This window comes from Triplophysa dalaica, chromosome 1 (genome assembly GCF_015846415.1).
Source record: "Triplophysa dalaica isolate WHDGS20190420 chromosome 1, ASM1584641v1, whole genome shotgun sequence".
Classification (NCBI taxonomy): Eukaryota; Metazoa; Chordata; class Actinopteri; order Cypriniformes; family Nemacheilidae; genus Triplophysa; species Triplophysa dalaica.
The window spans coordinates 16,297,459-16,585,816 of record NC_079542.1 but is presented as its reverse complement, the minus strand read 5'-3'; the positions used below and the strand labels follow the sequence as shown (position 1 = coordinate 16,585,816).

The 288,358-nt window shown below is 38.1% G+C and overlaps 14 protein-coding genes and 1 non-coding gene across 38 annotated transcripts; 11 read left to right on the top strand and 4 right to left on the bottom strand.

The window, feature by feature from the left end:
• Positions 1 to 10,580: 10,580 nt before the first annotated feature.
• Positions 10,581 to 26,692, bottom strand: abcc12 (ATP-binding cassette, sub-family C (CFTR/MRP), member 12). 3 transcript variants are annotated; one of them, XM_056746489.1, is made up of 33 exons: positions 26,607 to 26,692; positions 24,434 to 24,533; positions 23,389 to 23,692; positions 22,877 to 22,979; positions 22,539 to 22,702; positions 22,266 to 22,412; positions 21,980 to 22,127; positions 21,643 to 21,879; positions 21,194 to 21,367; positions 20,940 to 21,087; positions 19,513 to 19,661; positions 19,235 to 19,342; positions 18,869 to 19,075; positions 18,682 to 18,753; positions 18,443 to 18,567; positions 18,149 to 18,221; positions 17,842 to 18,045; positions 16,867 to 17,001; positions 16,647 to 16,740; positions 15,890 to 15,952; positions 15,698 to 15,787; positions 15,495 to 15,598; positions 15,179 to 15,367; positions 14,484 to 14,710; positions 14,145 to 14,282; positions 13,772 to 13,961; positions 13,599 to 13,688; positions 13,201 to 13,390; positions 12,841 to 13,000; positions 12,122 to 12,200; positions 11,759 to 11,872; positions 11,517 to 11,681; positions 10,581 to 11,124 (listed from the first exon to the last, which is right to left on the bottom strand). In XM_056746489.1, exons 4-33 carry the CDS (start codon positions 22,928 to 22,930, stop codon positions 11,032 to 11,034), a joined length of 4,131 nt encoding a protein of 1,376 aa, XP_056602467.1. In that variant the 5' UTR covers positions 22,931 to 22,979; positions 23,389 to 23,692; positions 24,434 to 24,533; positions 26,607 to 26,692; the 3' UTR covers positions 10,581 to 11,031. The 3 variants fall into 3 exon arrangements, with proteins under 3 accessions (XP_056602467.1, XP_056602476.1, XP_056602458.1); XM_056746498.1 differs by lacking the exon at positions 24,434 to 24,533 and having other exon boundaries at positions 23,389 to 23,497; positions 23,571 to 23,692; positions 26,607 to 26,633; XM_056746480.1 differs by having other exon boundaries at positions 23,389 to 24,533.
• A 556-nt stretch (positions 26,693 to 27,248) lies between these two features.
• On the top strand, positions 27,249 to 29,862 carry cnep1r1 (CTD nuclear envelope phosphatase 1 regulatory subunit 1). Its single transcript, XM_056749635.1, has 6 exons — positions 27,249 to 27,365; positions 28,373 to 28,444; positions 28,589 to 28,662; positions 28,769 to 28,878; positions 29,053 to 29,107; positions 29,234 to 29,862. The coding sequence occupies exons 1-6, from the start codon at positions 27,341 to 27,343 to the stop codon at positions 29,273 to 29,275; spliced, it is 378 nt and encodes a 125-aa protein (XP_056605613.1). The 5' UTR covers positions 27,249 to 27,340; the 3' UTR covers positions 29,276 to 29,862.
• Positions 29,863 to 31,210: 1,348 nt separating this feature from the next.
• Positions 31,211 to 38,020, top strand: gpatch1 (G patch domain containing 1). 2 transcript variants are annotated; one of them, XM_056760549.1, is made up of 19 exons: positions 31,211 to 31,345; positions 31,489 to 31,623; positions 31,701 to 31,786; positions 31,893 to 32,056; positions 32,136 to 32,233; positions 32,335 to 32,393; positions 32,536 to 32,781; positions 32,900 to 33,050; positions 33,177 to 33,256; positions 33,357 to 33,561; positions 33,830 to 34,213; positions 34,293 to 34,471; positions 34,636 to 34,763; positions 34,903 to 35,212; positions 35,904 to 36,171; positions 36,285 to 36,419; positions 37,302 to 37,405; positions 37,527 to 37,660; positions 37,771 to 38,020. In XM_056760549.1, exons 1-19 carry the CDS (start codon positions 31,276 to 31,278, stop codon positions 37,796 to 37,798), a joined length of 2,964 nt encoding a protein of 987 aa, XP_056616527.1. In that variant the 5' UTR covers positions 31,211 to 31,275; the 3' UTR covers positions 37,799 to 38,020. The 2 variants fall into 2 exon arrangements, with proteins under 2 accessions (XP_056616527.1, XP_056616448.1); XM_056760470.1 differs by having other exon boundaries at positions 37,524 to 37,660.
• Positions 38,021 to 38,505: 485 nt separating this feature from the next.
• lrp3 (low density lipoprotein receptor-related protein 3) lies at positions 38,506 to 54,926 on the top strand. The gene is made up of 8 exons (XM_056760672.1): positions 38,506 to 39,921; positions 43,126 to 43,264; positions 46,325 to 46,530; positions 49,276 to 49,670; positions 49,772 to 49,993; positions 50,589 to 51,061; positions 51,808 to 51,940; positions 53,115 to 54,926. Exons 1-8 carry the CDS (start codon positions 39,843 to 39,845, stop codon positions 53,946 to 53,948), a joined length of 2,481 nt encoding a protein of 826 aa, XP_056616650.1. The 5' UTR covers positions 38,506 to 39,842; the 3' UTR covers positions 53,949 to 54,926.
• trnat-agu (transfer RNA threonine (anticodon AGU)) lies at positions 38,822 to 38,895 on the top strand. The gene has a single exon. It is a non-coding gene; the product is annotated as a tRNA-Thr (tRNA).
• A 2,598-nt stretch (positions 54,927 to 57,524) lies between the features above and the next one.
• Positions 57,525 to 75,036, bottom strand: slc7a10a (solute carrier family 7 member 10a). Its single transcript, XM_056760786.1, has 11 exons — positions 74,803 to 75,036; positions 71,311 to 71,515; positions 70,924 to 71,075; positions 63,387 to 63,512; positions 60,898 to 61,051; positions 60,337 to 60,460; positions 60,110 to 60,213; positions 59,932 to 60,028; positions 59,694 to 59,843; positions 59,342 to 59,519; positions 57,525 to 59,258 (listed from the first exon to the last, which is right to left on the bottom strand). The coding sequence occupies exons 1-11, from the start codon at positions 74,948 to 74,950 to the stop codon at positions 59,152 to 59,154; spliced, it is 1,545 nt and encodes a 514-aa protein (XP_056616764.1). The 5' UTR covers positions 74,951 to 75,036; the 3' UTR covers positions 57,525 to 59,151.
• Positions 75,037 to 86,961: 11,925 nt separating this feature from the next.
• Positions 86,962 to 110,955, top strand: rhpn2 (rhophilin, Rho GTPase binding protein 2). 2 transcript variants are annotated; one of them, XM_056752022.1, is made up of 15 exons: positions 86,962 to 87,437; positions 91,399 to 91,514; positions 94,807 to 94,935; positions 97,613 to 97,688; positions 98,156 to 98,233; positions 98,441 to 98,565; positions 98,861 to 99,027; positions 100,856 to 101,043; positions 101,289 to 101,445; positions 102,047 to 102,166; positions 102,350 to 102,544; positions 102,781 to 102,827; positions 106,945 to 107,091; positions 107,613 to 107,771; positions 109,191 to 110,955. In XM_056752022.1, the coding sequence occupies exons 1-15, from the start codon at positions 87,369 to 87,371 to the stop codon at positions 109,446 to 109,448; spliced, it is 2,031 nt and encodes a 676-aa protein (XP_056608000.1). In that variant the 5' UTR covers positions 86,962 to 87,368; the 3' UTR covers positions 109,449 to 110,955. The 2 variants fall into 2 exon arrangements, with proteins under 2 accessions (XP_056608000.1, XP_056607992.1); XM_056752014.1 differs by having other exon boundaries at positions 86,963 to 87,437; positions 102,781 to 102,857.
• A 1,796-nt stretch (positions 110,956 to 112,751) lies between these two features.
• On the top strand, positions 112,752 to 186,425 carry cep89 (centrosomal protein 89). 7 transcript variants are annotated; one of them, XM_056753141.1, is made up of 21 exons: positions 112,753 to 113,300; positions 113,552 to 113,658; positions 114,256 to 114,336; positions 114,691 to 114,886; positions 115,103 to 115,178; positions 115,451 to 115,485; positions 116,259 to 116,316; positions 118,865 to 118,969; positions 120,539 to 120,727; positions 121,474 to 121,616; positions 131,224 to 131,274; positions 131,566 to 131,649; positions 134,114 to 134,214; positions 137,116 to 137,231; positions 137,428 to 137,608; positions 139,129 to 139,296; positions 140,182 to 140,323; positions 141,522 to 141,611; positions 164,115 to 164,284; positions 185,609 to 185,914; positions 186,041 to 186,425. In XM_056753141.1, the coding sequence occupies exons 1-21, from the start codon at positions 113,208 to 113,210 to the stop codon at positions 186,063 to 186,065; spliced, it is 2,517 nt and encodes an 838-aa protein (XP_056609119.1). In that variant the 5' UTR covers positions 112,753 to 113,207; the 3' UTR covers positions 186,066 to 186,425. The 7 variants fall into 7 exon arrangements, with proteins under 7 accessions (XP_056609153.1, XP_056609119.1, XP_056609110.1 ...); XM_056753132.1 differs by having other exon boundaries at positions 112,754 to 113,300; positions 114,181 to 114,336; positions 116,262 to 116,316; XM_056753123.1 differs by having other exon boundaries at positions 112,754 to 113,300; positions 114,181 to 114,336.
• A 2,535-nt stretch (positions 186,426 to 188,960) lies between these two features.
• On the top strand, positions 188,961 to 196,660 carry LOC130418849 (b(0,+)-type amino acid transporter 1-like). Its single transcript, XM_056744983.1, has 12 exons — positions 188,961 to 189,035; positions 189,335 to 189,655; positions 190,092 to 190,334; positions 190,495 to 190,620; positions 190,872 to 190,971; positions 191,191 to 191,235; positions 191,364 to 191,487; positions 191,565 to 191,668; positions 192,071 to 192,167; positions 192,367 to 192,516; positions 195,582 to 195,756; positions 196,041 to 196,660. The coding sequence occupies exons 2-12, from the start codon at positions 189,403 to 189,405 to the stop codon at positions 196,100 to 196,102; spliced, it is 1,479 nt and encodes a 492-aa protein (XP_056600961.1). The 5' UTR covers positions 188,961 to 189,035; positions 189,335 to 189,402; the 3' UTR covers positions 196,103 to 196,660.
• A 1,340-nt stretch (positions 196,661 to 198,000) lies between these two features.
• On the top strand, positions 198,001 to 210,509 carry slc7a9 (solute carrier family 7 member 9). 6 transcript variants are annotated; one of them, XM_056744959.1, is made up of 13 exons: positions 198,001 to 198,084; positions 200,404 to 200,559; positions 200,751 to 200,898; positions 201,485 to 201,727; positions 201,888 to 202,013; positions 204,618 to 204,717; positions 204,956 to 205,000; positions 205,164 to 205,287; positions 205,365 to 205,468; positions 205,898 to 205,994; positions 206,229 to 206,378; positions 206,656 to 206,830; positions 208,233 to 210,509. In XM_056744959.1, exons 2-13 carry the CDS (start codon positions 200,452 to 200,454, stop codon positions 208,292 to 208,294), a joined length of 1,482 nt encoding a protein of 493 aa, XP_056600937.1. In that variant the 5' UTR covers positions 198,001 to 198,084; positions 200,404 to 200,451; the 3' UTR covers positions 208,295 to 210,509. The 6 variants fall into 6 exon arrangements, with proteins under 6 accessions (XP_056600937.1, XP_056600954.1, XP_056600940.1 ...); XM_056744976.1 differs by having other exon boundaries at positions 198,067 to 198,084; positions 200,433 to 200,559; XM_056744962.1 differs by lacking the exon at positions 198,001 to 198,084 and adding an exon at positions 198,609 to 198,831.
• Positions 210,510 to 210,634: 125 nt separating this feature from the next.
• On the top strand, positions 210,635 to 216,264 carry nudt19 (nudix (nucleoside diphosphate linked moiety X)-type motif 19). Its single transcript, XM_056744997.1, has 3 exons — positions 210,635 to 212,257; positions 212,924 to 213,131; positions 213,301 to 216,264. The coding sequence occupies exons 1-3, from the start codon at positions 211,481 to 211,483 to the stop codon at positions 213,531 to 213,533; spliced, it is 1,218 nt and encodes a 405-aa protein (XP_056600975.1). The 5' UTR covers positions 210,635 to 211,480; the 3' UTR covers positions 213,534 to 216,264.
• Positions 214,694 to 256,538, bottom strand: celf1 (cugbp, Elav-like family member 1). Of its 9 annotated transcripts, none has more exons than XM_056744868.1 (17): positions 256,373 to 256,538; positions 248,422 to 248,464; positions 234,721 to 234,843; positions 229,040 to 229,224; positions 228,854 to 228,936; positions 228,592 to 228,640; positions 228,346 to 228,480; positions 226,643 to 226,722; positions 226,356 to 226,517; positions 223,788 to 223,857; positions 222,513 to 222,683; positions 222,051 to 222,167; positions 221,670 to 221,858; positions 221,435 to 221,455; positions 219,819 to 219,962; positions 219,530 to 219,701; positions 214,694 to 216,263 (listed from the first exon to the last, which is right to left on the bottom strand). In XM_056744868.1, the coding sequence occupies exons 3-16, from the start codon at positions 234,822 to 234,824 to the stop codon at positions 219,574 to 219,576; spliced, it is 1,638 nt and encodes a 545-aa protein (XP_056600846.1). In that variant the 5' UTR covers positions 234,825 to 234,843; positions 248,422 to 248,464; positions 256,373 to 256,538; the 3' UTR covers positions 214,694 to 216,263; positions 219,530 to 219,573. The 9 variants fall into 9 exon arrangements, with proteins under 9 accessions (XP_056600846.1, XP_056600879.1, XP_056600888.1 ...); XM_056744901.1 differs by having other exon boundaries at positions 222,561 to 222,683; XM_056744910.1 differs by having other exon boundaries at positions 222,561 to 222,683; positions 223,788 to 223,845.
• A 467-nt stretch (positions 256,539 to 257,005) lies between these two features.
• On the top strand, positions 257,006 to 259,393 carry ptpmt1 (protein tyrosine phosphatase mitochondrial 1). The gene is made up of 4 exons (XM_056745010.1): positions 257,006 to 257,454; positions 257,536 to 257,616; positions 257,712 to 257,903; positions 258,635 to 259,393. Exons 1-4 carry the CDS (start codon positions 257,308 to 257,310, stop codon positions 258,764 to 258,766), a joined length of 552 nt encoding a protein of 183 aa, XP_056600988.1. The 5' UTR covers positions 257,006 to 257,307; the 3' UTR covers positions 258,767 to 259,393.
• A 54-nt stretch (positions 259,394 to 259,447) lies between these two features.
• On the top strand, positions 259,448 to 261,731 carry ndufs3 (NADH:ubiquinone oxidoreductase core subunit S3). Its single transcript, XM_056749634.1, has 7 exons — positions 259,448 to 259,583; positions 259,999 to 260,058; positions 260,150 to 260,247; positions 260,416 to 260,565; positions 260,748 to 260,873; positions 261,040 to 261,159; positions 261,447 to 261,731. Exons 1-7 carry the CDS (start codon positions 259,529 to 259,531, stop codon positions 261,606 to 261,608), a joined length of 771 nt encoding a protein of 256 aa, XP_056605612.1. The 5' UTR covers positions 259,448 to 259,528; the 3' UTR covers positions 261,609 to 261,731.
• A 3,986-nt stretch (positions 261,732 to 265,717) lies between these two features.
• On the bottom strand, positions 265,718 to 273,734 carry c1qtnf4 (C1q and TNF related 4). Its single transcript, XM_056759032.1, has 2 exons — positions 273,567 to 273,734; positions 265,718 to 267,899 (listed from the first exon to the last, which is right to left on the bottom strand). Exon 2 carries the CDS (start codon positions 267,892 to 267,894, stop codon positions 266,752 to 266,754), a length of 1,143 nt encoding a protein of 380 aa, XP_056615010.1. The 5' UTR covers positions 267,895 to 267,899; positions 273,567 to 273,734; the 3' UTR covers positions 265,718 to 266,751.
• Positions 273,735 to 288,358: the final 14,624 nt, after the last annotated feature.

Here is a 288,358-nt window from a genome sequence, read left to right as displayed (position 1 = left end):
TTAAAAACACTTTATTTGGAGTACTACTTGTACACAATGCTCAATTCTTAATATTGAGCCTAAAATGTTGATGTCACTTTTGATAAGAATTGCATTATTTTAGAATAAAATAATTTGCAAACTACCCATCCATAGATCATTCACATCTTATTAACAGAGAAAACTAAGGGTTGGTTCCAAGTAAGCACAATCAAATATATATTTAAGTATATCTTTAGTTATTAAGTATACCAAAATACAATTAATGCAAAAAAAAATTCATTAAACTTGCAGTATAGTTATTTTTTTACTAGGGACCTCAAGAATTCAAGTAGGATTGTGATAGGGCTCTATATCAGCATGGCTGTGATAAGAGCCCTATCACACGACATTTATATATGTATACTGTATATATACACTGACTGTCCAAAAAAGTCACCACCTGGACTGCTTTAAAAAGTCACCACCTGGATTTAACTACGCAAATAGGTAAGAGCCTCCCATTGGATTGGAGGTCTATGTTCAGGAACGTTATGTGCCCAAAGAATGAGGTCAGCTGAATACCTGAATATACTGCATGACCAGATTATTCTATTAATTAGTTTTTTCTTCCATCTTTCAAGTTGACAATGACAGGTTTCATAGGGCACTAATTGTGAGTGGTTTAGGGAGCACAATACATCATTTTCATACATGGATTGGCCACCACATAGTCCAGAACTTAACCCTGTGGAATATTGAGGAAGTGCTAGAGAAGACTTTGCGCAGCGGTCCGACACTCCCATGACATTCTGGACATTGCTGAAGCTTATCGAAACAATGCCACAGCAAATGTGTGGCGTTATCAAAGCTAATGGCAGTCCAACAAAATATTAAGAGTGGTTGACTTTTTTTGGGACAGGCGGTTTGAATTATATTATGTTTTGTTTCTATTTTTAAGTTTATGTTTTTATTTCTATATACTGTTTGGTCCATTTTATGGTTTTGAAAGTGCTTTATAAATAAATATTGAGTTGAGTGTATATGAAAGTGAAAGTTACCTATTTGTCAGTTATGGTGACCCATACCCAAAATGTGACCTCTGCATTTAACCCATCAAGTGAGTAGTGAACAGACACACTGCAAGTCTTGAACACACAGACCCGGAGCAGTCGGCTGTTATACCGGCAGCGCCCGTGAATATATACAGCGTGGAAAATAAGTATTTGACACATCAGCATTTTTATCAGTAAGGGGATTTCTAAGCGAGCTATTGACACAAAATTTCCACCAGATGTAGCCCCAAAATGATGCTTCCACCCCCAAACTTAACTGTTGGTATGGTGTTCTTGGGGTGGTGGGCAGTGCCATTTCTCCTCCAAACATGGTGTGTAGAATGACCGCCAAAAAGTTCAATTTTGCTTTCATCTGACCATACTATAGTCTCCAAATAATCCAGAGGCTTCTCCAAATGCTCTTTCGCAAACTTTAACAGAGCCTTAACATGCTTTTTTTTAAGTAATGGAGTCTTGCGTGGTGAGCGTGCAGTACCTGCTGATCCAAGGACTTCATGAAGTTCTGCCCGAGTGGTTCTTGGCTCTTGGAGAACTCTCCTGATTATTCTTTGGACTCCTCGGACAGGGATCTTACGTGGAGCACCTGATAGTGGCCCGGTTTATGGTGAACTGATGCTCTTTCCATTTCCGGATAATGGCCCCCACAGTGCTCACAGGAACATTCAGCATTCTGGAAATGCACCTATAACCATTCCCATCAAAATGCTTTTCAATAATAAGATTAAGAAGATCTACACAGAGTTCTTTGCTTTAACCCATCATGAAGTCTTTCCTGTGCGCCTTAGGTAATGAGAAGCCTTTATAGGCCATCAATTAGGACTAAAGCATCTGATATCAATTAGTACTGATAGGGGGCAGGGTTTCTCTCTCAATACTGACAGATTTCAGGTGATCTCCTGGCTTTCTATGCCATTTTGCACCTTGTTACCTTCATGTGTTCAATACTTATTCCCTGTGTCATTTCACTTTATTTATTATGACTGAACTTGTATACTTAAATGTTCTGATTTCTTTGTATGAATTCAATATTTGGCTTGATGGCTACGTCTGGTGGAAATTTTGTGTCAAAAGCCCACTTAGAAATCCCCATAAAAATGCTGATGTGTCAAATACTTATTTTGCCCGCTGTATATACAGTACCATGGTCAGCTATTCTACCTTAAAAGAGAAATAGATTCATGAGTGTCAACTGTGCAAACAACTGAACAAAAGAAAGATTTTTACAATGACAAAATAGATGCCTAATGCCTACATTCACCCAAGATAAAGGATAAGCATGATTGATGACAGTATAACCTGTCAAAACAAATCCCCTGACATAACAATAAACACTGCAGGTAAATTACCTGCGTCTAGATCTACATCATTTACTGACTCAGACCGGGAGGTTTTGTTTCAGTGGAACTGGGTGTGACAGGAAATGTCATGTTACCACAAGTACATTCTACAGTCATGACACTGTGGACTGGATTTGATTTCATACTTATAATCCACCTCAATATATACCACACGTACTGTACCACACCCATTATAGCTCTGTACATATTCATCTGGCTGAGCCCAGACTTTAAAGGATAATGTAAACCAGGGCTGGTGATTTATGAGCATCTTCTGTAACTCCCATTCACAATGTGTGACTTCTTTCCTGTGTAACCATTAGTACCACCACAACACGTTTACTGTGAGATGCAAGAGATGCTCCTTTGGGCAATTGTTAATGTGCACATGCATTCTGTGTATTTATATGTGTGTGTTTGTGCATATGAGGGAGACAGGGCCAATTTTGAGAGGAGACAGTCTGAGGGTTTATGTGAAGAGAAGGAAAAACATACAGGACAAAAAATAGAAACCGTACATACATGCTGGCACACTCAACTGAGTTGAACAAAATGCTTAGACGGACTGAGAGCCATAACACACTGATTAGATATATAACTTCCGACCTATTCATCTACAGTAGGAACTAATTGTCCACAGTTATTCAAGCAAGCAGGTTATGCAAGAATATCAAAAATGTTTATTAATAGAGATCATTGAATGTCTTATTGGAAGGGCCAATTCCTGGTTGTTTGCAGTGTTGCAAGAAAAATAGCTAGTGTGCTTTTCACTGTTATCACAGTGTTTTTAATGTGAATGAACTGAGTGCAGTTGACTTCCGTTACATTGAACGGAATTAAAGTAAGATGAGGCCAACATGAAAGTGCTTGGAAATTGTATTAACTGAATAAGTAGCCTTAACGTATCCTATACCACATTTCTTTCACAGGACAAACATGTTTTTCTCCAAAAAAATCTGTATGTCTGTGACAACAACAATTTTTATATTATTCTTATTTATGATGAATAAACAAGCTTTCTTTGTATGGTTTGTTAGGATTTGACGATATCTAGGGGAGATACAGTCGTTTAAAACTCTGGAACCTGAGTGTGCAAAAAAATCTTTCCATAATATCCAAGTGATTGTTGGCATAAAAGAAAAATCTATAATTTTTACCCATACAATGTATTTTTGCCTTTTACTAAAAATGTTCCTGTGCTACTTAAGACTGGGTCACATATTCTGTCTCAGCCACCATGCTTCGAAAGGGAGGGGTCGGAAAGGCAGCCGTTGGTTGTAATTCACAAACTTACCACTTGATGCTGCTAAATTTCATTATCTGTACCTTTAAAAAGGAAACCTAAATTTGAAATCTCATGGCATTAGATGATGATTTCGTAAAAGATTATAAGTAAGCAACATAATTGTGAGTAAAACAATGTGACGTGCAGTTTTGGGTGTAACTAGTTATTAAGTAATTAGTTCCTGTAATTTGATTACTTTTTCCTTGAAAAGAAAAGGATTACTTTGTGTAATATATGTGTTTAAAAAGTGGAATTGACATCAAAATAACTTTAAAATTCATGCTTTAATGTATAATTTTCACATTTGTAACACTTTGGTCAGTAAATAATACTATTTTCTGTAGTCTGTTATTATTTATTTAATTGAATGAATTAAAAGGGCCGTTTCATGTCAATCCTTGAATCAGTGTTAATTTCGTTGACGAAAACTACGACGAAAAGTATTCGTTTACGACTTCTTTTCAGTGCCGAAAACAGGACGATAACTAAATGAAAATGAATGCATGATAACGAAAACTGTAATAAAAATATACTGACATTTTCCTTAGCTAATAAAAACAAGACGACTATTCTTGTCCCACTTGGCGGACATCAGTTTGCGCGCATGTGATGCTTGTCTCATATAAGAGAAGGGAGAAGGGTAAGCAAGCACAGACATATATTCTGTGTCTTCTGGGGCCGTTTCAGAAAGCAGGGTAAGTGCAAACTCAGAGTAAGTCAACAACAGAAAACGGAATACTCAGGGTTTTTGGTTTCAAAACGCGAGATATGTCAATCCCGCGACCGCGGGGTAAATCAAGCCCATTTCAGAAATCGAGGTATTTTATACTCCGAGTGAGTATCCAGAGTAATATACTCCGTGAACCTAACCTGGTCGGGAGCAGGTTTTACTCCGCAAACCCAGGGTTTGTTACAATCTCCACCCCTTTTCGAAGCGCGAGCGGTATTGAAATTGCATACGCCATTTGTTTACTGATTCGTGCTCCTGATCTTGTCAATTTCCCTATCAGCCATCCTACTAGCAAGAGCGTTTTATTCCTTTAAACTTTCCTGAATGAATGATGTTATTGTATTCCATATTCAGCTGCTGCCATGATCTTTTTATTGCAGAAGGATTGCACCTAGAGAGAGAGCGAGAGAGTTAAATATAATTCCCATTTTCAGTTTCAACAAAATAAATATAAAAGTGATTGACATATAAACTTGCGCATTAAAGTGTGTAGCAATTTTCTCCCACGGCAACTCTCTTTCTTTTGCTGCTGCGGCTGTGTTGCTCTTTTTTCTAAACATGTGGGGGCTCTCATGAAACACGCTCTCATGTAGGGGGCAATCGTGGCCTTATGTTTAGAGAGTCGGACTCGTGACCAGAAGGTTGCCGGTTCGATCCTCAGGGCCGGCGGGTAATGATTGCGGTGCCCTTGAGCAAGGCACCTAACCCCTACATGCTCCCCGGGCGCTGCAGTGATAGCTGCCCACTGCTCCGGGTGTACGTGTGTTCACCACTTGCTGTGTGTGTGCTCACTAATCACTGGATGGGTTAAATGCAGAGGTCACATTTCGGGTATGGGTCACCATAACTGACAAATTGGTCACTTTCATGTGCTCATATAAGTGATGGGTCGTTCGTGAACGAACGAATCCTAAATGTGACTCGGGAAGAACGAGTCTTCATGGGAAGTGATTCGTTCAGTCGCGCATGCGCATTGCGCAACATGCTCCGCGCGTTTAACAAATGCAATCATAGCCGGAAAGAGAATTGATTAGTTCACCTCCCGAGTCTACGGGTTTGAGTCGTTCGGTCTTTTGTAATGTGATGTGACAGCTTTGGACAGATAAATTAGCTAATTTACAACCTTCCTAACAAACGGGTGTACGGTGGCCGCTAGGTGTCACTGCGCTGCAACAGAAGAAAACACATGCAAACACAAAAAACACAAGCAAATTCAGAAAACATCTTCATCAGTTTGGCGACACATGCCCTGCATATACTCGCAACACAAACAAACACAGAAACGCGCTGCAAACTGCACAGACGACAACGGAAGTGTTTCCGGGGGACCGCAAAAACTGATGCACCTGATTGGGACGCGCTTCACTTTGACTGTTCAAATTCGTTAGTGGAGTTGTCAGCCACATTGAAGGTAGTTGCTTTATAACTTTAATTTAACTTTCTTAACGTACGTCCGTAGGATATTATTAGCCTGTCGATTTAAACAGTTTAACAAAAACAATGAGACGTAGTAACTGTTCGACTTACTTAAACAAGTGTCACTATAAAAAAGTTTAAAGGTTTAAAAAATGATTAAAACTTATTCTAATCGACATAGTCAGTGTGGCTGACAAATCCACTAACGAATTTGAACAGTCAAAACGAAGCGCAGACCCAATCCGGTGCATCAGTTTTTGGGGTCCCCCGGAAACACTTCCGTTGTCGTCCGTGCAGTTTGGAGCGCGTTTCTGTGTTTGTTTGTGTTGCGAGTTTTTGCAGGGCATGTGTCGCCAAACTAATGGAGATGATTTCTGAATTTGCTTGTGTTTTTTGTGTTTGCATGTGTTTTCTTCTGTTGCAGCGCAGTGACACCTAGCGGCCACCGTACGGGTGCATAGCCTAGCCCTAGTGTTTGTCTATTGATTGACAAAGACAGTGAAATGACAAATGAATCAAGATAAGAGGTGAGGTGAGCTAATCATAGACTAAATATCAAGGTAAACAAGTAATTCATCTTTTCTGTTTATTATAGCATTATAGTTTTGTATTGGTTGCAATATGATCAACGTTTGCATAAGAAGTAGATTTGTACGGAAAGCGACATGTAACATTTTAATTATACTTTGCTAAAATGAACGAAAGGAACGTTATGACTCGAAAAAAGATTCGTTCATTTTGCTGAACGAGACTCAAAGGTCCGAGTCAATGAAATGATCCGAACTTCCCATCAATAGCTCATATTCACCGTACGCTTGCAACAGTATCTTCAATTCGATTGGCGAGAAATGAACAGAGCGCTTCTTGTCACGTTCCGTTGCCATGGTGAATCGTGCTATCTTCACTCAATTGATGATGGCTTGATGACGCGCATAACCTCGGGTGAATTTACTCAGAGTGGATTGAACTAACTCAAATCAGCTGGTCTGAAACTGAAAACTCAGAGTTCAGATTCTCTGAGTAAATCAACTCAGAGTTCAGAGTTTAACTCGGTGTTGGTGGAACTTCCTTATTGAAACGGCCCCTGGTTTACAAAGCGTCGCCGGTAAAACGCTGCAAAGCGCGACTGCAGACGAGACACCCCGAAACACATTACAAAGGCAGATCAAACGTTTTTATATGCTTGTTAACTTATCAGCTAACCAGAGCTGCTGCATTACGTGAAACGCAACATAAAGTCCTCTACTGATTAAAGAAGTGAGTCAAACTGTACATTCAAACCAAATATGTAACATGTTTGCATGACTAAAGAAATGTAATACAATTGATATAATATGTCTTCTGAAACCTATTTCTCATTCATTGCTGTCTCAAGCAAAGACAGTGCAGCTCTTTCTTCAAAGAGGCATGCCATGAGCCAATAGCCTTTGAGTGTGAGACCATTTCATTGGTTGAATGAACTGAATGAATACGCCCTACTTAACGAGTCATTTGAGTCAAATGGGATTGAATGAACTAAAACATGTCATTAATGGTCTAATATTCTGTGTTCCAACAATGCATATCTATTAACTGAACTTTTCTGAAAAATAAAGCTAATGAGCTGGATTAATTTCATTCTAAGGTGAAGTAAAATTTTGTCAATACAGTCCAATCTTTGTATGGAACATTTAATTAAACCAAGTAAATGATATCAACCATTTAGATTTTAGTAGACTAAATATAATGTACATTTATTTGACTAAAATGTTTTACTTAGACTAAAATGATGGGGTTGATTAAAATGTGACTAAAACTAAATTTCATTTTCGTCAAAAAGCTATGACTCAATTCAAGTTTATTTATATAGCGCTTTTCACAATGTGCATTGTTCCAAAGCAGCTTTACAGGAGAAAACAGGGAAAACAGAAAAGGTAAAACACAGCACAGTGCATGGTGCTTATAGAACAAGCAAGATCATTCTAATAAATAATATCTAATTAATAAATAAATAAATGCAGTCTCACGGTGAGCATGCCAACATTGCCCTGCTGTGGTGAGGAACCCAAACTCCAATGATTGATTAATGGAGAAAAAAAAACTTGGGAGGAACCAGGCTCAGCCGGGAGGGCCAGATCCCCTCTGACGTGTCATAGCTGCACTCAGTGACCCCGACCAAAAGCCACCGAGCAAATATCCAAGAGGACGAGGGAGAGCCCACCATCTGCAACCCAGAAAGTCCCACTCGCCGAAAACCGTGCAGGTTCAACCCGGTCCCACTCCACGATCGACACCAGAAAACAGAGGAACAACCAGGGAAAAATATGACTAAAACAATCAAAATTTGCTGTCAATATTAACACTGAATCCCCTAACGAAGCAAGGGATTATATAGGATATAGAACGTAATTAGTGATAAGTAATTAAATACTTTTTGGAGAGAGTAATTTGTATAGTAATCTAATTACACTAATGAATATGTAATTAGTAACTAGTTATTAATTACTTTTTCAGAGTAACTTGCAGAGTAATGTTTATTTTTATATTTTTGTACTAATGTGCTAAAACAATATTGTTTTTGATAATGGCGTGAAGCTTGTTTATATCACAGTGTGGCTATTGTGCAACAGTAAGTTTACTTTATAAAAATCAACTTTGAGTGCTTAACTCACATTTCATTTATTAAACGGTCCTCTCATCTCACGCTTAAACTGGATGCCAGAGCTCAAAAGAAGGCATTACAGTCCAAACAAACGGCTACAATGATGATCATGATAATAAAGACGATGGTGCATTGTTAATATTCTTATACAAGCAGAAAAACTATTTAAACCTCCGTCACGCTGAAGCTGACAGATCCCAGTGTGACTTCGCAAACAGACTGAGGGGTGTTATGATTCTTCTTTTTCCTTTTATTGAGGAACAGTTTCACTGCAGAATGATTGAAGACTTCCTCTGTTAACACAGCGCGGCCCAGCTCCCCAGAAGAGAAAGCACTATTATACTGCTATCACTCTCAGGGTGCTAAGCTTAAGGGACTATTACAGGCACATCTGGCCTCAGTGAGTATGTCTGCTTACTGTCTTTATCATCTTTAATTAAACTTTGGCCTGATCAGAGATCTGTTCCCTGATCAGAAACAATGCATTCGGTCCTTTCCAGCAGTGTTAGGAAACAACTAGTTACGGCCAACTGTAATACAAGGCTAAGAATAGAGCTCACATTTGTCATTGATTTATCTTTCTTGCAAACTACCAACCGGATAGTGAGAGAGGCTTATGAAATCTGATTTAGTTTTTGATCAACTGAGGTTTTTAAAACAACTGAAGATATTTACATCATTGGTTATTGTTGGCTTCCTATTGATTGGTGATCACACTCCTCTACGTTGGATCACCAAACACTAAATTCATGACTTAAATTATGTAAATTATATTTAGAAAATGACAAAGGAAGAGTATGTATGAATCATTTAGCGTTCTTGTGTTTACAGTATCTACTGTATATCTTTCTATACCAAGTTACTTGGTCTCAGGTTTCGGTCAAAGTTTTTGACTTTCTCAGACAACACTGCACCCTAGTGGGTACCAAAAAGTTTATGCTGAAAAGTATACAGTATGCGATCATGAAAAGTCACCTTGAAGCCTGCAATCAATCTGACTTGATTGAATATTATAGTTTGAAGATCAAACATGTCATAAAATTCTAGGTTTTAATTACAAAAAAGACTATTTGACTTGAGGACTCATATGGGCATTGACTGAATGGCAGACCATGTGTTGGAGTGTATGCTCCTGTGTACAGAGTACAGTTTGTTCACAGATGAGTAAATGTGTGGCTATAGTGTGAATCGTGACTAATGTTGTAATCAGACACAAGTTACGGTAAAAAACCCACGGCAGGAAGTCGAAGGATTGCTTAATTCCTGCAGCTCATGACAGACTAGCAGAACAGGACAGCATTACAACTACAAACAATAAGTGCCAGGGAAAACTTAATGTACTCAAACAAGACTTCAGCCTGTGACGCCTGTCTGTTTGTTGGTCTAAATACGTGTTTGTAGCACGGTGTTTTCACTGCAAACAGAAAATGCTAAAACACAAGTTAACAAAAACACAAGTCTGCCTTAAGCTTTAATATGTTTCAAACTAGTCTTATATAAGTTCATTAGGGCCTTGCATAAATTGTGCTGCAGAATTTTAAACACACAGACAATGAAAAAAAGTTGCTGATATCTGATTAATGTCTTTCACACTGTCTCTTGACTGAGCTGAAGTAATTCCCTCACTCCCTCATCAGTCTGAGATGCTCGCTGATGCTAAAATTTCAACACATTTCATCAGTTAGTGTCTCTCCTGATGCAACTGCAACTCAATAAGTTTTGCTATTACGTGGAGAGAGACCCCTTGTGTCCATGATAGGAAATGCAACTGCACACAGGCCCAATACATTCTTCATTGAAAGATTATTTAACAGAGCTTCTTACTACATGTGAGATAACAAATTCACATGGCAAAATATAAATATATTGTTTAGAAATTGGATGGGAACTTATTTTAAATAAACATACTTGCTATGTTACTAAATAAGTAATAAAACAGTTCCCATATCCATTGTTAGTTTTATCAGTGGTAATTATCAGGGAATACTTGACCCTGCATCTGACCAATAAGAATCAAGTATTCCAGAAAGCTGTTTCTACTTTTCTAATAACCGAATGTCATGATTGACCAATCAAAATCAATAATTCAACAAAGCTTGTAATAAAAGTGAAAAGAAGGCTTAGGAGACACATCAGATTTGATATATTTTTCTTTATATTACTAAAAATCATTTAAATCTGTTTCATTTTACATATACCTAGTATTCAAATACATATAAAAATCAAAATAAATATTTTAAATATGTACATTTAGTGATACTATGGGAAGTAAAATGAACATTTTTAGCTAAATAAATTATAAGCCTCTTGCTCACCTATAGACAGTACACGTGTAGAACAAAAGCATAACCCTCATGTTAAAAAAATAGGTTAATAATGTAAAGCTCACAAAAAAGTGCAAATAGCAGTATTGAAATGTGCTGTGACATACAGAATATCATATATCTGTATTATATTACAATGAAATAAAAATCTCTTTGATCATTGCACTCTGGTGTACACATGTACATTTACATTAAATCCACTTTCTAAATAAATCCAAATACATGTTGGTTTATTATATGGTTGTGTGCACGTCTTTTTGTGTTTTAGGTGTTTACATGATTGGCCGCTGCTAGAAGTGACGCAAATAAGGAGTTGGGCCTCTGCATCAGGTCCTGTGGCCGATCAAATTCAACCACCTAAGAAAGAGAGAGAGAGAGAGAGAGAGAGAGAGAGAGAAAGAGAGAGAGAGAGAGAGAGAATTATGAATAAATTGTCAATAGTATTTCGATAGTAATACACAAGTATGCCACTCAAACACAAGTATGCCACAGGCTTTGTATAAAAAGTGGGTGAGTGAATTATCATGACATTTTAATTTGAAAGTGAACTACTACTTTAAATCACCAAGAATATAAAAAAACATAATGTGTTATTATATGACAAAATATTTTATAGTGCAGTATCTCATCAAGCGATGTGTATTTGATATTAATCAACATCATTACCAAGTCATTTCTGTACCTGTTTTACAGAAATCTTAATTTCATATGTTGCAAACACAGATTGCTATAAGAATTTGTACTCTTACCTTGCCCTGTTCCATGACAAGTATACGATCACTCTCCAATACAGTGTTGATTCTATGGGCAATTGTTAATACAGTGCAGTGCTGGAAAGCATCTCTGATAGTGTGCTGGATCATGCCATCAGTCTCCGAGTCTATAGATGCCGTGGCCTCGTCCAACAGAATGATCTACACACACATAAGACAAGTTAGAGCAAAGAATACTTAAGTAAAATCTTTGTAAATCTGAAAGCCTGTATTCCTACTTTTGAGTTGCGGAGCAGAGCTCTGGCCATGCACATGAGCTGTCTCTCTCCAACAGAGAAATTCTCTCCATTCTCCACTACTGTAGACTCCAGCTTCTCTGGCAGTTTAGCAATCTACCCGAGAGAAAGAAAGCACTGATTTTCATAGCTGAATGTACAAAGCCTATGCATTCATCACCATACTGCCTTTCACACTATATACATAGCCACACTAAGTGTTTAACATGAGCATATAAAGCCTTTGTTTAAATAATCCAGCTGACTACTACTAGAAAAGCTAACACTGATCGGACATCATTTTTAATGTTACAAAGTCATTTCCATTGTTGAATATGGAAACATATATGTAATCTATGTCTTTACCGTGTCCTTCATGTAGGTTTTTTCCAAAGCCTGCCAGAGCTCTTCATCTTTGTAATTGTTAAAGGGGTCCAGGTTATACCTATATGCAGTAAACACATATGATTATACTATAGGCAGATAAAGCAGAACTACAGTATCTCACAGAAGTGATAACATCCCTCACATTTTTGTAAATATTTTATTATATCTTTTCATGTGACAACACTGAAGAAATGAAACTTTGCTACAATGTAAAGTAGTGAGTGTACAGCTTGTATAACAGTGTGAATTTGCTGTCCCCTTATAATAACTTGACACACAGCCATTAATGTCTACACCGCAGGCAACAAAAGTGAGTACACCCCTAAGTGAAAATGTCCAAATTGGGCCCAATTAGCCATTTTCCATCTTCGGTGTCATGTGATTCTTTAGTGTTACAAGGTCTCAGGTTTTGTGACAATTTTGTGGCAATAGTAGTTTCCACACAACCCACACAAATTGTAGGGCAGATTTTATAGCAGATAAATTAATTAACGGATATAGCAATAATAATCCAACTCAGCTGTATATAGAGTACTATGAACCCTCACTCACTTTGGTCATTTATGAAATACACTTCATTTAGCAAGTAAATTTGACTTATCAAGAATAAAATTTAGTAGATGAAACATGGCCTTAATTCAGTAGATGGGCTTTATCATCATGGTATTATGGTTGGGAGTTGAAAGGTGGGAGATCACCTGACAGTGCCGATGAAGAGTACAGGATCTTGTGGTATGACAGAGAGTTTACTGCGAAGATCTTTCAGCCCCAGCTTGCTGATGTCCATATTATCTATCAAAATACTGCCCTCCAATGGTTCTGCCAATCGGAACACTGCGACACCCAGAGAAGACTTCCCTGAATCAGACAGAGAAAGATACTCAAATATCAAGCAAATCAACATGATCTGCCTTCTTCATTCACATACATTGCTTTCTGCACTTTATCGAAACACTTTGAGATAGCAGTCTGTTATTTTGAATTAATTTCATCAGATGCACTGAATACGAAAAAAGGCACTAAGCATGAAAATTATATAATTCCAAGTTTTCCCTCACCGGATCCTGTGCGTCCAACAATGCCGACTTTTTCTTGTGGTTTAATGTTGATGGTGAGTTTATTAAGGACTATGGGGGTGTGATCCCTGTATCTCATGCTGTAGTTTCTAAAGGTTATGGCGCCCTCCTGTGGCCAGCCTGTTGGAATGTTCGCTTCTTTGATAGTCCGAGGACCCTCTGATGCACAACCCTACAGCACAGAAGCAATAGTGACATCAATCAAAAGAAAAATACATTATAGACGTCTATACTTTGACCTTTTTGAAATCAAAAATCTCAAACTCAAATGTGTAAATCATTGAATTCCATGACATCATCTAAACTGTACAAACTCAACGAATGATATGCTTTATAACCCTAAGATAAACAAAATGTCTATGAGCGTGTATGTCTCTTACCGTAATGTACTCCAGCAATCTTTCTACGCTGGTGAACTTAGCCTCAACTTCAGTGGACAACCTCACCACAAACTGAAGCATTCCAGTCAACTGCAATAGCATAAACACAGAATCAGCACTCAGATATCCAGTTGAATTTGAAATCATTATTTTCATTCATCTGTGAGTGTTACCTGTATTGTGTAAGATAAGGCCAGCCCTTTCAGAGCAGGGTTTATGGTCCCGCTGGGGCTGAGCACTACAAACAATGCCACCGTTAGAGTAACGGTAGAGGACAAGAAGTCTAGCCAGAATGACAGCCAGCGAGTCCCGCAATTAAACAAGAGGAAATGGTTTGAGTTGATGTCACTCAGCATCTTAAACCTGTCATATGGAACACATACAAAGGATATGATGTCATTGTGTCAATGCATTCCTTGTTTGTTTGCCTGAAAAGTCTTAAGTATTCGGCTGCTTACTCAATTACTTTAATATAGACGATTACTATAAAGGGAATCTAATAAATATTCGGCAATTTGGCAGGTATCTTAATACAGTATATCTTACTGTTCTATGTATTGTTGTCTTTTGTCATAGGCATGGATGGTGCTGAGTCCCTGTATGGTGGAGGTAGTGAGAGAGATCCATGGAGAGCGACTCACATTCTCCAACCTCTTCATTTGTCGAATGCTCCTCTGGAAAACACTAAACCAAGGAGAACACACTGAAACAATGCGTTTGTACTCTGTTGTGTGTCTTGAACATTCAAATATTAATTTTGTTTGGTTGCAAGGATATTAATAAATCTAACAGTATCCTAAACAGAATGGGATAAGTGCTGCTGTTGTGATTTTGCAGCTTTGATCCTGGATTAAATGATTTTGTGATGTTTGTTTAATGTCTTACTATAGTATTGTTGCAAAGATAAATCCGAGAACTGCCACAACGATCAGGAGGTATGGGAACACCACGCAGATGGTGAGGATTGTGAACGTAACCATCAAAGTGAACTGAAAGAAATTCTCCATGTTAAACGGCAAAACTGCATCAACCTCATCTTGGTCTTTACTGAAGCGGTTCACCATGCGGCCCGTTGGAGTTGTGTCAAAAAAACTCATCGGGCTGCCAATGATCTGTAGAGAAAAGAATCACATGGTTCCAAAATGCAGCCTGTGCTCATTTTACTTGACAAATATTTACTTAATACATTACTAAACATTCTGTTTAATGTTCATTTTTTAAAGGTTAATAGTTCACCCAAAATTTTTAATTTGTCAACATTAACTCAACATTTCAAACCTTCTGCATAACACAAAACAATATATTTAAAAAAATGCTGGTAACTAAACAACGGCTGTACCCATTCACTTCTATTGTATGGACACAAAACCAATGCAAGTCAATGGGTACGACCGTTGTTCGGTTACCAACATTCTTCAAAATATCTTATGTGTCTTGCGGAAAAAAGTCAAACAGGTTTGAAATGACAAGAGGGTTAGAAAATGAGGCAAACCATACTTTTGAGTAGCCGTGACAAGTGTTCTGATCAAATGCTATGTTGTAGCCAAAACATTCAGACTCAGAAAGTGAAAATGTCTTACCCGTTTGAACATGGTGTCATGGAGTTTGGAAGAAGAGCGTAGAGTTACTTTAACAAAGGCGTATCCCTTTGCAATACTGAGTACTACCATGGCGACAATCATAAGGCCATAGACCATTTGATAAAATGGCAGGTCTGGATTCTCAGAGATATTGCCGCTGTTTGATGATGGATCAGAGCTGTTCAACAACTACACAGAACACAGAAAGAAAAATCAGTCCTTCACATTAGTACAATGAGATCAACCTGGGCTGTTATAATCGGTAAGTAAAATGAAAGAAGGTTTTGATGAATGTAGAGGGTTTTTGTGTATTTACCCCTGAGCCCTGCTCTAGCCAATAACTAAGCCACCAGTTGCTCATGGCAGTCGACCCCACAAGAAAAGTGAAGAGCAGCAAAATAATTACTGACAGTATATAACCTACACACAGAGAAACAGTGTTATTTATAAGAAAGTTTAAATAAAAGAGTAAAGGAAAATATATTAGAAAAAACTGAGAGAAACAACACCACACAATACCTCCAGCAGCTTTGCAGTATTGGTGGTACGTTCTCCATGTCACCGATCCCTCCTGGGACACTTCCTGAGTTACTAATTGATCCTTCTTGCCTTAAACACACAAAAACAAGTCAGAGTGAGTGAAAGCTTGTTATTCATTCTCTTGACTATATAAGATTACATAAAATACAATTATATAAGAATAACACCTACCATTTCTTTTTTCTTTTGGAAAAGACTCCACGGTTTTAATTTTTTCATCAGACATATTGAAGGCTACAAATGGAAATTGAAATAACATTTCATTTATGTTCACCAAATGGGGTAGTAATTGCTTATGAATACATATCACCTGTTATTACTTATTTTTAGTACTATGACAGCCAAAAGTGCTCTAGAACTGTTCGGTTACAAATATTTGTTCATATATCTTTCTGTGTTCAAAAGAACAACATAAGTTATACATTTTTGTATAAACACCTTTAAAAAACAATTAAAAAACAATCGTTAAATATTGTTAAAGCATTGTCTTTCAGAATTGATGTTAATTACTTTTTCCAACTAGGAAAGAAACTTCAAAGTTTAATAAAACTCTGCATCCACTCTGCACTACCAGACGCTGCTAAAACTTAAAGTAAAACTGAGAGCTGACACAGCAGTGTAGTGATTGTTTCAGCCCGAATATATGCACCATCTTTGCATATTTACTATATGCCTCATCCTGCTGATCCACAGGGGTCAAATGAGTTGATGTGATTGGTTACAGGTTTATGACGTTGTTTACTGGGGCAATTTCAAACAGCATTATTTTAAGTGTCTTTGGTAAACTGCAGTTTCATAAACAAAATACTCAGCAATGGTTTAAAATGATGAATTTGCACATGGTTTGAAACACCACATAAACATATTAACAACATTAAAAACATGATTATCACCCCAGGGGGCCTTTAATGTTTATTTATTCCCTAACCTGGGTTCTGTATTCCATTAAGTTGAGGCTCATCTAGATTTTTCTGTTTAGTGTCAAGTTCAGTGTGTATTTGGGAATTGTCCTCTTTCTTTTCCTATACAATACAAAAGTGAAACAAAAGCATAAATTCAGTAACAACAAAACAATCTGTCTCTCAGATTCAATTCATTATTTTATCTTTAAAACAAAGTAAAGATGTGGAGGGTCTAAGAGTGTGTACATTGTTCTGTTCCAGCTGGACGTTATGGATGAGCTGTGCATAGCAGCCTTCTGCATTCATTAAAATGCTGTGAGTTCCAGCTTCCTTTATCTCGCCATTCTCCAACAGCAACACCTCATCAGAAAACTCCAGATACTGATGAATATAACAAAGAGCAGAAGCTAAAGAGATCACACAACAGGAAATAGTTGGTAAAGATACATTACATTACATTACATTACTAGGTCAGTGGTTCTCAAACAGGGACCCCAAGATGGATCCAGGGAGGCCACTATTTTCTGTGGCATTTTATCAAATATATAAATTTATCATAGATTATATGCAATCAAACATAAAAAAGACCACCAACCAAAGGAATTGATGTTCCAGCACTGGATAATGTTTTTGGTTTAATAAAAATTCTAGGTTTAAGATTATAAGTCTTTATTTGGGGGGGTTGCAAAGCAATGTACTCTAGTACAGAGGACCTTATTGAATTAAAAAGTTAGAGAACCACTGCCCTAGGTGAGTTAAATATTTAAACAGCCTTTACAAGCATCTTTGCTGAAGCATACTGACTGACATAATTATAAGAGAGTGTCATCCTAAGTCGGTTAAAGGTTTGTGGGTTTTTTGTGAATACATGTGAATGAGCATGTGATCCCGGTGCCATGTCAAAGCAGGCTTATACAACCCTTTCCCCTACCTGAGGAGGTTACACAATACATGCGTTACCATAAAATTGCTGAATCATTATAGTTCACTTAAGTTCACACAAAAAAAAGATATAATACCTTCCCCAAGCAATCTGGTTAAATATTAACATTATTTACATATAACTATGGCCCCTGTGTTGTAGAGGAAGGTCTGTCTCTGATGTGCTGTGACAGGTGCCATTAGATAATGGTGTTTGATTTGATAAATGAAATTGAATTATTAGGAGATCAAGGGAGCATGCCCTGAAGACATAATGAGTTAAATGTTATTCGGAATTACCTGTAGCTGATGAGTAACCAAAATGATGGATTTGCCCTTCAGTTCTTTCTTGATGCATTCTTCGAATATATGCTTTCCAACATGGGCGTCGACGGCAGATAGGGGATCGTCCAATAGGATGATGTCTCTGTTAGAATATACTGCCCTGGCTAAACTAATCCTCTGTTTCTGACCACCTGAAAGGTTTAAACCTCGCTCTCCAATCTGCAAACACAAATATAACAATTACTATAGATTAACCTCTATTTGATATAACTCTATTCATCTGTGAAGTATATGAGATGTGTGGTGTTGTGTGGAAACACACTTCGGTCTGATCTCCATAAGGAAGCATTGCCAGGTCAGGTTTCAGAGAGCATGCGTAAACAACACGGTCATATCTGCAATACAGCAAGCACACATTGCGCACATTTTAGAAAGCATCAATGATCAACAACAAAGTTCTGTTATCAGGGTCAGACATTTACCCTAACCCATAAAAGTCATCACATGCTATAAATACGACCATAAAGCAGTTCACAGTCACTTAGGTACAAGTACAGGAGTTTTGTAAACTACATGTGTTTCAAAGGTGTCTACACTAAATCTAAAGGTGTTGTACCTGGTCTGGTCGAACGGTTCTCCCATGAGAATGTTATCCCTCACAGTTCCATGAAATATCCAGGCTTGTTGGGAAACATAAGCTAAAGTTCCATTTACTGACACAGACCCGCTCAGAAGATGCATCTGCAAGGATAGACAAGTTACACTGACCCAATTCATCACATTATGAGTGGTGCTGTGTGTCATTATGTGATCATTGGCTAACAAACATAAACACACGAGACAGAGGCATCACACCTGCTCTAGAATACTTGATATCAAAGAGGTTTTCCCACTTCCAACGTTGCCACATACCCCCAGCAGACTTCCCTATAAATGAAAGAGAGAGTCAATGTTAATGTTTTTTTTTTTTAAATGTTATATATGAAAGTTTTATCGACCCACAACACAAATTCATTTTCAGTCAACTCTATAACACACACACCTTGGGAAGAGTAAAACTGATGTTTCTGAGTGCTGGTTTGATATCTGAGGTATGTTTGGTGTTTTGAGAGACATCTTGAGGATGCTCACTGCCATTTCTGACATCTGGAGTGCTCCAGCTCAATGAAGCATTTTCCATAACAAGCGCTGAGCTCGAATCATTATTTTGGATGAGATAACTGTCTGGATTCTTGACCATCAGAAGCTTCTGCAGGAACACAAGCATCAGTAAAGTGTCTGTTATCTGAACTTTATTGTTATTGAGGAAATAGGAAGTGAACTCTCTGTCCACTAAGGTAGACCTTAATGATGATGGTTGTTGTTTTTGACATACAGAGTAAAAAGCATGTAAAAGAATGAAACGAACCTTCAGTCTAACCAGAGCAACTTTAGCCTCAGCTACAGCTTTAACAGAGAATGGCAACAAACCCATAGACATCCTCATGCAGTTGAATACAGCGATGATAGTGTAGGCCTGTGAGGAGACAATCAGCTGGTTAGAGAAAACTGTAATTTGTACAATGATAGTATCAGATGAAGCATTCACATCTGTGCTAGTTTATTATAAAGCAAACAATTATAATAAGCGGGTGGTGAAACTTTGTGTTTTTAGCACAATAGTTTAATTGTGTTCAGTGCACTCACAGTAGAAGGTTCTAGGGGCAGTTTCAGTGCAGTGTGGGTAATGAAGGTGAGGATGGTTGCCAGTGTGGGCACTATTGCTGTTAGGGAAGAGTTTAAACTCTGAACATAACCAGCCTTCTGTAATAGCAACTTCTCATTTCTCCTGATATCTGGAGCAAAAAAAAACGATAAGAGGGAATAGGGAAAAAACTTTTGTTAAAAATCATATCTTTATATCTCCACTCTGCCCTGCCTGTCTGAAACGCGTGGATGTTTTACAAAGCTCAGTGTGAAAAGCTAGGTGTCCTATGATTGGCCAGATAACCAGTTCGTAATGATTGGTCGAATACTGCAAGCATGTGACGGAAATGTAACGCCAGGTTCCAAAGCAATTGTACTGACAGGTATGCCCACCCTACTTGCGTATACATTTGGGCGGTTTTAGTCAAATCATACCACAAACTGACGTAGATTTGTGGGTTTGTGACTACACAAGGCGTTTCAGTCAGGTCTGGGTGAGCTTTTATATCGAATACATCTTTTATTTCCGACACTTTAATATTTCCAATTTACATGTCTAAAACATGCATGGGTAACTTATAACACACCAAAGACACAGAAAAACACGTATTCACGCCATATGCCCCCTTTAAGAAAAATATGTTTAATGAAACAAGGTGCGAGTATTTACTTTTGCTTTTGTTGACATTTAACAGATACCTGAATGGAATGGCTGTACATAGAAATGCAGATTAAAAGTGAATTTGGATTGGTCCTCTACATTTTTAAAATCCTTACACAATTTAGAAATTGAGACTATTACATCATCTGAAAGCTGAAATAATAAGCTTTCCATAGATGTATGTATTTGTTAGGATAGAACTAGATCTTTGGCCAAATATAACTATTTCAAACTCTGGAATGTAAGGGTGCCTTTGACTTTGTTACTCAGAGGTGCTGTAGCAGGCTGTTGCTAAGAAGAAACAGGTTTGTTTTAACACTCTATATTAGTTTACCGCTGTAATGACGTTGTGGAGAGTGGATGAACCCAAAAGCTGAAATTCTAAGCTTTACATAGATATTAAACTTGAGTGGGTAATTCCTAAAGAGCGAGCAACAGCGAGGGATGTTTGTAGGCGTGTTACAGGCCGTTTCTGTTCATGATTTTGCTGCATCCACTCACAAAAATATAGTTTTATATAATTACGGTAGGAAATGTACAAAATATCTTTAGGGAACATGATCTTTACTTAATATCCTAATGATTTTTAACATAAAAGAAAAATCGATAATTTTGACCCATACAATGTTTTGACATTGCCACAAATGTACCCCTGCTAAGACTGGTTTTGTGGACCAGGGTCACAAATTTGTTACGTTTTGATTCAAATAATTAAAAGATTCCATTTCTAAATATGTTTGTCAAATTCAGAAAGTAAAAGGACAACCTGTGATTGTTTTCTCAAATGACTCCTCCCATGCGTACATCTTAATGAGCTTGATGCAGGTCAGAACCTCATTCATCGTGCGAACACGTTTGTCTGTCACAGATACAGCCTTCCTTCTAAGTTGACCAATGAGTCTAGCGACTGATAACTAGAGCACAAACACAGACGCACAAAGAAAACATGTCCCATAATACTGTAACAGTCCAACAAATAACAAAACTGGGAAGACAAAATATCAAGACAATACAACACACCTGAATAGGTATGAAGATCAGGTACACCAAAGTTCCAATAAGTGCTGTGTATCCCAGAATGATGCATGCATATATGATGCATATGATCATTAGCACAGGAACACACAGTGAAAATGTTCCATACAAGACAGCGTCGTATAATCGATAGCCATCACTCGTCAACACGTTTATCGTCTACATCAGAGAAAAACAAAACACACAAATAATAAACAAATAAGTGAATGAAACCACTACATAAAGTAAAAGGTCTGTCATATAAAGGGACACATTTGATGAATGCTATATTACTTTCATACTTTAGACATTCAAAAGCTACTAAAGATTATTTAACTACTTAATGAGCAATAATGTGACTCTTTAAATGCAAAATCACAACCTTTCCAGCAAGTAACCTGTCATAAGTTTTAGACAACAGTCAATCTACAAATCATAAACAGGCAATAGCTTACCTCTCCAACACTGATATTGGCGAGTGTCCTGAGAGAGATGATTTTCTTGAAAGCAAGCATTGAGAATGCTCCCTTTATTCTGACAGCTGTACGCATGTTCAAAGCCCACAAGAGTGATGCAAAAAACGCCTTGCTGAATTCTGAGATGAACAGAGCCACACACAGACCCACACCGTGAAACAATGTTGATGAATCCGGCTTCTCTGCATAGTTTAGGATTTGATACACTAAAATAGACTAAATGACAAAGACACAATGTAAAACATACTGTATTTCAACAAATCCACAAGGAAGATTAAAAATAATAAACAATTACAACAAGAATTGTTGAACATACCGGACCAACAAATACAGCAAACGAGAAAAAGATGGAGGACAAAAATGACACTATTAATCGTGTCTTCTGAAAACGCATGACCACGCCAGCAACAGAAGCTTTCTCTAGGCCCACGTGGGCGACCTCCTCTTCCCACAGTCTCTGTAACCTAAACACAACAACAGCAATCACACTTAGACTGTTGTTTTGGGCCTTTTTCTGTTGTTGGATATTCAAGTGAAATATCAATAAGAATGGTCTTCTATTGTGTTCTATTGTGTCGTTTCAAAGAAAACAGAAAATGCACCTCTCTCCGTTGGTGTGGGCTCCATCATGAGGTGAGAGAGAAAGTGAGTTCATGTCCAACCGATTCCTGAAGAGCTTCCACATCATTGGTGTCATCCATGTAAATGATGCGAAGGAGAAAAAACCGGCATCATCAACTGGGTGTGAACTGAAAAAAAAGACTCTGAAATTAATCATAGTACAATAAAAAATGGATAATTGATCACAAATACTCTCTGTAACTTCAAATAACACGCTTATAATGAGGTGAAAAAGAATGAAGTGAATTTCTAACCTTTGGCCAAAGCGGAATGGGATGAGTGTTTTTAAGGTGTTCTGGTACTTGCGCCCCTTAGGAGGGGGTCCTGGCTCCCTGTAATCTAGAACCGGAGGTCCTTCGGGAAATGCGCTCATGGTTCTAGATGATGTTGCCCACTCATCGCTTTCGTTTCTTTGTCTCTTCACAAAGCAAAAGAGAGGGAGAGATCATGTAATGAAAAATAATAACAGAAAACAAAACTTGATACAGGTAAAACGTTGTGAGATGATGTAAGATCTGAAAGAACTGAACAAAAAACAAGACAAATGTTTTGAGGAAAGTAAGGGAAAATAAGCACTAGATGTCTCACTTACAAAAGAAACTCCCGTTTCACTATGATTCTCTATGGGGGATGAAAAGTCCTTCATTTTGTGTTCCAGTTTGGTACGATTTTCACATGAAGATGGAAAATAAATACTGCAGAAATATTCATAGATCGAGTTAATAATGCTGGAAAAGAACGTAGCTTATTTTTTAAAGGGATTGAAGAAGTAATTTTATCCACTATGCTAGTCAATGGGATCCAAGAATTGTCTGGTTACAAGCATTATTCCAAATATCTTTCATCAGAACAAATACATTTATACAGGTTTGGAAAACTCGAAAGGTGAGTAAATGATGAAAGAATTTTTATTTTTGGGTGAACCATCCCTTTAATGCTAAAACTATCTATTCTAAGATTCACCAGTCACATGCACAATTTACTGTTGCTTACATTGATAATCTTTTAAATAAAAGTAAAGACTATACAAAGAATAAAATAGAATAATGGTTGTAAGGAATGACAAAAGAAGTAAATGAAACGGTAAGGATGAATGGTAAATACCTTACTGCTGGTTGTGTCGATGAGGAAGGCACCGGTGCTGTGGTTTCACTAATTCTGAATGACTTAATACTCCAGCAGTAATGTGCTTCCCAGCTCTTATGTCCTCATGCTGAGTTTATGATGAGTTACATCATAAAATAGACCAAGCTCAAAGGTTAACATGAGCAGAGGTTTTAACCCACCTGGATATCTTTCTGTCACTCTTTCAACCTCTGTCACCAATTGGTTACTGCTTCCAAATCCAAATTTTTTTTGGTTGTGAAATGATCCAAGTCAATTGATAACCGCCTTGTGGAAACTAGCTCTGGGTGAGAAGGAAAAGAGATAAGTAGTGTTCACCTCTGACACTAGATGTTTCAAGTAGATACTAGATGTTTCAAGTATATTAGATACTAGATGATTTAGGTTACATTGTAGATGAGAATAAGTCACAATGTTTTAGAAAAGTTGCAAATAAAAGGTTAAGCTCAGCTTTGAGTTGTATAGAGGGTATGGCCGTGTCGTCACTTTACCACGTGAGCACGCCGGAGCGCGCCCCCATGGGTGGCCAAACACTCAACAAAATGACTGCTTACGATATGCTTAACATTTCAGTGTCCAGGAACACCTGATTCCATTGTAAGTCGTGGTGAAGTCTTAAGGATCACAGTCGAGTCCCGCTGCTTGTAATTTTAGCAAATAATTGTGTGTTTTAGTCCCGGTTTCTCCTATTCTCCTCCACCATTTTGTTGGGTGTTTAGCCACTCAAGGGAGCGTGTCCCAGGATCCTGGCACGTTCACATCAATGCATACCCTCTATTAGTTGTATATACTCTCAAAAAGGTGTAATTCATGCTATTAAATTAAAAAATAACAGTCAATTGCCACAGTGTTTCCATTTTCACAGCATTCAACCTATTTTAAAATCCGGTCACTAAGCATTGAACATTATATGAACAAAATCTTTGATCAGTAAATGATCGTTTGTGAAGACTTGGAGGTATTTCCTGAGCATGAATCATTATGAACCTGCTGTGTCAGTGATGTAGGTGAAGGATCATCTTACCTCACACTAAAGGTCAAAGCTCTATTTCACCTCAATAACGTAAACAGTTGTTTCTGATGAGTCACTTCTGTTGATATGACAGCCAGCATCGTTTCCTATCCTATAAAATGCAGGATTATGGCAAGCCAATTTGTCATTTAACCCTTGAGGTTTACTAGTATATATTTTTAGGCTACTAGTACTTATTGTTTAGTCACTAGTAACTATTCCATTAGATACTAGTACTTATTTATTAGATACTAGTACTTATTCAATAGATACTAGAACTTAACTTTTTAGATCAAATATATCCTGAACATAATAGATACTAGTTTAATCTTATAATCAGTATGCAAATTATATGTTGAATATTAATAAGACAACGTTATATGTAAGCGAGATCAGGCCGGAGAGTAAGAAAGAAGATGCAAAATGGAGGTTCTCGAGCAAATACTGAGAAAATGCAGCTTTTTTGAAAGAACATTTCAACATGGTCACTTCGGCAGCCCACAGCTGAGGGCCATTAATTCGTGTTTAGTGAAATTAAGAATATGCTGGGTTGCAAAAAGATGAATGTTCATGCACAAATAGATAAGAGCGGCACCGGCTTGCGGTAATGAGGCGACCCAAAGCCGATGTAGCGGAGAGCTGGTTAGAGCACTAACTGACTGAATTATCCGCCTAGGCCTGGCCGATATTTATTTTATGTGTATTTTAGGGGGCCCGACTTTCCGCTTTTAGGCCGACGTCGGCCAAACGTAAGTGTACTATCTGTGTTTCGTCCATAAATAGGGCTAAATCCATGAGGCTGAATCCAGCTTCTTATTCGCAGTTTCTTATTGACGCTATCCGTTCCACCTTAAAAACGCGAAGCATTTGCTTTTCCAGTTTTTTATTCACGCTTAGCTGAGGGACCATTTCGCCTTTCTCTTCTTTTACGTTTTTTGTTTTACATTTTTTGTGTCTGTGTGTGTTTGCGTGGCCGTGTGTGTCTGTTGGCGTGTCACAAAAAAAGCTATAACAAAAATAAAAAGGGGTTTGCACGCTGTATATGAGAGAGACGACTGAAACGGTGCAGATAAAAACAGGACAGTTGATTGTAAAAAGTGGTATATGATGCTAACTTGAAGTGTAAACATGTCCAGGTGAATCTGGTGAAGGCAAACACATATTGCACATGTACTTTAATGCTACAGAGCCTTACAATGGTACATGTGCTTTCTAACTAGTATTGTACAGTAGTGTTTTGTTTGTGAATATTTTAGGGACATGACATTTTGCTATTTAATGGATATAATAGGACACTAAATACTTAGCACATTACTTCAGTCTGGCTTACTTACACTGTCTGGATGACCAAATAAATCAAACGTGTCCATTGTAAATCATTTGCAACAGTTAAATTGTTGTGTTCCTTTTGCTTGCAACCCGGCCAAAAGCTAGACGCACACAAAGACAATAACCTCTATAAACATGAAAACGATTAAAAAAATTCATTTTGATAAAGGATGTGAACAGAACACAGGAAACAGGAATTTCCTCATTTCTCTTAGAAGTGATCACATGATTAGGTTATGCTACAGATATGGTACACAAGCCTTTGAGATTGTTCACTGATGCATTGTTTTATGAATCCATTGAAAGCACAAAACAGCCCTGTGTGTACCAACCAAACATCCTGAAGAGGAATACACATTTTTCTTTCTCTTACATACTGCACTCTTCTTTGACTAGCTGGCCTTTTTTGCATGCAACAATATTTTGTGTAAAACATTATTTTTTAACTCGCATGAAGTTATTTCATTATCTGCTGCTTACCCCATATCAACGTAAAATATATTAAAAAACAGCTAACTTTTTTATTGGAATGATTATTTTTTACTCACATTATTTTCTAATCTTCTGCTAACCACATAAAAACAAAAAGCTCACTTTACTTATTGAAATCAGTGACGTTTAATTGTATCTGGCATGTTCTCCTATACTGTAGCTTATTTTATACAGAGTTGTTATTTACGTTAAAGGTCTTGAAACGTTATAAACATAATAAAGTTAACTTACCATGCAGCCGCTTAGCGGTTTCATTTATGCTTAAGTGGCACACATGAATATACTGAACGTCATACTCGCCAAACGAAACGATATAAAAAACAAATTTGATGTTAAACAGCATAAATATCATGCAAAAACTTACATTGTCTCCGGCTTTACACTGCTTAGATTTCAAGTCAGACTTCGAAGTGAATACATATGTGAACTAGAGCTGCGCAACTTACGTATCTGACACTGCGCACTACTCTGGAATCGCCATAACGGCGAACGTTAATAACGTAACACTAGAATGTATTAAATTACCTACACAGTAAAACAGCTTGAAACTGCGCTGGTACATGTTGCTGAAGAAGGTATTACTCAGGATGTCAGACTGCTTTAATTTTCAGATTGGTTCATGTGAAGCCCCTTCAAAAGTGTCCAGTTGGTTTTCAATAAACAAAAACTAAAATTTTAATAATATAATTAATTAAGAAAGTTCAATTTAAATACAGAAAGTATGTGACATTTATGCGTGTAATTTACTATAACTGTATTACTAGAAAATTAGATAATAGAAAAATATTTTTTGCCCCTGATATCACAAAAAAAGCTGTTCTGGTTATATGCCAGGTAAGGATTTCTCCTTTTCTTTAATGAATTAGTACTACAGCTGCCGAGACAAATAAATGAATAACAATATAATGTCAAATTCAATTCAATTCTTAAGTACTCCAACCTCTGTAGAAAGGGACTATTTCTTTAAAATTTGACGCACTCTGCTGTAGCCAATGAGAACAGAGCTTCCTCGATTGGCTGCTGCATGCGGACCGCAGCTGCTGCGTGCGTGTGTCTGCAGGCCTGTATTGAACGACTGCAACACTTGGGGCACGAGCAATGAATTCATTAGAGCAAGCCGAAGGTATTTCATAATAATTATAATATTGTATTAGTGCACTCATTTCTATGTGTCATCGTTAAGTGTCAGTCAACTGCCTGTGTGGTGTGTTGTCATGTTAGTTTGATTGTGTTGACACTGGGCTGCTAGCATCCAAGCTAAGTTAAGCCTATTTGAAAAGTCAAAAGCGTTGCTGATTTTGTTTTACTTGTATGCATGTGAAACATTTTGTCTCGAAAAACTCTTTCGCCTCTCAAAAATTGAGTCTCAATAAGCACTACACTTGTCCTTTTCTATAGAGTTTACAATGTGTAAGAAATGTGCTAGCAATTATAATAATAATAATGGGATCACGTCTGCCGATACGTGTGGAACTGTAGAAATTGTGCATTGTATACCACAGAAGCAGCGGTATTTTATTTGCCTTATGAAGCAGATGGATCTGCTACTCTTGTTCAGTGTCTTTAGCAATCTGTACTGCCCGTTGCTCGTGTCTAGGACGATGTACAGGAATATAAAGACTTGGTGTTGGCTGAGTTATTTGAAAATAAAATCTGACCTTTTGCTTCAAATGTCTTTGTTTCTTTAAAATGCACCATATGTCCAAACATATTGACATTCCCTTTTACCTATTTGGTTTGGCTTTTCCAGTCATCTCTGAGAGATGTCTTGTTGCTGTCAAATAAAATGATTTTGAAGAGATTATTTTCTTCAGATTTGTAGAGGGCCATTCCAGGATAGGTTAACAGATTTTCATGTTTTAGTTTACTAAATCTGACATGAAACAAGAATATGGTTTAACTCCACAGAGCCCAAACCTTAATTTCACTCAGCACTTAAATTGGAACAATGTTTATTTGGTTCAGATTAAACAAGGTTTTTAGTTGAGTGGCCATTACGATTTGTTTAAGTGGAAATAAGCAAACTGCCAAACTTGTTCAGTTAAAAGTTTTTGTATATGTAACATTGATGTTGTTTGAATCATAAGTGTATGGCCCTGTTGCTGATGCAGTTCTTTTACTTGCCTGCAGACCTGAAGGCATTTGAGAGGAGGTTGACAGAGTATGTCTCTTGTTTACAGCCGGCTACAGGCCGTTGGCGCAGTAAGTCTTTTCAGCCTGATTCACTCCTTATTGAGTATACTAGTAGGCTGCAGTCTATGCAATGTTGTTGAATATCTGAAACAAGTATTGTACATCAAAAAAATGCATATTGTAATTTACACATCTTTATTATACTTTTTGTAGTGATTCTTATTGTGGTGTCTGTATGCACAGCCACCGGAGCCTGGAATTGGCTGATAGATCCAGACACTCAAAAAGTGAGATTTAAGAGTTTTACTGATCATTCCTATAAGGAAATGTCAGATTATCATCGGAGGCCTCATTCTGCTTTTATGCCTTTTCTCTCATTTCCTCTTTTTCCAGGTTTCTTTCTTCTCATCTTTATGGAATCATCCGTTTTTCACCATTAGCTGTGTGACTCTTATTGGCTTATTTTTTGCTGGAATTCACAAACGAGTTGTTGCTCCATCAATGTATCCTTGAAACATCTATTCTCATAATTTTTTATAGTGTTGTTGTATGATTTGTTATTAATCCATCTATTATCTTGAAGATTACCCAGTTCATCAGACTGGCAAAGTAAATTGACTACTTGTCTGAATATTGTATGTTGAATGGATGTTTCTCTCCTTAACCTTATGTTACAGTATTGCTGCACGCTGCCGGACAGTACTAGCAGAATATAACATGTCCTGTGATGATGTAAGTGCTTAGAGTAATTTTCCTTTGGAATCTATCATAAATGTATATTCACATATAGATTTAAGACTACCAAGAAACCTGTTTTGTATAAACATTTGGATTTTGTTGCTTCCTTCTATGTTCCAGACGGGGAAGCTTATACTGAAGCCACGGCCTCATATCCAGTAGAACATTTGAAGAAAGAGGAGCTGAAACAACTTCATATCATAATATTAATAACTGAGATTGCACATGGGCCTCAATGCAAGGAGATTATCCAAAGTGTGTGGGAACTGGTCTCACAAAAATTTGGGAAGAAACCGTGGGAACTCAGAAGGAAATGCCCTCCCTTGAAGAACCATTGTTTTTGCAATTTTAGATAACATCCTTACTACTTCTTATTTTTCTTTTGGAAAATTTGAGTTTTATTTGATTGTGGCTTTTGATATAATCGTCTGTAATGCCATGGTCTTATTTTAGATGAAACATGGTGTTTGTATTTTTAAGCAAATTGCTGAACATATAATAAATATTAAAGTGTAGATAATTGTTCAGTTGGAAATGACTTTGACTTATCTACGCAAAATTTAAATGTTATGCGTATGATTTGCTACTTTTGTTGTTTTTAATACAATTTTATGCAACCAAAGGCTGCACTACTTGTTGAGGGAAATAAGCAAACGTGTCTCAAATCTGTGTCATGGTTATCAAGATTTTATTTACTTTCACAAAATGTTTAAGTGACTTATGTTGGCAATAAAAAAGTTTTGAGCGGATTTGTTGTTGTCATTATCATTATTAAAGCTTGTATTTGGACGAGTGTGTGTGATGCTTCACAGGTCGAGTAGCATCTGCCTGTTAACCCGGAGGGTGCACTTTCAGGACCGCATTTCTGGGGACGCAGGACCTGTGGATGTGATCAGAGTTCAGTGATGCATGGGGGAGAGAGGGGGGGAATCTAGCTTAATGACTGCCTGGTGGATGAAGTTCTCCTTCAATCTGTTGGTCCTGGCACTTCCCTGATGGCAGCAGGTGTTGGGTGAACGGGGTCACCTGCAATGCAGAGGGCTTTTCGGGTGGAAAGGGTTCCATAAATGTGACCCTGGATCAAAAAGCAGTCTTAAGTAGCACAGGAACATTTTTAGTAAAAACCAACCCATTGTTGTATGGGTAAAATTATCGATTTTTCTTTCTTGCCAAAAATCACTAGGATATTAAGTAAAGATCATGTTCCATGAAGATGTTTTGTAAATTTCCTACCCTAAATATAAAAAAAAACTTTATTTTAATGAGTGGATGGCCTGCCACAGTGTCCCTTATTAACAATTTCAAAGGCAATATTCTCAATATTTAGATTTTTTGCACTCTGAGATTCTAGAGTTTTAAACTGCTGTGTATACACCAGATATTGCCCCTATCCTAAAAAAACATTCATTCAAAGAAAGCTTGTGAGGTAAAAATCTCAGTTTTGGAAAATTAAGACCCACAAGACTGGTTTTGTCGTCCAGGGTCACAAATGTCCTGGAGGGAGAGACACCAATGATGATCCTCAGATCGATAAAAGTATGGGTATCAAATGTAGATCGTTTTATTTGGTTGAACGTTCAAAGTTTTAACTGGTCTTAGGAGTCAATGAAAACGTCATGAATGAAGTGGGTTGTTAATGAAGTGGCGCATGAATGTTGTCTGTGTAAAAAAAAAATTGTGTTCCACTGTTTGTTCTGTTTTTAAATTTTAAACAATCTTAAATCTACCCTGTGACATCTTCGTGTCTTCACTCCATACTTGAAATATGTTTTATCTAGTGATTGAAAAGGCTTTACCATGACTTATTGTTTATAACAAGTCATTGTTAGCAACAAGGTTTTAAGCAACAAGGTTGTTATTGTAAGGAACAAGGTTTAGCCTAATTGCAAGAAATTTAGTAGGACTTGGGTGCCATAAACCTTTAAAAACTCAAAGTAGTTAGAATTGTGTGGAAATACTGTCGTTTGCCCTTTTTTCAGTCCTCAAAAACTAGGGTCCCTGAGGACTGCGGTTCTCCAAACTCCGATTTGATAGATGGCGCTGCCACAAAAAAATAGGGCACTAGAATTGCGGTTCTGGAATTGCGGCCTCTGGTAATGCAGTCGGTGTCAGCAAAGCATCGTGCGATATGAACTCTTTCGGCCACCGTATGTGTTGTAAACATGGCGTCCGACGACGAGAGTAATGAGGATTTTGTGACATACGGGACTCCATTAGAACCTCTTGAAGAAGGTATTAAATTCGTATAACAAACCTGTCATTACGAGAGTTGTTATTTGGCTGAATATTTAGAATTTGACGCAAATAGCTTCAAATATTGTAGTCAAAACCTCAGCTGTACAATGCTCTACATTGATTGTGTATACTTATAACAGATGAACCCGTCAGAAAGCCAATACCTGTGCACGAGCAGACGGTTAAAGACGAGAAGGGAAGGTACAAGAGATTTCACGGAGCCTTCACTGGTGGCTTTTCCGCTGGTTATTTTAACACAGCGGGCTCTAAAGAAGGTCAGTGACAGCCCTTCTTAGTCATGGTCTTTCTGATCAGTGTTTCAGAAGTTTAACTGGCCTGTTCCATCTTCTAGGTTGGACCCCATCAACGTTTGTATCATCTCGAACGCAAAAGGGAGAGAAACAGTATGCTAGACCAGAGGACTTTATGGATGAGGAGGTTAGTGTGTGATCTCACGTCAACCCAGCTCTTACATGATAACATGAATGCATGAGTCTCCAGAGTATTTAAGGCCTTTTCGAATAAAAAATATGTCTTTGTAAAGGATTTTGGTGAGCATGGCATTGCCCCACGAGAGATTGTCACTACAGAAGATTTTGCATCAGAGAGAAGGGATCAGTTAAAGGACAAAGCACGAGCTGTCAGCTTTCTTTCTGCTCCGATACCAGGAGACACCGGACTGCTGGATGAACTCATTACCCCCGCAAGGTACCCGAGGATTAACTAACATGGCTATACTAAATTTTAGATAGTTAATGCACACAGCTTACTTGTTTTTAATTTCTAGGCCATCTATTGGTGTGCAGCTACTGAGAAAAATGGGCTGGAAAGATGGCCAGGGAGTCGGGCCCAGGATAAAGAGAAAGCAATCCAAACAAAACACAGGTCAGTATTGAAGATTTTGTACGTGACATTAAAACCATTTGGAGAATTCGCTTTCACGCCTGAAATGGCCAATTTATGGTTTTGTCCTAATTATCTATCAGATGGAGCAGGCAAGGTTTATGGCTGTGTGTTTCCGCCCAAGGGATCAGAGGAGTCAGAGGTGGATATTACTTAATGTGTAGGGTTTCACAACAATGATTTGAAGAATTTTCTGTCATTCTTCTGTAGAGACTTAATTTACTGCTAAATTCACCATACACAGACTGACAAAATCATTTTCCTGATACGTCTTTTTTATCTAGGATGATGATGATGAATTTGCTCCAGAGAATGTGACCTTTGCCCCTAAAGATGTAATTCCAGTAGATTTCACCCCTAAAGATGACACTCATGGGCTGGGTTACAGAGGGCTCAACCCCCTGCAAGCCCTGAGCGGTGGATCAGGATCAGGGCACATTAACCTCTTCACACTTCACTCTGACAAAACAACCAGCTTGATTGGAGACAAAAGGTCAGGAAAGCAATGCAGAGGAGGGATTGCAGGACAGGTAAGGTGGTTAAAATGATTAGTAGTGGCTCAGAAGCTGTAATTAAAATTTTACTATATTAACGTAATGTTAAAATAAATATTACTGCTGACAGAAGTGTATAAATGCACATGTGTAGGCATTTGGAGTCGGAGCAATGGAGGATGAAGATGATGATATTTACCATAAAGATACTATGTCCAACTATGATGCTATGCTTGGTGGAGAAGAGCCAGGGGATGGGCTCTACGGATGGACCGCCCCTCAGGAGTATTCCAAGAAGAAGATAGGTTAGTTTCAGGATGTGTTCAGCTGTTCTCTCCTTATAATAATCATGGTGTACTTACGTTATATATTGATAAAAACATGTCAGCATGTTTAACATAAGAAACATGTCTTCCTGTATTTTTTTCCAGAATCCAAGAGAGATGCTACATATTTAGGCAGAATTTTGCAGGGGTTCACACTTGCCTCCAAAGCTAACGAGAAAAAAATAGTAATATACTTGTCGTTTTTGATATAACACTAGGGTTAAGTTCTAAATGAATTTGATATTATGTAAAGTGTGTAGTTAAAAGAGAACTTGTGTTTTTTAGGTGTATCCTCCCCCTGATTTGCCACGTGATTATCGGCCTGTACATTATTTCCGGCCTGTGGTTGATTCGTCTTCAATGAGCGCCATTGTTGCCCAGGCGCTGCAGGCTTCACGTGGACACCTATCACAGGATACACCTCAGCAGGGCCGTCACACCTTAGATTCCTCCCAGAGACGTGAAATGCTTGGAGAGACACCTCTACAGGGTAAACAGTCTGTTTGAGTATGTGTTGAGGTTGTCAGCGAGCCCTTCATTTTTGCGTTTAAATTCAAATTCATCACAGTATGTAATTAAAATGGGGTGCGGATTCTGTTTTGTCATGTATTTCTCATTTTTATTTCATACTTATAATCATAATATAAATAAATGCATTTACAAGGACAATGTACATCCCAAGCATGATCTTAACTTTACCTCTGCCCACTCATCTTCTTACCTCCATTTGGTTTCATGTTTATTTATGTGTTCTACAGGTCCAAGCTCTGTGTTTGAGCTGCTTGACAGTAAGGACAGAGAGAAGCTTAATGATATCCGCAAAGCATCCCAGGGGCAGAATAGGTCTGAAAGAGACCTATCGTCAGCTGTAGATCGAGCGGCGGTGGTGGCTTCTGCTAAAGCTGCTGCTCTGCAGGCCATGTCCAGTCGTTTCCAGTCAACCGCCCCACAGCCTGACCCCCATACTCGGTCCCCTACCTCTCAAAGCCTACCTCAGCCATCTTCTGAGACCCAGATGGCTTTAAAAGCCTGGTCTGCTCCCACTGCAAATGCTGGTCAAACCTTTAAACCGTTTGAGAAGAATCCTCAGAAACAGGCTCGCTACGATTCTTACATCAGCCGGCTCAAACTGGGAGAGCGAGGTAAATAAAAGCATTTACTTGGTCCTGGTCTTCTTCTGTTTTTGTCTATCAGTAACTAATGTGTGGTTGTCATGTGCAGATGCCCTGGAGTCGAGTCCGGACTCTTCCATGACGGAGTGGGAGAGAGGGAGAGAAAGAGATGAATTTGTGCGTGCTGCGTTACTCTATAAGCCAAGCAACTCCTCTCTCTCCTCACGTTTTACACGAGCCAAAAATGAGGATGACTCGGACAGTGTGGAGGTCACGCGGTATCAAGAGGTGAGCAACTTAAAATTATGCATTTAACTTTTGACATTGGTCTCATTATTTTTTTATTGAAAAGAAAGCAACTGATAATGCAAATGAAAATATGTGCATGAATCCTGGATTTTCTACTTGTTTAGTGTCTCATTGTAGTTTTATAATTTCCCTCTCTTTCTCAGAATGATGTAAATGATAAGCAGGCTGCTGTGAAGATGAAGATGTTTGGAAAGCTGACTCGCGAAACATTAGAGTGGCACCCTATCAAACTATTGTGCAAGAGGTTCAACGTCCCAGATCCTTATCCAGGGTGAGACCCAGACGTTCAGTTCTGGTGGTGAAAATTATAAATGTGTACCTAGAAGCATCTTCCTCATATATAAACATACAGTATATACACAAGGTGCTGTTATTGGTTCAACTTATTTTTTGTCTTTTTACATTATCAGGTCCAATACAGTGGGAATGCCTAAAGTCAAGAGAGATAAATACTCAGTCTTCAACTTCCTGACCATACCGGAAAGCAGTCAGGTTATCAGTGCACCCAAACCTCCAAGTACCTCCACAAGCCTTCCCCCAATGGCTTCAGAAGTTTCCCATAAGAAATCTAGGTGGGACGTAACAGAGCAGGGATCTAAACCTAAAGACCCCCTCAGTGCGTTTATCAGTGAAGCTCGTAGTGAGGTATCAACGGCCCAGCAGGGCACGGCTCGAGTAAAGAGCCAGACAGAGTCTCCACAAGCTTCTGCCACTCCTGAGGTACTTTATGACGGAAAACTTATCTGTTGAAGGTCACAAATAAAAGAAACTAATTTACCATTTAAAGATGGGGTAATATGCTATTTCATGCATTCTGACTTCTTTACACTGTGAAACGTGCTGGCTTTTCATGCTGAACATGGTCAACTTGTTAAAAAACGAGTTGGACGTATGACGTAGTATTTCTGTGCTAGATGAAACAATCCCCCACACTTGTTTTGGAAAGTTTTTTATAAGTCTGGATCCCAGTTTCGTATTAGGGATCCTATTCGTCTTTTTCCGGAAATAACTGTACAGCTGTATCTCTCTTTTATAAATTTGATCAAAATAAATACAACGTATTCAATACTACCGATAGGTACTCAAGATTAATAAGAGATTTGCAGAAACATTTAAACGGCAAATGTGCAGCCCCATAAGCACTGTTACTTATTTCACAAGCAGAGGTATGTGAAACATAACTGAGATGATTTACGAATAAATCTTAAAGGACTATTTCACCCAAAAGGGCAAGATTATCACTGAAATTAAACATTCCGTTGGTTTAACTCCAAGGATAAAAAATGGTAATGAGGGATTACATTTTGACTGTTTTGATACAAGAAAACTTGACTATGCAGATGATGAAGACATTTATGTGTGAAGGAATGTACCCAGTAAAGCAAAAGTTAAATATTACATTTTTGTCCAGGTTAAAGTGGAACCATCTGAAGGCCAGCAGACTGAACAGAAGACTGAAGCAGAGGAGGAGGAGGAAGTTGAAGAAGAGGCAAGGCCTCCAATGGATCTCTTTAAAGCCATCTTTGCCAGTTCATCAGATGAAAGGAACTCATCTTCATCTGAAGATGACAGTGAAGAAGAGGAAGAGATGGCCCCGACAACCAAAAGCAGTGTGGGCTCGCTGGACCCACCCATCTCAGTTCAGTTCACTCCTGTCCCTGATATCAGCAAAGTCACAGGTAAGATCTTAAGATGTGTTTCCCGTGAGCATTCAATTCAGCTTAAAGTAACAAACTTCAGAAGGATTTAAATGTCAGGATGGCATTGTCATCAACATTTTTGTACTTCTCAGATGTAAATCATCCTCAAGTACAGAGTGTGTCTTCTTCTGAAATGGCAGTACAACACGCCAAGTCCTCTGAAAATGTTCCTGCTAAATCTGGCGGCCTCAATGAAGAGGAGTTTGGACCCAGACTGCCACCTCCTGGTCAGTCGCTGCCTGTTATATCTGTTGTCTACACCAGAAGCAGCACAATGTCAATTAGGTTATAGGGCTGAAACGGTTGTCGACAATAAAAAATTGTCGACAAATATTCTAGACTCTGTTCTATCATTGAACATATTTTGAGTCCATATCTTCTTTACAGAAAATGTACTGTGAGCCATTAAAGTTTGGTTAAAATGTAAAAAAAACGCTGGCGTAGGCTAGCAACTTTTTTTTTTTTAAAAGGCTGGCGGGGAAAGTTAAACTGAACTGTTGTCATAGAAATGCTGCCTAATGCTTCTGTCAAGAGATTTGTTTACATTTTTTAAAAAATTGGTCTGTAATTTACCCGATTTATTTATTTTTATTTGTATTTAAAAGTTTGTAGAGAGTATTTGTGTGATTCGAGTTGGATAGAGTCATCAAACTTAAAGAGAGTAACCAGTTGGTTCAAGTTCATTAAAACAAATTTCAAAAGCTGAATAGATTTTATTCATTACATAAATTATGTATAACTCAATGTTTTAACTAGTTGCAAAAGCTGAATAATCATTAAAACGTACCGATTAGTCATGGAAATAGATGATTGGTCGATTAATCGGTCTTATAACCGTTAGATTAATCGATTATTCAAAATAATCGTTTGTTGCAGCCCTATTAGGTTATGAGTGATTAAGTTTTGTTGAAAGGGTCCGGACGTTGTTTTCGGCATATTAAGTCAGATATTTGGTAAAGATCGTAGAAGACTAAAACAATAATGTTGGATTTATGGGAATCCAACTAAATCTCGGTTAATATCTCAGTCTCTGCAATAATATTAGTTATCACATGTTAACATGTATAAAAAATGTATTAACATGCTTCCTTATTTTTCTTCTTTTTCAGGATTTGTGCCATCTGCATACTCACCACAGTCAAAAAAGCAGAAGAAGAAAGATAAAGAAAAGCACAAAGCCAAGAAAGACCATAAGCACAAAAAAGAGAAAAAGGTATAGTTCTCGCAAAAAAACAGACTTAACTGGTCTGAGCATTACACTGCTTTCCAGATTAATCTCCCTCTCTTTCTCTCTCTCTCTCTCTCTCTCTCTCTCTTACTTCTTTTCTCAGAAGAAGAAAAACAAGAAGAATAAACATAAAGGAAAACAGAAGAAGAGGGCAGAAGAGTCTAGCAGCAGCTCAGATGACTCTAACTCCAACAGTGAAGCTGAATCTAGAGTTGTTACTACTAGTGAACTTCTCCAGAGGTCAGATCTTATATAGTGGTTTATAATGCATAAAAATCCTTGATAGGTTATGTATTTGTCATTTAACAGTTTGAAAGATGATGATTTCGCTCTTTTTTTCTCTCGTTTAGGTTGAAAAACCTCAGGGATAAGAGATAGTACTGCATATCTACAGAACAGGCTGTCCTTTATGGGAATTGTGTACTGCAAAATAATACCATAAATACTACTGTGTGCGTGCGTGTGTGTGTGAGAGAGAGCATGCATGTGTGTTGGTTGCATGTGTTATGCTTGTGTCATTTCTTTACATAATTGCATAAACTGGTAAAGTTAGTTTTTATGTCCTGTGATTTTGTTAAAAAAATAAAAATCCAAAATTGAGTGCTTGTTTTATTATAGGACAACTTGTCGTACAACAATATAATTAAATACAATGTTCGATTTGATTGATTTTATTTGATGATTTTCATCCCATTACAAAATATGTTTGAACTATAAAAGTGAACCATATAGTTGTGACCCTATATTGTTTAAAACAATTTTAATCCTAAACTAGCAATCCCATATTACCCTTTAAGTATTTGTTTTGTCTCATTTAAATGTTATTGTTAATTGCAAGAAAACTTGACATCACACAAATCATTGTTTTTATTCATATATTTTCCCCAAAGGTCTATTAAAAAAATATTCCTAGGCTGACGATCAATATATTTTGAAGATCTTTTCTTAGATTTTTTTTTTTTCTAATTCATGTTTTATTTTTGTTAGATCACATGACGTTACACTATTTTAGGTTTAGACATTTAACGTTTTGACAAAAAGTGAAAATGCGGAGTCGACTCAATTTTTATTATATTTGTTTACATTTAGATTTAATTAAACGTGTATTTGTATATGTGTGTAACGTTAGATTAAACTTAAAAAACTCTATTTACGTAAACGTTACTATGTTTATTTAGGTTAGTGACTGCACAGCATTATGTTTGATCGTTTTATTGCAAATGGGTTAGTTGTCTTTTGAAGTGCGTGTACTGTGACCATACGTCTCTTTTGTATTGTAACGATCGTTACTAAATACACCTCAAGTGTCCACGGGAGGTCAATAAAACGTCAATGTTTTTAATTTAAATGTGTAAGATTGAGAACAGTATATTTACCTCAATTTACAACCGATCACGCACCGGCGCCGTGGCTTAGATGGTTAAAGCGCCTGTCTAGTAAACAGGAGATCCTGGGTTCGAATCCCAGCGGTGCCTTTTCTACATCTAGTTATATTCTTATGTTTGTGTTTGAGTTAATGATACATTTAAAATCACACATCACATGTGTATAATTAAACAATCACTATCTCAAATGGACTAGTCTTGTGCAAATCAAATATATTCAAAACAACGATACAATTGTATGCATTGTGGATATCACCGAAAAGGTCGCAAACTTAAGCACGTTATTAAATCAGTGAACGTCATGCTTTTCAACTATGTTTCCCTCCGTCCATGAGAGGGCATACTTTCACTGCTGCGTTTACTGGAAGGTCTCAAATAGAATGGGAAACCGTGAAAACGAACCAGAGCTAATTTGAGGAAAAATAAACAATGGATGTTTACACGGTTAAAGTAGAATTTAAAAATAACACCAGTGCTCTCAGTATTCTCTCTTTTGTATATGACAACTAGAAGTTGATATAATACAATACAGTTAACTAATTAGGTGTTTAGATCAGATGTTTAATTTACTCTGCGTATTTCGAGTATCTGACAGCGTTTAATAGCACGCGCGTGTGTGGTGCCCTCTCTGTGGTTTATTCACGCGTTCTTGAGGACATTACACCGATACATTAAATAATAAATCGCGTAAGAATGATGAAATACACAGCGTGGAATACAACGGGAAGGCAAATTATTCAAGATACGGCGAAATAAACAATAACTAATACATGTCGGAGATCCGTTATGTGCGCCAAGAAAACCACGCAATTCCTTGATGAAAATTTGCGTCCCTGCCATTACTTTGTCAACACAGAACCTCCAATCCCGTTTCTCTCCTGAAGGTCTCTGCGTTACCCTCCAGTCCAGACAGTGCAATGTGCCTTTCGAAAATAAGGAGAGATGCTGCTTTTCGATGTTCATACAAGAAGACCGCGATAACCGTAAAACCGATGAGATACGTTGCGAAATCAATCTGGATTTAAATACTGAACGAGATGATGATGGAGAGAACCGTGGCGATGAGGCTTTACCTTGTGAAATGGATTTGTCTGCGCTGGGCTTGGGTTTGTTTGGGTAAGTAGACTTGGTGATTGCGATAGTATCACACATCTACAATAATGCAATTTATTGTATAGAACAAAAGATCTTGGATTTACGCCACATTAATACTCAATCGCGAATCACGTCGTGTCATCTTGTCTTTTGGAGGCGGCGTTTGAAACGAACGCTATTTCATCCCAAGGAAAACCCTTACACGGGTGTTGATATGTTTAATGTGGGAATGGTGCCGATGACAAAAGAAAGGTTAAGCGGAGCGCGCAGGCTTTGCAGCATTTATCAATTGAGGAGGACAGAGCCGCGTTTGGCTTGTTGCCATGGCAGTTATAAACACGGCTGTATCAGACAGGTCGGATCCGTCTAAAGAACGACTGACAGAGCTCGTTTTCTAACCAATTCGCCTTGTTATTCAGCCTTTCTCTTAAAAGGGAAACATTTAAGTTAGTCACACGAAATGCTGTTCACGTTCATGTCGTAATATACATGTCACATTACATCATAACACCACTCGTCTTAATTAAATACAATAGTGTGATCTGAGTGTGTAAGTAGGACTTCCCTGACGTCATCAACATTCATTTAATTCTGCTTCATTCTGATCATGATTTTCTGGCGTGAGAAAGCCTTGCACAACCTTCTCATGGGCACAGCCAGAGAAAATTCATAGAGAGAGATACCTTGACAAGTACTGCACAGTTCTGTACATCCACTATCAGAAGGGATCAAAACCAAAGGTCAGTGATTTCACAGTCCCTTAGAGAGGACTTTTGCAAGGTCTGTGCCTGTCTCAAGCACAGAGGATTCATTTCATCTCACCTACATTATTCTATACAGCAGCACTGTTTACACTGTTGGACGATATTTAACATATGATGATGAGAGACCTGCGTTTACTCTAACAGATCATCTAGTATCTGTTTAACAACACCGAGACAGAAGAACAAAACAATAAAATAATTGGATCTGTAATGTTGGATGAGGTTTTCAGAAAAGGGGTGGTGACAAAAGAGGGATTGGTTGGGGGTGGGGATGTGTTGATAGTAGCTGTGACACATACAAGCTCTCCCTCTCACACCCAGACAGACAAAGAACCCTCGTCCATATTTGTGTAAATATTTTGTGTGTTTGCCCTTCTTCTTTACAGACACACATGCACAGGCCCTTCTCCTTGGCTTCTGATATTCCAGACATGTTCTGCTTATAAAATGATTGTACATCGCAGATGTTTAGGCAGCCTCCCTTTTCGTATGTTTTAGGTAGAATATGACAGTTTTTCATGTGAAAGAGGAGGACATTGGTTATGTTCACAACTAGTTCGCAAATAGTTTATAATATAATCTTGACACCGTTCTGAAATAAAACAATATCAAGTGACCTCATTTGTGTATAGAGGTCTTATTCTTTTGTGTATCTGAGAATCATTGGCCCATAGATACACACACATAATTACATAACAGTTTGGTTTCCATGTTTTACTGGGACGTTCCATAGACAATGATTTTTATTTAAACTTTATATTGTATCCCCTAACCCTCAGCTTACCATTAAACCTAACCCTCACATATACCTTTCTGCATTGTTTTTATTGTCACACAGTTTGATGTAAAAGCTGCTTTCCTCATAGGGACCAAAAATGTCCCCATAAAGTAAAAAAGTGACTGGTATTACCGGTATGTGGACATTTGGTTCACACTGTGGAGTGTAGCAGGACCATACATACAAACTTTCTGTTGAACTACATTTTGTATTAATATAATAATTAGCAAAAAGCTGAAGTTAATTCAGTACTGTACATGTCCTCAGATATAAAAATGTGCTTCTGATCTCTGTTCTTGTTCACTCATAGACTCTCTGTCTGTGAACAGAGCATTGCCTTTCTGCTCTTCAGCAGAACCTAAAACATTTAACCACTCTCAGATACAATATGGTTGTAAATATGTAAGCAGTCCTTGTTAATGTGACAGATGTTTATAATGCGGGGTAATGAGTGTAATAAATGCACTAATTTAGCACGTACTGCAGTTTATATATAACATTTTGAGTTGGTTGAGAATACAAATAGCTTTCTTGAACCTGCTTCTTCCTGATTCTCTTGAGTTTTTCTCTTTAAGTCATTTCCTTTATTTAACATGCATAAAGTCAGCAAGGGTGCTTCACCATGGGAGAAAACAAATATCTGTTACCATAGTAACACATTCATACAGAACATGAAGAGAAACATAATGTAGAATTTTCACTAGACAATTGAATAAAATATGTTTGCTTGCGATCTATCAACTAGATGACAAGAAAAATATGGAACCTCTTTGAACATGTGCATGCCTTCTTTTTGTGCTGTCTTAAAAAAAATTGGGTATTTTTCATGATGTTCCCATAGGATTAAATGGGTAGTGTCAGTAATTATTTACACCTTGTTAAACCACACCATCCTTTATTATATGACATTGTTGTTCCAGTTGTATACGGTATACAGCCCTGAAAAAAATATCTTGAATATCTTTGCCGTATCTTGAATCAGATTTATGATTTAAAAATGTACTATTTATAGTTATGTGTTTTTGTAAAATTTTAATTGTTGTTTCATTTTGTGAAATTTCTCCCAAATTTCAAATAAAAATATTGTTTCTCTGCATTTATTTGCAAATTAAAACTTAAAATTTGCAGAAAATTAAAACTGGAGGAACAGGTGAAAATAACTGGAAAGATGCACAGTATTTTGTTCAGATCTTAAATACTGCAAAGAAAACAAACTGATATTCACTTTTTTTCATGGCTGTATGTGATGGGAAAAGATAAAAACACTGAATGGTTTGCACACTCATTTACACTTTAAATTTTTTTCCTTATCTATTTTTGTCTCCTCTCCTCCCCTCTTATTCTGTTTCTATCCAAATGTGTAACCATTAGAACACACCCTCACACTTTCCCCTCCTTTAATTGAGTATAATGTGTCATTAAAATACCACAGAATCTCTATGAACCTGAGAGTGGATCAAATTCTCCCCATCATATATCTATGAACACTTACCCTGTACACGAGGAATACATAAGCCTTGTGTGCATGTGCTTAGTTTGTGTATGTTGCTTGAGGCAGAGACGTATTGACATAGAGGGTGAGATGTTGATGTCATTTCAATTACAGTAAGACAGCAGTAGTGATTCTCTTTGCCATGGGCACAAATAATGCAGATATTGTGTGCGTGTGTGTGTGTTTCTCAGCTGCTTGTGGTGGTAAGGTGGAGTTGCACACAGAGAGGAGAGGAGTGATCTACAGCCCATCATGGCCCCTCAATTACCCGCCCGGTGTGAATTGCAGCTGGAACATACAGGGGAACCGCGGCGATATAATCACCATCAGGTATACACAGTTTATGGATGAAAGTAATTTACTTACAAATTACAAACTGTTCAACAATGACCATCTTGTTCTTGGGGATATGGTAGATGATGTCACATGTATTTGTATGTCTTTCCTGTACAAAGCAAGATAAAAAATTGAAACACTGCTGTTTATAAACAACAATTTATCATACAGACTTTCCCGACAAGTGGTACACTGAAATGATTTGTGTGAATAATTTCATGCATTTCACTTTACTCAGCTTTTCCCATTTACAGCTTGTTTAGGTCACCATACTCTATGAAATAGCTTAGAGTGCTCTATGGTGACTAGAGCAATAATGCTGACTGCAGGGATTCTGTAATGCACTATTCCTCACCTCCACAGCCACGGTGTGTGTGTGTGTGTGTTTGTATGTGAGTATGACTGGGCTTTGTCATTGGTTTAATGATATTATCTAAATGCATGACATCATTTACCAAGGAACTCTGTGATCAGAGATCTGTCTTTAGAGGAAGACTTAAGAACTCAATGATTTTAATATCTCATATTTCATGATTGATGATGATTCCTCATTGTTTAAAGCAGTGGTTCTCAAACGTTTTCATTGTGATGCCCCAAATGTGGGGAGCAACTGCTTTGCAACCCCCCAAATAAAGACTTATAAGCTTAAACTTAAATTTTACTTAAAACAACATGAGGGTTAATAAATGGTGAAAGAAAATGTATATTTTGGTAAACTGTCCCTTTAAGTGGAAGCTTTCTGACATGCCTTGTCAAACACATTTTCTCAGACAGCTTTTGGACACATTTAGTTATGGATATCTGACCCACTCAGCCATAACTGGGATGAGTAAAGGTCTGACATATTGAGTATGGGTGCATGTTTGGTCGACAGCCAGAAGGGAAATTCTGAATGGCAACTAAACTAATTTTACAGACTAGAGCTGAGATAACAGAATAGACCAGGTTGGATCTAAATTGTGAGATTCAATTACAGTGATGCAGATGTCTATATTTGTAAGTATATTAGTTTTGTTTATTGATAAATCATACTATGACGATGCCCAAATGTTAGATCCTACATAACCACGAGGCTGAGATGGAGAGGAAGAACAGCAGGCAGGAAATGAAGTGATGATAGAATAAATGAATGAGCAGAATTTATTGAATAAGCCCAGTTCCATTTTAAACGCTCGATCTCACTCACTTTGATAGATCTTATTATAACCAAACAAAGACTTCTTACTGCTAAAGGTGAAAACAATACAGACCAGATGCCAATGGGAAATAAGTCAAATATAAGAATATCAGATACATGTGCAGATAAGAAGATAAAATACAACACGGATGTGTTCTCTTGAGTCAACATTTAATTTACCTCTCTGATAATACGCACAGATTCCTATAAAGAAGTTTAGATCCTTAGGTCCTTCAGTTTGTTTGATTAAATATACGCAGTGAAACTGCAGTACTGTTCTGTTGTATTATCTGAGTATTTTGTATTAGTTTTGCATTGTGTTGGCACTACATAAACCGTGGGCGGAGCTAGCGGGAGCCAATCATTTTATACATGGATGTCACGTTACTCAGACATGCCCCCTCAGTCCGTGCAAAACATTGGAAAAGACTGCTTTTAATAGTACACAGCAATTTAACCAAGCTATTATCAGCTGAAATTTAAAAAACAGAGAAACACACAAAGCCTGAAGTAAACATTTATTAATTAGACCTACACAGTATGTGATTCAATAATTGACTGTTTAATTTACATTGCTGTGAAATATTTACATTGCTGTTCTAAATGTTTTTTTATGTGCTAACATTTACGTTTAATACGAAATTCAACTGCGTACAATGTGTCAATGCTCTTTCCCCACTACGTATTAATGTTTGAGCACACAAGGCAAAACTTTTGTGTAAAAAACATTTGTTTGCAAAATTGGAAGTAAAAATTCAGAAAATATCAAATCAAATCCCTTTATTGTCACTCAACCATATACACAGGTGCAACAGTAGGTGATAAACTTGGGTGCAGTTCCAGCCAGCATGGCAGTATGACAGACATTTCTTGTACACATTTACACAGTAAACATTTCTGTACAAGTTTTACACCAGAATACAAAAAAGGACACGTAATATACATAATAATAATACACAGCAGCAAATCAACACAATTTGCGTAGTGTACACAGGATAATGACACATAAATAACACATAACTAAATAAATAGCAGCGAATGTACACACAATGTGCGTAGTGTACAGTGATTGATTTGTTTTGCTGTATTACAGTAAGACAATGTATAAAGTTGTGCGTGCTTGTGGGTGATAAAGTGCAGTGTTAATGAGTAGATTGTGAAAGTCAATAGTTTAAGTGTCTGACTGCTTGGGGAAAGAAGCTGTCTCGTAGTCTGCTGGTGCGGGTTCTGATGCTGCGGTATCTCTTTCCTGATGGAAGGAGTGAGAACAGACCGTGACCCGGGTGGCTAGTGTCTCTATAATCCTGCTTTTTTCAAACACCGTCTGGTGTAAATTTCCTGGAGGGAGGGAAGCTCACCTCCGACCTGGCAGTTCGGGTTTATTGGGTTATCTTATTCATATTTGAGTAATATGATTACTCATTGATTTAAGATTTTTGTATTGGAAAACAAGACGAAAATTATTGGTAAGAAATGAATGAAGCGTGAATCAAGCTCCATCAGTGCGAAACGAAACACAGTTTAGACTAGACCAAGACCCACAGACCAGTCTGCTCCCCAGATCAAATGTCTATCTATGCCTATGACATTAACACTAAACTTGTGCAGCACAGATGAGTAAAAGTAATTATTCTCCACTCTATTTTACACTCTGTGCTTGCAGAAAATTGCAAACTTGATTTTAAATGTGAGTTAATGTTTGGTCCTTATGGCTCTCATGATGTGACTTCACTGTTGAATCTGTTGATGATATTGCTCTCTGAGTGGTACTTTTCAGTATAGTCATAAAAGCTCTTCACAAAGCTTAGAGAAGGTGTTCATAGAACAGAAGAGATTTTTAGTCCGTGTGTTAAACAGCGTGTGTTTACTGTATCCAGTTTTCACAGCTTTGATGTGGAAGACACGAGGGACTGCAGGGGGGACTGGCTGCTGCTCGGCCCCACATGGAAAGCTGAGTATCGGTTGTGTGGCTCTGTTCTCCCTCCTCCATTCATCTCCTCCAGAGGACGAGTCTTGGTCTTCTTCCACTCTCAGACCAACAGTTCCGGACTCGCACAGGGCTTCAGATTTTCGTACATAAGAGGTTTGTGAGATTTTCACTAAATCATGGCCATTATTAAATATGATTAACACAATAACTATTTAATTTTTTTAAATAAATAAATTATTATACCAGTCAAATTACTATTTTTGGTTTAGTTTGTGTTTTCTTTTTTTTGACCAACGAATCTCTTAAAGGCCCAGCATGTAATTTCTTGGAAAATCTTTTGACAAAAATGCTATATAATATGCAAATCTATCTGTTAAGTAAGGGATAATGTTCAGGCAGCCGGTTGTATTCGGCGAAATAAGCCCCTTCAGTGTGAAACAAGACCCTCCGCGAAGGGGCTTATTTCGCAATACAGGTGGCTGCTTGTACATTATCCCACTTATTACACGGTTATTTGCCACATGAGAAAAAAAAAATGTAAATTTGAAATATTTGATTGGCTCATTTTTAGCGAATGCAGACCTTCCTGAAGGAAAAAACGTTTACTTTCAGTTTTAAGTTAAAAAACGACATTCAAATGTCATGAACAGCCAATTTGGTTTAAACAAGTGTAAATATAATGTTATATATGTTATTAAAAGACATATTGATATTTCAAAATAAACCAGCTAAAATTATTTACTGCATCCGGGTTACCGTGTGTTATTAGTTTTGAGCAGTTGTTATTTGGTATAACGAACCTGTAAATGTCGCGACTGCCCAATCAGAATCAAGCATTCCAAAGAGCCACGTAATTAGAGGTGTATAAAGACCTTACATAAAGAAGTGGTATGTTATCTTCTGTCTACATACACTGTGGGTCCCTTTACATGGAGTTGTCCATGTTGTTTCTACAGTAGCCATAATCGGACAAACTGCTCTATAGTGTGTCAGCCTCTGTAGTGCTTTGAAAGGGAAGGGTGAAGTTAGCCGTTGGTTGCAGATTAACTTTAAGTTTATTCATCATTGAGTAAAAGAGTAAATTATGCTCTCGCTCTCTCTCTCCAGTTTAAGCGCCAATGAGATCTCTCTCTACAGTATCTGGACGAGTACAATATTAAAGCGGTTCCAGATAAACAATGACCCTCAAAACTGCTCTTTCACACAGCTTATATAACAAAAACAACATATCTTGGTTCTAACAAACAGAAAAAACAATGTTACTTGCATACTGATCCGAATCAAAGCAACTTCCTTTTTTAGATGATCTTTCTCTCCAACATCTCTCTGCTTAAAGCCTTACAGCCCTGGGTCCTAACGCGTCTCTGCTGGAAAGTCTTATGATGTAAACGTAGGTCATATCTCCTGCCTGACTTAAATCCTTCTTTTTATTCTTAAAATCCACAGACCTTTTATTTTATGTAAAAATTCGTTGCAAAATCTATAATAAACGCTAGTGGTCGCTGTAAATCAAAAACTGAACCTTTATTCACAATATTATCATGTGTATAGAATTAACACAACTTCTTGTTTTTTTACTATCACAGTTATGGTCAATATAAGTATATTGTGACAACCAGTGTTGGGTAAGTTATTCTGAAAAAGTAATAAATTACTAGTTATTCATTACATATTCAATAGTGTAATTAGATTACTGTCCAAATTAGTCTGTCCAAAAAGTATTTAGTTACTCATTACTAATTACTTTCTATATCATACATCAACCTTGATTAGTTCAGTGGTTCAAGAATATACATGAAACGGCTTATTGAATTCATTCAAATAATATTATTAACTGACCAACGTATTACAAATGTGAGAATTATACATTATAGCTCAGATTTTAAAGTAAGACTTTGAATTTTGAAGTCAATTACGCTATTGCACACGCATATATTTAACAAAGTATTTAGCTAAATTACATCAAAAGTAACTCTATTTAAATTACAGAAAACATATGAGTAATCCCTTACTTTACTTTTTCAAGGGAAAAGTAATTAAATTACAGTAACTTACTTAGTAACTAGTTACACCCAACACTGGTGACAACCCATATTTACAGTATTCATGTTTAACTAGAAACCCCCCAAAAAACTGTATTTTACTTAAATATTCCAGCTAAATGTGATGCCAAACACCATTAAAGAATGATAGCTTAGTGGGAGAACACTCATTGACCTGCACCATTCATACCTGATGCCATCCTATTGGGTCTGACATGTGTTGGGTACACAAATGGCATATAAATCCTTTAAAATTTTTGGTTCGATAACTATGAACAGATTTGATTGGGTAACTACGTTTGTTGATGACACCAGCATCATATGGATTCATTGTATGCCCAGATTCAGCAGACAGCATTGTTGTGTCAGCGCAGGCTCACCAGATCAATACTTTTATGGCCATGAAGCCACGAGGAAAGTTACAGAAAACTGAAGGCTTATGCTTTCAGCATTTGTTAGATAAAGTGCTGGGAGAACTGATGTACATATGATGACTGCACTAATGTTGGCTTGTATAAGAGAGATCTCCACTGTTGAGAGTTAGATATAATGTGTAGTTAATGAAGATGAAGGGGATAATGGGCTGTCAGCTCCACAGGGTGTGCGTGTGTGTTTATGTCAGTCTATGTGTGGGGAAATGCTGTTTGTGCTTTTTTTCTTAGCACTGCAGTTAAATCAATAACACACTGAACGGCTATGTTTATTAAGCTGTGACCAGCAAACACCATCTGCAGAGTGGAGAGATTTGATTGGCTTGTTTCAGCAAAGTGAATGTGTTTGTGAATGTGCGTCAGTGTTTATCTGCTGCTCAACTTTCTCTCTTTTCTTTGCATCTGTTTTTTTTTAATCTTGTTAGGTCGGTTAGGTCAAAGTAGCTGCGAGAAGGATGAGTATTTATGTGGAAACGGAAAGTGCGTGCCACGTTCCTGGCGCTGTAACGGTTTGGATGAATGTGGTGACAATACAGATGAAAGAAGCTGTGCCCCCAAGCCCACCCCGGCCCGGGCCAGTCTGTGTCCACCGGGCACCCTGGAGTGTTCTGACATCCAGTCTACACGCTGTTTGCCAACGTCCTTGCGCTGTAATGGAGCTCGAGACTGTCCAGACGGATCCGATGAGGCCCGCTGCCCTGACACTTCCTGCGGAAAGCGCTTAGTCAACTTTTACGGGATGTTTGCATCTCCTGATTTTTTCCGGTCAAACAGGAGCGGGGTTACAGATCTGCATTGCACTTGGTTCCTGGACACACAAGTATGACGTGAATCATGCCACAAACATTTACTGAAACATAATCTGTAAATGAATTTACAGCTTACTTACAGGGTTCACTTTGACTTGTTGTTCTTGCTCAGGACCCAAAGCCGTTGGTTCTTCATGTGGACCTTCAGCTGGGTGTGGGAGATTCTGTGCGTGTTTACGATGGTTTGGGAGAACGTGCGGACCGTCTTCTGCAGAGTCTCTCTCATCATAATAACCACAGAAGATCTCTGCTGGAGTCTTCACAGGGGCAGATGAGTGTGTTCTATCACGCTAAACATCACAGCACTGGACACGGCTTCAATGCCACCTACCAGGTCTCTATTCACACACTGATATTTTTCGTTTCTGGTCCGTCATTTCATTCTCACAGTATTTGTGGCTGTTAAATAAGATGACATAAAGTTAAACATTAAGTGAGGAGAATACTTAAAGGGATAATCCATTATTTTTTTTCCTTATTTACTCGCCGTCATACTATTCAAGCCTGTATGACTTTCTTTTTTCGACAGAAAGAGATTTTGAAAATCATTGGTAATCTAACAACATTGCTCCTCATTCACTTGCATTATAACACAAAAAATATTGCGTCATGTACAAAAAATAAATATACTTTTGAACATCACAAGGGTAAATTAATGATGATTAATGACTCTTTTTGAGTGAACTATCCCTTTAAAAATGTTTATATCTGCCAATAAAACAAGGCAACATATGTGAACTGGGGCAGGGCTGTGTATTAAGTATGTTAGATATTATCGAGATGATTGTGCCTGAAATATAAAATCAGCCCACAAATTTTGAATATTGTTGTTGAAAATTATGATTGTATTTTGCCATTAAGATTTGTCCAAACCATGTCTTTTTTAATTGGGCCAAAAGAAAATAGTATTCTATCTGTCTTGTCTGCAGGTTAAGGGGTATTGCTTTCCAGGCGAGCATCCATGTGGTACAGACGAGGGCTGTTATTCTGACCTGAAGCGCTGTGATGGCTTCTGGCACTGCCCTGGAGGGCGAGATGAGGAAGACTGCCCTCTGTGCCAGACGGGCGAGTATCCCTGCGAGGGTGGCAGCGGGGTATGTTACCCTGCCTCTGAGAGATGTAACAACCAGAAGAAGTGCCCAGATGGCTCGGATGAAAAAAACTGCTTCGATTGTCAACCCGGAAACTTCCATTGCGGAACCAACCTGTGCATCTTTGAGACATGGCGGTGCGACGGGCAGGAGGACTGTCTGGATGGCAGTGATGAAAGAGACTGTCTGGCCTCTGTGCCCAGGAAGGTGATCACAGCAGCTCTGATTGGCAGTCTGGTCTGTGGACTCCTGCTGGTCATTGCACTGGGTTGTGCCTTTAAACTGTACTCGCTCAGGACCAGAGAGTATAGGTGAGATCATTTCCTTTATCTTTCTACCTCCATTTAAACTTGTATGAAAAAATGTATCATGTTTTTATTTCGCGTCAGTGTGTATTTCTCATCATTTATATTGACCAGTTTCCATTGCTCAATTCATCATTTTTCTGTTGTTTGTTGCAACTGATGGATTCAACATTAATAGTCTTGAGTTTTGCATACATCTTTACTATATATTTTTTTGATACACTAATATGTTTATTGTGTACCATATGTCTCTGTTATGCATGTGTGTCTCTGTCTGCCCCTTTACTTTCAGACTTTACTTTATGTCCCCATATGTTATTGCTTCTCTTTAGAAGATACACACATACTGTACATTACACACAGAGTCAGTGAGAAGCAGGGATGATTAACTGTTTTAATCGGAACCTATTACTGGAATCTAGAAAGCACAAGTTGATCCCAAAGAGGACAGAGAGGGAAGAAGAGTGAGAGGAGATCCTAAAGCACTGGATGATTTACTCACTGGAGGATTCTGCAATAACGTCATGTGCTACTTTGCTCTAATTAACCTTGTATAGACACAGCAGCACCCAAAAATACCTGCACTTTATCAAACTGTCAAACTTCTTCTTGTTCCTGGTTCTTGACCAGCAGTTCCTGGTCCATGTTTGACTGAATCTGGTGGAGTCTTTTGAATGGTTTTATAAAACATGTCGGTATGACATTTATTTAATAAAGAATCTCATTTACATTCCTGTTTTTATCCTCACTAGAGCTTTTGAAACCCAGATGACCCAACTAGAGGCGGAGTTTGTTCAAAGAGAGGCTCCACCCTCTTACGGTCAGCTGATTGCTCAAGGTCTCATACCTCCAGTCGATGACTTCCCAGTGTTTAATCCCACACAGGTGTGTGAATTTAAAACTTTAATTTGAGTAGCAACATAAAAATGGAGTGAAGAATGGAAGATTACAATATTACATTTATGACATTTGCTCTTGAGAGTTAACGATGACATCATTTTCCAATAGTCTAATAACAAACTCTTTAGCTTGAATGCATTGGATGCCAGTTATAGTAGCCAGAGTTTGTGGAGGCTTCTGCATTTTCAGTTACATTTTTTTTATTTTGGCAGAACTTTAATCCAATGTTGCTGATTTTAATAATTATACAGTACTGTGTTTCCTGGCAATCAAACACACAACTATGCGATAATATCACAATGATCCACAAACAAAGTCACATTAAGACCTGCTTGGACTTAAAGTTGCTGTCATATGTAAGTTATTTTGTCTGTGCTGCATCCAAGCAAAATCTATTGTAAAATAAATGCATATATTCATAGATATGGGCAATTCCAGCGTGTGGAATGTGACATTTGTGACATTTTCAGTCAAAACGTACATATAAATTCTATATATTTATAACAGATATCGCTGCTGTCCTTCTGAAACCTAGTATATCCATATTTTGTGAATTTACAATAATAAAATCATTATTATTAGTCACACTTTATGTTTGATACTGGGTTTTGCAAATATCTAACCAATAAAAAGTATTAAAAAAGTGCTTGTCCGCTTTGACAACATAGTAGTAATAATTTAACCATTTCCTAAAAAAACCTGTGAATTTGGATGTAAAGGTTTCAGAAGGACTGCAACAACATATTGAATCATCTGTTCATATTTTGTTAAACCCCTGTTGATAAAGTCCAGACATCAGAAAAATGTGCAAGGGTTTCCTATTTATGGAGAAAAATTAATGCAGTATGGATGTGACAAGAAAGGACATAGATGGAGAAGGGATGCGTCTTTATACGTTAATTTTATAAGTGTATGGTCAAAACCTTTGGTAAAAAAATATTTGCCTGGAACTGCCCATTTTCAAAATATATGCATATGGCCGAAATGGGTTTGTAGGGTGCTACAGTAAAAAAGCTTACATATCGCTTCTATAAAGGTTGCTATTCCCCTGAATAACAGTCTGTGTGTGAGTTGTATTTTGATAAGACAAAGGTTATCTGCTTTTGAATGACTTAACTGAGCCTCTCTTGATCTATTATCATCTATTGTCATCTTTCAGGCATCTGTTCTACAGAATCTCCGTTCAGCTATGCGAAGACAAATCCGTCGGCACTCCTCACGTCGATCCTCATCACGACGCCGTCTTGGTCGTCTTTGGAACCGTTTGTTTCATCGTGGTTCCCGGTTACGTGGTCAGATCCCTCTGCTCACACCTCCTGGCCATACACACACGAACACACACACAGTCCTGGGGCTCCATAGCTACAACACGGTGGATGCTAACACAGAGGAGTCGTGGGAAGGTGCGGGACAGACCCCGTCTCCCTGTTCCACTGCTGCGCTTGGGTTAGCACTGCAGGCTCACTCTGAGGCCTTCTGCCTACCTGAGAGAGAATCTCCACCCTCTCCCTTCTCTTCGCCCTCCCCTGCCTCACCACGCTCCACCTCGGACACCCTGGATGACGAAGATGAAGAAGATGATAGAAGTTCAGAGTTGTCTGGGGCGAGAATACGACCCAAATCTAGCACTCAATGCTCTTCCCCAAAATGTCAAGAGGAAGACAGTTCACCAGGACCTCTCGACAGCCCCAAATACACCACAAACAGATCCCGGACCTCCAGGAGGTTAGTGCAGGAACTGGCTGCAGAGCTCAGAGGAGTCTCTCTCTTACGCTACACATCTGTGGGTGTCTCACCTCTTTCTTCTCCCGAGTCACCGACATCCTCCAGTGGTCAGTCTGAGGAGCAAAGAGGACTTCCTACACTCAGAGCGCAACATACGGAAACAAACACAGACTCTCTCACATATGTGCTCTTAAGCCCCGGACAAACTCCTTTAGGGGAGAGCAAGAAATCATCAGGAACAGAAGATACGCCGGATGAGGGACTATAGACTCACTAGAAACGAGGCAGAGATTGATGATATTTTCTGTCAGTGCACTGAGAAGCCTCTATCATACCTCCTTTCCCAATTCTGTGCCAACACACTGAGCCTTAACGTTGCAAGGTTCAGTGAACAGCCTTCCATCATGAGTCATTTAGTTTCACGCCTTCAGATGCTGAATGTTAGATTTTTATGGTCTGTCGACCATAGGAGTAGATCTCTGATGAAACAGATTCATAGATCAGCTACAGAATTTAACAAATAAATTATTTGATCACATGATAGTAAATCACCAAGACCGTTTTAATGTTAATATATAGTGACTGGTTGACTAGGACTGAGCGTTTCATCGGACGTGCGCGCCTCGACTGCAGTTAACTTCCGGTCTGTGTTTGTTTATCTATTTAATTTAATTTATGTTAATTTATATTATTTGATTGTATAATAACTGTATTAAATAAAAGATTTTTTGGCTGTATGTACGTTTTATGAAATAAACAATTTGTTGAATGGGTCCTGTAGTTCTGGCACATTTAAAGAAACCGTGTGCGATATTGACATCTAGCGGTTGAGCTTGGTATCGCAGTGTAAATTTAAACCGCCGGAGAGCCAAGTTTAGCCAAGTAATGTTTCTACTCGATTTATTTTGTTTGGTATCAGAAGTGCGCTCTATTATTTATGTGTACCAGAAGTTAAGGGCAGTCCACGAACGTTTGATTCTCTATAACACAGAACTGTTCTTGCCTGCATCTCTGCGTCTTATCATCTTAAGAGTGTGATATTCAGATGACTTATAAGAGATTCACTGAGTGAAATTGAACTCATGTCATTTGTATCGAACACTTTTCACAGCCAGTCTTCTCAGCAGTTGCTACACACTCACCCTGAATGTTGGTCGTGCTGTACATTATATGCATAATGCAGATTCATTCATTCATTCCATTTCGTTGTGTTGAAAGATTTTGGCAAGAAGTTTGAGTTGCAGACATAAAATCAATGTAAAAGCTTTGTTTTGTATACTCATGCAAAAGACATTCAGTCTTTTCTTAGGGACACAGAACTCAGGGAATGTACAGTATAATGGTTGAGGCACGTAAATTGTCAAAAGTAAAGCAAATGCAAAGAGAGGAAGACAACGCGCGCGAGGGGGAGTGAAGGCGTGCGAGAGGGAGTGAATGCGCGCGAACGGGGGTGAATACGCGCGAGAGGGGGCGAGTGTGCACGAGAAAGAACGAGTCTGCACGAGGAGCAAATGCGCGTGAGAGGGAGAGTCAAATGAGTGAGAGTGTGCGCGCGCGCAAATTACCAAATTAAAGAAACATTACTTAATTTTTTGATAAATTGTTTGAGATAAATCAAATTGTTTAGTTTTTGAGGTTTTATTTATTTTAGTATACGACCAGTGTTGGATAAGTTACTCTGAAAAAGTAATTAATTACTAGTTACTCATTACATATTCAATAGTGTAATTAGATTACTGTCCAAATTACTAGTATTTAGTTACTCATTACAAATTACTTTCTATATCCTACATCAACCTTGATTAGTTAAGTGATTAAAGGATAGACATGAAACCTCTTATTTAATTCATAAAAGAATAATATGATTAACTGACCAAAGTATTACAAATGTTAGAATTATACATTAAAGCACAGATTTTAAAGTAAGACTTTGAATTTTGATGTCAATTACAGTATTGCACACGCATGTATTTCAAAAAGTATTTAGTTTAATTACATCCAAAGTAACTGTATTTAAATTACAGAAAACATGAGAGTAATCCCTTACTTTACTTTTTCAAGGGAAAAGTAATTAAATTACAGTAACTAATTACATAGTAACTAGTTACACCCAACACTGTATACGACAGTTTTCCTCCATAAACCTATGACAATGCTCCATGCTGCGCATCCCACCAGCCATTCCCCAACCCCCCCCCCCCCCCCCTGGAATATCTCCCTAATTCTGAGGTCTCAAGGTTGGCAAGTATGTAGATTTATCGGTTAGCTCCAGCTGAAGAGGCGGGAACGGTAATGGTTTTTACGTCTTCCTTTTCCAGCGACTTTGAGTGTTTATGCTTTCGAGGTTTTTAAATAACCTTGATATGTGTTTGGGAAGATGTTCTGTTTATGTGTTGTTGATATGTCGAGTGTTTTGTGAATTATATTTAGTTTTTAGACTAATGCTAATTGCAAATTGGGATATTGTTCAGAAATAGCTAAATTCGTTTATTTATGTGGCATGCAATGTATAAAGTAACTGTGATGAAGAAGGCAGTGAATTGACGAGGAGGAGGGACAAATTGTCCTTGTTAAGCAGTGTATTTATGGGTTTATTGATTTTGATATTTTGAACATTGTTTTTTTTGATTAGTTGAATACTTTTGTGGATACTTACCTATTATGTTTGATTGTACCTGTTGAAGAACTATGAACGAAAAGTTTATATTATTTTAATGTTTAAAAACAGAAAATTGTTACATTATTTATACCAACAGAGAAAAAGCTTTGTGTGGGCGTTATATCTCCCCTTTTCAAGGTGCAAGTAAGCAAACTTTAGCAGTCACAGTCCTGTCAGACCCATGTCACTATCAAGCCATGAGAGACTCTCATGCTGCTGTGATCTGTGTGTGAGATGTGCTGCTGCACTTGATGCTCTTGTTTGATAGTAGGATTGTTGCTCACTGTTCTTTGAATGTGTATGTTCTGTGTACAATGCAATGTAGTGCCACATAAGTGAAACCTGCTGCTTACCAAACCTGATTCTGGTCCTATTACAATATTAAGTCGTTTTTTCACATCTCATCCACCAGGTGTAGAATGCAGGATTTCTGGATTTCATCTCATGGGTTCAACAACATGCCGTTCCTGATATAAACAAAGTTAAAGGAATTGCAGGATGTATTTTAATACAGTGCTTACTGACTGTATCCTTTCATGTTGTTGACAGAAGGTTCAATGAAAATCCCTGAAGATGAAAGTATACTGCTATAGTGACTGAGCAAACTTAAAATGGCTTGTGACTTTACGTCCATGACTGAATAGCATTTTTCTTGATTTTATTACTTCCAGACCAGTCTGATTTTCTAGGGGATGCCTCTCAGTATTGTTTAATTCTGTGTGAGACTGAAGCACTAAAGAGACATTTAGTATCAGTGAATCTTTACTTTACTTTTAAGAGTAGTAATGTAGTCAGAATTCCTTATCAAAAAAGCTAGACAGTCATCCATTTGCTTAAAGTGACATTTTATATGTACTGGAATATTTGAGCAAATTCACAAACCCAAACATTCACAAACCCAAACATAAGTATATTCATTTATTTTATAATTACTTGGCCAGCTGCTGGAAGCTCTAACAGATTATTTTCATTGCCTCTAATGGAGTGTCAAACTTGCAAGAAATAAATAAAGTTAAATGAACGCAAATAAAGGATAATTGGTCAATTTTTTTCTGTTATATTCATTTCTATTTTGTTTATTTTTCCATTTTGCAAGTTTGGTCCATGCGCCAAAGCTTTTGAATTGTGTCAATATGTCTATATCTCACATTTTTTTGTGTTATTTATAAATAGTCAAGAATGTGATGATTTTAAAGGCTTTAATTGCTGAAGGGATTGAGTTGGATCAGCTGTTGTTTACTTGTTAATGCATTAAACACATTTTTAATATAACACTAACAATTTAAGACTGACATTGTATGCAAACAAAACACACAAAGTAACACACAATCATCAGCAGCGTTTTCCAGAATTAAATTTAATGTTCTAACATTGTTATTTATAATCCTTTAACATTTTTTTAATTAAAAAAACACAAGTATATCAGCATACATAGCTAACGTGCATACATTATGTATACATAATACACATGCCTCACACTTCACTAACCTCAGGAATGCGATCTCATAATGAATCCCTGATGTAATTGAAATTTTATGCAATATTTACATCGAGATTTCACTTTCCTGTGCTTTTCAACAGTTTAAACACAACGCGACTAACAGACATGTTAAAGTTAGACCTCACGTCACTGAGAGACATTAAGATGGAATTGGAGAAACACTGCGGGGGACATGTCGCTGGTCTATAAGGATCTGACCAGAAGAGGGCGCTCAAGAGCTTCACGCGCATCACCTTCAATCACAGTCTCTTCTTCAAGGATCTTCTCACAAAAAATATACATTTGGATTCTCATCACAAAATGTTGGATGGATATATGTATATTATTCCTGTTGCATAACAACTCGGTGGAATGTCCACGTGAAATCCTGAAAAGTGGCCAAAGTTCCCCCACTTCATCTGAAACAATGAAACCCCAGTCGAAAGAGACAAATGTCTTGGTTATCTAAAGGCATTAGTGCATGGAGGACTACCTCTCGTTGTGTATAAAAGTTGAAACTGTCTGCCAAAGACAATCTTTTGAAATTTCAAGCACCTTTTATGTGGATAACATTATCCATTAAAATGAAGAGTGAACCTCAAACAATGAGCCTTCCCATCATTAGCATTAGGTGGCAGCATTTATTGGCAGTGCTAAAAAGAGCTGGGGCAGGGCCTCTGTTAGACAGTGGCTTAGGCTTTTTCTAAAAGCATGGCAATGCATTTGTCGGGCAATTCCTCACTAAGTATAAGAGGTAAATATTTGCTAAAAATATTGCGGCTACAATAAGTTGCCTACACATAAATAGACTTGCATAGAGTGTCGAGCATAGCTATATATTATTACTTTTTGCCTGAGGGAGTAAGTAATATTAAAAGGACTCGGTTTAGTCCTCTGGGTGAGAGGGTTCTGACTTAAAGGTGGGGTTTAGGTTTCATGGTTAGGTAAGAGGTAAACAGGCTTCATTAGCCTGCACATGTCCCTTTCACTCACTCAAAGGAACTTTCAAAAACTAATAAAAAGTCTACAAATAGTAAAGTGAGAGAGTGATCCTATAAGGCACATGAGAATACACAAACAGTTCTCAAAAACAAACTCCCAGAGAAAGCACGAAGAGGAGACCAAAATTCAATTCTTGGAAGCAACAGGATGACGTCCAGAACAAATGTGTATATGCAAAGGGATAGCGATTACAAGTATAAAATGCGATTTCTGTTTCTTTTTCTGTAAAGACTGAGTCTTAGAGGACCTTCTTGGGAGCATCTCCTCACGAAACACTCGTTAACGGATGAAAAAGGGATCCCAACAGAAGTGCGAGATCTCCGCGGATGCTCACAGCTCAGATTTGACAGTTTTCTCTGTGAGGGGCTGTATTTCAGAAGGGTCATCCTGAGGGAACACCACATAACAGATCTTCTGCCCCAGATACGTCACTTTCTCTGAAACACATGCATAGTTGCAGATGTAAGAACACAACGATATAACAATACGGCGAAAATAAAATATTGCTTCTATCACTCACCCAGAGCAGTGTAAATGCATTGTGGCTTGCTCTTCCAGTGCACTCCAATGAAGTAGATGGGAACTCCAGTAAGCATGATGACCAGCCCCATACCACACACCACAGGCTCAGAATACAGACTGAAGCCCAGTAACACTGCCCAGAACACTAGGTAGCTGCATGGGATCAACAGGTTTACCTGTATAACATTAAAATGAGAAGAATATGGTCATTAAAAGCAATAAGAAGATTATTATGAGCCAACGCATAAATACTTTAGCGAATTGTGTGCTCTAAAATTAAAATTAAAAAACACTTTTAAACAATGATAAAAAGATTCTAGGAAATTTTTAAGTACGGGTCAGCCGAATACCTTAATTGGTCTGACAAGTTTGGGTTTCTTCCATCTGTAATACAGCAAGCCAGCTATAGTGACTCCATACGAGAGGTAGTTTATAAAAGACACATAGTTTATCAGGTCATGTGTATTGCCAATACACAAGATCACTATGGTCGCGGTACACTAGAGAGATCAAGAGAGATAAACATTTATTGTATTGTTTATAAAGATGTGTTCATAAGCTGTGTATGTGAATAGCTCTTGTTCTTACACAAACAAGCAGGGCAGGGATTGGTGTGCAGTTCTTGAGGTGAATCATAGCCAGCAAGTGGGGCAGGTGGCCCTCTCTTGCTCCTGAGAAGCACAACCTGTGGATGATGGACAATGGAGAGATAAAAACCCTGTTTTAATGTGATGGCCTGTATAATAGCGCTCTGACGTGTCTGTACCTGGAGGAGGTGAACAGATAGCCATTAATCCCTCCAAAGGTGGAGAGAGCTACAGAGATGGGCATCACCCAGGAGAACATTCCTAAGAGCTTCTCTCCAAATGTCTGCAATGCAGCACACACTAATTACTTAGTAAGTCATGATATATGCACACATACGCTAAGCATACACAATTGTTTTTTACCAGAGATAAAGAAAAAGCATTGATGATGTCAGAGGTCACTCACCACAGCGACAGCATTAGACTCTAGCAGCTCTTGAGGCGACATGGAGGAGAAGTATGCAATGTTGGTGAGAGTATAGACGAGCGTCACCAGGGGGATGGAAACGTAAATTGCGCGTGGAAGATTCCTACAAAGACACATCAGAAACCATATCACACCATATTACATAAGCTATATGAGAGTCCATGCAATAGAAACCCAACTTAAGTCATTTTTCTGATTCAATGTTGTCTACATAAGATCTTCATATCAAAGAAGGTTCTGTGAAAATACAATTTTGAGTCAGGCCATGTCAGAGATTGAAATCAGTGTCAAGTTCTGGTGTTCTTTGTGCAAAATAATAAAACGTGGTATCAATAAAATCATTCATTTTAGTATTATAAATGAAAATTGGAACACTGAAATCTATTGTATAATCGATAATTTAAAGACATTCGCTTTTTTCATCGATGCTCCTCAACTATGAGACTTTACCCTGGATTTCACAGATAGGTCACATTTATTTAGGTTTATTTTGTGTTTCTTTTTTTTGACATTGAGAAGCAGACACTTATAAAGTCTTACTTGCGAGGCTCAACCAGCTCTTCAGTGACGTAGTTCAAGAAGTTCCATCCACTGTAGGCGAAAGACGCCTGCAGGAAAGCCAGAGCAATCTGCCCCACTGATGGATCCTTTATAAACGTAAATGCTGCCTGTGGTTCCAATGCATCATAATGTCCTAGAGATACACAGTGAGTACAGTTACACAATACACAGAAAGAATATTTATCACACATAACTGGCATGTTCACTGCGATTGAGTAGCAAGTGGGACCAATTAGCAATCTGATCACATTTATCCTGACAGTCTTATGTCATCAATTTGATTTAATTATTCCACTAGACAGCCAGAGCCTCCAAAGAAGCGTTCTCTCTTTTGTTACTCGAGTGTGAAACAGCTCTCATGCACTGCTCAGCTCTCTCGTTTACTCAATTCTTCTCTGTCAGTTCAAGGAATGCCTCCAGACAAACATGCTTACCAGTGAAAAAATCTAATAAAAAGAGCCCTTAACATTTCCAGATTATTTAAAAACACTGTTACTCATCATATTTGTTGCACGATTGTTATATTTCATGGTTATGTATCAATACTATTAAATGAACAGTTCACACAAAAACAAAATTCTGTCATCATTTACTCACCCTCAAGTTGTTCCAAGTCATTATACATTTCTTTGTTCTGATGAACACAGAAAGATATTGGGAAGAATGCTTGTTCCTCAACAGTTCTTGGACACTATAGTCTATCATAGTAGACATTTCTTTCTCTGTGTTTATCAGAACAAAGACATTTAAACAGATTTGGAACAACTTGAGGGAGAGTAAATGGTGACAGAATTTGGTTTTTGGGTGAACTGTCTCTTTAACTGAGCTGAGGTTCATTCTAGCCACTGTGTGTTTAAACAAATTGTAATAATGATATATAGAAGTGGTGATTGGCACTTATGTAAAGCTCTCTGATTTAAGTCCAGCAGTACAAGAAAGCATCTGTTTAATTAAATAAGTCATGACACAAAACCTACCAATAGATGTCACTATTTGCAACACATTTAACTGCAGTGTAACGTGTAGCATGTTTGAGCTTTCGAAAAGATTTTTAGATGAATATAAGCAATTTGCGGTATCTGTTGAGAGGAAGCAAACTTTTGTTATACTGCCTTCACATGCTCTCGGAAATTTGATTCCCACTTATAATGTCATGATTCCGAGGTGGTTGTGTTCAGGTGCATAGTTTTCGGAAAGAATGGAGTACGCCATATTCATGCGTGTGTCTTGGAAAAATGTAATATGGTAACAGTTTTCAACCATACATCCAACTGTGTGGTTTTACTAGTCAGCTTGTGGACTATTCTGAAATATTGTTGAAATATATGCTGCTATTTTTGCAGTGCATAAAACATGCAGTATGCTTCAAAGGGTTATTTATATCTGTAAATATGTATTAATTTAACGACAAGACAAGGCAATGAAGCTGTTGTGGAAAAACTAATAAATCATAATTGTCATGGCAGAAATCTTTCTCCCATCCATCATGTTGATCTCCCATCAGGACGGCCATCTCGGGAACTCAGGTATCAAAATGATTTCCCAACTTCCCGGTGGAAACGCGACATCATAGGGTGTTCATGTGCAATTTCTACCTCGGAAACTCATATTTCAGATAATCCAGAGAGCATGTGAAGGCAGCATTAGTTCTGCCCATGCTGAGGGCAAATCGTTTACTTCTGTTCAATTGGATAATTGGATACTGGACAGCTTTAGGCGGGTAGTAACTTGCTGTAATGTACAGAGAGTGCCTGATGATTCATGGTGTTTAAGTGAGGGAATTACAAACAGATTTAAATTAATCCTTTTGTATTAACCTGTCAAGTTCTTTTTATCTGTCTGTCTTACCCTTCAATTTTCTCTTTTGTGTTCCGCATGCTTTAGATTGCTAAAGCCATCTTGTTCTGCAGTATGTTTTGTATTGGGTGTATCAGCAGCTGGGAACTGTTTGTTCAGGAACAGGTGTTGTGTTATCGTACGACAGCTTTTGGCCTATCTTGCCAACTTCCCACTTGGTGAGGGAAAATCAATATAGCATAGATTTGTGATAAGATTTGTTTGAAATAATTAGTGTTACTGTGCTTTTAACGGCATACAGAAGTTTTGGTATTTGAAAATGTGTTGGTTTGAATGTATTTTGAGAGAATACCATCATGTTAGTCGACTTGGGTTATGTAAAGTGCTTGATAAGAGAGAACAAAACATAACCAGGAGAACATTAACCCTGATTGTACACAAACATGTTAGGTTTGCATACTGCATGACCTTCATACTGGTCAAACTGTATATTTTATCCGTTAAGCCTTAACGTAAATAAAAAATATAGAAATTCACAGAAAACATTTCATTTTTAAATAAGCATCCTTTATGTTTACATATCAATTTTCTATGTGGATCTTAAGTTTTACTATGCTTGTGGGGACATTTGGTCCTTCCAGCGATAAACAAAGAAGAACACGCACACACACCTTTGGCAATCTGGACTATTCCCACTACTATGATGAGAACCAGCGCCAACAGCTTCCCCACAGTGAAGATATCCTGGATTCTTGTTCCCCAGCGGACGCTGGAGCAGTTCACCCAGGTCAGGAACACTGTGAAGACGCATCGTTGCTCAGTGAACCATAATCATTCACATAATGCCAAACTCATAAAAACACTTTCTTTAAATGGTTTAAAAAAGTACATATTTGCATTTACAACACTAGAGATCTTTAGAATCAAAGAAACAAATTTTGGGCAATATTATAGATCTCAGACTGTATATATTAAGAAACACTCTTTTTCTCATAGTCTTTCACCTTTTCTTTTTCTTTCTCTTATCAAAGAGGTGTTTTATGAGGACAGATCAGGTCATGGCCCTGTTATTGAAGCAGCATGGTTTTCTTGGCTGTGCAGCACTGCACAAAATGGTCACATGGTCCATATAAACCAGTCTAAACATTAGGGGGAGTATATTGTTCTGACCCGTTCATTTCTAAACCTCCAGTACTTTCCTCTGCACCACAGACTGTATGAATTAGTGCATAGAAAACATATATTGTTACAGTTCCAATATCTAAAGAAACACAATCTTTCTTGCTTATATTGTAGAGTGTACAAATTGAAGGGAAATCAACATGACACAGAATAAAGGAGCAATGTGGAGATTTTAGGGGCATCTAATGAAAAAAGGTTGCGAATTGCAACCAACGGCTCACTCCAAAACTACTCCCTCCCTTTTGATGGCTGCACAGAACTAAGATGTCATCATGTTTCCATTTCTTTCCTGAAGGAGATCACGTGTTTACGAAATGCTCTCTGTAGAGCAGTTTGTCTGTTTAGGGCTACTGTAGAAACAACATAATGAATTCCGTATAAGGGGACCCGGGGTTTATGTAGATAAAAAGGTAATAAAATCAAAACGCTTATTACGCAAGGTCTTTATACACCTCTGAAGACATTTGTATATGTTATGTATATTATTTTGCAGTGCTGTCAATACTTCCTCCAAAAAAACCTACATAATGGACCTTTTAAGGGATGATTTGTCATAATTTATTCGCTCTCATGTTGTTAAAAACCATATAGCACTCTTCTGTGGAACACAATTATTTTGAGAAATGTATCTGTGGTTTGTGTCCATACAACGGAAGTTATTGGGGCCCCAATGTTGTTTGGCTTCCAACATTCTTCAAAATATCTTATTTTGTGTTCTACAGAAAAATGAAAGTCATAGAGGATTGAAATGAGATGAGATTGAATAAATGATGAAAGACATGAACTATCCCTTTTAGCTGATAACTACACCTCACACCTTCACTCTGTATAATTAAATGCATAGGCGGAAACAAGTATGTTATAAGGCATCACTCGTCTGTACATCTGCGGTTGAATTTAGTAGCTTTTGTGTTCAGGCACATTGTGTAAGAGCTCCGGTGTAGATCCGGTACACTACGGTCCGTCTCCAGGGCTGGACGGCACTGTATACCCAGGCATGCCGAGGGAGACACTGGGCAAAGGGGAGACGGGTTACCCCCACTCATCCATCAATGGCCGGAATTAACCGCCCACACATGCAAACACATGCGGGGCATCTGTCAGACCCCCCTAGACAAACAGCTTCCGATGCCCCACAACAAAACAAGGCCCAGACGCCAGCTGAATTTTTGGCAGAAGTAAACGGTCGACAAGAGAAGCTCAGGGCCCTCCAGCTCACAACAAAACAAAACATCTAACCTTCTCGAGTTCCTCCACTCACGTGATCCAGGACTCAGTGAAGCTCAGGGACTATAAACCAACAAGACATATACGTAACTTGCATGACTCCATCCATATATCTGATCTGGGGCTCAATGCTCACAAGATGTGTTACCTCATGTCTGTTCAGACTTGCTTTATGTCATAATAGTAGTATGTCTTCAACATATAAGCTACTATATAGAAGTACAATGGTACTGAAATAAATGTGCCTTAAATTGAATAAAACTAGTATAAATATCAGCAGGTATCACTTGTCTTACACCTACATACATGTTTCTTCCCAAATAAGTTTCCTTATCTTTAACGTATACATTTTTTATTTAAGATGATTAAAGCAGTAAAGCCTGTATAGAATCAACGGCATTTAATAAAAAACAACTACAGCGACAAGAGTATAAGACGCCATGTTCATAGCATTTACAATTGTGTTTTATTTTATATTATGTGTAGTATAACAATTCATCATTAAGTAACGCTGTTTTTGATAGTAACTGTAGGCTGTTAACTCTGTTTACAGGTTTGGAATAGTAAATGATGACAGATCTTTCATTTTTGGGTGAACTATGCCTTTAATAAAAAAATGGTCAGCCACAGGTGTGCATTTTTAAACTATTTTAAGATTATCCGTTCAGAATTCAGCATCTGTCTATCTATTTTATAACGCACATTTAAGAAACACTACAGTGTTTGACATAAGCTTTGTTCCTTCTTGTTTTGGCTTTAACGGGTCTGACTCCAGCTCCCTCTGTTTTGTACCATAGTGCAGAAGTGAGAAAGGTTGTCCAAATGAAGTTAAATGAACACAAAGCTAATGAGAGCTGAATTCTAATGAAGTGCTAACAGCCGTTAAATCTGCCAAAATACAACCACTCACTCCAAAGCGTAAAAGGGACGCCCCTCTGCAGCTAATTGACCGATAAAGCCAACAAAAGAGGCACTAAATACAGAAAAACACTACAACTCTCTGGTCAAAGCCTAAAATAAGTGCTCAACTGAGGGCATATTTTTTATATTTACCCAAAACATAGATGACTAAAGATAAACTTAACTTATTGAAATGAACACTGGCCTGGTTTATAGGTGACTTGAGCCATTAAAGTAAATTGTGTCAAAGGTTCGGATGAAGATCTTTTACAATCTCAAAAGTTTAAATTAGTTTGGTAGAATACTATAAATTGTGTTTACATCTTTTCAATTGATAAACTGAATTAGTAAAGGAAAGGGCAAGTAGCCTGAAAGTGGCAGGCACATATAGGAACTCCTTCAAGACAACACCCAAGGTGGCCCCAAATGAACCTGGTAAAAAGAATGCTCCGTGAATTGTAGAGACCCGTAATCTAGGCAAAAAGGATTATTTGAAAAAACCTATAAAAACATAAAATCGTTTTTTTAAATCAACATAACCCTGAACAAGGTTTATGTCAAACAGGCATAAACTAAGTTATTTTATTTCAATTCAAAGAATGCGTGTTAGCAGTTAGCAGAGGTCATGGGTTTGACCCCAAAGAACACATATATTATTGACACTGTGTACACTTTGTCATAAATTTACATTTACGCATTTGTCAGACGTTTTTATCCAAAGCGACTTACATTCATTATCCTGTGGCTGTGACGGTGGCAGTTTTTTACGGTGGTTGGGATATATATATAGTTTTGATATAAATAAAATGTATTTTATTATATTTACGTTTAGCAACCACATGACGAGTGGATGAGAGATATAGACCTTATTTAAATACTTTTTAAAATACGATATCTGAAATAAATGAGGATGAAACATCCGTCCATGTTTCATGTGCAATCCATCGATGAAATGGCACGCTACAGTATATTAAACATTTAAATAAACATCAGTAAATAATGAACTTAAGTAATATAAGAAAGTTAAATATTTATTTAATCACTATTGTTGCAGTGACAACTTCAGTCAATCGCATATTAACCTTTAACGTCCTTAAATTTCCAGGGAAATATATTTTTTCATGAAATATTGCAGCGTTTGTAGTAAATGGCGTATCAATGTGGGTCATTTTTTTTTTAATTCATACATCCTAATAATCTTTAGTTAAAATCTGAAAATGCACTTCCGCACTGAAATGACTATACACCTCAAAAGACGTAAATTAAACAGCTTGGCCAGATCATCTGCTAAATCCTCACCTTCTCTACGAAACCACAACAACCTGCGCATTTTCGGACATCAAGCAAGCGGGTCACAGCCAGTTTTGACTTTATGTATCTGTTTATTTCACAACAAGATCCATTGCAGAACCCTCAGAATAACAAATGCATAGAACTAAAAGAAAGCGAAAAGAGATGATCTACATATCACAATGTGTGTGGGCTAATTTCTACACAAGAAGAAGCTTTCCACACACTCATATAAAATGGATACTAAAAGGGACAGAGTGTTATAAAAAGGCAGATTGCCTGTAATTAAATATATAGTTTAGAAATAAAAAACTGTGTGACAAAAAGTGACAAACGTCTTAACTTTACACGGTAAAACATCCATGAAAGGCTTTTTAACAGAAAGTCAAATTAGACTCATTTAAAGGGCTCATCGTATGAGCACTTTCAAAAAGTTAATATGATTTATTAGGGTCTTCATAAAATGTCTGTAACATATTTTGATTAAAAACATCAATGACTGTGTAAACAAAATCCTTTTTCCCTTTTAAAAAACAGCTATGCTCACAGCAACCGGTTGTCTCTTTAAATGATGAGTCACTGCGCACCCCACCCCCCTTCCGTCCGGGTGTCAACACAACACACGTGTAGTACTGCTATAGCAATCGTTAATCTAAATTATATTTCGTTTTAAACGTCTCAAATCATTCATGCAAGACAAAAAAATCTGTCACAGCAAACAGCCATCCTAGTTGCTTTCCTAAAATGCACGGAATGCGCACCTGCAGATCTCCGCGGAATAATGTAGATTTAAGTGCTTATACACACACAATGTAGCACCCACAGTACCAACACCGGCCACATCTTCCGCACCAGTACCTTGTCATATACTTTCCAGCTCACTTTTTTTGTAGTTATGGACTTCATTACCCAGAACACCTTGCACTCATTCATTACTGATGACACTCACACCTGTACTCACTCATATACCCCGCACTCATCCGTTCACGTTTGTCAGATCTAGTTGTTTCATGGTTCATGTTTGCGTGTCTGATCTATGGATGAAACTGTTCTTAGTTCCCTCGGATGTTTACCTCTTCTATGTTACATTGGATGTTTCTCAGTTACCCTGTCATTATATAAACCGGATTTGAGCTACCTTTGGTGTTTATCGTGTTTGTCATAAGTGTGTATGTTTACACACAATGTGAGAGCATAAATAGTATGCTCTGTTTGCTGTGGCAGATTTATTTGAGACGTTTAAAACAAAACTAACCACAGTGTTTGGTTCTATTCATTAGCAAAATAATAGTGACAGCATGCCGCAGCTAAACAAATTCACACACAGAATGTATAAACATACATACATACAGCTAAACTCCAAGTGCCCATGTTCCAAATAACATAAATATAGAGTAAGTTTGACACTGGCTTTGGATGTTCTATTTAGCCTGTGACTGCTTTAGCTCCCTTCGCTATCATATGCTAACGTTACACTCCTACATATACGGTACAATTACGTAAATTCAGACTGTTGATAAATATTACTCACATTGGCAGCTTTGTTTCGTTCAGTTGATCTCGATCCCTCTTGAGGAACAACTTTGAAGCTAATCCTACTTGTTCTGTCCCAGGGTTGATAAAGCACTGCGGCTTGAAGTGATTTGTGCAAACAAGCAGGTTTTTACTTATGGTTTCTGAGGGATTTAAACTAAAAATCAAATAAATCCACTCCTGTCTCGTCTCTTCCGAGGTTGGGACTCTAAACAAAGTCTTGTGTTCGTCTTTGCAGCCACCTACATTACATTTTGCATGTTGTCCATGAACTTTAGCCGTGGTGTCACTTACACCGTTTTAGCTTGTGAAAACAACGTTATAATAAGAGCCTCCCTCTACATCACAACAGGAACGAATTATGAACGGCTCGATTTCTCACCAAAACAAACAAACTTACTGAGTTCTTGTTTTTTATGTTTTCTTAGTCGGCAGATGCACTGGGGACCTGATTATAGCACTTAAACGTTTTCATTTCATCTGATGGTTCTTGAAGAGTAATTTGTTTTGTTACATTATACTTTGTTGTGCTATTCAGGTTGGTGAGAAGACGCTTGCCAAAGGTTTGTGTGTGTTTGTTGAAAGTTTAGAACAGTGAGAACAGTGTGTGTGTGTCATCTGACTGCAGCAGGCCAAAATTCTGACATTCATACAGAACATTCAGAAGGAGGGGGCAAATGTAACACACATGCTGCAATACACACACATTCTCAAGCAGTGCAAACATAAACCCACTCTTACAAAAAGGTTTATGCAAAAAAATGCTATTTATCGCATAAATGTTATTTATTGCAAAGACAACGAGGAATCAACTAAGGAGGCTAAAACACACACGCAATAGGCATGTAAACACTTGCATATGCACTGCATCTTTACAATCCAACGGACATGTTTTGTTTATAGTGTCTGAGTTCTCGTATTTGCGTGTGGAGTGTTAATGGGAATGTTTAAGTGAGTTAAGACCTATGAATGAGCTTATTTGTTTGTAAACTTTTTTGTAGACAAGGGAGCATCGTGGTTGGGAGTAATAGAACATGTCAGAAAGGTGCTCTTCCTGTTTTTCTTCTAACTACAGCATGATTCAGACATCCAAAACAGCTTATTAAAAGATTATAACTCACTAACCATTCAAATGGTTTGATAGTGTTTTAGCGGCATTCACAAACCCCAACCTCCTGCCCCTGTCCGTTGAGGTAACTGGGGCAACCCCAAACAATACACAATACAGAAGCCACACCCACATGTTCAAGCGGCTCCAAGCCTGGCACCATTATAGAATCTGACGTTGCACGAGGGTCAGGTGCCCTTCTATCGGGACATCGATATCAACACCACCCTGTTATCCAGACCCAAAAAACACATTCACCATCCAGAAAAATTACTAGAAGTGCATAGTAGTGGTTTGGGATGTAGGGCAAACATCCTTTTCTAGGAAACATGCATGAGGTGTCTTGTCGTAAATAGAGACACTAGCCCTCATCACCCTAGCTGGTTGTTCATGAGGATAAATTGTGAATACCACTGCCAAAAATAGGGATGGATGTCTCAACTCAGTATGCCCTGTCATGAGGGCAAGACCACTCACATTGACACACCCCCAATACTCCTTCCTGTGAGCCCAATCCAGATCTGACAGGCCCAAACCGGCTGTATGGAACAAATATACAAGCACACACGCACATCTCGCTGGATCAAGCAGACTATTCCAAAAATATCCAGCAACGTGTCCGTCAGGCTAAATCTCACTTAAATTAATCTGATCTCAAATAGAGTATACACTGGAGGGAGAAATCTGTCAAAATGTGCCAAACCAGACCTTAAAGGGACAGTTCACCCAAAATTATATTCTTTCATCATTTATTCACCCTGATGTCATTCCAAACCTTCCAAATGAATATCTTTATTTTGCAGAACACAAAACAACATTGTGCCTGACTTCCATTGTAAGGACACAAAACCACATTTCTCAAAATGTCCACTTTTGTGTTCCACAGAAGAAAGAGTCACATAAAAGTTTGAAATGACACAAGGGTGAGTAAATTACGCATGAATAACGATGATGAGTGTTGTACTCACACACGCAGGTGGTCGACAGGAGTCGGGTGGCGATATATGGGGGCAGACAGTTTGGGAAGACGGGCTGCAGCACATAGTTAGAGAAGGTGAGTGCGATCACAGCCAGAGTCGTTGGATACATGATCAAAACTGCACTCCAGAGCAACAAAAACCTGTGAATACACACAAACACCCAGTCATGCACGTCTTTATTATAAGAAGTACACAACATAGCTTTATGGAAAGTGCCATTGTTGCAACGAAGTGAGCAGGTAAACACATGTTTCTCCTGTGGAGGAGAAATTCCCCTGAGGAAGCGTGTGTGTAGGTATCCACATAAACATTAGGTGCAACACAGCATAGTATCCACATTAGGTGCAACACACTGTAGAGTAACAACAGACTTACCCCACCAGTCCTCCAAAGATCTCTGTCACATAGGAGTAATCCCCACCTGATTTGGGGATGGTGACGCCCAGCTCAGCATAGCAAAAAGAACCTAAAGCGCAGATCCCTCCACCGAGAACCCACACGATGAGAGAGAACCCCACGCTGCCTGCATGCTCTAGAACCCCTTTTGGAGAGATAAAGATCCCCGATCCAATGATGTTGCCTGAGAAAACAAAAGAAACACATACAATTTAAAATGAGGTGAACTGGCTGAAACACAGGTTTCATCACAGCATGAGGTTCTACCTCAGATCTTTATATTTAATTGTACACTCTACTAAATGCTTGAAGTTTTGACAATTAGTCTAACTGAGAAAGAAATACATTTATAATGCATAACCCCCAACCCGCTGTTTCTCTCAGTCTTTACCTCATACCGTTGCTTGAGAAGCACCACAATCCTAGAAAAATTTACATTTTAGTAAATCCTACATATTTTTGTGGAACCCACTGTGTCATAAAAAATCTGTCCTCCCAGCTGTCAAAGCCCTGCTGAACATTCCTGGCGAACGGACACGATAAATAAGATCAACAGTTTTTGAGTCAACATTGCTTTCAAGATTACAGTTATAAAATAGAAGGTAAATGTTCTGCATCGGTCAAGATACTTTGAGTTAAACTGCCCTGGCTGAGCACATTCAATGACTATGCCTCAAGAAACGTAAACAAAAGAGTTTCTACTTTAGCAGCCTGCATGACTGTTATGGTCTGAAGCATTATGTAATAAAGTCCTCATCGTGTTGTGTTTGTTGTTCAGATATATTAGAATTTGGGAGGGAGTCAATGTTCAATTTTCATTCTGCATAGAGGGAGAGCTAATGTAAGTGAGGTAGTGATATAGAGCTCAAACTCAAACTGTAGATAAATAAAGTTCATGTGAATTACAGTACATTAAAGCACATTTGGCATGGACTGGTCCTAAATCCAAAATATTGGCCGGTCATATCTGGCTTTTTTGAGATTAATGTCTGCTAGACCGATTGACAGAATTGTTACCTGCTCACAATCTCACTTGTATTAGTTGCAAATTTTTGCATATATTAAAATAATATTCAGCCATCAGTCGTTCTGAACTTCAATGAACGGATTAAATAAAGTTTAATTGTCTTCCCAAGTTCCCGGTGTTCCCAAATTAAAGCTTAAAAGAGGACAGCTAGTGTCTTGGTACAATTCTTAGAGAACACATACATCATACAACCTAAAATGGAAAATGCTAAAATCCAAAACTGCAGATTATGAAATTAGTGTATAATGATGCTGGTTATATTTCACTGCAGACCAAATGACCTGTCAAATTTTCTGCAGACACACAGACATATGCTTTTTTATAACAAGATGGATTACATAACTTTTAAATATTTAAACTATTTCCTATTTATTAGTGTTTTTTATTAGCTGTAAATCGGTCGTTGACAAATATACCGTTCATGTGTCCGGTATATGTTGTGACATAGCAAACATTTAGAAAGCAAACTGTTAATAATATATTATTTTATATTATACTCTTTATGTTTATAATATAAAATAGCATAAGAGTGAGTTCTCTTCTTTTTCTGTCACACCATAGGACACATTTACTGTACTAGTACCCACAGACTGTATTTACAAGTAGTAGTAACATATATTCCTGGACCTGTGTAAGTAATCAGACAGGACAGGCAAATATTTCAGGACTCATGACTGGCGTTGTCAGTTAAACAATACCAAAACTACAATGACCTTCATAAGGACACAATATCTAATTAAAAACATTCGATAACAGACCGATCTTACCCACCAAGGTAATTAATTCACATTCCAATAATGAGTTTACATTCTTGCTTAAAACATTCAAAAACAGTTGGAAGATAATTGCTGAGAAGAGGATGGGAGGACCAGTCACACAAATGTTTAAAACATGATAAAGAAAAAGTAAAAAAATCTTGGCTTGCCTAAAGGGTATCAGCGTGCTTTAATATGCAAATGCTATACATGAACCAAAAACTAATTGAATTCACAGTTTAGCATTTCAATATTTATATTATACACGTGATTTTAATCTAAATATTTTATACATTAGATTAATATACATTATAGTATTAAAGAAATATGATCATCTCTTCCTGGCCCGCCTTAAAGGTCTGATGAACTGTGCCTGTGTATTGTTTTATACTGTTTATATGAGGTCTACTTATGACGTTTGTGTGATTTTTACTTCCAAAAACATCAAAATCAATAAGAAAAAGGCTAGTTTCTACCTAGGTTTTGAGGCCAGCTCGGCAAACGCTCAGTTTTAATGGGCGTGCCGCATTGAAGACACTTGGAAGTAAACTTCCACCGCTTTGATCGGATAACAGTTTGCGTAGTTGGAGCCTTCCGTGAATTTGATTCGGGACGTTACGTCAAGGTTACACATTAGCACCATTTCACAGTGCATTAGTATTATCTGGAGACCTCCTGTGATTTATAAATGACCTGCCCACCTCAGAATTTCATGTGACGCATTCGCACGGGATGATTTTACAAAAAATGTACTGATTTATTTCCCGCATGTGATGGCAATACCACCCACATCTTGGCTAATTAATTTCTGGGTAAGCTAACGTATTATGGAATATAAAATACAATTACAAAGAAAATGAAATAAATATCATGAGAAGGTATATACTGGATGCAATGTTTGTGTGTACGTTTTAATATATGACCTGTAAGTGACAGCAACAAAAACAGTATAAAAGGAACAAAATGCAATAAATAACAGAAAAACAAAATAACAGAAGAAATTATGATATGGTAAAAACTGGAAAAGTAGTTGAAGACCAAATGACTCTTCATGCATAGAACAAGGACAACGTTCAAAGAGCAATAAAGGAAGCAAAATAATCTTGCCCTGTACAAAAAGCCTACATTTTTCGTCTATATTCTTCATTGTACTCTGCGTTGTAATCGGATTTACATGCTGGTTTGGTACTAGGCATGAGAAGGTCACATTGTAGTGAGTTGCAGCCACGTAAGCGCGGCTTTGAGTTTCTTCCTCATGATGCAATCCGCGCTCTGATTAACTGAGTCTCCCCCGTACTGTACTGTAAACGGCATGGCAGGAAACACATTGTGAGCAGCTCTCTACAGCGCATAGAAAGCTTCTCAACTGCAGTTATCACATGGACTGGGACACTAACTTACTAAGACTGCTTTGTTGCGTTAGCGTATACTTCAGGACATCAGTTATAAAGATGACGTGGGCACCTAGTAACTTTAAATTTGTTTATTTACTCACATTCGACATAAAGAGCGAAATTCTGATGACAGATGTGCCTGGAAGTCATGCAGAACACTAACGAGACAGTTATTCTGATAAACCAGATACAATGACAAAAAGACAGCAATATAACAAGACGCACTAGTTGAAATTGACCAAAACGCACATGTTGACACAGCTATCGTTGTATTAACCATGAGGAAAAATCTCACCTATAATTATGGCGCAGGCGCTCAACAGACCGATTTCTTTTTTAAGAGTCACCCTGTCGTTTGATCCACTTTGGGTTCCTCCAGAGTCCAACATCTTCTGTTGCTCTGGTTTCGCGCAGGTCCTCCGGTTCGTTTCGGTTCCATCCATTTGTGCGGCTGCTTAAGAAAACTGCATCTGTATCCGCGCCTGGTCTCATATAGCGAGTTGATGGAGGGCTCGCCGCTCGCGCATGCGCAGAGATCATGACCGCCTGCCTCCATACACAGATCAACAGGTTGGTTTCGCGCGCTCGCACGCACCTGTCCTACACCACACACACACATGCAAGCAACCACATAAAATAGCTAAACAACAACAGTGTCGATTACAAAAATTTGAAAGCTTTAAATTTAGACAATGAGCGTAAAGGACTGTTGTTCATTGTCATTTTCGCCTTGGTGTATGAATTGTCTTGAGCACCTTGTGTTATATCAAAGTCAAATTCTGCTTTATTGTCAATTCTGGCACATGTAAGTTACAGCACATACATATAGAAGATTGAAATTGCGATACTGTCAGACCCATGGTGCATACAAATAGCCTAAACACTACACAGAATAAAAACATGTATATAAAAAAACAGATTACACATATATGTCAAATACAACTATTACAAGCAGGGATATTTAAAAAAATAAAGAAAAAGAAGTTAGGTAATGGCGTGTTAAATATTGCACTGGTTTTGCAGAGTGAAAGGACCTTCGGATGAGGTCAGAGCTATATATAGGCTATATATACGCGAACTTTATATAAATAATTTGCAATGCCTTGGTCCAAGTTTTAATATGTGTTTCTAAAGTTTGGTTGAAAGATATTGAACAGAACACAAAGGCTTCCTACACACGGTGAATCTAAAATAAGTTGGTTACTTATTAGTTTTTTATGAGCAATTTTATTGCATTCATCCATGTGAAACGTATGTGTGGTTGTGTCTTATGAGGTTGGTTCTTTTATGCTCTATTAATACGAATTTGCTAATAATCATATCTTGTCTGGAGGACTGGAGCAAATACATTGCTTTACAAGCAACACTGAGCACAGTCCTGAGAAATATTTACATCATGTAAATATATACTGTATACATATCACAAAGTGCAACAATATGAAAATGACTGAGCTGAATCCAGAGGCAGAGCTGTAATTTTGTGTCAAGTTTTCTTCTTTAAAAAAGCTATGTATTTGTTTAACATTTTTGATTACTACATAATTAGGTCTGTATCGACGCGTCGTGTGTGAAATGCGTTTATCTGCGTTAATGGCAGTTTCTGTTCCCGGGCGTGTTTTAGGTTAATCAGCAGAACAAGAGAAAGTATTTACACACGACAAACAGCTGCGAGCCTCGGACGCAGTAAGTTAGTGAATGTACGGAGGATCATCACAGCATGAACAAGCAATCACAAACGAACGGGGAGTGGCACGTAGATGTAAATTTTAACACTACCCTTTACATTAATAATTTACATTAACGCTATGTAGCCCTACTAGTGCAAGTTAGTGTATGTGAAACTTTTCAGATTGTGACCCTGCTTAGGTTACTGTTCAACTTTAAATATGATTAACTATCATGAAACCACCGTAAAAGCACTTTTTAAGTCATTCGATAGCTTTATGTGAGGAATGAAATAGCATAATTAAGAAACTCTGACCTCAGCTGGTGCTGTCTGTCAATCTCCAGTCAGCATGAGTGGGTCTTCATCTTTCCAAGATGTTCCAATGTTTTCATTATTCTTCATTATCACAAAATGATACTCATGGTTTTGTTTAAAATGTATTCTGTTAGAGACGGTAAATTACTGAGTGTAGCTTAATTTATTAGAAGCACCTGAAGCGGTCTGAATGTGCATCTTCATAAGCAATAAATCTTCTTAAACCTCTGGTTTGACTGTAAACTGTTGGATGGATGCAATACATGTGTGTGCAAGTGTTAAACGTGTAACATATCATCTCTTCGTGTTGTGTTCTAACTGTTATTTACTTTGGGAAGCAAAAGGATCACCGCGACTTCAGAAAGAGAAGGTGCTTTAAGCGCTTCATTGTGCGTCCAGGATGCGCATAACTGTACATAAGTAAGCGAATGCATTAAGTTCATCATTGTGAGTTCAGGATGCCCCTGCGCGCTTTAATGCCACTCTGGACTGGAGTCTTTTATTGCGTGATAGTTTTGTTCAATAAACAGAGATCGATAGTAGTATTTTTACTGTTACTCAGTTACATTATGAGACTGAAAACAGGCTCGGATATTACTTTGCCTTTAATACAGTACTCAAGTACATTAAAAATCAGTCTTTTTTACATAAAATTAAAACTACTTAATTAAAAGAAGAAAGTGATTTTAATGTAAACAATGATTAGAATAATAAATGTGTATTATTTATGAAATGTAGTGGAGAAAAAAGTATGATATGCTTTACAAAGTAAGAAAATACTAGAACTTAATATTTATCAGACGGTTAGCCAAAGGATCAATAAATTAACCAAAAAAATCTTTATTAGAATCATCAAAAAAGAAATCGTTAGATTAGTTGTATTAGATTAAATAGTATTAAAATAATCGGTAGTTGCAGCCCTATACGTAATTCCAAATTTAAAGAAGATTAAAGAATAAGTAGGCAAAATATTTGTCATATTAATGGTAAAACATCATCGAGTCTTTAAAATGGTAGGTGGATTAAAACAGAGACCAAATATTTTATAAAAACACATGAGATTGAGCTGCATGAAGTATTTGGTGAATACTTTAGCATATTCTCGAAGACTCTGGGCCTATCTGGGCATTCTAAGAACACACTTTACCCCTTCAGCAACCCCATTTTCCTTACACTGGACAATCTGTTGTGAGCAGGAAATCCCAGTAGACTCTGTTTATTGTGGTGGATGTGTCTCTCTTGTGACTAGTGAGTCTGTAAGGTGATATGACCTGCTTTGGGGGTACAACCAATCATTACATCTGCAGTAGCCTGTAACTCTATCTTGCTTGTGACATCAGAAGCTGTGTTTAGCACAAAGAAAAAAAGATCGCAAGCAGTGTCTGTTTCACAAGCATCTACTGTATATACAGGTATTCAATTAAATTTGATTTTTGTAGCGCTTTTCACAATGTGCATTGTTCAAAAGCAGCTTTACTGGAGAAAATAAGAAAAACACGGAAAAGGTATAAACACAGCGCATGGTGTTTATAGAACAAGCAAGATCATTCTAAAAAAATAGTATACTGTTTTTTTTTCTGTAGCTCCAAGGTGATGGGTTTCGATCCCAGGGGATTGCACATACTCAGATACAAATGCAAAGAATAATACAATGTCTAAGTCGCTTTGGATAAAATGCATAAATGTTGATGTAATATAAATCTAATAAAAACAGTCTCCAAGTGAGCAAGCCAACATGGCCATGTGGCGAGGAACCCAAACTCCAATGATAAATAAATGGAGAAAGAAAACCTCGGGAGAAACCAGTCTCAGTCGGGAGGGCCAGGTCCCCCCTGACGTGTCACAGCTGTACTCAGTGACTTTGATTAAAAAGAAGGTTATTAGTTGTGTTTTACACAAATTTCATTTGATGAAACTGGTCTAATTTTGAGGAATCTTATAAGCAGGGAAAATAGTAATGGCATAATGTAACTGAGTGCAGCTATAACTTCAACAGAGGAATGTTATGTAAGTTTAGCATTAAATACTAAGTATTTTAACATTTGCATTAATGTGACAGGTAGTCCGTCTTTGCTCCTGGTTGAGGATGGAATTGCCTGAGATGGGATGGTCACTTTGCTCTTAGTTAGTGATGGAATTGCCTGAAGCTGGGTTATTCATACTGGAGCTGGGATGGTATATACACAGCTGTACATGTACATATACACATATACACAGATGCAGAATGAAAACAGACGTACTAGAAATATTTTTATGTCACTTATGGACAAACAATTATGCTATAGTTGTTTTCAATGTTTTGTATATTGACAATAGATAAGTCTCATAACAATGCATGACTTACATTTATGCATTTTGCAGACTCTTTCATTACACTGCATGATACTATACATTGTATTTGAGTATGTGCAATCCCTGGCAATGAAACCATGACCTTGGGGTTGCTTATGCCATGGTCTAACCACTGAGCTTCAGCAAAGCTCATAAATAATACATTTTAGCATTTAGATTTGCTACTCCAAATACGCACATGCTGCAGTGAGCATGGAGGTGATGCTGCTGCAATGTTAGCCACAATATCTTCCATCAACAGAATAAATATTAATCTTTTGTTAAACCAATGCCAGGGGATGTCCTGGTTTTAAACTTAAAGGGGTGATTTCTTTCAAGTTTTACACAAATGTCATATAAATCATAGTGGTCGGTGAAGTTTCAGCTCAAAAATCACCACAGATCTTCTTATATACCAGGCGCTACATGCCCACTTTTGCATGTGAGGAGAAACAACCTGTTTTGGTATGTGTCTAATTTAGGTGCAATTGAGCTGCTAGTCTCTGACCCCTTTTCAGCAGAAGACGCGCTGTGAGCCTGTGCCTCCAGCGACAAAACAATAAAGTATGGTCAAATAAAGCGAAAGAGAAAAAAGGTCTCGTCTGTAAACACCAATCACATTGTTTTCGATAAGAACACCTGTCTCCCTCAGGGCCATTCGCGAAGCTCCTCCGGTACCTGTTGGTCCGGTCATGACCGCATTCTAGGGAGAGAACCGCGTTGCTTGTTTACAAACCATAAACACATTTTTCTGAAGTGAAGATCCTCGAGACAAACGCATCGCTATTTCTCTAAGTCAAATTTAAAACTAAATAAATCCATTGCTCTCTTGTCTCCCGTAAATCTGGGAACATTGTTCTGTGTTGTTCTGTGCAGCCAACAAAAGAACAGTTCGTAAGCTTTGCAACTTTTGCCATGATGTTTGAACTTCACACATGTGAAAACAACAAAGGCGGCGGCGCAATGGGTGGACACGTTCAGTACAAGTGGCGGAAAATAAGAACGACTGCTTACGTCATTAAGAGAGCGTTTTCTGAAGCGCTCGTTTTCTCAAAGGCTTGCAGAGATAGGCTCACATAAAAAAAGTTAATGATTTGTTTTTTGACACATTTTCTGAGTTGGCAGATGCACAAGAGACCCGATTTTAGCATTTAAACGTGGAAAAAGTCTGTTCTTCATGAAATGACCCCTTTTAATTAGTTAGATTTTTGTGCATTTATGATATTAAAACATTGTATCACCAACAGCCTGCACTGTGGACAATGAAACACAATTGGTGTGAACTAAATTCAATACTATAGAAAAGTAGGCTATGTAATATAACATACCATGAAATTTTAACAAAAAGATTGATAAAAAGAAGATAAGTATGGGTGCAATATCAATATTGTGTATATGTAATGTAAACAGTGATGAATACTCACTTTGCTGCACAGCCCTGACCTGTCAATATATGGAATAATACATTGTTAATGTTTTACAATATTACAATATTGGATAAAACATAACGAACTGTTGCTTTTCATTTTGCTGTTGTCCTTCTGAAACCATCATATTTTGTGACTTTTTGCCATAAATCATTATTATTAGTCACCATTTATGTTTGTCAGTGTGTCTAATGTGTAATGGGTCTTTTTCATTTCCTAAAAAACAGCAAATTTAGATATACAAGGTACGCAATGATATATTCCAAAATTAAAATTTGGACATGTATTATTATTGCATCATATTTTACGGTATATGTTTTTGTTTTAGAGTCTGGTAACTTTGAATTACCAACTCATGACTGTTTTAGAGGACAGAGGCTCTATCCCTGTCTGCTTGACACGGAGATTTAGGCGTCATAGTTACATTTTCATCAGGAGAGAACCAACAGTTTGGACACACATTGTGGAAACCTTTATACCACCGTCATGGAAAATTTTATCAGGCGTCTCAACTCAATAGCTGTATCTCCAGATATGGCTCACTACTGTGGGCCTATAAATGGAAAAAACAGAATGCATTTTATTCCTCTTGGCTTTTCCAGTCCCTTTGGCAGTTTGGAGTGAATATATAGAGGATGTTAAATGGGTTAGACTTCCTGAACTCTAGATCTACATTGCCAGTAATGTGTTCGGGAGACTGGTGGACCCAAAGATTCAGTCATCAATCACTTTGTCTAATGTTCAGTGTAGCTGGTGTGGTCTTTGACATGCAGCTCTCTTACCCATACATGCTCACATCAAAACACACACACACATGCACAAACGCACAAATTAATTATACATTCACAACATTCCCTGCCAAACCCCTTTATCCCCATCACCACATTCTCACAAACACATACATCACAAAATCCACTCACTTTGTAACAAACAAAAATAATTGAATCAAATTTCACTCAGATCTCTTCACTATCCTGAATGGTGTGCCATTATAGATCACTAAACATAATTTGTACAGAAAGCAACTAAAGTTCTTAGGGTGAGGCCTGTGGCTGCATAGCAACTAAACCAGCTGAGCACTTCTCTGTTTCCACTGATCTGAGGACAGTATTAACCACTCTTAGCCTTTTCAGAGCAGAAAAAGCACCGGCAACACAATCAGCTTTGTGCCTGGCCGAATAGAGGAGAGAAATGACCGGAAACCTGTTGTTGTAAAAGTCATTCAGGCTCAGAGGAGGAACTCCTCTCAGTCTGAAAGTGGTCCGGCCCCCCTTACAATCAGTTGACAGATAGTCACTCGCTCTCACAAATGCTGTTTAGCTGCTAATTTTTGTCTAAGAAAATATTTCTGTCATATTTGTGTCTTAATTGTTTGTTGTATATAATATTGTATTTTACTGAAAATGCCAGTTAAGTGAAGATTGTTTAAATGTTTAAAATAATTCTTGAATGTCAAATTTACAGCGAGTCTTTGGTCCATCAATTTTATAATTATAGCGACATCTAGTGGTGCAGATTCGGACATACTCTAATGTAACGCTCGCAGAATCTCCTAGGCCTAAGTAAATCACCTGTCCCTAATTAAAAATGTAAATTTGATAAAGTTATTTTGAGGAATGTTTTAAATGTTATACAGCCGGTGATAGAGGTATGTGAGCTTTCTTGTTTAAACTGCTCCCTGAGAATCCAGTTAAGGTTAAGTTTATCTGACCTAGTTATTTATGGTCAATATAGTGGGTTTGGGTGGTTATTTAATTAGTATGAGACCACATTGGCGGAACATATTTAAGCTGGATAACCATAATGAAAAGGTTTAAAGTTTAACTAGTTGAGCATGTTGTTTTTCTTTCTCAGCAGTGCGAACCAAGGAAGTCATGTATCAGCAGCGGTGAACACTGCATTCACCTTTTAATATAAGTTTTTCGTTAAGAATCCAAACTATGGTCTTTGTATATCATCAGTGTGTGTTACATCCAATTATCTTTTCTAAAGAGTTAGGCCCGATTCACATTTAGCGTCTAAAACCGCGATGCACCGTGTTCTCCTTGTTTTCAAAGCGCCTGTGCCCGATTGCATAAAGCACACTTAAGGGGTGATTTCTCTTTACCAAAGACAAGAGGAGAATAACTTAAGTACAACTTAAGTTATATTTAAGGGCAGACTTTAGTGAAAATTAAACTTAGGGTTTCTTTATGCAACGGGGCCCTGGACTTTGCGCTCTCCTGGCGTCTGTCGTCGCTAAGCAACCATGGTACACTATAGCCACGAGGAGGTATAAACAAAGGATACATGGATTATATGCACTGAAAATAACTTGCAATAACTCTGCTTAGATTGAGTTGTGCTGTGATCATCTGTTTATCCATTTTCATTTATCTTGTCTATATTGGCTTGCTAGTTCTTGTCACGTGATCTGCGGTGCGCTTGTGGCTTTCTGAAAAGTAAAATTATGAAAATTCTTGCGGAAAAGACGCCTTAGTTAGCGGGTTTCCAGCTCTTTGATTTTATTCGCATCAGAAACGATGGAAACGCCAAATTTCGAATTAAACCCCCTAATTCAGTTTATTAGGGAGTGACGGAATCGAAACGTGCTTATTCGAAAATGTTTTATGCGATATTCGCAACTTTGGATGGAAACCTGGCTAATGTCTTGCATTGCATGAATGATACTGACCTATACACACACATATCTTTGATAAGTGAAGCGCTTTAAGTTCTGAATACAAACTTTTTTTTTTAATTCACACAGCTAAAGGAGATACAGTACACAGTACAGTTCATGAAATTCAAAAAAGTGTAAACTTCATCCTACATTTCAATGGCATTCTAACTGTTAGATGTTTATAAAACGAATTCTGATCTTATTTTAATCTATCTGGCATGAGTGACTTATTGGTTTATGTGTTTATGTAAGGCTACAGTGTTGCTCAATAAGGGTTACTTCAACTTTGACCAAAGTGATTGGCCCCAATGTACACACACTGTCTGACAGCAAGTGCAGAAAGAAAATACTGTGTACCATGAACACGTGTGTTTGTGAGTCAGTGTGTTATAAGATTTTTACTTCTCTAGGGAAAGCATAAATATATCCTGACAGACTTTGAAAGATTATTACATGGCTTTGGGATCAGACAGAGAATCATAGTAGGACTTGTAATAGGTAAACAAAGCCCAGAAAACAAATAAATCCCAGACTGAAACAAAACCAGCCTCACTGTCTTCTCTAATATAAAAACGTCTCACTGAAACTAATACAAAAATCAGCTGACATCTGTGATTTTTTATACATCTAGATATATTTATGTTCGCTTTAGAAAGCCAACATACTGATGTTTCACTTATACTTATATTTAGTGGTGCTTTGAAAAAGCATCAGTATTATTGTTGTGCATACATCTTCTTTTTCTGCCAAAATTTCCCGCAGCTTTTGTCATAGGCCCACAGATGAGGGCTCAAAACGACCGGCCTATACGGTAATGGTCTGCTCTGACTTTTGCAAGCGATCGGGTCTTTGATAGGGGGCAAAAAAAACACCAAAAACGTCCCATTGAGTTAACATGGCGTTCAACAATGGTTGTAGTTCCGAGCGAGAATTTCGTAGTGACATGAGGGTTACCACATTTGAGAAGCATATCAGCCATTGTAAGAACATACATCACATTGAAGTGTAAGTTGAACATGTAACCGGAACACTCTGCACCGCTCTCAGCGGGCCTCGAACCGGGTCAGTCCAGCATGGGAGTCAGGCACTCTAGCTAGGAGGCTGAAGGCTCTAGCGTCTGTCGCTAGAGAGTCGTTGAGGTTGGTAAGTGAGGTTTACATACTGCACAGCTCTACACTAGCTTGCCTCCGTTACATACCCCTGGGGTGTAAGAGCCCCCAAAAGTTCCCCATTGACTTAACATGGGGCAGGAAACATGCCCATATAAGGCGCACGACTGTCCCATGTTGAATATCTTTGCAGTAAAACCACTTAGAGACAAGTGAGTGGTCTTATTTGACTGAGGCAACTAATCAGTTTCACATGGTCATCATGACGCTATGATGCCACGCTCTTAGAAACCATTTACAGCAACCTAGCAACCATTCCCATAGACTCCCATTATAAAAGAACCAGGTGGATATCTCTGCTGCACAGTGTCCTAGAGACAAGGGGTGGGCTCATTTGACTCAGACAACCAATAAGTCTTTCGAGATCATCATGACGCTATGAAGCAACGCCCATAGCAACCATTTTCAGCAACCTAGCAAACGGTCCCATAGCCTCCCATTATAGAAGACCCAGGTGGATATCTCTGCAGCATAGTGTTGTAGAGACAAGGGGATTGGCTGAATTGACTTAGGCAACCAATCAGTATCCCAGGAGCTTCATAACGTTACGAAGCCACGCCCATAGCAACCAAACAGGTTAGCCTAGCAACCATTTAGCAATACCTAAATCTTTGCATCAGAACATTGTAGAGACATGGGGGTTGGTTTGTTTCACTTGTGGCTTGAAGCATCATCAATTGGCATCTGCCAGGCCACGCCCCTAGCAATCAAACAGGTTATCCTAGCAACCGTTTAGCAATACCTATATTTAAGCATCCGAACATCGTAGACACAGGGGTTGGTTCATTTCACTCATAGACTAGAGTATCTTAACTGGCAGATGCTAAACCGCGCCCCCTAGCAACCAAATAGGTAATCCTAGCAACCGTTTAGCAATACCTATATCTCTGCATCAGAACATCGTAGAGACTCAGGGGTTGGTTCGTTTCAATCATAGCATTTAGTAACATCAACTGACATATGCTAAGTCATGCCCATAGCAACCAAACAGGTAAGCCTAGCAACCGTTTAGCAATACCTATATCTAAGCCTCAGACGAACATACGAACATCATGTAGACTTAAGTGTCAGAACTGAAAATTCCCTTTTTACTTATATTACATCTATTATTGACACCAGGCCCAGCGAACGGCAGGTTCTGGAATGAACCTATCTCTAACGAAATTGATAGGTTGAACACCGCCTCCACGGAAATAATATCAACGACTACTTCTCTACCACTGGTTCGCGCATGAATTAACGGGTCAATGACAAATAAGAAAATGTCAGGTGGTGCGACCATATATTAATTTTAAATAATATACATTTAATGTATTTAGCACTGAGTAATTTTCCCCTCATATATAAGAAATTTAACATAAAATCATGCCAAAATATTTTATTAAGAATTTTATTGAGAAAATTAACATTTATTTCTCAGTTTTGTTCTCTGTTTGTATGTTCGGACGGTCGCACCACCCAACATTTTTGGTCTTTCAAACACCAAAATTCAAAAAATCTATTGAATTTCAATAAAATGAAAAGGGTTTCTTATAAAGGACATATTGTAGATCCATTTGATATATGACATGTATTTATTCAAATTCTTTTTAGGAAAATAATGAATTTGGACACAAAACACGTCATTGACCCTAACACAAGTGGCGCGGAACCAGAAAGAGCGAGCAAGCAATAAACAAACAAGATAACAAATCGTTAAAGATAGCTAAATATTGTGCCATCTCTGGTTGTACAAAAATGTCACTGCATAACTTTCCTTTGGATTCCATTATTAGGAATGCATGGTTAAAGTTTATTTTAAAAGACGTTACAACTCATGTGGGAAAAACATGGAGCGTTTGGTTCATTTCATTTCTCCTTGGATTCCTTCGTGAACAATCCACAGGTCGACACTGGATTTGTTGAGAGAATAAAATTAAAAGCAGTGCTGTGCCGTCCAAATTGTATCCGATAGGAATGGCGCAGCAATCTGATGTGAGTAAAACATTTTTGTACTATGTGTCACTTTTGCTTTGTTAGAGATCGCTTGATCTGCCCTGAACACTATTCGCACGGGATTAGTATTACCTGGAATATTAAGCCTGTGCGAATCGGGATCTCTGTGATTTGGCGGGCTCATCTATCATTTTTTATTCATCAAGGTTTTAACCACCGTTTGCGAATAACGTAAGTGTTTTGGTATTATTTAGAGTGCTGGGTGATATCCAGAAGATACCGATCACGGGTCTCAAATACTGACAGGTACGGTCATGTATCATTAAACAAAATACAACTATAGGCTATACAAACTATACGCAAAACTTTTATATCACATCCGGGAAATAAGTATTTTGAGTAAAATCCTTCCGTGCGAATGCGTCGTGGGGAGGTCATTTATAAATCACAAGTCTCCAGATAATACTAATATGCCTTCCTGTGAATGGTGCTAATGTGTAACCTAACATTACGTCTCTATCCAAATTCACAGCAGTCTCCAACTGCGCAACTATCCAATCAAAGCAGTGGGCGTTTTTATAAAGTCTTCAATGTGGCATGCCCATTTAAACCAAGTGTTTCTAGAGCTGGCCTCATAACCCGGGTAGAAAATAGCCTATTACTTATTGATTTTGATGTTTTTTTAATGTAAAAACCACGCGAACGTCATAAGTAGACCTCATATACAACCGTATAAAAGAATAAACAAGCCCAGTTCATCACTCCTTTAAGTTTGACCCACCACCGCCTGTGTACAGCAGAGGGCAGCGTTACTCTGACTGAGTCCTGTCAAATAAGAACATCCCATTTAATGACATTTTTGTATTTTATTTTGTGTTAATTTGAGTATTTTTTTGTTTCAAGTCGGTTGTCCTGCCATATTATTATTATCGGACTGTTATCATATTGTTTATTGAGTTGTCCTACGGGCAGCCATAAAATAGAACATACAGTTAATCTCTTTAATTGATATAACGACTGTCTGACTAAACAGTCACCGATGTGTGAGCTAAATATACCATAGCCGAGTTTTTATGCAACAGGTCGTCTAGGGGCGTGGTATCTGAGCAGGTAAGTATTAATAAACTCCGCCCACCGAGGGAGTTGCTGTCGTCACTCATCCGGGACAGGCGCAGAAGTGCAGTGCAAACAGCAAAAGCTGAGGTAACGAGCAGCGACTGAGTTTGAGCAACTGTAGAGCGTCAAACTTCTAGAGAGAACTGCCTGGGACACACACACCTGTTGCGCTGCAGGGACTTCACACGACTGCTTTCCGAATTTCATCAAAGACATCTGCTTACGAGTGTCAATTCAGAAATGACGGAAACTCTTTTTCCTAACAATGTCAAGACTGATGGACCAGTGGAGAGTGGATACTTCAAAAAGGTAAGAGTTTACATTTCTTCTCGCGATCGCCACACTCATCGCCAAATGGTTTTATTTGTTTATTTGATATGGAAGTGCCTTTAATTGCCTTAATTCTTCAAACATTTAAAAGTTGTTTTGGTAAGAGATGAGAACACATCTGCAGTGCATGTGGACTCTGGTGAGCTCTGCTGCCCACAGACAGCGCCAAGAGAAAGTTTAGACTGCATACATCACAGTTTAACCCATGCGCTTTATTATTTCAAGAGTCGACGTCTACTTTCTTTATTTTCGTTGGCTTATTAAATGATATTCATCGCTCGTCTAATATAAGCTTAAGCATCAACATCTCTTACAGAAACACTACACAGTCATCCCTGGATTTTTTTGTGACTGACATGGACTAAAGTGTGTGCTTGACTGCGTGTATGGTTTGATGAGAAATCTGTGCTAAGTTTCTGCCATTTGTGTGGGAATCATGATTTTTGTAAGTGTGAATGGACACTTGTGGCCCATTGTTCCTGTTGAGCTCACCTGTCATTGTGTAAAGCTCATCTATCTGCTTGTCTTCCTGTTGATATTACAGTGGTTCATGCTAATCTTCCAATGTTCTCATCCCCAGTGTATTATTCTGGGATGATTCTCTGAGTTGAGTCCTTTGACGACAAATGTGAATCTCCAGATGATTTTTCCGAATTTGTATAGGTGCATTTGTTGAAATCTTTTAAAGGTTTTAGTATAATTAAGTACATTTACATTTAGTCATTTAGCAGACGCTTTTTATCCAAAGCGACTTACAAGTTGGGTGAACAATGGAAGCAGTTGGGTCAAACATTAAGACAACAAAAAGCATAAAAACATGTCTCACAAAGCCAACTACAGTGTACAGAGCCAAGTTTAGTTTATCTAAGCATGCTTTTTTATTTGATAAGATATTGTAGAAAAGATCAGTAGTTGATTAGTTGTGTTTGCTTATTACGTTTCTTAATATATCGTATTGACAGGTGTGCTCATTGTCTGTATTGTGAAGGCTTCAGGCCCATAACCAGGTGGGGGTTAAGAGCGATGATGTGGTTTCGGTCCCGTTCCGCATGATTTGATCCTGCTTGGGCTGTGGGGGGAATTGCAGATTCAGCATGTTTTTCCAGTTTTCCTCCTACTGACATTGTATCTACCCAGTGACAGTGCACAGCCAAACCACAGGCGTTAATGAAACACAGATGCTCCCATTTCATGTCCTAGCACAGGAGAAGCTGGGACATGAGATACGAGGGGACAACATTTACATCAAAATGGTAATTAATTGAAACAGAAACCAGACCCGAACTGCTGTACAGCGTAGACCACCTGGATTCAGCTAGACTTTGTGAATGGAAAGTGCTTTGTGTGTCTGCATGCAAGCATGTTATTTTCATCAAACCTGTTGCTTTACATAAAGCCAGCGTACAGTATATTGCAAATGGGTTTCTGATGCTTTTTCAATACGTTTTCTTCTACGTAACTCCGCCTACTAGTTGTGGAAAAATGGCTGAAAAAACGTGTGGAATAAAAACGTTCATACACTCAGAACAGCCGTATTTAACTGTATCTCAGACGTATATGGGTTGGTATATTAGAGGATATATTTTGGCTTCAAATAGTAATTTGTTACTGTGGTTTTGGAGGAGATGCCGGCCGTTTATCACAGTTGCATAATAATTCATTTAAATTCCTTTTCCGTTGAAATGGTGGGACGTTTTTGAACTCTTACACAATTTAAGGGAGGCCTCTGTGTTTTTTCTCTCATTTAAGCCTTGGTTTGATAAGGGCCTTGTTATGTTTGCGGTGTCTGTACAGGGGTAATTGCTGCTCTCTTGTGACTCTAGAATGCATTGGCAGCTACTGTATTTGGGTCTGCTTGACTAAACATTGCCCTGGTCACTGAGTGCTCTAGAATGTTCAGGGGTCACGCTGGTTTCTTTGACAACTTCTGTTGCATGAATTCAGAATGAGAAGCATGTGAAAGGAATCCTTCTGTCGCAAGAGCTTTTTTTTTAAAAGGAAGACATGGTTTCATTTAAACATTGACTCCTGATTATGGAATGTTTATGTTATGAATCATTTTTTAACAACCCGAGACACTGCAATTTAGTCATAGCAAGTGTACTTATTTTCCATAGTAAGTTCGCCGAGATGAGGGCAATTGCTATTTATATCCTTCGATTCCCTTTAATCAGACCTCCTCCCTCAGCTATCAGAAACTCTCTGTTTAGGTGTGTCCGGGCGGATCGTTGATTTCTCAATACATTGTGTACTGTTTATGGCACACCTTAATGACACAAGTATCTGGATGTGTCAGCTATTACGTGCTTGTTTGCTTGTTATTTGCGCACGCAGACACCGTGTAATGTTTGCAGTTTCGCTTTGAGATTGTGATAATAAATCATGCAAGATTACTTCTCAATTAAGTGCGTACTACTCAATAACTACAGTGGCAAGAAAAAGTATGTGAACTTTTTGGAATTTCATGGTTTTCTGAATAAATTTGTCATAAAATGTGATCTGATCTTCATCTAAGTCAAGGGTATTGACAAACATAATGTGTCTAAAAATAAATACACAAAAAATTCTGATCTTTCATGTCTTTATTGAACACACTCATTCAACATTCAAAATGTCATTGGAAAAAGTAAGTGAACCCTTAGATTTAATAACTGGTTGACCCCCCTTTGTGCGGCCCTCTTCAAGTCAATCTATAGCATCCCTTTTGGGTTGAGATCTGGGCTCAGACTTGGCCACTCCAAAAGGCGGATTTTGTTTTTCCGAAGCCATTCTGATGTGGATTTGCTCCGGTGTTTTGGGTTATTGTCCTGTTACATCACCCACCTTCTACGCAGTTTGAGCTGACGTACAGACATTCTCACATTATCCTGAAGAATTGTCTGATATACTTGGGAATTCATCTTCCCCTTACTGATTCCAAGCTGGCCATGCCCTGATGCAGCAAAGCAGGCCCAAATCATGATGTTTCCTCCACCATACTTTACAGTTGGGATGATGTTTTCATGATAATATGCTGTGCCCTTTCTACGCCTGTAGTACTGTGTGATTTTCTAAATAGTTCAATCTTAGTTTCATCAGTCCACAAAACATTTTGCCAATACCGCTGTGGAGTGTCAATGTGCTCTTTTGCAAACATCAGACGTGCAGCAATGTTCTTTTTACTAAGCAGTGGCTTCCTTTGTGGTGTCCTGCCGTGGATACCCTGCTTGTTCAATGTTTTAGGTATTTGTAGACTCATGAACAGAGATGTTAGCAAGTTCCAATGATGCCTCCAAATCTTTGACTGTCAATCGGGGTTGTTTCTGTACCTCATTGATTAGTCTCCGTTGTGCTCTTGGTGTCATTTTGACCGGGCGCCCACTTGGTAGAGTAGCAACAGTCCCAAAGTGTCTCCATTTGTAGATTGTTTGCATAACTGTAAACAGGTGAATTTCTAAAGTCTTTGAAATAACTTTGTAACCCTTGCCAGCTTTATGTAAATCAACAATTCTTGATTGTAGATCCTCTTTTTGACGAGGCATGGCTCACATAGGCGTGTTCTTCTTGTTCAGAGCAAACTCCAAAAGTTTGAGGGGATTTTATCAATCAAAGTAGCTGTGGTCCACACCTCCAAACTTATTATCTTAATGAGACTCCAGGAGTGCTAAAACCGGACTCCAGTTAGCTTTTGTGAGGTCATAAAATCAAGGGTTCACATACTTTTCCACAAGCACTATGAGTTTTTTTGGTTGTTCTCAATAAAGACATGAAAGATCACAAAAAAGTTGCGTTATTATTTAGACACATTTTATTTGTCAATACCCTTGACTTAGATGAAGATCAGATAAAATTTTATAACATGTATTCAGAAAACCTTGAAATTCCAAAAGGTTCACATACTTTTTCTTACCACTGTATGCAAGTTGTTATTAATCTTTATTTCTGTCAATTTTTCTAACAGGGGTGTAATCCATTCGCCCAGACGGGTCGCAGTAAACTGCAGCATGAAAGAGCAATTCTTAACCAGCAAATTATCAAGCAGATGAGGATGAGAGCCGGTGCAGAGAATCTACTCAAGTGAGTCAAGCGTTCTTGTTTTTGGACACACTCATTCACACACGACTGCTAATGAAAGTACCCTTACTTTTGTCCTGGAAGCATTGTGTGGATATTTACAGTTCCTGACTCAACTGATATAGCCTGGAACTAGCAATGCCAAGGTCAAGGATTTGATTCCCAGGGAACAGCGCAATCATTTATCAAATGCAACGTTCAATCTTTTCAATTCAATTTTATTTTTATAGCACTTTTCACAATGTGAATTGTCCCAAAGAAGCTTTACAGGAGAAAAACAGAAAACACAGAAAATGTAAAACACACTTTTAATGTATGCAATGAATGTAAACCCAATTATATTTAGGTACCATATTTCTTCATTGACATTTGCTTTTTGCATAACACGGTCTGGCTAAAGTGCTTGGCAGTGGACCGTAGAACCTTGGCTCTGTTGAATAATTGCTCCCCTGTTTTCGAAGAATTCTCTGATCTTTATTTGGTGAGGTTTCAGTTAGAAGGCCTGGGGCCAACTTGTCAATGTATTTCACTGCTGTGTGTGTGTGTTTTGATGTGCCAGAATTTGGCTTTCATGTCCAGTCTGATCAGTCAGTTGTACCTGTAGGATTCAAGCTAGATTTGGAGTTGAGGACGGATTTGTTAAATAAAAAAACTAAGGAGGATCATAAAGCAAGAAATTGTGTTGCATTTTTTTTTTTAATAACACGTGTGAAGCTAGTTTGAGTAGGTGGACATAGAAACTGCATACTACAGAATTATACACTTGCTTTGAATAAAATACAGATTTGTGGTATGTGTTATCAGAAAAGGATATTCTATGGACCATACGTTTAGCATGTGCGTCATTTTCTTTTTAAACATTCATGCTTCAAGTTGTCAACCATGAAATGTTGGTTGTGTTCAGGAGAGTAACTGATGGCCAGCAAGGAGTACAATGAAAGCTGATCCTCCTGACAAGAGAGAAAAACCTATTTGTCTAAAAAGAGCTATGCAAACCATCATGCAATGATTTTCTTTACTTTAGCACAGTGGTGCTCAACACGCTAATGTGAATGTAGATTTACATACAATGTGTAAAACCAAATCAAATTGACAGAATGCTAAATGTGTTTGTCCATAAGTATGAATCATTCAGAATTGTATTGAACACACAACGGCATGTCATATGTCCATCAACAATCTGTGTTTTTCTTATATTGTTTTGTAACAAAAGCTGTGTTTTGAGACACTGCAACTGTTGATGCAAATTGTGCAGAAGACTGAGAGGTTTATACTGTATTCTGTTCCGATAGATAAGGAAGCTGTGATTAAACTTTGATTTGTAGGACAGAATTTGCCTGTTTGTAGCTGTAGTGTTACCCTGCCCAAATGGATAGTTATGTGATTTGCATCAAGTCTGTTCAAGGAAGTGTTTATGAAAGAACACTGTCTTCTTAACAAACACCCACACATACCTGTGCAGAAATAGATGTGTTTTTTCAGTTTTCCACACTAGCTGTAGTGCACCTGTGACCTGCTTCCAGCTCTTATATTATGTGTTTGCCCTTAGTTCAAAAGCGCCTGTGTTTTTTCTATTATTGCGAGCACACGCTGTAACATTGGGCAAACTGGTCGCCATGGGGACGTTAAGTGTGTCTATTGTCTGCATGGTTATAAAGGACACACCCGCTGGGTTGGTCCACAGAGAAAAACCTTTGATTGGCTCATACATTAACGTGGCTATAAATTTATATGGAACAATAAAGTTTAGACAAGCGTTTTTAATAAGAAACTATTAAAGGCCTTTGTTTCTTTTAGTTGGCCAGTATACAAGAGCATGATGTTTGTTAAATTCTTGTCATCTAACTTTTGTTTTTGTAGATATTGAGGGTTGGGCTACTGAAACTAATTGTTACACAAGGGAAAGGGGATGATTTTACTTCAAAAAGGGGAGCTGACCAGATACAAGCCGTAAAGCAGTTTGGTGCTTTTAATTACAAAGGAATTTTCCATACGTACTCTCAATGGGTCTCATTGCCATGCTTTTTCGATAAAAATGGCCCTGAGGGCTTCTCTCACCTGTCCACACTGACACGTACAACCACATGCATTAAATACAAACATGTCAGTAGGAGCAGGAAAATGTATTTTTTTTTAATGAGAGACCCATTGTGCGAAGACGGGATGAAGACCTCTGTCTTCATGACTCGCATCTAAAAAAGGACTAGTATGTATTGAAAATCTATAAGATACATGAATCGCTCAACGTAATTGATCTCCATGCAGTGTGTCTGTATTTTTTGTTGCCTGAGCATTTTGAACATCCTTATCTTCAATTCATAGCCGCTCTATATCTTTTGAGTTAGTCTGGAATGTTCTCTTATTCATGGGTCTCAGCTGTGTGGTTTTTAGAGCCACATTATACATAGCGAGTAAGAAAATGCTTTTTATTAACTGCCTATTCAGCCTCCCTAACACACACATCCAGACACTCCGACACACACACAGATACCATACATTTTCTTGTTCCCCACCCCCTCACTGTGATGTGAGCTCTGCCGTCATACCTTCATTCATGTGTGTTTAAGTGGGTGATTTTACTGGTTTAACTGGTTTTGATTAGCAGGATCCCATCCTGTGTATGTGAGCGAGTTTGTGTACAGAACAATACTCCGTACATTTAATGAGTTTTAAGATTTATTAGACCACTCCTGTTGGTGTGTCAAACTGTACTATGAACTGTCTACATTGAAATAAAATCTTAGAAAAGCAGAGTATGGAATAGGTTGTTTTCCATTCAGGTAGATTTCCAACAAAGGATGAATGTGATTCATTGAAGTTATATTTACATGACCGCTGAGGAATGTAATCATCTGCATTGTTTCACTGGCTTTAGAAATCCCTTGAATAAAAAAGAAGTCTTTCCAATTTCCGCATGGGTTTGGCATTGAACTATTATAATATGGTTATAATGTTTTTCCCCAGTAAGGTTGGTTTGTGAGAAGGTGTGCAATAAAAATAACTTACAGTTGTTGACTGTCAAATAGAAGAAAGATTGCCTGTCAAATAGAGGTCATAAGTCTCAGGTCCAAAATGACCTGTTCATAGTGACCTGTTCACCTCATCACATTGACAGGGGTCTAGAATAGTAGTCACAGACTCATTCATGTCACTATGATGCACTATCAATGGTTGTACTGCATGCACTATTCATTTTTGTAATGAGCAAAAGAACAATGTGAAATTGTGACTGTGCCACTGTATTGAGTTGGTTATGACTTGACCCTTGCTGATTCTTTTTTTCTTTCTTTTTAAGGGCTACATCCAATAATAAAGTTCGTGAACAGGTGTCCTTGGAGTTAAGTTATGTCAATTCAGATCTGCAGATTCTCATGGAAGAGCTGGAAGGACTCAACAGCTCTGTGGAAGTTTATCAGGACGTACAGTGAGTACACACAGACGTCATACTGACTCCGATACAAAAAAGTTAGAGAATGTACAGTAGGAGCACACTCGTGTCAAACTAGGGTTGATAACATTCTAGAGATATGATGCACAGTTAATATTACACATGTCTAATTATTCAAAACACACAGACCTTCCCTCATGAATTACAGTCATAAGAGGGGTGTGTACAACAGTTATAACATCTTGTAATATGACTCTCTGGCATAAATCTTTTATCACGTGTTCAGTTTTGAGAGGACGGTCAAATGTGTTAAGAGCAGTTTAGGATCTATTGGAAGGGACATGCTTATTGGTAACTACAGTAAGATGTTAAGAAAGTATCAATTTTGAGATTTAGGTTAAACCATAAAATAGGGAGTTGTTGTTTTTTTGCATTATTTAAGATCAGATTAGCTCTCGTGCTACAAATGAAATGTTTTCTGCATTTCTGAACAGTTCAGCTCTGAACCTCCTGTCAGATGCTTTGCCTTAGTCAGTTTGATGGTCAGCTTAAACATTCCATTTGTATATTGAAAATATCACACTCGGCTCACACTGCTAAATTCTATAGGAGTGTCTCCTCGTGCTTCCCAACACTCTCCACACATGTCACTGAACTTTCCTCTATGAAAAGCAAACCTGCCCTCCCCTTTGTACTTGAAAAATCAACTGTCAACATGGCTGAGCTTTAAAGAGAACACAAGGGCTCGATAAGTACATTCATGAAAGCCGGACTGACTTCTGCTCAGCTAGAGTTTCTCTGTCGACGACAGAAGTAAATTCACATTAGAAATGTTATTTACACATGACTGGTCAGACAGGTTCATGACAAGCTGCTGAGGTGGTTTGATTGATGGAATGAAATAAACACCTCTCAGGTCATTCTCTAGGAATTTCAAGCGCACACATCCTCATATCATGACAAAATGTTACATGTTTTTTCTAAAATTCTTTCGAAGAAGTTTTCCTTTAGAGGTAAAGGATGAAAAGATAAAATTTGTGTGTTTTGTTGCCTTTTTGTGCCACAATTATGTTGACATGAGCGGACTGATGGCAGCCAGGTGAATCTGTTTGTGCATCAATACATGTTATTTTGAAGGTTATGAGTATTTCAATTCAAGGCACTGTGAGTGTGTGTTTCCTTGGTTACGGTCAGATTCTTTTCCTCTTTAAATCCTCTCTAAGCCCTCATTTGCTTTTCAGACCACTGTGAGTGAGAGCGTGTGTGTGTGCAGTGCACGCATACACGCTCGAGTGTCTTTGGCACGCTTCACCGTCTGTGCGAGAATGGCAGTCTCGCTCTCGCCTAAGAAAGCTTGGCCATATTTTCAACCCAAACCCTGCTTAGCAGAGCATCAGCATTAGCTTCAGCTAACGTGCTCATAACCGTCTTAAGATTGATCCTCCGGGCCGGGTGTTATTGAAAGAGTGTTTATCCACAGTGCCTAGAAGGTTTGCTATAAACCAGAAATAACTCCTGCAGACATCCATACCTGTATTCTGACCTCATGACCCACATCAGTAATTACATCTCTTTGTGTACAGCTGTAAACATTAGAAAAAATGTTCCCTTGATTTTTTACATTTTGAAGGAAAATGTTGGTTGTTGCTATTCTATTCTGTCCTTAGCTGTTTGCCAGGTAACGGGGTCGGATGAATCAATATGAATGCAAAAAAAGTTTGATAGCTTTATTTTTAGGCTACTATTTTAAATAATAAGAACAATAGAAAAGTATTAGGTGTGTCAATGTTTTCACTGTATGTGTATGTATTTTTGGTTTTGCCCTTTATTTTGGAACCACTGCTGCATACACCAGCCTCAGTTTTCTCTCTGGGCTGAGGCTCTGGTTACACTTTACACAAACCCTTCGTCTCTCAGGCTTGTGTTTTCTCCAGCTTTATTTTTTTTAACAAACCAAGTCTGTCACCTTCTGTTTATGAAGAAGTGTGAGAAAGCAGCATTCCCATCGGAGCAGTGATATCACCTGAGTTTCATGTACTGAAGTCCGAACAGAACAAGGTCTTTCCTGTGGCTGTAGACAATGCTGCATTCTCCATCGCACCTGGCTGCCAACTTACTTTGTGTGTGTGTGTGTGTGTTTGTGTGTATCAGACAGAATCGCATTCTTTCATTTCTTTCATACCCCCCCCATCCCTCTCTGTGTGTTTCTGAAACGCAATCTTTTCTCATGGCCTGAAGAGCGGACGGGAACAAAACCTGCTTCGCCTTTTTTAGTGTGCCTCACTGCAATCTGCGTGTTCTGCTTTTTGATTGGTCGGCACGGGTCAAGATGTTTTCATCACATGAGCTTGACAGATGTCAAGATGATATCATATTATTAAGAGTGATTTGCGGTACACTTTAAATGTGGGAATTTTATTGAATATTTAAAACCAGGCCTGCACATGTAGAAACCCACAGGGAGATCGACAAACCTATGTTCATGTCTATCCTCTTGAGTGCACGTGATTATTACACATTTCTGTTTATCCCATTCTGCTGTCTGGAGGTTTGTTACTATAACCGAGTCTCGCCCGTCCTTCAAGGTCAACACACTATCATAACTATCAAGGCTGAATAGACAGGCAAATACGTTTGATGAGGAAAAACATCTTTGTTGCATTAACTATAGACTTTACTTTTCTCAATCTTTTTCTTTATTTCCTTTTTAAAGGGAGACATCCAGCATCCCACTCATCCCATTGGGCCTCAAGGAGACAAAAGATGTGGATTTCTCTGTCCCGCTCAAGGTCTGTTTCTTTCACACCACCCCAACAATGTTCATATCACACTTCAGATTTCAGTTATTCAGTTATGTGCCCTTTATTAGTTTTAAACCCTTTCTAAGTGAAAAGAGAAAGTATGTCACTTTGTAATCGAGGAAGCCAAATAGTCAATAAAACTTATTTGCTGTTTTAAAGGTATAGTTCCCTAGTTATATTAATGCATATTATTTCCTCAAGATGTGGGTTTTGAGATGTTTGTTGAGGCATGTAAGGTGATGTGTTTGCTTCAAATATGTTTGGTTTGTTTTCAGCGTGTCATTGAGCTTCACTGTAATAACACCGTGTCATTGACAGACATGCTAGTGAATCTTTGTTACTCAGGCTGCAGACAGGTTTAACAAGAAGAACAGGCCTGTGAATGTGTGACTGTATGGGGTTATTGTGTTTCTGTTGACATAACAATGACCGAATGAAATGCTTTACTTCGACAGGACTTTATTCTGGAGCACTACAGTGAGGACGGCACCAACTTTCAAGATCAGATAGATGATCTGATAGACCTGAGACAGGTATAGTGTTACTGTGGCATCCGTATGTTTACAAAACCCGATACTGGCTGAGTCATTGTCCCACATTGCTCCAAGGGGCTGTGTGTACAGTAAGCATATTGTAAATAAGAACAGTAGATCATCTATAAACAGTAGAAGTACAAATGCATATACTTAAAAATGGAAGCTGTCCTTTTGAATGTTCTGTTATAAATGTGGGTGTTTCAGGCATGCCGGACCCCCAGTCGCAATGATGCTGGTGTAGAATTGCTCGCCAAGTACTTAAGTCAACTTTCCTTCTTGGAGACTCGGTTCTTCTCCCCTACGCGTCAGCTTGGCATTTTCTTCACATGGTAGGTGCCCGCTTACTTGCACCAGCATAAATACCACTAGTCTTGAGTTATTACAGCAGTAAACACCACAACTCATTCAGTGGAAATACATAACTGGTCTGACTAGGCTGTGAGGTTTTCCTATGATCTATGTTAATAAATACAACATTTTGTATATCCTAGAAAAGCAGATACAACAGGATTACGTCATTAGGCCTAACAGGATTAACTGAATTTTATCTGAATATAACGGTTACTTATGCAACCAAATCCTCAAAAAGAAATCTCTTAAAACTAAGTGTTTATGTGTGTATAGGTATGACTGTTTCACTGGCGTGCCTGTATGCCAGCAAAACATCTCTCTGGAGAAAGCCAGCGTGGTCTTCAATATGGCAGCTCTCTATTCACAGATTGGCACTCGTGCCAACAGACAAACACAAGCTGGACTCGAGGAAGCTATCACTGCTTTCCAAAAATCTGCAGGTGAGAGGTGTTGACACTTTATATAGATAGGTCTATATGTGTTTAGACAATTCAGAAGTATCTGAAACTTGAAAGCGTATCAGAAGTTTTTCTCGCTGCTGTGCAATTTGTCTCAAGAGAACAGACTATCCGTTTGGGTTTTATTTGTTTAGGCAAGGCAAGGCAAGTTTATTTATATAGCACATTTCATACACAAGGGCAATTCAAAGTGCTTTACATAAAATGATTGACAGAAACAAATAAAACGTATCTTTAAAATGCAAATGATTTAAGATCACAAATACTTTAGATTTTAAGAAACAATAAAACAGCAATAAAATTGATTAAAAAAATGTGAGTGTATATATAAAAAGATTAAGAGCAAAATAAAATAAATTTGAAATAGAAGTGCAGTTGATGTAAACCAGCACAGTGCTCAGGTTGTGAATGCACAGCTAAACAAGTGTGTTTTTAATCTGGATTTAAATGTAGCTACTGTTGATGAACATCTGATGTCTTCTGGAAGCAGGTTCCAGCTACGGGTGGCGTAATGGCTAAACGCTGACTCGCCCTGTTTTGAATGAACCCTTGTTATCTCTAACTGACTTGATCCTGATGATCTGAGAAGTCTGTTTGGTTTATATTCAATGAGCATATCTGAGATGTATTTTGGTCCTAGACCATTAAGTGATTTATAGACAATAATACTTTGAAGTTGATTCTAAAAGTAACTGGTAACCAGTGTAAGGACCTGAGGATTGGAGTGATATGCTCAGATTTTTTGGTTCTGGTCAGAATCCTGGCAGCAGCGTTCTGTATGAGCTGCTGCTGTCTAATGGTCTTTTTGGGATGACCTGTAAGGAGTCCATTACAGTAATCCACCCTGCTGGTGATGAAAGCATGACTAGATTCTCTAGTTTAGATAAGGTGGTGTAAGAGTGGGCTTTAAAAACATTGGATCGGAAATTGTAACCATGGCGCAAGTCTTCCCCCTGAAAGTATATTTGTCCCAGCTGATGGGAACTCGGTGGCTGTGTTGATTTTAGTCTCCTTGCTATAACAGTGACGAAAAGAGTGATTAGGCTGGCTTTTCATAAACTCTCATTGCTGTTATTACAGCCAACCCTGTGTTCTTCCATCACAGATGATGTTTTGAGATATCCACTGAAACGAAGGGCCATGACTAAGATGATCGATTGACACACAGTCACACAAGTGTTATTTTTTAGACCTGCATATTTGTGTGGGCTCTCCATAAAAGCAGGAAGGAAATGCTGATGCTTTTGGACATAAGCCAAATAGTGCTGGACATATCTGTGTAATATATAGTCAACAGTCACATTGTCCGACTGCACAGATTGACATGGCCAAGACATAGACAAGCATGTTGAAACGGGCATAGCTTTTCTGTTCCACCATGAAAAGGCCTTATGCACAAAAAGACAAGTTTGTGAGTCTGGTGTGGGGGAACTTCAATGCACAAAACCCACACCTTATCCCCAATGGGTCTTATGTTCTCAAGGCAGCATCACCACCAGATCCCACGATGCTTTTGTGTCAAGCTTTGTCTAAATCTAAATGTGTTTTAAGTGTTCCTGTACATTGCATTAAGAGCATAAAGGTCATGTGTTTTTTAGCACATACTGATAAATTCTACAGCCTGTATTGCATTGTAAGTCAATTCGAGTCTGCCTAATATATAAATGCATATTTGTGCGTTTGCTTACTTATGGCCATGCATTTGACTGCAAGGGAATGCAAATATAAGTGTAGACTTCGCTTTATTAATACATAGGATCCTTTCAGTTCTAAAATCTAGTTGTTTGACTTTCCGAATGTTGTAATGCAGGTGTGCTGCACTACCTAAAGGAGACATTTACACACACGCCCAGCTATGATATGAGTCCTGCTATGTTAAGCATGCTGATTCGGAAAATGCTGGCACAGGCGCAGGAGTGTCTGTTTGAGCTCATCATTCTGCCAGGAATCCGAAATGAGTTCTTCAGCCTGATTAAAATGGCCCAGGAGGCAGCCAAGGTACTGTATATTTTATTTACTGTTTTCAAACAATGTTTTTTGTGCATATCTCACAATTATTGCTACATGAGGCTTCTTTTCATGAGTATAGATACTCTGTCTTGTGTGTCAGTATGAGTGACATCTGCATACAAATACATGACCTGTTGATGCTGTCAGTATGTGGTTGTTTCAAACCTCCTCCTACATTTACACCTCTGTCCGGAGTTCGAGTGGTTGTGACATTTACTCTTTTCTGTTCTCAGGTGGCAGAGACCTACAGTCAAGTTTACCAGTGCATGATCCAGAACCCCATTAAGAACAATGTGCCATTCTTCTGGTCCACCATGTGTCAGCTCAAGACCAGTCACTACAGTGCTCTGGCCCACTACTTTGTCTCCACCGCTCTGCTGGACCACCAGCGTAAGTCTAGCAGTCGATCGCGGCCTCTGCCTGTCTCCAATTGGCCGATGGCCCACTGAAACCTTTAAAGGCCCCCTTTGTATCTCATTTATATAAACTGTTTCCTTTTCCTCTGGGTAGTTAAAACGGGTTTAAATATCAGCTCTTTAGTTGACTTTTTCTTCAAAGATGTTTTTTTTTAAGTTAAAAGTGAGTGAGAAAGGCAGGGAAGTTTCAAGATCCCGGTCTACTTTTGACAGGCTGGTGAGAGACTATGCCAGAACAAATGGGATTATGTAACATTCTCGTTCTTTAAACAGAAACTCCCTCTGTCTCTTATTTTCCATCTCCCTTCCTTTCACTCCTTTTGTGTTTTTACGTCTCCATGACAGGCACAGCTTTAGCTATTGATGAGCTAGCTTTGACTCAACACACAGAAATGCACAGAAGGATACATAAATAAAGTCCTAACCTCATTACATGTAGATGGTATCAGTGGATTGAAATCAAACTTAATGGAATGCACATACATTACATTATATTACATGACATTATATGTTCTAAATGCAAAAAATACGAAGCAAAATAATGCAATGTAAACATTTTGTGTTTGTGTTTGAAGTGGCCGCCAGTGATGATGAGGACAAACAAGAGAAGGCTCTGTCTCAACTCCATGACGCCATGCCAGATGGACCTTCCCCTCTGGACATCCTGAAAAATAAGGATGAGAGGCGGAGAATAGGTGAGAGACACATACACATGTATGTTTAACACAGCTGAACTCTCTCATTTAAAGATCTGCTTGTATTATTCAGGTGCTGAAAGGATTAGTTCACCCTAAATTCAAAAATATGACAAAATTTACTGATCCTCAAGTTATTCCACTTTAGCCTATTGAACTCATTTTCTTGTTTGTTTATGTTAGGTAAAGCTCATTTGCAGCGGGCCATCATGGGAAACGAAGAAGCAATCCGCACTCACGCTCTCTGTCGACACCTGCGGAAACTAGACATCTTGAATGACATCTTGCAAGCCAGCCACAAACGCTCTCTTGCCAAGTTTGAACAATACGAGAAAGAAGATGAGTTCACAGATTATATGATTGCACCAGACATCATCTGTAAGTCAGAGAAAGAGAATAATTGCATAAAAGAATATACATGAGTACATTTTTTCCTGATAAATGATGTCATGTCCATGTCACGCAGATTTAATAATGTAATGTTTGACTTTGACACTTGGTTAAACTGAGTGATTGCATGTTATTAGGAACTTACAGTAGGTCCATCATTGAATCGTCCATACACATGGTAAGAGTTTGACAAAATGGCTAATTTTTTCTCCTTTTTGTGGTAGCTAAGACCGAAAAGAAAGCAGAGATGGAGGTTCCAGCTGCTACCAAGGTGAAAGTCACAGACTTATTCCAGCTGCTGGTATGTGGGCTACTAATTTTACTCAGAAACACCATTTACATTTTGAGCTCTGTTCACAGCACATGAATGCACTTGCAGATTTTCAGCTTTCTATAGACGTTGAAGTAAAAATCTAAATAACATTCAGTGAGCATTTGTGTGCTGTTGAAAAGACCCATGTTGATTAAACTGTACTCACTGACTAAACTAACGGCATCCTCAGCAATCTAAATAGTGCACACAATTATATCTGGACAGACAACTTTTTTTGTAGTTGTGAAGTTTGCTTGGTCAGTGTGTAGAGTATTATTATCTTTTAACAATACTAATATGAATAACCCTGGTTTAAATGTGAATTTTTGTACGGTATGATCTCAAATCACCCTTTATAGTTGTGCTTGATAAGGCAAGCATTACTAATATTTTGCTCATGCTTGGGGTTAGGGATGTCAACAAACCCCAACCCTAAGCATCACACTTTGGCTAGACCTGGCAGAGAATCGATGGAAAATAATCTTTTAAGGGACCAGTGTCATATCAGGGAACATAATACAATTGAAACTTAGAGGGTGGGAAGCAAAATAACTAGCATTGTCTTAACATACACTCTTAAAAAGAAGCTGCTTCTAATGGTTCTTCGATGCCATAGTAGAACCTTTTGGTTCCATAAAGAATCTTTAACATCTGAAGAACCTTTCTGTTTTACTAAAGGTTCTTTGTGGCTAGAAAAGGTCCTTTTTAGATAATAAAAAACGAAGAAAGAGATAGTTCTTTAAAGAACCTTTGACAGAATGGTTGTTTGTGGAACCAAAAATGGTTCTTCTATGGCAGGGGTATTCAATTAAAGTTCCAAGTGGTCCAGTATTTTTATTGTCTTCCAAACAGGGGTCCAGACAACATGTTTTTTTAAAATAACAAATAATAAATATTTAATCTATTAAGCCAACATGGATATATGTATATGTGTGTGTGTGTGTGTATATATATATTATATTTTATCAGGCCGTTTGTTTAATATTTTGACATCCACTTTTCAACTGATAATTAATATTGGTAAATGAAAAAGCTACTGACATCATACAAACAACAAATGTAATTTAACAATTAAAATACTCTCCTAATAACCTGAAACAAAGTCACATACTAAATTAGCCTTACCAAGCCATTCATACCAGAACCACTTCTATCTTTAAATAATTTCTCAATTAGAACGTTGTTCATTGCAAAATGTGACCTGCTTGTTAAAACCCAGCAAAAGAATTTTTACTGTTTTCTACACAGAAGCATCCAACAGAAAGAATATTCTGTGAAAATGTATAACAACAAATCTTCAATATTGACTGAATATTGCCATTTTAAAGATGGGATTGAATCTTTGAAATTCATCTTTTATGTTTGTTATCTAACAGTTAATTAGTTAATGAGTCTTTAGCCTGGGTTTTCACAGGGTCACAAATGTTAACATGCTGATCAATAATGCTAATGCTAAATGTGGATAAAAACGTTATGGTTCATAAAATATCACAAATCTGGACGAAAGGTTGGAAACATACAACAAACAGTAAACGGACTGACAGATACAAATACTTTAAAATTGATGCATTTTGTTTACTGTTGTGTGTCCATTTACCTGCTCTGCGTGTCTGCACTACTGTTGTTAAAACGTATCTGCTGCTTTTCATGCTGCGCGTCTTTGGCAGAAAGAAGCAGCGCGTCTTTGGCAGAAAGAAGCAGCGCGCTTAAAATAAGCGTGTTTAGCTCTAGATAAAGATATTAGAGGATATAGCGGCAAAAGATCAATTACATAAATGTTCATGAGAGAGAGTGTGATGTGATTCTCCATTGTGTAGAGGCGCGGCTCAATTTAAACAACTGAAATAATACATTTTTTAAATGGTTTATATGTCTCGTGGTCCGGATGGAACGAAGTAAAGGTCCGGATCCGGCCCACGGTCCACTTATTGAGGATGGGTGTTCTATGACATCGCCGTAAAGAACCTTTTGAGCACCTTTATTTTTTCAAGTGTTGGAAGCAGAATTTAAATTTTTGGTTGAACAAAAAGCAAGCACTACTCAAGCAATACTTGAGCAAGCAATACTCTTCAACACTTTTCCTGTTCCTTCACTGGCAGACAGACAAATTACTTTTACACGTTTTTGTTGTGTGTGTGTAGCTATTTATTCATTTATTTGATTTTACATTTTCAAGGACTTGTTTTTGGCAATATCACATATATACAGCACATAACAGTATATGGAGACTCTGTTTTAAAGTTCAATTTTGAACTATAAAGTTTCTCATCTTCATTAGTTTCTATAAATTGGAAAGGTTTATTGACTCTGTACTACTAGATTTCGAAACCTGGTGTACAGAACTGGGCAAACATTCTAGAACCACAGTGACGTGTCTTGGGTTCCCTCCCGCTGTGGGGATCTGGGTAATTCAGGTGAAGGAAGCAGAGTTTATGATATGGTTAGTTTTATGGAGGCATATGTTTTGAGTTTTACAGCCTTCAGATGACCTTCAGAGAGTTCAAAGAACCAGTGCAGTGATCCTGTAGTGTTTGCCACGGACGTTTCTAAACGACCCCTTACTTGAAATGACATTTCCGTACTACATGGGGCGTTCAGCTTGATCAGAGATGTGATTTTTTTTTTTCTCTTTTCTGTATAAATACAGATTTCCTTATTTTTTGACCTCGCTGGGATCAACCGCGTTAATATCATAAATTCAAATTTTTTTTTATTTGTGGCGGGATTGCGTGTTTGGGGCCGAAATCATACAGTCATAATCATACAGCTGGCCAATAGGATCCTTTCTACGCTCTCTATGTCATGCACACGCTTGTTGTAAATGCAGAGCGGCCGCTTCATTAAGAAGAACATAATTCTGGAATTTATCTTTATGTTTCCAGAGAGACCAAACAGATTAATAGAAGCCAATCACGGCTGTTTTGATAATTAAAAATGAACATAACACACATTTTTGAGTAAGTGGGGAACTGAACAGCGTTTTGTAACGTATACAGATAAACCCGAGACTGGAAGTTGATATCTATGAAGTCTTTATGATATGATTTAACATTAAAACATTATCTATATACAGAGACTAAAATAGTCTATTCCTTAATTTGATGGCTTGAAACTATACAAATGGCAACTATACAAATGGCCGATCTAGTGACTGTTAGTTAATATAAACGCTTCTCTACTGAAAGCATACATTTAAATCATCTAAATCCGCAACGCATCGTTTGCAAAACCTGCGGATTAATTCGGAAAAAACGCTATATGAAAGACTTGGATGCACTATTTAGTGGCTGTGTATGGAAGTCTCTTGAGGCCACAATATTGTTTACTTTTTGTGTTCAATTATTGTTTAAGGAATTATTGCTGATAACATTAAATTATCAAAAAAGTAGGCCTAGTATAAACTACTCAAGGGCCATTTGTAAATGTCATCTTATTTGACATTAGCATAAGATATTTGCACAAACCATCAACCTATTTTATTAAATATTGTTTAGGTCACTGTTAAACTACTAAACATTTCAACTGATATTTCCAAAATTGGCATACAGAATTGGGAAGTTATAATATTTTTTTTTTCAGTTGCTAACTAAAAAATATTTTTAATCATGTAACATTTAATTAGTAACATTAAAGACTATTGTTGGGGGGGGTTGGGGTTGGGCGAGGGTGCGTGCGGTCTTCCTTCTATTTTGTCCTTGGCTGATCACATGGCTGCTTGATGTAGATTTAAACTTCGTATGCCCGGCATTAAGTTGGATTACTTTAGCATACTGTACAGATGCTGCAAACCTTACAATCTTAACATCTCCACAGACGACAGCCCTTTTCATGATTAAATAAACTTTCTTCACCATAAGAGCAAAGCTATGTCCTGCATGAAGTCAGTGTGCCATGAACCCAAATATTTGGATGATGAGCTGGGCTGGATTTATAGCCAGTGGCAACCAGGGTGGCAGGCTAAAGTTAAAAACGCCCAGTGTGTGAGGTTGACCTTGTGTGTTTAAACCATCTTTTGGCAAAGCAAGGTGATGCTGTATTGTGGGTTGCCATAGTGATCTCTGTTGTACTTGTGTAGGGCCCTCTGTCAGTGTTCTCAGCAAAGCAGAGATGGACAGCTCCACGTACCATCAGACTGAGACTACAGGACAGAGACCTTGGATTCACTCTGAAGGGAGAGCCACCTGTTCAGATACAGTCACTCGATCTACTTTGTCCCGCAGCGGTGAGTATTCACACACAGACAGGGTTCAGGGAGAAATGCTACAGATATTTAAAATGTGGAAAACAGAAAACAGAAAAAACAAACAAAAAACAATAGTTGTGATTACAATTGCGAAAGACAATTTCATTCCCTTTCGCTTGATCTTCTTTTTAAACACGTGAGAGCGTCTGAAAGTGAGGAGGGCAGATTTTATCTTTGACCACAGCACTTGAATGATAACATTACACATTCATATCCCTGTTCACTCACACCGCACCTGTTTTTGACCATATCAGACTCTAGCTGTCTAAAGCAGCTGTGTCTCTTCCACAAATAACGCTCCTTTTGTTGGAACGCACGAGTGACTCCTCTCAGAAACCATCTCTATGGTGATCAGCAGCAGTGTGGTCGTGCCGATAAACTCATACCATAAACATTTGAAGTGTCAGACAAAGCACCACCCTCACAGGATGTGATTTACTTCACTGTGACCTTTTCTCTCTCTTTCCTTTCTTTTCTCTCCACTATCTCTTCATCACCAGGCGGAGGGACTGAAAGAGGGAGATTACCTTGTAGCTGTTGGTGATACAGATTGTAAATGGATGGGAGTGAGTGATGTTATGAAGCTTTTAAGGGACGTGGATGAGGAGGGCATCAACATCAGAGTAGTCAGCATGATGGACAGTAGCAGCCAACCAATGGTAAGTTTTCTTTTAAAAAAAGCCGATCATTCTCTTACTAGCTAAATAGAAAAAGTAGAATACAGTTTAGTAAAAATAATGTTTGCACTGGTTTCAGTCAGTTTACCCTAGATCAAATTGTATAAATTATATCTACCATCATAAAAAATAAATAAACAATATATAGTAATAAATGATAATATATTTTAGCTTGTCCGCAAAACATTTAGGGCTTACTAAAGGTCCAAAGAAACTTGTAAATATTTTTAAGTGATTACTCAAATGAATCACTGTCTTGTGAGGTTTAAGTCAGACGCTATTAAAATATCTGCCATCGCTGTCATTTTTGGGAGTCATGGCACACTGGCTCTGTTCCAAAAACTAGTTAGATGACTACGTAGGGAGCATTTTTATGCATCATTGGCATGCTCTTAAGCCAAGGGCGGTTCATAAATGTTGGCAGTCTATTTACATTTTTTATCTATTTATTTATATTTACATATTACATTTTTGTGAATAACTTATTTAGTTTTGATACAAATATGCTGAATCCTACCAAAGATTTTAGCAACATTGTATGGCATCATAATTTGTATTCTTTTATAAATGTAACTTTATTATTTAAACACTATTTGTATCATTCTCAAAATTACTTCAATATACTGTCATATATGAATATTGTGAATATATTGTTGTATATAAATTATAGATTTTTCTTTTATGCCAAAAATCATTGGGATATTAAGTAAATATCATGGTCCATGAAGATATTTTGTCAATTTCCTACAGTAAATATATCCGTGGATGCAGCAAAATTGCTAACAAAAATGGCCGGAAACACACCTACAAACTTCGCTCGCTCCTAATAGAGAGCGTTAAAACAAACCTGTTTCTTAGCAAAGACCTGCTATTGGGCCTCTGATTAACAATATACATTTTTTTTTTAATTCTCTTGCACCCTTTAGATTCCACAGTTCTAAATAGTTGTTTCGGTCCAATATTATTAAATGCTAGCAAACTTTCTAACTAACTATTCTGCTTCCATTTGATGGAAAATCTCAATTTCTATTTTTTTTGCTTTATGATTGGTTTTGTTTTCGAGGGCCAAATATGTGATTTTTTTCGTTTTCTTTTAACCACCCACAAAACGTATAACAAATAACAAAATATCTTCATAACTTTAATAGAAAAAAAAACACACACTAAAAACACGATACGTTTATGATTAACCCTGAAATCAACAAAAAGGATGTGCCTAATGTACCTGCGTCATGTCATGATGTAATAGGAACATTTAACCTTTAACAGTAACCCTGCGGTGTTCTTAAATGATTGTGGGAATGTCTCTGAATGACTACTAAAGTGTTTCTGATTTAGTTCATGTCAGATCAAGTGTTCATTATGAGTTTAATTATCTCTCGCTCTCTCTTAACCCTGCAGCCCACCAAGAGTGCAACATACTGCGGTGGTCTGCCCAAGACCTATTCCATGATCTGCCTTGCACACGATGAGGATAATAAAAATCCAAAGGCTCGCAAGGTGGCGAAGAAACCGTCGTTCCTTAGCTGGGGTCTGAAGAACAAGCTGCAGAGCAGCAGCACATTGAGTCTTCCCAGTGCAGATTACAGTGGAGGTCAGCCGAGGAGCAGGCCATGCCCTACCTTTCCTAGCTCCTATAATGATAGTGCCCTCTACTAAACACACACAGCTGGATTTGTACATACACTGATAAGACAATATATTACACGAAAAGAAGGAAAGTGATTACCGTGGTAAAATAGAATACACATTTTGCACAGACCTATAAACACAGATGTAAGCTATTTTATTTCTTTTTTATGTTGTCTTACCAGTAGAGGTGAAGCATTTAGTGTTTTAGCGAATCATTAGACAAAACACGACGTGTATGCTGCTTAAAATATTTTGATTGTTTGCTTTGTTTCTCTCATATTGAATGGTTAAAAGGAAAATAAGGTGCGATGAAGGAATTTTTTATTCTGCCAATCTCTTTAAGGTTTTAAACAGACAAACAAAAATGAGGGCTTGTAGTTCAACACTTGCTTAGGTGTGGGTAAAGAGAGCCTTTTTGTTTCTGCATGCCTTATCTTTACATTGCACTCCACAGCCTGTTGCTTACAGACAGACCACCGCTTAAGGTTTCTATAGTGATCTTGCATCACTAAAATGGAATTCTGATCCTGTGTCAATCACTGTAGAAGAACAGATTGTAGTTGTGGACAATGAAAAGCTTTTGTTTCGGGAATGTCTATACAAACTTTAATTTTATTTTTGTGTTACTGAAGTATTTACATACACTGAAGGGACAGACTAGAATAGGACTTAAACGTATTGCCAAATTTAAGCAAGGAAGATAGAAAATATTACAGTGACTACAAATGCCATTCTTATTTAAGCTTGTTTCATGTGTTTTACCTAGCACTTCTGATGTGTTGGAATATTTCACTGTCTACAAAGTAGATTTTTATACACATTTGATAATCAAATAACTTAAAGAATAAAGTGGAAAACATATCATGTGTATTCATTTTAAGTACATAAAAGTATTTTGTTTTTCTATCGTTACACTGTAGCCTGATGTATATAATCGTGGGTAATTCCATGGCTACAGGTTTTACTTGGTGTATAGTTTGTTTGTTTTTCTGTGGTGTAGCTCAAAGGGCACAATGTTTTCTTCCCTTATATATCTCACAGACAATATTTTACTTGAAATTCAATTGTTAAAAAACATTTACAAAATGTCAATGCCTTACATCTGTAAAGCCTTAACAGAGTCTACACTACAATAATATTTACTGTGGACCTACACTTTGTGCTTATTCTCTATGATTGTATCCAAACCATTTATGTTTTTAGAAGTCCCACGTTTGGAATTGTAATCACAAACACTGTTCTGTGAGGATGTTTTTATTCTACTGGTCAATGATACTTCACAAGATAATGTACACGGTGCTTTTCTTTAAAGCCGAGCTATAATTAACATTAATGGCACGAATTACAACATGACATAATTATCAATGTTGACCAAATGTGAAACAGATGTCAGATTAGTCTCACAGCAATTGACCTTGTTCTGGAGTCTTTAGTTTATGTATGAGGAAAACTCTGGGTTATTATGAATTTTATAATTTGCCTGTTTTGTTGTATATGTAAATCTTGAAATAAATAAAATAAGGGGTTAAAACTGTGCCTGTTTTTGTGTAAGTGGACACTGGATATTCATTGCGTAATCATCCTGACCACAATCATTTTGGTTAAGTGCAATAGTTCAAAGCAAGCGGTTACTTGTGTTGTCCTAGTTATTGTTCAATTTTAAAATGTAAAACTGAATAAACAGGTTAGATTGTGTCGGATATATGTCAGTTAAACTGATAGTGTCTGTTTTCTTAATCCCTATAGTTTTCTTGAGAACTCTTATAATTCTTCATGCTTGAACTCTGAAAATGAACCACACTGCATGTGTGCCAAAGACTGATTCTGACACATGACTATGGTTAGTAATTTCTAACTCACTATTCTAAAATGCAGCTTTCAAACCAAGGCTGGGCAGAGAAGGATAGAGATGGCTCACTGTTAATATAATAAAATATAATATGATTAACCAAACAAACTCTGAAATCTCAGTGGAACAAAGATGTAGCAACTGATTCCTTAGTATGAGGGAATAAGCATCGTTCATGTTCTGCTCTGAGTAGTGAAAATGGTGTGGTGGACTAGTGGATTTTAAATCACTCACAGACTGGGGTATTTATGGTGTGGCCGGGGTGGGATATTAAAAAGAATGTCTGCCAACGCCAGCAGTGATGTCAAAGCGATTAAGTGAGTTGGTGAGTGTGTATATATAAGAGAAAGATAGAGAAAACTACAGAACATTAGACATTTCTGCATCTTCCAAAGCTAGAGAATATAAAGAAGAAAGAATAATCATTAAAAAACACATCCACTCAGGACTTCTTTAACACTGGCTTTTATTCAAAAACGGCTTTAGTGGAATCATTGACACAGCACACGTCTGCTTTTACCGAGAACATTTTCCACCAGAATGATTTCTAACAGTATGACTCACTTTCTTCTCTTCTGCAGTCATGTAAAACACAGGCAGCATACATTTAACCCTTTTACAAAAGTAGTTGTCTAGTTAAGAGATCAATATTACAAGCAAATATGTTTACAATGGAAAGCAGCATTTATAGATAAAAATTGATATGGGAGCAGTTTTGTCATTGCACAGACTTTATCAAGTAAATGTAACTCGATGGTGTGTCATTTGGAGATTAGATAGGCCCACTAAGTATAGAAAGGTTTTACTGACTAAAGCTGGGGTGACTGACTGCACACATAGTACAAAATAGGATTGAAAACTGTCTCAAACCAAGATAGTGGAATACCTTTTTATCTCTTTGCGTAATGTTTAGTAACTTGCGTGTGCATTTACATTAACATTATGTGGGCAATTCCAACATTATGGAAGTGACATATAAAGTCAGAGAATGTATTTGTTACCAATATACCTAAACCCTTATTGTAATATCCTTATATAATATCAGTCTATGCACCAGTTTTCTATTTAAATAAGGAAATAAACATGCGTTATGGGTGTGACAGTAAATGACACGTTTTTTGGGATACAACAAACTAGGAAGAATTTCTGTGAAATAAAATGCACAAACCAGAAGCAATAATACCCAACAAAACGGCATCCCTCTTGATAAAACACAAAATTTTTATTTTAAATGTCCTATACCCATTTATGAGGAATATGTTTCGTTATGGATGTGACAATGCTAAAAAGGAACTTACCTGACAATGAAAAATCATTCATTAGAAATAAAACAACATCATGGAGACATCACATGGGTAGCCTGTTTGAAAAACAGAAATTTTAATATCTGTAATTATAAATAAATGTGTAAATATGGTGTGACACCAAAGACGAAGGGGAAAAATTGCATAACGAGAGCATTTTTATATTCGTTGTTTTTTTTATTATACATATAAAAAATATTAAATGACATATTATTAACAGTTTTTTTCTACTTTTTTGTTGTCGCAACATAGGACACATATATAATATTTTTGTCAACCAACGTTACACTTGTGCAGTTTTGTGGGATACATTTCCCTCTGCTGGATAGTGCAAACTGTTGCATTCATATGTGGCATCATAAATATGTGGGACGACGCCGTTGCTAAGAGGATTTAAGCGGAATTCTGATTGGTTGAGAGAGCACAAACTAACCAATAGAATGCGTCGTTGTATGTCAGGATTGATCAAGAACAGCGTCTAGTTACGTGAAGTTGAAGCTTTAACCACAAATAACGTCTATTTGTAACAAAAAACGTATAATATAAATGTGTTCTCTAAAGAACGAATGATTTCTTGAATAACAGCTCTGTAACAACGACAATGCGCTGGTTTAAGCGCGGTTTGTTGCCCTAATGTCAAACGTTTCCCCGAGACGGGGAAGTTTGTTGAACGTCATGTCTTCAAGATTCAACTTCAGCTTTAAGAAACGGGAGAAGAGAGCATTTGTAAGTCTTTTACGTATATCTTTGTAACATTAACGTATGTGATGCTGTCGCAACGTCCAAGTAATACGTTAACTTTAAGAGTCTTCTAGGAACACACAATGCTTATTCTCTAGCTAACTCACATGTATATACACCATAATGGCTAAAACATATTACCAGGCATGCCGAATTAGGTCACAACGTTATTTTGTCATGTGCGTCGTGGTTGTGAAGTTAATAGTGTGCTCTTTTGTACTGTTGTGGTTGTTTAGAGGAATATAGCTCATGGCTTAATCCCAGCTGCTACCATTGCTCCCAGACCTGCTGTTCCCCGCACTCCCCCTCCACGCAGCCCCAATCCTTCTCCAGAGAGACCCAGGTACATTACAGTATTCCTTCACTGAAAAAATGCTTACCATTCAGAAGCCAACCCTTATACACAATATCAGATTTTCACTACATATTATCGTGACCAAAATAATTCACGATAACAATATTATCACTTTACCTATTTAATATAATTATATTAGTCAAATTTATCTTAAATTTTGTTTTTTGCTGCGAATACTTTTTTGGCCAATTAATTATAATGTAAAAAATATTTTAAAAAGTATTATATATATATATATATATATTAAAATAAAGAATTGAAAATATATATATATCTTAAAATGTTTAGACAAATTGCGAAATGTTTAAAGTGCTGTATAATTAATAAATGTATCATTTGTGTAGTGTTAACACAATATAAGTAATCATTGTTTTAATATTAGTATATTGTGACACATCCAAATCCTTATATCCATATCTCATCTGTCTAACTTCTAAACATTATAGAATTGGTATCTAATTCAATTTTGATAATTGGACCCATTGAAGTCATCTATAATATTTATCTCAGGTCTGCTCTGGCAGCTGCCATTTTATCCTCATCTCTAACTGGCCGAACCATTGCCATTCCTCCTCCACGCCAAAGGTCTTACTCTGAGAGCGACTGCTCACGCACGGACAGCCAAACCGGCTTTGAGCCTTTCGCTGCCACAGCACTTTATACCAGGTAACCTTGTACACTGTTTCAATGACCCGAGTAACCCCGGCTGTTTTTTTAAAATGATAGAGCCTGAAAGCACACTCATTACCAATTATTACTGTTCAGGATGACAACAGCATGATATCTAATCAGGGTTACTTGGCAACAGAGCAGGCTGCATTGGGTGTATGTTTGTGAAGAATATTTGATTAGCAAGAGGGAAATTGGTTCAGTTGCGTGTTTATTGTTTGGTCAACTTGCCTCCCCTTGATGGGATATTACTGACATTAATTTGCAACACTCTTTTACACAATTGAAATCTTTCTTATCTTTCTTTTTTGTGACACATGTAATAATATTATGTATGTTCTCACATTTAAGAGACAGATGGACAGATTCAATGACAAGAAGGCATCCTGTGCCTTCTCCAGGACACAGTGATGATGATGATGATGATGATGATGATGAGGTGGAGGGTCTAGATTTAGAAGAAGATCATGTGTATCAGTCCCTTGAGCGACCGAGCAGAGCCGATGACATCAATGCTATTTACGCTGTGCCATTAAAACAAAAGAAGGTACTGAGGTCTGTGTCTGTGTGTTGAGTACTCTATCCTATCATGTTGTGAGGATAAGTGAGGTTGCATTACCTAATGTTTACCATTAGATGGAGCTTCAGATTCATTAATTTGAATTTCTGGCTGGTTCCAAAACTCAGTCTGACATTTCTGTTTATATAATATATTATTTTTTATTTTTATACTCTTCATTGGCTAAACTAATGTCTCTGTTAGGGTGTGACCAGTCCAGAAGCTGATGAAGAGACGGAAGACTCTACATTTGATATTGTGTCTCCTTTACAGACTGAAGGTTGGAATCTTTTGAAGCAATAGAAAGTGCTTTAAAACGAGAGAACAATAAATACAATCAAAAAATTTTAGAACCGTTGAACGTTATTCTCCATTCTTAATAAGCGCATTCTTGGCACTAGGAAAAAATGAACAAATAAAATATTTATAATATGTTTATGATTTACGTAAAACATTTTATGATTTGCATATGTCTCTCATTATAATTTGATTGTCTTGGAGAGCCCGGATAATTTTTGCAGCTTGTAAAATAATTAGTAAAATCTATTTCAGAGGAAATTGTGGTTCATGAAGGAGCGGGTCACACGGTAAGCGAACCCCTCTTCTAATTATGAACAGTGAGAAGCTGAAGTCATTATTTTGATTGATTAAGTTAATTCAGGGTTCAGAGATAATTATCCAACACTGCTTGTAGAAATGTCAATTACGAAGAACCCTGGAGTAGACTGTCTCTGTACTAAAGGTTATTCTGCCCCAGACTCAACAAGTTCTCCAAAGACAGTGAGAAAGATATGATGCTGTTACTGAAAGGGAGGTCAAAGGCACGATATGAAGATTAAGAGAGGTTGTTATCACAAAGAAGTGTGAATAAAAATCAGACAGGATGGTGAAGAGTAGGAAGGTGTTTGAGGAGGGATTTGATTGGGTGGGAGAGAGTAACGAGAATTATTAATAATACTACCTATTTTTGACACAAAAAACTATCACGTACATTCTGAATCACTATTCCACTGTTCCAGTGATAAATTATACTTTAATGCACACACAAACTCTAGTAAGTCCATGTGAATCTGTCCTTGGTAGATATTTAGACTGGATGCACACAGAGGCAAACCACTTACATGACTCATAACTCATAATATGTTGGATGCGAAAGATGTCATTCCTACAAGTACTTTAAGCATTGGGAATATGTAGTCTCATCTCCTAATGAGGACAATTATCCATTGGTTGAGATAAACTACCCCTAATGAGTGTAAGCTATTTACTTTTCATTGTTAGAGAAACTTAAGACAGCCTTCAGTCTTTGATATTCCACAGTAGAACCCATTTATCAGTTAACTTCCCTCTGTCTCCATAGCAGCCATCATCGCCACGACAACCAAGATCCATCTCCCATGGGAGCATGTTGTCTCCAGGTACATTTTGTCATACATTATCCATCACATAAGCTAACGTTTAATCATGTTTAACACCATCTACTCTTCATTCATTTCAGTATATTTTTGTCAGTCCCTGTAAAACGACTCAAGGCTTTGAATGAACATCAAAATTTCAGTTTTTGACAGAAAGCAAATTAGGAACATTTTTTAAAGACTAATTGATGTCAGATTTATTCAAGCTCTGCTTTCAACAGACTGGGGACAAATGAGGCGGGGACTGTGTGATACATTTGTGATAGTCTCAATGAAGTTAAAAGGAAGAGGAAAAACACTAGACTCTTCATTCAGCTACTCTCATGGGCTTATTGTTGTCAGCAATGAGAAATAGGAGGGAGAGATGAGATCGACTGTAATGACTATGAGGATTTGAGAAACTAGAATTACTTTCGCTTTGTCTTGGTATATATTCCCGCTATTACTCCTTTTACCATTGCTGTTATTGTAGTCTCTTTCTATTGTGTTCATGGAGGTGACTGTCAAGAGTTTTTGGACATAGTTGTAAAGACAACGTGAAAGGGGAAATTAAAATAGCTATTGGTATTTTATTTGCGGTTCCTTTGGGAGATAAAGTCTTGTATGCTGTTTTGGCAACAGGATTGTTAGCTGTAAAACATGAAGCATTTCCTGCCAAAAGGAATGGTTGCCAAAATGTGTCGTTAATGAGATAAACAACACAATATTTTTTTGTTTTAAGCCTGTCAATGGTAAAATGGTGTCAAAAGACTTAATAACAGTGCAAATGTAGACAAGGTCAGAAAGTGACAAGAAAAGCACTGCAGGAGGAAAAGAGTGTGTGGGAAAGATGGTATGCTGTGTCAGGTTGACTGTAGTTACTAATAGACAGCCTGATGATATTTGAATAAGTCTTATAGAGATGGTGGTCTAGAGGGTTAAACCACTGAACTGGTAAATCAAAAGGTTGCTGGTTCGATCCCAGCAGCCACCACCAGTGTGTCCTTGAGCAAGACACTTTACTCCATGTTGCTCCAGGGGGATTGTCCCTGTAATAAGTGCACTGTAAGTCGCTTTGGATAAAAGCGTCTGCCAAATGCCTAAATGTAAATGTAAATGTTATAGGGTATGCTTGAGTGGCTTTTGGCTAGCAGAAATATTGTGTGTTATTATCATCATAGTCATATTGCTATCATTTTTGTGTCAAGACACTTTCCATATATTTTTATGACATAACTAGTCAATTGCATGTTTTACATCAATCTCATGAATCCATGAGCAAATTATTCAAGTCTAGTGCATGAGGTTTGTAGGAAGGATGGATTTTCTCTTAAAGAGAGCCTGAAGCAGCAGGTTTGGGCAGTTGCTGAAAAGTGATCAATGGACAACAGCCAAGCTTTATATGCACCGTCACACAACAGCTGTGTCCCCTTTAACAGCAACAGAGACTTCCAGCGAGGGAAATTTTAGCTTGTTTTGTCAAGGATGACCTAGACGTCTGATCTTTAGGCTGAGATTTCCTGATCAAAGGGCTGAGATGTCAGTAATGCAGACAAAACCTTCTCCGTGCGTGTAAAGTTAGAGAGCTAAGGGAATGACAGATCAAAGAGAATTAGAGAACTTAGGAGTGCCGGAGCAATATGGCTTTACTAGGAGTACCGGTGAAGGGGTTATTTTTTTCCCCTTTATATCCAATGTTAAGCCCTGTGAGAGTCAGTCTAAATGCTTTGGTCAAGGATGTTTAATGTGATTTAAAACTGCATGTTCCAGGGCTTCTGACATGAATTGGAGTCCGTTATCAAATGTCTGACCTCAGTGAGATGTAAACCCTATAGTAGGCCTCAGTATTGTACAGGGCAGAGTGACTGGTAAGTAATGTATTAATGATGGAGGTTTATGTCGGAAAAGGTCCGTAATGGTCATCTGGCTGAGAGGAGAGAGTATTAAGCATTAAGTGGGAATCAATTGGGCATAGTGAAGGATATAGAGCTCTATCACTTCTTGGTCATGGGATACTTTCAAATGGATTAAGGGGGACAATGGCTTGTTGAAAAGGTGGCCTTGTGATGAGGTAGTTGTCAACATCAGTAAGTCATTCGAAGTGGGTCATGAAGTCCTCAGTGATGAGAGAGAAGGAAAGATGGTGGGCACTGTATAGAGGAAGGTCAGAGAATTATTTGTGTTTATTGTGAAGTGATAGTACCAGGGTCTCTGAGCAACTTAAGCTTTCTTCCATTTCCTACATGGTATACACAATTTATGTCTATTTTATATCTATATATCTATCTGTATTATAGTAGCAATAGACTTTTAAGATGAGAAGAATTAGGGCTATTATTTAGAGATTTTACAGAGATGTCAAGAAGCTTCCTCTGTAGCTGTCTGTGGATAAATGAAATGACAGTCAGTGTGAGATAAAAACTGATCAGATCAATAATGAAGTTACAATGACTTACAATAGTGCATTATTTTATCACTCACTGATTCTCATCTATAGTTACTCATTTATTCTCAGTTTATCCCATTTACTGCTTCAATCACTTGTTTTGTTTTTCACATATTATTTCCTCAGATCTGAATGATGATGTTAGTGGGCAGTCTCAAAAATCAACATTGAAGAATCCTAAGAGAAAGATTTCGCGTCGAGTGAGAGAGAAAGATAGAGAAATCAGTTCAGGTGAAAGACACAAGTACCTGCAATGTGCTCTTTGACTTCTTACCTTCTCTGATAAATGCAGTTTTTATCTTTAAACAACACGTTTGCAACTCTAAACTAACAACTCAATTTAAAATGACAGCTAAACATGTCTAGACATTTTAAGCCATTACCTTGATATACCCGTATTCCCCAAAGCCCTCTTATCAGAAGGAAACCAGACTTTTAGTCTAATTTTAGTGTTATCTGTAAAGTTAAGAGGTTTTAACCACACAGTCAGATTTTAATCACCATACTGTAATTTGTTAAGTATTTAAACTAGCACATAGAAGATTTTGTACAATATGCTACAGCAAGCTCTCAAGCTATTTTCTATTTTATTATATAATGACATTATTTAACTATATAATATCTGCTGAAATTATTATCACGTAGTTGTATGATCACTGGTATTTTAATCATTGCTAGTGTTGTCGCTCAGTGCTAGTGTTGAGGGCAGTTGTGCCCTAATGATTAGAGACTCGGACTTGTAAACCAAACGTTGCCAGATCAAGCCTCAGTACCAGCAGGGATTGTGGGGGGGAGTGAATGATCAGCGCTCTTAAATACCCCGGCTGAGGTGAGACCCTTGAGCAAGGCACCGATCCCCCAACTCCTCCCCGGGCGCTACAGCAATGGCTGCTCACTGCTTTAGGTGTGTGTTCACAGTGTGAGTGTGCTACTCACTGCTGTGTGGGTGCACTTGGATTGGTTAAATACAGAGCACAAAATTCCGAGTATGGAACACCTTACATGGCCTCACAACTCATCACACACATCACATCACAAAAGTCCAACAGAATTAACGATTTAAGTAACAGACAGCGGCAGGCTCATAAATGTGTATAAGAACTAAACAAATGGTCATAAACACATTAACCATTTGCCCATCAAGAGCTTAATAATAGTTTAAGACAGAAGTATTTGATCTGCCGTGTGAAATTTGGCTTGAGGAATGATGTTGTCAATTTACACAATCCTATCTTTACTATCTTCTTTTTGGTACTTTCCTTGCTGTTCTCGAATTTTCATTTTAGAAAAATACACATTTTCATTTTTGCCATTTTGTTGTGCCCTTGTTGAAATCTGTTATATTGTGCTCTGCTGCGTCTTTCTGGACTATTTTATACCTATGAGTTGTTTTATGTTTGTGTAATTCTTAATTTCATTCTGTTTCTTGTTTTTTTTTATTCTGTGTGTGGCTGTTCTGTGTTTTGATCTGTTCTTTCCTTGCTGTGTGTAACTGTGCTGTGTGTAACTGTGCTTTGTCCTGCTCTGCCCTGTGTATGTTTCTCTTTTGTCATACTGTGTTTTCTAATCTATGTGGTACTGTGCTGTGTCATGCCCTGTGTGTGGCTATGCGGTGTCGTCTCCTGTCCTTATCTGTGGGGTGTGTGTGTGAATGTGGGGTGTCCTGTGTGTGACTGGCCTGTTTTTTGTCCTGCCCTGTGTGCGGCTATGCATGGCTGTGTCCTTTCCTCTGTGTCGCTTTGCTGCATTCTTTACTGTGTGTTTTGTGTGACTGTGCTGTGTCCTGTACTGTTGGTGCAGAGGCTGGGAAAGTGTTGCACTGTGCGCTAGACATGCAGCAGTCGCTGGTAAAGGAGCTGAGAGAGCAGACTCGGTTTCTGACTCAGGAAAGAGAAAGGCTGGAGAAGAGATGTTTACAACAGAATCGTCAGATAGAGAAACTCCAGCAGGAGTTCTCTCAGCCTCACACACAGAGAGGAAACTGTACAGGTGCCTCTACATTCCACCCTCACTTACTGCCCCACAGAGTCCCAAATGTCCCACAAAGGGGCTTTCCAATATGAAACAACCAACCGTGGACGAAAATCTGCCAATGCTGGATTTATTTTCAACAAATGGCTACAGTACTTTATTTTTAAGTCTCTTACAAGGCACTTTATATGGGGATACTCATTGTACATCTTTATAATTGAGTTGGACCATCCTTTTTCACACAAAGGCCTTGTGCATGGATTCAACAGGGTGCTTGAAACATTCCTTGAGATTTTTGTTATTGACATAACAGCACACACAAACTTAATGACATATTTTTTTCACTGTAACTCTAGATATTGTTGTGCACAAAAATAACTGGAGATCAGCAAATAATCATTTCACCATGTCTGGCGTCAAGGCTAATTTCATGGTCATTTAGATCACATTTATTGCCTGTTCTGAAGTTTGGTTTGAAACTCTTGAATGCCCTGATGATGGCGTATTAGATATTTACATTAACAGGAATGTGCCTTATAAGGTGTCCACTATGGATGTTTCTTCAATTATTCTTCAATTAATGTTTCTTTTTTTTAATAGCTTCAGAATAAATTTCTGTGCTCTTTTTATGTCATATCATTTGTCCTCCTAAAATAGGAAAATCAATAAACACACTAAAATTAATTATCAAATTTACAGTTGAGCAGTATATACATTTGCTTGTCAGCTATGATCTAACTATATGTAGCTGTATGTGTGTGTAGGTGAAAGCTCTGAGTTGCTGAATCTAAGACAGCAGGCTCAGGAGCTGGTGGATGAGAATGATGGCCTGAAGATGACTGTCCACCGTCTCAACGTGGAGCTCAGCAGATACCAGGCCAGATTCCGGCCGCTAGCAAAAGAAGAGGTAAAACAGCTCAGTTTCTCTTCACAGTTTGCACTTTAAGAGACAGTGTTCTAGACACAGATTAGGCCTGCTGGTCAAGGCACATTTTTGTAAATATTTTATTATATCTTTTTATGTGACAACACTGAAGAAATGAAGCTTTTGCTACAATATAAAGTAGTGAGTGTACAGCTTGTATAACAGTGTAAATTTGTTGTACCCTCAAAATAACTTGACACACAGCCATTAATATCTAGACCGCTGGCAACATAATTGAGTACACCCCTCAGTGAAAATGTCCAAATTGGGCCCAATTAGCCATTTTCCATCCCATCCGTTAGTGTTACAAGGTCTCAAGTGTGAATGGGGAGCAGGTGTGGCAAATTTGGTGTTATCGCTCTCACTCTCTCATACTGGTCATTGGAAGTTCAACATGGCACCTCACGGCAAAAAACTCTCTGAGGATCTAAAAAAATAATTGTTTGGCTCTACATAAGATGGCCTAGGCTATAAAAAGATTGCTAAGACCCTGAAACTGAGCTGCAGAATGGTGGCCAAGACCATTCAGCGGTTTAACAGGAGAGGGTTAACTCGCCATGATCGACCAAAGAAGTTGAGTGCACGTGCTCGGCGTCATATCCAGAGGTTGTCTTGGGAAAATAGATGTGTGAGTCCTGCCAGCATTGCTACAGGGGTTGAAGGGGTGGGGGGTCAGCCTTTCAGTGCACAGACCATACGCCCAGACTGCATCAAATTGGTCTGCATGGCTGTCGTCCCAGAAGGAAGCCTCTAAAGATGATGCACAATAAAGCCTGCAAACAGTTTGCTGAAGACAAGCAGACTAAGGACATGGCTTACTGGAACCATGTCCTGTGGTCTGATGAGACCAAGATAAACTTATTTTGTCCTGCCTACTGTCAAGCATGATGTTGGGAGTGTCATAGTTTGGGGCTGCATGAGTGCTGCCGGCACTGGGGAAACACAGTTCATTGAGGTAACCATGAATGCCAACATGGTCTGTGACGTACTGAAGCAGAGCATGATCCCTTCCCTTTGGAGACTGGGCCGAAGGGAAGTATTCTAACATGATAACGATGCCAAACACATCTCCAAGACCACTGCCTTGCTAAAGAAGCTGAGGGTAAAGGTGAAGAGCTAAACCCTTTTCAGCATCTCTGGTGGACCCCACAAACAGAAGGTGGAGGAGTGCAAGGTCTCTAACATCCATCAGCTCCATGATATCGTCATGGAGGAGTGGAAGAGGACTCCAGTGTGAACCTGTGAAGCTCTGGTGAACTCCATGCCCATGAGGGATAAGGCAGTCCTGGAAAATAATGGTGTCCACACAAAGTATTGACACTTTGGGCCCAATTTGGACGGTTTCACTTAGGGGTGTACTCCCTTTTTTTTGCAAGCGGTCTAGACATTAATGGCTGTGTGTCGAGTTATTTTGAGGGATCAGCAAATTTACACTGTTATACAAGCTGTACACTCACTACTTTACATTGTAGCAAAGTTATATTTTCTTCAGTATTGTCACAGAAATAATATACACAAAAATGTGAGGGGTGTACTCACTTCTGTGAGATACTGTATGTGGGGTAATGTCTCCATTGAAAATGGTAAATACATGACAGTTGTTGAAATTGTGGCGCGGATTGCCATTTGGAGCTCTCGGTGGGCCGGAGCTCATGTGGACCAGTACAGCTCAATGTGTCACCTACGGAACTCAAACATTTGGAGAGGACTTCCGACACTGACGAAATAGGGTTTCCTGACCATCGGAATGCAATGGCAAACAAACGATTGGTAAATCCTAGTTGCCTCGTTAGAGAGCCCGTCTTCCATGCTGGACCGATCGCCGGTTTAAAGCCTGCTCTTCATGGATGCGAGTAAGACCGGAACAGTAGCAAACTCTTTTACTTGGGAATGCTTTCAGAAAAGTAGACAAGTGGACTTATGGACTCTAATGAATGCAGTCTGTGTCAGGATTGCGGTACCGAGATTTGAGAACTTTCCATCAAATACTGTAACTGTCATATTTTAATTAGAACAGTTGTACTTGCATTTTGTTAAAAATAAATACTCGTATTACATTTAGTGGTTTCAGTTATACCGCTGTGGCTTGAAATTATAATTTGTCTAATGACCATACTGCATAAAACAGGTAATGACTAAATTTTAAGATATCGAATCAGATCACTCTCTCTCGTGACCCGCCCACTCCCCCACTCTTCTTCTCATAGCATTCATGCCCATTTTAGTTGCATTTTTCAAAACAACAGTGAGGTAGACTGTAGGAAAAGGGGGGGGGGGGTTCATGACCCTATAAACTCAGTACTGTAATGATGACAGTAATTCTAAATTAAAATAGTTTTGTTGAGTTTATTAACTTACTCTGTCTTGCTTGTTTGTTAGAAGTTTTCAACTATCAGCAACGTAGTGTTATTGAAACAAGTAAGTTTTACTTACTCTCCTTTTATTTGATCATCTGATCATTTGTCAAGACATTCACAAAGCATAAGAATTCATTTCTAAAGAAATGACTGGTAACATTTTATTTTACTTGCAGAAAGTTCTCCCTACAAAGATAATGAGAGAATTTTTTGTTAAAGTGATAGTTCACCCAAAAATGAAATATTTTCATCATTTACATTTACTCACCCTCATTTCAAACCTGTATGACTTTCTTGCTTCCGCAAAACACAAAATAAGATATTCTGAAGAAAGTTGAGAACTGAACAGCACTGGTCACCATTCACTTCTATTGTATGTATAAAAAACCAAAGTCAATGGGGGCCAATATTAGTTTTAGTTTTTGGTGACTTAATCTATGCTGTAATATTAGTCCCTTTCACACATACAGTTGTTTCTGTTAAATTGCCAAAAAAATTCAGTTAAAGGCGGGAGTACACAGTGCGATTTTTGCTGTCTTACGAGCTCGCAGGAGATTGTTTTTCGTTCAGGAGGAAATCATTTATGCTTGAATGATTGCGGCTCGCATATGTGTGAGAGGAATTACGAGCAGAGCATGTGATGAGCACCTCCCGTCCTCCTGATAATTTTCAAACATGTCCAAAAAATTTACCCAAGTGGCATTTTGTATACCTGTAGCTCAGTGGTAAGAGATTTGCGTTAACAATGCAAGGTTGTGGGTTGGATCCCAGGGGATTGCACATACTTAGAATCAAATGTATAGGATAATGTATTGTAAGTCGCTTTGAATAAAAGCGTCTGCCAAATGCATAAATGTAAAATGGTAATTATGGGAGATATTATAACAAACAAAAAACTTAATGTACCTACATTTTTAAACCTAATTTATGCTTGCTTCAGATTTCGTCAGATCGTGGTAAAATCTTGTAGTGTGTGACTGCGTCCGAATGATTGTCTTAATAAATTCACTCGTGATGTGTACAAGGGCTCATGACCTACCGATTGTCACAATTCGCACCGTGTACACTCACTTTAAAAGATTGTGTGTGAACAGAACCTTGCCGGTAAATCAGCACTCCCTATTTACCAGTAATCGGAGTTGTAAAATTACGGGCAAATTACCAGTATGAGGTGCTGTGTGAATGCAAAATAAGGATTACCGGTAAGAGCACATACAACGCATGACAACCCTCTTATGCAGATGAGGCGCACACTCTGCACTGTTCACATTTCTGCACTAAAATTGTTCAAAACAGTGCGTTCATTCGGATATAAAATCACATCCCGCCATATTTTCAAACATACTGTAAGTCCGGTTGTTGCCAAACTCATACCGGTAGTTAACTAGAGGTCAGGCGCATCTGATGAAACTGTTTAAATATTTGATATTATATACAGTGTATATATACATATATCAGGGGTTTTCTTGCATAGAGAAATTGGAGGTGGCCGCCTCCGTCAAATGTCGTGCTGCCTCAGACTCTAGCCAAAATTATGTCTGGTGTCTTCACAAGAAATGCTGCCGTGCATTTAACAATGTCATTTGTAACTGCAGTTGTGGCATTACGCCGAAGTGGAGGCGCGGTTTCGTTATCAGCACACTGAGGCGCTAAAATTAGTTGTTTTTTTAACTTTAAAAAAAAAAAATTAACTTTTTTTATGCTTCAGAAACAATTACAATAAGGCATATTAAATTTGACAATACAATTTCTAAGAAAGACAAGAGCACAAATAAAACAACAGAGAAAATACATTTAGAAATACACTCATCCAATTACTGAGTAAAGGATAAATAAATAAAATAAGACACAAAGATAGAAAAAATAAAAATAAAATCAATAAATGAAAATCTATTACATTTACGCATTTGGCAGAGGCTTTTATCCAAAGTGACTTACATTGCAATAACCTATACATTTATACTTAGGCATATGCAATCCCCTGGGATCGAACCCACTTGCGTTGTTAACGCAATGCTCTTACCACTGAGCTACAGGAAAGCTCTTAACATACATAACATCAGGGTCTTCTAAAAGCTCAAACTCTTCAACCAATTTAAATAGTTTTCGTCCGACTTTCGATTTAATTTTACTCTAAGATTTACAGTAAATCAAAAAATTCGGTTTTGTTAAGGCACCTACACTTATGAATATGGAATTCACGGTTGTTTTTTTGCATACGTTTGGTTTCTTAAATTAACAGGACATATATCATTGTAACTGTGCAGTTGGATAGTTGAATCAGCGTTTACTGTACACAGCGAGTTCGCCAGTATGAATGCACATTTACGACTCGCACACGATTTACTAAATTGAACCGATTAATTTAAACTATCAGTCACAAGCTGATATCATTGAATCATTTAAAGTGAACCACAGAGAATGCAAGATGTGAATGAGCTTAGCTTTTAGCATTTAATAAGACTGGTTAATTCAGTTGGCTGTTGTGGGCTGAAAAGTTAGGTGAAAATTATAAAAAAGCTTTATTTGATAAAAAACATTTCTGTTTAGTTGAATAAAAGTGTTGTCCTATATAACATACTATTTGTCATTTTCATCTTATTTTATTAATACTTTTAATAGGTCAAAGTCACTTTGGTTAAGCCACTTAAAGGTACGGTAGGCCGTGTGTGTACAAGATCAGGATGGCACCACCTCCGCCTCATTTTGAGCCAGGAAAATAAAACCCTGACACATATTGATAAGTGATTTGATTTTAGTTATGCAATAATGTTACACTGAAATAGACACAATAAAATGTAATTGAATGATGTCCAGACCAGAAGCATAAAATACAATTTTAAGGATGGTTTTCTAAAATAATATTTGTTTGTGTTTGTAATATAGGCGGTCTTATTTTTTTATTTTTTGAAGTTTTTTTTGCCTTTGTTGGACAGACAGTGATTTTGGAGAGGACAGGAGGCGAAGTGGATGAGAGAGAGGGGGTGGGGTCGGGGAAAGGACCACGAGACGGGATTCGAACTATGGTCGCCCAGGACGCAACAGCGCCTTATGTCGGAGCACAAACCACTCGACCATAGGCTCCGACGGCAGTCTTATTTTTATGACATTTTATTATAATGCTAAAGATCATGTGTGATAAGTTTATTGCTAGCATATCTACAGCTAGGATGTAAGAAACTTTAGTTAATTTGATTTTATTAATGAAACAGGAATTGGTTCTGAGAATTACTGTAGTTTATCTACCACGGTCTCCTTTCAGTCTTACAGGGTGTGATTAGATGACGCCACAGCAATGATAGGCAATCTTTCCTTTCATCTCCCACTGCCTGTTTAATGCATGGATGATAGTTTGAGGGATATTATAATTTCAAAGGAGCATTAACCAGCGAGAGGTTGCGAACCAATCGGCTTGTGTGTGTTGAATCAGAGAATGTCTTTGCTTTACCCTTCGGTGTATTTTGGCTTCAGCCTTCTGAAAACATCAGAACTTACTAAAGCAGTGGTCTCCGGTTCTGCTCAGGTTTAGCACCATATCTAATGAAACACAACAAAACTCAACAAGCAGGAAATTAATACTTTTTTTCTTGTTTTTCTGCTGCAGTTCATGATGAGAGCATGCAAGCCTGTACAAACAGCAACATTTATGGATTATTTTAGTCGATTATAGACAACATTTGTGGGAAATGGATAAAATGTAAATTTAAAACTACATTATAACTACATTTTAACAAATTTACAGTGTACCCTCGGAACTTCAGAGAAAGAGCTGTTTTCATTAAATAAGCCGGGATTTATATGTAGGAGTTGTTATGTTGGAAAATGTCCAAGGCGATGCTGTAACTAAAAAGCTGCCATGTCATGGGTTTTTATGGGCATTTATGCAGTGAATATTAAGTGGAATAAGTGCACAGAGGAATTGCATAACTGGGGGTTTTTAACAAGCCCCAGAAGAGTCTGACAGTCTTTCGAGGCATTCAGGCAGAATGCATTTTTCTATTCCAATGCGCTACTATCCCATTGTTTTTCCATGTAAACAGACGTTTGACCGACGTGCATGACCGTTAAGCTCGTGTCTTTTGATTTTGAAGCTCCTCGCACACGAGAACTGCATTTTAAGGGGCTGTGTCCACCGAGGCGTTTACACCTGTGGCCGGCGTGTTTTTTCAATTGTTTTCAATGGTAACGCTGCGCTTTTTAAAAAAGCCATCAGTTAAAGTTTTTTTTCTGCTCCGCACTGGTGCTATGTGTTTTTTGCCACGATCAGCGCCGGCATGCGACCGGGCGCCCAGAGTTGAAAAATGCTCAACTTTGGGGAGAACGCTGTGCCTGCAGTGGGCGTTTTCAGCCAAGCTCCTGCCGTTTTCAGCCACGTAAATGCGCTTCTATGGACACAGCACCTAAGGGGGGGTCCCCGACACAGACCCTAAGACTTTTACATACAGCGCTCCTCATCAATGTCAGTTCCAAAAGCAGAGAACCAATCAGAAGAATTTGGAGGAGCCTTTAGACCAACCACAGCTGATTCACACACTTACACATTTAGATATTTACAACTGCTAAACATTGTAAAACCGGCAGCCCTTCACAGTTTCTAGTATTTTCTCATTTTCACATACTCTGTCATAGGCCAATCGTGTACCAGGCGTTCTCTGTAGGGACTAAAGAAACATTGTAAGGTCCTGCCTCTTGGTTCCTATCAGGAAAGCAGCTTGATAAAAGTTTATAATGAATTCACCTCTTCAGAGGAGTATAAATACCAGAGCCGTTGAAAAACAGAGATGCGACACACTTTTATCTTGCTGCCGTGTGGTCACGTGGTTCATGGAGCTCTAGTTCCAAACAGTCAGTCTGTTTGAATGGGTTTAAGCAGCGTAGACAGTTGAAGTAGATGTATTTGCAACAAATTTCTCTAAATACTGATTAAATTTAAAATAAAATTGTATCTGAATGTGAGAGAGACAGTATTATTCAGTTTTGTGTGTTTAATTTGACTAGGGGGGATGCATTATGTGCAATACTTTAACAGAATACATAAATTCATCTCTTTCTTATGCTTATCTTTCTATGATCATCAGTACATACCAATTTTTAAATTATGTTAAGACATTCACATAAAAATGTAATTTATCAATAAATAATCAATGATTGCAAGTAAATGCAGCACAAAGAACGATGAAAAATGAAAAATGAACAAGACAAACAATTTCAGTCAGTAAGATTTCATTACACAATTTATACAGGGTGAGGGTTGATAACATTTTTTTAATGTGCAGCCTTTATAGAAAATCATTCAACCACACACACAGAATAGACATATTTAGGCAAACAATATTTTGTTTCACAAACATCCTTATGATAAAACGCCAGTTTTACAGAGGTCTTTCATCAACTTACATTTACATTTATTCATTTAGCAGAGGTTTTTATCCAAAGCGACTTACAGATGGGGTAAACAATGGAAGCAATTGGGACAACATAAGGACAACAAAAAGCATAAGTGCAATAAAAAACTGGTCTCATATAGCCTACCACAGTATACAAAGCTAAATTAGACGTTTTTGAAAGAGTAGTAAAGAAATAGAAATCAGAAATGATCGGTCAGGTGCTGACGGAAGAGAGTGTTTTCAGACGATTTTTAAAGATTGCTACAGAACATGCAGATCTTGTAGCAGCGGGCAGATCATTCCACATAAGTGGATCCGATCCAGAGAAGGTACGTGAGAGATTTTTTACCTTTATGGGAAGGCACCACAAGACGTCGTTCGTTTGCAGAGCGAAGGGATCTGGCTGGTACAAACTTGTATGTCTGCATTAGCGAGTGAAGATAAGGGGATGCTAAACCAGTGGTGGTCTTGTAGGCCAAGAGTAGAGCTTTGAATTTGATGCAAGCAACTATAGGGAGCCAATGTAACCTAATGAAGAGTGGAGTGATGTGTGCTCTCTTTGGTTCATTGAAGACCACTCTTGTGCCTGCATTCTGATCATCTGTAGAGGTTTGGTTGTGCAAGCTGGAAGTCCAGCCAGTAAAGCATTGCAGTAGTCCAATCTGGAGAAAACAAGAGCCTGGACTAGGACTTGCGTTGGATGCTCTGACGGGAAGGGTCTAATTTTCCTAATATTGTAGAGGTGAATCTACAGGACCGTTGGTGCTGGCACCCTTATCCGTGAAGTTAAGCTGATCATCGATCACCAGGCCAAGGTTTCTGGCCAGTCTCAGGGCTTTAATGACAGAGAGCTGCACAGTCTCAGTGGAATGACCGCTCTTGAAATTTACCTGCGAATGTGTTTTGGAAACAAATATATGAATGGGCTTCAATGCAATGTTTAAAACTATGGAGCCCTCCATGACACAAGTTACGTCCGCATTTCATTCTTCCAATGGATGTCTATGCGAGTGTTGCAACTCTGTTTTTGTAAGTCCTTACACAATAAAGTGTTTTTATTAGCTAAGAATGAGCTATTTCTATCTACATACACCATGGGTACCCTAACATGGAATTGACCATATTATTTCTGCAGTAGCCCAAAGAAAAGAACTGCTGAATATAGCAGGTTTCGTAAATATGTTATCTCCTTTATCAAAGAAGCGAAAACGTGATGACATTTTAGTCCTGTGTCAGCTGCCATAGTGCTTCGAGAGGGGGACGCTGGGAGTGAGTCGTTGGTTGCAATTCATAAAATGAAAACCAAAGTGTGTCTAGAAAAAGAAACACATAATGTTCTTTTTACGAAATATATATATTTTTAAACTCACAATGGGCGTTGTTTTAAAGTGACTTTTGAGCTACATCACTTCTGAGCTGTGTGTGTCAGTGTGTGTTTTATTGTGTTTTATTTGTGCTTATATGTGTCTCTTGCTGTCCTGCTGGGCCATTGGCCCATATCACTTGTGAGTTCTGAATTACCCTCATGCATTAGCGTCCCTCATCGCTTTGAGGCACAGAAATTGCTGCAGTGTCATAGATTATAATCCAACGTTACTGGTCATCTCAGTACAGAACAATTCTTTATGCAATCCTTTTTACCCTTTCTGCCTCATTTCTGTCTTTACTCTGTCTTTCTCATTCTTGTACTTTACAATTCAGCTCTGTCTGAGAACAGAGGACTACATTTCTGTATAATTGTTATGCTTTAAGTTGTTTTGTTATGTCCCATAATGTTCTATAGTGTGTGACTGAAAAAACTAGGATAATGTGTAGTCTTATGTGCCTTTCTTTTAAAATTTCCAGAAGTCTCAGCTCAAAGGCCTGCCAATAAAAGGACCTGCACCTCCTTGGCTGGTATGGGCATACTATATTATATATATACTACATATATTTTCTAGGTTTATTTTCTCTTTTTGCATATTTGCATACTGTCTCTTCCATTTTATTCTAAATGATTGCTGATTTTTCAGAAAAAAAATCTAACCATACATATTAAACCTCAAAATAATGGGCATTAATCCTAAATGAGGGTGATAACTCCTGTCAAACTATTGTTGTTATGAGGGACTGAAGTGAAATACAAACAGATGTTTTGGTTTTATTTTCTTTGTTCAAGGCTCTGATTATATTCTATATTACCTTTAGGTGGATATTAAATATTTATCACCTCTTCTGCTGGCCTATGAGGACCAGCTGAATGCTAGAGACGAACTCTTCAAGTCCTGTGAGGTGAGTATGCGTGTGTATGTTTGTGCCTGTGTGAAATGAGATAGTGAATTCCCTCCTATAAGATCATTTTGTTGTTGTGTGAGATTTCTGTTTTTCCTGTTGAGCGCTTGAAGGTGTGTATAAAATGGTAATGGAAGAATTATGCATGATTTGATCTGAGACTAGGGATGGGTACCGAAACTCGGTACTTTATCGGTCTCGGGGCTAAATTATAAAAGACCGAAGTATCGATAAACTCTGACGTTAACGGTTCTGCTGTCGGTAGGCCTACTGGAGAAATTAAGAAAAACATTTACTATTTCTTATTGCTAAATAAACGTTAACTAGCATATTTTAATTGACCAACCATGTCTAATTTGCGATAATTTTAAAGACATTTACCTGCATTTTTGATATTCGCAATCTCGCACGCGAAATGTCCGTCTGTGCAACACTACACAGAGCTCGCACGCAAACAACACGAGAGCTCGCGCTTAATAGAGTGACGATTGCGGAGAGAATCAAACGGTCTAAAGTCTGGTTACATCTAAAGTGCATTATGTGCAGACTGATAAATGCAAAGTTTTCCACTGCCTGCTAGCTAATAGTTCATCATCCACGTCCTCAGGTACGTATGCTAGCCTAGCAGTCTTCCGAAATAACACAGACATAAACATTGCATAAGATTTCTTTAAATTAGTATGTAATAATTTAATAAACACACATCACATAAAAAAATAGCCTACATATTTATCAGCAGTAGCCTAAATAAATCTTAAACATAAAATATGCTTTCACAGTACTGCATTTAAAATGGATGAATAATAATAAATTATGCCTTAGAAATTATAAATCAGAGTTTACCTAAAAAATTAATTTGTAGCGATGAAATACATAAACTTTTTTGTGTTTGTGTGTTTATACATATTATGTTCCTATTTATCATAAGTACTAAATGCACAAACACACAAGTGAAGGAAATATGTTCTACACTACACACATCATCACAAAAGAGAAGATCTCCAGCCACAACACGTAATTGGAATACCATTTCTTTATTATTATTAAACAAAAACAACAAAAAACTCAAACAAATTTAGGACCACATGCATTTTATTTTAATTCTCTATGAATAATAGGCGGGGATGAGTCATATTTTACCTGCATTAAGCTATGTTAGGTCAACGGATGTAAAGAATAAGAATGTTTTAAATAGTGAAAAAAAACTCCAGCTTTAGTTTTGTCTTTCATAAAAAAACACAAAAAAAGTACCGATAAGAGTACCGTTAAAGTACCGGATCGTTAAGTGGTATCGATAAAAGTAGTAGTACCGTTAACACCTTAACGATACCCATCCCTATCTGTGACATTTAAAACTTTATGAGGAATACAATGAAAATCTAATAATACTGGAAAGGTGGAAATTTTTCAGTCTATTGTGGTTTTCTGTGTGATTGATTTCTGTGTAACACTGTATGTGATCTCATCCATTGTATGTATTATCTCGTCAATTGCTTGGGTGTATTCTATTAACCTAGATGGATGTCATGACTGCCACTGCTAGTCTATTAAGTCTTGTAGTATTGTTGCAGTACCACCAGCCACATTTGTATGCCTTGTCTTGGTCTCAGGATTTTATTTCAATGCCACAACATCACTATATATTATCAGTTTATTGTCTGATTTATTTGTAAAGATCATTGATGTGATTGAGTCTAAAACTTCCTGGTTCAATTGCAGGTTTAAATGAATCTTTCAGATGAATTAGGGAAATGCTGGTCTGGTTTTAGTCTTTACTCAGTCTTACACTGCCTTTGTCTTGTCCTGGTGTAAAAACACTCTGGTCTTGACTTGATCTCGGTTTAGGTGGTCTTGACTACAACACTAACTTGTACAATAGTAATGAGAAAGACCATAATTGATCTAATATTGTCCATCTTATGGTCATTTTTTCTCACTTTTCTTGTCTCTCTTTCCAACAGTTTCAGTGCAGCCAACACTCCCACCATACTTGACTTGAATTTTAAAGATCTTTCTATTCAGACTCATGTTTTAGGTTTCAAAAGAGACTGACAGCACTTACCTAACTCTCTCTCTGCAGTCACGAGACGAATAATCCATCGATTTCATCAGTGATATTTAATGGTTTGACGTCCTCATTTCAAAGTAATTCTCCACGCAATAGCCACAATACCACTCACAATGTCAAACCGTCTTTGGTTCTTCTGGAAATTTCTGAAAGATAGATCGGATGTCTCTTAAGAGATGTCGATGTGTTATTGTGAGAGCTTGCTAAGCATCAAATTTGATGAGATCTGAGGTGACTTTTTGCTCTGTGCCCCTGTGCTGAAGTTTCAGATGATGTCTAGCTGAGCTGAATACACTTACAGATGCATTAGAAGACAGTCATGCATACCAATAATCTTTCTTGTGTAGGAGTTTCTTGCAAAGCAGACTAAAGGTTGCCTTTTTCTTGTCCCGGCAGGAAGAACTTCAGAGTCTTAAAGCACGTGCAGAGAAGGTCATTCAGGAAAATGAGAAACTTCATGCTCAAGCAAACAAATGCACAGTCAGTAACAAAGAATGGTGAGTTTGAGCATATTTGTAAAAACATGGTTGTATGGTGCATCCACATATATCAGGGTTTTTTAATACATACATAACATGAAAATGTATAATTATTAGTGGTGGGCCGTTAACGGCGTTAACGCCGTTAACGCAGTGAGACTATTATCGCGCGTTAAAAAAAATGTCGCCGTTAATCTATTCTCAAAGTTGGGTTGGCAGCTGGGACTATACTACACAAGCTATGATGACTTTCACCTTGATATTTTAGCGCGGATGTATACCAGCTTAACTGCACTGTACGGGGCGAGAACGAGATTTTTCAACTCGCGTCATTCGCGGAAGCAGAAGCCGGCTCATCATCTCATAAGCAGGGCTTCATTCGCGCGATTCACGCAGCAAGTAGGTCTATCGCCTCTTTGCATTAACATATAAATCACTCGCGCTTGACACGCCATTCGCGTTTGGTCTGAACACAACATAACGTTACTGTGAAATTACCGCATCAAACGTGACGTGCTAACATGGATGCAGCTATGAAGCCGCCGGGTTTGCTTCAGGGAATATTAATTTTTAAGAAGCTTCCCAATAGAAACATCGACAAGACTAAGGTTGTTTGCACCTTGTGCAATGCGGAATTGGTTTAAAAAAAACACTTTCTCTCAACAGGTACTGGTCTAGCTTTAGTTGAAACCAGTAACTTTGTATTGAGATCTAATGTATTATGGCTCCTGTATGACATATCGCTTGTTGCTCCCTCACTCTTTGTAAGTCGCTTTGGATAAAAGCGTCTGCTAAATGACTAAATGTAAATGTACTGTAGGAGCTCTTCCAGTCTCAAGTACCACCTAAACGCAAATCATCCCTTAGCTAATGCGGAAGTAAACACAAGTTCATCTTATTGAACATAATTTAATTTTCATCACCAATTATCATAGTAGAACAGCTTTCTCAAGCAGTTTGTGATGCATTTTGGAAACAGGAGATGAGCCCCTGGTCTAATGCGCCACCTGGCTTGAGAAACCCGTTCTCAAAGACTTACTTTTAGTCATTATTTGGGTAGCACACATATTCTGAATGCCTTCGGCAGAATTCAAATGAGCCATTTTAATCTAGATTAATCTAGATTAATTTTGGAATTAATCTAGATTAATCTAGATTAAAAAAAATAATCTATGCCCACCACTAATAATTATTTTTAATTGTCCTCCAATGTAACAATAATTTTCACTGCAAATATTTTATATCATATTTTTTATAATTATTAACAGGATATAAAAACATACGTAATAATTGTAAAGTAAAAGTGAAGGGTTTCTGAGAGCATAATATGTCACAGGGCATTACAACTTCCCAAAAGGATTTAATGTCACCTACTTGTATGGTTTCGTTTTTTTGTGGCTGAACGTGAAATCTCGGCTGACATCCCCTGCAGCGATTTCATAACAGTAATTAGAAATAAGAAAGGAAGGGTGAAAATGTCCAGGGTTTTGCAATGTTCAAGAAAACAGTGCTTGCATCATCAAGTTCGACAGAAAATTTCTGGAGGATAGTACACATTGTATGTTTATATGTGTTAGTGTGAAGAGTGGGGAATAATAAATAAAGTCTTGGAGGTTACTTTCTCTTTTCATTGATGTGCTTTTCCTGAATTGCTGAATCCCTGTCTTTACACTGAACACCTTCTTGTGTACATTACGTTATAGCCCAAAGCTTACTTTCTGTCAGGGGGTTAGTTTTTGTTAACTTTGTCTGTTCGTCTGCCCTCTTATTAGCGAATAGTGGTGGGCTAGATAATTTTTTTTAATCTAGATTAATTCCAAGATTAATCTAGATTAATCTAGATTAAAATGGCTCATTTGAATTCTGCCGAAGGCATTCAGAATATGTGTGCTACCCAAATAATGACTAAAAGTAAGTCTTTGAGAAGGGGTTTCTAAAGCCAGGTGGCGCAATAGACCAGGGGCTCATCTCCTGTTTCCAAAATGCATCACAAACTGCTTGAGAAAGCTGTTCTACTATGATAATTGGTGATGAAAATTAAATTATGTTCGATAAGATGAACTTGTGTTTACTTCCGCATTAGCTAAGGGATGATTTGCGTTTAGGTGGTACTTGAGACTGGAAGAGCTCCTACAGTACATTTACATTTAGTCATTTAGCAGACGCTTTTATCCAAAGCGACTTACAAAGAGTGAGGGAGCAACAAGCGATATGTCATACAGGAGCCATATCTCAATACAAAGTTACTGGTTTCAACTAAAGCTTGACCAGTACCTGTTGAGAGAAAGTTTTTTTTTTAAACCAATTCCGCATTGCACAAGATGCAAACAACCTTAGTCTTGTAGATGTTTCTATTGGGAAGCTTCTTAAAAATGAATATTCCCTGAAGCAAACCCGGCGGCTTCATAGCTGCATCCATGTTAGCACGTCACGTTTGATGCGGTACTTTCACAGTAACGTTATGTTGTGTTCCGACCAAACGCGAATGGTGTGTCAAGCGCGAGTGATTTATATGTTAATGCAAAGAGCCAATAGACCTACTTGCTGCGCGAATCGCGCGAATGAAGTCCTGGTTATGAGATGATGAGGCGGCTTCTACTTCCGCGAATGATGCGAATCATGCGAGTTGAAAAATCTCGTTCTCGCCCCATACAGTGCAGTTAAGCTGGTATACATCCGCGCTAAAATATCAAGGTGAAAGTTATAGCTTGCGTAGTATAGACCCAGCTGCCAACCCAACTTTGAGAATAGATTAATGGCGACATTTTTTTTAACGCGCGATAATAGTCTCACTGCGTTAACGGCGTTAACGTCGTTAACGGCCCACCACTAGAATAAACCTATCTCAGGTTTTGCTGACAGCATCGCTATTGATAGAACCATTAAAACACTGAAACAGTTGTGTGCTTTTATGTGTAGGAGGCAACTGCAGGAGCAGGCTCGCTTGGTGTTGGAGGAGAATCAAGTGTTGATGGAGCAACTGGAACTGCAGCACTCTAAAGCTAAAGAAGCTCACAGCAAACACACACATGAGGGTACACACATCACATCATCAGTGTCAATCAGTTGCATGCAATGAGGGTAACCTTACGTGAGGATCATTGTTCGCTGTATTGTCTATACTGTGTCTTATGTCTTCTTCGACAAGTTGCTTTCAACTACCTACACAGGATGTTCTGCATACATATTCAAATGAATACACATGCAACATGTCTGTCTTTGTGTGTTTAGTGTGTAAGGTCACCAAACAGGTGATGCTGTTGGAATCAGAGAAGCATGCTCTTGAAAAAGAGCTAGATGGGGAGCAAAAGGAGCATCATGCCCTGAAGACAGAGTTTCAGAGGATACGATTGGCTCTGGAAAACTCTTTGAGCTTGGCTGAACACAAAGCTGAGACAGACAAACTCAAAAGGTACCAATGATTGATTTCATGTCGCTACAAAGAAAACTGTCATTATTTGCTGTTGAATATTGTGCTATTGCTATTTTCTTTAAAGTAGACTCACTGCTGTCTTAGTTTCCTTTTTATTTATTTGTCTTATAAATCTGGAAGGCAGACACTTCTAATAAAAGAAATTAATCAAAATCAAAGAGATGATTTAAAGGTCCAATGTGTTATTTGTGTTACACGCCAGAGAGGGTTTATAATGTCCAGGCTTTGAGTTTTCCGTGCGCGAGATAGCTTGTAATGCACGCAGCTCAGGGTTTTCCTTGCACCAGAGAGAGTTTATAATGTGCGTGGTTTGAGTTTTTTGGACAAGAGACAGCTTTGTAACCGTGTGTGCTCAAACATAAATACGCAGTGGGGAAAGAGCATTAACACATTTCACGCAGATGTATTTTGTAATAAACGTAAATGTTAACACATAAATAATTGTAAAACATTTAGAACAGCAATGTAAATATTTAACGGAAATGTAAAATAAAACAGTCAATTTATTGAATCACATACTATGTAACTCTAATAAATGTTAACTTCAGGCTTTGTGTGTTTCTCTGGTGTCGAAATTAGCTCAGAAAACGTGATTCCGCGCAATATTTCATTAGACCATAGGCATAATTTGGCAAGTCGTAAGGTCTGTTTATTAAAGGCGGAATAGACGATTTGGTAAGATGCTAACTTTAGCCTGCTAGCACTGAAATCATGATCCCACCCTCCATGCAAATCGGTGTCCAAAGCCACGCCTTCTCCTAAACACATGAGCGCGCACAAACCAGAAGCTCTTGGATCAATTTCAATTAAATATTGTCTCATTCACCAGTGAGAACATGTTTCAGTACAAAGTAAATAACTTTACTTCAATAGAAAAGTACACTAACATAAACAACAGCTAAAAGGTGGGATTAGATGGCTCCCGTTAGACACTGGATAACAATGTAATACATAAAGGTCCACAAACTACAAAAGCAACATAATCAAAACCCATCAAAATCGAATCATAACATGTACCTACCTGTCCAGAAGTTACCATGGTATCATCTTTGAAACCCTTGACTCCCGTAGTTGCTCCCAGCATGGAAAAGCAACACTGATTATAATTATACCTATCAACACTCCCATTGGACAAAATCGCGAACAGACCGAGTGGGAAACCCCGGAACCCCCTGCAAACCAACTTTCACGGACCAGAATGCATCCATTGGCATCTTAATACTGTGTTAGCCACCGTAGTGCTTCGAAAGGAAGGGGTAGAGTGAGCCGTTTTTGCAAGCTCACCGCATGATGTTGTTAAATTTTATACAATGGACCTTTAATGGAATGAATGACAATAGATGTACATGCAAATGCATGTTGCTCAAGACATACATAAAATAGAGGAGTATTCATTTAGAGTGAGCGATCCTTATGTACGGATGTTCTGTTAAATACAGTTTTACCTTAAAACCTTTTCTATATGTTTTTTTAAGGCATTGTCTGAATTTGCCTTTCAGGCAGCTGAAGGAACATGAGAAGGTGAAAAATTCTGAGGCTGAAGAGTTGTTAGTTCGCATGAGTGCGCTGGAGGCAGAGAGAAAGATTCTGCTGATGGACAAAGCCAACCTTAGCACAAGCATGAAACACATCGAAACAGAGCTACAGCTTTCACACCAGGCTAACAGGTACATTCGTATGCATACACACAAACACGAAAACATATCTTATGAGTGTAGTATTTGTATCGCTTTTTATATTGTACAGTAGATGGGGGTCTTGTGTTATCCTGGTGGGTTTTTTGAGATAATGACTATCTGACTATACATTATCCTGCGTTTTTTACAGCTGTTAACCAAGTAAATAAAACTTTTGACGTAATATGAGACTATGGAGTGATACAAGAGGCATTTCAAATATTTAATAGCTAGAACGCTGATAGAATTGACCAGTCAGAATCAGGAGTTCCAGAGAGTCAAGTTACAATTGTGAGATTTATGGGTGGATGGGCAAACACCATCTAATATAGAAATGTTATCCAAGCTCTGCAGTATATCTCATTTGCAGTTAGGTTCTAATGATAGCCCTCTGTTAGCTATTACCAAGTTTGGTAAAGAAAATATATCTCTCCAGTGCAGTGTAACGTGACAAAATATTATAAATGGTTCTGACAGTGAGAATGCACTTAGTTGGGTGGAGAAAGATCAGGATGAGTTATAGGCCATAGAAGCAGAGACAAATTATTTTTGCCAGAGGCTGCAGAGACAGAAGGAGAACAGACAGGAAGTGTAATAGCAGCATTGGTAGATGAGAGATGAGAAACAGACTCTAACTCAACAACCAACAGCAGTAAATTCTGATGAAGGTAGCTGTATTCTAAAAGATCCAAACCAATAAGGTAGAGTCTTTTAAATTGCAGAAAACAATCATAGACTTTGCAGAGGAGAGGAGGTCGAGAGTACAGAATAGTGACATAAACCTTATACATTTCAGTTTGCTATTCTTTGTACGCACATGTTTTATAAAAAAATTGTCTTTTCTTACCCTCTCACCATCTCTCTCTCCCTCCTTAGGAAGGCTCAGAGGCGTATAAGTATCCTTAAGCAACAGGTTGAAGACTCTTTAGAGAAAGAGCTCATCGCTCATCAGTACCTTGCAAACATTGTCACACTTGCAGAGAAAACCAGCCATGAAAGAGATCAGCTCATGCATATGGTACGTCTATGGAAACTCACACACATGCAGGTTACAGCAAACAACTTTACATTTACGTTAATATGAATTCGAACTTTGACCACTGATCTTCGATGCACTTTTGAATCTCGAATTGTTCACAGTTATCCATTTATGTTGACGTAAAAATGTTTTTTTTAACCAAGGACCTACAGAACTCGCTGAAACCGTCTTTAAAGAAGTTACATTCAGACCCTGTATCAAATCATCTCCACAGGAACTTTTGTGTTTGAAGCAGAGCCTTAAGGCCCGGGCATACTTACATTTACATTTATGCATTTGGCAGACGCTTTTATCCAAACCGACTTACATTCCATTAACCTACACATTTATACATAGGCAATCCCTTGGGATCCAACCCACGTTGTTAACGCAATGCTCTTACCACACTGAGCTACAGAAAAGCTACTTGACTTTCCGCATCCGTGTCAGTCTCGTGCACAAACACATGCGCAATAAAAATGAGTATGTGTGCTATACCAGACCGTCAGAGGGCAGCGCTGAGTCGCGTCATTTACAGACCCACTGCAAATTATTGATTGATGAACTGTTTTCGCCATAGCAAACAATCTGAGCAACGGCAAGACAACAAGAACAGCAGTACAAACAGTATGGAGAAGGATATGCTTCTAAGCTTACTGTTCTTGGTTCCATCGTGTTGGTTTTGTATCATTCTTCTTTAACAATAGTACACTGCACAATTTCTGTGTTTGTATTGACCCCTAGTGGACTAGTGCACTTTTTTTCGCACATGCGCTGTTGTACACGGCACATCCACACTGTCTCAGAAAATGGGCTGCACGCAGACGGGTTGTGCGGACTACCGTGGACCCCTCTGATGACAAAAATTAGGTCATGCGGGGGGACCATACTTCCGCCTCCAAGCTCGGGGATTTCGAAAGTTTCAGACACACACCCTTTTTACACACACACACAGAGTTTCACTGCTGCTCGGAGATATGTTTGTTACAGGGATCCTTTAAAGATTTGCCTGGCTTCTCTATGCCTTGCTGTGTTTCCAGTCTTTCTGCAGTAACTGATGCCTCTCCCTCTCTTTCCTTGGTCTTGTCCCTACAACCTCTTCAATCATAATTATCCTCTGTGTCCCTCCTCTTCTGTGTCTTTCTCTGTCTCTCGCTCTAGCTGTGTAACCCATCCTGTTCCCTCTCTCCATCCTTAGGCATCGTCTCTCGAGAAAGACAAACAGGGCGTTCTCACACGCATCATTGGAAGCACAGTCCGTCTTGGAAAACTCCAGGAAAAAGTAAAGGTAAGGCTTGAGGAGCCCACGAAGTGTATTGGCCTGACATTAAGGGCTTTGTGTCCTTTAGCTTTAATTTAAAGGCTGGATAGAAATTAGAGGGCACAAACATGCAAGCACACAATACAGTATGACACTGTAATAATATTCAAAGGAGGGAAGGAAGGAGACGGGAACCGGCAAACATTTAATAAAAGAACGACAAAGTAAAAAGACAGCCGGCAGCCCCTCACGGACGACTGGCGGCGAATAACAAAAACCACAACTAAAATCCAGGCCTGGTCCTCTCTCATTGATGGTCCGGTCGCTCGTCCTCTTATGCTCCCAATCTCCTCCGTGATACGAGACCGGTGCACGTAACGCTGACGCTCATTATCACTCACTCACCGGCCTTGACTCACCCTCTCGTCCCGCCTACTTAACTACGGACCCTTTTTCAATGTTAGTGCCCAGTCTGAAACCATTTTACATTTACATTCTGTGATATTTAAAGGGATAGTTCACCAAAAAAAAAAATCTGAAAATCTGTCATTATTTACTAACGCTCTTGTCATTTCAAACCCGTATAAACACAAAGGGTAAGTCATTTTTGGGTAAACTGTCCCTTTAATGCCAGTTCATGGATATCCTGATCCTCTGTAGCGTTGCAAGGGAGTTGCAATCCTGCCAGATCCCTTCTCATTGCAAACAAACAATGTCTTGTAGTGCCCTACCAAAAAGGGAAAAAATCACTCTCTCTGGATCTGTTCCACATTTGTGGAATGATCTGCCCACTGCTACAAGATCAGCAGATTCTGTGACCATCTTTAATTATCGGCTGAAAACACATCTCTTCCGTCTAAAAAAAAAAACTTTGTTTTTTAATAGTGTGGTAGGCTATAAGAGGCCAGTTTAACTGCACTTACTTCCAATTAATTCTATTGTTTACCTCATTTGTAAGTTGCTTTGTATAAAAGCGTCTTCTAAATGACTAAATGCAGTTGTAAGTGTGGTTTTGAGTGCGAGAAGGATGTTATATACTGACACACCAACCTTGATTTACTGTATGTTTGTATGAAGGGCTTTATGAAGAATTTTTGTATTGATGGCTCTGCGTTAACACTTATTAAAGATTCAACACAGCGACACACACACACACAGAACGCTGACTTACACAGCCTCATACAGCCTAATTAAATTACCCGGTCTGTCTGACATTTCCAATAAGGGGTCAATCCTGAAACTCACGGGCCCCATCACACTCAGAAGCTCTATAATTAACATTTCAAATGGAGGGTTATTTTAGTTAGTTCCCACTGTAACAGCAGTTTGGTTCAGATCCTGTCTGTGTTTGGATTGAGTGCCTTGTGATTGGACGCCTCTGAATGTAAGTGTCAGGCGATATTTGTGATGTTCTACATTTGTGTTTTTTTCCGTGAGTGAGATCTGCTCCCCTTTATTTCTCCTGCTGTGAACAAGTCAACCCCAATGGATTTGTTTTAGTTACAAGTCACAGATGAGTTGTAGGTCACATACTGTATATGCAGATATTAGACTGGCTATTCATCACCGATGTGGATGAATGTGGATTCATTCTTTCTGACTTCTATTAGTCTGAGACAAGGTTCAAACTGGCAATGAGTGGCTTGACAAAAAAATCTGCAATTTGCATAAATTGAACGAAGCCGTACTTGGCTTCGCTTTGTGCGTTGCAGATATGTAATGTAGCAAAAAAATTGTGTGAAGTTTGTGTTCTAAATGAATAGAAGGTTTTTTTTAAGCTCTTCACCTAACCAAAATCATTTTTTTCTGTTGTCTGTGTTGCGCTGCAATTGTTTGCCATATTGGTTTTAAAGTCACCATAGAGTCCATTGAACTGTGATATTGCCTCTCTGCATGGATTAGATCATTTTTTTGTGCACTGACAAGTCTTTCCTTTCCAAAACAAACCCAATGATACTTGTTATTTCAGTACACTGCTGTAACCGCCTTAGACATAAGAAAAAATGAGAAATGTTTTCCCGTAAAGAGCACATATTACGAGATCATGTAAATTACATTTCATGCAGTGTGTAATGTTGCCATGTGTGAATGTAAGCAGTCTGCCAAGCTGTAAAGCCAAAACTGAATGAATAACAAAGTTATTGGCTTGGAAAACAGGGAGTCGACTCTGAATCACGCAAACGAGTCGTGCCATAGTCCGATTCGCGAACCGCCACGGATTAACGTCACTACCTATTGTCTCTGTCTACATTGGACTGCCTGTGAAAACTTCACTCTTCTCCCCCAAACACTTTAACTCGTGAGCTTAATTCGCGGTAGACCATTTACAGCAGATTAGACCATCTGACCAATCAGATCAGAGTAGGGTTGCGTAAAGGAGGATATTAGACAGATGATGTGACGAACAAATCATTTGAGAGTCAGTCAAGAAGTAAGGTAAGAAAAACTGCCTAATATAACAAAGTAATAGTGTTTTACACCTTATGTAAACTTGTTGTTGAACACTACATAAACCAAAACAGGACCTTACAAATCAAGGAATATTTACTCTTTAATGTTTTTACTTGTAGGTGGGAAATTCTTAAGCTTTCATTTAATTCAATCATTGTTTGAGTGTCTTCTAAAGTGCTATTTTCTTTTCACATTTCCCACTCGTCTTTTTAGGCACTGTACATGTTTTCTAATGTGTGCACTGTGTAGTCATCCTACAACCACATTAATTTCACCAATATTTTCTCATTTCTGTCCAATATGTCCTGTTACATGTTGCCAGTCATGAAATGATTTGTTTGAGTTTGTTTTGTATTTTCCAGTCAAGGTTCACAAGCTCTTCTGCGTGTATGTGAACTCTGTATAGTTTAGGGTTCATATATAACATGTTTAGTTCGATTAAAACGAACTCTGGTGCGATTGTTCTGATAGTGCGGTTTATGTTTGTAAGTGTGAACACTGCCAACCAAACCCTTGTGCGCATCAAACAAGAGGACCTAGAACGCTGAATAGATGGGTCTCGGCCCACTTTCAAATGAACTCTGGTGGTGTTCAATTGAAATATGAATGGTTTGTGTACGATAACATTATCATTAAACAGTTATGGTTTTACTAAACAGTAAAGCACCTCAGTGCAGTTCTGGTGTTTTTCAGCATTAATGGATGTACATTTTTTAAGCTCCTTTGGTTGTATTTCATTTAACAATTTTACTGACTAATTTATTAGCATTTACCCCTTTGACCATTCACATAATCATTCAGTTCGCATTCACTTTTGGATTCTAGCAGATGAGGAGACTTTCATTATAGGCAGATAGTGATGGGTCGGCGGGAGGGATCTGCGCTCAAGGTGCTGCTTGCATGTAATGCCAGAACACAATAACAATTTTAACGGTAGGCACAGTTCCTTAAAACTGTCACACATTGCTTTCAACTGTACTTTTATTAATAATATTACATGCCCAGTAGGCTTTTCTAACAACATGTAGCCTAAGCATAATATAAATTATTTAAAACTTTTAATTCACATTTAACTGTTCACATGTTCTAACAGCTTAAAGCAAATTCAATTTCATTCTTATTTTTTCTTGTACAAACATTTGGGGAATCCTTTCTACATAACTTTATTATTACTTGAGAGTTGAGATTATGTTTGAGACTCTTTTCATTCTTACCTCTGTCACATTTTCTGTCACTTGTCTCCTGTTGTGTTTCCTTCCTTCCTCATCTCTGTCTCTCTCTCTCTCTCTCACTCTCTCTCTCTCTCTCTCTCTCTCCTCCATTCTTCTATTTCTCTCTCTCTCTCTTCTGTCTCCTGGTGGCTAATTAGACAGAACAGATGCTAGACACGCATAAAAATACATGCACAAAATCACTAATCACTACCTCACAGAAGGTGGCGAAAGAAAATAGAGAAATCAACAAAGGAAACACAAAGAACGACACATTGACCGAATAGAACTTGAGCACAGCCATAAAAGCAATACAGGAAACCTTGCTGTTTTGAGGGTAAAGTGTAGGTGATAGTTAATAGAATGTCTGTACAGATGCAGTATCCAGCCTGTCCTGAGAGTATATTTGTGAGGCATAGAGGACAAGGTACTCTTTGTGCTTGCTAGTGTTCTGGCATGGTTCCTGGCCAAAGGCAGAACACTGTCCTCTAAACAGCCGATCTTAACAAACTGCCAGAAGCTGTTCTTCTCTGCTTGAAACACACACATACTTCAACTTAAGCTGTATGTACCCATCATGTGGTCCTTTTGTGTCTCTGGAAAGATGCTAGCTTCATCCAACTGACAAGTTTCTTTTTCAGGTATTTAGATGTATGAGCTTTTGCTATGCTAATAGTTGTAATTTGCTACATACAGTATGTTTCTCTCCAGGTTTGTTCTCGTGAGGTTTTTCTGCACAGATGGTGAATGATTGATGGCTATTGCAGTGTAGATGATTTATGGGTATCGAGATCAGTTATGATGAAGTATTGCAGATGTTCCACTCCAATCAACACTTTGACTTTCTGCCCCATTTAATTAGTAGCTGTGGATTATAGAACTACAATACAATGTGTAACTATTTACATGAATGAAGAAATTAATGGGTAACACTTAGAATAGGGTTGCATTTGTTAACATTAGTAAATGCATAAGCTAACAAGAACTTATAATGAGCAATATAGTTTTTTATAATCTATAATGACAATACAGTTTATAATACTTCATGGTGCATTAACTACTGTTAACAGTTACAGTGTTTGATTTTAAAATGTATTGGCTAATGCTAAAATAAACACAAACTATAAGATTAATGCCCTTTGAAAGCATTTTTTAAACTTTAAAGCATAGATTTCCCTAGTCACATAAGTGAATTGTCAAATCCAGAACAGTCCATATTCCTCATAAATGGGCGGATGAAAATTATTGAAACTATTTAATTTTCTATAAAGAGCCGCCCCTTCTTCATTTGTTGGGTGTTATTGCTTCTGGTTTTTACATTTAAATTCACAGACATTTCTTTAAAAATAGAAAACTTGTGCATAGTCTATATTTTTCTGATGTCTGGACTCTATATAAGAAGATGATTCAATATATTGGTAATTATTACATTCTCTGAGAATTTATATTTCAAGTTTTGACTAAAAATGTCACCAGAAGTATTTCTCATTGTTAGAGTATTTACATATGTTAAGAAGTTCATTGTTATTAAGTACAACCTCATTGTAAAAAGTTACCAAAGGATGAATATCCTCATAACAATATAACATTTTCGTTGAGGTTGGATATTTATTCATTCATATATTGTAAACATTTTACTCACTTCATTATTCAAGGACAACAGTCACAGATTCATAAACATGATTTCACATTTTAAAAGTGATGTTGCTGCTTATTTTGTTTTGATTTAAAGACTTTTGACATTGAATTTATGAATGAAAGTAAGTAATAGGATTTTTATGTATTCATATATTTTTGGTTAATTTGAATTAAACCTAACTGAGGATCATCTTTAAATTACTTCTGGTCAGCTAGCATCCTACTTCACCAGCAGAAAGGCTCGACTAAAGATGGCGTGGTGTGGATTGTGTGTATTTTTCCATGTGTGCTCTGTTCACACAGTAAAGTTCACATGCTTTCTCCATTCCATCCTGATGCAAGCTGTCGCTATAGTAACAGCAGGAACACAGAGGATTGGCTGGCCTAAGTCTTCATGGCTCCTGAGAGCTCTGAGATGACGAGTGTAAAGCCACAGGCTGTTTTGCTTCAATATTTCATAAGTGTGCGTCTGTAAATGTGTACGCACCTCAGAACAGATGGAAATAATTACTTCCTTTTTTCTTCTATTAATTTAAAAAAGGATAAAATGAGACGTCCCTGTCGAAACCAGATAAGGATGTATGGCTTGTCATTTGCTGGATGTTGAAATCATTGAAGTCTTACACACAATGACTGGGAGAGCACAATGTTCAGAGAGAGAGAGAGAGAAAGAGAGTGCTATTACAGTTGTAAGCGTTGTGTTCCTTGAGTTATTTTTGAGTCTCTTGCTCTCTCCTGTGCTTTCTCAGGCTGAAGTGATGTGATAGATTGCATGTAATGCCATGGGTAATCTTTTTAGAAAATTGAAGGGGTTCATGCATGAGCTGCAGAGGATAGATGTGTTTGTGTCACAGTGATATCATCCAGTGATGACAACATTGAAATATTTAGAGGCAGTCCATCATCTTCTGTTATTATTTTTACAAGAAGTATTATTTAAAGACAAAATATTTGAATAAATATTATAAAATAAATGAAGTATTATTTTAATCGGAAAACTGGAATCTTACTAGGGATCGGAATAACATACTTTTACAGTTTGGGTGTATTTTTTATATTTTCTTTTGGAGTTGGGATGCTAAATGATTTTGTAAGATTTTATTTGTGAAGTGCTTTTAAACTACAAACTTTAAAACCATAATTATTGTTCACAATTTGGATTCTTGCTGGATTAATGCTGCCCATGATATTATTTAAACACTTTCTTTCTTTCTTCTTAGCTTCAGAAACATTTTAAATGGCTCCTGTACTCCGTAATGAATTTTTAGTGCAACTTACATAGCTCCTTGCGATGTTTGCTTGTAATAGAATGACATGCTAAGTAAACTGTATCATTCTGTTTCACCATTCCATCATCTAAATACTGTACATGCAAGTATGTTTCTTTACGAGCACAGCCAGGACTGATGAGCGATTTTTCTAGATAATGTAGCAATTTGCACAGCCTGCGATGTAAAAAGGCTTGATGAATCAAACTTTACATGTGGCTAGAGGAACATTGTCAAGTTTGTTGTCTGTCGATATTGTAAAGGGGAAAAAAAGAGCTTGGTTCTCTTTTAAGAACCCAATTGGCTTGGTAACTCTTTCTCTTTTCCACCAAAAGCTGGTGTGTGGTGGGTGTTCTGGCGCAAAATGGCTGCTGTCGCATCATCCAGGTGGATGCTGCACATTGGTGGTGGCTGAGGAGATCCCTCTTCCATGTAAAGCGCTTTGAGTACCCAGAAAAGCACTATATAAATGTAACAAATTATTATTTTTTGAAATCTCAGAGTCTCACAATGTCATAAGATCCGAGAGTTTTATGGACACTAGCCCAATGCTGTAGACACCTATGGCAAATTAGGCTGCTTAGTATACAGCAGTAAAACTGTCTTTGTGAACCAGAAGCCACACTTTTCTACTGCAATGTAGCCTGATTTTGATTAAATAATATGACAAAATAACTTGTGGATTGGTTGCAAAGATAAATAGTTCACCACAAAACTAGTAATGTGAACTACCAAAATAAATAGGGTTAAATTTGGTCTTATAGGGACATCAAAACAAGCATATTTACAATGTTTCTTCATTGATAATCATCACTCTTTTGCTTCTAATTAAGATTTAAGATTCAGATTTGACAATACTAGAACAACTGAGTGACTGGCTCGTGTGTGTGTGTTGAGCGAGAGTATGATTTTACCAAGCAATACGTTTAATCTGTTTGTTCAATATAAAAGTCTTCTGGAAGCAGAAATAGGAAAAGATTTGCCACGAAAGAGACAAATAATTGGATGCATGGTTGAATAAATGGGGACATGTGAATGTAGAAAAAAGAGAAATGGGTACAAGTCTGTGGAAAGAAGGAAAGTTAAGGTTCCCACAGGAGGAGAGAATATTGTGTGTAAATTATTCAGCGGTTATTAAAATTCATGCCGCACACTTGCCTGAAACGGCAGAAAAATGATGTTGAATATTTGATTGTGTGTATAAATATGGTCCTGAAAGGAATTTTGTGACATTATAAGTTGCCTGTTTTTGGCTGTGTTGCGAGTTTCCCGTGTTGGGATTAGGATGTGACTTTGATAAAGAGTTCAATTGTTGTTAAGCAAAACATGTTTTTTTTGCAAATGTTGGTAATACTCATTTTAATGTGTTAAATTATAGGAGAAATCAATATCGATCCAGTCTTTGAGATTTGGTTGAACACAAACCCAAGGCATTGCACAATGACTAAGATGTGTGTCAGAATTCAAAATCTCATACTGTTAGTCAAGTTCAGAATGATGAATGGCTCATATTGAATCTCAAGATTAAGACCCTATAAAGAACCTTCAGGGAGATGAGGGTTGAGTGAAATATAACCGAGCTGCTCTGGTTGTAAGTGTCAATGTAACAATTTATAAGCTTAAAGTTTAGGTTAAGACTCTAAACAAAAGATATGAATCTAAGTGCTAATGGATGAGTAAAAGGCCATGAGGACTCACCTTTGCTACAGAATGACTATGAGATCATCATGTAGGAAATTCTGCTGTTCCAGGCCAGGAGTCACGTAATTCAGATAACATCTTCCACTTATATCACACAATAACACATTTTTCCTTTCTCTGCCTCTCTCAGAGCAGTGTTATATGGGCCGTTTGTGCTCGGTTATTGAATTCCTGGGGCATTTTCATTGTGTCTCTTCACCCAAGAAATATGGAAGACCATTTTATTTTGTGTCAGTACATCATATGTCAAAAAGACATTTTCACATTCTGATTTCAGTGAGAGAGCGTAAATGAAAAACCGTTGTAGTGTCAGGTTCCTCCTGTTGCCTTATGAGATTGGATACATTCATGAGTTTCATAGTCCCAATGTAACACTGACACACTCCAAGGAGTCTGGGAGTGTCTTTTGTGCCAGGTGTTGTTAAACAGATAAACAAAACAACAAAGTGAATCAAATCTTTTTATTGAAATCCCTTTTTTCCCCAAGTGGCTTCCCACCCCTTCACTTTGTAATACCTAACAGTCTTTAACAAGACACACTCGAGCAGTCTTAAATTGTAACAGTTCTGCTCTTGGAGCCTTGTTATAATGGCTGAGTGAATCAGGGCACGCAGTTTATTTCACAGCAATGAGAATTATCCACAGTAAAACCTATTATGGATATTTACTATGCTTTGCTATACACTTCAAGCTTCCCTCCAAGTCCTTTGAGATCTCCCCCTCAAGAATCACATCTGATCTGCATTGAAACATTTTGGGTCAACTGTTTACCCCACGATGTCTGGGCTGGAGGGGTGTGTGCAGAGACTGTTCAAGCTAATAGTCTAACCTCCTGGCTTACCTTTTTGTTTAATGCTTCACAGTCTTCGTATCAAAGCCGCTTTTGCACATCCCTTTAAAGCAAGATCGCACCAATTCCATTTTATTTGCAGCAAGGAGATTCAGAGAGCTTATGTTTTCTCTTCTCAGTGTGGTACGATGAAGTAGCCTATGAATTTCCACCGTTTGTTTTATTCCAGTCACCCCCTGTTGGAGCAGTCACACATGCCTTGGCACAGACACTGGCAAAAGCCGTAGACCAGACAGACTGTGAGACTGGATGGCACCAAGCTCACACACACGATCCCCAGAGTCACTCTCTGGATCACTAGCAGATAGATGCCAAGCGGCAGCGAACCAAAATAGAAAAAGCCCAGCAGCCACACCAGTACCCGCGGCACGTGATTACAGAACTTGGAGAGCGCGTCTTGGTCCACCGCGGCACTGTTGGATGCTACAGAAACAGAGTCCAGACTGTGCTCTCCGTAGTAATCGGAACTGGCATTTTGGCTGGGTGAACGTTGCTGGTCCCGCTGCACCTCCATGATGGTGATGACCAGGCAGTTGGAGGAGTCGTGGGAGGGACTCTCGTCGGAGGACAGGCTCTTTGGTGTCAGCACTACCTCCTTACTGTGGTCCGAGCTCCAGGACTTGTCCCTCACTGCCAGACTGGACATGATGTTTGAGTCATCAGGGAGTCCCTCCACTTCGTACTCACAGACCTGCGTTTCATGACGGCAGAAAGGGCAGCTGATGGAGCTACAGCCGTCACCCATGTCCAGGATCTTATTGAGGCATCTGGCGCACACGCGGTGCAGGCAGTCCAGAATCTTGGGCCGGCGGCTGTGTGCGTTGTAACGCTGATAGCAGATTTTGCACTCCAGCTCATCACTGGTGGTGCTGTTGAGGCTTGTGTTTGCATTTGCACTGGCGTTGGTGTTGGCGGAGTTCTCCTCCGTTCCATCCCGAGCACAGCTCATCGTGGCCTCATGCTCTGGGAAACAGGGACAGGATGTACACAAATGAGTTTTACAAAAAATATGACACAGTTAGAATGATTCAATGCAGTAGCTACCTTAATTCAGGAGAGACATATTCCTAAAATGTAATAATGGTTAACCAGATGTTTAATGACATACTATTTGCATGTTGTCTTTGCTATTCATCAATGTTGATAAGATAAAGTTAATAATTACACTTTGAATGAGTTATCTGTCATTGCCATGGAGCGGACGCATTCACGTTTTTAAAGTTGACACCAAGTGCAAGATTTTTTATTCTTTTCAAAAAACTTTCATGGCCCCAAACTATTTCCTTCTATAAATGTATGAACATTAGAGATGGGAAATACAGAAGAGTTTTAGTCTGCAGAACATTTTCAAATATCAGTGTTTTACTTTGGAAAAAATTCTATACATTATAAAGCATAGCCACACCTTCTATATAACACTTTACATAGAAAGTGGTTTGCAATGTACTTGGACATTAAAGGGAAAATATAAAAACAGGCAAAACAATTATATAGTATAATGTAGTGGAGTAGTTTTTTATCCACTTCCCATCTCTGAACATACAATAATAGAGTCCCTGCTTTTTATTCTATGTTCATTTGTTCTTTTTATCTCTTTCGGAACATGGTTAGGTTCCTTAAAAAATAAAACTTTCTGAACTAAAAAAACCTGAGTAAATTGTGTTTTAGTCAAAGACTTCTTTTTAGATCAGATTTAAAACAAGAACCAAAACAAATCAAACTAACCAATCTTGTCTCTCTTTGTTTAAAAACAGTACCGCATTTTCCTTTTTTCAGGTTCTTTACTAGAGGACTGAACAAATTTGATCTGTAAATGTTGTACTCTTGCAGAAGTTGTGTTATAGCATACCCACTGTATAATAGTGAAAACATGGAAAACAAATTAATCGAAAAACTATACTATGAATTATAAATACGAGTGAAACAATTACATGATCACCAAAAACCTCATCTGTCCATTTGTGCTCATTTCTGTGCATTTCGTCAGTATGTTTGGGCACCGAATAGAGTGGCGAATCAGATAATTAATACGTTGACGTGTCCTTTAGCTATTCGTTTTGGATTTTTAATTGACAAAATAATGATTTCCATAATTATTTGTTACTTACGTTATGGGGTGGTTTTCAGGACAGGGTTTGAGCCTAATCCCAGATTAATTTAAATGTTAGACGTGTCTTGATCTAAAACAACTGACATATGCACTGACATATCTTAAAGTATATTAGAGCGATTGTTTCATCTCAGGATGCAGACCAGTAGTGTTTTTTTAGGTATGTTTTTTTAAATTTACTTCAATCTCCTAATATAACTAAAGCCTAGTCCTGATTTAAGATAATCCTTGTCTGGGAAACCGCCCCTATATTATTTAGTTTTGGTTGTTTATAGAAAGATAGATTATGGCATGCACCTGTGTCACAGAACATTTTCACGGAAACATTTCAAATCTTCATAGTAAAACCTACTTATCGACAGTAATAATCGCAATATCAAGGTGCATCATTTTGTCATAATCGTACAGCCCTACATGGAAAGCTCTACAAACTCATAAACTCTTGTCGTAAGTGACAGAAAATCTTGTCAATGACAGGGAAAGAGTTAAACTTAAAGGAGCTGTGATTAAGATTCAATGACATGGTGACAGCAGTAAGCAAATCTGTGAGTTTTAACACTCTGCTTTCTCTCCTTAAGTGACTTCATACAGGAGGTGTTTCCTACAGAGCATTATGTTATTTAGTTCTTTATTGTCATTGCATATTACAATACAATGAAATCTGTTGGAGCAATCCCATATGCAGCACATTTAAAATAATTTAATAAATATTAGAATAAGTAAATAAAGTAAAAAGAACACAGTTAAAATTAATTATTGCACTCAGTCCAATTACATAAAATGCATAAAGTGCAGTTGTGCATGTTATGCCATCATGCATTAGTTCATTGTAGGTGTCACTTTAATATATTAACACCAGTGCTATTAAGACTTCACACAAGCCTCTTACTGTGCCACGTGTGTCTCTCGCAGTCTTCAACTCTCCAGCTGCTTTGTTAATTGCCGTTTGAGAAATTAATTATGGAAAGAAACGAGTAATCAACATAGTGATTCAGCTTCGTTGGATTGGGAAGCCAATTGGTTTTGTCTCCCTGGTGTCACCAGGCTTTTGTTATACTGGAGGAAGGGACACAGTTGTTGGAGGAATGAAATTGCGTCCCTTTGGGCAAGGAGCATGCTGCTCCAGCATACAGACCTCTCTCCATTATTAATGATGACAATCCCTGTGCACAATTGTATTTCAAAGAGGAATTTGTTTTGTTTTGCTGGATGAAGAAATATAGCCAGCCAAGGCTGTCAATAATGAGCGTTTTGCTGGATGTATGTTCAGGCTTTATTGAAGGGCCCAATCCCAGAAAATGCACTTTTAAATGTTAATCTACCAGAAATTGAGTCACCAACGTGTGTGCAGAAACACCCTGTAATTATACAAATCCATCTATTCTTCTTTTTCTAATCTCCTTTAAACCACCACGGTGACACAAAACAGGCTGTTGGTGATCCTCTAGCAATCTGATGTCACAGATTTACACCTGCCCATAACCGCTCACAGACTCCGCCTTCCGCCAGAGACACGCTGTCAGCTATTTTCAGGCAACAGCAGATGTAGCCACTAGCCAGCGACAAAGATGTCTTAGAAACAACAAATTTGTGCTGTTTGTTGTTTGTAAAATGGAACATAAAAAGAGCCAGGATCATCAATGACCTACATTTAATACAGCAAATGGTCAGCATATATTTTTGTCTCTTCCATTTAATTTGTATTTATGAACGAGGCATAAAAGGTGACTTTTATTGCAGTTAGTGTATGGTTTTGCCTGGCCAACGCTTTCCGCCATATTGCTGGTCTTGATGTCATCCAAAGCACATGTGTAAGCACTCTGCCTCATATTTTGCATACGGGGAGGGGAGCAGAAGCTCATTTGCATTTAAAGAGACACACAAAAAACGGCACGTTTTCCATTTCAGCCACAAATAGTCATGTTCAACATATTGTAATGATATGTGGTGAATTTTGAGCTGAAACTTTACAGAGACATTCTGGGGATACCACTGACTATTTTTACATTGCAGAAAACCCCTGGATTAGCGGCCCTTTAACAGAACCTTTTAAGATCACACATTAACACAGAGTCAGTGTTTTTAGTCCATGTTATGTTATAGCAGCCTTTTGTCCGGTGAAAAAACTCTTCAAATGGATTGAACTGTTTTTGTTAAAAGTGACCTTTTGCAAGATGTTAAGAACACAAAATGAGCATCGATTGCTGTGATCATGGAAATGTAGTTCTTTCCTTCCTTCGATTTCTCTTGGCAGTAATCACATAAGCAGTTTTAACTTGCTTTTTCAGAAGACTGTTGTGCTCAGAGTTCTCTGTCTTTGTACTGAAAGGTCATTTTATTTTACATTTCAGATCCAAATGTAATCCAAATGTAAGAAGCTCAATGGTAACACAAATTAACGAAACCAATTTTGTCACAGTAATTGTATCCCACAGAAAGCTTTGGAACCTAATGAATGCCATGGACTTTAAATTACAAATGTTACGTCAACCATTTTATATTGACGTGTACTCTGCAGAGCAGTGTTTTTGGAAAAATCTGTTAGTAGTTAGTCTGAGAGAGAGTTAGCATGAAGTGTGTTTTGACGAAATCAAATGGAGACACAACTCACAAATATATAATATACAGAGCTTGTTTGTACTCAGAAATCAAAAAATCTAAATGCAGGCAGGCTAACCCTTCTTGAATGCAAAGTGAGCAAAGAAGAAGATTCCTTTTAAAGAATTGATCTGAATATTTGTAAATTCTATCATGAAATAAAATTGTCTAAAGAGATCCATCTTTTTTCACTGTGTGATGTGATTAATCTCCCCTCACTTCAAAGGCAGAATGATACATATTTCTAATTTGCTCTTTAAGTGCTCCAATTTCATGTTTGCTATCCAATAATTTTTCTTACACCAACAGTGGCATTAACATAGTTCAGAGGAACGTAATTCTAAACACTCCAGGCTAGAGAGTTAGCAAATAAACAAAATGGTCTTTTGTTATTGCAGAGTCCCACTGGATATTATATAACACAGTCTCAGAGGAATTTGTGTGTTTACTGTCACAATGTTTCCCCTTTTTTTCGTATCGGTCAGCACAACTTTTTTTCGTGTCACCGAGCTCAGTTTTCTTTGTGTCACCCAGCACGACTTTCAATCTAATGTATTTCAATATATCTTACATATGTTTAAACGTATATCAACGCAATCTGATGGGAATTCATTCCTATTTTACAAGGTTGCTTATTCTTGTGAATTCCTATTTACTACTATCTCATTGTTATGTTTTGTTATGATTTCACTTTTACCCTGTGACGTTATAAGGTTAAGGGGCGGGGTTAGGGGAGCCATTCATCGTTGTTTTGCCAACTCGCATTTATAGCTAAATTAGCTTTTGCGGCTGTGATTTAAGGGGTTGGGGTCAAGTAAGGTGTGGGTTAGCCACATCCTAAAATATGTACGACTTCTTTTGATATCAGGTTATAATATATAAATGTAAATACACACGCAGTCTGTGTATTGAAAGTCCTGCTGAGGGACACGAAAAGAAAATTGGGCTGAGTGACATAAAGAAAAGGGGATATTCGTATCCTTGAACACGAATGCCACATCCAAATAAAAAACCTTGAATGTGTCTATACCACAAAGTGCCTTGAGACTGGGTTGTATTATGGCTTCACTTGTCACAAAGTGAAGAATACTCAAACCAATGTGCTGGTGTTTTGTCAGCTCGCATGGGGGTGACACAGTTAGATTGTTTTTATTTCTGTTAGCTTAAGCCCTTCAAATGATGGCCGAGTTATTAAGCACACAGCAGCTAGAGAAGAACAGTACGATTGAGGTCGCAGTGATGTTGGCTGCTGTGTACAGGTTTTACGGAGATAAAACAAGAGAATTGCTGCTGTTTGTACACACACAGACTGATTTGTTATCTCCATGGGGACAGTCCATAGGCATTATTATTTTTATACAGTACAATTTTGATGTTTCAATATTGTCAATTCAAATACTTAAACAGTTTTCTTTCAGTACGTCACAGGGGAGGGGAGATGAAAAAGGGACAGCAAGCACTATTTTATTAATAAGGGAAAATGCTATTTAAAGGTGTTTTAGTCATTCAGGATGATCACTTTGTCTCAGGAAAGGTCACTGAATCTCTAGCTAAAAAGCTCACTGAATGCTAAACACATGCTCCTGTGTTAATATTTCAGTTTTTAAGGCAGTGGATTAAAATCTTTCATGACTGTTTTCCAAAGCTGGTTCCACACACTCACGTGGGTTGTCACACTGTGACAGAATGAATGATGTAAGACTGTATAAGCATCCAAGTTGACACTGATTTTCTGGAGCATTTGGCATTGAGTGGGTTAAACCCGAAGGGGTGATGATGGTGGTCTGTTCACTCTGTAACCCAGAACATCCATCATTTCAACGATCAGTATGCCATTTTGTCAAGTGCATGTTCTCATTTAAACACAACACTAAGCTAATTTTCTCAGAACTGTGAAATTTAATACGATCATTTGTTTGCTAATAATGTAATACTGCATCCTTTTTACTGAATGTGATCATTTACCTCTTTAGGTTGGACAGTAAATCTTAATCTTAAATCTTAACTGACAGCAATGGCTGACATTACTTGTACTTTCAAATAAATTTGTTTAGTTTTCCAATAAACAAACCATCAAATAAGGACCTTTCTGTTTTGGACTTACAAAGAGAGACAATATAGATTGGTTATTTGTATTGTTTTGTTTCGTTTATTCAACTTAAATCACTTTGAGAAAATAATACAATAATTCAGTTGTAAGTCACATTAGGTACTGAACATGCACATTCTCTTGGCCTTTGAAAAGGCGTTGCCTGTCCTCGCTGTGCAATTTTAGCTCCTTAATGTCTTAAGAACGTACTGGTGCCTCAGCTGACCCATCTGACAGCGAGGTCTGTACAGTTAGAGATTCAAATATTTCAGAAGCATATCCGTCTCAGTGGAGAGATTGAAAGGGAGTGAAATGACAGAGACAATGATAGGCCAGGTTCAATAGGGATACAGAGAGCGGGGCTATGCAGAAGACGCTCGTTTTTTTGGCCTTGTTCAAAGTCAGACTGCAAGTTTTCACAGCAAATCTGTTCTGCCAGATAAAATAATTGGATCCGCACAGTATGTCAAGCTATTAAGTTCATGTCATTTTCCCTTTATGCTTTTAGAACAAGAGAGAAATGTCTTTGCCACCACACCAGAATCTTCATGTGCACACTGTTAAACATTTATTTCTGCTTATCAGCTCCTGTCAGGAGGTTAAGTGTTTTTCTGTATCTGCTGTTTTGAATTTTTAACAGATTGGTCGTACCCAAATTAGGAATTTACAATGGATTTAGATTAAATATTGTTATGTATATAAATCTGAGAGTGTTATTGCCATAGGCCAACTTGTTTAATTTGAGATTTATACAAAGATAAGGTGTAGTGCATTCTTTCTATTTCTGTGTGTTATTTTACTGCACAGGATTGTTTGGCATCCTATCAAAACAAACCCATCTGTCACGCTGCCTGTCAGAGAATTCTCTCCTACAGACGGTTTCATTGGACGCATGCGCCTATCCTGAAGTTGACTTCCTGTTTATGTTTGTTGATTGGCCTGGCTAGTGGCTAATACTAGAACAAATTATATTTTATTTAATTTATTTTGATATTTTACTGTACAATAATTGTATTAAATAAACAATTTGTTATATTTTATAGTATATATATTTAAAAGAAAACAATGGGTTGAATGGATCGTGTAACTTTGTTGTATTTAAGTTTAGGCAAGTAACGCTGTCTTCACAATTGACTTCTTTTTTGACAAGAAAAAGTTTACAACGGTGCTTTTTTAAATAAAAAGATGCTTGCAGTGTTGTGGATTCAAATAGCACCCACCAATGTAGAAAGATAGGCTTTGTGCACAAAGGCAGCTTAGAGAGACAGGCTTCACAGGCAGCATAACGAAAGTCTATTTAAATAATAAACAAACCGTCTTTGCAAAAAACAATCACATATTTAAAAACTACAATTTTAATTTCTTTCTAATAATGCAATCAGAAGTTATTGAAAGTGAAAATTCAACTTCCATTTATACAAAACCATGCTCCAACCAGCATTTCAGCTGCCATTAAATTTTTTCGATCTTGAGCCTTCTCGACCAATCACGTCCCTGGCATGTTGTTATGAAACAACAGGTATCTGTCTTTGGTTAGCTGTGAAAAACGTGCTTTTAACTTGCAAGCTAATGTAATTTACTTGTTATTTCTTTTGCTTGTTATCAGAATTTTTCTGCAGGCACTCAAGCATGCATGCGCAGTATGCATGAAAGTTTGTTCATGTCGTTGCTTTGAAAGCGTTGATAGTGCTTCACCTGCCCTACTGATGCAGACACATGTGATGGTCAGGTGTTTTTGTTCAGGTATATACTGTAATAAAGATGTTTGGACTAAAGGTTTTAGTGCATTGAAGTTTACTCACTAACACCCTGCAGATTAGTGTGGTATTAACCAGAGGATTTAAACTTAATCTGATTGAGATTTTTAATTCAGCTTTATTTTTCTGTAATCTCCCACAGCGTTATCCAATACACTGATCTCTTCCCTCAAAACAGGGCAGGCAGAGTAAAGATGCCATAGATCACATATTCAGCCTGTTTGTGAGTAACAAGTCTCTTAGGGAGGTAGCTGCTGGGTGTGTGTGTTGTTTATATCAGACCCAACTCACAGGTCCCTAAGTGAGGCCCTTGGCTTCAAAGATGCTTTTAGAGCCAGGATTTAAAGGCAAAAGCTCTGTAGGTTTGGTGTTTAAGTGGAAGCTGTGTGGAAGATCTGGAAAAGATTAAGGGAAAGTTTCTAAGAACCATGAATATGTGAGGTGGGGTCATTTGCATTGTAATAACTATATACACTTATGCTTCTTTTTTAAAATGTTCTAGATTAAGATTCTTCAATTTTTGTGAACCTTCAATTTTACTTTAATAAGACATTTTTGCTCATGATCCTCTGAAATCATCATACTGAGCTGAAACCATTAGACATTACGCGGCACAATGGGATTTTTACCATATAATCAAAGTTTATATAAATAGATTGAGCATTTTGGCTGACACAAAAGATCTTTATTTTCTCAGAAAACCTAGACGTCTACTCTCGAGCATCTGACGAGTCTTTGGTCCAGCACCTTGATTTGTTTGGCCAACCAGAATCAAGATACCAGCTAACAGGATCGTCTTTTTTGGTCCTTGGCCCAACCAGAATCAAGATAACAGCATCGTTTTTTTTGTACTTGAGCCAACCAGAACCACGCGTTCTAAATGTCATGTTTGCGCCTGTGTAAAGCATTGCTGAAAGGGAAGAAGACGAATGCAAATTGTTGTATTGTTTAAAGAAAAATTGGCTTGATATTTATTATTTAGTTTGCCCGTGTGATCGAAATGGCTATGTTATGAGTGGCAGTTGCCAATCTTACTTTGAATTTCCACTTTCACAGCTCTGCTTTTCCACCAAAGCGTTTCTTCAATTGTTTCCAGTGGAAATGCTGCGTTTTTGAAAACGCAAGCAGCTGGCGTTATTTTTTGCGTTAAAGCGCCTTTGTGGACACAGCCCCTAAGATTGATATTCGTCCGAAGTTTCAGTCGCAGAAGCTGTAGTTTACAGATGATATTGAATAATTAATTTAGAGCCTGATCAATTCGTTTCATAATACATTAATATGTCATCAGGAGGTGTGAGGATTTCTTTTGTATTGCATGTATCTTTTTCATGAAAGCTTTTAATAACTCTTTTTTTTCTTTTTGAGCTCTTATAATTCGCATCAATTAAGTCCTGCACTTTATCTCTCTCTATAACTCTTTTAACATCAGTCCTGCAATTTATTTTCTCAATCCTGCATGTTTCAAAACCGAAACCAGAACGTCAAATGCGCAAGTGCTTTTCTTCCGATGGAGACGATCCTTTATATTAGGAAAGACTTAGGAAGGTGCACCTCTCAGAAAACATAGACAAATAAAGATCATTTTCGATGTTTAATCATGACTTGGAGCATTGGGATCTCGAGACGAGGGCAACGTATTCACAAGGGCAATGTATTTATTTTTTCTGAAAAACTAAAATTCGTCCACCATATAGCTCACACCTTTTTCATCTCTTCCGAGTTTGCAGGTTTGATTTTTAAAGTGAATGCCACATTTCAGCTCTGCACTCTTTCGTGAATTGACATCAATCTGACGCACTTCTACCAACACTGGGATTCATAATGACTCTGAAATATAGGTGGACTCCTCCCAAAAACACCATATGGTTTGATTTCTTCAGACTCCAGGTCTGTCTCAGCCTCCTAATGAATGTCAAAGACTCCGGCCGCACATTAGGGAGCTGTGATTGGTGCCATATCTGCAGCTGATCTGAGCATCTCACAACAGTCGATTTACTGCAGCGGCTTCATTAATCTCAAGTACCATTATAAATATCCTTACCCTTGACAGAGTCTCTCAATGCGTAATATAGTCTTACACTACCAAACAATTGACATTTCATGCAATATGAGTAGATAAAAGATACAGTTTTTGCAAATTTGTTTCTAAATTCTGTTTTTAATTCTAATTTTAATTTTAATTCATTTTAATTAGCAACCAGCATTTAATAGCAACTCTTTTTTATAGTGTTTTAAAAGCTTGCCAGCTATGCAGTGCTGTAAAGCAGAACTTGATTGTCAAGAAATGCAGAATTTTTTTATTCGTTTTTTACATTTTAGGTCACCACAGAATTATAGGGAAAAGATAAATAGGCTGTAAGACATATGGCCATGATGAATCACAATTTAAAAAATGTGTTTTCACAACATCCGTGGTAACTGTCCCTGCATTCCTGTCTCAAAATAATCTGCTACGACAAATACAGTTGCTTCATAAGTAAATTCCTTTTTAAATCATAGAACAAAATGTTTCAAGAAGGGTTCAGAGACTGGGCTCTTATATGTTATGAGTATGTGCACAGACCACTTCCCTATAGCTCTAAAAAATGGGAAATTTATGACTAAATTTGAGGGACCATGTTGAAGGAACTCGAAGTTACTTAAAGACAATAACCTTTCACCTTTCTTGTCTGATAGATATTATTTGTTGTTGTTGCAGTTCACATCTATTCAAGTGCACATCGTCCCCCAGCACAGCCTGTAGGGAGATCGCAGTGAACATGAGACTTAATGAAACTTTTTCCAACATCGGGAGTTTCCAGGCAACCACCATGGTTACGATGGAATGATTTATTTAGTCATAGTACACAGATGTCTAAACCCCTCACCCATTTTGATACAGTGTGCTTTGTCTGAGATTAGAGTTGCCTTTTTTAATTATGTATATCTCCCATGCTTTTCTACTAGTAGCTCGTAAAAACAACTTTTAGTTTTAACATTTAGAACACCCTCTTCCTTCTTTGAACGAACTTGATCGGACAGAAATCCAAAAAACAAGACCTCCAATCTTGGCCATCCAGAAAGAAAGAACAAACCTGTATTCAGAAAGAAAATCTGCTTCAATAACAGTTGACAGGTTGAGCTTCCCATCTTTGTATAGGTCTCCTAAACTGCATCACCTGGTGCCTCTCTTTAGCCTCGCTGGTGCCTGCTAGAATAAGGCCAAGAGTATCCATTTTTAATAACGCCAGTTTCGGCACATCATTGCGTTTCCTCAGGAGCACTTGAAAGCAAAAGTTTTGTGAGGACAAGCACCATCATGGACAGCAGAGTGAAAATGGACAGAAATGGCGCTCCAAAGACAGCATTTTCCTTCATTTGTCGGCTAGATATTTCAGTTCTACAAATAGCTCTAATTGATGTACCATGATGGTGTGGATGAAGGGACAGTTTAACCTGCTTTTAAGCTTTATCCACGTTAGCACCTCCTTTATAAACGCACATATCGCATAATACAGTCCACCAAAGGTCACTGAAAAGTCATCATGTGCAATAAGCAAATTGTCACATTTGTTTACTGATTTCTCCTTACAGGTTTGTGGTTTCTCAGATCCTCTTTGACCCGATCGCGACTTCGACTTTCATACACTACTGCATCTCACTATGATGTTGAAAAAACAGAGGCAGACAGAGACAGACTAGCAGTAATTGAATGCGCTCACACACATGCACAGAAAGAGCTGTTGACAGAGGCTTGTTTATGTGGAGTGTTATTGATCGATGTATGTATGAGACAACGATTGGACCTGTATGTGCTCTTAAACCTGACTGTATACAGTCAAGCCACTCTCTCTTTGTCACATACATGAATCCTTTCTGACATTCTCCGTGCATGCTCATCTCTGTTCTATTCATGAAGTATAAAACATAGGGATCTGTTAAAGAAATCACTGCTTTTCAGCTTCCTAGGTTAACATGGAAAATGTCATGACGGTTTGTGTTATATGTTCATTCAGGCATTCCTCCCCCTGGGTCTTGATCTCATAAGGAAACCATTCCTAACATATATTCACTTGTGCGTTGCTTTAGCTTCCTCCCCCTATTTTATTAGTCTTGATCTTTCATTATTCTATTCCCTGGTGTCGTGTATTTACGATGAGGCATTTATGAACCGAGCATATCTGACTACTCATGTCGACTCATGCAGCTGTATTTATCTCTTTGCCCTCTGCTATAAGAAGACGACTTACATCAACAGGCTGCCTCTCCCTTTAAACCACGGGAGCTGCGCAAGTGTGCGCGTGTTTGTTTATCTAAACAGCTCACATCTGTTTTAGCAGCAGACAGGCCAACATCTGTTCCTCTCATGGTCACAGCTGCCCTGTGTCTGCATTTCTGCGCATTACCCCAATATCACATCACACATTGTGAATTCAGAACTCCACTTCATACAGTACGTCAACACTCATATTTGGGCAAGATTGACCTCCAACCTGTTAAACTTATACTTCTTATATCTTTTATATCTGGGTTACTTATATCTCAAAGTCAAAAGGTTGGATGCTTCACTAAAGCTGATGAAGTATCAAACCTTCAATTCATGAATAGTTTCGTGGACCTGTATGTTTAGTCTAGAGATAATACTTATCATGCACTGGTTAGACAGGCAGACAAACACACACACACGTTTAACCCTGTCTCCATATACATACACTCACACAAGCCTGTAATGTAGTCTTTACCGTGCTGTATGGTCTCTGTCTCTGGCTCCTCCAGGGTTATCGGTCTTTGATTGTTTGATTGTTGTTTAAGTGATATTCCACTGTTCCTCAGCGCTCTCCAGTGCAACTGTTTTCATCTCTCTACCAACTGCTCTAGGTGTACAAGTGGCAGGCGTCAGCGAGCGTCTGCACGCTGGGTCGGCGTCTGCACGAACAGGAGGAGGACTTTGCGGGGAAAGCAGCGAGTTATCAGCGAGAGATCGGGCACCTGCAGAGCCAACTCAAAGACCGACAGGAACAACTGCACGGAGCTCTGCAGCAAAAGAGGTGATCCTCTCTCTCCCACACGCGCATGCACACACACACTCTGCCTTTAGCTTTGTGTGAATGGAGGGATGCAGCAGAAGAGGTGAGAGCAGTAGTGGAGCAGCTGTCACAGGAGCACAGACCAATAACAGACGAGAGAGAGAGAGAGAGAGAGAGAGGGGAGGGGCTCTAGACAAGCTGGCACAGCTGCAGGCTCATCTGTCTAAATGTTCCTGTTTGTGCACTCTCGTAATTATGCTCACTTTTCTGTCATTTGTTTCTTTCTCTCTTGTAACCTTTGTGTTCTGCTATTCTTGCAGTTTGTTTACAGTATGGTGTTTCAGTTTGTGACTGAAATCGGTGGAATATATAATAGACATTTATTCATCATCTCTGTATGGCCGTTTTTTGTCCCTATGAGTGCATCTGCTTTTGAGTGTGGATGCCACGGGCAACCTTGCTGCAAAAGAAAAAAATACACAAAAACAGTTAAAAGGGAATTCTGCATGTCTTTAAAAACATGTCATTCCCTCTTACATTCACAAAAATGATTACCACTTCAAGACTGACAAGAGCCAATAGATCTTATGTGAACTTACAGGACAGCCTGTCCAAGGTTGTTATGAGGCTGTGGATGAAAGAATGCATCTGTTGTCTTTTATTGTGCTTCAGCTGCTATGTTGTAAAGACCCGGGTTGTATCACACCAGGGATAACAATGATAACTAAAATGATTTTTAAACGTTTGAAATTTTAAGAATTTCTAAGGGCTTTTTTACTTGGCCACAAAAGAATGTACAATATCATAAATACAAGAGATAATTTGATTTTAAACATCTTCTGAATAAAACCTGAATTAAACATGCTTATAGACTTGACAGATATATTAGAAGATTTAATACATTTTAAAACTCTCATTGGTATTTTTCTACATTTTAGAGCAATAGTTAACTCATCAAAACAATTAAAATAACACAATTGTAACTACACTCGCAGAAAGGGTGTGTTAACTATTAACATACTGTGTTGTGTTTTTTAATTCATTATGTGTCATTTAAACACAATTTGTGTTTATTTTGTATTACATAAACAAAGGGGCAACAGAAGTTGAATTAAAAGCCACACAAAATGTGTTTTCCGAAAAATATCACATAAATACAGTATGTTCAGTTGAGGGCAACACGTGCCGTCCTTAAACGAAAAACTGCTATATTCTAATATCCTAAAAGCAGCCTGCCTTTGCCTAGAATTTGGAAAAATACACATGGCATTTTAATTTTCATCCATTCTGGGTCTTTATTGGCTGCATTATTTGGTCCAAGCCATCCATTTCAAAAATATTTTTTTAAATAAAAGTTTTTTTTGACACAATTATATTTTTGTTTGTAATTCTAAACAATTAATCATATTTATATAATACAAGCATGTAAATTTATATTCATATAATTGTACAGAGTGCACAGAGATCATTTTGAGATAATGAGATGCATCTTACCGACACTTCCCCTTGTGTGCAAATAACTATTTTTCTTACTGTAAAAAGTGTAAAATGTGTGACATTGCATGAGGAGTAGGTATGTCCAAACTTTTGTATTTTGACTTTTATTTACATAAAGTATTGTGCAGTATCAAAGTGTGCACAGCACATACAGTACATTTCCATACAGGGCAGCCTGTACCAGGCTGTCAGACAGTCAAGGCAGGATACAGTGACCAGCTGAGGACAGAGTCACACACACAAACCCCAACAAACACACACTCTTGGAATCAGATACGCTATGCTGTCTGGACCTCTCACTTCATCCCCATAAACTAGGACACACACTATTCAGAATTTGAGCTATGTCCAACTCAACTCAGCAGCACTTCCTGCTGTGGGCACACACCCATTAAAAGCTCAGAGACGGTCTTACTCTTCTTCTCACTCAACCTCATATCTAAGCTTTTTTAAACTCCGTTCCCATCTTCAGACTGAGTAAATTAGGTGTCTTTAAATGTCAGCATTAATACATCACTAAAACGCTTCTTCTATAGAAGAGATGTTTAACTACAGTGCATGTATTGGTACAAACCTGTAGATATTGTTTGTGTGGAATGTGAAAAAGAAATTACAGCTTTTTTGTTGACTCACTAATCATGCTTCACAATATGCAGCTGTTAAACCATCTGGTCCATTCGCTTGATTTGTTCCCTTTAAATGTCATTGCTAATTCAATTTTTGATATTAATGAAGGAGGGACTATTGTTCAGGAAGTGATGTGGCATTCCTTGCCCGTGAATCACTACGATGATGTAATCTATAGATGGAACAGCATGGCCATCACTTCATTTCAAATTCAGAGTTGTCCTCCTGTGTTTGTGTGCGTGTGTGTGCGTGTGTGTCGTGCGTGTGAGGTGACCTCTTCTCTTTGTGACTCAGTGTGTTGTCTGGATGAACATTTAAACTGACAGTTACACACTGACAGGCACAAATGGCAGTATTTTGGTGTGCACAAAAGAAAAAGTGATTTAGAAATCTAGTTCACTTTGCAGTGGATGCTGGTAAGAAAGAGAGAAAAAGTTTAAGGGGGAGCCAAAGGTGGCCAGGTAGTCAGTCAGGCCACATGGCTTTTGAGTTCCAGAGAGATCTTATCTCTGGCTAATCCTTCTGGTTTGCATTGCTTCTGCAGGCCACTGAAACATTGGCTTAAGATCATTTGGAGAGAAGCATGTGTGCTCTGAGATTCTTATGTGAGAAAGTGAGATAAAAAGCTTGGCTATATCTCAAATGTCACTTAGTTGTGTCAGAAGAGTGAGAGTAAGAATAAGGAGATATGAAGGGAAGATTTATGGGCGTATGTAAATTTTAAACGTTTTTTCCAGCTATAACTATGGGCACATGATGTACGCTCAGTGTCATTATTGTATTATTCATTCACATTTTTCCCAGCAGTGTTGAATAAAAGGTCTGCATTAGACACCATAGCAGAGCTGTCATTCACTCTCAATTGTCAATGACTTTTCCTTTAATGTTTCCTGTATGTTTTTCACCTTCTGAACATCTGTCACTTTCTCTGTTCAGTTAGTAAGATCATGTGGACCTCTCTCATGATGCGACTCTAAAGCCATCAGACTGAGGTGAATGAACATGCTTATCACTCTGGTGAATTTACTGACAAGACTACCTCAGGAACAATGTGAAAATGACAGATTCTCAAATGACAGCCTGCAAAAAAGGATTGCCATTCTACCATTGTGGTAATCTTTTTACAGAAAACAATAGTTTGACAGGTGTTGTGGTTTTATTAATGTGGCATTGTACAAAAACTGTGTGAATCTGTAGAGAAGTGTTTTGCTCGTCTTCTTTCGTGTCATGCTATTTTTATGTTCTGCAAACAGGATTGGGAAGTTTTTACATTTAAGTATTGACAAACAATTAAACTATCCCTAAGCCCCTCCCCTCAAATGCAGGTGTGCCAATGGCAGCTAAGGATTAGTTGCATGGGTACCGGAACTCGGACAACTCGAGGTTTCAGCGCCATAGAGAAGCATAGTAAAATCCCAAGCTCTCATTGTTTTTACGCCGTTTATACCACAAAAATTGTAAAACGATAACATGAGCACATGAGATTGAATTTATTCAGATTGTGCAATCTGAATCTAGTGTTTACATGAAAGGTAGATAAAGTGATCTGAGTGATTTGCGTGTTTACATTACAAACTTCAAATCTGATATAATCTGCTGACATATGCACACTGCACTAGTATTCACCTAAATACCCACTAAATCAGTGATTTAATGTCATGTCATGTATATTTTGACATGACATTGTATATTTTATTTTACAAACGCCATTTTTTTTTAACATTTTATAAAGTCGAGTAAAGCTTTCATGTTGGACAGTGGTTAGAGCATGGTACTAGCCATGCCAAGGTCATGGGTTCGATCCAAGGGGATTGCACATAGTCAGAAACAAATGTATAATACAATGCAATGTAGATTGCTTTGGATAAAAATATCTGTCAAATGCATAAATGTAAAATGTAATGTCTCGTGTGAATGAAACACGAACACATCCGATGCAGTTGTACCATGGTAAATCCATGACAAAACTACCAAGACCCACCAGAGCTGCAGGGAAACAATAATTAAAATAAATTATTAGCAAAAACTAATACCGAACTTTAGATGTGATACTATGTATTATATTCTGTTCTGTTTTGGTTTGGTTTTGTCTTCTGTGACTGATTTTCATATTTGTTAATTAGTCCCAATTGCTTCCATTGTTTACACAACTTGTAAGTCGCTTTTGATAAAAAGCGTCTGCTAAATGATTAAATGTAATGTAATGTGGTCCCTAACCCGATTCTGTTTTATCTGATTATGTTCCCCTGTGTATTTAAGCCTGTCTGTCCCTTTAGTTCTTTGTCCGGTTTTACTTGCGTTATGTGTGGTTGTGTGCCCATGTTGTGGATTCATTAAATAGCCTTCATCTTTTGAAATATACTCCTTGCCGTGTGCCTCAATATGCTACATTCTGTGACAAATAATAATGTACAATTCATAAACGCAAAATAATGTCTATGTCAATGAAGCAAGGTCGTTACAGCGACTTACCATGTTAAAACCAGTAAATCATTCAAAAGCACATGTAAGTAAACGATAAATAAAATAAATGTTCGGAAGCCTACTACGAATATAAATAAAATTTTATGATCAGATGTTTTTGCCTGTATTTGTACATCTGCAAAATGTATCATGTTTGAAAAGGAAAATGAGAAATTGCATTTTAAAACAATTTTAAATACAATAAAAATTAGATATGACAAGCATATGGAAATTTGTAACGCTTGGTCAGATTTATGTTTTTTGGTTTCTTTAGCAACAGCTGCTCCGTTCTGTGCGTCATACGCCCTTACGTCTGTGCGACCCAGCGTCGTCTTTGTACATGTGTAAAACTTCCTACTTCGGTTTTTAATCTGATCAAGTGTTTACATGGCCTATGAAGCGGATTAACCACCCCTTACAATCCGATTACATTGGTCCATGTTAATGTAGCTACTGATTCCAGGTCCCTGAGAGGATTGGGAATGGAAATTATTTTATTCTATTTGCTATCCTAAACAAGAATGTGGGCGTAGTAACCTGCATCAACCCAATCCCAAAGAAAACGGTTGTCGTAATCTCATGAATTTACAATTTTCATGTGCTCAAGCAGAACGTTAATGTCATCATGTGCATCAGCAAGGTATCACTGTCTAAAAACGGTACAATTTGTGGGTGCATGCTAACATACAACCTAAATAGCTAACTGTTCTCACGTCATGTTCATTGCGGGTCAAAAACATATACACAAAGGTCTATGTGTCAGTGCCTCTAAATATTAAACTGACCGGCTTCTCCCACTTGCATTGTGATCTGTAAACCATTGTTTCCAAATTAATCTTATCTACCATATTTATGGTAAAATATTTGATATATCCCTCCATGATATACTTAAATCCCACTACAATGCTCCCTGACGAGAGGGTGTGCAAAAATGTGTAAAAAAAAAAAACTTTTCGGGAAAATGCTTTCACACTGACAGCTCTCATTGTAAGACATTAGCGAACTCCGTGTGTTTGTCCGAATTAGCGACAGTATCTGAGGGGGTCGGGGTTTAGCGATAGGTCAGTTATGGGTACAATACATTTATAGAAATAAAATCCTCTTTCTTTGTTTTACGCACATACAGAAATATGTGAGAATAAGTTATTGTGTGTATGTGGCTAGTTGACACATATGTTGATCATCTTTAGTGAAATGGGCAGGCTGATTCTTCTTTTATTAAATCTGTAATCCATTACACACCACTAATGAATTACACTAGGGCTGCTGAACATGTGTGTGTGTGTGCGTGTGTGTGTATGTACATGTCTTTGGGCAATGGTAGTGATATTGTGTGTGTTGGATTAATGTTGCTGAGTGGACATTTGTGCAGCCTAATTTACCGCAAGCTTTACATCAAAAAGAGGAAAAGTGAACAGATGACACCAGATTATACCTGCCACATGAAACCTGTTATCTGGCCATGAGAATTTAACCGATTAAAGTGTTAATTTACCCCAAAATTACAATTCATTCATCGTTTTCTCACCCTCTTGTCATTTTAAACGTTTATGACTTATTCTACAATTTATTTTTACCATTGACTTGCATTGGTTTTGTGTGATACAAGAGAAGTAAACGTGTACCGCCATTGTTCGGTTACCATCATTCTTCAAAATATCTTCTTTTGTGTTCTGCAGAAGAAAGAAAGTCAAACAGGTTTGAAATGACAAGCTGGTAAGTAAATTGGGTGAACTATAGGGTATATTATTTTACTGCAAAATTAACCGTGTGAGCTCCGTTCTGTTACATCAGGCATTTGCTTGTATCTACGTAACAGAGACAATCCACTTTAAGCTCCACTTTAAAATCCACCAATTTCCCCACGGTGCAACATGATCTCACCATCCAATTTGGGAATACCACAATCACTCCTTCCAAAACAACCAGGAACCTCAGAGTCATTTTTAATTAACTGCTGTCCTTGAATGATCACATTGCAAAGACAACACAGTCATGTCTTAATATTCCTTTTTCAACATTAGAAAGGTTAGACCCTATCTCACTGAGCATGTTGCACACCTCATTGTCCAGACCCTGGTAATCTCATGGTTGGACTACTGCAATGCTCTCCTTGCTGGTCTTCCTGCAAAGGCTATCAAACCACTCCAGGTGGTTCAGAATGGAGTAGCACGCCTCGTATTCCAACAGCCCAACAGCAAACAAGTGGCGTCTTGTATTGCCTTCTCAAAAAGGCAGCAAGTCGCTTTCCAGCTCATTCTCTTCCACAACTCCTTCCTGGTGAAACATTCTTCCTAACTCAGTCCGGTCAACCCTATCTCTCACAACATTCAAAAAACAACTTAAAACGCCTCTGTTCTGTGAATTCTTGACAGACAAATAAAAATAACTCTCTCTTTGTTTCAACAGGTATTGGTCTGGCTTTTACTGACTAGTAACTTTCTATTAGCAACTATTGTATTATTGCTCCTGTATGACATATCCCTTATTGATCACTAAACTCTGGCTTTGGATAAAAGCGTCTGCTAAATGGTGTTAATTTCGTTGATGAAACTAAGTTGAAAAGTATTCGTTAACAACATGTTTTCACTGACGAAAATTAGACGATAACAAAATAAAAATGAATGCATGATAATGAAAACTGTAATAAAAATATACTTACATTCAACTAATAAAAACGAGACGAAAATAATCTTGTCCCACCTGGCGGACATCAGTTTGCGAGCATGTGCTACTTCTCTCATATAAGCAGAAGAGAGAAGTCTCTGGGGGTAAGCAAGCGCAGACATATATTCTGTGTCTCCACGTGGTTTAAAAAGCGTCTTTTTTCCTTCACGATCGCCGGTAAAACGCCGCAAACTTGAAGCGCGACTGCAGGCGAGACAACCCCGAAACACATTACAAAGGCTGTTAACTTATCCGCTAACACGAGCTGCTGCATAACATGAAATGCAACAAAGTCAGCAAAAAGAAAACCAGCACTGTCCTCTACTCATTATAGAAGTAGTTATAGTAGAGATGGTGGTCTAGTGGGTTAAACCACTGAACTGGTAAATCAAAAGGTTGCTGGTTCGATCCCAGCAGCCACCACCAGTGTGTCCTTGAGTAAAACACTTTACTCCACGTTGCTCCAGGGGGCTTGTCCCTGTAATAAGTGCACTGTAAGTCGCTTTGGATAAAAGCGTCTGCCAAATGCCTAAATGTACATGTAAATGTAGAAGTGATGAAGTGAGTTAAACTGTACATTCGAACCAAAAATGTAACATCTTTGCATGAAGATTTGTAATACAATTTATGTCTTTTTGAAAGCTATTTCTCATCAACTACTGTCTTAAGCACCCCGGATTCGGACCGGGACGGAATTTGTTCCGGACCCACCAAGTTCCTTACAAGTTCGACACGAGCACAAACCAGTGTAGGGAGACGATCACGTAAAAAGCATTTATTGCTGTTAGACACACCTCTTTTGAATTGTTTACAGTTGGCAGAGAGCGTTTTGTGCACTGCTTATGCACGCAGGGCGTCTTTAGTAGTGTTTACCGACTTCTTCAGGTAAAATGCCTAGATAAAATGTTGTGAACGCATGTTTTGCTTGGCCGACTCAGCTCGTCTTTCTCTTGATCTATCTGTGCCGCGAGCAGGGTGTTCTGCCAATTTATGCTACGCTATCAAATTGTGCTACCTCCATACAAAACAGGACTAACCCCTCCCCCGACCCTTACACCTAAATTACCTCTCTTCCAACCCAATCACAACACAAGGGTAGCACAATTTTATGGGTATCATAAATTGGCAGAACACCGGCAGAAAACAGAAGTACATTCAACCGACTGAACGGACGGCTTTTTCAAAACTCTGTCACTGTTTCAGACTGCCTTGGCATATGTAAATGGATGTAATTTTTCTGTAAATGTTTACATAGTTTGTTGCCCAGACGGACATTTGTGCTGCACAATTCACTAAATTGACATGGAAGTACTGTTTCATAAGCAGAAAATATGTCAATGAGAACATCTTTTTGCAATTTGTTGTATAAAATGCAGCACTGTATGTAACAGTTAAGACAGCTAACACAAGTACTACTAGATGACGACATGATTTTGATGATTAGCATATAAAGAGTTGATTTGCAAAAAATAACTTGTAGCCTACACAAGATGTTCAAAAACAATGTTTTTATTGTGCATTGAAATTAATATCGATGAAACTGCAGTTGAGTTCTTTTGATAAAGTGATAATATAAAATACAGCTTACTAACACAATTATAACATGATTACATTTTTTTTAAACTGAGTTATCTGTTTTTCCAAAGAAACTCTTCATATAGAGTTGTTTTTTTAATGTAAAGTTGTTTTAAATGTATATTTAAAGCAAGTTTTGTAAAAATAATTTACCGGACCTTTGACGTTGACAAAAATTCTGATTCAGAATTAGGGATGCACCGAATATTCGGCCACCGAAAGACTTTTATCACCGAAACAATACGGCCGAAATGTTGTGATTACACAAACAGATACCGCTCCTTTGATGCATCTGTAGCGGACGTTATTCCTTTAATCGCAGCACTAAAGCGTCTCCTAAACTGCATGCTCCCTCAGGGCTCTAGAGTGCGACCAATATTCCTTTACGTGTGTGAACCAGAGGTCGCGTAGTCCCAAAAATTCTTTGTCATTGACAGATTTTTTTACCAGTGACGCCGTCATTCTGGCAGATTACAATGAGGTCAATTTGTAAACACCCGTTTCCCTTTAGGGATATGCTCGTGAAGCGATCTGCGTGTCGTTGTCTTCGACTGACTAGACATGTGATGCGATTTGGGAAAACCCGTCGGATGTCGCGCTGGGACGCGGGAAAGACAGTTCACCTATCAAAGTAAACCACATAACATGAAAAATTATGAAGTATTAATGCACATTTTCCGCCAGTCCTGTGTAAACTATGGCATGCAAAGTTTTTTAATGATGTTAATGGATAATTATAGATTAACAAAGTTCGGGAGAAGCCAGAGCATATAATTAAGACCGGCTGGTTCGCAATCAGCAATCATAGACTCCAACCTATCAGCTCAAGCGAACCAGCACTTAAGTAGACCAAGATTCTTACCTGAAGCCATCTCAAAGGATTACACATCTACACATCACAGGAAGGACGTAAAGTATTCAAGGGATCATACGGGTTTGCAATCGATGCAGTCACGCAGCAGGGCCGATCCGTGAGGCAACATTTCCAATTACATCTTCCCGCAGATTAGGGAAGCGTTTCCGTATCCCCAATTGTTTACGTCGCGCAACTCACCTCGTTCGTTCCCACGTGCAATTGCTGCCGGCACGCTAGCTCGCTGCTAAACGCCAGCTCATTGCAACGCGAGCTCGCTGCTACACACCAGCTCATTGCAAACGCTAGCTCGCTCCTAAACGCCTGCTCATTGCAACGCGAGCACGCTGCTACACGCCAGCTCATTGCAAACGCTAGCTCGCTCCTAAACGTCTGCTCATTGCAACGCGAGCTCTCTGCTACATGCCGGCTAATTGCAAACGCTAGCTCCCAGCCAGCGTTTGCTCACTGCTAACGGGGAACGAGCGTGAAGACGCCGGCACCAGCAAACATATGCTAGCACGTCGCACAAGATCGCCGTGATTCGACCCAATCCAATAAAGATACGCTCAATGACAACACGTCAACGTTTCAATGGCTGTGCAATAATTTTGGGGGAAACGATTCACTCTGTCGTTCCATGCAGCAACGTTGACTCTAATCAACCCCAAATTCCATGACTCAGTTCCGATAATTCACAATATATGAGAATGTACATAATTATAAACTGACTTTACTAGTGTTGAACAGCCGAACTCGCTGTCACGCAAGAAGCTGGGTGAGTACAATCTTATAATACATTTAGATTTATCCACTGTCATTCCGCGGCGCCACCGCACTCAAGATTGGCATATCGCTGGCCAGCACGGAACCGTGCCGTTCAGCGAACGTCAGTCATACTATTGTAAACTTCCGGAGATTAGTAACATAATCGGCACTTCCGAAAGGGATTGCTGGTTAACAAATGTGTCCGTATCCAACGGGATACGTTTCTACACAGGGTGTCATTCCCATTTACATCTTGCCCAAATAACGCACGCACCCGTTGCAGTTAAAGGTGCAGTTTGTAACAATTTCGCAGTAAACTATCACTAAACCACAAGCAAGTGTTTCATATAGTAAATACTCCGTTGAACACAATATATATCTCAAATTATTCTTTCTACTTGTAAATCGTGTTTGTCACCGCCTTCTGACGTAGAAACCGTAGGACCACTGTGTCTTGGACAAAGGTGGAAGTAGTGTCCAGCGTCTAGTTGGCCACAAGCTTGTTACAAGCAGTAACTTTTATATATGGACCACAAATATATGCAATACAACCATAAACTTCATTGCTCTACTCAATACGCTAACATGATTTTGCGTTCCCGTCTGATCGATGGCAGTCAGCGGTGAAGACAACAGATCCCATCATTCCACCCGCCTTCACAGCGTCAAGCTACGGCCTGTTGTTTAGATCGTGCACCATGTAGTGGCGGTTGTTACAAACTGCAGGGTTAAGCTACACAACAAGGGCACGCACCAGTATATTTACCAGTTGCTTAAACGCAAGATCTCTATGGTATCTTGTCTGCCAACCTGAACACAACCGCATCTTGGAATCGCAACGCAGTCACAATGTTACCTCTGAAATAATTCATTGTTTTTTTTTACCCACACAGTGCGCACATCAACTTAAAGATACATGAGCATTCCACAAGTCGGCTAGCCTAGGCTGCGCTCCAGGTTAGCCATTGTCGATGCCAGTTGGGGGCAGACGGGACATTTCCCGCTCCCTCGCACGGCAACCGCCAGCACAGCTTGAGCTGGCCTGCAACAGCACTGTCCGGTCCGTTTACCCGCTAAACATCACTCCTCCACCTACCCAAGCACCCGCCTCATGGCCAGCGGATCCACTACTAACAGCCGGCGCTTGCCAGGATGCCGTCACCGGCCTGAGGAAGCACCAGTTGGCCGCTCCAGCGGAAGCCACAACTACCCTCATCTCTGCGACTCAGGCAACGTCTCAGCATTCTTTGGGGACTGCTGTCCCCTCTCCGATGCCTTTAAACGCTCCGGTTCTGGAACCTCCTCCAGTCTTTAAAAGCATCAGGGCGCAGATTTTAGCAGAAATTCAGGCTGCTTGCACCAGAGGCAGACCAATCACCAACTCCGGTCCCTCCCCTTTCGGCCTTAATATTCAACTAAATCATCCTCTAAATACCTTGCTAACAGCCTCCAGAAACTCAATCACCCATGCCGTTTCTCACAGGACCAAACGGACATACCTCACGCCTTGGAGGAACTTCAAAACGTTTCACCTCTCATACAACATCCCCTTCCCGGATTCTTCCCTCCTCTCCATCATGTCATTCATATCCTTCCTCAACACGAAGCGTCTCCAAGCCAGCTCCATCAAAGGTTACTTGAGTGGGATCCAATTTTTCACAATTGATGTTCAAAGCACCTTCCCCAGCCATAGAAAGTCCTCAAACATCCCTGCTCCTCAAGGGCATCCAAAGAACCCAACCTCCTCCTCCAGACGCCAGGCAACCCATCACATTAGAGATCCTAACAAAATGCATCTCCACTCTTCGCAGAGGCTACCACACAAAGCACACCGCACGCACCCTCGATGCCATGTTCATCCTGGCGTTCTTCGGTTTTCTCAGAGGTTCAGTATTCACCACTACATCTCACTTCAATCCTTCAGCTCACCCTTCCATCGCTGATTTGTCCATAATCGATCATGAAACCATCTCATACTTCATCAAGCAGAGCAAGACAGACCAGGCCAGACGTGGTCATCCAATTTACATCTCCAAACTCCCTTCACCGATCCAGCCGTTCCAAACATTAACAGCATACCTCCACTCCAGGACATCACAGGCCTCATCTCCATCTGACCCTCTCTTTGTGGACGATTCAAATCACCCTGCATCACGTTTTTGGTTCCAAAAACACCTTAAACTGGTCTTATCACAATCGGGCATTCCGGCAGATCAATTTTCCACCCATTCCTTCCGCATCGGCGCTGCAACTACGGCCGCCCAAAAAGGCCTAACAACATCACAGATCCAAACACTCGGCCGCTGGTCGTCCGACGCATTCAAGAACTACATCAGGACCGACCGTGCCCACATCAGGAAAACACACCAGACCCTCCTCACCCACCTCGTCAAGCATCAGCCTGCATCCACCCTTCAAGCATCACCCCCTAGATGAGGCATCACCAATGCGCCTCCCCGCACCAGAGACAAATTCACTCCATGCCACCCACCCTTTCACGTTCTGCCATAGCAGAATGTCTTTCTCTCATTCATTGAATCCCTGCATGTCTCCCTCACCTCTTCCTGGAAGTATTATGCTTCCTCCCTCACTCTGCAGCAGCAGTCTCAATCACTTTCCTATCACCTCCTCGAAGCCAGTATCGCCGCAGCGACCGCCCCCCTCCCAGGGGCCCGTGCTTCTTTCCGTGCACTGCAGCGCAGTCACAATCACTTTCCATCCCTTCCAATCACCTCCTCGAAGCCAGTATCGCACCACGCAACCGCCCCCGCAGGGGCCGAGCTTCATCCCTCACTCTGCGCAGCAGAACGTCTCTCCTCCACTTAAAATCGAATCCCTGCATGTTTCCCTCACCTCTTCACGGAAGTATCGTGCTTCCTCCCTTACTCTGCCATCACCACTTTCCTATCACCTCCTCGAAGCCAGTATCGCCGCAGCGACCGCCCCCGCAGGGGCCCGTGCTTCTTTCCGTGTTCTGCAGCGCAGTCACAAAACACTTTCCATCCCTTACAATCACCTCTTCGAAGCCAGTATCGCAGCAGCGACCGCCCCCGCAGGGGCCCGTGCTTCTTTCCGTGTTCTGCAGCGCAGTCACAATCACTTTCTATCACCTCTTCGAAGCCAGCATCGCCGCAGCGACCGCCCCCGCAGGGGCCCGTGCTTCATACTTCTCTCTGCCGCAGCAGAATGTGTTCCCCCAATACTTGGAGCCATTGCTTCAAACTCCCTCTGCTACAGCAGAACGTGTTCCACACTCCCACCCAAGCTACAGCCACCCCATGCTAGAAGCCAGTATCGCCGCAGCGACCGCCCCCGCAGGGGCCCGTGCTTCATACTTCTCTCTGCCGCAGCAGAACGTGCTCCCCCCACCCCCCCAATACCAGAAGGGGACTATGGCTTCAAAACTTCTCTCTGCCGCAGCAGAACGTGTCCCACACCCGCACCCAAGCTACAAGCCAGTGTCACCGCAGTGATCACTCCCGGGTTCCAACAATGGCTCTACAGCAGTTAACGTCAAACAGCACGTAGACAGCATCGCGTCAGCGAACACCACCACAGGGGCACATCGATCCATACTTCTCTCTGCCGCAGCAGAACGTGTTCCAAAACCCCCACCCATGCCAGAAGCCGGAGTCACCGCAGTGACTGCCCCGGTCTTCCAAACCATGCTCTGCTTCAGCAGCCGACATGCATTTCGAAGCCAGCATCGCTGCTGCGAATACCCCCACGGGGGCCCATTGCTTCCCACCCATGCCCAGCAGACACCATTCATCCTCAAAGCCAGCATCGCCGCAATGACAACGATGCTCGGCCACAGCAGATGTCTTTCATCAGGAAGCTTGCTTCACCGCAGAGTCCATTTCCACAGAGGCCATGTTTCCTTTCCATTCACAGGCCATGCATGCTCATGCCAGAATCACGCAGCGACTGCCCCTGCAGGGGCCTGTGGTTCCAACTCGTGCTCTGACGCCATGCATTTCGAAGGTAACTTTGCTGCAGCAAATGCCCAAACAGGGGCCCATTGCTTCAAAATTTCTCTGCCACAGCAGAACGTGTTCCACCCCATCCGTACAAGAAGCCAGAGTCACCGCAGTGACCACCCCGGGTTTCCAATCCTCACTCTGCCGCAGCAGATGTCACACATTTCAAAGCTAACATACCTGCAACAAATACCCCGCAGGGAACCATTGCTTCCTACTCACGCTCTGCCTCAGCAAACACCTTTCATCCTCAAAGCCAGCGTCGCCACAGCGACCGCCCAGCAGAGGCCCGTGCTTTCAAACCATTCTCTGCTTCAGCAGACGCTTGGCATCAAGAAGCTTGTTTCGCCGCAGAGAACAACTCCACAGAGGCCCGTGCTCCCAACCAATGTTCTGCCACAGCAGACAGGCAAAAGTCAGCCTGCCGAAGCTAGCCAACCTTCCACCTTCGTTTCGCCCCAGGAACATGATTCCAATTCACGATCACAGAAGAACTCCCTCGGAAATTCACTTCCAGAGGACATGACAACATCTGCTTCATCAGGACCTACACAACCCCTCAGCCCATGGCGACCGCAAGCCACCATCCAGGAAGCCGTTCTCTCAGCGGTTTGTTTTTGGGGAGTATGCGATACCTGGCTGCTGTCCAACTCATATCCTTGCACTTTGGGGGGTGAGTTCTGGGTTCGGCCGTTTCCGAGCTCGGCGCACTCGCCCCTATTGGGGGGCGGGAGCATTCCGGGATCGGATGGAATCGGCGAGCTCGGAACCTGCCCCCCGGACAGCACGCCAAACACGCATACTTTTACTACCCCTGCTATCTTCATTATCTGCTCAGGTGAACTCGTGAAATGATGTTAATGGATAATTATAGATTAACAAAGTTCGGGAGAAGCCAGAGCATATAATTAAGACCGGCTGGTTCGCAATCAGCAATCATAGACTCCAACCTATCAGCTCAAGCGAACCAGCACTTAAGTAGACCAAGATTCTTACCTGAAGCCATCTCAAAGGATTACACATCCCACCACCTCCCCGGCTCCTCTACTTGAGCTCATGTCGATAGCAGAACTCCGGGGGGTGAGTTCTGGGTTCGGCCGTTTCCGAGCTCGGCGCACTCGCCCCTATTGGGGGGCGGGAGCGTTCCGGGATCGGATGCAATCGGCGAGCTCGGAACCTGCCCCCCGGACAGCACGCCAAACACGCATACTTTTACTACCCTGCTATCTTCATTATCTGCTCAGGTGAACTCGTGAATACAATGTTTTCGTGAGATGACAGAGCTCCGCGTCTACAGCACCAGGAGTTATGCCCGCTCAACTGCTCACGCAAGCCGGACCGCGATCGCAAAACATACAAGAGATGATCAAAAGTCCAGACACTATGCGCATGATAAACAGCGTAAAACTTGCTTCACTGCTTATTAGTTGATGTCCGTAATGTTTCCTCGTGTAGTGATAATGGCAGAGCTCTCGTTCTTTAAATGTGCACTGCACCATTTTCCTTACTTTCGTTTTATTCCAACGGTTTTTTACAGAATTTTATAGACTTCAACTCTAGGAAATGTTTTTTTTTACTAAATTTTTATTAGAGTAAGTCTCTTACCACTGTAAAGTGTTTTTTACTTGTGATATTGGACTGTTGGGCTTTTATTTTCATAACTAAACTTTAAACACGTTTTTCTCCAAATTCCGTTCCTGAACATCATAGCGCTTCAGACGAAAGAATAAGTTGGTTATTCTATTCTTAGACTACTTATTATCAACTTTGCACATCTGCAATTCTTGGTGCATTTGTTGTTGTTAAAGTTCTACAGTTAACATATGGGCTATGGGAGTCTTTGTTTTGATACACTATTATGATGTTGAAGGCCTACAGAGAAAATATTGTTGTATCTTAAGGCAATTGCACTTGTTCTGAATAGACTTTCTTGTAGTAGTCCTACAGAGAAAAAATTAAAATGCACTTGACCTAAATGCACTTTTTCATGAGAGAACATTTAATTGTACAACTTTTCAGCAGGCCAGTACCCTGTACATTATTATTTAATATACACATGAGTGGGGTCAAGTTAAACATCTTAGTTGAATTTTATTTTATACTGTGCATTGTTGCAATGTGCTAAATAAATGTTTGCATAATTTGTAATTGATTTATTATTTGAAACTTTAATTATGCAATTGCAATGCCTTGATTTTAGTAAAGTTAGTACACAGTAATAGCCATAAATGCAAGGGTACTAATAATTGGCCAAATTTCTTTCGGTGTTTCGGTTTTCGGCTTTCGGCCTTGGTTTCCTCGTTTTCGGTTTCGGCCAAGCATTTTCCTTTCGGTGCATCCCTAGAATATAAACTTTGAGAACCCCTGGTCTAAAGCAAAGACAGTGCATGCAGCTATTTCCTACAATCTCATCTCATATCATAAGCCAATAGCGTTTGAGTGTGAGAGCGCTCAGAGCATTTCATTGGTTTAATGAACTGAATGAATACGCCCTACTTAACGAGTCATTTGAGTCAAATGGGATTGAATGAACTGGAACATGTCGTTCATGGTCTAATGTTCTGTGTTCCAACAAGGGCATTCAACAATTCTGAAAAATAAAGGTAATGACCTGGTTTACTTTCGTTCTAAGGGGAAGTAAATTATATCAAAACAGTTGAATATTTCTATGGAACATTTCATTAAACCAAGTAAATGATTTACATTTAAGCATTTGGCAGACGGTTTTATCCAAAGACATTCGCATTTCATTATCCTATACATTTGTTTCTAAGTATATGCAATCCCTTGGGATCAAACCCATTACCTTGGGATTAGTAATGCATTGCTCTTACAACTGAGCTACAGGAAAGCTTAACCATTTAGATTTTAGTAGACTAAATATAATGTATATTTATTTGACTAAAATATTTTTCACATTTTGTCGACTAATACTAAAATGATGGGGTTGACTAAAATGTGACTTAAACTAAATCAAAATTTGCTGTTAAAATGAACACTGCTGCTAAACGATTAAGTGTAAATGTGAGCTTAGCTTTCTTAAGATTCCTTTCTCAAGGACATAATGGTTGATGGCTGATGAATCACCCCTTTTGGTTTTTACCCACAGCTGTGTGGTCACCAACACAGATCTTTCACCACTATACTAAACCACAATAAGAACACAAAAATCTCTGGTGTTAGCCATCCACAAGTAAATCACAGCTTAGTTGGTCTTAAGGGCGTCATACTGATGTTTCAGAAATTACATGTATGACATCACTCAAAGCAAAATGTCCCACAAAGCAAGTTAAATTGCTTTCATGTATTAACACACTCACCCTGTGGAGTGTTTACAAAGATCTCTCTCTCCTTGCTTTTTTATTCTTTTTGGAGACTTTGATGCTAAAACCAGCCAGGTCAATACTGGTCTCTCTTTCATTTATCTTTCATCTCCTGATGTTCTCCACTCAGACGTGTCACTCCTTCACACCCACTCCCGCTCGCCTCGTCTCTTCCATCTCTCTTTTGACTAGCAGGTCATGAGAATGAGAGCAAAAGTAAACCCAACCGATCAATTGAAAGGTGAGAGAAGGGGCTGTTATGTAGGAGCATTATGTGAATGATTACTTTTTATCCTGTTTTGTATTAGAGAAAGATGCAGAAAAAGCCATTACCTTCACATGACCAGAAACAACATGGAGTGTGCAATCACAAAACGTCCAGAGAACTGTCAGGACTGTCATTTTTATTATCAGATTTATCACTTGTTTGTTTATGATATATATGAGATCAGATGATGTCTTCCATCCTCCAGATTTTCCCTAAACATCAGTGCGAAAAAATATGAAATCATTCTGTCAGACATCCAGATGTGATTTTAGCCCTTCAGTCATGTATCTTTTATTGATCTGTCATCCTGCGGGTTTCATCCTCACCCCGTCCTACCGACTGTTCCTCTGTCTGACACCATTGATCAGATGACCCACCCACAGACAGCAATCTCTGTCTCCCTCTCTCTGTTTCTCTCTCTCGCTGTTATATATCTCTAAGGTGACAGGGCAGGGTATCTGTGTGCATAGATAAGCCCCGTCTGGCTTTTGCTGAGACCGCACAATATGTGATGAACAGAGAGGAAGAGGGGGGAGTGAGAAAGGGCATCTTCAAGGTGAACAAAATGCGGTGCGGATCTCATTAGACATTAAGGAATGCCTAAAGATTAAAACCCGCTGAGATGAACACATTTACAGAAAATGTATTTCCTGACTGGGGCACGATGACTATATGACAACACATTAGTGGCATTATGCTATATAAAATGTAATAATAAATCATACTGGCAGGGTTTCGACCAGATATGTTGGAAAGTGTGCTTTTCTTTGAATGAGGAACGCAGGTTCAAGATCAGGGGATTCTCGATCGATGTTTGATTGGATTGTCAGTTGTAGTCAATAGTATTGACTACATCTCTTCATTCCCCTTTTCAGGGTTCGTACGGGTGCTGGAAATCCTGGAAAATGATTGATTTTTAATGCAGTGTTTTCAGGTTTAAAAAAATGCTTGGATTTGGGACAAAGGGCTTAAAGCTGCTTGCAATTTTACTTGCTTAATTTCATATCAAATCAGTGTTCTACAAAAATTCACTTTTTTGATAAAATAACTGAAAAAATCTTTTTGCGTTTTCCTTTTGCATTAAAAATATTCTGCACAAGCCTCACTTGTCGCTCTGATTCTGCACACGTGGCGGGGGCTACATATGAAGAGTTCAGATGCAAAACTCTCCAAAAGCAGCCTCCGTCAAAAATGAGATTATGATGTTGTAACTGAATGCTTTCCACACATAGTAGACATTACTCAAATCATTTTAATCCAAAACCCACCAGATACCACACTCTGCCCGGTCTGAAAAATCTGGTTTTGCTGGAAGTAAAGGGAGGAGTCTGATAAAAATGCTTGTGAAAACGAAAAAGTCATCTGACGAATTTAGAGGGTTTTCCATCTGAACAATTCATATAGAACAGACAACATGGGAGGATTGAAAACAAAATACAATTTATGGTTAAAACAAAGACCAAATCCTTGAGTAACCTTCTCCAAAGTCAGCAAAAAGGATTTTTTTCTCCATGGGGAGTGAGCGTTGTTGAGCCACATAAAATGTTCGCTGCGGGGATGGTACATCATTTTAATAATTCCGTCAGGTTTAGTTTATGCAGACACGAACAAAATGAAAATAACCACTTGAAACAGTGTGTCTTCATTTTAGAATTCGTTTAGCCCTGTTCCCTGAATGCATATACAAATCCTTATTCTTTCAAAGTCACATATAACAAACACTAAGCACATTACAGAATTAGACCAAACTTAAATTAAATTGTATTTGATGCAAAACTCTTCTTAAATAATTTCAGACAATAAATTATTATATATTTGTTCTTTTTTTATAACAAAAAGTAGATTAATTTATTGATCAATATAAATGACGGAAATCAGATTTTTGTTTCCATCTGTTTCCCCTACATTACATACATATAAATCATGCTTGTTAAACATCGAATTTAACCAAACTTTTTCAGTCCAGCAACCACCAGCAGCTTATCTGTCTCACAAATTTTTAACATGGGAAAACACACACATTCTTTCCTTTTAGTGTTTTCTTTCTTGTCATAAACAAATATGTTTTATTGCAATATTAATATACCTTATGATAAATATGGCAATCATTATTGTTTAAATGATTCCCTGTGATATTTTAATTGCGGTTATTATTGTTAATTACATTAATATTGAAGTATGCTTTAAAATGTTTTAAAACCTTCTGTTAGTAAGAAACACAATTCAGGCCTTGCAAGCTCTTGGAAATGATAGTCAATTTTTGGGAAGAATGTAGCATAGAGGCCTGTTTAATTTGCCTGACAGTCAACACTTTAAGTTGGGAAAATCATTTTAGCATGTTTTTTTGTACAATATCATCATTTATTTTGATTAAGTATGTATACATGAAAAGCATGAAAACACACATTGAAAGTGCTTGAAAGTGCTGGAATTTTACTTTGGAAGAGAACCCTGCCTTTTTTTCCAAAGACCATTCCTTCAAATTTGGAAAATGTACCATTATCTCCTATTTTTTCAAAATGCTTAGACCCCATCATTTATTGCATTCAGCTGTGCTTGTTTTCAGTGTGAATTTGATCACTCCTAATGATGGATATCCACACATTTACATAACATCTCGCTCGGTGTTTCTGTGGTAAGTGGCATCTGAGGTGGCGAGAGAGAGGAGACCAGCTTGAGTTCATTTGTCTCACACTGCTCTAGTCTGCCAGAGATAAATTTGCGGTGTATTGACGCACCCAGACAGAGGAGAAGACACATCATAATAACACAGACAAGCATCCCACAAAGTAAAGGGCACTTAAAGAGATGACGTGCTGCCTTCCAACCAGTGGAAGAAAGAGATAGTGACAAACCTGTGTGAGTGTTGAGGCGAGGCTGTGCGTCAACAGATGGTCCAGCTAATTGATCTGTTATTATGACAGCTTATACCCCTCCAGATAGAACATCAAGCCACTCGGTCATCTCTCTCTGTTCATGTTTGCGTCTCGGCACATTTGCAGTTAATACCTGTTATTATTGCACAGCCGAGTCCTCGAAAGCCTCATGTATGAATGTGCTGCCATTGACTACAGGGTACAAATGACTGAAAGGTCGAGGATTACAGATGTGTGCATGTGTGTCCGTGTCAGTTTTGTGAATGCTAGTCTGTGTGCGTCACGCTTTCAGGTTGCTAAAGTGGACGTGATGGGGTCGAACTCTCCGCAGTTGTTTAGTAGAACTGAAGAGCTGACCATTGCATGACAATCATTTGACAGTGTACCTTTTCAGATTAGTATTGAAAAGCCTAACTTATTGCATTCTCTCTCCCTTTGATTTTCTCAGAGTGGTGGAAGGTGAATTGGAGGTGGTTTGGGAGGCAACTACCAGGGAGAGTCAGAGGTTGAGAGAGGTGGCGTTGAGGAGCAGCTCGCTGAGTGCAGCCACAATGGCTCCAGTCCTGCGCAGCACTTTCAGCCAGTCCCCTGCCAGGATTCCCAGTGTAGAGGATCATTTGTTCAGCACAATCCTCCCTCTCTTCAGCACCGGACAGAATGGTGTCCCTCATCCATTACACCGCAGCCCCATGTTTGAATCCGACTCTGACCAGCACCAGAATCCAGAATCATCTGATGAGAATGAAAAAAGCAGGCAGGACTAATATAAACACTAAAGTGTCTTGAGTTCATGAATTCATTTTCATAATTTACCTGAATGCTTAATGTGTTTTCATGTGCTTTGACATGTGCTTTGATGCTTTCTCTGTGTAAATTACAGGTTGCTAATAATGACTGTGATGTAGATGAGGAGGATGGTATGTTGTTTATCCAGTTGCTGAACTCATTTTAGAAAGGATTTGTGACGGTGCAGTTCAGGGAGTGAATATACACAGGAAATTCTATTAAGCAAGCCACATGCTGAATGGTAGATCAACAAAAATCTCTCATTTTCTCTCTCTCTTTCTCTCTCTCTCTCTCGGATAAAGGTCTAGCACAAAACAGTGCACTGTCTAAGGTCTCCTTCTTTTTCTTTGATAAGGACACAGTAGGTGCCACAATGTTCTAGGAAAAACAAACATAATTGCCATCTTGTTTGTGTATCTGCAAAATTGTTGCAGAGTTCTTTTATAAAATATGTTGAAATAAACATCTAAATTTGGGAATGATGGGACTTTTGTGTTAATGTTCAGTAGACATGAGTTCAAACATTTTCCGAAACTCTGGAAAAAAGTCAATTCTGTTTGTGAGAAACGGTTACCACGTTTGATTAGGGATTAGATCCAGAGATGTTTTTGCCTTTAGGGAAAGGCACTTTTGCAGGTGAATATGGGAGGATGTTAGGTTTATAAAACAGATGAACTAGGTTAATGTTAGGTTGACGTTCCCTTACAGTTATTTGTTTTATTTTTCCTGATTTAGTCAAAAACTCTTATTAAGCTGTTGTGTGAACACCCGAATGCATTTAAAAGAAACACGACTGTTTGACTAATGAAGCATAATAAGGACAGTCCAAAAGTCGTCTGCTTTATGAGACTGTGCTATTTTTGAAAGATTACAGCCCAGCAATCTCGCAACACAACTCGTTCAGGACATCTGTTGAAACACTGGGTCACAAAACTAAATACATGCAGCATGTGTGTTTGTATGCTCACACAGTGTTAGTAAAGATAAACTATGCAGGGTGTTGGAAACATTTAACTTTAATATTGTCAGTGATGAGACTATAAGCAGTGGAATATTGATAGTTGACACTACATAGGTGACCACATGCTGCACATTGAACTGCACATTTTATTGTTGTGTTGGTGGTGAAATTGCATTTGTCAATGATTTGTTAATGCTCTTCAATATTTTTAATAGCATGACTCTACCTGCTAGTGGTCGAGTAAATTTCAGATTTGTCACTATGAAGAACAGAACTGCATTGCTCTTTGTAGACGCAATGAATCAAGAAAATATATTTTAGGATGAAATTTAGGCCAACTGTCTGCAACAGCCATAACCTATTACAGGTAAGAGAAAGTAGAAATTATGTAGGTGTGTGTGAGAGAGAGAGAGAGAGAGAGAGAGAGAGAGAGAGAGAGTATTTGCATGATTATGAGAAGGTGAAGCACAGCTCAGCAAGGACCAGGCTCTTGTTTCTTTCACAGGCCCAGTGGACTGAGGTGACAGCAGAGAAAAATGATGGAGACATCCTACAGCATTGCAGTTCCTTCACAGCCAATGAAACACACACACAGATGTATTTCACCTTATTAATAAAGACATCTTTCATGCAGAAAGATGCTCTAGCCTTACACATCCACTTTACATACACCTGTTGATGTTATTAGAGTCAAACTAAAACATGATTTATGATTCTTTATTTTCTTGTGAGAATCCCCTTAAATGTCTTTACAAGTCCTTTCTGACATTTACATTCACAAGTATAGCCAAAAGTGCACACTAAACAAAACCTGTTCAATCAAGTCTTATTTTCTGCCTGTTCTCTTTATTCATATACAGTAACTCAGTTTTAAACTTTTACTTAAAATGGGAATGGGAATGCCATCCTCATTCAGCAGATGCTTTTATCCTAAATGTCTAAAAAGTGGAATAAAGTAGCACAATGTGCCGAATATAGCCTTTATTGATTGTATCCTGTTTACTTAGTAAAGCTAAGGGAAAAAGCAGTGCTGCCACCTGCTGGATATTATTTCAACAAGGATTAAAAGGAGTAAAACAATATGCATAGAGTAACCCAAAATACCCTTTAAATCACATAATCCAACAATACCATAATATAAAACATGCCGTTTTGGAGAAAGACATAATGTTAACTTTTCAAAATGCATTATAGGGTTTTTCCATTTAGATGTAAAACATCTGTAGAGACATTGACACTATCGTATTAAGTTGAACTATATGTAGTGTGAAAATGTGATTACGTATATTTTTATTAAAATCACATAAACTACCATTCAACAAAATACCACAGTGCAATTATTGTCACATAATAAATAAATAGAATTAACAAGAAGTTTTCGAAATCTTCCTATTTTTATAGTGATGAATCTTTGTGTTTCGTATGAAATAAATATTGTTAACTTTGATATTTAACTGTCTCCTTTCTTGAGTGGCAATTACAGAGCTTTTTAATAACACACCAGAATCGACTAACCGATCGATTGTAGTGGAATCTGTGCTCACAAGCCGCTTACTTTAACCATAAATGATGATGTTAAACAAAAACTCTAAATCTCAGTAACACAGTAAATACAGTGAATAATTGACCCATAGTCACTTTATGAGGTCAAAAACCATTAACAGAGGCCCATGCTGTTATTACTGCACAGTTGTGCCTAACTGCCTAGATTGCTATGTAACATCTGACACACTCTCAGAAAAGTACAAAAGCTGTCTGTACTCTTAAAAGGGAACTGCCCCAGTTACAGATTTTGTCCCTTTTATTCTGAGCGTGCAGCAGATGAAGAACTAGTAGCATATTACGCATGTGGTCATAAAGTTTTGGATACAAAGTGTCTCCAGCTCTCTCTCTGTGTCTGCAACCCCTTCATTTTAACGGAACCTTATAAAGTATCTTTCAAATTAGTATTGTGTTGGTTAGAAGTTTCTCACCTCTAGACAACCTTTGGTCCCTCCTCCTGTCTTGCTTGAATCAGATAATAGAATAAAGTTTCAAGGTACCTCCCTCTTTTGTTGGTTATTAAGCAGATGGATTTGGAAATGGATAAAAACTTGGAATTTCTTCTGGAAAACTGACTGCTTCACAGGTTTGTCTTTTGTCTAAGAAAAACATAGTTCTTGTGTTGTGTGATGAGGGAATTGGTTAAATTGAAAATGAACCTCTCAGTAAACAGTTTGTTTTGCTAAAAGCAGCCGAAGCAAAATTAATCACATTTATTTTAGTATGTTTGAAAGCAACATTTGAAACAAAGCTGTTGTTTCAGTTGTGATAGATCAAACCTGTGTAACACTTGGATGTTTTTTTATACTGAAAATCTTTATATTAGTGTGTGTGTATAGAATGTTTGTCTACATTCTAAACAATCTTGTTGTTTGTTTAATACAGTAGAGATAAAGTCCATTTATTCAGTCTGACCGCTCATAGTTAAGACTGGATTGTGGATTTTGTGGGCGATGGATGAGGAGCAAAAAAAGATGACCACTCACAATGGAAGCGACAAAGAGGTTGTGAAAGCCGAAAAGCAAGATCAGCCAAAAGCAGCAGCTCTGCAAAAAAGTGTGGGTCTGTTTAGTGGCATCTGTCTAATAGTGGGAACGATGATCGGCTCAGGGATCTTCATTTCTCCTAAATCGGTTCTTGAGGGAACTGGCGCAGTGGGTCCAAGTCTGTGTGTGTGGGCTGCATGTGGTGTGCTGGCTACTCTGGGTCAGTGTCCGTATCATTATCTAGTGTGTTATACCATGAGACCTCGATAAGCCTTCTGCAATAACCTCATTATGAAACTTGTGACAAAACAGTCTTTGTTTCTGAATGCAATAAAATAACAAACTGTCTTGTTTGTACAATAAAATAAAGATGTCCAAAGTTGCTCCATTGTTTGCTAAAATTGTAGCAGAGCAAAATTGTGATGCCAAGGACTTTAATCAGATATGTTCACTCATGCAGAAACATTCAGTCGGTCCTTTTCCCTCACATACTGCTCAGGAAAATTCCCAAGACAGAGAAATCCTCTTTAGTTTAATACTGACTCTGCAAAAGACCTTTTACTCATGTACTCACTGAACTCAACACGAACGCTGGCAAATACAAAGGTTTATATGAGCATTTGTGTGTGTGTGTGTGTGTGTGTGTGTGTGTACAGGGGCCCTCTGCTACGCTGAGCTCGGCACAATGATCACTAAGTCCGGTGGTGAATATCCGTATCTGATGGAGGGTTTTGGGCCAGTGCTGGCATATCTGTACTCCTGGACCACAGTTATTGTGTTAAAGCCTTCGGGTTTTGCCATCATTGCTTTAAGTTGTGCAGAGTACGCCTCCACACCATTTTACCCAGGATGCACCCCTCCTCAAGTCATCACCAAATGCCTGGCTGCTGCGTGTATCTGTACGTACATGACTTGGCATATTCTCTATATTACACTACATGATAAGCATGTTTGTTGATTTGGGAAAATTTAAAATATTACAAATATAAAATATGCACATTTCTACTAAACTAGCCCTAAACTGGTGTCATATCTCAGTCTCTCTGTTCTCTTCATCAGTAATAATAACTGTGGTGAACTGTCTGAGTGTGAAGCTGGCGTTCAGAGTGCAGAACTTTTTCACAGCAGCTAAACTCTTGATTATTTTTGTCATTGTGGTGTCAGGGATTGTTCTGCTGGCTAAAGGTATCTCCACTATTTCTTTATCGAGCCCTTATATAACATTGAAAACGACAGTGTTATTTTATTACTTTCCAAAATATGTCGAATGCCTTTGATCTAAGATAAAAAACTGAGATTTGATTATCTAGTGAAAGATTACACCCATTGTAGACTATGGCCAGAGATAAGATGTATGTTCAGATAATGTGAGCTTTGTAAATGTTTAATGAAAACAATGATGAGAGAAAAGGTGTCCTTTTATTGTGTTGTTTTAGGAAATACACAGAATTTCAAAGATTCATTTACAGGAGCATCAACATCATTTGGAGCAATTGGTCTGGCGTTTTACAATGGTCTTTGGGCTTATGATGGATGGTAAATTATTGATCAGCTCATCTAACTGACATGTAATGGCATACAGTATGCGCCTCACGTAACACACTTGAGGTTTGGGTTTGTTACATTTTTTAAGAATGGCTTTATCACCATGAAGGTAGACGACTAACAGAAGTTATGAAGCTTCAGTTGTGAAAGATAGATGAAAGATTACATTTTATCATTTAAAAGATACGCTTTTATAATTTTTCTCCATAGGAATCAGCTCAACTTCATCACAGAAGAGCTAAAGAATCCATACAGGTTAAATTGCTTTGCTAAAACGAATCCTCTGTAATGCAATAAGACTGTATGTATTAACTCTATTAAATGTCTTATTTTAGAGTAAGTCATGAATGTTTATTGTTTTAATGAAAGCTTTTTTTTAACAGGAATCTTCCATTGGCAATCATTATTGGAATTCCCTTGGTTACTGTGTGCTATATACTTGTCAACATTGCATATTTCAGTGTCATGACCCCTGTTGAACTTCTACAGTCTCCTGCTGTTGCTGTGGTGAGTGTTTCTTGGATTTGGAGCTTTATTGGTCTTTTCTGAGTTGTCAAGTGTTCCTTTCATTGGATGCTTTGCAGACTTTTGGTGACAGAGTGCTGTATCCATTATCATGGGTTGTGCCTTTATTTGTGGTCTTCTCCACTTTTGGTGCAGCCAACGGGAGCTGTTTTACAGCAGGCAGGTGAGGAAAATATAATGTTGTGTAGAACAGCGTGTCATAACCTAAAATTGGGTCACAGATCTATTCTTATTTGTCTAGGAATAACAGATGTATGTCCAAAAAATAACAATGCTCATTTAACCGTTTAAGCATATTTGAAAATATCTTTAGCTTTCAAAAGTGAGGAATAAAAAATGTTATAATATCTTTTGTATCAAAATGCATGAATAGGCTGTATAACATTAAAATCTATGAACTATGCAATCAATGCAAAGGACAAAAATTAACCAGACTAAGAATATTTAATAAATATACTGTAACAAGGATAACCATTGTTTCTGCCTAGCAAAATATCTTTCCCTGTGTTAAATGAAATTAGTTGTCTGGGTCTTACTAACTTAATTCCTGCTGAACATCTGTAAGGTTAACGTACGCAGCAGGAAGGGAGGGTCACGTGGTTAGGATCTTGTCATACATCAGTGTGAAACACCTCACACCAGCGCCAGCTCTCATGTTCAATGTAAGTTCCATTAAATATTGCATTCACAAACACGTAAACTCTGTTTTGCCAGTTTACATCATACATACTGTCTGGCACGAAATAGGCCGGCAAACTACCAAAGCTGTATTAGAATATCATTACACTTTTTATTAACAACAACACTCGGAAATATTGTCAAACTAAAGCAGTATAAAAATGTTTTTGTTATGACTTGCAGGGCATCCTGTCAATTATCTACATCATCCCAGGAGACATAAACACCCTCATCAACTTCTTTAGTTTTGCTAAGTGGTTATTCTATGGCCTCACATGTGTAGCGCTCATTGTTATGAGATTCACTAGAAAGGAGCTTCACAGACCTGTAAAGGTAAGAGACATAATTGATCTAATTCCCTAATTTCTGTATTTGTCTACATTATGAATATTGTCTATATACAATTACCAAACAACATTAAAATCACTGCCATGTAAAGTAAGTTAAATGTATTTTATTGTGATAGTAGCAACACTGAAAAGCAAACTTGAATGTATGTGTTGTAGGCAAGGACAAATATTAAAGTGACTTTGACAAGGTCCAATTAGTCATGGGTAGATGACTAGCAAGACTTGTGGGGTGTTCCCAGTAAGGCTGCAGCTATTAGTCAACATTATTTATAACATCGACAATAAGACATCGACAGATAATTGTGTTGTCGAGTAGTCATTTGATTTCACATGATGTATTTTAACGGCCTGCAATAACGTGATTTGACCTGTGGGGTGCTGTAGTGCGAGGCAACCTTCAAGAGGCAACACAATAGAAGAACATGTCACTTGGCAATGCAGCTAGAGGGGATACAGCTACAGCCGGAAGTCGTGCACAATCTTGCCATATAATTTCAATAAATATACAATAGCTAACGCCTACACCTACCACAACCCTAAACGTAACCTTACAATATAAAAAAAATCAATCAACTGTTTTCAACGTGACACAAATGTGGTATTGAAGTGCGCAAGCCCAGTGTAGGTAGCTGTATCCCTTCTAGTCAAAACCAATGCAAGCTGAACCAGCAAAGTGGGCTAGCTCTATTGAAAAGGCACGTGTGTGACAGGAGGAGTGCGGAGTGCATCCTTACTGTAAAAATGCATCCAGAGTCACAGGGCGAGCGCTTTGCAGTGATGGAGGAGGAAAGATATAGCAAACTCTTTCTAGACCCCCCAAAAACATGTTCTCTTAGAAGATGAATTGTACCTGCAAAGTATCTGTACCTGCAAAGTAGGAGTAAGTGGGCCGGCTGAATAAACCATAGAAGCCTGCCCAAAATACCATAGAAAATGTCATGGGGTAGGGTTATTAAATTGATTTTAATGGAATCTATAATGGTCTAATGTCTATTGGTACGTGATTAATTATACATAACAAAAATGAGTTTTATGATGGTTTTAATGAACGTTTATGGTTTAAAATAGTATTTCTATCAAATTTCTTTGATGTGTGTTGGGTTTCTATTGTTTTTTTTCCCAGCTGGGGTAGCCTTTATTTGTCTTAAATAAATTATGTAATTGGTCAGTCTTTAGAATCATTAGTTATGGTTAGAACCAGTGGTGTAGTTCTGACAAAAAAACTGGTGTACTATACTATACAACCATAACCCCGACCTCAAATGGCCAAAAGACAGGGGTCAGTGTGTTTGTTTGTTTTTTTTTTTTCATTTGACATATGACAAATATATCAGTTAAATATTTATGCATAATTCTTCACTCATGCTTTGAATATGAAGTTATAGAATTGAAAGTTGGTGGAAAAAGGTTGGAAAAAACTGATTTTTTTTACTAAGCATCACATCACATACAAGATTAGGTAAAAACATGTGAAAGAATTTAAAGAGTACATATGTAACTTTGTCATCACTGCCATCTCTGTGTCAAACCTTTAAGGGGAAGATATTAATGTACGAAATTAATGTTGTGGAAAAAAAACAGACTACATTATTTTAAATGTAGAACAAACGTATGGCATAGAGGTTTAACACGACTTTAAGGTAATGATGATGCAGAGAAAATGTAAGGATTCTGACTTGTGCGATTTTAAACAGTGGAAGTGCTTTGTTTAATTTCATCCCGTATCGTTTGAAGAAAGCTAGATTTAAACATTGTGACAGATATCAAAGATTCGCGATGCACTGCAATATCATAAAGAGATAAAGTAGCACAAGAGAACACGTGAATTCATTGTCAGTGAAAAAAAGAAAGTGAGAGTAGCCACTGCCGGTGTTACAGTGTAAGAGTTTCATTTAGCCTTAAATGGTAAATGTATACAATCAGGTTTTATCAGATGTCAATTTTTTATGCACATTTGTGATCAATGTGAAAACACAGCTATAAAGTCATTTATTTTTGATATACTATTTCTACATAAACCCACCCTGCTAAAAATAGTATTATATAAATTCTAGTGGTTTCCATTAAAATACTATAATAAACCACTTTTTTTTTAAGTGACTTTGGCATTATTGGGTGTTCTGTTTATTCCCATTTGCATCTACTGTGTTTTGGGCAGGGGTCTATTATTTTTGCAGCAAGGAAACCAACTTAATGTAAAGAATATCTTGTGAAAGTATAATCCTTAGATTTTTATTGAGTTTGACTAGGTCATGTCAAAGACTTACAGTAGGCCTATACAGGAAATTCTTGATATTTATAGTGGGAATACGGCGTATACCCCGTATAACGTAGACTACACCACTAGCAGTTGTATACAAAAAAGTTGTAAAATTGTAACATTTAATGGAATGGTGATGTGCTGACTTGGTTCCCTGTATGGCTTTTACATCATTAGTTGAGTTTTTCCTTAAGAAAAAACTTTTTTTTACATTTATGCATTTATCAGACATTTCAATCCAAAGCGACTCATTTTCAAGCTATACATTTTAATACTTATAAACTCTAAGAACCTACTTCATATATCCAAATAAATTGATATTCAATCAAACTGAATTCGGGAAAAATTAAAAGCTTCAAAAATAAAACTGTGAAAATTGTCAATGCCCTGCCTTATTTAAAACACAGTAGCAGCAGTTCGACTATTGATGGAAGACAGAAACCTGAAGGAAATTTCTCCATTGAGCTGGCTCGAGGTTCACTAAAAAGCTCTTTTCAAAAGCTGAAATAATTTTCTTTTTTTGTTTATTAGTTAAAGTAGGTAAAACTCTATATTAATTAAAAAAAAATCAAATTGATTAAACCAGTATATGGGACGTATATACACCCATTCACAGGTCCTGTGGAGTCCATGTCTTGTCCTACACAATATGAGGCAGGTGGTTTTAATGTTGCGACTACGTGTATATTCTTTTCTATTTTGAATTCTTTTTAAAAAATTGCAGATAAGTATATCACAGAAATACATACTGTGAGGGATAACACTGAACGCTCTTTTGTTTCTCACAGATTCCTATAATCATTCCGGTTGTGGTGGTGATTGTGTCCTGTTATCTAGTTCTTGCTCCCATCATTGATAAGCCTGAAATTGAGTATCTATACTGCACGGTGTTTATAGTGGGCGGTCTTCTTTTATATGTACCCTTCATTCACTTCAAATTCAACTGGACCCGTCACATCATGAGTAAGTACAAGCTGGAGATTCAAGAAGATTGCAATAAAATATGTTAGAATATTTTCTAAATATGTCATAAAAAGTTGTTTTTACACTATATTCTTTTTTTATTGAGGAACAGAAGCCTTTTGTTTGTATTCTTTTGCTGAATCATACATTATTTTTAGGAAACAATTAAGATTATGGCCAGTCGTAGCATATGTTTTGTTTATTTAGTTTATTTTTTCACTGAAATGGCTTATATTTCTATACGTAGAACTACATTTATTAATCTTATCTGACATTTCTTACAGGGCCACTCACAATGCACCTTCAGCTGCTACTGGAAGTCGTTCCACCTGAAAAGATTAAGTAGATCTTATGAATATGAAAAAGAGGGGCATAAGGAATAATATGATTGTAATTTCAGTTACTGATTTTATGTAAGAACAATGTGTCCACTGTACTGGACATCTTGCATCCCCAGTCCCATTGCTTTAGCATCGTTGTTTTGAATATAAATAGTTTTAAGTAACTTTTTTTTTCAATTTTTTCTTTGTAAATCACTTTGTTATCATTGTGTGGCATACAGGGTATTTACTATAAAAATAGTGCAAATTAGTTATATTGTTTGTAGCCTAGCAGTTACCGCCTTTATCATTCTTTTGTTAAACACAAGTAGCCTATGCCAAAGCAAAAGTGTTAATTCAACCCTTTATTTCATGGAGTTAAGAGCAAATTTAGTTTGTTGTGGAAATGTATTTTGACAATCTATAGTATTTTAAGTTCCACAATGCACAGTTTTGTTTTTAACGGCACAAAGATTATTAAAAAAACGTTCAGACACATGTAAATAACATGCATAAAAATACATGTAATAAGCTAATGGTATTTTATTTCATGTCTGGAGGATAATAAAAATCCTAACTCATTATTCATGGACATATTTCAGGGTTTAAGGAAAATGCAGAACACTTCAGTGTCTAAATGCATTATCATGTCCAGTTTATAATCAGAACTGTATGCAAATGTTATTTTAAACTGTGCTTAACTCAGATTGACTGAGATTTTGCTAGACAGATCTTCAATAGCGCTGTTGCACCTGGCTTTTTTGGGGGGTTCTAATGACATTGGGTTAAAGGTAGGGTTGACAATATAACACAATTTTACTGTTCATTACTGGAAGGACATTTTCATAAATAGTGTGTCAAAAACACCCTATACTTTCCCTGACCATAGTAGGGGAATCATAAAGGCGAACCTATGTTCTCGGAACGGAAGAATCGATTATTTCTTGAGTCAAGTCTTGACCCTAGTTCTACAGGTATTGCGTGTCATGCACAGTACATGCCCATTCTAGTGATCATTTAAGTTTAATCAGTAAAAACGCCTCTTTCACTAAATGTAAAAGCAGTTAAAATTCTTTCACCTAGATCTTAATATGTAGCCACACACACAACACATCAGGCATACAGTGCACTTGATAAATTTGATCATCACCAGAATTTATTAGTAAATTTGCAAATAAATGTGTTCAGTAGTTGTGTGCATGAGTGGTACTTTTCAAAGGAAAAGTAATTCAATTACAGTAACTACAGTATTACAGTAATACAGTACTTACCCAACACTGGCTTCAAGGAATCCTGACTAAATATGACTTTCGTCTTGAAGTTTAAAAAAAATGTAAGCTCAAAAAATTGCATCCATTGATCACAGAACTGCGCGCAGAGCTCTGTGGTCTTATCAAAGGTCTTCTTTAGCAAATCTATGCGTTCGTTTAAAGGGCTCATCGGATAAGCACTTTTAACAAGTTGGTATGATTTATTAGGGTCTTCATGAAATGTCTGTAACATATTTTGCTTAAAAACACTCAATGACTTTGTAAACAAAACCCTTTTTGCCTTGTCCAGCTATCCTTACAACAACCATTTTTGGTGTATGTCTCTTTAAATGACAATGAGTTACTGTACATCCCACCCTCCTTCTGTCCGGCGTGTCAACACACGTGTAGTACTGCCATGTCAATCATGTAGCTAAATTATATTTCCTGACTCCTCCGCGGTTAGTTTGACTTTCTTTGTCTGGATAATTGTGCTAATTTTAAGGCTTCCGCTAGTTGGAACTGTTGTATATACTTGTTCTATGGTAGAAGGGAAATGTATGAGGAAGAAGTGTTAAGTAAATAAAATGTGGTTCAGTACGGCCTGTTTCTCTGCTTCATTATTTGACTGATTCCCAACATAAAAAACACTCAGGTTAATTGTTAGCTCATTCCACCCATAGTATAAAAGCTGTTCAGCCGGTTGAAGATTCAGGTCTGTGTTTGGGATTGGTGAAGGACGTGGATCTCACCTAAAGGTAAAGCAAATCCTTCAAATACATGCACTTTTTATGGTGTATAGGAACTGTATTTTTTTAATGTAATTGGTGTGACTTAAGGGGGTCAAATTGTTTAATAATGTCTTTATAATGTTTATAATGATTAACAAACTGGGATAGTTGAAACACACTTGTTGTATCAAGTATGCTGTTATTAGTGTACAACTGTACCTTCTGTCATTCATGTGTAGTCAAATGGCAGATCTCACGGCGAAAAGTTGAGTTCTGAGTGAAGGATTGAAACGACACAAGGCGGCATATTTTTTTATTACAAGTTGTATGCCATACAGTCACTATGATATTTAGGTAGTTTTGAGAATTTCATTTGAGAAGCAAACGAAAGTGACAGAGGAAATGTAGAATATTGCATCATTATTTTATCAATTCTATGTGTAGATTCATTATTTCTGCAATATGATCAAATATTGCAGGCCGTTAAAAAATGTTACCAAATCACACAAAAGGATTTTTTTTATTATTTACTTCACTTATTAACATTTATGACTTGCTAAATTAAAGAAGTTATATTGAAGTACGTTGAACCAAACAACATTAGCCCCATATTGACTGTTACTGAACTATCTCTTTAAATACATTTTATTTGTGCAATTTTCTGCAAAGGGAGAGGTTTGCACTGGAGAACTATATTGCTATATAAAGAAACAGTTTCTGCACTCTTGGCATGAGCTACTGTAGAGACAGCAACAAAAGTATCACCAATGACAAGTGAGAAACATTCCTATATTTTACTACATAAAGTTTGATATTTCTTATAACGGAATATGACTATCTAACATGTCCTGCCCTTGAACTAAGCTTTAGAATAGGGTAATAATGTCAAAGCATATGGAATTTAACTACCAAGCAAACTGGTTCGTGCATTTTCAGTACATATTTAATTTTTCATAATGGCTTTTGATCTGGGACTGCTCTGTGCACTGGTCTGTATTGCCCTGTTTCCAACCAAACCGTATCGAGTGTCTCTTTCAAAGGGGTATTGTGTTGGTTAGTAGCTGCTCACCTCTAGCCAATCCTTAGCCCCCTCTCCTTATGGTCACATGTTTGCCTCAATCACAGTCAGGAGAATGACTAAACATTGAAGGTCCCACCCACTTTTGTTAGTTTTTAAACAGATAAGTTTGGAAATGGATTATAACTCGGAATATCTTTTGGAAAACTGATTGCTTCACAGGTTTGTCTCTTGTCAGATGTTTCAGATAAACAAGGTTTTTGTGTTGCACGGGAATTGGTTCGACTGAAAGTAAGATTCTCAGAGTATTTTAGAGCTTGTCTTGTTTACCGGAGTTTAAAAAGGGAAAGAATTTCTTACATTAGTTATTAGTCAAATTTAAAGCGAATCTAGCAAAGTTGTTCTCAATGTTATTTAGGTAGTAAAGGATTCTATATTGTATAATCTCTGTGCCTATGTCAGTGTGAGAACTCTTTGATGTGTTTTTTACTGATTTGTATTTCAGTGATAGTAGGCGTATTGTTTAATTTGCCATTCACTTAAAGGCAACACTGTTATGTCAATATACAATTTGATATTTAAATAATTTAATTTACTAATATAATTTTTTGTTAAAATAAATATATTGTAAAGGTATTGTTTTATTTTGTAAGTGTTGATGTTATTTATTAATCCAGAACCCAATGCAAAAAGATATTAATAATGATTAAATAAGAAAAATAAATTAACTCCTGTATCTGTGTAATCTCTCTTCAACAGATTTTACTGAAAATGTTTTGTCACTTTGTCTTTTAATGATTAGGTGTTTGCCTCTGTCAGATATCACGTAAAGAAATGATTAGAGAAAAACTGTATATTTATCTACAAAAAATATATATTTTTGCTTCAGATTTTATTGCTATGGATTGTAGTCATTTTTTCCTGGCTGTAGTATAAAAAGCTGATTCTTTGAAGCTGTAGTTGCTAGGAGATAAATTGATCTCTATTGGAGTTGTGGAGCAGATGTTTTTGTGTAAGAATCAACAGATCTGTTACAGTCCATAACATCTTAACCTATCACCTGCATTAACAACACATTATACTTTAACATTGCTTTAAGACATTTAATCTGACATAGCTAACTACTAAAATACACTATATACAGTAAGTTAAGTGCTTAAAAGGTTGCCACATAGAACCTTTTGTGAAGCAGAAATGTTCTTCAGATGTTAAAGGTTCTTTATGGGACCATTTAGACAAAAGAAGGTTCTCTGGCATCATGAAGCACCTTTATAGTACATACTCAGATTTGGAATGCATGTGAGAGATTTGGTTAATTTGTCTTTTAGAGTAATTTATTCAGTCTGGCCGCTTATAGTTAAGACTGAATTCTTTGGATGATGGATGAGGAGAAGAAAAAGACGGCCACTCACAATGGGAGCATCAAAGGGGTTGGTGAAACAAATATGCAAGATCAGCCAAAAGCAGCAGCTCTGCAAAAGAATGTGAGTATGAGGATAACAAACATAACTCCTTATTCTGGTATTATGGTAACAGTTATGTAATGTAAGAGATACAGGCTGAAAATACAAGCTTCATCCTATGTACCTATGGATGAAGTTAGAATGGACCCAATCACATTCAAATAAATACCAAAACAAATGTTTCTTTACTGCTAACCCTGAATGTGTTTCAGGTGGGTCTGTTAAGTAGTATTTGTCTAATAGTGGGAACAATGATCGGCTCAGGGATCTTCATTTCTCCTAAATCGGTTCTTGAGGGAACTGGTGCAGTGGGTCCAAGTCTGTGTGTGTGGGCTGCATGTGGTGTGCTGGCTACTCTGGGTCAGTGTCCACAAACCGTGTCATTATCTAGTGTGTTATACCATGAGACCTTTATAAGCATACTAAACCGCCATCACATGACGCGAACAGAATGTTCAGGCAGATAACCAACATGTATCATAATTTCCTTTATTTTTGGAGTAATATAATCTTTATACGACGCAATTTACAGTAGTAAAAGGATTGCTTCTGAATGCAATGTTAATACAGTCTATTTCCAATGCAAATGCAATGTTACATGTATGTTAAAAAGTTGCTTCTATCTCTTTCTGTATCAGTTGGTTCCTGTATTAAGTCATTTAAAATATCAAACAAAATATTTTGTATATAGTACTTACAGCTGAAGTTGTAGTTGAGCAAACTTGTGATGCCAAGGATTTTAATCACACATGTTCACTCATTCAGAAACATTCGGTCACATACTGCTGAGGAAAATTCCCAAGACAGAGAAATCCTCTTTAGTTTAATACTGACTCTGCTGCAAAAGTCCTTTTGCTCATGTACTCACTGAACTTAACATGAACGCTGGCAAATACAAAGGTTTATATGAACATGTGTGTGTGTGTGTGTGTGTGTGTGTGTACAGGGGCCCTCTGCTACGCTGAGCTCGGCACAATGATCACTAAGTCCGGTGGTGAATATCCGTATCTGATGGAGGGTTTTGGGCCAGTGCTGGCATATCTGTACTCCTGGACCACAGTTATTGTGTTAAAGCCTTCATCTTTTGCCATCATTGCTTTAAGTTGTGCAGAGTACGCCTCCACACCATTTTACCCAGGATGCACCCCTCCTCAAGTCATCACCAAATGCCTGGCTGCTGCGTGTATCTGTACGTACATGACTTGGCATATTCTCTATATTACACTACATGATAAGCATGTTTGTTGATTTGGGAAAATTTAAAATATTAAAAATATAAAATATTCACATTTCTACTAAACTAGCCCTAAACTGTTGTCTTATCTCAGTCTCTCTGTTCTCTTCATCAGTAATAATAACTGTGGTGAACTGTCTGAGTGTGAAGCTGGCGTTCAGAGTGCAGAACTTTTTCACAGCAGCTAAACTCTTGATTATTGTCGTCATTGTGGTGTCAGGGATTGTTCTGCTGGCTCAAGGTATGTCTAACAAATTCATTTTGAACAAATCTGGGTAATGCTTTAGATTGTAACGCGCAATGTCAGCATAATTAAAAATAATTTATGTAACTAATTGAAACAATAAAGTACCTCTTCAGTACATACTTATAAGTACTACTTGCAGCTGTCCTATACCTCAGAGGTAAGAGCATGGTGCTAGCAAAGTCAAGGTCATGGGTTCGATGCCAGGGATTGTACATACTCAGAAACAAGTGTATAGAATAATGCAATGTAAGTCGCTTTGGATAAAAGCTTCTGCCTAATTTATTAATGTAAATGTAGGAGAAGGGGAACAATTTGAAGTGTTTAGGTAAAAAAAGGGCTAAATAAATATTTATACTCTAAATGTTTAAACTAATTTAAAACTAGGGGGTAACTATTCTAAAATGAATTGGTATGCATGAACTACTATTCTAGACAACAATCTTATGATGATAATAATACATTTATTTTATTTAGTGCTATTAAAAGTTGCTTTCTCAAAGCGCTTCACAGCAGACATCACTATGGAGGACTAAACCTGCAAAAATGATAAATAAATAAATGCATAAATGTATAGATAAATAAATATATAAACGAATAAATAAAGTAATGAATGGCTAGATAAAACAAAATAATTTGTTTTATCTATTTCTAATCTTAACTTTTTATTTATTTTTCTTGATTTTTTTGTCAATTTTTTATTATTTTTAGATTATTCTATTTATCATTTTCTTTTCTTTTTACATTTATTTATGAACGTATATATTTATTTCCACTTTAATTTGTTTACTTTTAAATTTATTCTTAGTTTTCAGTACATCAGTGATTGATGTGACGTTAGTCCAAAACAAGTCAAGAGTAATCGATCAAACGCTTCAATCTACACTGAACCAATAGTAGCCAGGACCACCCATCTAATTATCATACAAGACACAGAAAAGTACGAATAAATTCAAGAATAAATAAATAAAAGTGGAAATAAATATATGCGTTAAAAAATAAATGTAAAAAGAAAAGAAAATGATAATAAAATAATCTGAAAACTAACATAATAAAAAATGGACCCAAAAAATAAAATAAAGTTAAGATCAATAATAGATCAAATTAATTATTTTGTTTTATCGAGGCGTTCAGTACTTTATTTATTTTCATATTATTACATTTTTTCGTTAATACATTTTTTTATTTATAATTTTTGCAGGTTTAGTCCTTCACACATCACATCAGGTAAAACAGCACTTTGTAAAACAGCACAAAAAATCAAATAATCCAATCAAGTAAAAGCAATCCTAAAATAAAATGTTTTAAGAAGAGATTTAAAAGTCGCTAGTAAATTTGCCTCCCTAAATTCATCCAGGAGAGAGTTCCAGGCCTTAGAAGAATATGAGGGAAATGCTCATCACTCATGGAGTGAAGCCATGTCATGGGAACAACTAAAAGACCACACTGAGAAGAACACAGATTTCGACATGGTGTGTAAGGCAGTAACAGATAAGACAGGAACTGAGGAGCCAGATCATGCAAAGCCTTAAATGTTAACATAAGGATTTTAAAATCAATAGGTTACCTGACAGGGAGCCAGTGTAAAGACTCCAAAACAGGAGAAATATGATCACCAGAACTTGCCCCAGACAGAATTCCAACAGCCGAGTTTTGTGCATATTGCAGTTTGTTAATGGAGGTTTTAGATACTCCCGCAAGAAGATGATGGGAGTCAGTTTGTAAAAACAAATGCTGTGTACATTTTGTGATAATAATGTAACAACTTATTGTAATAACAGTTTAACTACGCATACTTTTATTGTTCCAGCACACAGGATGGATATTACAAACAGCACACTGGAAATATGAGGAAATTATGACTTTCTTCATGTTTTATTTATAAAACCTGATGAAGGTGTATTGCATACGGTTGATTGCAGCAGCCAGACGTTTTAATCATTTTTGTGTTTAAAAAGTAATTAACCCAATCCATGAGCTTCCATACAGAAAAGGTTCCCAAACGTTTTCCTTTTCAAGACTCACCATTGAAAAAGGGAAAAACACACATTCATTCCGATGTTTTATTACTTTCTGTGAGACAACTGCATGTTAACTGCTGTAGCTTGAGTAAAATGTAGTGTATGTTAATAATAACTTTCTCTCGAAATATTGTGTAGCTACCCTTTAGTTTTAAAATATTCAATAAAGATTAATTACCCCTTTATTCCCCAAACTTTTCTTATCGTTACCCTACAGACGATATGTACTGTAGAGGTACATTATTGTTATAATTAGTTACGCTGTAAATTCTGTTTAATTATGCAGTACATTGCAGGCTGTAATCTAAATTGTTGCCCAAATCTGAAGTCTGATTTGTCATACGATCTTATTCTTTACAATGTCCTCTCTTAAATTACATGAAAAAGGACAGAATTATTTTTGTGTTCAATAAAAGAAACTGTGATGAATCATTTTGATAATAAAGAAGTGACGTTTCACAGAAAGATTAGTATCGATGTAGGATATGGCCAGAGATAAGATGTATGTTCAGATAACATGAGCTTCGTAAATGTTTAATGAAAGATCAATAAAATGTGTCCTTTTATGATGTTGTTTTAGGAAATACACAGAATTTCAAAGATTCATTTACAGGGGCATCAACATCATTTGGAGCAATTGGTCTGGCTTTTTACAATGGTCTTTGGGCTTATGATGGATGGTAAATTATTGATCAGCTCATCTAACTGACATGTAATGGCTGTTAAGCCTCATATACACATTAGGGTTATCTGCTGAGATTCTAAGAATCTAGTACATTTTTGCCTGATTACATCGACCCTGGGAATCATTCACAGAATTAAAAAATATACATTTTCAGCATGAAATTGATAAATATTTAAGTTACTTATAAATAACTAATATGACTGAAAGAAGCATTAACTCTTTCCCCCCCATAGGAATCAGCTCAACTTCATTACAGAGGAGCTAAAGAATCCATACAGGTGATACATTAAAGTTAATGATTTGAAATATTTGATAAAAATATTTAATTAGCTAAAACGTGTCATCTGTAATTAATAAAAAGGCAGGTAAGATCTATTAAATGTGTTATTTTAGTGTAAGTCATGAATGTTTATTGTGTTAATGAAAGCTTTTTTTTAACAGGAATCTTCCATTGGCAATCATTATTGGAATTCCCTTGGTTACTGTGTGCTATATACTTGTCAACATTGCATATTTCAGTGTCATGACCCCTGTTGAACTTCTACAGTCTCCTGCTGTTGCTGTGGTGAGTGTTTCTTGGATTTTGAGCTTTATTGGTCTTTTCTGAGTTGTCAAGTGTTCATTTCATTGGATGCTTTGCAGACTTTTGGTGACAGAGTGCTGTATCCATTATCATGGGTTGTGCCTTTATTTGTGGTCTTCTCCACTTTTGGTGCAGCCAACGGGAGCTGTTTTACCGCAGGCAGGTGAGGAAAATATAATGTCGCATGGAACGGCGTAGCAAAGGAACCATGGGTTTGGGGAAATTTTGAAATTAAATATGTACATTTTTATACTTTTTTTGGTCTTGGAAATTATAAGGAGATAATGAGCTTCAAAGTTTTTGCATCATATTTCACTCTGTAGATAAAACCTTTTGTTTTCTAAAAAAATCCCATAATATATACAACATACAGAATAACATCACATGTAAATAAGTTACATACAAGATAATGTGAATAACTCAATTTTATATAATTCAGATAAAACCTTCTTCACTCTAAGGCATCGATTTAAAGACCTTGTGTTTAGGATAGTATAGTCATGGTCAATTGATATATTTTTATTGAAATACATAGGTCCCAATGTATCTGAGTCTTCAGTTACTGTCTGATGTGACTTTATGCACATCTTAGGTTAACGTACGTGGCCGGACGGGAGGGTCACATGGTTAGGATCTTGTCGTACATCAGTGTGAAACGTTACACACCAGCGCCAGCTCTCATTTTTAATGTGAGTCTCATTTAATATTGCATCCCTAAGACAAAAACTCTGCGTACTATCTTACTATTCGTCATGAAAATTATTTGCCACCATTTAAGCTCTAAAAAAAGTTTTCATCACATCTTTCAGCAACACTTTGTTTTCTTCTAATAATGAGTAAACACATTACTGTCAAAGTCATTTTAACTAAATGTTTTTTTCTAAAGTATTTAAAATATTTTTTATCTTGATTCTGACTTGCAGGGCATCGTGTCAATCATCTACACCATCCCAGCAGACATAAACACCCTCATTAATTATTTCAGTTTTGCTCAGTGGGTTTTCTATGGCCTCACATGTGCAGCGCTCATTGTTATGAGATTCACTAGAAAGGAACTTTACAGACCTGTGAAGGTTAGAGATATCATTAAATAGTTTTGCCAGTTTTAATGTATTTGACAGTTTATTGTATTGTGCCCTGACTGATTTTAGCTGTAGTAAAACATGTATTTGGTCAAAACCTTTGGTCTTTAATTATTTTTGTCTATAAAAATTATATCATTGAATGTTGCAGATAAATGAATATATACAGAGAATAAAGGTTGTATACATCATTTCAGAACTGAGAGGGACAAAGGTATCAATAATTGCATATTCCCATGCTTAATTTACTGTCTTTTGTCTCTCACAGATTCCTATAATAATTCCAGTAGTGGTAGTGATTGTGTCCTGTTATCTGGTTCTCGCTCCCATCATTGACAAGCCTGAAATTGAGTACCTTTACTGCACATTGTTTATAGTGGGTGGTCTTCTTTTGTATGTACCCCTCATTCACTTCAAATTCAACTGGATCCGTAACATCATGAGTAAGTACAAGCTGGAAATAAAAAAGTATACTAACCTGTTTAAATATATTTTCCTTTGAAAAAAATGTCTTGATTTATTATTGTTTAAAGAGTAAGTAACATTTGATTATGAAAATTACATTTCATGCAGTGTGTTATGATGCCGTGTTTGAATGTAAGCAGTCTGCCAAGTTGTAAGTCCAAAGGTGAAGGAATAACAAAGTCACTGTCTTGTGAAAAAGGGAGTCGACTCTGAATCACACAAACGAGACGTGACCAAGTCCGAGTCTCTAACCGCCTCATATCTATGTCACTAGAAATAGTCTCCACCTGCGTTTTGCTGGGCCTGCCGCGAGAACTTCTCTCTCCTCCCCCAAACACTGTCGCTCATTCATGATGCGTGTGCATAATGTCTAGAACCTGTGTTCTACGTTGTGAAACTAAGTCTGTGTTATTTAAACTACCAAAGGAAGAACTTCTGAGGAAACAATGGTTACAATTCATTTTTCAAATGACACCAAAGGAGTATAACCCCAGGGTTTTACCAACTTTATTTGGACCTGTTAGCTCCACCGAATCACAACCTTTAAGTGTGACTATTTATTTTTGTCTTATCTTTAAATATTTGTGTACCTTATGTCTGTGTTTAGCTAATGCATTTAACGCTAACGTTAAGATGTACCATTATTTCTGGGGTATTACAGTTTGTTTATCTAGCTGTGAACACGGCTATTTTAAGTGTTTAAACTATTATCGTCTATCTATTATCTACTATCGTCTTCGGATGTTTCTTCGTCAGACTCGGGCTCAAACTGGTGAGGTGAAATCCCCGCCATCTCTATCTAAAAAACGATATAGAATATCCAACCCCGTGTAAACCGTAATCCAGTAATGATAGTAGGCGTTCCATTTGAGTCACATGCTGAACGCGCTTGACCAATCACAATAGACTACACCATCTGACCAATCACATGACACTAGGCTAGCGGATAGGAGGGGATTAGACGGATGAATTGCGGAAAGAATCATTTGAGAGTCAGTCATGAAGTAAGGTAAGCATAACTGCCTATTATTATGACATAATAGTGTTTTTACACCTTCTATGTACATAGACTTGTTGTTGGACACTCCATAAACCAAAATAGGACCTTAAAAATCATGTGTTACTTACTCTTTAATGTGGAGGAACAGGAGTCCATTGTTTATATGTTTTCTTTTAGGGACCATTTGGATTAAACCCAATCATAGCATACTGAACAGATTATTTTAGTGGATCATCATTATTACAAGAAACATTTGAAGAACAAAAATGGCTTCATCACTGACCTGAAAACAGTTACGAGTAGTTTGTTCACTTAAATGACTTCTCTGTTTCCACATATAGCACTTCATTTCTAAACCGTATCCCCTGTTACTCTTACAGGGCCAATAACCCTGCATCTTCAGCTGCTAATGGAAGTCGTTCCTGCTGAAAAGACTGAGTAATAGATATCAAGTTAGAGGGGAAACAAACATGGACTTGTTGGAGGATTCTTAAAGGGAACATGGCTCCGGTCATTTTTGTATCTTTTTATGTATGTACAATTGCTACAGTTAGGCCATCTGTTGTCTTTAAATACAATATCAGAAGTCATGTGTACCATTATTTCTTTATCTAACTTAAAATTGTGCTATTGTATGCAAGTTCATTGTACAGAATATACACTTTTTCCAGTTTCATTAAACTTGAATTATTAAAAATAAACGTTTATGAATTTTCCTATATAAAAAGATTGTGTCTCCATGTTACACAGATTTTTTCCACTAGAGTTGTTTGTGATCCTAAAATCCCTAAAGTCACGGGTTCCCATAAAATGCGTTGTACTGTACTTTGAGACTTTTATATTTTTTGTTGTAAATCATAAATGATATGAATTCAAACATCAAACTTATATTTGGAAGTTGTTAAACGACTGACTCTTTGTAATGTCTCTTTAAATGGTTATGAGTTACAGCACACCCCAACCCCCTTCCGTCCGGCATGTCAACACAACACACGTGTACAGTCGTGGCCAAATATAAATTTTCTGCTAAAAAGTCTGCTGCCTCACTTTTTATGAAGGCGAATTGCATATACTCCAGAATGTGAGTATATGTTATGAAGAGTGATCGGATGGATACAATTTTATTGTGAAGTACCTCTTTGCCATGAAAATGAACTTAGTCCAAAAAAAAAAATGTACATTACATTTCAACCCTGCCTCAAAAAGACCAGCTGACATCATGTCAGTGATTCTCTGGTTAACACAGGTGAGAGTTTTGACGATGACAAGCCTGGAGATCACGCTGTAATGCTGATTGAATTAGAATTACTAACTGGAAGCTTTAAAAGGAACGTTGGTGCTGGAAATCATTGTTCTTCCTCTGTTAACCATGGTTACCTACAAGGAAACACGTGCAGTCATCAGTGCGTTGCACAAAAAGGGATGCACATGCAAGGCTATTGCTGCCGGTTGCACCGTCAAAAACTTCAAGGAGAGAGGTTCAATTGTTGTGTAGAAGGCTTCAGGGCTCCCAAAAAATCCAACAAGCGCCAGGATTGTCTTCTACAGTTAATTCAGCTGCGAGATCGGGTCACCACCAGTGCAGAGCTTGCTCAGGAATGGCAGCAGGCAGGTGTGCAGGGGAAGAGTTTTTGAAGATGGCCTGGTTTCAAGAAGAGCAGCAAAGAAGCCACTTCTCTCTAGGAAAAACATCAGGGAGAGACTGATATTCTGCAAAAGGTACATGGATTGAATTGCTGAGGACTGCTAAAGTCATTTTCTATGAATAATCCCCGTTTCTGATTGTTTGGGGCATCCGGAAAAACGATTGTTCGTAGAAGAAAAGGTGAACGCTACAATCAGTCCTGTGTCAAGCCAACAGTAAAGCATCCTGAGACCATTCATGTGTGGGGTTGCCAAGGTAATGGGCTTACTCACAATTTTGCCTAAAAACACAGCCATGAACAAAGAATGGTACAAGAACATCCTCAGAAAGCAACTTCTCCCAACCCTCCAAGAACATCAAAACATCCACATTTTGGGTCCATGGCCAGGAAACTCCCCAGACCATAATCCCATTGAGAATGTGGTGAATCCTCAAGCAAAACAAAAACCTACAATTTATGGCAAACTCCAAGCATTGATTATGCAGGAATGGGCTGCCATCAGTGAGGATGTGGCCCAGATGTTGATTGACAGAATGCCTGGACGAATTGCAGAGGTCTTGAAAAAGAAGGGTCAACACTGCACATATTGAGTCTTTGCGTAAACTTAAGGTAATTCTTAATAAAAGCCATTGACACTTATGAAATGCCTGTAATTATACTTCAGTGTACCATAGTAACATGTGACAAAAACATATAAAATTCACTGAAGCAGTAGACTTGGTGAAAATTTATATTTGTTTCATCCTCGAAACTTTTGGCCACGACTGTAATAATGCCATGGCAATGGTTTAGCTAAATGATTTTTCCTGAACTCCTTTGCGGTTAGTTTCGTTTTAAAGGTTCCAAATCATTCGTCCAGAGACTAAAAAATCTGTCACAGCAAACAGTGGGTCCAAATGTGGGTGTATGCTTGCCATTAAAATCCACAGAATATGCACCTGCAGATCTAAACGGAATTATGTTGATTTTAGCGCTCGTCGTTGACAAGTTATAATGTTACACACACCACGTGAGAGCATAACTATTATGCTGTGACAAATTTTTCAGTTTAAAGATTAATTATTTGAGACATTTAAAACGAAATTAACAAAACAAACCGCTTGCCGCAGCTGAACATATTAAAGCATTTAATGTATTAACATACATACAGATAAACTCCAAGTGTCCAGTTGCCAAATGACATATAAATAAACAGTATGTTTAACACTGGCTTTGAATGCTCTATTCAGCCTGTGACTGACTTAGCTCCCTTCCCTATCATATACAAAGGTTATCCTCCTATATAAACGTTATATGTACGTCAATCGGCAACTTTGCCTCGTTCAGTTGATCTCGATCCCTCTTAAGGAACAATTTTGAAGCTAATCCAGCTTGTACTACTGTCCAAGGTTGATAAAGCACTCCAGCTTGAAGTGATTCGTGCAAACAAGTAGGTTTTTACTCATGCTTTCTGGGAGATTTCCACTATAAATAAAATAAACCCACTCCTGTCTCTTCCGAAGTTAGGACTCTGTGCAGCGACTACATTGCATGTTGCATGTTGTCCACGAATTTAAGCCATGGCAGCGGGTGGAATTGTGTAGATTAAAGGGAGTTAATATTATAAAAAGATCCTGTTTTTACGTCACAACAGGAGCGAAAATCTGAAAGGCTCGATTTCTCACATGCTTGCAGGGAATGGAACTCCAAAACAAACTGACCGGGATCTTGTTTTTCACGTTTTCTGGGTTGCACCGGGGAGCCGATTAGATCACTTAAACACAGAAAAAAATGATCCGACGACTCCTTTAAATGATAACTAAGCAAAGTTGAGAACGCTGTCATTCATCCGATGCCGTAGATGGCGCTCAATCCCCAAACACAGAACAAATAGACATGTTTGTCTCTGTATTGTCCTTGACGTCATGTTATGATTAGTTGACCGAAGTCGAAAGTTTCTGCGTAAACGGGGTTTTACAGTAATTATGTAAGTCAGGTCAACAATGAACACAGCGTTGAAACACTGGCGAGAGGCCGCGACGGTGATCGTGACGGCCGGGATGAGACACGCTCAGAGTGCGGAGTGTCTGAGAGCTGCTGTGGATAAAGTCACTGCTCCGTCCTGTGTACCGCACACATCCGCGTTTGACTACGAAGTCCTGCTGCTGAAACGAAGCGGTAAGAGCGGCTTCATGCCCAACGCATATGTGTTTCCCGGGGGTCTGGTGGATGCGTCCGACTTCTCGAGCGAGTGGCAGGACATCTTTAAATCCTTCCTTAAAGCGCCCAACTACGGCGTTGGAGTCGTGAAACAGCCACAGGAGACCAGGCCACCTATTTTCGCCACTGACAGAGTTAAACTGGGGTCTCCCATCCCGGGAGATGTCGCATTCAGAATTTGTGCCGTGAGAGAGACCTTCGAGGAGTCTGGGGTGCTCCTGGTCGTTCCCAAACGCGAGGAAAGCAGTATTTATTTACACACGGGTAACGTTAATGCACATGACACCCAACCGGCCATCACCAGATTGATCTTACCGTGGGACAAAGACGTGCTGTCTAAGTGGAGATCTTTAGTTATCAATAACCCTGCTAATTTTATTAATATGTGCAAAGAGCTCCAGTGTCTTCCTAACATCTGGGCTCTGCACGAGTGGGGGAACTGGTTGACTCCCACAGGTGTGTACAGCAAACACAGGAGATACGATACTGCCTTTTACATCTGTTGTTTGCAGGAGACTCCGTATACTCTTCAAGACGAGAAGGAGATAATTCACTTTAAGGTGAGACATTTCTAGGTGAGAAGTTTAGGTTCATTTGATGGATTTTCTCATGGTTTTATAAAGCTTTAGATCTGAAGGCATAGGTCTAAATAGTTTTATTAGTTATGTGTCATGTTGTTCCAATATATTAGTTTCTTTCATTAATATATTTATAAATAGATTAGATGACTTCTCAGGTTGACAAATTAAGAAGCTGGTCAATAAAAAGCTAAGAGCAGCTTTGCAAATTCTAGGCAAAGGAGGGTGAAGATGCTAAAATATAAGTATTGTTTTTTCCTTGTTTTAGTTAAAGGCTTATTTTTTGTCGAGATTAATGATATTTTAAAATGAGGAAAATATATAATCACCCTATATTATTATATAATATAATATTAGTAGTATTTTTAAAAATGTGTGTAATTCAGTATTATTTGTTGTTGTAGCTTCATGTTGTGATATTAGACATTGTAACAATTTTGTGCTAAAATTATACAGCAGTTCTAGTCTTGAGAGTCCAATGACTTAATATTCGTGTCAGGTCTCGATTCTTAATATTTGCAGTCTTCAACGTCAGGTTATGTAGGTTAACCAGCAGAGCCTTTGTCGTAGTAGAATTCATTCATTCTCTTATTTTAATCCAACTGATGCTTGACTGTTCGTAAATAACTATTTGGTCCTGTCTCGCAGTGGTCCACTCCCTCTGAAGTGCTGCATCGCTATAAATCAAGGGAATTATGGATAGCGCCACCACAGCTCTATGACCTCGGACGAATGTGCCGCTTTCCTGCGCTCATGGAGCTGCATCACTTTGCCTGTCAGAGGTCTCTGGAGGGCTGTGAGCAATGGCTGCCTATTAACCTCATTTCTGATAACTACATCATATCTATTTTGCCAGGTGATTATTTTGTTCGGATAAAAAAGAAATCTGTGATCTGAAACCTAACTTACCAACAGAAACATCATGTGAATGCAATCAAAATAAATGTAACCATAACATTTAGATTAACAACTAGTCAGATGAATTAATTATGGCATAAATTAAATAATTTATATCCTTTACATAGGTGATGATCTGTACCTAGAGAACGTGGACTGTTCTGGAAAGCGTGACGGGCCATTGATAACTGACAAGAGTCTCAAGGAGCTCCAGAGCTCCAGTTCAGACCTTCACCGCTTCATCAGTCAGGATCTATACACAGTATCTCTCAACGTGAACATCAGCCCCAAGTATAACCATCTGCAGCCTCTGAGCATTCAAGCTGTGGATGGTGACTTCAAAACCAGCAGTAAACTCTGACATTCACCTATCTTAACATGCTGAAACAATGGAAAGAATAAAAAAAGAATCTGTATTGATTTTATACATTTCTCTTAAAGGCAAACAGATGTGGCCCTTGACCTACACAATGCAGTTTTAATTTTGCTTTAATACTTGTGTTCAATCCAATTTGATAGAGCATTTGAGAAAAGTGCAATGGTCAAAGGTTCCATCTCCAGCTAACAAACATACTTCTAAAGCTTTCCTGTAGCTCAGTGGTAAGAGCATGGTTGTGGGTTTGATCCCAGGGGATCACATACCTATGTATAGAATATTGCAATGCAAGTCGCTTTGGATAAAAGTGTCTATCAAATGCATAAATGTAAATAAAGGACAGGTACACATTGATAAATTAAAGATTGGATAAATGTGTATCTGTAAAATACACAGTGTCCTAAATTAAAGTAAAACTAAATAACATTCATTTTGCGTTTATTTCAACATGACTATGTATAGAAAATATCACTCAGCATCAAAGGTCTAATTCATAGTGGTTTACAGTAAATGAAGACACAAAGCATGGCAAAAACTTTGAAGTCATTTTTGTGACCAGTTTTAAAGGTAATGCAATATAGGCACAATAACTGACACCGTGTATAATATCAGTGTTAAGGTAAGATGCAATGTTCCTAAATGACAGGTCATTATTTATTTTTAATACTAAAACGTGATAACCGAGGCATACAGTGCAAGTTATATAAAAGGTAGAACTATAGCCCAAACAAATTTGATACTTATGTGCTTTTTAGATTATAGCCCATATAAAGTCTTGACAAATGGCACTGCTGGAGGATCATACATCACAAAACGTTGTAAAAATGTATATCTTTATCAAGAACTGTGGACAAATGAAGTGACTATCAAAAAAAAAAAAATTGCTCATTTGAACCCAACAATTGTTATGTATGGTATTATTTCTTTATTAAAAAGGAGTTCAGACACAATGTGTGTGAATGTTTTCAAACAGTTTAATACATATACGAAAGTAGCAGTTAACTGCTTTGAGTTTCCACTGTGCTATATTTCTGTAGAGACAGTAGCGTGAAAAATCCTTAACCAAACTCATACAACACACTTGATTTAGACACCTAAGAAATTCAGCACTCTCTACACTTTCCATGAAAACCACACAACTGAAATGACAAAAAACTAAAATTTTAATTTAAAGGCTGTTTTGTGGACTATTTGTTTTGGTTGATGTTTGGTCATGTGTTACAGTCTACATGCTCTACCTAACGGGATTTACATTGTGAAACAGAAGTTCTGAAGTAGAAAAAAGAAAAATCTGTACAAATCTTAAATGTTAAATACAATCACTCTGTACCAATAATGACAAACATCCCACAGGAAATCTGAGAACAAAACAGCAGCTTAAAATTCTAGATAGAAAACATCAACCACCTCAATCCCAATTAGAAGTCTGTCTGCATAAAATAAAATAAAGGGGGTGAAGAATCCTAAATGTAGCTCTTCTTCATTAATGGAAACATGGATATTAGAAGGCTGCCCCCTCAGCTGCAGTTGAGCGCTATAACCCAGTCCACAACTTTTGATCACAACAAACACAAATGTCAAATGATAAACAAAAGAACAAAAGTGTAAAACAGATGTATGATTGTAACAAATGCTCAACCAAACAATACATCTTAAAATAATAAGTTCACTGTTGTAGGCATGATCACTTATTTCATGTGATGACTCGAAAACCTCTTTAATTTTAAGAACACATTTTAAATTTGCCCACTTTAAACCAAAACACACTGTCATGTCTTTCTCTGAACGTAGAACATGTCATAATAGCATGACGTGAAACATACCGATAATGTAACCAACATCAACATGCAAAACTTTTGGCACCACTTTATTCATCTGAACTTTTTTTAAACAAAACTAAATCACATTTTGCTGAGGATTTCAGTGCACTTACAAAAAACATGCATGCTTAATATTCACCTGCGACAAGAAATTCAACTCTGCTTAGTCTATGCATTTTATTTCAGACTAATCCTGATTTTCACACAATAAGGAAATAAAAAACATGTGCCTGTATTGGGTCGACACACAAAGAAAAAAGGCAATTCAAGTGTCTATTGTATGTCACTCTGTTAATAAAAACTCCCAAAATTACATCATGCCAACTAACCTAACACAAAATTACAAAGCTTATCCTCGATTTCAGCAAAATGTGACGAAAACATCCTCTAAAAAGGTTTAGAACTAACAAGTGAGAGAAAGAGGGAAACACACCCACACTTGAACACACAACAGTGATTCTATAAACTGAATGGCTGCTTTGAGAAAACAAAAATCAAAAAGGAGTACAATTTGAGGCGTTAGGAAGACTGCTTTAAAACAATAAAAAATTGATCAAGAAAACAAATTAAACAAGGAAAATTAAAAGCTTCTGCAAAAATCTAGTGGTTATGTTTGTACGTTCTAGAAAAATAGACTCTTTGCTCTGAACGATTTTCATGAAACTTTTTACACGCAAGCAGTCTTTCTAACGCTCCCTATTGGCAGCACAAATGACAGAAATGAACATCACACAAAGGAAAAAACAAAGTAATCAACAGCGTCAAAAGTTAACAAAAAAGGTCAAGTGTGAAATTTCAAGCGCCAGAGAAGCGAAGAGGACAACGGACTGGACGATGAACTTTTGACGTCACATCAACATGCTAGGCAAACGATGACAAACGGGCACGAAGATATCTAGAATAAAAACAAAAAACGAATAACAAACCTAGGTTAAAGCACAACGGAAAAAGGAGAGGGATGAAAAAGAAAATCATGAATGATTATTTTTTGCATGGGGAGGGACTTTCAAAGGTGCATATCATCTAAACACAAAACACTGAATGCAACACAGGAAACAATGAAGAGGGAAGGAGGAGGGAGAGGGAAGCACCATGCCAATAGTGAACAGAGGGGAATAACATTAAACACCACCAGGGGACACAAAACAGCCTGTCTAATACAGCTACTACACAACTGAATACTGATGTTGTTTAAAAGAAGAAAAAACCTCAGTGCAAAAGCATCTGAAATACATGAACACTCATCAACAACATTTAAAAATTCTCACCACCACATTTTTCATTTTAGACCAAAAAGGAAAGAACAAGAAACAGGGAAGAAATTGTGCTTCAATATTTCAACTCTTTGACTGAAAGTCATTTTATTTTGTGCTTCAACTTGAATTGTGTGGGACTATGGAATAATGCATATTTGGAGTTGCTCATACTGATTATTAGTCACAAACACCGGCTGCCATGGGTAACTCAAATGGATACAATTCCAACTCATTAAACTTTGTGAAGGACAACAACTGGATAAACATGATGGAACACAGAGAGAACAACAGAGTATTATAATAAATGTATAATAAGTAATTTAAGACTCGATGTGTTTGGCACATTAGAGTGGAACTACTCTGCACTTGTGAGCTGTTTTAAGGCGCACAAATCAGCAGACCTTTATACAAACGCCAGCCATTCTGCTCTGGATAAAATGTAACAAAACCATGAAAAGATTCTGTCTAACAAAGAAAAATCCCTGCCTATTACAAGTTCACAAGAATCTTTGGATTTTTCAAAATGGTGATTCGTGGTGCGCTTGGACATGTCCAAGGGTTTTCATTTTTTTTTCATGTAAGTGACATTATGTATTTGAACAGAGGCACAGATCAGGGATTGGGCATTCCCTGGACTAGCATCTAAACATTTCAACAGTGGCTAAACACCTGGGTTCAGTCTAAAACTTGTCTAATGGATGAACACGTAAATTCACAGATCTGTATGTCACCACCTTGGTGATTCGGTGCAACTCAAATTTCCCAAATTTGTTCATATTTACTGACAGAACAAAAAAGTGCAAATAAGCAAATTTACGTTGTCATTTTCACAAATCATTTGAGAAAAAAGGATGCACCGTTAATAATACAAGCGTGTCAAACAACAGTCAGGTAAACATCTAAGACAATTGTCTAATACAGTTTTCACAAATGGTGACTTTTGTTTTGAGGAAATCAAATGTTATAAAGCACTTTCAAGCATCTCTTTACATAAATGTAAGATGTATTTTGAATTTAAGTTGTGCACCATCTCCAAGTAATCCCTTTAGACTGAACCGTGAATCTCTGTCAGACCTGTAAAAACATCCCAGCTACACCTGGGCAGTTCTTCATACAATTTGGATTTAACAGACAAACTACATCTAGCGGAAAGGGCCACACATCAGTTGTTCAAACAATCTGTGAATGTATTCACAAAACTTCACATTTGGATTCTACAAAAACACTGTTGAATGTTTTGAGGATTTTTTTAAACAACTGTTTTAATTCAGAGAAATATTTAGGCAATATTATAAAACCTCTATAAAAATAGAAAAGGCATAATAGTTAAGTAATATACACTATCTGGAGAATGTTTTCTCCTCCACTTCCATAAAACACTCTTCAACATACGATCCTGCAGGACTCAGATTGACGCTAACATTTGATAACAATTTAAACACTTACTGCCATCAACTAATCTGAGCTGCAGGGAGCAACTCATTCACTCTTTAAACTGATGAGTGTCTCAGGATTGCAGGGTGTGTCTCAATATACCAAGTTAAGGGGTAAAGGAAACAACCTTGCAGCACTGAGAAAAATCTTAAACACTTTCGACCTAAATTAAACTAGTCTTTAAATTATGAATTATTAATTGGCAATCACTTCAGTATTAGTTAACCTGCTTCTTTCTGTTCTTGGCTACATCTTTTCAAAATTCACCAAATATCTCACCTTTTCCCCAAGATGAAAATATTGCTAAAAGCTTCAACACCAACCTCTGGAATTGAGGCGTAGCATATAAATGACAACTAAAATAAAAATCACCAAAATAAGTTTGTGTGTCTTGAGGATTACTCAAAAAAAAAACTTTATACAAATGCCATTTTAAAACCCATGTGCCACCATGCGATTTAGCATTTGACTTTTTTTTAAGGATACAAATCATGGGTCAAAAAGAAGCTTCTGATTGTGTTTGAGGCTTTAAGAAAAGCTATGAGAAAGATGAAGCACTCCATCAGCTATTTCATTAATATTTGAGAACTTTACCAGGTGAGTTTAAAGAGTAGAATGACGGGCAAAGTTTTGGTCTGACAGAAAGGTGAAAATGTCCTGAGAGTAAGTGTAGCATCTCCAGCAAACTACCAATACTGACCCACCGTTCTCCATAATAACATATGATATTTTACACTGTAGTGCTAGTCCCTTTGAAACGTGAAATACGAATGTGAACAAAACCAACAAACAACAGCATCATTATTGTTGCCATCTGAGCCCTCCAGCAGAATAAAATAAAACAAAACAGGCTTTGAAGCAAACGTTATAATAACCCCATAGTGAAGACACAAATACATTTTCAAAAATAAATAAATAAATTAGTGAAATAAATAAATGAATTAAATAAAAAGGCATCCTAGTGGAGAGCGGCCTGACCTTCCAGATGCGGCAAACAATATTCAGGTGACTGATTATCTTTTGCACCGATGCAGCAAACCTCCATTTTCTAGAAAGGCAGCTTTGTAGGAGGCATCAGCATTACACGGTCCGAATGTACTACAAGAGTCTAGTGTAAACACAGGAGAACACCTACAGGGGTCTGACTGTGCTGATCAACAGTCTAGGGGACTGAAAGCGCTCAAAAAGGCTGGCTTTCATTGTGCAACAACCTTTGACGAAGATTTATACACAGCAAACTCGTAATATGGCACCAGAAAAAAAATAAGAGACAAAACAATCATATTTAAATGTAAAAAAAAAAAACAAGCCATTTTGAAACAAATTCTAAAAATGTTAACAATTTGCATGTTTTCTGTTTTTAAGGTTAAAAGAGAAAATATGTAGGAAAGGCCAGAAGTAAAAGCATTAGGTGGGGAGAGGGGGTTAAGGTGGGGGTCATTCTATTTTTCCAACATCACACTCCACTTACCAGAAAAACATTTTCAAAGCAAGTCCATTTGAGAGTGAAATCACTCAGTATGGCTTGCTGTCATTTTTGGATCGTTTAAGTTGCACCTTCAGACGCTTCATTCCAATCTGAAAACCATTCATTGACTGAATGGCCGCCTGGGATGAAACTGGATTGTCATAACTTACAAAGCCTAAAACACAAAACAAAACAACTTCAGTTACATACCACACAGTGACCATGACCATAGACAAAAGTACTGATTCGGAACTGGAAAATCTAAATATTTAAGGTTTAGTTCATGGCTTACCGAAACACTTGCTAAGATTGGTCTGTTTGTCAATGAAGACCTTGGCTGAGATAACATTGCCGAAAGGCATAAACATCTGCAATAAATCCTGATCACCAAATTCTTGTGGCAGGTGGTAGATGAACAAATTTGCTCCTTCGGGGCCTGTTATAAAGACATGAGGAGGGAGACAAACAGAGAGCTTTACACCTAGACCAATCCCTATTTAAATTAAGAATGTACATGTATGGTCTAGTTGTTAAAGGAAAAGTCCACTCCAGAATGTCCGTCTTAATTTACTCGACCTCAAGATCCAAATTTGTGTATATTTAAAAATGTAAGCAGTTCTCGGCCGCCATTGACTACCATAGTAGGAAAAATTGCTTTATAAACGTTTTGTTCAGCTGAACACAAAAGAAGATATTTTGAAGAATGTAGGACACAGTTCTGCCATTGTCATGTTTCCTACTATGGTACTCAAGTGTGGTCAATAATTGTTTGATTACAAGCATTCTTCCGAATATATTTCTCTGTGTTCATGAGAACAAATCATTTTAAACAGATTAAAAACAGAACAGGTGAGTAAAAAACAGAATTTTTATTTTGGGGTGAACTGTCGCTTTAAAGGAATATCCCATGTTAAGTATAACTTCTTTTTGGTGGTATTCTACAGCATGTCTAAGAAGTCCCTTAGTTAGTAAAAATAAAGGACAACAGAGTAAAGAAAAGTAATAGAATTTTAAATGGAAGTTTAGGAAACATTAGGATTAAACATTTTAAAGCTTGTATTTGTTAAATACAATTGTTGAATGAAACACTGTTACGTTTAGGTGTTGTAAGAGGTCTTCATTACTGTAATAACATCTCTTATCAATGCTTTTACAAATGGAATGATTAGCCAAAATGGTATTGTAAGATAACACAGCTTGACACAGATGTTGACTCTTAACATGGAATATTCCTCCAGGAAAAATTGCTTTATAAATTTTTTGTTCAGCTGAACACAAAAGAAGATATTTTTAAGAATGTAGGACACAGTTCTGCCATTGTCATGTTTCCTACTAAGGTAGTCAATGGTGGCCAATAACTGTTTGGTTACAAGCATTTGTCCAAATATATTTCTCTGTGTTCATCAGAACAAATAATTTTAAACAAATTAAAAAAAAGTAAAGGGTGAGTTAATGACAGAATTTTATTTTTGAGTATACTGTCCCTTTAAAGGAATATCCCATGTTAAGTATAACTTCTTTTTGGTTGTATTCAACAGCATGTCTAAGAAGTCCCTTAGTTAGTAAAAACATCATATGGAAGACTAGGAAACATTAGGATTAAACATTTTAAAGCTTGTATTTGTTAAATACAATTGTTAAATGAAACACTGTTACGTTTAGGTATTGTAAGAGGTCTTCCCGCTCTTCATTACTGTAATTACATCTCTTATCAATGTTTTGACAAACGGAAGGATTAGCAATAAATGATTTTCTAAGCTAACAGAGCATGACACAGATGTTGACTCTTAACATGGAATATTCCTCCAGTTTATTTCCAGAGAGCAGCTGGTATGGATCTCCACACATTTCAAACAAATCAAAATTTAGAAGGAAAGGACATTGTGGAGAATGATCATGATATCTTACCCGCGCTCTGATTGTGACTGGCTGTTGCAGCATATTTAAAACAAGAATGGATCTTCAGAAGGTGATAACAAAAGTCACGTGTACAAACAATGAAAAGCATCATGGGCCGACAAACATATCTTGTTATAAGAGCCACCCCTGCTAGCTAACTTCAGTACAGTTCTCTATTGAACATAAGATGATTTCTCATCGACCCAAAAATGACATTTTACTTCATCAGAAACTAGGCATTCACCTTCCTTCTGGCTTCCGGCTGCACTGACGTTCTGCTGGGACAGTAAACTCTGGTTGTAGAGGCTGGGCAGAGCGGCAGCTGCGTACTGCTGGATCCCAGAATAGGCTGCCTGAGTCAAAGCCTCCATAGTACTACCAGAGCCGTTCGAGAGACCCCCACTGCCCAGACCACCATTCAGAGCAGCCATACCTGCAGACAGAGAATCACATCACAGCATTCAGACACACAAACACACAGGGAGGCCACAGAAAACTTCTAACACAGAGAAACGGCATTCAGAGACAACAGAAAAAAGGGCAAGAGAATTAAAAATCTGTCTTGAAATGACCTTTAGCTAACCCATCTGATCTTCTACAAACTTTTAAAACAATTGGTTCTTACTTGCTAGTGAGCTCATGTTGAGACCCGCTCCAGCACCAGCAGCAAAAGACTGAAGAGCACCTAAAGACGCCATGGTGTTCACAGAAGAGCTAGTACTGGAGGTGGGAGAGGAACCAGCTGTGGTGGAGCAGAAGAAAAACAGTTCTGACACATTATCTATCAGACAATTCAACCTTTTACACAATCGCATGTTACCCAATTAGATAAGGAAAAGCAGATACAAAGAGTAGTAATGTTTTTGGCATGCAACAAGCCATTTGCCAAAGGTCAAAGACACAACTGATGGAAATATAAAGAGCTAGAGTAAGTGGACTGGTGCATGAACACCAGATGTTCACAACATCACAGTCGTTTTGAGTCTTCAAAGCAAACATTATGAAGGCCAGCTAGTCACATTTTACAGATTAGACCTACAAAAAAGCAACAGTTAAAAGCAAGAGGAGATTAAAAAGCGGGACCAACCCTTGAAGGCGTCCCAGGCAGATTGACCGTGCTGTCCAGAAGGCGTACCTGAGCTGGTGAGGACGCTGAGGGGAGAGCTAGAGGTGGTCAGAGCGCTGCTACCTGTGGGGTTCCCCTGTGTAGCGCTCGCAGCTGCTGCTAATGCAGCCAGATTCTGCATGGCATTCAAACCTGACACAGATCCACACATTATATACAAATACAACAATATATACATATAGGGATGCACAAGTAGGATTTTAGTGACTGACACGATAAATCACTTGCCGACTTGTCACTTAAGTAGATCACGGTGTCACCACATGCATAAATGTATACTAGCTAGTTTGCATCAGACTTTACTCAACTTGGAGCCTTCATGCAGATAATTATTTAAATTGACTTGTTATATCAGCCTTTTTGGGTCATACTTCAGTAAAAGGGGCAAGTATCGCTATTAACAAACCATTAACTACGACTTTCCACCCAACAAACTAGTTAGTAAGGTAGTTGTTAGGGTAAGATTAGAGATGTAGAGAATATATGCTTTATAAGAACTAATAAACAGCCAATATTGCCATTACTAGGCATGCTTATAACAACTAGTTAATAGTAGGAATTGCCCCCTATACTGAAGTGCTACATGCAGAGTTTGCTCTAGACTTCATCATTGGACGTCATTTTGACAGACAGGCTCGTAAAAAATCTGTCAATCTATTTTTACCTGTCATTTGTTGCAAGGTGATATCATGTGCTAATTAGCATGTTTATGACGTCATCGCGAAGTACATGTGTTCCTTGAACTTAACATATTTTAATATCCAATAAAGCCGAAGTCGTATACATATTTTATATTTGTTGTCAGACATAAAATTCTCTGCTGATCCCCGTGGGTTTTCCTGAACGGATGATGGCATTTATGTATATGAATGGAAACTTACGCATCTCTTCGTTCACTTTCTCATGAAAGGAAATGATTGGATGCAACCAAATCGAGAAAAAGGAGAATGACGGATTACAATGAGGGTAGTTTGTAAAAGTGACGGACAACCTTCAGATTTTTCCGTCACTGGCATAAAAAAATCGGTCAATGACGGAGTATATTCGGTTAACGCGACCTCTGGTTACATGTACTGAATACACAGAGAATGGCATTACACACATTTACATGCAGCATCCATCCATGCTGACCATTTCTAAACCTAAACTAATTATTTCAACAACTTAATCTGTAAGCATGCAACTTTCAATATCATTGACAAAGAGCCATTGTACCTGGGGTTGAATGGTACTCACCTGACATTGGATGGAGATTGTTGAGCGCATTTCCAGAGGATGCAGACTGTTGAAGAAGCTGCAAATAAAGCTAGACATTACATCAAAACAGAGAACAGAGAGAGTCAGGACTGCATCCAGGACTGTGATTTAAGGAGAGAGACGGAAAGAAGGGGAGAGAGAGAAAAAGGGACGAGGGAGAGGAACAAGGTAAGAGAGGAAGAGGGAATAAAGAAAGACAACTGTAGGAGAGGAAGAGAAAAGATGAGTAGAAGGCAAAAGTGCAAACCAAGACAAGCAGGAGCATGTGTGCTAAACAGTATTGGGTGTAACTAGTAACCAAGTAATTAGTTACTGTATCTTTTCAAAGGAAAAGTAATTAAAGTAACGGATTACTCAATTTTTTTCTGTAATTTAATTAGTTACTTCTGATGTAATTGAACTAAATACTGTGTAATATATTCAATTGTGGAAACGACATCAAAATTTTAAGGCTAACTTTAAAATGTATGACTTAATTTATGCGTTGCACATTTGTATTGGTCAGTTAATACGAATAATTTATGAAGTTACTGTGTTTATTATTTATTTTAATGAATTAGAAGTGCCATTTCATGCATATCCTTGAATCAATTCTAATCATGGTTGATTTAGGACATAGAAAGTAATTAAATCATTTTTGGAGAGAGTAGTTTGTATAGTAATCTAATTACACTATTGGATATGTAATTAGTAACTAGTAATTAATTACTTTTTCAGAGTAACTTACCCAACACTGGTGGTAAAGATAGAAACGGAAATGTAATCATGTGAACATTAAAGGGTTAGAAAATTATGAGGGATTTGAAAAGATACAGAAAGGGGAAAGATGAAGATAGAAGAGGTATTTACAGCACACCCATGGAAGCAGCACTAACAAGTTAAAACAGGGCTTCACATCTATGTTGGCACAGGCCAATAATGAAAACGTATAGTTTTAGATTCTCCAATAACGGATGAAAGAAATGTCTGGAGTTTGATAAGCCAAATAAGAAGCAGCTAAATAGCTGCCAAACATAGACTTGTAGCCCATGTGCTCAAACACAGCAAAAAAACACAGCAACCTTTCTTAGGAGTCAGGCTATTTGTCTAAAACTATAATATAGTTATATAAACTATATAAAGTCTCATTAAACTCAACCCTACATTTTAAACACGGATGCAAACGATAATGCATTACAATTTAAATGGAGCAACTAAACAGGACAGTTTGCACGGAGCACAAAACAGCTCTCATTTACTAAATTTAAAAGCTTTAATTTTGTATCCGATACATTAATTCCTCAATGGAGGTTTACGTTAGGGATGGGCATTTAAAGCAAAAAGATTGATGATCGATGAGAACTATTCGAAAATTATTCGAAATTCGCACCCCACCCCCACATGGGCGCATTTACAGTATTACACACACAAACGGAGAGAGAGAGACAATATTTACGCTTAAAATGAGTATGACGGCACACTGCTTTATGTATTATAGAATATGCAATCTAACATTAAGCAATACATTAAAATAAAGTGCTAAAACCTTAATATATTAACAACCGAATGACGGCACTTATTAACAGTACGTTGATCAGCATCGACCGCTCATAATGCTAGAACATTTCCTTGTAAAATATGAGCATGCACATTTATGCCAACTTAAAAACAGCAGGGTGATTAATCAAGGAAAATATAATAAAGCCATAAAGATTTTAGACCAGACTTAACATGCGTGAAACATTAACCGAGTGACGGCATTTATTAACAGTCCTGGACGATCTCATGAATTAACAGCTCAAAAGGCTTCTATTTCTATTATCATGAAAAAGTTTCTCCAGTCTGGCAGTGATCGTTTTTCTAGACGAACAGTAAACTCGGTCTGTACAAACTCCATAAGATTTTTAAAACCCTCTCCTTTGACAAAGCCGATCGGAAGCATATCCTTAGTGATCATCTTAGTAATTAAAGCCGTTATTTGCTCCGCCCATCTGGCATCCAAATTGGTTGGTCTGCCCATAAAACTAGCAACTGATTGCTGACCTGTTGATGGACCTGCTGGGTGCTTCGCCCTGAAATTATTGTGCATTGTAGTTGCTGATCCATGATAAGCCAGCTTTACATTGCAGAGTTTGCACTGCACTATATTCTCATTCATTTTATTAAAGGACCCCCACACAGAACACATTTTTTATATCAATTTACCGTTTCCGTTATGCCACGCGGGTCTACAGTGTGCGTAACTTCGTTACCAATTCTTGTGGGAAAATGTTTTCCTCTACTGTCTCTTGATTGACAGCCTTGAGGTTTTAGGTGCGTCGTTATTGGCAGCGCCACCCTTTGGTTACATGAACGCGTTACACGTGAAAACACGGCGAGTTTTTTAAGATCGCACACACTATTCGAAATTCGATAATTAAATATACTATTCGAATATTCGAAACTTGTGACTCATCCCTAGTTTATGTTTTTTAAAAATGCATGATGCATTTCTACATTCGTAATTCTACATTTCATGCATCCTGTTGCATCTGTATTCAATAATGCAGATCTGGAGTGTGTACTCACTGCAAGGTACTGTGGACCCAGTGAGTTCAGTCCTGTGAGGTTTCCCCACATGGAGGCAGCGTTGAGCTGTTGCATCTGTTGCTGCAGCTGCTGAGCGATGCGTTTCTGTTCTTTATCCTTCTGTGTGTCGGCAAACTTCACAACAACAGGAGAAGAGCAGCCCTGAGGGAAACAAGCAGCATATCAAAATGCAGCTTGCAAACAGAATATGTTTGGGGGAATTTTGTGCTTGAGTTCTCAAGCTTAATCTTGTAAATTGAACTTTTTTAATTGTTGCATTACTTTACCTCCATGGTCTGTGCCTGGTGCATGGATTTGATGGCAGACTGCGCCATCTGTCTCGCAGTGAATGTGATGAAGGCACAGCCTGTGGAAACAGAGTTAAGAGGCATGGGAGCAAATTACAAAATGACACAAACCTCAGGATTTAGTGCTCAGTTACACTGACTTAAATAAAGAAAACTACTTGTCTGGTGTTGAGGTCATGCAGAAACACTAGGTTCTGGTCAAGTGCCTATGCAAACTGCATGGGCTCAAGTCGATAAGGTCTGTGACCATCACTTAAGCAGTTCCCATGGTGATGGGCTGCGTGTTCACAGCAGTCCATTCTAAAAGAATTAGCGTGGGCCTCATGTACATTGTGTTCCCTTAGTTACACTTTGGTTGATTTAATCACAGCAACCCCCTCCACCAGTGGTTTCCAAAGTGGGTGGCGTGACAACTGGCTAGGGGTGCCGCCGAATCACAGCTTTTTTCCAGTACCATATAATAATCTTTTTGATCATTAAAATAAATAAAAACACCAACATATTAGCATGTCCGAACGAAGCTGAAATGGCAAAAAAAACATATTTCATACATATGAAAAATTTAAATATCTTTTTATCCGGCATTTGGACTGTTCACATGCGAGAATCGCTCCGTACAGCTCCAACCAGCTACGCCCATTGTGCTGATGCTTGCTCATGTGGGACACGAGTACCCAGCTATCTCAGGTTGGTATCACATATAGCTTGATTGCCTGATCCAAACCCTAGCTCGAATGCTCCCCCTGCTGGACTGCATTCAAATATTTTTTTGGGGACCCTAACCACGGGTCGTTTGCGTTATCAAACCTGCGGCTGTTTACCCGGTCGCTTGTAAGGACGACGCAGGAGAAGGCAACAAAATGCATTACATTCCTTGCGTCACTTTTATACATTTATGTTTTGTTTCCAAAGCTTCCGTACATAACGGCACTTTCGTCTATGAATGTACTGCAAATGCTCTTAAGAACGCTGAAGGCAAACCGAAATGAGACACACAGCTTAGAGAGCGTCAGTCACCTCTTCAGGAAAGTGAGCGAAACGCACACAAGCACACATTTTAACCAAATTATATGTAACAAAGTAACCATAAGAAAATGTAACCAGTTATTAACTATTACTTAAAGAATTAAGTATCAATCTTTATTCTAATATGTTTTGTTCCAACGATTCCCACATACAGAAAATGGTTAATATGGGTCCATAAGATTTGTTTACATGCGTCATCAAGGTATAATGACAGATGGCTAATTTAAATGATTTGTTTCACCTCATATAATGTCCGTTGTGACCCATTTGTAATAAATTCATGCAGCTGTTTATACTTGGGGTGCCTTGCTTTCAAAAATATTGGGAACAACTGCCCAACACCACAAGTAACTGACAGCAATAAATTGGAAGAATAAAGGGACGAGTTTAAAAATCTCAACAGGATGATAAAAGTGACATTTTAACTTGGGCTGAAAGAAGCCAACTGAGCCCTGTTTACCCAATAATGATTCTCAGATGGGCATGTACAGCTATTGGTGACGCAGAAAATTGCCTCCTAAAATTACCTCAGTCACAGTAAGCAAGACAGTTTGTTTTCTAGTCCACCATCAAGTAAAGCTGTGAGGGAAAGACTTCAGTTTCACTTGAGTAAGGTTAAATGAAGATTTAACTATTTTAGCCTCTGGAGTTCTTACCACGGCTCAGTCCATCAGGGCCTCGGAGTATGCGGCACTCCTCAATTTGACCATAAGGAGAAAACATGAGCCTGATGTCGTTCTCGTTGCATTTCTTTGAAACCATTCCAATAAACAGCTTTCTGTCTTCTATAGCTGAAACACAAGACAAGCATATTATACCGCACTGCCTGTTTGACAGTCACTGTGGAAAATTCCTCAAGTGTTTATAAATGAAGGACTGTCACAATGCTGTGGCAAACTCACCATTGTTTTTCTCACTGTCTGCAGGTTTCATCTGAATAGGATGATGCATCTGCAGAGTGAACTCACATGTGACTTATGAACACTGACAAGCTTCAGCTCTCATGAGAAATAAATGGTTTCAATCGGGTTTGTAATCTTATAAAGCCAATATATGCATGCAGATTTGATGCATTTGTAAGAGCAATAATACATGACCAGCTCATCTAATGACACACATGAGAATAACTTCCCACGGTAAAAAAAAAACAGATGATTTTCTCACCCCTGGAAGAATCTTCATGTTGTGAAGGGCATTTTGTGCTTCTAATGCAGATTTACGGGAGTAATATGTGACAAAACAACAACCTGCGAATTGTGAAGGAAAAATGCAATAAACCAAAAGAAACGTGAAACGTGTTTTACTAACATGAAACATGTCATCTCAGTGGGCTTATTGACCATCAGGTACCTTTACTTTGTGGCGGGTTTTGACTCCTGTCTCGAAGAATATTGATTTCATACACTGCACCGTAGGGCTCAAACAACTCGCGCAGCTGATCCTCCGACCACATCCGAGGGACCTGACCCACAAACATTTTGATAGCATCAATGTCGGGCTGGTCCGGGTGGTCCAGGGACCCGTTCATCTTGGTTCTATGGGGAAGAAAGACCAAGCGTGTTTGAGCGGGAGCCAAAATAGTCCCTTATGAAAACTTTTTTCCCAAGTGTGAGAACGCTACAATTACAACACGCTTAGTTGACTAAAAGAGCAGTGCTAGACAGATAGATCGGCTAATACCCTGATATTTTAAGACGGGCGACTCTGGTTCCAAAAAAAAAAATGAGCATCAGACCTTGATAAAGTCATTTTTCTTGAACATAAACATTAAACATTTGTATAATCACACACCCATAATCACCGAAGCTATCAGTAGGGTTTCTTTTTTTATAATAAGAAAGCAATGTTGCCGATATAGGATTATTTATATTTCCCAAATTTCTGGTATGTTGCTCTTTTTCTATAAACTTTTTTTACACAACATTTAAGCAATATTCTCTTAATTATACAACATATAATGAGAATACACTTCAATATTAACAATTAGTGCAGCTTTTATGTTTAACAGTTTCACTGCTTCTTAAATCCAACAGCTGGTCACAGGATTAGTCACGGTTTATTAGGTGAAATGTTTTCTGTTGTTTAAATCATAGTTGTAGTTACCGCTGGTCTGTGGATATGACACCTAATGGAACTAAATTATTTAAATAAGACTTTGCTTCATGCCGGAGTGTTAACTGGCCCGTTCATACCAAGGACGGCGACTTAAGTTCAGTGATGCATCGAAACTTCATCTGCCGAATCTTTTAAATAAAATAAACGCCGAAATAACCGGCACCCAGCACCTCTCCCTTCAGTGCTTGCGCTCACTCTAGCTGTTATCAAAGGACGTTCATGTAAGTGCACCATAAAGGCTGAAACTCATATTGCCACATTCAGAGGCAATAAACAATGAATCACTGACAGTCAATATCAATGTGGATGTAAATATTAGATGTAAACTGGGAGGCGGTGCTATAAGAAAACTCTCCTACAGACTGATAACGCTTCAATCTGATGATGACTAAGGTGATCCAGGGCAAAACAGCTGAAAGCTACATTAAAATGTACAAAATTAGTTTTATTCACACGCATCATGCCGTGCAATTGGCATCATTAGCGCTCATCTGGGAACCTGATATACTTACGGTAAGTATAAAAACTTTCTATTATTCTATTTGGAAAAAACAGACTTAAAGGAGAAAATAAAATGGATTTTGAATAGGCTACATATTTTAACCCATGTATAGACCAGCCAAAGCAAACAAATGCTCATCATATCACTTCATGCAGCCACTAAAACGTCCCAATAAGGGTTTGGGCATCAGCAAGTGCAGAAATATTAATGATCTTAACATAAGGAAAGTGGAATACGTACCAAAATTTTTATGTAGCTAAAACAGTCATATGAACAGTACGATTAATAGAGGCCTACATTCTTTAGTCTTTAAAATGTATTACATAGGCCCTACGCAAAGCTTTTGGACCGCCTTGTGCCATGCTTAGTTTGAGACTAGTTGACTAGTTTCAAAACTTTTGTTTAAATGATATTTAGTCGTAGCACACATCCCTATTACATTCACACAGAGCAACATTACACGCTGCATGAAATGTAATTTTAAGGACATTGTAATATTTCTTTTTGAGAACAAGCCCTTGTGTCGTGCCACGTTGCGCCGGCCGCACAATGTGTGTAGACAATGTGTCAGAAGCAGTCCAAACGTTACAACAAATTACTCCTCACAACATCATAGATTATTCTCGTACCATTTTTTCGTACTTTAAAAACTGTCATGCACAAATGTGAAAAACACATTCCAAGATAAATCTCAATGGAATATGAAGTCTGCGATAATATATTTTATCACTAAGCGAGCATCCTCTTCAACTAGTGCTTGACAGTGAGTGAGGCACAAGTAGAAAATAACGAGTGATGTCATTGGACAAGCCTGAAACGGCACTTCATTTCTCTCTTTAGCAGCTGCTGATCAGTGGAGTGACAGACCACTCGAAGAAAAAACAGCATTGTTCCACTGACAAAGAGCCAGTAGCTAAAAGCAAGATTAAAGGCGTTTATCGATCGGAGGACTGCAGAGCTAATAAAACCTTCCACTTTGTTGATTTTCCAACAACAAGAACTTGTTCAGACAAGCAGATGACACAGATTCTCCACAAGATCATCCACTCTGGATCATTTGAAAGCTGGATGCTCACAGGACATCAAAGATGCTGTAGGATAGGAAATTACTACGTTCCGTCGTCACTCAAAATGATATTGAATTATTTTGGTTTCACATCTACATTAGCCAGTGAGTAGTTCTGTGATGTTGTATTTGAATAAAGACTAACTGAGCTGTTTTAAATGACAAAACAAAACTTAGTTTAACTTGTACAGCACTGCTATAGAACAAGATTGCAGAAATGTATTAATTGAACACATTTTTGATAAATGGATAAGCCAAATGTATAAATGAGAGGAAAGAGAGAAAAGAAGTTTGATGTTTCACCTACCGCTGGCTCAAATGAATACAAATATTTCACTTCAATGACCTTCGGCATGAAGATTATTAGCAAAATTGAACTCTTCTGTTCATTTCTTGTGGTGGTTTAGACACCGCATGTACACAAGCAGAGTGAAGGTAAATGCCATATGCATTCGGTAAAAAAAGTATCAAGAAAAAATCCTGTAATCATGCTCGTGTCATATCCATTTCTCTTTCACGTTCCCTTTTGGTTTTTATAGGTGGCAGTACACGCATTATGCGAATATACGACATAACTCAGCAGTTCAAGACAGACAGAAATTTCTGATAGATCTGACATACCATATAACTCATGAACGATGCATTACAACGTTATAATGGCATACAATGCATTACATCTGTTACAGTTAGAAGCCCACACTTATAAATGTTCTGCTCATTTAGTGACTTAAACACACAATGCTAAATGAACCTTAAATTAAACTTAGAATTAGTCTATACTCACACTGGGCCGGAACTCAAACTGCAATGGTCCACCATCATCTCTGGGAGAAAATCTAGCTTAAAGGAAGCCATTCTCTTCAACAGAACTCTTAATTTTTTTTAAATCAAAACGCCTCAAATGAATGCCAACAAAACTACACAGAAACGCAGACTTCCTCAAACTTTAACAGCCACTGCTATAATCCGTCAAATTAAAATCCTCAAGGTTCTAAACTTGTAAAAAGTGACATTGGGAACAGCCAGCAGAAAGGAAGCATACACCTCATGGATGCCGATCGGATAAGACACAAAACTTAAATTTACATGAAGCAGAGAGAGACAACGATGGATGACAAACACAGGCCGTAGGACTGGTCACTGGGCTGGGACTGAGGATTAGGACAGGTCCAACAGGCCACTAAATGCTGCACCCCTACACCCACAAAGAAAAGTGCTGATGACAGGGGACTTTTTTGTGAGTGTTTCTCTTAGCGAAGCAGAACCGAGTGCAGTGTTGGATAAATAAAGTGTCAGATTGATGCTGATAAGCGTGAGCGAGCAGCAGGAATGAATAGGGACAGGCATCACTCCAGTAATCCCTGAGCTGAAGCCCCCAGCTGGACACAATTGGGTTCCGGCAGTCGGCCATGGATGATGGACTGTTCCATCATGGAGGGGCAGTGAAAGGGAGGGGAAAACTTGCTGTTTGAGGTCATGAAACAGGGGCTTTCTAGCAGTTATGGGTAACAAACAAAACCATACAAGGTATACCTTTCTGGTTTTAAAGGCAAAACATTGATGGAGCTAATAACTTTACCAAGTGTCATTTTCTAAAACCATGAAGAAATGATAAGTTAAGGAGTGGGTATACTTGACTTTCCACATCCATCTCTAGCACAAACATGTCTGCACAGCTTCTTGTGCATACTCTTCACGGATCCACGGAAGCGTGGACGTCCGAGTTTGACACATGAGCAGTACAAATGAGTAGGTATGCTCTACCAGACCGTCAGAGGGCAGCACTGAGTCCCGTCATTCACAGACAGCAAATTAATGATGGAGGAAATAATTCTCAATTGCAAACAATCCGAGAGAACAGCAAGACAACAAAGAACAACAACCAAACAGTATGGAGAAGGATATGCTTCTTAGTTTACTGTTCTTGGACTTTTATACATGTAAAGTTTCTTGCAAAATAATTTTTGTTAAACACTGTACTTTATGAGATCACATTTTAAAGCATATATCATACTACAGTATAATTTATAAATACATTTTTATATTTTAAAGGTACAGTTTGTAAGAATTTTGCAATACAATATCCAAAACCACTAGGCCAATGTTATACATTTTTTTCAGCTGAGTACTTCCAATAGCTTTTAAATCCTGAGAAAATTGCCATTCTAAACAGTGGACCGGGGGCGTTTAGTCGCCTGTCAATGGAGTCATATGGCCTTTGGAGGAGATGGTGGTCTAGTGGGTTAAACCACTGAACTGGTAAATCAAAAGGTTGCTGGTTCGATCCCAGCAGCCACCACCAGTGTGTCCTTGAGCAAGACACTTTACTCCATGTTGCTCCAGGGGGATTGTCCCTGTAATAAGTGCACTGTAAGTCGCTTTGGATAAAAGCGTCTGCCAAATGACTAAATGTAAATGTTTCCGCCTTTACTGACTTAGCAACCGCGTTACACTGTCGTAGACAGATGTGGAAGTCGTTTGTACCATCGGTCCATCTAGCATTATTTCAAATGATGAATATAAATTTTACTATGATTGATTTGAACACTTAAAACTGAGCAGTGTTATCACCCTATCGAATTGGACAATTACTGTAACATCTATGACTTACAATTTAGTTTTAAACCTTCCAATACTCGGGTCCAATTCATTATAATGAAACAAAATGATTTCAAACGCAACATTTCTAAAACTTTATTACTTTACCTCTTCAGCTAACATGATTACTCGTTCCCGTCTGATTGATGTATCAGCGGTACCATCAGCGATGGAGTTGAAGACAACATATCTAATCCTTCCACGCTTCTACACAGCGTCATCAAGCTACGCGATTGTTGTTTCTTTGATCGTGCGCCCTCTAGTGGAAATTTCTACAAACTGTACCTTTAATACAGTACTTAATTACATTGAAAAAAATCCTACTTTTAAAAGTAAAAATGCTTAAATAAAAGAAAGTGGTAGATTTAAATATCCTCAAGGATTAAAAGCTAAAAAAAATTGAAAGCATCGGATCAGAATCGGATCAAGATCGGCCGATACTCAGAATTCAGGTATCAGGACCGGATCGGCAAAGGAAAAAGTTGTATCGGTGCATCCCTAGAAGGAAACAAGCATGCGTCCCTTTCAAACAGGTCATGTGATGACATCTAGCCATGCAGTGACATCTGTTGGCTTTCACTGCAGTCACAGTGACATACAACATAAGAATGACAAAGTAAGAGCAAGTGAGTTTCTTCTCATTCCAGCTTGAAGTATCCGTTTCCTTTGAGGAAGAGCATGTTGGTAGAGGGTGTCTGCACACCCCTGGGGCAAAAAAAAGGTGAAGTGGTTAAGTGTATGGGTTCTTACCCGCCAAGGGCAGATACTTCCACAGCAGGAAGGGAAAGCTCGCATTGAGGTTGCCCGTGCTGCGCTGTGGTCAGGTAGAGGGCTTCAGCGTCGATGCTATCCATCCAGTGCCTTTGTCAAACGCTACAGAAACACACCAAACATCACAGGACACACATCAGACACATACACGCGCAGGAAAACACATAGAAGGAAAAAGAACAACAGACCGAATAGACAGATTGAAAACTGCATAAAGCAAAACTGAATGCAGACAGAAAACACAAATACAGAGCATTTAAAGGTCCAGTCAGTGAAATCTATCGGCAAGGTTGTGAATTGCAACCAACCGCTCTCTCCACCCCTCCCGTTCGAAACATTAAGACAGCTGACAGAACATGGCAAATTATATGCAAGGGGACCTGTGGTGTATGCAGATAGTAATAGCTCATTCTAAGGTAATCAAAACACAACGCTTCATTGTAGGAGCTCTTTATACATCTCTGAAGATATAGTTATGTATAATATATTGTATTTCTGTCAATAGATCTTCCAAAAAGAATTACACACTGGACTTTTAAAGAGAGACGGAAGGCACTCATTGGATGGAATCATCATTGTACACTAGGACTAGGGTTGGCTCGATACTAAAATTGTGGCTTTGGTACGGTAACAGAATCTAATACCGGTAATTATCGGTACCACGGGTGATGAATAACAAGCCCCAAAATAATTTTTTTGAAAATATAGTAAGATTGCATGAAACTGATGTTAATGCTTCAATGTATATTATATATATTATTTTAATTAGCACCATTTTAATTTTACACTTTTACATTGTATAACTGAAAAATGCTTTGGTTATAGAGACTTATCATAAACCCACAAATATGAACAATTAAATTGTGAACAACAATTAAATGTTTCAAGTAGGTCTATTTATCAGTAGCATATAAGATGAAAACTGAATGATCAATCAAAATAAAAGACTGCACAGTCTTCACCTTATAAAATAAATATGGAATGACTTTAAATAAAGCTACAAAGTAGCTTTAATATGCGACACCGACGTATTAGGCTACTGTCATTTTAAGGCAAATTCTTTTTTGATGTGGATATACATTTAAAACACAACAGACTGTGCTTAACCTTTTGTGTTTTTGACATGACAGCATGTGTATTTGACAGTATAAGAACATATACAAGACGCGAAAGAGAACTTCTTGACGATTAGTAGGGTAAATGAGATGTCTGGAACAGAGATAATGTTTTATATGCCATGTATGCCATTGAAGTAGGATGTATAGACAGATCGCTGCCTGTGAATAGGGTTGGGGGATATCTACCAAATTGGCATCTGACAGTGAAACATCGTGATGGACGATGACATCAGGGGGCGGGGCGAGGTTATATCAATTTGCTAGATGGTCATCTTCAAAAACAATTTAAAAAAATATTTCAGGGCACCAGTTTGTCGCCAAATCGCATTTTGAAACCATTATTCAAGACAAGCATACTTTTCAACAAGTATTTGCGAATGTACGACCTGCACATTTTGAATTTCTTCCAGTTGTTATTTCACGTGGAAAGACGAGTAGATCTTGAGCCAACCAGCGTAGGCTGTGTGTGTGAGTGATTAGTTAACTACGCGGGTCACATGTCACTGATGTTTTCACCTGCAATCACGGACGCGCACAGTTCAGGTCGTCGTTTTCACACACACAGCGTGAGCGCATTATTACGATTCACTGTTAGTGTTCACGTGCTTCGTCTGTCGAATTTCACAGCTTTCAAATCATACTCGACCACAGAGAAGTGCGAATGGACGAGTTCAAGCTGTCAACCTTTGTCGAGCTGTATGCGTACCGGATGTGCGGACGACAGCGAAACCTCCGGATGACGAAAATTACGTTATGCAGGGGAACCACCATGCCAGCCCAACATCGTGATGTTGGACGATGACATCGTCTATCGGCCCAAACCTAATGCAGAACATACGTTTCACTGTAAAACAATCGAAAGTTCTCACTGCAAAAGTAGAAAGAGACAATTTTTTTATAAATCACTCCGAATGTCTCAGTTTAAATGGTTGTAAAAGTGTTTATAGAATGATTCATATTATTGTTCTTCTATGTTGCCGGTTCAGAGTCATTTCTGTGGCATACTTCAGCATAGCGGTGAACTTTGAAACAGAATTGTTTCAAGCACCAAAACAAGCAAAATTCTGGTATTGAACCGTTTCAAATCTAACATGTACAGGTACATTTCCAGAACTGGTTCACCGTGCAACACTATTGTACATTAAAGAGTACAATATTTATAGAAGCCAATTAATTTACCTTGCATTTTTCTGGAAATATTTTAACACATAGAAGCATATTTTAAAAAGAGTTACTGAAAGGAGAGTGTCTGTTTATCACTCGGAGGAATTTATGAGTCAGGCATGAGCTTTTCTGCTTCGTACATTGTGCACAAAGTCCAGAGTTTTATTGTCCTACAACGACATATGATAAAGTCAGAGTAACAGATTTTTTCAAATAGGTCTTAAACATCCACAAAAGCTTCACTAGAACGGCAACTGCCGTAGCAACAAGTGCATGCATAACTATTAGGAACTTTGATTTTCTTATACTTCTTTCCATGCACATTTTTACAATTCCTAACCACATTAATTACTATTAATTGTGTATCATTTATAGTTAGCAAATGCTTGAAGTGAAAAGTGTTTTATATTAAGGTGTGCAGATTTATTAGAAACTTTTTCCATGTATAATGAGTAAAAAAAGACATTTCATATATTCAGAAAAGTAAAAAAAATATGAAATGCCCAATATAATAATACAATACTGCAATGCTAGAAATTGCAACATTAAGGCATGAACAATTAAGTAACAAAATGTTCATTGGGTTAGCAGTCAAACACGAACTGATAAAGAAAACAGTGTTTTACTGCAAAATTATGAATTAAGATGAACAATAAGGTGTGAAAAAGGGATGTTGATATTGACCTTTGAACCATTAACCCACACCCATAGTAAAAATTTTGACCGTTTAATACTATCAGTTAAACAATTAAAAAAAGGTATGTTTCTTTTTTTAAGTTAAACAAGAATATTATATTTTTATTGATAGTACTAATAATAATAAGTTTTTAAAAAACTTTTAAATCATACATGTTTTTTTGTTTTCTGTCTGTTGAAAGAAAAATATGCTGTACATGTGTTAACTCTGAGCATGTAGGCACATGCGACCAGGTATAAATGTCCTCCGAAACGTTATAGAGAAGGATTAAAATCCGATTACGCAAACCACTTGACAAAACTGGAAAAATTTTGTAAGGGCTTTAATCCTTCTAATGAAGTGAAGTCACTGCCAGCTTTGCTTAAGCTCACAGTTTTAAATGTATATGTGCGAAAATCACGCTGTTACATTCTCGGTCTTCCCAACATGTCTAAACGACATCGAAATGAAGCTCAGGAAAGCAATACTAATAGCAGAGCAACTGCAAGGGAATTTCAGAGCTAGTAATCAATTTATCCTTTACATAAACGTATCTCATGGATGCTTCGCACAGAAAGCCTCCCGTGCGATCTGGAAAGGAGGAGATAACAACGCAAACCCTTGGTTTCCCTGCCTTCATTTATACGTACATTTGAAATATGAATAAGTAATAAATAATGTTTGTATTTTGCACGGGCATAGCAGATCGGATTTATGTTTAGCCAAGACACCAGCATTTCCCATAAAATGTATTTACTTGGGCACGCAAGTATTTTTGGATTCAAATATATTTTATCCATCCGTGCTAATGAGAGTATCTGTGATTGAATAACTAGTGGATAAACAGCGCTTGCCATCCGTGCCATCTCTCCCGACTTGTTTGGTGCGAGGGTAGCGCCCTCATCTTCCCTGTTCGCATGCATTCTCTTTCTGTGAGCTCCATGTGTGTGCGTGAGCCCTCGGGTTCTCGTATTTCAGTCACTTGTATTCAAAATCAAAGAAGCGTTTGTAATACAGCAACACATTGCCGAGAAAGGTCAAACAGCATATAGATGCTCTTTAATGTAGATGTACTGTATTCGTGATTTTGTCCGATGATGTTGCGTTTATAAATCAGAATTTTAGCAGTGGTTAAAGTGACTGCTGGTGGCATCCCATTGTAAAAATAGTCTGTCAAACCCTATTGGAAACAATGAAAACATTTCTTTGGATATTAATCCTGGCTGGTGGAAAGCAAATGAGAGGCGTTATCTCTGAATTCCCGGGGCATCCATGCCCTCTGAAAGGGTGTTTCCTGCCACGGGTCTAACTGTTCACCGGGTCCAGACTGTCCCCACATCACATATACATGTTCCTTTATTAAATAAAAACTAGTCAAGCTTTGGATTTAGGTAGGCCTGCTGTTTTTATTTGATGAAAATTGAGTTAGGGATTTTTTATTATTTTAGTTTTTCTACATTGTCCAAGACGCTGCAGGTTTGTGAACATGGTTTCACACCTTATCCATCTTAAGTCTTCATTCTTTTGCCGTTTAACTGTATGTTTTCTTCATTGTTCATTTTTGTGTGACTGGTAACCCAATGAACATTTTTCTACTCCATTGTTGCAGTTTCTGGCATTGCATTATTGTATTCTTAAATTTAGCTTTTTTTACATTTCCATGAATATTTAATGTTTTTAGAGACTCATACAAGTAAATTATAATTCTGCATACCTAAATATATATTTTTTTTTACTTAAAGCCTTTGCTAACCATAACATATCACTTATAAATGACTATATACACAGTTATTTTTGTAAATAGATTTGGTAAATATGCGGATCAAAAATATGACCAGAAAACCAAGGTACTTATAATTATGCACTCACTGTAGAGAACATATCAGTGTTCATAGCACTAACACATTAATTCTAAATTTAACAAAAAAAAAAAAAATTAACAGAGATGCAGGGTATGAGGGGACGACAGGCAGATTTAAGTCTGAAGTTCACCGAGCAACTTGCCAAACATATTAATTCTTTGTACAACATAGCAGGAAATTCAGGAAATTCCTAAAAGAGATCTCTTGACGAGTATTGGCGGCCAGTTGACAACCTGTACATCAATAATTTATCGTTCCCTTGGGAAACTCAATGTCATACCTCTGCGATGAGTGGCTGCTGTCCCTGAAAGAACAGTTTGAATGTTCCAAAAAGATCATAGGCCATGCCATGTTTTAATAGCTGCCGAGTGACTGTGTGACTTATTCATGGCCTGTCTATGTAAGGCAGTGTTATAGGCCTTTGGGGTGAAGGGTGGGGGCAGAGCATATGGTCAGCAGTTCATCTCAAAAAAACTCAATCCTGACTCTGGAACAGTAGCAGGACAAACAGTGCAGTGGACAAATGGAGTTTCGCACAAGCATCTGGAACAACCCTGCAGCTGGCATCACACTTGCAACTGCCTGGATGAACACTTCCCCTCATTCGTTTTGTGGGGCACCTTTTCCCTATCATTTTACTCCATGTTTGGCTACAAAACACTTGTATTTGAATACTCACTAAAACCCTACTTTGAGTCTTTCAGAATGCCAGGGGTCATAAACTTGTAACCTATTCAGGCAGCTCACTGACTGTCTAAACCAGAAGGTTACGTCACAGCAGATACTAAGACAGCTGCTGTCATTACAGCAAAACTTTAATAGTTCCACAAATCACTCTCATTGATTTGTTTGTCAATAGGACAAAAGAAGGAATGCCCTATTTTAATTCACTGTGCTGTTTTGAGTGTAAGAGGAGTTGTTTAAAAGCTTTGAATGACACACCAGCATTTCAAAGTACAAGAGAACATCTGTGCCAAGAGAAACACCAGTTTGCAGAAATCAATCACGGATGAAGTCTCCTATTAGTGCAATAACTTATTAACTCTGTTGCAAGACGACTGTGTACCAGAAGACTGCAACACAAATCTTACCATAACAATATGGATCTGTTCACAAAAGGGGAAATCTCCCGGAAATTACTGAATCAAAGTTAGATTTATAAAGGTTTAAATCCTTAAAGCAATGCTGAACTAAGGAATTAGGCTAAATGTTACCACTTTCAACGTCAAAGTAAACTGTCAGTAAAAAATGCAGCCGTTGTGACCAGATGCTATTTTATGTCACTAAACACATAAGATGCTAGTGGGTTAATGAAAGTGTGCTTTAATGTTCCTCAGTATTATCTAAAGACAGATTAGAGAACAAATTACTTTTGCCGAACAGTGCTTAGTTTTATTTAATGATAGTTTTAAAGTTTTATTTAAAAAGGATCAGCATTTAGTTTATTATTACAAAGCCTCCTTAAATATTCTACCATATGGCAGTGATGTGCGCTTTGTGGTAATTTCCTGTTTTTTTAAAAGCTGTTTGACAGGGTTTGGACCATTACAGTGACCAGCCATCAGCAGAATCAATGGTTTCAAAGCCAAACTGGAGAGACTATTCTACCCAGAGCCAAACCACCCTAAGACCACCAGCAGCCCTTTCTTTTTCAGACAGGAAGTCAAGCTCAGTTTGAGGACATTTAAACTGTGTTGTATAAAATTGGATGAGGCCAAATTAAAAATAATGCAGACAAAAACAACTCACTAAATGTATATTAGGGATGTGCGAGACTAATCCACAAATCGTTTAAACGGTAAGCTTCCATTAGTCGACATTGATAACAAAAGTCGTTTACACGAAAACATTATTCAAAATACAATACTTTAAATGACAGATGTTTCGTTTTAAAACCTAACCATATGTTTGAAAAAATAATTATTAATAGTCTATAAAAGTGTATCAGGAACGAAATGTAAAAATGGTTAGATCTAGCATGCCTTTATTTTGTGCCAATTGCAGCAGAAATGACCTCTTAAGTTTTATAATTGTTGCGAAATAAATAAGTGACCGCTCAAAACAAGTTAATGGTTTGCTAGACGTTAGACACTTATTCCGCATTTGTCCACGATACTGTTGTCATGCGGTTTCTACATCAGTAAAGGTGGTAACAAAGGGGAACGTGGAATGGGCAAAATGGCTTTTTCTCACAATTTACAAGTAGTTGAAAACATTTGAGGTATTGCAAGTACTCTGCTGAACAAAATTTATAACACTAGCTAAGAGGTTTTTGGATATTTTACTGCAAAAGTGTTACAAACTGCACCTTTAAAGGAGAAAATAAAATGGATTTTGTATAGGCTACATATTTCAAACACAGACACAGACCAGCCAATGTAAACAAATGCTCATCGCTTTACCTTTTTGCCGCTGCTTAAATGATCCAGTCAGGGTTGGCGTATCAGCAAATGCAGAAATAATAATGATCATAACGTAACAAAGTGGAACATATATGTCAGTTTTAGCTACATTAAGTTGTATATTCACAGTTCAATTAATAGCCTACATTCTTTTGTCTTCAAAATTTATTACATAGGCCCTATGCAAAGGTTTTGGACCGCCTTCTGGGCCATTCTTAGTTTAAGACTGGACGACTACATGGTTATAAAACTCTTATTTAAACGACTGTCAAATTAGTTGTAGCGCACATCCCTAGTGCATATGAGGCGATTTCAAAATAAAGTATTCTGCAAAGAACTGAAAGGGATAGTGCGCCCCAAAAATGAAAATTCTGTCATGAATTATTCAATGTCTAGTTTTTCCAAACCTGTTAAAATTTCTTTGTTTGGTTGAACAGAAAAATATATTATGACAGTGGTGGTCAAAAGTGCCATAGAAATAGGGCTGCAGCTATCGATTATTCTAGTAATAGAGTATTCTTATGATTTTTCCATCGATTAATTGGGTATTCGGATAACAAATACTTTGTCTTTATTAAAGAGCGATACTAAATATACAAGAGAAAATAAGACAGGTCTCTTAAAATGAACAACTAATTTGTTTCCTTTTCAGAAAAAGTAAAAATTTTAATGAAGAAATTGCATACATTAATATCTGTGAAAAGTTTACCCATTTAATACATTACATTGCCATTTTACATTCAAATTGCAATATGATACAAATGTATAATAAGAAACCTTGATAAAAATAGAAAGAATAATTTCAAAGGTAAACAACCAACTTCAGTTTATGCATGATGCATTTAGTTTAAGTTTCTTTTTTGTTTACTTTTAAATAATAATATTTGTACACATAAAATACAGAGTTGACCGAACTTTTATTTTGGCAGGTTGTCGGAAGACACTTATTTTTTGTATGTCTGTTTCTTCACTTAAAAAATAAAATGTCTGTGAAATAAACTCTCAGATTAACTCTGGAGATGAAGTTCATGCGTTCATGTCCTCATAAAGCGCAGACGCAGACAAATTCATGAGCATCATGCGTGAAGCACGTTAAACTGTGCAGTTCATTCACACAGATACGCAGAACAGCCAGATGACATGTGTAAATAAGAGGATTCGGTATGCACTAGTCCGCGTCTAGTTTTAAGGACTCAATGCAGCTGGAAAACAAGTTTTACTCGCAAAATAGACAAAAACTAAGTAAAATAGCAGTTCACCATTTCAATAAGCTATCGCTTATTTATCAGCATGAGAAATACGTGCAAGCAAAAATTGAGAGCCCTGTAACATATAAGGAGTTTAGCTGGCTGTGCCTTAAATACAGTATAATGTGACAAGCGAGTAGAAGAAAAACAGATAAGTGCTAACTAGTGGTGGGCATAGATTAATTTTTTTAATCTAGATTAATCTAGATTAATTCCAAGATTAATCTAGATTAAAATGGCTCATTTGAATTCTGCCGAAGGCATTCAGAATATGTGTGCTACCCAAATAATGACTAAAAGTAAGTCTTTGAGAAGGGGTTTCTCAAGCCAGGTGGCGCATTAGACCAGGGGCTCATCTCCTGTTTCCAAACTGCTTGAGAAAGCTGTTCTACTATGATAATTGGTGATGAAAATTAAATTATGTTCAATAAGATGAACTTGTGTTTACTTCCGCATTAGCTAAGGGATGATTTGCGTTTAGGTGGTACTTGAGACTGGAAGAGCTCCTATAGTACATTTACATTTAGTCATTTAGCAGACGCTTTTATCCAAAGCGATTTACAAAGAGTGAGGGAGCAACAAGCGATATGTCATACAGGAGCCATAATACATTAGATCTCAATACAAAGTTACTGGTTTCAACTAAAGCTAGACCACTACCTGTTGAGAGAAAGTGTTTTTTTTAAACCAATTCCGCATTGCACAAGGTGCAAACAACCTTAGTCTTGTCGATGTTTCTATTGGGAAGCTTCTTAAAAATTAATATTCCCTGAAGAAAACCCGGCGGCTTCATAGCTGCATCCATGTTAGCACGTCACGTTTGATGCGGTAATTTCACAGTAACGTTATGTTGTGTTCAGACCAAACGCGAATGGCGTGTCAAGCGCGAGTGATTTATATGTTAATGCAAAGAGCCAATAGACCTACTTGCTGCGCGAATTGCGCGAATGAATCCCTGGTTATGAGATGATGAGGCGGCTTCTGCTTCCGCAAATGACGCGAGTTGAAAAATCTCGTTCTCGCCCCGTACAGTGCAGTTAAGCTGGTATACATCCGCGCTAAAATATCAAGGTGAAAGTCATCATAGCTTGCATAGTATAGACCCAGCTCCCAACCCAACTTTGAGAATAGATTAACGGCAACATTTTTTTATCGCGCGATAAGAGTCTCACTGCGTTAGCGCCGTTAACGGCCCACCACTAGTGCTAACACAAACTAAATTACACTAAAATTAGTTTGTGACGTCACCAGCGCCACAAGTTTGTCAATATTCTATGGCAAATACTGTACTATGTGTAGAATGTGTTACATTCATGCAACAAATGTATCTAAGAACAATGCAATGTAAGTCGCTTTGGATAAAAGCGTCTGTCAAATGCATAAATGTATGTTTAAAATGGAACGGGGGAATAATTATTTGGGGATTTAACGGCGTTCATTAGCCACATTAGCAGCAGTATAGGCAGGAATGTTCCCAACAGGTGCTGCTGACCTCCATGTGCTTACTGCCTCCTGTAGAGCGTTGTTACGATTAACAGCTGCCATGGTGCAACAACTGTCAGAGAACATGTATAAACTTACTACAACAAAATCTGACAGAAGTCAAACGTTAAAGAGTTCATGTTTACCCTCAAGCATAAGTATCTTAAGTACAAAATGAATTTCAGTGACCAGATACAAGTATTCTTGTCCATTCGTGAGTCTCTTAAAGGTAAAGCTGTGGATGATTGATGACTCCTTGAAAGAGCATGCACTGTGACACACATCCCATCCCCCTGTAATGGAGACATAAACCCCCAAGACGTTGAGCTGAGCCCTCACAAACCCATGCTCCCTCCTGCCTGTCTACACTCTCAAGTTAAATACTCTTCAGTCAGTATTTATGCAAATACACACTTCAACATGAGCACAGAACCTGCTAGCATTGCCAGCATGTTATTGAAGATAATGGAGGTGTTGCCACGCAGGACAAAAATCCAACCACAAAAAAAAGGCCAGCACAGCATCATCAATGTACAAATGTGTGTGAGACCAAGTAACCAAGGAAACCATTTGACTTCAATTCTGAGAGAAACGCTATAGAACAGAAGGTTCTTTAAAGCACCACAAAAGCTAAGAGCTACTTTTGCATTCCAGGTTTAAAATCCTCATTAGCCAACGTCAAAAAATGTGACGTGATGACACGTCTGTCTCATTATTCATGAAACTGTTTTCTTGACAAATGAGAAGACATTTCTCCTAATTATTCATGACAGCGCCTTGTGATTGGAGCACCCGTCTACCATCCCAGAACCTTTGCCGGTTTTTAATGGCTTTTCTTCTCACAGTGTTCAGACCTATTTTAATTGTATTTTTCAAAAAACAACAGTGAGGTAGAATGTAGCTGAAAGGGGACGTTTCGTGATGCTTTAAATGCATCTCTCTAATTACACATGAACTTCAAGGACCAGTCATTAAAATCTAGTGGCAAGGCTGTAAATTGCAACCTAAGGCTCACTCCACCCCTCCCCCTCGCTTTCAAAGCAGTATGACTTCAGACACAACATGGTGAATTCCATGCAAGGGGACCCGCAGTGTATGTTGATAGAATCAGCTCATTCTAAGGTAATAAAAATATAACGCTTCATTATGCAAGGTCTTTATACAACTCTGAAGACATTATGCATGTAATATTAATTTCCGTCAATGTTTTTACACACTGGACCTTTAAGACATTTAGAATAACTGCAAAATATGGAATATGCGGGCGCAAAATAATCTTGGACCTTCCCAAGCATGAAGCTCAATTTATTCATACTATTTAATCAAAAACTATCAGCAAAATATCTAGCAAGCAATGCAGTATTACAGCTTGTGGATAAATATGACGAAGACAATGGTTATCAACTCTGTACTTCCAGCAAGCAACCACAAAAGCTAAAGAGCTCTTTAATAGCCCAAGGAACACATGATTCTCATAAAATGTAACATTGGGTTTCTGGTCAAAAGTGAAAACTTCATAAATAGCTAAAAACCTGACAGTGTTTTGAGAGACAGTGGCATTTAGTTCGCAAATTTGTCAAATCATCGTATGCTTTTGGTCTACTGTTGGCACTTGAAATCGGTTTCGCTTCTACTCTTTGATCTATCACATTATATTGTATTTGAACGCAACAGATAATATGTGAAAATAGAATTCAGTTAAGTTGTCAGACATAAAACGAGTATAAAATATTGACCTAACACAAGCCAATATATGATTTATAAACACGACATCATCTGACAGGGCTGTACGTTAACTTTTATTGATATAGCATTGGTGCTACTGAGGTTTAAAAATTGGTAGCACAGACCGAACAGTTGTAGCACAAGTAAAAAACATCTGTTGTCATCTTTTAAAAACAAAAGTGCAGTTTATCACACAAATAGGAAGGTAATTGACAAATGACACTAATTATACAGATAAATAAATAAGATGTACAATTTTTTGTTTACCTAAATTAGTTTTCGTTTTTCTAAGTTCTGTACTATAAGAAAATAATGTATTGTCCACAAAAAAATACTGTAACTGATACTAGATACCATGGTATTGTATGCTATAGTAAGCTGCATTAAAAGTCCTATAGTATTTTTTAATCTTCCTTTACAATACTACAGTCAATTTCCCATAAGGGTTCTGCAATTATCTATAGCAAATACAATAGTTTACTCATTTTTTTTTCCATCTGAGCGTACAGGTTTACAGGATTTATTTTGACAGATTGTCGAAAGGTGTTAGGGCTCAGTGTGGTCGACTCAACTGTGAAATGCTTGTGAAATAAACTTTCAGAGAAACTCTGGAGATAAGGTTAATGTGTTTCTGTCCTCATAGACTCACACTCGCAGAACAGCCAGATGAGAAGGTTTGTTACGAAAATAATTGGTCTGTGCAACGAATAAATTTAATGGTGTAGCACACGTACAATACAGTTTTGCAGGTGCATTAGACAGTGCCACTTGTTTTTGTGAAGTGCGCTCGTCCTTGTTCGTGTGTGAGGTGAACTAGTGGCAAAGCACTATTTATTTTACTTTTGTTTTTGCAACTAAAACGTCTTCAATGTTTTTTGGGCAAGGACCCCTTAGAGGAGAGATACATGGAGCAGGGACCCTCTAACAGAGAGCTATTTAGATCCATGCAATGCCGCGGTGTACATTTTACGTGGATCAAAAACGCTCACTTCCCATGGAGAAAAGGACCTTTATGCCGATTTTGGATAAAGTTATTCGACAAATTGGTTTTGTTTTAACCATGAATTGTATTTTGTTTGCAAATTTCCCATGTTGTCTGTTCCATATGAAGAATTCAGATGCAAAACCCTCCGACTTTATTTAAACAAGCATTTTTTATCAAGAACTTTAAAGTTATTTTATCTAAAAAGTGAACTGCACATACTGATTTGATATATATCCATTTACAATAGCAAATACAATTTCAAGCAGTTCAAGCCCTTAATCCAGAATCCAAGCAATTTTTAAACCTTGAAAACACCATGAAAAATGATCAGGATTTCCAGCACCCGGTGTGAAAAGGTGTGTGGGAAACTCAGTGAACCTTTCGTTAGTCAAGTCATGATAAACTTGATCAGCCATCTTCTCTGTCATTAACATCTGTGACCGATTGCGGAAATGCAAGTACACAGAGGAACGCATATTGAAAACACCACCACACTTTAATTCGTTCACTGTCATGTGAGAGAGAGGTGCTGTCGTGACGCTGCATGCAACGTGAGAGAGAGAGAGAGAGAGGGGGGCGCTGAGCGCTAACAACTCTACAATAAATTAAGCGGTTTTAAATGGTCAAATAAAAATATATAATTATGAAATATCAATATGGGAAACAGACAACACAATGATATGTTGTTTTGAGAAGTAGCCTAAAATATTATTATATATATAGATATTATATATTTTGAAACTATGGCGGAAACTAATTATGGCGTGCCCCCATAGTCTAATAAATGAATGGGAAACACTGCTGACAGAAAACGATCTGTGACCTCACAAACAAGTTAGATTACTTTCTTGCTGAACACTTCTGTTGGATGATCCTAGTCAAATAATGTACATCTGAGCGGCAGTCATTTGGGAATGATTTGCACACCTACCTTTCCCTCTCGCACACATGACATTGAGATGTCTTGCAAAACAAGTATGAGTGTAATACATCTCATCACATCATTGAAAACCACTTACCCTCTCTGTAGCCTTGCTTTTCTGAAATGTTGCTCCCGCCAATCTGTAAATAGAACAGTAATATGGTTAAATTGTATTAATGACTACCCGTGTTAATTATAAGCGAGTGCAAAACAGTTTAACAGGCGCATTAGACAGAGCCACTTGTTAATGTGAAGTGCGTTTGTCATCGTGCTTGTTCGTGTCGGAGGTTAACTAAAGCCCGGAGTATAGTTCTCTTTTAACGAGTGCCTGGCGAAAATTTTGTCATTCAAATAGTACGCGGCCATCGGAATTTTGTTACTTTGCGTATAGAGTATGCGAAGGTTCGGCATGCGAATAACATTTCTTGCAGTAACCACCAGGTTAAAAGAAAATGAAAGTTACACCAGCGGTGCACTAGCTTAAAGAGCCATGCTTATTAGAGACATGAAAGAGATTAACTATGGCAGAGACATGTTACAAAAAGCATGTGATCCGTGCGCACTAGCTCTTAAAGGGACAGCAGCATAATAAATTTCTCTGTTTTAGTGCTCATCAAACGACAAAAAAGCATGTTAAGAGCATTTCATTATAAATGTTTTAATCAAAAAAATATTCAAAATCAGTAGTATGAATGGCATGGAAAGGCTACTTGTTAGTAACTTTGTAAGTTGTTACATTTGGTGACAATAGTTTTTTTAAATATTAAAATACATCAGATTTCCCCAGTTACCAGGCCTTACGCTGGATTCACACAGAGCGTCAGCATCAACACATCTCATTTACTTTGAATGGGTAACGTCATGCGTTGCCGAACTGAATTGTGGATCCGTCAGAATCGCTTCACTGGCCTTGCTTGTGGATAGAATTTGAACATTTCTCAACTTTTCAAGCACCAACGCAGGCGTCAGCCAATCAGATCACTTATGCAAATAACCTAGTGGATGTAAGATGATGGCACTACTATCAGACAAGTCAGACGAGCATTAGAGACTTTACCGTCAGAGACTGACAGACAGAAATGCGACAGGGCAGAGATGATGCTTCACCTCATCCTGATATTTCTTTTAAATGGTAACTGTATTTACAAAACATTTATAGTGATTTTTTTTAAATCTTACATTGGTGATTTAATCATTTACTCAATCTTGTCATAGTTTTACGCACATATAATTCGTATCAGCGTTGTGATTAAAATCTTTTAATTGTCACCATGAGGGACACGCCCCACACCCTCAAATGCCCCCCCCTCAATACAGCACCTCAGAGATTACGTATTTTTGTAGCCTAACCCAGAAGTAAATGCCACGCTGGTTCCCTCAACCGAAAGCCTACACATATTTCCCATAGACTTTTGGAAGCTTGCAAAAAAATAAGCTCTATGATTAACAAAGGTTTATGATGTTTACTAGGGCTGTACCTAATGATTATTTTAATTGTCGACTAATCTAACGATTCTTTTTTAGATTAATCCAATAAAGATTTTTTTGGTCACTTTATAAATCCTTTGGCAAATTTTACAGTAAATAATATGTTCTAGTATTTTTGTACATTATAAAGCATATAATACTTTTAACTCCACTACATTTCATAAATAAATGTTATCGTTTTAACATTATAATCCTTGTTAAAATTAAAAAAAGTAATCAAGTACATTAAAAAATACTAAATTAAAAGAAGATAGTGACTTTAAAGGAAAAACATTTTAAAATGTGCTTATGACAAGCATGATATTAGGGGTGGGCGATCTAGAAAAAAATTCAAATCACGATTTTTTCCAGATAGATCACGATTTTATCGCGGTTCTTCTTCAAGTTGGTTTTAAGACTATTTTGCAAATTAAAGGGGCTTCAATACAGCCAACCTAAGTCCCCATATAAAAATATACTCTTTACCATTTATATTATGAAGAATATTTTAAACAAGTTAATATTTAATGCAAGTGCAAGACCATAAATCAGCTGTTAGCAAAAAACTTTACATTTTGAATTTTGTTTTTCATCTTGTTGCGGCACTCGGAGTGAAGCTGTGGAATGGACGTGGAGGAAAAATATTTTTGGCTGGGTATTTCGTAACGTGGATCTACGACTTTGAGCAGTTTTTTAAAGCCCTCATTTTCCACAGTCTTTATGGGAATCATGTCTTTGGCCAGGTAAAATGCGACCGCGTCAGTGACATCTTTCCAGCGCTTGCTCGTTCTGTCATACGGATACGTGGTTTTTTTCTTTCGGTAAAGTCGATGTTTAGGCCTTTTAGTTTCCATATGCTTGGTTGTACCTGATTTACTCACGTGGGATCCCTTTATAATTTGACTGTCGGCATACTCTTTCAGTCCCTTTATTTTGAGGTGGTTAAAAAGGTTCGTTGTGTTGCCTTACGACGCTCGAATCTTATCATTGCCACATTTGCAAATAACTGTTGTTTGGGCCGTGTCAGTTGGGGAAAACCCAAACCATTTCATTATTACTGATGGAGAACTTTTTTTAGGGACCAAGTCCTCCGTTTTCCCTCCATCTTCACTGACCGCGTCACTTAATCTTACGGAATTCACAAGCAACGTATACGAGCTTGTTTACATGGCGCAATCTATCGCAAGTATGTTGACGAATTCTATAGAACAGCACTATATATGACGATTTAACGATTTTCCCGAAAAAGTGGATCGTGCAGTCATTTTAATCGTTCGCGATCTAATATCGTCATATCGCACACCCCTACATGATATCCTCAAAGTAATATCCGACTTCGTTTTCAGTCTCATAATGTAATAGAGTAAAAGTACAAATAAAATACTACTATCGATCTCCGTTCATTGCACAAAACTATCACTGTATAAAAGACTCCAATGCAGAGTGGGATAAAACACGTATGCGCATCCTGAAATTATGCGCTTAATGCATTCGCTTCGTTATTTACGGTCATGCACATCCGGACGCACAATGATGCGCATAAGGTCGCGGGGATCCTTTTGCTCGCCAAAGTACATAACAGTTAGAACACAATTAGAAGAGATGATATGTTAAATTTTTAACAGTCCCAAAAAAATGCATTGCATCCATCCAATAGCATGTGTCAGCGTTTAGCATCACGGTTTGCATGTAGAACATACCCGAAGTAGACGGAGCAACGAAGGTGAACTACTGGACAGTCAAAAAAATTCTGTGCACTACATGATGTGTGCGCAGTTCGGTGGAACCACACAGTCAAGGGCGTAAATGAGCTGTGAAAGAAAGCCATCTTGAACGGACGTTTATTTGCGTATTTGACGTTATTGCCCGCGTCGCTGGCAACATACGATCGGCAAGATGTGAGACTGACCGGCCAGTCACCGGTTTCTGACCGGTCAATCGATGCACAACCAGTTTAAACAGAGTTATTGCGTATGAAGACGCACAACATTCAGACAGCTTCCCGTGCTTCAAATAAGTAAGCTACACTCAGCGCGTATTTCACCATCTTTAGCAAAATAAATTTTAAACAAAACCATGAGTATCACCCTTGTGATTATGAAGAATAATGAAAATTTTGGAACATCTTGGAAAGTGTAGCGTCCTGACCGTTTTTTAAATATGGTATATTGGTTGTTTCCCTGCATAAGGCTATTGAATTACTTAAAAGGAGCTTTTACGGTGGTTTCATCATAGTTAAAACTAATTGAAGCTGAAGAGTAACTTTAGCAGGGTAACAATTTGCAAAATTTCAAATTCACTAACTTACATTTGTACAATACCGTTGTAAGGTAAAGGGTAGTGTTAAAATAAACTAATTTATTATTGATTGCTTATCCACGGTGTGACGATCCTCCGTCCATTCAATAACTTACTGCGTCAGAGGCTCGCAATCGCTGTCTTTCGACTGAATACTTTCTCTTGTTCTGCTGATTAACTTACAAACGCCCGGGAACAGAAACTGCCATTACAGCAGATAAACGTAAATAATATGATGCGTCTACACGTCATTGCAGCCCTATTGTTTACAAACTTTGTCTATCGAGAAAATCTTTACTTACCAATACAACATTTGCTACTTTTGAAGCCAAAATACAATCTGCTACACTTTAAGAGATTTGAGCAACTGTTGCATAATTGGTGAGCAAAGGATGTAGACGCTTTTAGCAACTTGCTAGCAACCGCCGTTTTTAAGACAAAATTAGGCTTTAGAAATTTAGAGGCGGGTTAAAATTCATGTATTTTAAGTAGGGCTGTGAAAGTTAACGCGTTATGGCATTAATTAATGCCAACCATTATTTTATCATGCATTAACGCTATGGGTGTGACTAGATCTTGTGGCACGACGTCTCGCGAGAACACAATATTCTCACGCAATTGACACGTAGGGGTGTTGGGCTCACATATGCTACATAAATTTAACCTGTGTGACCTCAAAATATATTTGGGAGCATTTGTGTGAGTGCACATTTTGTTGAGGTGTGATCTGTTTTCATTACTGTACAGAACACGATAATAACTGCACAATGAATGTGCGTAGTGTGTGCAGAGCTACAGTGACAGCCCCGCCATTTGACAACGTGAATTTCCAGCCGGAGCGCAACTTTCCCACTGTTTTTCTTATGAAAACACGCCAGACGGAAGGGATTTCAGACTTGAGTTTGCATTGCCTCGTGCATATTAGGCACCAATGTTTATGGCGGTTCCCAATGCCAGCAGCGCTTCGGGAGCATGCAGCATGCGGCTGATCAGCAGCTGAGCTGAATGTACAACAAGTACAATATAGCAATTGCAATTCACATTACGTTATTTTAAATACATTCAAAATCAAACCTCTTCAAAAACGGTTATCTGTCTATAAAATATGTGCAATGCAAGCAATTTTATGGTTTTAACTTTCTCCGAAGGCTATGAGGGTTCAGTCAGTGGAGGAAGGAGGATTGACATTGTGATATGATCACCACCTCTGCTAACACTAGGGTTGGCCATTCTGATCATTCAGATCGCCGTCGTCGAGAACGCCAAAGTGGCCGGAAGTCATTCATTTTTAAGGTGAGCCGGCAAAGAGCAGCGCGGCGTGTCTTGGCCGTTGAGGGTATCAAGGAGAGTTGAAATCAGGTTGACTTTATGGTAATGAGCCATGACGAGTTTCAAAGGCAACCAATCGGAAACGTAGAAGTCTACCGCTTGAGAATATTTTAGAGAACGCAGCCCTGTAAACTGTGGTAAACTCCTAAAGCTCGCACATGTATCAGGAACACCAGAACTGAATGGAAAGGTACCAAACTCTTACATGGAAAGTTCGTTTAAAATCTCGTCATAAAGGCGGAGTTGGTAGAAAACACCCCTTCATTTCGTCTCTTCACCTTCAGCCATTTGCTTATCTTTCAGTGGCCTTGCCCCACAAAGACATAATATGCACATGTGTAAGAGGCTTATTTAATGCTATTGATGATAAAGCGGAAGGAAATCTATAGCCTGCAGAATACAAAATTTACCTGGTTAAGGTACAAACAGCAACGATAACAAATTGTGTTGCGTGTATTGTATGCAGTGTGAGGCTAATGCAGAAAACATAGAGAGTAGAAGAGTAAATACTACAGAGTCAGACCGCAAACTACTAAACTGAGTTCTCTTTCACATCTCCTTGAAAGCAATAAAATCCATTATCATTATAACTTGTTTTTCTGTATCAAACTAGGCAGAACTTTATTGCCCTGGCAGTGGCAGATAGCTTTGGTTTTATAATTCATTTGATTACATTAAAGTTGAAGTTGAGATTTACAAGAAATATTTTAAGTTAAAATTGTTAATGCTATGTAAATGAAATACTGTTGTAAAAAAGCACATTATTTTTTGTGTTTGCAAACATTCGTGTTAGAATACGAAACCAAATCGTATTGAATTTGTTCATATACCAGTACTTTTAAAATAATAGTGCACAAAACATTGCTTTTGAATTCATAATTCATAATGAATTTGAGCTTAATTCGATTAATCACAGAAAAATAAAGCGATTAAAATGTTTTCTCGTTGCCCAACAACGATAAAATTGGTTTTGTTTTTCAGAGATCTTATTTCGGGCAAATTACAAAAAAAAAAAAACCCAAAACAGTCTTGGAGCGATGGAACCGGAGACCAAAAATGCTTGCTTGCTCGCTTCTGGGGTTTGCATTCAAAAATACATCCTCTCTGCGGCTATCTATTAATGGAGTACTCGTTTCATTAAACCTGTCCAGTACTCAAAATGAGATATGATAAAAAATGCCCAACCCTAAATTATATGGGCCTAATTTATCCATAAGTAATGTCTTACTTTTTTGTCTTTTAATGTGATGACCTGCACTTGTGTATTGTTAAATATGATATCAGACATAAACTTGTGCTACAAAAGTTTAAACCCATAAAAACAGTGTTTCATCTCGACCCCCAAGCCTTGGAGACAGACTGATCTTGAAAGAGACTTTATTCTACCAATTTTAGAAACAGTTTTATTCAATGTACCCTAATGTAATGCAAATGGCTAATATAACCATGTACTGCCGTTCTAGACACATTAAGATATCATATAACACCATTATCAAAAAAATTCCCTGGTTCTTACAATATTATATGCAAAACTTGTTGCTTGTGACTGGTTACCTTTATGGAATAGACTAGAGGATTCAATGACCTGTATTTCTTTTCAGAATATTATAATACAATCATATGGATCACAGAATTATAGGTGATGTATGACATCAACATATCTATGATAAAACATGTAAAAAGTTGCCTGAAGTTAACCATGTTATACAACAAAACCACACAAATAAATGTCAAAGATCCATCTCACAACAAATATGCTCTAACTCTAGCAAGATGCATTTTCAATTCCAATGCATATTGGCCCCCTTTGGCCTGAAAAGATTTTACATATATGCCTCTCATAACAGTTACCATCTCTTTTCTATGACAAACTACTTCAAAAGTCTTATTACCACAGGTTAATCTACCACTATATCACACAATCCAAACATTGTATGTTTCTTCCATCGTTGATGGATACTCCCATAAACAGGCATTTAGCCTCTTGGAAAACAAAGTAAAAGTATGAATTTCAAGTATAAACACAATCATCCATTTTGAGCTGCTCAATGAGTAAGAGGCTCTTATCAAACGATAGAGACTCACGTGACAGTACTGAAGAGCAGCAGCCTTGTATTTAACAGGCCTATGTATTCGCAACAGTAAAACGCAGAACTGGAGAGAGATTCGTAGAAAACAGCAACTATACGACCAAATTTCAAAATGAGTTTGTCCCAAAGACATTTAATATGACGATCCTTGAGGTAGTTTCATGTGCTGTGTTTCTAATTCGCACATTGGGTTTTAAAAACAAGCAAAAATTGACCACGATGGGACACTTCCACTAGTCGCTTCTTGCAACACTAACTTTAGCAGGGAAATCGATACGTCCTTTCAGTCGAAATGCGATTAAGCAATACAGCTGTGTTTGTTACATGCATTATGAGCCTATAAAGAATGAGACGCTTGTGGCAAATGACAGGGCCCTTTGCTGAAGAAACTTAGCACTACTACCAACTTGCAGCTGAATATAACACGTCTGTAGATTTTCACATTTGCTGTTCATGTGAAATTAGCATGAGAGTGAACCTGCGTTTTACTAGTTGTTTATACACCTTTCACGCATGTAAAAGACCACACGTGCAACACTGGGAAACGACCTGCCCGGTGCTACTCATCACCTGCACATTATGTGCTTTTCATCATTTTACAACTCTCAGTCCCAAAGATGCCAAACTTAGCGGAAGATCTCGTTATCACGGCGAAGTTGGACAAGTCATGATACCTCCTGAAGCCAATGTGCATGCATCACGCATCCGACAGTATATAATCGACATTATCGTTAAACCAATACCCTTGTAGGCGCGCGGTGGTCGATCTGTTCTTACATAATGACGCATGTTAGCGCTTGCTAACGACCGTAAACAACCACCAGTTAGTTCGCGCAGCCTTAGCCGCGATCAATCAACACTTACCCTCGATGCACCCTTTGTCAAACGGTGGCAATTAAGTAGGTATGGTATGCTGACAAAAAGGGAATGGTTTAGTGGGATTTATGAGTTAGTCGTTTTCTCTGATTACGTCTTCTCACGACAACCTACTTTCTGGGTGGAAGAGGGACGGTGCAAAATGGCTGTCTTTCCTGCACGCACCACCTAATTTATTAAAAGGGGAGTGGGGTGGAGCCTCTGGTGAATTGTCTAGGCAAATAGGTTTTTTTGTGCTAAAGTTTAGAAAAATATATAATACACTTTATATATAAGTTCGTATTTTTTATTAAAATCTGTATATAAAGACGTATTACAGTTTGTGGAAGCCAATTGATAATCACAAGTTCCCCCTTCTGTAAGAGACCCATAGGCGTTTCCCTCACGTGGTCCCAAGAAGGGCCGTGGTGTTATGGCAAGTGTGCATAATGTACCATTGAACCCATTCTGTGTATAGTATTATGATATTAGGCTTCTGTGGTTATGTAATTGTTGACACGAAAGCGGTTGAATTGCTGCTTTATTTATATCATTTACCAGTTCTTATTCTTTGATTTCCCTGAATATTATTTTAATTTAGATTTCTATTTTATGTGTGAAATATTCTTGTAAACATAAAGACGAGAAAAATATAATAAGGGTGTGTGTCTGACTATAGAATCATACGTTATAAAACACTTAATTTTATCTTAATTTATATTCATCTTCGGAGTTCACTTCTTGTACTAACACTTCCGAAACAGAGGGGGCGATATCTAGCTGTTCGAGGGTGTAAGGCGTAGAAGAAAAGAAAGAAACTTAGCATTTAGTAGTTATGTTGGAGGAGTGAGATTGAAACTCGTATGACGTGATTGACCATAAACGAGAAGAAACTCATATGACAGGTGTAACGTTATATGTTTCGTTTGTTATTTTGAGAAAAGATGTCGGGTGTTCCAGCACGGATTTTATTTTATCCAACACTCGCTTACAATGTTGTCATGGAAAAGATCAGCGCGAGACAATGGTTTAATCGTGTAGATCAGACTGTCATACTCGGTGCCCTTCCGTTCAAGTCAATGACAGAGGAGGTAAGATTACCATGTTTTGGTATATAATTTATATCGTGGACGGCATTTAACTTTCTATGTGTCTTGTCTCTCTTTGTTTAGTTGGTCCAAAAAGAGAAAGTAAGAGGTGTCATTACCATGAACGAAGAATATGAAACTAAATATTTCTGCAATTCAGCTGAGGTTGGTTATCTCTGCCATAAAATATGCACATTCCCAACAAAAATACTCACAATAAGTGTACATGTTATGTTTTCTTTATGTTTGTTATGTAATAGGAGTGGCAGACTGTAGGAGTGGAGCAAATCAGACTCAGTACAGTGGACATGGTAGGTGTTCCCACTCTAGAGTACATCCACAGGGGTGTGGAATTCGCCTTAAAACACAGAGAGGAAGGTACCAGTGTCTACATTCACTGTAAGGCCGGCCGCTCACGGAGTGCAACTATTGCAGCTGCATACCTCATCAGGGTGGGTATGAGTCACCAAACATATCAAACAATAACACAACCATCATACACAGTTGTTTGCTGTATGTCAAAGGTCACCATCACAGTGGGTTGTGTTTCTTTATGTAGTAGCCTTTTTGAAGAATCTCTGACACTTTTTTAATGGACAGATATTATTTTGTGTGTTGATAACGGAGGAGGTTGGAGTGGAAAATTGAACAAGGAAGCTTCATTTAAGTGATGCTGAACATGACTGTGAATGAAACCCACATGTACAGGATACAAAATCGTTTTTAGCATCACTTCTCCTTTTTGAGAGTAAACCAAATATAATTCCCACGTGACTATATTTTTATGAGATTTTGGTGTTTACAGAACTTGTATCAACTATTTAATATATATGCTAAATATTTTTTCCAAGCAACGAAAAAATACAGTCTCACCTGTAGTCTCTTATTCTTTTATAAACATATTTTAACTTAATTATAAGTTAATAATAATAATTCAATTAAGCATTTATTGTGATTTTTTTCTGCTCACTACCTTTTTTGATCTTTGAATTTGACTTTATCTGCAAGTTTTATTTCTGTAAATTATTTCTAAGTATCTTTGTGTATGAAGAGTCCTATATTAATAATATAAATGCCTTTTGTCATTGTCATGTCATAAATATTAGCCATCTAAACATGTTTGGAAACTTATAATACCCTTAAAATGTGTCCAATGTTTTAGACAGTCATTTTTCTTTTATAGCTTCACGGCTGCACCCCAGAGGAGGCATATAAGATGTTGGCCTCAATCCGGCCTCATGTGCTGATCCACTCAGGACAGATGGAGATGCTACAGAAGTACCATAAGGAAGTGTTTTGCTCTGAGTCCCAATAGAAGACATATAAATGCTGGAATCTATGCTCAATCCATAGTAATCTGTGTAAAACATTGTCATTTTTCTAAAACTTGTCTCCTGTAGATCTTAAATAGGTTTTTTTTTCTTGTTGTATTGTGTTCTTGATATAGACTCAACTATAGTGAAATTTGTGTGTTGTACATAAATGCAGGCACATTCTATATTAAGTAAACATTTGGCATCGTGTTTACATAAAACTGTGATTATGTCCTCCGGTCAACAGCTGTGTTGTGAATAAAACAAGCTTGTTCTATCCTCTTTATATTTAGTTTTTTTAGGCAGTACATTCATATTATTTTTTACTGATTTTAATATGGCCACATCTGTTTTATCCGGAGTGAATTAGTATTACCATCTGTGCACAACAATCTTTTCCTTTTTATTATTCTTTTTTTTTGTTTAAACAATACACTGGGTTGAATGGTGGGTTTATTTTAATGCCAGATCTACATCAATCAATGACCAGAGTCTTTGTTTGATAGAATGACTTCTGTATAGCATCATTGTACAACTTTAGGTAATCGTTTTGCACTGTATTAAAACCGAGACATCTCTTTTCGTACTGACTTCTGAGATCGTTTAAATAAACATGAAAAACAACGAAACGTGGTGGTCCAATTTGTCAGACACGATAAAATGAAACCGGGCTGAATGAGGTCGGCAGAAGATGGCAGCAGTGTACTGTACAATACAGCTTGTATTAGTAGTCTCGCGAGGAAGGACGCGGTGAGGGAGTAAAGATGGCGGCCTCCTTGGTAAGATTTGTCCGCAGCGGTTTGGGCAGAAGTCTAAACGGTAAGAAATGTACAAGTGCAGTATATATGCAGACTTGCTCGAAATGGATGGTTTACTCTATTGTTCACCTTTTATAATATCCTGGGACCGTAAAGCGAATCTGTCGATAGTCTTTTGCTGGTTGCCGTTGACCTTTCCTCAAGTTCGCTTACGTTAGATGAGAAGAGACCACAGATACACATTGTAGGCTAGAGTGTTTTGCTTAAACCAAGATATATTTATAATATGCTGGGACCATAAAGCGAATCTGTGTATAGTCTGTTGATGGCTATAGCCTTTTGTTGGTAAGTCTATAGCTAAGAAATAGACGTTTTTGGTAAACAGCGTGGCATTTGTGATAGAAACCATTAGAATTAGTTTTATTTACAGTTGGCGAACTTACAGTTTTTGGTTTCTCTGTATGTCTCTTCCACAGTTGCTAGACAGAGTGCGACGGCTCTTGGCCAGACAAGAACCACAACAACTGAGACTAGAAGTAAGTTGACTTGAGTAATTTTTTTTCATTCTGGTTATGGGATGTGTTTCGTATGATTTGTATATTTAATTTTTTTTTTCTTGTGCTTCAGCTACTGTAAGGCCAAAGGATCCGGTCAGCCACAATCAGCTTTCTCAGTTTGGGGAATATATTGCAGAGATACTTCCCAAATACGTCCAGCAAGTCCAGGTATAGTCACAGTCCTGTTTTGCTTTTTAGAACCATATGGTTTAATGTAGATATTGTTGTGTTGTATATGGCATACCACAGTGAAATTTTCATCACTAATTAAAGAAATGTTTAACTCTTTAAAAGACAACAATGTGTTTCTCAATTAAAGTTGTATTTTATTAATAGGTGACCTGTTATAATGAGCTGGAGGTAATGATCCATCCAGAAGGAGTTATCCCTGTTCTTACTTTCATGAGGGATCATACAAATGCTCAGTTCCGTAACATGATTGATCTAACAGCTGTGGATGTCCCTACAAGACAGTGCCGCTTCGAGGTGAACAATTTTCAGTCTTAACCAGAAAAAGTCTAAGAATAATTTTTTCGGCCCTTGGTAAAAGTGCAAATATATGAAAATAAATGTCAGAATGTTTTCTCTGTTACGATTGAAGATTTTAGGATTTGGGATTAGGAAGTGCCAATGTTGATTGTAAACCTAGATGTTTTTTTACTTTTCAGATCGTGTATAATCTGCTTTCCCTGCGCTATAACTCTCGTATCCGTGTGAAGACCTATACTGATGAACTGACCCCTGTAGATTCATCTGTCCCTGTGCACCAGGCAGCTAACTGGTACGAGAGGGAGGTACGTGGAATGAAGTGTTGACCACTGTGGATTATAGGTAAAAAACATGGGTTTGCTTGGCCTCAGGCGTTTGTTGGAGCATAGCATCTGTAAAGACTAAAGGAGTGATGAGGTGATGAGATGTAGATATTAAACAAAGCAGTCACTCTGAAATGATTTAATACAGGTTTGGGACATGTTTGGAGTTTTCTTCTCAAACCATCCAGACCTGAGACGCATTTTAACGGATTATGGATTTGAGGGTCATCCATTCAGAAAAGACTTTCCGTTGTCTGGATACGTGGAGGTAAATATGATAAATATTTATTGGTCTGTTTATTTTGTTGTCATTTGCTCATTATTCATACAAGATGATACAATATTTAAATTAATTTAAGGATTGTAAATCTGTCTGTTGTTTTTCAGTGTTTTGGGTAATGTTTAATTTTCCTCTTGGATTGATTCTAGTGATTGACTTTTCTTCCCCTTAAAAGTCTCAGACTTTGTTCAGAGTGATTACTAATTAAAAGCTAATTTAATTTGAACAATTTTGTGCGTAAAACCAAGTGATGTGGAGTTAATGTTTTGTCACAGGTACGTTATGATGATGAAGTGAAGCGTGTTGTGGCTGAACCTGTTGAGCTTGCACAAGAGTTCCGTAAATTTGACTTGAACAGTCCATGGGAAGCGTTCCCTGCATACCGGGAGCCGAAAGAGACACCCAAGCTGGAATCTGGAGACAAACCAGCCAAGTAACCTCACCTCAACATTGTGAGCTGGGAAAGCTCTAATCACATCCTCCGATGAATCCTCCTAACAAATTTATGTAAATAAAAAGAACATGTACTAGAGACAAATAAAAAAGATAAAAAAATTTGATTTCATCTTATTTATTTTAAATGTTTTCCATTTATACAGAATTATTATTATTATTATTCTGTATCATTATTATGCGAACATGATTGTCAAACATTTTGCTTGTTCTGTAATGGTAAAAACAAAACATGTTTGGCATTCTGTGAAGTTTGATGTGCTACGATAAACTTAATTTATTTTTGTTGTGGTTCTGCAAAGGACTGTGCTGTTATACAGTTATTTGACAATAATAATCGTTAATCAATAATCGTTCTTGCAACTCTAAAAAATATTCATGGCATCTGTTGGCACAACTTATTTTAATGAATTGGTGCAAGTCTTAAATCGAAATTCGAAGTTTGAAACTCTATTTTTATGAGTGGTACTGACTTAATAATGTTGATAATTACTTAAGCTTAATATTGTGTCTAATAACCTAAAAATATGTGTTTATGACAATATTTAAGTTGCAGTCACTCAAAGTATTTGGCTAAATAACTTAATTTCGAAAAAACAACAGGGGCTCCGGATTTCAAGACTCCTCTCAAACCATGCAACATAAATAAACAAGTTCAAACTTAATGTGTCAACTGCTTGAAAATCGTAAAATATTTTGGATCTCCATTTCCCGTCATGGCTTGCATGGTACAGGATAATGAGAGTTTATGTATAAATACAGAGTTATTTTATAGAGTTTTATCAAGACGAGAACAGCATGAGAATTAATGTTGAATATTTTATTCTGGTTGTGTTTCAAGAGGTTACCATTTTCCTGAAGGATAGAGCATTTGGTTAGGCTATGGTTAGGCTCAATAAAATTCCCACAAATTCTTTTTGACTCAAATGTCATCTCATTAGAGATGCTATAGGCGCAATCAGCTCTAGCTTTTAATTGCAATTGAGAACTTTGTTAATTGTGAACTAAATAAAAAAAGTTTATTTGCAACCATTGTCTTTCATTGAATCAGTATTAAAAAGAAGTTAGAAAAACGTACTAATTTCATTAATGAACAGCAATTTTAATTGTTACTAAAATCTAAGAGAAAAATGTAATCTGTTTGACCCAATGTAGCTTGTTGGATTAATTTAATTTTGTTAGAAGTTGTCACACCTCAAAAATATTAATGCAAACTTTTGCGTTACATTTTTTGTTAAGTCTATACTATATTATTAGAGTGTATGCTTTAAGGAATACTTCAGTGGTTTGTGCTGTATGAAGGTTGAAATAAATTAATATATGGTAGATAAATGCACATGTGGTAAATAAATGCACTGTACTGCTGACTTTTTTTTAACTAGCCTCCGTTCATAATGACTGCTTGTCAGTTAAACTTACTGTTTTTAACTTCTAAATGTTTTTAAAGCTAAAATTTTTTTGAGCTAAATGCTCAAACTCATCAAAATAAGTTGACAACCACTGACAATTTTTTAATAATAAGTTACTTATTATAAATTACTTACAAAGTGAATTTGATTGTACCAATGTGACGAAAAATATGTTTTATGTAGTATAGAAATATTGTAAAATTAACCATCACTGGGACTTATTTCTAAAATGCTATATAGATAATGACCTACATTTCATTTTACGGCTTCACCGCGATTTACAGAGGAATCAGGTGTTCATGGAGACTGAAATGTTGCGCGGAATTGCGTTTCCTGATAAAAGTAAAGTTAATACAATTGTAATGTAGGCCTACATAAAACGTCTCGAATAACGACTACAATGCAGTGGCTTTTAATCACTTGACCACACAAGGCACTATAATTTGTCATTTATCTAACTTATGAATACAATGTGATGGTTTATTTAAAAAATCCTGCTTTTTACAATGGGTGTTGCATTACGTATGTACGTCAGTGGACGTCTATTCAAAACATTTTTAAAACTAATTGGGCGCTCAAATGAATCATTGCAGTATTATTCAATGTGTAAGCACAATAGCGTTTGCATATTTCATAAGAATTTTAAAGAGGGTCATGATGGAATAAAAATGCACTTGTAAAGGAGGTCACTAGAGGACACCCTTTCAACAGATTCAATATTAATAGAATTACGCTAAAGTCAAATTAACAATTATACATTCAACCCCAGAGAACTGTTGACATGCACATGCATCTGAATGCATTTATGGGAAATCTCGTTCATCTCGAAATCTCGAAAGCTTTTTATGCATTTTATAATAAGGTTTAATTGGATACAGCGCAGTGTAATACTTTGTATTTCTTAACCTTGGTTATTTTAGAGTTAATTTTAAAATCCAATTAAAAGCATAAATTTCATCTTGACATCATAAAAGATTTTACTCTCATCATTAATTTTCCATACAATAATAATGATCAGATTTATGAATTAAATGACCAGTGTTCCGTTCATCCGAAGACGAGTGCATCACGTCGCTACAACATTCTCAACAGGAACAATTCACAAAGTTATATGAGTACGTGGCTCAGACGTTTTTTGGAACGTAAGTAAAAATGACCAGATTCATTAATCAGATGACCAGTGTCCCTGTTATCTGAGGACCAGTACATCACGTCGCTATAACGTTCTACATGGGATTAATTCACGACGTTATTTGAGGGCGTGGCTAGGACGTTTCTTGAACGTAAGCAAATATTCTAAGAAATGGAACGTTGCCAAGACGTCCTCAGAACGTGGTCACAAAGTAATGTCACGGTGACCAAAAGAAGATGAAATAAAGATGTTGTCAGAACCTACTGTGTTAGCTGGGATGTCAGTGAAAAAAGCACCTTTAATGTCCAAATCCTTTACAAGTGACAGGGATGTCTTATTTTCCAAAAACATGCAGCACTCAGACAAGTAAAAGTAAGTAGTCTGACATGGCCCTGAGCACTTTTCCACCTCAAAGACCTGTTTTGTAAATAAGAACATTTACATGGATTTTTGTGAATGCACACTCTAAGATCGAATCTGTGCGTACACAAGTTTTCTTAGTGAGGCCCACTGTTACCTAAATATAGAGAAAACATAATTTATTTATGATGGATACACCTGTTTTCAAATAACAGTCATTTTATTTCTAAATTAACAAGTTTAAATATCTCCTGTTGTTGTCTTTTTCACAGGTTATTTCCAAAAAGATTTTTATCACAAAATGATATTTAATTTGCATTTGGGAATGTAGCACAAAGCAAATTTGTAGATGAAAGAGTCTTTATTCCATAATTAAGTGTTTCTTTTCCATCTACCAATCTCATTACAGTTTGTAGCAAGTCAGTTACTCGCAAGAGCTTCTAAATTACCTCTTGATTGAGGTTAGTGTTGAATATAAGCTGCCTGCTGCGAAAATGTCCTCTCATTCCACGTGAGTGGTTTTCTGACGCAGTCATTGCTTCTCCTTATGTTTTTAGAATGAAATCTGCATGATTAAAATTATACATTTGCACATTCTTCAGTGCAATTTGTTCTGATTCCACCAAATTTTTACTGGACATTCATTTATGTACTGGTTTGATTGATGGACTGGCTCAACTTAAGCGAATACATTTGGTGTTTTGATTTTAAGGGAACAATCAAAAAACTGTCAGATATTTATTACATATTTTCGTTTTAAACTGATTCTTACCTTATTTAATTTACACAAAAATCAATAGGTTACTGTTCGTGACCACATTAAGTGACCAACATTAAGTGGAACACGAGATGATGAAAAAGAACTGTAGGGTTAGATATACAGTAGGTTAACATGAGTAAAATCCCTATAAATACTTGACGTCACTAGAGAAAAAGAAAAGGAAAAGTGATTAACATTTAAAGTTTTTATTTGGTTTCCATTTGATGTCTGTTTTTTTTCCACATTAAGACTCCAGCAAACACTGATCCACTTTTACAGTATTTTAACAAAGTAACTCGTACTGCACAAACACTGAAAAGTTTATCCAGCATTATTTTCACAAAGCTTATTTACTGGATTAAACCCATACAGAAAAGTACTTAAGACCAGGCACAGAATAAGAAATGCGAACTCTTTTAGAAAAATGAAGTATTTACATTTTACAACTGTGCACTTGATTCTTAAATAAATCTTCATGCCCATGTACACAGAACGGCATAAAACAAGATGAATAAACTGATCTAATCAATTCATTTGATAGATTTTCTTTCCAAAATATCCTAAAATAATTAACATCTGAAGATGTAAATAAATAATTTTGGCAGTGAATAGGAATATTTTTTCCTTCAGAAGATGTCACCTCTGCACTCTGAATTAGTTAGCATTATGTGGTGAATTGACAGAAGAAATCCTCAGTTTAAAGGAATTGCTATTCCAAAACCGATCTACATTATTTTTGTAAAGTGCAAATTGCCTGTTTTTTGTGTTCATTGAATACTGATCTTGATTATGTAAATAATAAATGCAACAGAAGAAGACTGTCGTGCAAATCTTTCATGCAAACTCCATTAAGACAACACAAAAATGATCTTACTTGAAATACACATGCATTAAATCAGTTTAATTGATTTGGGAAACCACAGGACCTTTCTAATGTATCTTGCCAAGAATATGTTTTGTGACAAGGCTACCATTCTTGGACTTTAATAAACGGTTCTGGATTTAATACAAGTTAAACTCAATCAACAGCATACATTTATTTAAATATGTTAACAATTTCAATATGAACTTTACATTTTGGCCTTTATACTCTCCAGACGTTTCCTTCCGCAAAGCAACGGATACGTTACTCTGACATCAACTTGCTTGATTTTATGTTGCAAATTAAAAAATTGTGTATTGATCTTAACTTGTACAGACCCTGGAACATCTGTTCAAAGTTCCAATCAGTGGACATGTTTTGGTGAACTGTTAAAGGTACTTTTTGCTTAGTTTTGTTATTTCCACCTAAAATGCTTATAAAGGGAAACAACAGTTGGAGCTATGCAAGGAGCTATTATGGAGTCTGAAGAAGCAAACCATGAGTAGGAATGTCTCTAAAGTGTATACACACCTTCCATCCAAACACTGATGAGCACAAACTTAACCAACCCTCCATAAAGACCCACAATGTCTCCTAGACCGGTCTACAGTGTTTTATCTTGTTTTTGCTGCTGAGGGAGGCTTTGGTGGAGTTCAGGATAAACCAAGAAGCCAGTGAAAGTGATATACTTGGCATGATTACTGTAGGCACCGAATCCATCCTTCTGGTGGCTATACAGCCAGATAGTGTCTCCATACTGCAGTGACAGCATCAGACTCTGACTCTGCAAGGCCTTCTCAGTGTCGCTGTCATCATAGATCATGGTCTGTACCTCTAAGTGGTTCTTCATTAGCTTCACTGACAGAGTCTTATGGGGCAACTTGCCAGCATTAAAAGAGAAGTAGTAGGCTCCCTGCACTCTGCATTTGAAAACACCGGAGCTCATGTTGAAGTCGCTTCCGATGTTTACAAATTCTGAGTCAAATGTGATGGGCTGGTGCTCAGGGTATCCTTGATCCACTCCCACAATGCTCTGACTGCGGCCCACAGAGAACGCTGACCTCTGGTCGTCATCTTCTTCCTCTACATCTCTCTCCTCCTCTTTTATTTCTTCCAGTTTTCTGTCCTCTTTCATACTCACACTTGTGTCTTTTGTAACTGCATTGTCGTGCTCGGACAGTATGTGATCATTGATTTTGGGTGGCTGATTGTCACCGTCATGCTCTTTGTGCTTGTGCTCTTGGTAGCCATACACGTCAGGGTAGATCAGGTAACCATTGAAGGTGGTGTAATGACCCGTGTTGCTATAGATGGCGTAACGTGGGTCTCCGTGGAGACGAAGCCAGACGGTGTCTCCGAAATCCAGCTGCAGCATGGCACTCTGGCTCTGCACTTTCCGTTCCTCTCCGCCGTTCTCATCATACACGATTGCCTGAACCTCATTACGGTTCTTCATCAGCATGACCGACAGGTCTCGACGTGGAAACTTCCCCACGGTGAAGGAGAAATAGTATGCACCCGGAATCCTGCAGCGGAATAAGCCGGCCTTTGGATCAAAATCACCACCGATGTTGACGTACACCTTGTCAAAGGTCACGACCATTTTAGGTCCTCCCTCCATGCTGCTGGTACGTGCCACAGAGAATGCAGATCGCAGCTCTATGGCGTCAGACATGCGGGAAAACGCCCACGCGGTGGTCACATGACACAGCACGCACAGTAGCAGGGGCCTGGTACTATGCAGCATTGTAACTGCAGGGAAAATAAAAACAGATCAGTTCACATAGACAAATACATTTCATGAACAGGCATTTAGTTAACGCTGAAGCACTTTCAATTAAGCCTGTAAATGATATCTGGTACTTGTTAACAAAACATCCATTTGGAAAAAACAACACGTTTTTTTCATCCCCTGCACCATCATTATGCATACAAGTACCAGCAGGAGGTGGGATCAAAACAGAAAAGATCATTGCCTTTGATGGCTACAGGAGGATGAGAGCGTTATTATCAATCCTTGTCTTCCCCCTGAGATAGGACACTGGCACATCACAGAAGAACACTGGAGGTGATAAAACATGAAGACTATAAAATGATTATAATTTCTGCATAGCTTTCTGTTTTAATATTATCCCCTTTGCCTATAACTTATAGCATATCTAATAACGTAGCAAACACTACAACAGAAAACATTTTGAATTTAATCTCTGATAAGTGTTATTTAGATTAGGAGAACTGCTGCAAGCCCTTATTTAATAACGAAGATGTGATTTTTCATTCCTTTTCATATTTTTTTGCTCATAGACTGCTAATGAGCTTCATTTAGCCCTCAGATGATCAGATTGTGACGCAGATATCATCGGTTTCAGCCCTCTGTCCTCTACATATAGAATCGTGTGCCTAGGGAGGAAGCTGTGCATATGGAATATCTAACAGCGTGTGATGATGAGGGACGTCTGGTGACTATTGTCTATACACTGGTTATTATCCATCATATGTTTTTTCTCTCTTTGTATGGACAGAGCGTCTTTAAGGTTTATATCCAAGCAACACAGACACTCCCTGTTTTCTCGGAATGAGTCAGAATGTACATATTATAATGTTGATGGTGCCTCATGGATAAAACCCTAAAATCAGCAGCTTCCGTTTGATTTAAATAAGGATAGAGACTCATTGTCCCTCCAGTCCATTGAAATATGAATAAAAATGAAAAGATAATAAAAGAGGCTGTTGCTCTTAATGAGATCTCCTGAGACAGCAAAGAATTGGAACTTCTGTTGGAACACTGAGCTAAGCCTACACTAAACATAGAGTGACCGCTTTTTCTGTGTGTTTTGGACTATTAAGGAGTATTGAAATGCTTGAGTAAATGTGCACATGTGGTTCTGTTTTCTTCTTCTTAAACATTTCATGCCTCATCTCAGCTGCACATCTAGAATTATATATTCATTCATATCAAGGATTGTCCTTTAAATATGTAATTTGTACATAATTTGTAATATCTTTTATATGATGTAAACAAACTAAATACTCTTCGAAGATAAAAAGAATGCAATAATACTCTATTGTCAAGATTAATATGAGATTGTCAGAAACTGCGCGTTCAACCAGAAAAAGGTGTATTTATGAAAGATACTGTATTGAAAACACAATTTATGGAACGAAAATAAATGGCATCATGACAAATTTCTTTACTCGATGTACATTAATGAACCTAAATAGTGGTAATTTAGAACATCCTTAAGCTTGATATTTGTCAATGATTATCCAATACGTGAAATGAAAGTGTGTGTTAAAACAAAGATTTGCTGCTGTTTGTATATGTGGGTAGTTTGCAAATAAATGTGTCCAATGGTGTGACAAAAACAATTTAGAAAACAAACTGTTAATAATTTATTATATACATATTATTTTGAATCTTTATATTTATGAAATAGAATAAAGAGATGTATCTCATTGTTAGGTTTTTTTGCTCTTTGTCACACTCTGGGTCAAAAACAGGAGAGCACACCTCAAAGTTCCAGTGAACAGACAGTCCGGGGAAAACAAAATGGGAAAAAACAGGCATCCACAAAAAGCAGGTATTATCCAGAACGGAAATGAGAAACACGTAAAAGAACAATATAGACGTTAATACTCGACAAAGAACATGACAAAACACAGGGTATAAATAGTGTCCAGGGAATGATCATGGTGCAACAAACGAGGTACAGGTAAGAGATCGTGGCAAAATATAGTCCAACGGTAAAAATGGAGAAAACTAAACCAGGAAACCCCTTTGCCGGAATGCGTAACCTCGCGCCGTAGAAAAACAGGGGGGTGGGATCTCAGGCAGTGGATGAGGGGTTGACAAAGGGAAGAGCAGAGACAGGAGGATGATCCAAATGGAAGCCATAAGAAGGGCCCAGGGTGGCGTTTAGGGAAGGAGGAGCCATAGTGGAGACCAAACAGACGAAACCTAGGTCATGAGTGACAGAGACAACACCGGAGGAGTCCAGGGTGTAGCCATGTAGATGGTGAGCCCAGGTGACACCGAAGGTCCGAGGCGAAGCCAATGCTCAGGCAACCAAGGCGAAGGTGTGGCCAAGGCAGACCGCAGCGGATGCAGTGCGACTGAGGATTAAGGAGGAGCCGAGGGGAAGGAATAGCCTGACAATGCTGAAGGGGCATAGAGAAGAGGCGTAGCCAGAGGAGTGTAGCCCCAGGGCAGTGGAACTGGCAAGAGAGACACACACCTGGTCAGACGCGTCTCGGGGCTCATGCTCCAGGACAAACTCAGTTTCAGTCGCAAGGCCACATGCTGGTTTCGTCATCTCCGTGGGCTTGGGCTCTCTGTCGGCAGTGAGGTCTGGTGAGGTCTCCTTGCTGGAGCAGAGTGCCTGGCTGGCCTCTGGTTTGGGCGGGATCCAGTGGGTTTGGAACACACTTGGAGGCCGGGCAGGACCGGCTCGAAGGTGCCTGGAAGGCTTGACGGGACTGGCTCGAAGGCATCTGGAGGGCGATTGGGACCAGCTCGAAAGACACCGGAAGGCCGGGCGGGAACAGCTTTTTGCGGCGGCCACGCTGTTTCCTACAGCGGAGAGCCTTTGCCGGCTGGGTAGCAGGTTTAGCGAACCCTGGATTACCACGGACATCAACATTGGTGGAGAACTTCAGGTTGATTCAATGGATTCAATGGAATCGATGAGGCTCAATCCTATCCGGTATGGTCTCGCTCACACATCGGCGAGAGCCTATATCTACCGGATAAAATCAATAAACTCCCTTACGGGTCTGTCCCTGAACTCGCGTTCCAGACACCAAAGTGAGTCCTCATCCAACCCCCATGGTAAAACACGTGTTGAGAGACTGGTCATCCATACTCACTGCTCAGTGCAATGAAGTCCTCCACCATCCTGGCTGAGATGGTATTTCAGATTGTCCTTGAGCTGCAGGTAATCCATGTAGTTCGTCTGGAACTCTGAGGTGTGGTCAAATTTGTAGGTTGAGTATTCTGTCACAATCTGGGTCAAAAGGAGAAGAGCACCCCGCAAAGTTCCAGTAAACAGAGTTTAAAAAAGAGTCCGGGGAAAACGAAACAGGAAAAAAAATGGGTATCCAAAAAAGCAGGTATAATCCAGAACGGCAATGAGACACAAGCATAAAAACAATATAGATGTTAATTCTTGAAAAAGAACATAACAAAACACAGTGTATAAATACTGTCCAGGGAATGATGCGATCAGGTGCGGATGCAACAAACGAGGTACAGTTAAGGGATCGTGCCAAAATATAGTCGAACGATAAAAACGGAGAAAACTAAACAGGGAAACAGACAAAAATGTGACATTTGAAATGCCACACCATATGTCTAATGTACAGTATTTGTTTACTATAAATGAATTTTACCATTTTTGAAAGATGTTTTTCCTAAATTGTTCAAACTGACTATAGCTGAATCAATTTTTTATCTGTATTGCTAGCTGTTTAATAGACTTACATCCATGAGAAAACAGCAGCACTAAACAGATATAACATAACAGCACGTAAAGTGAGTGGATAGACCTTTTGCCTGGGAAACCCCACTCAGACTGCGAAGGGTTATGTGACAGAGCTGATGTTTAATGAGGGTCTGTGAAGTATCGGCACACACTGAAGAGCTCAGAGCCTGAGAATATGAGCTCCAGGGTCCTGTTATCTCCTCTCTCTTTCCCTAACAGCCCTTGGTACCTTGATACCGCCACTCTCACCAAACCATTCAGCTGGAGCCACTCACACTATTCTAACGGCACACACGCCAAATCCAGCAGCCTTTACAGAACAGGATGACATACATGCTGCAGATAAGAAAGAGAAGGATGTGGCTTTACGAGTCAAAGGCAGAAACAGAACGTGAGGTGGATGAGACACAGATGTGTAGAATCATTGAAATATTACGACTAAAGTCTCAACTCTTTGAGAGTAATGAGGGCTTGAACCCACCAGCTGGCGTCTACTGAACTCCCAGTAGTAAGAGGATCAGTCATTCTCCTCATTTACAGCATTCCATTAGACTCATACTTGGTTGTAAATTGAACCGCAATCAATTTAAATATTGTCCATGCTCTAGTATTTTACTTTTTAATTTGCAACAGTCAAATGAAATAAAGCTAAGTTAAGAGTGCAGCCCACCTGCCATCCAGTGTGTTTCTGTGAAATCTGTCAGCTGTTATATGTGTAATGAGCCGGCGTACGGACAACCTGCTGCCAATACAAACAACACATTTTTTTATGACAAAGATGTCACGCACAGTCTATTGTTTAAAAACAAAAAAAATCTCACTTAATCTATCACCTCTGCATCTCAAATCTATAAGCAGGAAAATATTTATTTCAGACTTTGATGAAACGTTAATGTAACAGAACAAACAGCATTCAAATAATAAATGAAACAATAATAAACAAATAAGCTAAATAAACAATGTGGGAAATATCCTGATATTTATAATATTTTTACAGAACTATAATGATAATTATGCTGCAAATAAAAATCCTGTTCCATCGATATCCATATTTAGTTTGCCAAAAAAATAAAAATATCACTGATGCTTATCATTTATCCGTGTGCATTTGGGTGGTGCATTTTTTTGTATGACCATCCAATTAAACATGCTGAGGTTTAATAGAGAGTGTGAATCAAAAGCTCATGTGTTTTTAAATAGTGATCTTTTTAAATTGTGCTCTTTATATAATAAGCCAATTTTGAATGAAAGGGTGAGTAGAAGTGAATGAACTTCTATAGCCTAATAGCTAAATAAGAGAACTCATTTATCGGGTAGCCCAGTCCAAAATATTTGTATCAGTTTATCAGAGATCTAAATATTTGTTTTCCCTGTACAGCAGTTTCTTGCAAGCATGCAAGCTGAATGGGTGTCTTTAGGGAAATATATCTTGCACTGCAGATCCATATCAGATCACTATCAGCAACAAAGACTCTCTCTTTCACTCACTCACTCACTCACTCACTCACTCACTCACTCTTAAGGTGATGCAGAGATGAACGTTGAGAGTGTATGCCCTGGCTTTGTCAGCATCCACCCCACGTGTGCTGTGTTCAAAGCAATCTGCTATATGTTTCCCTCTCATGTAGCTCTGCTATCTGCTATATTCAACAAAAGCAATGTCAGCATCAGTGAGAACCAGAGAGCACAAGAGAAAGAAACCACAAGTAAATGAAATTCATTTTATCTCAAACAGCCTTAAAATTACAATGATACACCATAACTGCAGCATGTAAAAGATCAAAACTGATCGTGAGAGTTTACACCTCTAATAGTGTTTACGCCGATCAGATAAAAGATGAATACAAAGCCACGGGCTGTGCGATCATCACTGCATCACAAAACAGAGACAGTGATCGAGAGATAAAGAAAGATCATATCCTGCTGCTGATGTCCTTACCTGTGTGCAATAAGCTGTTGTGAAGTTCTCACAGAGGGTTGAATGAAGGACTGTTTTTACTCTTTTTCTATGACTGCTATTATTCTTTTCCTCTCTCTCTCTTCCTCTGTGTGTCGGCTCTCAACCTGCTGCTGATGTCTGGTGCAGCACACACCCACACATTCATGCCCGCGCACACACACACACACATACACTCTCTCTCTCTCCCTTGCTCTATCTCTCCAATACATTCATTGGAGGATTTAAGAGCAATCGGGGTGCTGCAAGCTGATTGGGGGGCTTTGGAGCAGACGAACAAACGGCCATGCTGGAATGACTATCAATAGGAAGAACCCGGGGGGTGTTGTCTGTGCATTTATGTGTGAACATCTGGTTAACAGTAAGCCAGCTTGGATATGGTGATGCATTTTATCTTGTGCATATATTTACTTACATTTAAACAGTTTGAAAACGTCTTGATTTGCTCATCCCACAGGTCACACTCATTTTAAGCCGCAAGTATATTTTCTGTCAAGACTCAAGTGCAACTGGCAGACTGTAATATACACAGACTTTAGTTTTGTCACAGCAATCGTATAAATTTCACACCTCTGCACATAATAACAGTCATTACTTCAGATCCCCGAGGAGAAAAATGTTACACAGAGAAAGAAAGACTGATTTGTTAGCTTTTTCACTATTCCAGTATTTGCAATGATACATTTCTGTTTCAACACCTTATTTGTTTTGATAAATTTACACAATTGACCAATTTGTTGAGCTCTCACAATTTTTCGGTCTGTCTCTTTATATTCATCTCTCTCAGTCTCTCTCTCTCTCTGTGGGCACCATATGGAATTGTTCTATTTTCTTGTTCCCAGCAGCTCCCCCTCCTGCTCATTTTGGCACCGAGTGGATTAATCTGTTTCCATAACATTCATTCCATCCCTCTCATTGTTAGCCACGGTGAATGCTTGTATCACTCTGGAAGATGAGCGTTTGGGAAAATATTAGCTATGTTTTGTCATATTTTGCAGGATCATCTTAAGTAATTGATGTGAAGGTGTTCACTCAGATGTGAAATTGAATGCATCCCTATACGAGTGCAAAAGGCTGCTAAAGTCAGGAGGATTCCTTTGACTTCCAAACAGGTCATGTGGTAAGATGAGCTTTCGTTCGCTGTCCCCCTGTGACTCAGTGCTGCTTGAAATGAGCATCTGAGGAAAACTGGTTGTTCACACCCGTCCTCAAGTAGAGTCTCCTGTGAAGACTAAACTCATCGTGACTGAAACGTAATTATGAGGAAAGACTTTCTAAACTTCAGTGCCAGCCCTTTAAAGCTACCGAGCCATCATGCCTGACTGATCTGAGATTTTTTTCAGCTGTTTTCCTGGAACAGGTGTTTATCCAGTGATATCACTCCAGCCATGAAACTCACCCATCAACAGCCTGTGTTTTTGGCTCACGAACGGGATAGCAGTTTATCGTATTAAAAGCAGGTGTTAAAGCCTCAGAGATGGATTAAACCATATGCAGAGGTGGTCGTAGTCAGTAACACATGTGAGCACATCATATTTGTAGTGTAAATGCTAATCGGTCTTGATGCGGTGAAGGGCCACCTACTCACAAGTAAACCAACCACTGATAGAGCATCAAAGGGGCAGTTACACTCTGCAATTAATAATTATTTCTTGAAACATCATATTACTGTGTGAGAAAAAATATTTCATCTGTTTTTTAAACATGCAGTAAAACACTGATATACAGTATAGTGATGATTGTCATGATTCACTAGGAAAGAACTGCCTGCAATTGGGTTCTTTCCTAGCGTTTCATGACAGAATGACGGAGCCCTACTGAACCCTGCAGGCAGCAAAAATGGACAATACAGCGTCGTTCCTGCGATCTCACCAACCCCACTTGCTGTTTGGGCTTCGTGAGGGGAATTACGGGAACTGGGAGTTCGCCAGAGCACTCTTGGCTGTGGCGGAGGAAACCGAGTTTGGTGAGAAAGAGTTTAAGGTGATTTTCGACTGCTACTTCACTCGGCGCCTCACGCCGTCGGAGAAGAGGTTGCTGGGACCCCTAGGGTTTGCGGATATGGTCAGGTACTTGGTCAACCGGGACGGACGATCCCGGGAGCGAGGTCCCAGTCGGAACCCCCGCCCTGCGACTGGTCATACCGGAAGACCTTGTCCTGGCTGCCATCACCCTTGGCTCCAAGCGGGGGAGGAGAGATACGGGGACGACGCCTGCGGATTCCAGTCCGGTGATTTAGGCGGCCTTCCTGCCGGCAACTCAGCCGGTGCAACCAGCGTCCCAGCTGGAGATCCAGTTGGTGGTGCAGCCGGCGTCCAGCCCGGTGCAGCCAGCATCCAGTCCGGTGTCCAGTCCGGTGATTCAGCTTGCCTTCCTGCCGGCAACTCAGCCGGTCCCCAGCCTTGTCCAGGAGCCGTTCCAGCCGGTCTTCCAGTCGGTGACTCAGCCGGCCTTCTAGTTGGAGACTCAGCCGGTCCCCAGCCTTGTTCCCACCATGGCTTCCTCCATCAAGTCCCCCGGGGCTCCCGAGCGCCACCACGGACTAAGACTCCCCCACCTAGCCCCAACCTGTATGGACTTCCCCCATGGACTTTGTTGTTCCCCCTCCCCCCCTCCCTTGTTTTTTTATTTTTATCTGTCACCCCAACCCCTTTATCATGCATTCATGCCCCTAATTTTGTTTTCCATGTTTTGTTGGTTCTTGTCTTTGTCACAGTCTGTCTTGTTCTGTTTGTCACCTTAAGGAGTGTCAGGATATGGCTCCTTAAGGAGGGGGTTCTGTTGTGCTTCTGCCTCCTCATGTCATGTGTGTCTTGGTCTTGTGGCAGAATCATGTTAGGATCTCCTGTTTTATGTGGAGAGAGGCGTTTTTGTCCAAATTGGCAATCCACATGCTCTCTCTGGTCTCGTGTCCGTTCCTGCCCTTTCGTCTCTTTAGTTTGATTGTTAATTAGTTCATGCCACACACCTGTTCCCTCTTGATTTGCTCCCTTTAAATAGCCCTTGTGTTTCATTGTCCTGTACTCGGTCATTGTATTTTGTGATTCCAATGTACTCATGTGCTTAGCTGTGTTGCCTTCAGCTCGATGTCATTGAAAACATTATATCTTGTTCCTACCTGTAAGTTACCCCAGTTTAGTCTAGTGTTAGTTCATGTCTAGTGTTTGGTTAGTCCAGGGCCGGCACGAGGCATACGCGAACTAAGCGGCTGCTTGCGGCCGCCTGGCCACCAGGGAGCCCCCCAATCGTTTTTTTTTTACAATTAAATAACTTAAAACAAGTTATATAAATTAATGAATAAATTAATGAATATGAATGAATAAATTAAATGAATAATTCAAGATAAGAAAATTCTGATTTGCCGACAACTGCTGCTAAGACTGCCAGCGGTTGAGTCATGCGCAATTGCGCTAGACACATTTTGCGTGCATTGACAATTTGCGCCGGCGCGCAGGTGCGTGTCACTGTAATTAATAAATGACAAGCCATGTCACAAAAAAGGATGTATCCCTCTGGTGCCGAAAAGAGAAAGAAGAAAAGGACAGAGGAGGAGAAAAAAGAGCAAGATAAAGGTATGTTTGCATGATTAGTTAGGATTAGAAAATTGTGCTCACGTCACTTGAGGTAGCTGCGAGCCATGACTCGTGATCTTATATAAGCCCTCACCAGAGCTAACGTTTTATTATTTTATTAATATACATTTATCTAGGTGTATTTCACGTATTGATAATAGACATCAGTTTAAGTTGGAGGAAACAGCCGAAGGGGAACTTAACCTTATAAATTAAAGGGATGCCCGCTAGCATTGCTGTGTGTGTTGAAGTGAATGTTAAAATATACCAATACCATGTTGGTTGCACCAATACAAATGAATGTTTGTCTATTTTGGTTTTATACAGCTTTCCTGTGGCTCAGTGGTAAGAGCATTGCGTTAACAACGAAAGGTTGTGGGTTCAATCCCAGGGGTTTGCAAATACCTATGTGAAATGTATAGGATAAAGCAATGTAAGTTGCTTCGGATAAAAGCGCCTGCCAAATGTCTAAATGTAAATGTATTTAAAAGATTGCACATTTAATTTACATTTGCATTTGCACATTTGCTAATTATTTATATCTTGTTTTGTGACAGTTCGTATTCAGAAGTTGAAGAGTAAAGTCTTTTATTTAAGTATCGTATTGAGTATTTTTATTCATTTATAATGTAACATTATAGCGTGACGTTTGTGTCAATAATCTTCAAGCTCAGATGACTCCGCGTGCTTGGAGGGGGCCCCCCAAATCAAATTCTGCTCAGGGCCCCCAAGAGGCTCGGGCCGGCACTGGGTTAGTCTAATGTTTAGTTTGTCTTCGTTTCTGTTTGCCTTTGATTATTGTTAACAGGTAATGGATTTATTATACAAAAACACACAGGCAATAATACAAACAATAATCACAGGCAAACAGAAACGAAGACTAACTAAACACTAGACTAACCAAACACTAGACATAAACTAACAATATACTAAACTGGGGAAACTTACAGGCAGGAAAGCACACAGGTAAGCACACAGGTTAGCACAAGCACATGAGTACACCAGAAGCACAAAATACAATGACCGAGCACATGGAAAATGAAATACAAGGGCTATTTAAAAGGGATCAAATCAAGAGGGAACTGGTGAGTGGCATGAACAAATTAACAATCAAACTAAAGAGACGAAAGGGGGCGGGAACAGAGACGAGATCATAGAGAGCATATGGATTGCCAATTGGGATAAAAATGCCTCTCTCCACATAAATCAGGAGATCCTGCCATGATTCTGCCACAAGACCAAGAAAGACATGATATGATGAGGCAGAATCACAACAGATGATATTAAAAAGGATACAAAAAAAATGTGGTTCCCCAAACAAGTGTGAACTCAAAGGTTCTTAGTGAAGTGCTGTGCAGTATGTAAACCTCACTCCCCGGCCTCAAGGACGCTCTAGCGACAGACGCTAGAGACTGCGGTCTTTAGCCTCCTCGCTAGAGCGATGTAAACAGGTTTACCAGTGTAAACTGTAGCTGTTTCAGCTATACAATGAGCCAAACTCTACCGTTAATCATTACTTATTTAGTATTATAAATACATAGAATCCATAGAACAAATACCTTTTTACAATGAAAGTCAAAGAATACTGAAACACAACATCTGCACAACAGACTAATATTAATGTTGTGGCACTTTAATGCCCATTTAGACTTAAGCCCCTGATGTGTTTGATGCTTTGCTTTGAAGGTGTTAGTAAGAGGAAGGGCAGTTATTTTTAGATTGAGCATCCTATCTGTACACAAACTCTACTTACACATTTTGTAACATATAGGCTACCTTATTTGACAGAAAAATCGATTCATTACAGTGATTGTGTAGATGTCTGTCCCAACATTACATTTAAAAAATGTATTTCAAAAACAGCAGAACAAGAGCTTACTTTGTCATAGTGCTTACAAAGCCTATAACTGAACATAAAAAAATAAAGGAACTGTAAACATAATATTAATAAATGAGCATACTGATAAAGCACTTCTGATAAAAATAATATATTTATTTTCTGCTTCTCACTGCAAAACATTTAGTATTGCCTTTCTGTTTATAAGGTGAGTCATAGAGGAAGTTGTAATCACAACACGAAAACAAACTGTTATTCAGCTTATAAGCATTGCTAGCAGCCAGGGGTGCCGCCAGAAATTCTGGGCCCTATGGAAACCAAAATTTCTGGGCCCCCTACATTTTTTACAGATAAAATTTAACCCAATAAACATGCCCTGTATACTTAAAAAAAGATACTTAGCACATTGCATAGTTAAAATGTCTAAAGATGAGTACAAAGCCTACAAAAACAAGAATTTTTTTTAGAAATATGTACTTGTTTACATAAAAGGGAGAACATTTATTATCTCAATTGCAATTGCAAGCACAAGAGAACATTATGTATTGACATATACTTAACATGAACAAGCTTTAGCTGGGTCAAACTGCTCATTCAGGAAACATCAGCTACAGTAGAGACACGTTTTATTCAATTTTATATTATATTTTTCTGGGGCATTTTATTCATATTAAGAACGTCAAGTTTGACAGTATCGATCTTAGCAGCCGCACTGTCACTTCACAGAACACACGACACGGCAAACTAATTTTGTAATTTTTGAAGCGTGTAGATTACTTTTTGTTTTGCGAAGTTATCATCATGTGGCGAACACAGTAGATAAGACGTGTTTAGAGGCTTCAATCTTCGCGAAGTTTCGCGCTCAGGCTCACCTTGTTCGGCTGAGACGGGGACGGGGGGTGGGGGACGTGGGTGTGCAGCAGCCGCTGAATCTGTGTCTACGAGACATGATAACCCGTCCCGGAGACAGCAGAGATGTTATTATTGTTGGATGTAAATCATAATTCAGTAATTATTTTACTAAGCTAGCTAGATAAAAGCAGGTCATGTAGCAACAAAAATAAGTTTTGGAATACAGGAATATGGCAAGCTACCTTTCTTTTTGAAAAACTGTGTGACATACTGTCGACTTTGGCGTTCTCTGTCTTCTCTTGACTTCTTTTCCTTCCGTTTTTGTTTCCCTGACTATTGATGTGACGTGTCTGCGTGTGTCACTGTCTGCGGCAAGTCCAATAAGCAAGAGACGCTACACTAGCGAGCGCAGGTGGAATGAACCATTGTGAGAGGGAGCAGGGAGGGTTGTGACCGAAACAGTAAATACATTATTTGTTTTTTAAATATTAAATCTATGGTCAAAACGGACAAAATACACATTTAGTGCACGAGGGGCCCTAGCATATTTAATGTATGTATTAAAAAAAGAGAAAAGAAATAGGAAAATAAAAAGGGGGTCTGCTCTTCTGGGCCCTAAATCAGGCTGGGCCCTTAGAATCGTCCTAACCTTCCACCCCTTTACGGCGCCCATGCTAGCAGCACTACATGAGCATGACAGCCAAGTGAAGTTAACTGAGCAACATGAAATCAGCAATACATCCCTTCAATTTCACGCTCAGACCATGACAAGCTGTGCTGGAATGAGAGGTGCCAAACCTCATGCCTCAAGGCAGCAGTCTGTTACTGTGTGTGTGTGTGTGTGTGTGTGTGTGTGTGTGTGTGTGTGCGTGCGCGTGTGTGTGTGTGAACCTGGTAAACCCTAAGCAATAGGCAATATCCAAAATCCTTGTCGGGAAATGTTTTGGTCCCCATGAGGAAACAAGCTTATAAATCATACAGAATGAACTTTTTTGAAAATCTAGGTCTGGGGTAGAGAATATGATTTTTTTTACAGTTTGTACATTATAAAAACCGTTACGTCTATGGAATGTCCCTAGCGAACATGGAAACTAGGGGCTTAACGGTTCAAAAAATTCAAGGTTCGGTACGTTTTCGATACAGCAAACAGGAAGAAACACCAGAATAATGTCCTTGATTTTTTTGACATTTTTATTTATTAAGACTAACATCATAAATCATGATTGGTTTACTTTGAACAATGAGCTATACTTGACCCATCTTCTGTGTTGTTTCCTCAGCAGCATATAACAAAAAATGAAATGTTATTTTGTTGAAGACACTAGACATACACAAATACAAAGTAACCATGGTTACCACGTAATCTGTTTTTTCTCAATTGTTAGTTTTTTCCAGAAAGATGAACTGAACACAGGAATTGTATAATCAAAATAAAATATTCAACTTTTAAATTTAAACTAAAAATGGATAATCCCACATTTGTGTTTTTTACTTGGCCAGTGATGGAACTACAGAGGCAACAACTACATATCCTAATAAAATGTCAATCTGTTATGACCAAACATTTGAAAGTAAAATTGAATAAAACTTTATTCGAATACATTGGAAATGCCTGCCTTAATGCAGGCATTTCTGTAGCGTGCGTGTTTCCCTTGTTTTTGTCGAGTGCCAGTTATTGACATACTGGGGTGGTGTTGGCGTAAATGAAGTGACATGTTTGAAGTTTTGTGTAGTTTATTCTCGTGTAGCAGATGCGTAATACCGTAGAGTTTTTATCTACATCTCTCTTGCCATCCCCCTCATAATTAACAGAGAAACCAAAGTGGTCCCAAACAGACCTGTTGTTTTTTGGAGGATCTTCTATTTCTGGTCTGGTAGCCTAATCTCATTCATCTCATCTAATCCCACATATGCCTGACTGGAGTAATGGTTAAGTGTACTTGTGTTTTTCTCATCGTTTAGGTTGCCTTGTTGAGCGAAGTCGCACTGAGAACATCATATTTCACACACTTTAAGATATTTTATTTTCTTTAAGGATTAGTCAAACAAACCGTTTGGTTTGTAATGTGTTCCGATCCAAAAGCCTCGTACCGAACGATTCAATATGATAACGCATATCGTTACACCGTGTGCGTGTGTGTGTGGGCATGTGTGAGTGAGTCAAAAAGAGGGAATAACTTATTCCTTGACAGATCTCCCCAGTTATGGTGATTAGATGGAACACATTTTCAGATTTGCATATTTCATTTTGTTGTCTTTTACTGCTTCTTCTAAAGGTCCTGTCAATAAAGTTCAAAGTACAAGTAATTATGGTATCAGATTTGAACAAAGAAATGCCTTCTTTGATTTTTTGTGTTTATATTGAGCCTTGAAATGTGCTCCAAAAATCAAATCAACAGCTCCCTCGTCAATCCAATCCATGGGGAGTAAGAAGGATACTTTTGGGAGTTTAGATTTTCATTAGCATTTGTTTATGTCTTGAGAGAGAGAGAGAGAGAGAGAGAGAGAGAGAGAGAGAGAATATTAGAGAGAGAAGATCTGAAAGAGAGAAAGAGAGATAATATACAAAACCGTACATCCCAAAAAGCAAGTGGTATCAATGGTATCCTAAATGAGATGATTAAATACACAGATCAAAAACTCACACTCTGCATTCTTAAACTGTTTATTATCATCCTTAGTACAGGTATATTTCCCAAGTTCTGGAACCAAGGCCTTATAACTCCAATCCATAGAAGCGGAGACTAATTCGACCCTATTAATTAACATGGAATATGTGTAAACAGCAACCTAGGTAAACTCTTCTGTAACATTATTAACAGCACACTTCTTCATTGTCTAAACGACAGAAACATTGACCAAAATATCGGAAATCACTTTGTAATCTCATGTCCAAAGTATTCACACATCAGGGAAACATTATTGCCCCAGTTTACAAACTTTAACAAATACATAAACCAGTTTCAACAAAAGGACAAGATTTTATACTTACTGGGAGAAAACTCAAAAAGCTCAAGCCATGTTGCAAGATACAAAAGAAGGACAAAAGAACAACCAGCACAGCAGAACTAAACACTAAATGTCATCAATACTTTACTCTTTCATGTTTATATTGATATATACAGCATATATACTGTAGATAATTACATACTTTTATTTTAATTTTATCTTAATCTGTAGTTACATTGTGCATAATGTTTATATTTAATTTTCCTGTGCTTTGGCAATGTAAAAAAATGTTTATCATGCCTTTCTTGAATCTTGAGAGAGAGGTAGCTTATCCATCCCCCAGGGGGACTTCTCAAACCCATTCTCACCTCCTGAGGAGCAGATGGGGGGAGGGAGGAGACAGTTTTGGACTAACTGGAGCACACTGTTGTCTAGGAGGGACGTATGAAGACACTACAAAGAAGAATTGGGAACTATGGACTATGCAGTATTTGCTCTATTTATGAGAGTCAAATATTCCTTATTCGTGATCAGACCCATTTTTGTCAATCATTTTTTTCATTATCCTACCTCTGAGAATAAACTTTAAATCATAGTTCTCAATTACTGTCTAAGTACATATATTAAAAATTATCAATAGAAACAATTGGTCATATGTAAAAATGTGTACAATAACACTTTAACCTAGAAATATGTTGTAGAGTGTCCCTGTCATTCACATTGTCCTTACAGGCTTTTACAGCAATGCACAGAGATTGATCATGTTCAGTGTTACAGTATCACTCATTTATGGCTGCTGGTGTCGCAGAAGCTGTTAAAAATATTTGGTTAGGTTAGGTTAGGTCAAGTTCATGTGTATCATTACTGAATTCAAATTTACACAAGAAAATCTCTCAATTACTGTCAACATTACATCTTGTTTTAAAGAGGGTATCATCATATCAGTTAATGTAAGATATTTCACTTTTAAGAGCGATTTCATTTCTCCGACTCTCCTGTACATGTGCTGTTGCTAAGAGACCAGCAGTCTGCCACATATCACCTCATGCATCCCCCGCGTGCATTTGTTTCACACCCTCTGCCAGGAGAGAGTGAAGTATACCTTCACACACAGAAACTCATCTAACAATCGAATCAGACCACAGAATTCTCAGATATAAACATTACATGACATAGTCTACTATGATTCAAAGCAACCTAAAAAGACTTACACACAAAAACAAAACAAAAAAGTGGGATTTTTGACAGAACGGTGCTGTTGTCTTTTTTAAGACCACAGATATCTTTATCCTTGTTTTTCCTCATTCGTTAAAAAAATATAGCTCTTTGGTTTAACATGAATCAATCATGGATAGTGGTTCCATGTGTTTGTCTCAAGTTTTCTTATCGTAAAATTAACAGGTACAATCTACTCACATACTTCATGTAGTGGGAACATGAATGAATCAAGTATGTTAAGATTCAAACATCTCAGAACAACTTGATTAAATCATTTTTGGTTAACTTCTACATAATTGCAACAAGTGTTTTTTTAAACATTAAACAATGATGTGAGGTCAAGCAAAAGCTGAGATCAGAAAAACTGATTACGATTTATTATGATAAAGATTACAACATGAAACCTCCAGATCAAAGCAAAAATCTAAATCGTTTTTAATGTGTCAGTTCTCATGGTTAGACGTGCTTCTTTGAAATTAGGCTAATACAAACTACGTACAATAGAAGAACTATTGATAGAATACTGGAGAACAACACAGAACCTCAGGGGGTAAATGAATTACGTGTGTCACAGAAACATGTCTACATAATGTGTTAAGTATCTTCTCTGAAATTTTTAAGTTTTTTTTAATTATTTTTGGAATGACACTTTAATAGAGGCAAGACATCCAATATTAAATGCATTTATTATGACATTATTTTTGAAGGTTACTAAAGGTTTCCAGGAAAATCGCAGTGAGGGCATTTAGGTTTTTGTAAAGGAAATTAATTTTATAATGGTAAATAAATAGCAATTGCTGATGGAAACATTAGAGTTTGTAATCGGCGTAATAATACAATCCAGGATGGTGGTTGGAGCGGAGGCGGAACAGGGGGCAAGACGGAGGGCCAGGTCAATAAGAATTGCACGGGAGGCAGAGGGGTAGCGGAAGACGGAGGTCTAGGCTGAGCTGAAGGTGGAGTAAGGGTGGAGCTGGAAGCAGAGTCGGCAGAGCAGGAAGTGGAGTCCAGGACGGAGCGAGGGGACGGATTCGTGGACTGAACTTGATGTAGTAGCAAAATCATGCACTGGACTTGGCTCAGGATCGTGGGCTGCAGCAACCTCTGGGGAGGCTGAGGAACAGAGCGTAAACCACATCCAACACAGAGCTGTAGCCACCACAGGAACCACAGTAGAAAGAGGACATACTTCAGACGCCTCTGAGACCATCTTGCGAGCGGTCTCAGGACTGGTGGCCATCTTGATCACAGGAGTAGCAATCACGAGTGTAGTGTTCTGAGGGTAAATAAGCACCGGAGCTTGCTGGCTCTGACCCCTTCCACGAAAATTCTTAGGAGAATTAAATTCCTTGGCCTCACCCACAGTGAAGGCAGATCCACATTATAACAGGGCATTATCGATCAAGTCTCTTGGAGATTTAAATTTCTCTCCAGGTAGCCACGATTTAATTGGTCCAATACGGAACAAAATTTCATCATATGAAGCAGAACTTCATATGACAACACAGAAACGGTGAACATAATCCTGAATAGATAAATCTCCTTGTCGAAGACATAGAAGCTGGTAGACGGTCTACATTGTTGATCTGTAGAGCCGCTGGATCCTTGTATGGCTCAGTATTCTGTAACAAAGGGATTGGGAAGGTAAGGTCGGATCCAAATGCAAATTTATTAACAGACATAAGGTTGAGACAGGCAGTAAATGGTCACAAAACAGGAACAGACAAAGGGTCAAACGCAATGCAAGGATGAATTAAGCACTAGACAAGAATAATGAGCAGTGTGTAATGGAGTCTGTGTGGTTTATATAGTGTCTTGGTGATAGGCAGCAGGTGAGGGTGTAATCTTTGGGGATCTTGGGAAGTAGGGTCCGGGGTAAAATAGTCAGTGTGGTGTGTGGCGCACTCTGGTGGCATGGAGCGGATATGTGACATGTGCAGCCCATTTGCACCCATTTGCAGATGGTTCCGACCTCGGATTATTAACTTCTGGAATCTGACAGAAAAATTCCCAGCTGTCAGATAATGTTTCCCCTGCTATAACTGGAAAATTGTAGCCTAAATGGGCTTCACTTTTAAGTCCATCCAATACACTAACTGGTGTAGTGGTTAATCATTTATTAATGTTCTCAAATCCAACTTAGATGTCTTTACATTTATGCATTTTGCATTTGCAATCCCCTGGGATCAAACCCATGACCTTGTGTTGTTGACGCAATGCTCTTACCACTTAGCTACAGGAAAGCTCTTTGCTCCCCTAAAAACATGTCATGTCTCATTTGTACGGTCCCTTGGTATAATGAGGATCTGAGCTCAGAGAAGGTTGAATGCAGGAAATTGGAGCAAAAGTGGTGTTGAACTGGCTTAAGCGTGTTTTACCAAGCTTGGAGAGACTGCTTGGCACATTATAGAGTGGCTATTGATATTGCAAGATCATCATTTTATTCATGTATTATTTTAAAATAATCAAAATAATCCTAGAAGGCTATTCCACACAATTAACAGTTTACTCAATGTAGATACCTCTAGCTCCTTGCCTGCATCTGATCAGTTGTGTAATGATTGTCTTCAGTTTTTCAGGGAACATTTTTTTTAATGTCACTTGCATGCTCGCCTGTAGTCTCTTTAAATCATGCTTTGATTATTTTTGTATTTTTTCAAGTGGTGAACACACGTACACCCAGAGCAGTGGGCAGCTATCACTGCAGCGCCCGGGGAGCAAGTAGGGGTTAGATGCTTTGCTCAAGGGCACCTCAATCATTAACCGCCCGACCCTGAGGATCGAACCGGCAAACTTCTGGTCACGAGTCCGACTCTCTAACCATTAGGCCACATTTGCCCCACATGTTAACAATGAGTTGTTAACACTTGTTATAACTGTTATACTGATTTATTCTGCAACATCATCTGACAAAGTCACAGTACATCATAGATGCTGAGAAAACGACCTTCTCCACCTGAATGAAAGCTGTTCACCTTTTGTGAACGCTAGATATAGTGCACTGCCAACGTCTCAAAACTGTAACCGGTATGTTCGCAGCTGTGTGTGACACGGGACCTGAATGGCAGGATCGGTGGCTAATTGTGGCCGTTATTGTTCACAGCATGCCAGGTCGCCAAAAATAAAACAATGCATGGAAAACAGCTTCGGCATGTTAGTTGCAGTGTTGGACGTCCTATGTAACAAGCTAATGTTAACTAGCTAACGTTTTTTCTAGCGAAGTAACGTTTTAATCACTAACATAGCAGATTCATGGAAAATACATCGGTAATCAGCATTTTTTGCAACAACTAAATTATTAATGAATCAGCATCAACTACATTTAAGAGAATCACTTCATTTAAAGTGAATAAAATACCCTTCTTACTGGACTTCAACAACCACTGATAAACTGAGCCAAATGCCTGTTGCACAATGCGCAGGTGAGATGAATGGGGAGAGCAGGCAGTGGGCCAAACCACTGTGAGAGGCAGGGGAGGGGGAACTCAACAGTTTCTAAGCTTAAAACGCATTTTTTGAGTTTGTATTTTCTTCTAATTACACAATTAGTTTAGGTAAACAAAAATATATTTATGACAATAGAGAAAGCGAGTTTAATTGATTTGGGGGGGACAACCCTCGGACGGAGGGGAACGTGTCCCCTACTTTCCCCCCGGGATTTAGCCCATGCAGTGTAATGAGATGTAGGAAGGCAAACATAACAAAGCCAATGGTTTCACAATAAAAATGTTAAATGGTAAGATACAGAGATGCAAACTACTTAACCTTTGTGAGTTTTGTTGTGGAAAACTTAAAAATATGAAAAATGCATAATTTTAGACGGGTGTTCGAGTTAAGATTATAGCATATGAAGCTTATACAAACTATATGCAAAACCTTGCCATCACATCTGGGAAAATAAGTCAGTAAATTTGAGTAAATCAGAGTCTCTCTACCGTCTCTCTCTCCCGTGCGAATGCGTCACATGAGGTAAGGTCAGGGGAGGTCATTTGTAAATCACAGGAGGTCTCCAGATAATACTTATGCTGTGTGAAAACAGTGAATGGTGTTACCTAACTCCACGTCTCTAACCAAATTCACAGGAAGCACCAATTAAGTTTACTACGCAAACTGCTATCCAATCAAAGCAGTGGGAGTTTACAAAAATGTACTTAAAATTAGTCTTAAATACCGCACGTCCATTAAAATGACCGTCCTAAAGAGCCGGCCTCAAAACCTGTGTAGAAAATAGCCTATTGCTTATTGATTTGGATGTTTTTTAATGTAAAAACCATGCGAAGTAGACCTCACAAAACAACAGTATAGAACAATAAACAAGCCCAGTTCATGAGACCTTTAAAGTCCCA

Bases quoted from the DNA above. Each gene is read 5' to 3' on its own strand.
- abcc12 (XM_056746480.1), bottom strand. From the start codon at position 22,930: ATGAAGGACTTTTCATCCCCCATAGAGAATCATAGTGAAACGGGAGTT. The intron at 21,368-21,642 runs GTAAGCTATTGC...TCTCTGATGTAG, and splicing joins CCAATATCAGTGTTGGAGAG to ACGATAAACGTGTTGACGAG. The intron at 18,754-18,868 runs GTGTGTGTGTTA...TTTCATTTATAG, and splicing joins TCAGTTTTACTCTTCCCAAG to GGAAGTCTGCTGGGGGTATG.
- cnep1r1 (XM_056749635.1), top strand. From the start codon at position 27,341: ATGAATTCATTAGAGCAAGCCGAAG. The intron at 27,366-28,372 runs GTATTTCATAAT...ACTTGCCTGCAG, and splicing joins TTCATTAGAGCAAGCCGAAG to ACCTGAAGGCATTTGAGAGG. The intron at 29,108-29,233 runs GTAAGTGCTTAG...TCTATGTTCCAG, and splicing joins ATAACATGTCCTGTGATGAT to ACGGGGAAGCTTATACTGAA.
- gpatch1 (XM_056760470.1), top strand. From the start codon at position 31,276: ATGGCGTCCGACGACGAGAGTAATGAGGATTTTGTGACATACGGGACT. The intron at 33,562-33,829 runs GTAAACAGTCTG...TGTGTTCTACAG, and splicing joins TGGAGAGACACCTCTACAGG to GTCCAAGCTCTGTGTTTGAG. The intron at 34,764-34,902 runs GTGAGACCCAGA...TTACATTATCAG, and splicing joins GTCCCAGATCCTTATCCAGG to GTCCAATACAGTGGGAATGC.
- lrp3 (XM_056760672.1), top strand. From the start codon at position 39,843: ATGATGATGGAGAGAACCGTGGCGATGAGGCTTTACCTTGTGAAATGG. The intron at 51,062-51,807 runs GTGAGATCATTT...TATCCTCACTAG, and splicing joins CTCAGGACCAGAGAGTATAG to AGCTTTTGAAACCCAGATGA. The intron at 51,941-53,114 runs GTGTGTGAATTT...GTCATCTTTCAG, and splicing joins CAGTGTTTAATCCCACACAG to GCATCTGTTCTACAGAATCT.
- slc7a10a (XM_056760786.1), bottom strand. From the start codon at position 74,950: ATGGATGGAACCGAAACGAACCGGAGGACCTGCGCGAAACCAGAGCAA. The intron at 59,844-59,931 runs GTAAGAACAAGA...TGATCTCTCTAG, and splicing joins TCCCTGCCCTGCTTGTTTGT to TGTACCGCGACCATAGTGAT. The intron at 59,259-59,341 runs GTGAGTGATAGA...CATGTGTTTCAG, and splicing joins ATGCATTTACACTGCTCTGG to AGAAAGTGACGTATCTGGGG.
- rhpn2 (XM_056752014.1), top strand. From the start codon at position 87,369: ATGACGGAAACTCTTTTTCCTAACAATGTCAAGACTGATGGACCAGTG. The intron at 87,438-91,398 runs GTAAGAGTTTAC...TTTTTCTAACAG, and splicing joins AGAGTGGATACTTCAAAAAG to GGGTGTAATCCATTCGCCCA. The intron at 107,772-109,190 runs GTAAGTTTTCTT...TTAACCCTGCAG, and splicing joins ACAGTAGCAGCCAACCAATG to CCCACCAAGAGTGCAACATA.
- cep89 (XM_056753123.1), top strand. From the start codon at position 113,208: ATGTCAAACGTTTCCCCGAGACGGGGAAGTTTGTTGAACGTCATGTCT. The intron at 115,179-115,450 runs GTTGGAATCTTT...AATCTATTTCAG, and splicing joins GTCTCCTTTACAGACTGAAG to AGGAAATTGTGGTTCATGAA. The intron at 137,232-137,427 runs GTACACACATCA...TTGTGTGTTTAG, and splicing joins CAGCAAACACACACATGAGG to TGTGTAAGGTCACCAAACAG.
- LOC130418849 (XM_056744983.1), top strand. From the start codon at position 189,403: ATGGATGAGGAGCAAAAAAAGATGACCACTCACAATGGAAGCGACAAA. The intron at 192,517-195,581 runs GTAAGAGACATA...TGTTTCTCACAG, and splicing joins AGCTTCACAGACCTGTAAAG to ATTCCTATAATCATTCCGGT. The intron at 195,757-196,040 runs GTAAGTACAAGC...CATTTCTTACAG, and splicing joins CTGGACCCGTCACATCATGA to GGCCACTCACAATGCACCTT.
- slc7a9 (XM_056744959.1), top strand. From the start codon at position 200,452: ATGATGGATGAGGAGAAGAAAAAGACGGCCACTCACAATGGGAGCATC. The intron at 201,728-201,887 runs GTACGTACATGA...TCTCTTCATCAG, and splicing joins CCTGGCTGCTGCGTGTATCT to TAATAATAACTGTGGTGAAC. The intron at 206,379-206,655 runs GTTAGAGATATC...TGTCTCTCACAG, and splicing joins AACTTTACAGACCTGTGAAG to ATTCCTATAATAATTCCAGT.
- nudt19 (XM_056744997.1), top strand. From the start codon at position 211,481: ATGAACACAGCGTTGAAACACTGGCGAGAGGCCGCGACGGTGATCGTG. The intron at 212,258-212,923 runs GTGAGACATTTC...CCTGTCTCGCAG, and splicing joins AGGAGATAATTCACTTTAAG to TGGTCCACTCCCTCTGAAGT. The intron at 213,132-213,300 runs GTGATTATTTTG...TCCTTTACATAG, and splicing joins CATCATATCTATTTTGCCAG to GTGATGATCTGTACCTAGAG.
- celf1 (XM_056744868.1), bottom strand. From the start codon at position 234,824: ATGGATAGCATCGACGCTGAAGCCCTCTACCTGACCACAGCGCAGCAC. The intron at 222,168-222,512 runs GTTGGTCCCGCT...GCTCCACCACAG, and splicing joins TGCCTGGGACGCCTTCAAGG to CTGGTTCCTCTCCCACCTCC. The intron at 219,702-219,818 runs GTAAGCCATGAA...TTTGTGTTTTAG, and splicing joins CAATCTTAGCAAGTGTTTCG to GCTTTGTAAGTTATGACAAT.
- ptpmt1 (XM_056745010.1), top strand. From the start codon at position 257,308: ATGTCGGGTGTTCCAGCACGGATTTTATTTTATCCAACACTCGCTTAC. The intron at 257,455-257,535 runs GTAAGATTACCA...CTCTTTGTTTAG, and splicing joins TCAAGTCAATGACAGAGGAG to TTGGTCCAAAAAGAGAAAGT. The intron at 257,904-258,634 runs GTGGGTATGAGT...TTTCTTTTATAG, and splicing joins CAGCTGCATACCTCATCAGG to CTTCACGGCTGCACCCCAGA.
- ndufs3 (XM_056749634.1), top strand. From the start codon at position 259,529: ATGGCGGCCTCCTTGGTAAGATTTGTCCGCAGCGGTTTGGGCAGAAGT. The intron at 260,248-260,415 runs GTATAGTCACAG...TTTTATTAATAG, and splicing joins AATACGTCCAGCAAGTCCAG to GTGACCTGTTATAATGAGCT. The intron at 260,874-261,039 runs GTACGTGGAATG...GATTTAATACAG, and splicing joins CTAACTGGTACGAGAGGGAG to GTTTGGGACATGTTTGGAGT.
- c1qtnf4 (XM_056759032.1), bottom strand. From the start codon at position 267,894: ATGCTGCATAGTACCAGGCCCCTGCTACTGTGCGTGCTGTGTCATGTG.